General features: G+C 40.4%; 2 protein-coding genes across 4 annotated transcripts; one reads left to right on the top strand and one right to left on the bottom strand.

Annotated features, from left to right (window-relative positions):
- Window positions 1-51,148: 51,148 nt before the first annotated feature.
- Window positions 51,149-117,245, bottom strand: LOC126234395 (uncharacterized). Its single transcript, XM_049943083.1, has 7 exons — window positions 117,119-117,245; window positions 101,988-102,240; window positions 68,123-68,259; window positions 67,746-67,878; window positions 67,530-67,567; window positions 64,772-64,963; window positions 51,149-51,424 (listed from the first exon to the last, which is right to left on the bottom strand). Exons 2-7 carry the CDS (start codon window positions 102,220-102,222, stop codon window positions 51,284-51,286), a joined length of 876 nt encoding a protein of 291 aa, XP_049799040.1. The 5' UTR covers window positions 102,223-102,240; window positions 117,119-117,245; the 3' UTR covers window positions 51,149-51,283.
- A 220-nt stretch (window positions 117,246-117,465) lies between these two features.
- Window positions 117,466-231,057, top strand: LOC126236139 (targeting protein for Xklp2-like). 3 transcript variants are annotated; one of them, XM_049945220.1, is made up of 11 exons: window positions 117,466-117,563; window positions 118,350-118,443; window positions 130,919-131,027; window positions 143,614-143,737; window positions 149,418-149,580; window positions 149,656-149,779; window positions 177,416-177,535; window positions 208,563-208,715; window positions 209,530-209,703; window positions 209,808-210,026; window positions 230,503-231,052. In XM_049945220.1, exons 1-11 carry the CDS (start codon window positions 117,533-117,535, stop codon window positions 230,674-230,676), a joined length of 1,485 nt encoding a protein of 494 aa, XP_049801177.1. In that variant the 5' UTR covers window positions 117,466-117,532; the 3' UTR covers window positions 230,677-231,052. The 3 variants fall into 3 exon arrangements, with proteins under 3 accessions (XP_049801177.1, XP_049801179.1, XP_049801178.1); XM_049945221.1 differs by having other exon boundaries at window positions 117,478-117,557; window positions 230,503-231,053; XM_049945222.1 differs by lacking the exons at window positions 208,563-208,715; window positions 209,530-209,703 and having other exon boundaries at window positions 230,503-231,057.
- Window positions 231,058-288,358: the final 57,301 nt, after the last annotated feature.

Consider the following 288,358-nt stretch of genomic DNA (forward strand, 5'->3'; position numbering starts at 1 on the left):
TTAGTTTAAATAAGCTGACAGACAGTAATGCTAGACAAAGTGACAGACAAGTTTACTTCCATATCTCCTTAAGCTGGTTTCCCTGACCCTATCTAGTGCATATTTATGTTATACAAGGAAATATCAACTGATTTTAACATATCATTAGAAAATCATATCATTAGAATATCACACTCTGCTGCAGAGTGAAAATCTCATTCAGAAAATCATATGATTAAGTGATCATATGAACAATGACTTGAGTCATATCTCAAATGTCCAATGGAATTATGCTCCATAATAATTCATTATTAAGAAAGATAGTCTTCATTAAACAAAACCATGCCCTAAGAATAATATGTGGAATGATTGCATCATGATCATTTGGTAGATAACAGTTTAAGAAAGGTTTGTAACAACAGCATCTCAGATGTCTAAAGATATTTGATGAGCTCTCTGTACATGCTGTAACAAATCCAAGAAGAGTGGTGGGTACATTCATCACTTGCTTAGGCCTTAGGAATTCACTCGATAAGAGGTGCTTCACGGGAGTGGACCATGCATTCTGTGAGTGAGAATTTTACAAAAACAGTGATTCAGTGACTGCAGTGACTGCATGATGTAAATGACACTTCAAGTGTTCCCCTCTTCTGGAAATGGATGAAAACGTTTGAGGAGACCAATTCAACACTTACCAACCTGAAATCCTGGTAACCCAGGTCATCAAGAATGGGCAAATCCATTGAGAGTGTAAATTGGTCTGTTCGTGATGATCCTAACTTCTCTATTTATAAGTGTGCTAGTTCTTTAAATGCGCATAGATCACCACTGCACCAAATTCTGAAAAAAGACCTTAAACTGCACCCTCACAAAATCCAACTGGTGCAAGTATTAAAGCCTCAGGATGCTGGACACTGCCTGCAGTTCGCTAATGATGTGACTGAGTGCCATTAATTTAACATCATCTTGTTTTCTGATGAGGCTCATTTTCACTTGAACAGTCACATCAATAAGCAAAATTGTCACTTCTGGAGTGCAACAAATCCTAAACAGAAACACAAGAAACCCCCTCATTTGCCAAAAGTTACTGTAGATGTTGTGATCTGGCTCATACTTTTTTGAGGACGAGAGTGATCATGCAGTCGAAGTGCATTCGGATCATTATGTGACAACATTAAATGACGTTTTGGTGCCTGAATTGCAAAACTTTCCCAGTTATAACCAAAGAACATGGTTTCAGCAAGACAGAGCCACAACATAAATGTCCAATCCACCTACACTGTGAGTTTGTGAAATTTTCCCTGCTAAACTGATCTCCAGGAAGGGTGACAAAATTTGTCACCACACAGTCCAAATTTGGGCCTCATGGATTTTTTATTATGTCAGATCTAAACTGTATGTCAATAATCCAACTTCTCTGAAGCAAGTGAAAGAAAATTTCTGCAGCGAAGTGGCAGCCATCCTAGTTTCTATATGCCGAGCCAAAATGCAAAATCTGTTCATCATTTAAATGGGTGCCATAGGCATGCTCCCTTGGGGTTAAATGGCATTATTTTCAAGCTGTATATTTCAATAATAAATATTCTGTCAATAGACCTCAACCTCTGTTTTATTTTGACACATCAAATATGAACTTTCTTTTGAGATAACCTTTCTTCACTCATAAAATTTGTTCTAAAATATCAGTTACATTTAAGAAGTAGTAGAGTCTAAATCTACAGATACTTCTACAACTGTAGTGACAACAATAGAAACAAATTATTTTCATGGTTTTAAAGTCATGTTTTGCGTCAGAATAATGCTACAATTAAAATCCTTGATAATTTATGTAATGGTATAAAATTCCTGACAGGCGGTGAAGCTTGAATTGAAAGTCAGCTAAAAAGGTTCCAAGTTTGTTGGAGCTGTCATTTTCCACAAAATCTATGAAAAAGGTAAAGCTGTAATCAAACTAGAGGACAGATTGAATACCACAGTGCTTTACTAGTAATGGTTGCATCACAGGTGGTAAGCATTGCCATTGAACTGACTTTCCCAGGGTGCTTTACAATGTAAAGTGGGCTCTGAAACACAATGTAACTCAGTATTTTCCAAAAGGTATATAAAGGCACTTATCTGTAAATAAACCGTGCTTTTCTTCTGGACAGCTCCTCCTTCTCCAAAGATGATTACTTTTTTAGATGTTTTATTCTTAGTTATCTTATTGATTTTTTTCCTCGAGTTATGTAAACCCAGCTGTAAATGGCCAGCTTCAACAACATATAAATAAAAATTACTTAAATAGCCTGCAAACTGACTTTTTCCATGTTGTTACAGTACATAATAGAAAAGAGGAGCAGCAACAGCACACACTCCTCTTGTGTTTGTCAAAGTTCCTCAGTGAGATAACCAATTCTGGGTTAACACAGCTGTTAGCCATGTGAACAAAGAGCTGAGGGAATTGCTTTCGACTGAAACAAAGTCTCATATGTGTGCTGTGCTTCTTGCTGCAACTGGGAAATGGGGATATATTAATCATGGCCTTTACCTAAATAGGATGGGTATGTAAAGATTAGCTAAGCACCTTGGCAGAAAGTGTAAGAGTAGCCACAAGCACACAAGACCAAATTCCTGTGATTACTAGAATCAAAGGGACAGTTTTTTTTAGGTTAAAGCCAGGTTACAGACAGAAAGTATTGAAAGAAATTAGAGCAGTAAAGACCATAACAAATGTGACAGTTTCCAGAAAAATAAAATTAATTTGCTTCATCATAATGTTAAAGGGTTGAAATACAAAATAGATGAACTTATTGTATGCTTAGAAGGCAAGGAAAATTCTGAAGGGATAGGTGTTCAGTGCCTGTCTGAACACCATGTAACCACAGGGATGGAGAAGTTGAATATCAGGGATTATAGACCTGCATCATTTTCATGTAGAGTTAACATGGAAAAATGAGTAGTTTTAACATATGTAAAAGTTGGACACAAAGTGAAAAATATCGAAAGAAATAGATTTTGCATTGGTCAGATCCTAGAAACATGTGCTTGTGAGTTGTTACTGCAGAATACTTTTCTGCTAATTGTAACAGTCTACAGGTCCCCTCTAGGAAACTTTCAGATATTTATGAGATATTTAGATGCATTATCTGTCAGACAAGAAGAAACAGTTAGTATCTTAAAAGGTATGAGCAGGAAAAATAAACTAGAATTATTATTTGGATGGTTCAGTCTAATTTCAATAGTCAATTTTCCAACTTGTGTGCCGGCCGCGGTGGTCTCACGGTTCTAGGTGCGCAGTCCGGAACCGTGCGACTGCTACGGTCGCAGGTTCGAATCCTGCCTCGGGCATGGATGTGTGTAATGTCCTTAGGTTAGTTAGGTTTAAGTAGTTCTAAGTTCTAGGGGACTGATGACCACAGCAGTTGAGTCCCATAGTGCTCAGAGCCATTTGAACCATTTTTTTTCCAACTTGTGTGCAGCAACTTTGTAGAACACTGACTGATAGCATTTTTAAAGACAGTGCTCAAACAATGCCCAATTAATAGAAATAAACAGTATGGCATCTTGCAACTCAGAAGCATGTTCATACAAAGCAGTGAGGCGTATTAATGAGAACAGGATACAATGTTATAAGAGGAAACTAAAAGGGTGGTAAGGATGACATACCTGTATATGTTAATGTCAAATTCAATTTATTCCATAGTAAATTTGTGTCACTATTTGAAAGTTGCTTTCCTAGAAAGTTATCCAACAGATAAATAAAAAAGTAAGCCATGGATAATTAAGGAAATTGAAATCTCATGGAGGAAGAAGAAGAGGGAAATTTAAGTAGAGGCCAGAGTTAGTCAAGATCCAACATTACTTGTGGACAACAGAAAATATTGTAGTATTTAAAGGAAAGTTGTTAACATCCAGAATTATGCATGTCCTGATAGAAATAAATAACACGATTAAAACTATATGGGACACTGTCAAACTGGGAACAGGACAGCCAGTCAGTGAACAAGATTCCATAACAATTAAACTAAATGACAATGTTGTGACTGATGATTCACGAGTCATAAATACTTTTAACAATCGCTTTCTAAATGTAGCAGCAAATGTAAGACTAAATGGTTCTATTGAAGAAGCAAGAGAATACATTATAAATTTCATTCCACAAAACGTTAAGCAACTAGTAGTAGCACCAGCATCCTTCACTGAAGCTAATGCAATTATATATATAAAAAAAAAATAAAATAAAATAAAATAAAAAAAAAAAAATAAAAAAAAAAAGCTCTCGTGGGTTTGATGGAATTTGAAACTGAATTCTGAAAAGTAATTGCAAATTAATAAGTAATTTGGTGATAGATGCAATGCACTGCTGGCAGAGGTGATTTCTCCAGATAGGTTAAAATATGCAATTATTAACCAACTTCATAAGAAAGGTGACAAGACAGACAGACTTAAACAATTATCATCCAGTTTCCTTACTGACATCTTTTTTCAGAATATTAAAAAAAAAAGAAAAAAAATATGTACTCAAGAGAAGCTGCACACTTAACTGGAAACAATTTACTTAGCATATCACAGTCTGGATTCCAAAAGGTTGTTCGACTGAGAATGAAATTTATACACTCATTCAAGTCTTAAATAATAATATATCACCAGTTGGTATCTTTTGTGATCTCTCCAAGGCCTTTGATCATGTAGATAATGGTACTCAAGTTTTATGGAATTTAGGGATTTTCAGACAACTGGTTGAATCGCGTCTGTAGCGAAAAGCAGAAGGTTGTGCTGAATAATTCAGACAACGTTGTAAAGGTAGAAAATTTTAGTAGTTGGGGTAAAAAAGTCATAAAGGATGTCCCACAGGGTTCAGTTTTGGTTCCACCCCTATTTCTTATGCATTTGAATGACTTTCCACTTAATGTTCAGCAAGCAAGCGAAATTGGTAGTTTCTACAGATGATACTAGTATTATAATAAAACCCATTAGAGAGAAAGCAATAGAAGAGTTAAATGATATTTTCCAGAGCTATTAAATGGTTCTATGAAAATGTAAAAACACTACGTTCAGTTCTGTACAACAAATAGTCATACCAACAACTGTTGTAGCACTTGAACAGGAGGCAGTGTGTGGGGTAGAATGCTCCAAATTTTTTGGGTGTACATATTGATGAAAACTTGAACTGGAAGAAGCACATTACTGGGATTCTCAAAAAATTTTCATCCACTTTTGCTCTTCATACAATTACTAATCTTGGAAATGAATACATCAACCTCCTCTAATATATTTTACATATTTCCACTCAATAATGCCATATGGAATAATTTTCTGAGGAAACTCATCACTTAAAAGGGAAGTACTGACTGAAAAAAGCAAGCAGTGAGAATAATATGTGCTATGCACCCATGGAAGTCATGTAGGTACCTCTTCAAAGAACTAGGCACTGCACTGTCACAATGCATATTTTTGCTAATGAAATTTGTCATATATAATCCATCACAGTTTGAGAAGAACAATGATGTACATACACTGGAGGGAAAAATGATCGCTAATATCCATTCTTAAAGCTGTCAGAGGTTCAGAGATGGGTTCAATATGCAGGGAAAAATTTTTTGATCATTTGTTCAATTACGTATGAGGGTGAGTCAAATGAAAACCTTAAATTTGTAATAACAAATCAAAATCTTGTGCCGTTATCCTGTAAGTTGGTAAGCGTGCTACAAACAGCGTGCAGAATGGCCTGTAGGTGGGAGCATAGTGCAGATGCACACATACTGCCGCAATATCAGTATAAAGATGGCCGCTCCACTTGTGACTTACACCTGTGCAGAACAGCCTTCTGTTATTCGGTTTTTGAGTAGCGAAGGTGTGAAATCTATTGAAATTCATCGACGAATGAAGGTTCAGTACAGGGATGCATGTTTATCAGAGCAGCAAGTCTACGGATGGAGTAGGAAGTTCACGAATGGTGTGACTTCAGTGGAAGATGCTCCTTGTCCAGGTCAGCCACAACAAGTTGACTCAACAGAACATTGCAGCAGTTGAAGCCATAGAGAAGGAAAACCGCCGAGTGACACTGAATGACATTGCAGCATGTTTATAGATTAGTCGTGGGTCAGCACACCACATTGTGCATGATGTGCTCCAGTTCCACAAAGTGTCTGCAAGATGGGTGCCACAGCAGCCGACTCCTGAAATGAGAGAACAATGTGTTGATGCTTGTGAGGAACTTCTTCGGCACTTTGAACAAGAAGGTGATAGCTTCCTTGCAAGAATCATTACTGGGGATGAAACCTGGGTTCACTTCCACCAACCGGAAACTAAGAGAGCAAGCAAGGAATGGCGCAATTCCTCATCACCAAAACCAAAGAAGTTTTGAAGAGAATCATCAGCAGGGAAGGATATGCTGATTCTCTTTTGGGACAAAAAAGGTGTCATTTTGGAGCATTACATGCCTAGAGGGACCACTGTCACCAGCGCATCATACACAGATCTCCTAAAAAATCATCTGTGGCCTGCAATCAAATCAAAGTGACGTGGATTGCCATCAGCAGGTGTCCTTTTGCAACATGACAATGCAAGGCCCCACACTGCCTATACAACAGTTGCAACAACCACAGACTTGCATTTTGAGTGTCTTCCTCATCCACCATACTCACCAGACCTTGCCCCAAGTGATTTCCATATGTTTGGACCACTCAAAGACGCAGTGGGAAGAAAGAAGTTCCGTTCTGATGAAGAGGTACACCATGTGGTGCATGAGTGGTTGCGCGGACTACCAAAAGAATTTTTTTTCTAAAGGAATTTATGCACTTTGTAAGCGCTAGAGGACTTGCATTGAGCATGGGGGAGATTAAGTTGCCAGCCACTTTGGCCGAGTGGTTCTAGGCGCTTCAGTCCGGAATCACGCGACTGCTACGGTCGCAGGTTCGAATCCTGCCTCGGGCATGGATGTGTGTGATGTACATAGGTTAGTTAGGTTTAAGTAGTTCTAAGTTCTAGGGAACTGATGACCTCAGATGGTAAGTCCCATAGTGCTCAGAGCTATTTGAACCATTTGAGATTATGTTGAAAAGTGATACAGCTTTGTACCACTTCTGCACAATAAATAATATTTTAAAAAATATTTAAGGTTTTCATTTGACTCACCCTCGTCAAATGTCTTGACAGGTAGTGAAGCAAGTTTTAAATCTAACTAAAATCAATTCTCTTGGACAACCCCTTTTATTCTATTGATGAATTTCATTTTAAAAAACTGGTTTTTAAGTGCAGTTGCATGATTATGAATAAAATGACAATGCATCCATTAATATTAATACTATTCATGAATACATATCCTGTAAACTGACTTGTTCCACATAATTTCAATAAAAGGATCATTCAAATGGTCTATGGAACACGTAATTAACTATTGCCCAAATGACTCCCGTACTACAAATTGACTTGTTTCATGTTGTTACAGTATATTGTGCAAATGACTCCTGTAACTAGAATAGAAATCATATTGCAATAAGCCTCAAATAAATTGCCTGTTTTGTGGGACTTCTGATGAGACTTTCAAACGATATTGATGATGTCCTAACAGAAACTAGCTTCTTCAGTGAACAATTTCAAGGCAATTAATTAACAGTTAACAGTATTCAAATCACAAAATTGTTGTTATTTCAGTGGTATTTGGGGCTCAAAATAGATGAAAATTGCACAAAAACCTGCTGATGTAACATTAGCCTCAACTTTTCTTTGTTGAATTGCAACAAATTTACTAACCCCTTCACTTATAATCCCTTGTGTGACTCAGATAGCGTATTTGGGCCCAGTGCAATTATCGTGACCCTTGCCGATGGTACATCAGCGGGATGAAATGTAAACTGCACGGGCCTGGCAGTCATGACTTGAGACATGCCCAACTACACACAACACAGGCCAGGCTTGTGACAGATTCTCATTGTCTATTTGAATTGCACTCAGTTACGTGTCATTGTAGTTCACATTAACACGTCAAAGTAAATATTTGGATGACAACAGTGAGTTATTTTGATAATTCTGCTACCAACTGTAGAATAATGACATCATATGTCCTGTATGAAGAAATACAGGTGATTAGTTATTGAGAATGATACCACTGATGGTCAACTACCAAAGCTCTGGATTTGGAAATAAATATGAAAGTCTGAAACTATGGAGCTATGTAATGACTCATGGCATAAAAGAGGTAAACTTACATCAGAAAGGAGTAAATAAAAGAGAACTAGATATATTTAACATAGCACTTGGTAACATTTTCTGGGAGAATATTGTAACTGAGACTCACTCGTATGCAGAACAAATATGAACAAACTCAAACATAATACAAAGAATAGAAAACAAATGATTTCCTGTGTATTGTATAAAATTAAAAGATATTTTGCATTGTCTGTAACAAGAATTCAACTGAATTGGTCAAAGGGGGCTGATATAGAAACACCCATATGTAGAAGAACAATGCAACTAAAATGTATATATGTAAGTTACAAGATGTCTGCACTTTGCAAATAATGATCTGGGTGCCAATATAGACAAACTGAGAAAAATAAGACCCATCACCAAGTATCTGAGTCAAAAACTTGAATGAAGTGTATGCATGAAATATAAGGGATGCATACATTACAAACAATTCCGTCCATAAAAAGGCATGATTTGGTATTAAATTTTGCAAATTATGTGAGCCAGATTCAGGTTATTGCTATGGCTTTAAAATATACAGGATGTTTCAAAAATGACCGGTATATTTGAAACGGCAATAAAAACTAAACGAGCAGCGATAGAAATACACCGTTTGTTGCAATATGCTTGGGACAACAGTACATTTTCAGGCAGACAAACTTTCGAAATTACAGTAGTTACAATTTTCAACAACAGATGGCGCTGCGGTCTGGGAAACTCTATAGTACGATATTTTCCACATATCCACCATGCGTAGCAATAATATGGCGTAGTCTCTGAATGAAATTACCCGAAACCTTTGACAACGTGTCTGGCGGAATGGCTTCACATGCAGATGAGATGTACTGCTTCAGCTGTTCAATTGTTTCTGGATTCTGGCGGTACACCTGGTCTTTCAAGTGTCCCCACAGAAAGAAGTCACAGGGGTTCATGTCTGGCGAATAGGGAGGCCAATCCACGCCGCCTCCTGTATGTTTCGGATAGCCCAAAGCAATCACACGATCATCGAAATATTCATTCAGGAAATTAAAGACGTCGGCCGTGCGATGTGGCTGGGCACCATCTTGCATAAACCACGAGGTGTTTGCAGTGTCGTCTAAGGCAGTTTGTACCGCCACAAATTCACGAAGAATGTCCAGATAGCATGATGCAGTAATCGTTTCGGATCTGAAAAATGGGCCAATGATTCCTTTGGAAGACATGGCGGCCCAGACCAGTACTTTTTGAGGATGCAGGGACGATGGGACTGCAACATGGGGCTTTTCGGTTCCCCATATGTGCCAGTTCTGTTTATTGACGAAGCCGTCCAGGTAAAAATAAGCTTCGTCAGTAAACCAAATGCTGCCCACATGCATATCGCCGTCATCAATGCTGTGCACTATATCGTTAGCGAATGTCTCTCGTGCAGCAATGGTAGCAGTGCTGAGGGGTTGCCGCGTTTGAATTTTGTATGGATAGAGTTGTAAACTCTGGCGCATGAGACGATACGTGGACATTGGCGTCATTTGGACCGCAGCTGCAACACGGCGAACGGAAACCCGAGGCCGCTGTTGGATCACCTGCTGCACTAGCTGCGCGTTGCCCTCTGTGGTTGCCGTACGCGGTCGCCGTACCTTTCCAGCACGTTCATCCGTCACGTTCCCAGTCCGTTGAAATTTTTCAAACAGATCCTTTATTGTATCGCTTTTCGGTCCTTTGGTTACATTAAACCTCTGTTGAAAACTTCGTCTTGTTGCAACAACACTGTGTTCTAGACGGTGGAATTCCAGCACCAGAAAAATCCTCTGTTCTAAGGAATAAACCATGTTGTCTACAGCACACTTGCACGTTGTGAACAGCACACGCTTACAGCAGAAAGACGACGTACAGAATGGTGCACCCACAGACTGCGTTGTCTTCTATATCTTTCACATCACTTGCAGCACCATCTGTTGTTGAAAATTGTAACTACTGTAATTTCAAAAGTTTGTCCGCCTGAAAATGTACTGTTGTCCCAAGCATATTGCAACAAACGGTGTATTTCTATCGCTGCTCGTTTAGTTTTTATTGCCGTTTCAAATATACCGGTCATTTTTGAAACACCCTGTATATAGGCTATGATAAGATAAATTGTGATGATAGTGCTACTGAAGTATTGGCTAAGAGCTACCACAGTCAACAGACTTCAGTGGCACTATCATCACAATTTACCTTATCATAGCCTATATATATATTTTAAAGCCTTAGCAATAACTTGAGAACACACTTTCTATCTATAGAATTGATACTCATCACTAAAATTATTTATGACACTATTGCACAATTATAAAACAAATGTCATTGTACATGTGAACAGAAAGAATATGTCAAAAGCTTTCTGTAAATTAAAATTATAGATGGGAGAATACAGAATGAGGAGCAATTGAATACTCACTGTAAAATGGAAATGTAAGCAAGATATTTGTATAATGATGACAAAACACAAAACAGTAGGAATGATTACACAATAATCCAATCATACTATTAAGCTGAGTTGTAGTATTGAGTACAACTAGAGAATGACTGAAATTGATCACCAAATCGAAATAACTGCATGCTTCTCAGTCATGAAAAAAAAATTGGCTTTATCTGTTAAATATTGGTCTTTTCAATCTGTACATTTTGTGCAACAAAATAAATAACAGGGAATAAACAAAGTTACAGTTATTATAGGATTGAAATAAACAAATTATTTCTGAAGAAGATACCTAAACCAGATTGTAAAGGACAAGAACGAATATCATATGCAGATATATTAGAGAGCTTGAACATGAAAAATTGGGCCCCTTTTCCTAAGCATGTTGATCCAACGGGATCAAATTCAAGGAAATCAAGTTCGTATGAAAAATAAAAAACTTAGTGAAAAAACATGGGAATGCAAGAGAGGCAAAGTTCCATTAAATGTGCCCACATTTCAAGCAATATCACATCTTTGAAGATTATTGATTTGTGTTGTTGCTTTTTGTAAGAGTGCTAATTATGTGAATTGTGAATGTAGTCAGGAACTGGAGATAAATTGTACAGATTTATATTATATGGTACTGATTGAAATAAATCTTTTGTGGTACTTCTAACACAGTTATTATATGATGTTATTATTACTTATCAAATATTTCACAGAATTAAATCAGTTGGATCTTACACATGTACTCACATTCCACAAGTGGTGTGTGATTGGTACAATGTCAGGCCGATCCATAAGTGCTGTGCAATTGGTACAATGTTGGATCGATTTGCTGAACAGTGGAATGGCTTGAAGGCTGGGCAATCATGTTTGCATTTTGGCCCCAGGCCACTGGAACTTAAATCGTAGATTAGGGTGTTATTGCTTCAACATGAGATTGATGACATCACTCACAACATGCCCCGTGATAGTCAGGCCTGTATTGCAGCCAGAGGTGGTCAAACCCCATACTAATCACATTAACCAATTGTCGAAATATGTGTGCAAATCTGTTAAGTTGGAAAAAACGAAGAACATTTTTGTCTACCATTATGCATGTTGCAATTGTTTACGTTCTGTATTTTATATTGTCTCTACTTTACTGTCATCTTTTTGTACTCTTTTGTGGCAAAATAAATGCAACCTTGCAAAATTCCTGTTTGTTGCTTTAATTTTGGACACCAATGTATAAGAAATGTTTCAGAATATATCATGAAGTATTAATTAATTCTATTTCTATAAACTTAAGACAGTTATGACAGTAACATAGTAAGTCAATATAATGAGTAAGTATTGTTTAAAGTGGAGTGATTGGTTTATTCAGTAAATTTTAAAAATTATAACAATTATGCAATCATTTTTAAAAGAATTATTTCAGTTCCTTGCAGCTATTTTATGATTCCTCCTGATTTTTAAAAAATAGTGTGGTATGCAAGGTACAACACACTGCCTATGTGTAGTAGTTAAAGAAAATATTTTTCTGTGTGGTCTCTGTGTTGCAATTTCCATAAACTGTAATCTAAATTCCTTAAAAGCCTGTGCCTGTTCAATATTTTCTATGATCCTTTGAGTTGAGAGAAATATAACTGATGAAATGTTATTATTCTGTTTCATACATTAGCAGGTAGCTGACACCAGAGGAGGTCCTGTCTCCACAATTTGCATTACTTCAGTATAATTTTGAGGGAAATTAATTAATTTTTATTAAACACGAAACACATCTGTAATAATGTGGATCACTAGTCTTCCATTAACTATGTATGTAGTTGAATAGATGTAGTTGTATAGGTAATTTTCCAAGAAATATATTTTAAAGTAATAATAGAAGTTCCAAATGAAAAGATTGGAAGAATGTGATATTTTACTTATGTGTTATAATTTTTTAAGAAAATATAATTAATGTCTTATATTTATAGGTAACAATGTAAAATAATTTATGTTAAAGAAAATAAAAAATAACAATGTTGTGATACTATTGCCTTGAAATGAATGCTAAATAAACAGTTTCTACTGAAAATATAACCCAGGAGACACAACTTTAGCACTACTTTTTACCTACTTACAGACAGTGTCTATCCGATTTATGCAATAACTATGATACTGAAAATCTGAGAAAAGACAAACAGTTAGCGCATTTTTTCATATATCATACCATCAGGCATTACGTACTGATGGAAAGAGAAAACAAATATGATACAGTGTGAAAATAACTACAAAGAAAAGCACCTCTAAACAGGGCTCCAATAAGGATAAGGTATAAGAAAATCCTAGTTACCAAATATCAGTATTCTGTATGATTAAAACTACTGCTCATTGAATTATCTGCAGAGAAAAATTCAGCCTCACTTTGCTCACTGTATATGTCCCTTGCAGAAATATCTTTTGGAGTTGCAATGTAACCACTGTGCTGGGGATAAATGTTGTCAACAGAATATAATTCAAAGTAAATGTCTTTACAAAATATTAATTTTGAAGACTGTAGCTGAAATATAATATGTTCTTGAAATGTGTTGGGTGCAATTCAGTTTGTTCAAAATAATAAACGTTGACCACAACTTATCATCATTTTGTTGCTTCACTGCAGACGATGTTTCCTGTAAGACTCATAAGTGAAAATAGGTCAGAGAACACTATGATTCTTGAAAGACGTGAAAAGTTATTAGGGCTTCTGCTGAAAATCTTACATCATACTGGGCCTCCCACACACTATTTCTCACTAGTCTTCTATAGGCTTGCTAACAATTGATGTATTGTTGCTTATACTAAATTTGCCAATTGTTGATAATTACAAAAAATGTAATCATCTGATGGTTACAATTAAAATACATGGAATGTGATACAAAGATGATTATGTGTCACTTGTTTTCATAGTAAAATAAGTGGAATGATACAATAAACAATACTAATTACATTTTTGTTACTTACACTGAAACTACATTATCCTAAGCATTCCCACCATGTTTTCTGTTGCAAATATGAGTACATTATTCTTTTACTGTGAAGAGAATTGCAATTTCTAATACAGCATCCCAAATACACATTTGGTTTATGTTGTTAATCTGATTTTGTTTTGTGAATTACAGTAATTACAAGGTAATTAGATACATTATGTTAGCCAACAACATAGCAAGCTGACATTATGATAAATAGAGTTGTTACTCATTTCAAACATTACAATTACCATATATGTGATATCTCTTTTGTAACTCGACTGTTCGTAAATCAATAGCCCTAACTGCAATCGAAAAAAATTGACAATACCGGTTCCTACCAATGGATGGAAGTAATATTAGTGACTACTTGGACATGAAGTTGTTGAAAATTATGTTAGAGAGCTCAAAAGGCAAAATTACTTACATGTGTCCTCCTAATGACATAACAATTAATCATGCAATTCAAATTGACTTCAAAATCATATGAAAAATGACCTATTATGTTTCAGAGTATCCACTTAAGTAAATGAAACAGCCTATTTATTTGAAAAATAAAAGTGCATGATACAAGTATTGTATTAAGCAGCTCTTGCTACATATTGCTGAGGCATTTTCAAACACCTTGAAACTCATTCACTCACTTATAAGTCCATTTTGGACCATTTCATGTGTTTCCCTTCTCCCTAATCTATCTTTGTTACATAGACTAGGAATACTGCCACAGGGATAAACATTGACCACTTGTAAGAATAATGTTTATAACGTAGTGTAGCTTCAGCATACACAAGTGGTATCATTAATGGTTTTGATGTATTATCAAGTCATTATCACACGATTTGACTTTATTATGTATGCTTAACTCTCCCTCTGCCCTTACTATCTCTGGACTGAAGTAAGCTCATTCCTTACTGAAGTACCATTTCTGACCTCCCCTTCATCTTTGTCTACCCCTGTCCTTGCTACAGGTGGGTCCGTCTCATATTGGGGTCTGAGTAACCTCCCCTTCCTTTCTAACCTTCCACAATCTATCCCACTTGTCTCTCCAAGGAAGGAAGTAATGGTTCCAAAAGCTAGGACAGTGTCAGCTCTTTTAATTCTACTAAAGATTCTGCCTTCTGAAAGTAAATACTGACCATCAATTCTGTCTCATAATTTATGACAAAGTTAAACTGATATTGGGCATATGAAGGGATTCTTCTAATGAATAAAATGGATTTGATAATAAGAAACGGTGCAGCTATTTTGTAAGCAATTTGATTGGAATATTTTGGGTGTATTTAGAGAATTTATTATACAGTCTGGTTGCTATACACTGTAAACATGGTTTTGATAATTCATTTTATGGTAAGCCGAGAGATGTAAACAATCTGCTCAAGGCTTTGATTTGTTACAGTTATGTTTGGTAGTTCAGCAAGTCTGTATCTACCACCATCAAAAATACATAAATCAGTTACTGTTAAGGTCTTATACTTGATTACTAAAGACTTACAGTGTGTTCTGCCATTGCCATTATTCTGCATGTCTCCTTTACAAGTGCCATTCCTTAACACATATTTCAAATACTCTCTTCTTACATATTCTGAAGCTACACAGGCCATAAGTCCCCACAAGCAGTTACTTCACTGTTGATAACCTAAGTCATGTGCATTCAACAAAAGAGAGATCCATGCAGTTTGTTGTAAAGTATCAGTCATAAAAATTTTACATTTAGTTTTAAAATGGAAAATCCAGGATGGAATGTAACAATATTATGAAAAGGATAGTTGCTACTCACCATATAGCAGAGATGCTCAGTCACAGATTGGCACAATAAAAAGACTGTCAGTAAATGAGCTTTTGGCCAACAAGGCCTTCTTTAGAGATAGAACATACACACACACACTCGGGCAAACACAACTCACACACACACATCTCCGCAGTCTCTGGCTGCTACGGCCACACTGCAAGCAGCAGTACATGATGGGAGACACAACTTGGTGGTGGGGGTAAGGAGGAGGCTCGGGCTGGGAGGGGGAGAGATAGCAGAGTAGGGGTGGGGAACAGTAGAGTGCTGCTTGTGGGGCATGGAGGGATGAGATGGAGAGAGGGTAGGGCAGCTAGATACAGGAAGGAGGTTAGAAGGAAGGCGGGGGAGAGTAAGCGGAAAAGGAGAGAGTTAAAATGACTGGGTGCATTGGTGGAATAGAGGACTGTGTAGTGCTGGAATGGGAACAGGGAAGGGGCTAGAAGGTAAGGACAAAGACTAACAAAAGTGCAGGCCAAGAGGGTTAGAGGAACATAGGATATACTGAAGGGAGATTTCCCACCTGTGCAATTCAGAAAAGCTGGTGTTGGTGGGAAGAATCCAGAAGGCACAGGTTGTGAAGCAGTCACTTAAAGAACATAGTGTTGGGCAGTGTGCTCAGTAATGGGATGATCCAGTTGTTTCTTGGCCGCAGTTTGTTGGCGGACACTCAAGTGGACAGACAGTCTGTTGTTTTCATGACCACATAGAATGCAGCACAGTGGTTGCAGCTTAGCTTGTAGGTCACATGACTGGTTTCACAGGTAGCACTGCTTTTGATGGGACAGGTGATACCTGTGACCGAACGAGGACATTCTTCATTTCAGAGCACAATGAGAGGTAGTCGAAATCCTGATGGACAACATCATTCAATTGCTCCAGCCCTGGGCAGTACTGAATCATGAGGGGAGTGCTCCTCTGTGGCCAGACAGGGGGACTTTGGAGAAATAAGGCATGGGGGATCTGCTTTTGTACAAGGTTGGGAGGGTAATTATGGTCTGTGAAGGTCTAAGTGAGACACTCGGTGTATTTCAAGAGGGACCACTTGTCACTGCAACTGTCCTGTTCATAATATTGTTACATTTAGTTTCTCTACATTCACAGAAACTCGGTGTATTTCAAGAGGGACCGCTTGTCACTGCAACTGTCCTTTTCATAATATTGTTACATTTAGTTTCTCTACATTCACAGTTTTTGATAGACTGGACCACATATTCTTTTCTCTGTATTTTGTTCCAATTAATAGTAAACTATTTGCATTAAATCAAGTTTATGCACTTTCTTGGGAGGACTCCCTCTTGGGCCTCAAATGGTTTTCATAGCTGATCTCTGTAAGTCAAGCTGCTTTCGTTTATAAAGTTATGATTTGACCAGCTTTAAATTTTTCCACAAATTGCATAATGCCCCAGTTTAGAGAGCAATACAGAATGGTCAATACAGTTGCAGGCCTCACTCAGGTGCTAAAAGGTGACTTATGTGAGAACAAATTCTTTGAGTGTTGATAAAATGTTTCTCAACAAGAGCAACCAAACTGTGAGGTACATAATATAGATAATCATCATCTGATGATACACAATGCTTTCACAAGTCTTTAGCTAATACTAGGATTTGTTAAATTGGTTTATAAGTATCAGGCTGAGATTTGTTGCCATTCTTAGAAACTGGAAGCACCTTGGATCTTTTTAAAGATTAGGAAAGACACTTTCTATGACCCATAAATTCATAGAAAATTTACAACACAATATAATGTGTTACCTTCCTTCAAGTAGCTTATTTGACATATGGAAATTATCTCTAGTTTATGAACTTTTAATTCCTTTGACAATTTAACAACTTCCTCTCAGAAGGGTTATCACCCTACAGTTTTGCACAATATGGCTTCAGCTCTAGCCTATCTATAGTTAAAGTGGTTGAAAGCATTACGGATAAAGTTTATAACTGCTATGAGACTAAGACAGTTAGCTCTGCAACACAACTTGATATGCATAAAACCGTTGGCATAGTCTCCCAAAAGGTTCTAATTAAAAAATGACCCCACCATGGAATAGTAGTAGTAGTAGTAGTTGTTAATGTTGCTGTTGTTGTTGTTGATGATGATGATGTTGTTGCAATAGCAGTTCTAGTAGTAGTAGTTTTATTCATCTGCAGATCTTCTTTACAAAGATATTGGACATATTATGGTGTTAAAATTTAAGAACAACAAAAATAAAGTAATTTACATATGCAGAAAAAGATAGATTGCTACTTGCCGTAAATGTGATACGTTAAGCTGCAGGCAGGCACAATTAAAATACATTTACATATCACATCAGTTTTTGGCCACAGCCTTCATTAGAAAAAAAAAAGAGAAACGCACATCACTCATTCACATAAGTAAGCATGCTTGATGCACATATAACTACCAACTTCACAGGTCGGACCAGAATGGAATCAGCAGTCTGGAGGGATAGTGAAAGGAAAGGGACTGCAGTGTTCAGATGGAGGGAGAAAGGAGTGCTGTCTGGTGGAGTGTGCAGGGACTACCTGTCAACAGGTGCAGCATTGGGAGACTGTAGGGCAGGGAGTTGAAGAAAAGACAGTGAAAAAGGATTGGGGAAAGACAGGCAGGTGTGTTGGCAGAGGGAGGCAAACAAGGAAGGTGGAAGATGAGAATAAGGAGGAGTTGATATGACAGAGGGGGTGGAAACTGTTGAGTGGAGGTTTTGGGAACAGTTTTTTACCACAGGTTGAGGCTAGGATAGTTTTGGGACTGGAGAATGCGTGGTAAGGATAACTACCATCTGCACAGTTCAGAAAAGCCAGCAGTGGAGGCAGGATCCAGATGACTTGGGTAGTAAAGCAGCCACTGAAATCAAGCATATTATGTTCAGCTGTATGTTGTTCCACAGGGTGGTCTACTTTGCTCTTGACCAGTGGCGTAGCGTGAGGGGAGACTTTGAGACTTAGTCTCCCCTGTATTCGTGCTTAAAAAAGATGCAATAGTAATTCATAACAAAAATATAAACAACTTTCTACTAAGAGCACTAAATGTGCCAGCTTGAGACTCAACTGCTCTCAGACTCCGCCTCCCTTCCCTTACCTGGCTGTGTTAGTGGCATTCTCGTCTCCCCTCCACTTCCCCTTCCACGAAGGCCGGTGCGCTGCACTTGCTATCAGGTATCGAGACTAGACTCTGCCGCTTCTATGCTGGCTTTTAACACGGAGCCGGCCGGAGTGTCCGAGCGGTTCTAGGCGCTACAGTCTGGAACTGCGCGACCACTACGGTCGCAGATTCGAATCCTGCCTTAGGCATGGATGTGTGTGATGTCCTTAGGTTAGTTTGGTTTAAGTAGTTCTAAGTTCTAGGGGACGGATGACCTCAACAGTCCATAGTGCTCAGAGCCATTATTTTAACACGGAACTGAACAGTCGCGCCATTTGTGTTCATAGTCATTCTTGTGTGATTTTAGTGCATATTTTCGTTGTGTCGCCAGCATGAGTGAGCCAGAAACTGAACACCTTATAGAATTTTTATTAAAAACGCCTTTTTATAGATTATCGTACGAAAAAAGTGCTAATTGAAGGACAAACGACCTACTCCTATACTCAATGTAGTTTTGATGAAGCCAAACAAAAACACACTTTTCAGACAGCCTGGTACGAAAAGTATGCTTGGCTGACTGCGAATGCAGTTAATAACAGATTATATTGTTATATATGTCTTCTGTTTGGTGGTGAAAAGGAATGATGAGGGCATTTGTACAATAAATAACTTTGACAGAAAAGCACAAAAGCATGCAGAACAGAGAATCATTTCACATATTGGGCAAAAGTAGAATTGAGCATGCCATTTCTGAAGCCGCTCGTCTGACAGCAATAAAATACAACAAACAAGTTGCATCCAGCAGGAGAGCATTGGCTCGTCTTATTCAAGCAATTGTAGTTCTTTGTAAACAAGAACTAGCCTTTTGCGGTCATCGAGAAGACGAATCCTCCAGCAACAAAGGTAACTATCTGGATTTGTTGGATTTACTAGCTCAAGGAGAGCAGTTAATCCGAGACCATGTGTCATCATCTTCAACCTTTAAAGGAACTTCTCCAGATATACAGAATGATTTAATAGAAATGATAACTTTGGCAGTTAATGAGAAAATAAAATCTGAAATTCAGAACTGCAATTTCATTTCAATTCAGGCTGATGAAACATTAGACGTGTCATACAACAGTCAAATGATTATAATATTCAGGTACTGTATTGCAGACAAAACTGAGGAAAGATTCACTGGATTTTACAATGTTTCTGGTGATAAAACTGATAAAGGTTTGTCAAACATTATTCATGCAGTATTGAAAGAATGGAATGTGGAAGGAAAAGTGGTTAGTCAAACATATGATGGCGCTTCAGTAATGGCGGGCAGAGAAAGAGGACTACAACAATTTGTGAAGCAGTTCTGACCCTATGCGCTGTTTATTCACTGTTACACATACCAACTGAATTTGGTACTGTTACATGCCTCCAAAATCATACGACAAGTGCGTCTGTTTGTAAATGATCTTACTGCATTCCATTCTTTTTTCAGCAAATCATCAAAACGAACTGTATTGCTAACTGAGAAAGGATTTAAACTGCCACCTGCAAGCAACATTCGCTGGAACTTTCGTTCCAGGGCAGTTTCAAGAACATCTAGTCACTTCTCAGGGCTATATAGTGTTTTTAATTATATATTTGATGATACAGACTCTCAGTGGGACCCAGAATCTTTGAGCTATGCTGTGGGAATGAAACGACGGATGGATGATCATACGTTTGTCTACTTGCTTTGCTTCTACCGATGGTGCTTGGTTTATGTTGATCATCTCTTTAACGTTCTTCAGTCAAAATCTGTCAGTATAACTGCTTGCCACGACGAAATAAGAACTGTTTTGACAAACTTACGACAATTAACAACGGAAACATTCGTTGATGAATGCATTAAATGCTGCTTGCGTTTGAATGGCAACTTATCATTCTGTGACAGTCAAAAGACATCTCTCAGGGCACTAACTTACGAGATACTGGGTTTGCAAATTGTTCAAATGGAAAGAAGGTTTCCCCAAATTCAGTTTGTTGAACGTTTGAATGAAAAGTGTTTCCTGAACTATGAAAAAGAATTACCAAAGTTGAAACTGCTTCAATTATTAGAACAGTATTCTTTTTTCAAACAAGAACAACCTGAAAATGAACTGTGTAACATAAACGCTGACGAGAAAGAACACTTAAGAATCCTGTTAAAGTACATTGTCAACAATGATTTATACTCCGTTTATGAAGAAACTTCGATGTTCCTGCGTTTGGTTTTGACCCTACCCGCAACTACAGCAAGCAGTGAACGAAGCATGAGTGCTCTTAAACGAGTGAAGAATTATTCGTTACTCCGCGAGAAGTTGAAAATGCACATCGAGTGAAGAATTATTTAAGGAATTCAATGTCCAATATCCGGCTGTAGTTTTTGAGCACGTTAGCCATAGAAAGCCACTACCTGGAGAGCTATCCAGTGATCAGATCTTTGTAGACCGAGTTATAGACTTATTCGTGGAAAGAAAAGAGGCGCATTGCACTTGTGTACAAGAAAATATAAATACTTCTTTTCTTGCTGCTGGGGTTCTACAAATTTGTCATCGTTTCTTGAACAAGTTAGTTATTATTATTATTATTAGTGGCGGTGGTAGTGGTGGTAGTAGTAGTAGTTGTTGTTTTATTTGATGCATTTTGTTTCATTTGTTTAAATTATTGTTCATTGTACTATTTTGTCTCCCTATAATAACTGCAGAGTCTCCCCAACCTTTACAACCACGCTACGCCACTGCTCTTGACTACAGTTTGGTGATGGCTGTTCATTATGGTGGACAGTTGGTTCATTTTTTCTTTTCTTTTCTCCATGACGCTATGGCCCTCTGAGGACCTTGGCCTCCACAATCACAGATTTCCCATCATCTCGGTCTTCAGCACGCCTGCACCACCTCCTCACTCCCACTGACTGCTCTCAGGTCGGCTTCTACATCTTCCAGCCATCTCACACGTGGTTGTCCTCTCCTTCTTCTACAACCAGGATGCCCCATCATCATCTTCTTCGGGAGCCTTTCTTCTGTTATACGCTGGATGTGTCCTAACCATCTTAGCCTTTCCATTCTGATTGAGGTTACCGAATCAGGTTCTTTGTACAGAGCCCTCATTTCTTCATTAGCCCTAATTCTCCATATCTCACCTTCTTTTACAGGACCTAAAATCTTCTTCAGCACTTTCCTTTCCCATATATTTAGTTTCTTCTCCAAAGTCTCCATCAGTATCCATGCCTCACTGCCTTACATAAGAACTGGTTTGATCACTGTTTTGTACAGTGTCGGCTTTAGTTTTCTACTTAGGTTCTTACTTTTGACCATGGTATATAGTGTTCTATATGATCTGTTGACAGCCTCAATTCGATTTGTTATATCTGCCTCAACTTTGTTTTCTGATGTTATTACCGAGCCAAAATAAATAAAGCTATCTATTCTTTCAAAGTTGTACCCTTCTAACTGTAGATCATATGTGTTTCTTCTATCTCTCTCAGTTGCCACACACTAAGATTTTTGTCTCACCAATTTCTAAACCAAGGTTCTTGGCAGCGGCTTCAAAATTTTTGACGGCTGATGTGAGTGCCTCCGTACTTCTAGCACTTATTACTACATATCTGCATAGGCTAAGATTTGCAGAAGCCTATTGTAAATATTGCCTCCTGGTTATTGATCTTACTGCATTATCTAATACCAGGTTGAATAGTACTAGGGATAATGGATCTCCCTGTCTTAGTCCTTCTTCTGTTGGGAACGATCTCAACAGACATACCTGAACTTTAATCTGGCTTTTGCTGTTTTACTGGGCCATCTTAGTTAATTTTATTAGCTTCTTAGGAAATTTGAACGTCTGCATTGTTTCCCACAGTGCTGATCTTTTAACTCTGTCATAGGTCTGTTTCAAGTCTATAAAGAGATGATCTAATCTTACATTATATTCATAAGTCTTCTCCAGCATCATATGTATTGTAAAGATATGGTCAGCTGTAGACCTCCCATTTCTAAAACCTGCCTGGTACTCTCCTAGAATCTTTTCTGCTCTTCTACTTACTCTTCTTGTTATATCCATAGAAAGGATTTTGTAGATGATACTAATCTGAGATATTCCTCGGTAGTTCTTCACACTGCATGCATGATCCTTTCTTACGTATAGGGCAGATGGTTGCTAACATCCAGTACTCTGGCATTTTCTCTGTTTCCCAGGCCAATGTAATTATTTTATGTATCCTCTGTACTAATATTTTGAATACACTGGTTCCTGTCAGATCACCAAAGTTAAGCGCTGTCAAGCGTGGTTGGCACTTGGATGGGTGACCATCCGGGCTGCCATGCGCTGTTGCCATTTTTAGGGGTGCACTCAGCCTCGTGATGCCAATTGAGGAGCTACTCGACTGAATAGTAGTGGCTCCAGTCAAAGAAAACCATCATAATGACCAGGAGAGTGGTGTGCTGACCACACGCCCCTCCTATCCGCATCCTCAGCTGAGGATGACTCAGCGGTCGGATGGTCCCAATGGGCCACTTGTGGCCTGAAGACGGAGTGCTAGTGCTGTATCAGAACAAATAAGCCCTCAGTCACAAATATTAAGTCAAAATTGACCACGTTTCGACGCTACTATGAGCGTCGTCTTCAGAATTAAACTAACTGCTCTAAAACATATTAGGTATATAACACATTAATAAAATTAAAGTCTGTACTGACTGGAAAAAGATGCAGTACTTACAAGTCACACTGCTTGTGAAAATAGATAGCCATACTTGTATTTAAAATTTTCTTTTTTAATTCTTTATATTTCGAAGCAGCCTTAGGTACATGGGCAGGTAAAAAACATAAAACTTTGAACATAGTTCCTAAGGTTCAGTCATTAAAGAGTGACTGTTCCCATCTGTTCTCCTCAACTGTTCTGGTGTTTATATCTTTGCTGGCAACTTTTGCTCCGTGGCTTCCATGGCATCGCCCAGCGGCGACATCGAAGCATTAAGCGGGCCTCCACAGCAATAGGAGATGCCCGCTCACAGTTGTGCCTTCTCGAAGTACAGAGCCGAGGCCATTTCCGCTCTCTTTGTTATTGCTCGCGTAACAACTAATATATTGATAAATGGATGAGATAAAATGTGTTGCTACGAAAAGAGCCCTGAAATACTTTTTAGGGATGCTGTGCTGTGACTTTCTTTGGATCATTAATTTTCAACAAAACAAAATACATTATGTTATTATTCTGGATCTGGCTTTCTATAAAAGGAACATTGTTTCGTTACTGTAACTCGCTATGATGTTCAACATATCTTTCTTACTTTACAGTTATTGGAAAGGTTACTGAAAATTATTTCGTTATCAATACTGATGTTACAGTACGGTACGCAATGTTTGTTCAACATCATAATTTTGCAGTGGATTTTTGTTAACATTAAAACACCCATAAGTACCACGACTAACACGAGAACATGAGACTATTATCAGAAAAAAATGTTTTTACTATAATGTTTCCCAGACCAGAACTACGCACAGCAAGATTTCTTTTATGTCATGAAGGTAAATTATCTTTTTGCACTATTAATAATATAACATCATCCACAGCCCTCGTCCACCAGTAAAACACATCATAAAATCTGCTGCTCTGCCCTGCAATCCCGAAAGCTGAAAGAAAGAATTATAGTTCACTATTACCTGTCCGCTTCTTTGGGTTCATTTAATGCAATTTGAATGTGCCACAGCAGCGGCTCGTTCGTTCGTAGTGCAGTTCTGCACCATGAATAATATTTACATAGCTGAAAATGTCTTAAAAGGGTGGGATAAAATACCAGTCAAGCTTATTACAAATCATAAAGCACGTTTCCACTAAGTAACTCTATTCAAAACATTTGGACAGATTAAATTATTACACACCTTTACAAACCAATGCATAATGGCGTCCATCTCTCAATCTAGACAAAAGAATGCCACACAAGCGCACAATATACACTCCTGGAAATGGAAAAAAGAACACATTGACACCGGTGTGTCAGACCCACCATACTTGCACCGGACACTGCGAGAGGGCTGTACAAGCAATGATCACACGCACGGCACAGCGGACACACCAGGACCCGCGGTGTTGGCCGTCGAATGGCGCTAGCTGCGCAGCATTTGTGCACCGCCGCCGTCAGTGTCAGCCAGTTTGCCGTGGCATACGGAGCTCCATCGCAGTCTTTAACACTGGTAGCATGCCGCGACAGCGTGGACGTGAACTGTATGTGCAGTTGACGGACTTTGAGCGAGGGCGTATAGTGGGCATGCGGGAGGCCGGGTGGACGTACCGCCGAATTGCTCAACACGTGGGGCGTGACGTCTCCACAGTACATCGATGTTGTCGCCAGTGGTCGGCGGAAGGTGCACGTGCCCGTCGACCTGGGACCGGACCGCAGCGACGCACGGATGCACGCCAAGACCGTAGGATCCTACACAGTGCCGTAGGGGACCGCACCGCCACTTCCCAGCTAATTAGGGACACTGTTGCTCCTGGGGTATCGGCGAGGACCATTCGCAACCGTCTCCATGAAGCTGGGCTACGGTCCCGCACACCGTTAGGCCGTCTTCCGCTCACGCCCCAACATCGTGCAGCCCGCCTCCAGTGGTGTCGCGACAGGCGTGAATGGAGGGACGAATGGAGACGTGTCGTCTTCAGCGATGAGAGTCGCTTCTGCCTTGGTGCCAACGATGGTCGTATGCATGTTTGGCGCCGTGCAGGTGAGCGCCACAATCAGGACTGCATACGACCGAGGCACACAGGGCCAACACCCGGCATCATGGTGTGGGGAGCGATCTCCTACACTGGCCGTACACCACTGGTGATCGTCGAGGGGACACTGAATAGTGCACGGTACATCCAAACCGTCATCGAACCCATCGTTCTACCATTCCTAGACCGGCAAGGGAACTTGCTGTTCCAACAGGACAATGCACGTCCGCATGTATCCCGTGCCACCCAACGTGCTCTAGAAGGTGTAAGTCAACTACCCTGGCCAGCAAGATCTCCGGATCTGTCCCCCATTGAGCATGTTTGGGACTGGATGAAGCGTCGTCTCACGCGGTCTGCACGTCCAGCACGAACGCTGGTCCAACTGAGGCGCCAGGTGGAAATGGCATGGCAAGCCGTTCCACAGGACTACATCCAGCATCTCTACGATCGTCTCCATGGGAGAATAGCAGCCTGCATTGCTGCGAAAGGTGGATATACACTGTACTAGTGCCGACATTGTGCATGCTCTGTTGCCTGTGTCTATGTGCCTGTGGTTCTGTCAGTGTGATCATGTGATGTATCTGACCCCAGGAATGTGGCAATAAAGTTTCCCCTTCCTGGGACAATGAATTCACGGTGTTCTTATTTCAATTTCCAGGAGTGTAGCATCACAGGCTCTTCCTACTCACATAAATCCAAAAAGACGACGGAGAAATTAATGCTCGGTCAGTACTATTTATACTCGGTTTGATATATTTATATCTTTGTTTGATATTTAATAAGTATCATCTATGGCGGTTCCAGTACTTTCGACACAGATATTATCTTTAAAAAAATCGATCCATAATTCTATACAAGTATAAAACATGACACATAATGGTTTCTCTTTATTACATTAAGTTCACACAATCATTGTCCATACAGAAATAAAATTACAATCATCCAGTTCTTTTTTTTTTCTTTTTACCACATATAATATGAGTTTTACCAGGAGGCGTTACAATGCCCCCTGGCAGCAATGTACTAACGTTAAGAATGTTCGTCATTATGCTGCCACTAACGTCCGTTTCGTCATTGTTTTTCACCTTATTTGGGATATTCACTATTCACTTTGTTTGCTCTTTTATACTATAGTTTTATTTACACTGTTTATGGCTTTCTCACACTTGCGATGTGACCGTATACCTAGTCCCAGGGTCATCACAGTTTTCTGACTCCCCATTGGGGCTATGTGCGGCCAGGAAACCGGGGAAACTGCGCCAGAGCCATGGTCATCTCACCTGGTTTGCAATAAAACGCAGTCTGATTGTTCATCAAATAAGGTTGTGATTTATCAAATGTTCATAGAGGAAGTGTGATACACGAATGTTATTTATGACAAAATGTTAAACTTTTAGTCCCCTTGTTGAAAATGTACCGTCTACGCTCTTCCACATCTGTGGTAACGTTTGAGTTTATGTTCGTGTAATGTAGAAAGTCAATCATTAAATAGTTATACAGTCGTATAATGACTTGTCTCTACAATTATTCACTACAAATGTTCTACTATGGTATGGCATTCATTGCAGTTTGCTTCACTAATGTGAAGAAAACAGATAACATATATCATACAACAAATTAATATTTTGAGTTTATACACAGTAAACTAAAGAAAAAATGTTTGACACGTAATTTCGTGTCCAATAAATCATTTTCATGTTAGTTCATTAACAGCGTAGTTAGTAATGTTCGGTTGAATGACCACAGTGTCGTACGGAGCGGGTGGCGCGAAACAATTGTTGCGTAGCGTCGTCTGGAACGCGGCTTGTCAACGACCGCTGGAGTCGACGTACTGTCCGCCGTAAAGGTACGTTTACACTGGGATACATGTATCGCGACATGTATGAGCGACATGTCAATTTGACATGTCGCGATACATCACCTCATACAAAAATTCACGGAACTTGTATGCGGACCCTCCAGCTCATACATGTCGCGTATACATTTTGTATATCGCTTTTTGGCCATATACGCGACATGTATGAGCGACATTTGAAGAACTCGCGCATGCGCAGTACTATCATTTCCTGTCGTCTTGTCGACTGCCGCTTATTTCGACGATTAGCGCATGCGTAGTACCAGGCTCTTTGGCGGCTGTTTGAGTTTTGAAGGTGCCGACTGTCGTTTCGACGTTAATGTATCTGCATAGAATATCAAAAAGTGCCATATGCAACATTATTCTTCGTGTTTGCGAGGCCATTGTGCAAGTTTTATCCCAAGAAGTGAAGGTAAAAGTTTTATATATATATGTAATACATTATATAATATTTTCATGCATCTGGCACGTATATCAATGTTTTGCTATTATTCCGGCGGCCTCGCGTGATAATGTTGACAACGGATGCCGACAATCGTGTGTGAGACGTTGGCATTAGCAATCGCGCGACAATGCAAATGTTTTGTCATGAAATCTTCGTTTTACGAGGAATCCCCAGTGGCTAAAAAACGAAGTGTTACTGCCAACTGATCCTCTGGTGGAATCGCTTCCCGAAAGTTTGTGTTGGTTTTGGACACAAGAGGAGCCACAAGTGATAACAAACCGCGGAAATCCTCCATACTCATCCAAACATAATTTCTAAAATATGCGCCATCCTCTAGCTTTAATTCGCGAGAAACTCTCTGTGCCACCATCTACGCTTCCTCCGCCTTTTCTTCCTATCATCTTCCAAAAGAGCAAGTGTATCAGCACATAAAAATGTGAAATCTTCCAAATCGTCGTCGGAAGCTATCGCACACTGATACATATCAACCAGTGTAAACGCACGCTCATACATGTATGAGGTTGATACTTGTCAACTCATACAAGTCGCGATACATGTCACAAAGTCGCATATACATGTATCTCACACATGTGCCGATACAAATCGCAGTGTAAACGCACCTTAACAGCGACACGGCGTGTTGGGGTGGCGCCCGCGCAGTCACGAACCATTCTGAAAAGTCGGCGTGTTGCAGTTATTTCCCGCGACGGCTGGCTGGCGGCACGGCACCCATCTCTGCTTCTCCGTATGGCTCCCCATCGAAACGCATGAAACAAATATTCCACAACGGTGTACTGTCTTTAAGGGTACAAGTTATTAGCTGTGGAAGAAAATGCAACTTGGTTAAAAGCGTTTATTGTTCAGTAAGCCGTTGTTTCGCTGGTGTGCACATAGCTTCACCACTGAATCGCACTGTGATACTGCTATTTAGAGTTCCTCACATGCACGTTGTACTACACACTTTCATTTGTTCTCACGGTCGGTGCACTGCCAGAGCTTCCCTCAACACGCAAAAATGTTTCGGATCACACACACTAAGTGTTTCCGTCGAGCGATGCTTGTTTTAATCGGCTCCGAACGGATCATTATCAACCATTCTTCTACACAGTAAATTTATTGTTCGTTGAGCACTGTACTATGACAGTTTGTCTCTCAAAACTTGACTTATACCGACGTATATATTGGTGCAGATCCAACAGTCATTTTCTGTCCCTGCTACACACAATATTCCGTCCTTTCCTAGATTGTTTATGCACACAGTTTATTTTTAATGCATATCAACTGTTCTTTGCATAATCACTCATCTATATTGAGTCCATTGTGTTTACCATGTTCATTACACACTTTAAGTATTGTTACTTTTTTGTAATTATTTAAAGGTGTCCGATTTTTGGTGCATAGATTTCTTTTCATTTTTCGGTGTAGCTTGCCAGGTTATCACCCATCTAAAAACAGATTTTACCATATGCATGACAGCTGGACTTGGGCATATTGCTCAGTAAATACGAGTACTTCATTTAGTATTAGAATTTTTTTTTTTAACGATCTTTCCTACGGGACTACAGTGTAGTTTCCACGCAGACTGACTTGATTCGCGTACCGCGTAATTAACATTCAAGGATGTGTACCAAGTACACAGGCTTGAATTGAAGCATTGTTACGCACAGAGTGTAGGTTACATGAAACGGGTTCATCTTTGATTGAATTCTGTTCCAGTGTCGTTCTCAGATCACTATTGGCAGTAACATTACTCCACATATTTGTTTTGTAGTACAGAGTCATTTTTTGTCCAGTAGATACTTTCTCAGGGTTCCTTAATTCTAACACAATTACACCTATTATATTACTATATGAAATCTCATCATAAATTATACATACTTACTACAAATGAAAAAATGATTCAAGAAATTATTCATTACCTCATCAACAAAAAAATGTTCATTGCTTGATGAGGATGTAGTATTTTACTGACTCTAATTGTCTGTAAACAAAATCTTCAATTTGCATGCTATTGCCCAGTTTATTGATTCTATTTTTATGCTATGCTTAAATGTCTTGCTTTCTCAAAATTTTAAATACACACAAATTCTTTCTAAAACACAATTGAAATCTTCTTACTGCTACTATTTACATCTGACAGGTCATTGAATAAATAATTTAACATCTTTACGTGCATACAATCCTTTTATTTTCCCCGTCTGGGGATGTGCTAACAAATAGCTACATTCGTGCGGCACCTTCTTCAAAGGGTCCTGAATATCAACTGCCACTTACTATTTTGCTTTAGGGTGGCTGAGGATTTGGGGTAGTTAAGAATAAGCACCATGTCCCCTAACATCTTCCGAGTCTCTTTAGCCACTACTTCCCTCCTCGACTAAGGGATGGAGTAAGATGCACGACAGTACGTCTTGTGGGGCGTCACCTCTATGTGATACTGGTACCCCTTGATTATTCCTGGTCAGTCAGTAAATGCCATGGTATATTCCGATAGCAGTTGTGTTAACTGTTGCTTTTGTACATTGCTTAAGGGGCTCCGGAATGCCCTACACTTGCAATGTTAAAATAACGCTTATAAATTACATCTTTCCTCACAAAGTATTTGAGGTAGGAAGTTGAACTTTTTACAGATTATTTATTGGAATATGGGCTACAACTTAACACAGGGATTTTACAAAATTTTAGTTCAGTTATTAAAGATGATTTTTTTTTTAATTTTAATGAAAATTCACAACATTTTTTTGCAATTTTTTATTTATATATTCAAAAATATACAGTTTTGTGGAAAAAGGCTGTGTTAAATTATGCAGAAGGTACTGTGTAACATTTACTGAAAGTTTGAAACAAATATGTTTGGAAGATCCTTAGAAAACATGTAATTAGTATGAGAAAATAAAAGTTTTGGGAATCGAGCGACAAAGATTGGATTTACTTTTTAGTGCATTCCAGGTCCATAGGATGGATTATCTTCATCCTCTGCAAACTCATCCTCCAGCTTCCTCTTGTTCCTCCTCCTGTTTACTCTTGCTTGTATTTCTAGACTCTTTACAGCCCTGTCTGCAGCCTGAAGGCGTTCCTTGTCTAAAGCTCGTACCATGTTAGAACCTATCTTCATTCCCATATTTCTAAATACCTTGCACCTTACAATGTTGCCATCATTGAAAGTCGCAACAGCATCATACACACCAAAGTGAAGTGTTTCTATTCCAACAAATGCAGTCTTGGGGATTCTCGACCATACAACACTATTTACACTTTCATTGGGGTTTTGAGTTTTTCCGTGAATACACTTTTTCAACAGTTCAGGTGCTGCTAAGTCTCTGAAAATAGGTTTTATCACCTCCATTATTGCATGGGGCAGACTATGCTTATGAGTGTACACTTCACCAGTTAGCAATCCTTCGTTATATTTACACCAACTGTCTTCTTCTTTGGGACACAAGCTATGTTGGGGATTTTCATCGGTTGAAGAAGCATGAAAAAAAAAAGAGCCCTAACAGCCTTCTTCATTTCGTCGACACTTTGTGTATTTTGCCTAATAGCCATTCCATAATAGTTATGTATTTTGTCAATTACACTGTCAGTTAACCTTCCCTTCCCATCCAACCCTTTACCATCACTGAGTTTTTGTTTTTTGTACGAAGCTTTTAGTCGCCGAAGTCTTGTTCCCATTCGCTTTTGTACGTGTCCAATACACTCAAATTTCTGCACTACAACATCATCACCATAGGGCTTCAGTCCTTGAACATGTTTGAAACTTTTAGAATCACCGTCACCAAGGTAATTAACATATCGCACTTTATCACACGCCTCAGAACGCTGGAATATACTGGCAACACCAGCCACTTCCATTCCTCCACTACTGCCACTATAGTTAGCTTTGCAATTATTTTCATGTGTACCTTTATATTTTTGTGGACATCTACAATACTTTGATATTACTGCTACATCTAAAACTTTCCCTGTATACATACTGGTGGCAGATACTACACCATGAAGAGATGTGTGTCCCTGTTTATGCCAGGTACCATCGAACACTGCAGTCAAATCTCTGTTACCATTATTTTCCATTACTGCCTCTTCCACAGCGTTCTTCATAGATTCTATACAGACATCTTCTACTTTAGACCCTATTAATTTATTATAGATCGTAAACTTGGTTGGGGGATTTGGAAGATTCATGATGACACAGAAAATTGCACCTGCAGTAGCACCCTTACCAACTGAACGCAAGGAATAAACAAATCTAATGTTGTGTTCGTAGATTTTGCTACCATTTTCTTCAGTTGCAGTTACTGCAACACTGTTCCAAAAGGTGGTCATGTATGAACACTTATCACATTTCAGTTGTATTTCACTAGCAAGTCCTACGTGCTTTATTATGGAGAGTTCCAGACCAACTTCACTACAATGAATACATCTTACACAGTTTGAAAAAATTCCTTTGAGAACCGACATATCAAATATTTCATTCACATCCGATTCGCCCATAAAACATTCATAGTTTTCACTCATTGAACCAAGCTTCTTCTGTGAAGTATTTTCTTTCCCACTTTGACTGCTATGGGCAGGTGTACTTGAGAGGTTAGGTTCACTCACTTGGTTATCGTCTTTATTGTTTACAGTAATAACACATACCTTTGGCTTTCCAACATTTCTCCTTTTCTTAAAAGCCTTCAGAGGATTTCTAATAACTTTACTTTTACTCATTATTATACTTCAACAAAACAGAGACTCAAGAAACAGAATTAATTACGAATATTTTCGAGATAACGACAGAGTAAATAAACATGAAACAATCGACAATCACACCAGCGATATATATTGAACCATCACAGGTTAGCCACAACACATACTTTATCTCACATCACTAAAATGTACCTGATGAACACGGACGTTAATAATAACACCATTTGACAGCAGTTTAACAGCGCTACAGTGGGTCACGCCCATGTAGAACACAAAAAAAAAAAAAATTTAAAAATAGTTGTAGTCTTCGGAATTGAATAAATTATATATCTATTAAAAGGTAATAGTCTGCAGATTCAGAAAACGCAAAAAAGTAAAAATTAAACTTTTCATGATTTTGATCCTTTCCGGAGCCCCTTAAACTTTCAGATTCCTGTACTTTGGTTTGAAATGCATCAACATATGTTTCAAAATTTCTATCTACCATACTATGATAATAAGGATCTGTCACATTTGAGTAATCACCTAAGTGTAGTACCTAGGGGTTCCTACATTTGATATTAATTCGATTGCAACATGGCACAAGTACCTCCTTCGATTTAATCAGACAACTCAATCCTCCTACCTTTATTAACTATGTATAGCGTCCCAAGTGCTATATTACGAAAAGACTTAAAAAACAATATTTATAAAGAAGAGACATTTAAAAATTGAATAATATATTTTTATCATGTAGCCGTAAAACAATAATTTCTCTGTCGAGAAATGCAAAGAAATGCAATGCAAAGAAATATAATAAAGTGATCTAAAGAGACGACAAGATACGCTCTTTTGTTAATTTTTTTAGTCGACTTCACTTCCTCTTTTGTCTTGAGTGTGTATAGACGGACATCTTTTGAGTGCTGGCAAATGTAAGTATATTTGTATGAGTTAAGCTAATTGAATATTACTGTGCACTTTTAATTTGTAAGAGGTGATCCCGATTTCATGTCCGCCTTCCTTGAATTAACCTGCATTCAAGTAATTTACAGTTCAACAATCGCAGCGGCCGATGCAGCCAACGACGCCATTACGTGGCAATATTAACTTATGAAAAATTAGCGGAAGCGAAATACTCGCCCGCTGTTAACATAATATTAATTTTTCTCCACAGCCGCACGAAGTTGCAGAAATACGTAGCTTTAAGATTCTTATTTTCAGTACCGCAGCCGACAGCCAGAGCCAGGACTCCGACTACAATACAATGGTTAACGGAGGTAAGAAAAATACTCTCGCGCGTGTGTGGGCCGCAATTGTAATTAATAACTAAAGATCTTTTGCTTTAAAGTGAACTGACTAGCCGAGGAAATTAATATGAAAAGTTTATTACATTGTTCAGCTTGTATGCTCATGTTTTAAGATGCAGCGAGTCTAACATTCATTAACGTAACAAATAATTGGAGATTAATATTGTTAAAAAGGAGAACTTCAGGAAAGCATTTAATCGTAAAATCCAAATTAAATGGAATATCGTTTTTATTAAGGCCCACCACGTAAGTCGGCAACAATCAAAAAATAATAATAATAGCAATAATGTATTAAATTATGACGGCTGACGGACGCGAGATATGCTTAGTTTTCCCGAGGAGAGGTCGATCACTGCGTCCCTCTCACGGAGAAAATCTACTCCCTTAACCCTTTAACAAGGAGGAACGAGCTCACTATGGCTTCGCTCTCCTTACAAATCTCCACACGCACTTGATGCTTAATTAATTGGCTCCAGATACCTTGTAATTATTAACCGGGAAAGTCGGTATGCTACGTCCCTTCTGTACTCGTTACACTCACTGAGGCACCTGTGTCGATGATTAAATTCACTGCAACATCATTGATTTTCGCTTCTATTATGGCTTGCACGTTTTCGTTGCTATCTTTATTAAATTCATGGGGTTCGGTCAGTAGATCTTACTCCATACTGATACCGTCGTTGTATCGCAACATACGTATTCCAGGCATATTATTATCATTCGTGTTGCTCTCACTCTACCCCTTGGCCAGCGACGGAGAGCATATCTTGGCCGATTCTAGTTTGTTGGATGGCTTGCTTGCGACGTGCTTCGACAGCTATTATCCGTGACCTCTACTATGTATACGTTTTGATTTGTAGGCTGCCGCGACTGCGCAATAAGCGCGTTTTGCAGTGGTGGTCTGTTGTTATCGTAGCGGTCATTACCTTACCGTTCTGGGCTTGGTCGGTGATTCTGATTCCAATTGGGATTGCTGTCGCTGTAATTGCTATGCCACTGACCTCGCGCATTTTTCCAGCGGTTGGTCCGGAATCGTACTGGTCATCAAATTGAGGCTTTTTATTATGGGACGGCTGCCCATAGCCGTTCTGACTTCTACCATTATTACCATTTTGCGAGTGCTCTTGCCGTTTGTTATCGCCCCCACCACTTCCATGGTTGTGGTTTGGCGTACTAACATTGCTGTGATTTTTACACCCTGATCCATTGTTCCGTGAGTGATCACATGCTGCTTTTGCTTCTTCCTGGATGAAGTCTATTGAATCTAGAACAGACAGGAAATGTCTCATGTCGTTCTCTGGTACCTGTATTAGTTTCTCTTTGATATGAACGGGTAAATGTGATTTTAGGAGTCTTATTATGTCTCTTGGTGAGATAAGCTCATCCCAGTAGCGCGTCTTGTTTATATACTTCTCGAAATACCGTCTCAGATTCCCAAGATGGGCTGAGTACGGTTCGGGATTGTATACTTCTTTTCTTAGCCGCCCTTGTATACAAGGCGACCAGTAATTCGACAAAAAACGCCCTTTCGAACTGTTCATACCTCATGCAGCTATCTGCTACTTCCGTAGCCCACAACGCTGCATCAATATGAATGTGTGACATTACGTACTGAATTTTCTGTGCTTCGTTCCACACACTAGGCAAGATATTTTTAAAACTTTTTATGAATACTACTGGATGTACGGACTTCAGTAGAAAACGTTTGAAACTGCCTATTTTTGATCAAACTTCCTTCAACCAATATTTTTAGACTATACTGGTTTGCTCCAGGGACATAGGCTGTGTGCTCACAACCAAAGCTACAGCTCTTCGCATTATTGCCTGGAGATTCACCATTGTTGCGTCGCACGTAAGTTTGTGCATTGCCAAAAACATTGGCTTGTTGCCGACATAGTATCATGTTCTAGACGTTTGCTGCTCTGTGCTAAACCCTTTTCCAAGTCGGATATCCATTTGGCGATATTCACTTGCCACTGCGGAATATCCTCATTGAGTATTTGTTTGATGGTTTGCACGTTGTTCTGTGCTTGATTATTTATTGTGGTACTGAACGATTCGGAATCTCTATCTGCCATGGCTGCTTGTATCTTAGAATCAATATTTTTGTCGATCTCGCTCTCCTTCGCTTCTAGCCATGAGTTGAATTCGGTTTCAATTTTAGTTGCTTGTTCGTTCAACTTCTGCTCTACAAGCTGTGCGGAATCTATTTCCAGCTTTTCTAATCGGTTGGCCGAAACACCCATCTCGTCTACAATGTTAGTATTTGCTACTTGCAGGCTATTCCTGTACAGTCAACCTCTGCACGGCCTTAGGTATCGACTCATAATTCTGTTTCATACAGGCAGTCTCTCTTTTCACAATTTCTAACAATTGCAAAAGCTGCTGGCGACGCTCAGCTTGCTGGCGATACCGCTGTCTGCTGGGCAAGAAACTTTTCCTCTAGCTGGCGATCTCGATCAGCTTGCTGTGCGATTAAGCTCTGAATTTTTTCTTCTTTTTCAACTTCTTGTTGCGCTAATATTTACTGGTAATCCAGCAAAAATACTAACTTCAAATTACGCACAACACTGGCGATATGAGATCACTTCACTGGAGTTAAGCTTCTACGACCAGGACAACTACATTGTAGTCTTACCTTTACTTTATCTGATTTCAGGGTTCGGCTGCTCCCGGATTATGTAGCTGCTACAGTCTGCTGTCAAACCGGCCGACTGGGAGCAGGAGAGGCACCACAGGACATTTCAATTTCCACTCTCCTGAATTCAGTTTGGATGTGCGGTAGAAAAATGATTTATGAAGAGGCGTGGCACTCCACTTCGGCATACTTACGACCAAATAATGTCTTAGATTTCCTCGAGTACATATGTTTTATGTTTCAGACTTTTCAGAAAGATGTGCGCTACAAGATGAACATATTTTGAGAATTCTATTTTTTAAATATTGACCCGGTTCGCTAATGTCGTAGATCAGGGGCTGATGCGCAGAGCAGTCTGAGCTATAGTGCGTAGTCTCCACGTGACCCGTGTTTACATTTAGTGATTTTGCTGTTTCGCCTTTATTGCCTAATAGCTAATAATTTACTGTTTTGTGTGACATAAAATTAAATATAGGATATATAAAAGCAATACTGACAAGAGATAAGCGAGAAATTACACATTTCTTCAAACCTTAGCTCCTAGCATTTTTTCTCTCTAATCTTGCTACAGCTTTACATGGCGTGCTTTCCTTTCTGCGAAAGAATCTATTACCTCATCAAAGTTCGTGAAACGTTTTGCTACATGAAAAATCTGAAAAACTGAAATGTCGTTATCTAATACTGAAAAAGCTGTTAATACAAATAATACCCAAGACTGGTATGGTTTCTCGATCTGATTACGTCTATTTTGTCACTGTCTGCTAGATAAAACAAAATAGGCCTTTCTAATATGGCAGCAATTTTGTAACACACCAAATAAATGAGACTGTTTTGGCACAAATGGTCATTTTTATAACACGACAGAATATAATACAATAAGTACCAATATCAGATGCCTCCCCCCCATGAACCATGGACCTTGCCGTTGGTGGGGAGGCTTGCGTGCCTCAGCGATACAGATAGCCTTACCGTAGGTGCAACCACAACGGAGGGGTATCTGTTGAGAGGCCAGACAAACGTGTGGTTTCTGAAGAGCGGCAGCAGCCTTTTCAGTAGTTGCAGGGGCAACAGTCTGGATGATTGACTGATCTGGCCTTGTAACACTAACCAAAACAGCCTTGCTGTGCTGGTACTGCGAATGGTTGAAAGCAAGGGGAAACTACAGCCGTAATTTTTCCCGAGGGCATGCAGCTTTACTGTATGGTTAATGATGATGCCGTCCTCTTGGGTAAAATATTCCGGTAGTAAAATAGTCCCCCATTCGGATCTCCGGGCGGGGACTACTCAAGAGGACGTCATTATCAGGAGAAAGAAAACTGACGTTCAACGGATCGGAACCTGGAATGTCAGATCCCTTAATCGGGCAGGTAGGTTAGAAAATTTAAAATGGGAAATGGACAGGTTAAAGTTAGATATAGTGGGAATTAGTGAAGTTCGGTGGCAGGAGGAACAAGACTTTTGGTGAGGTGAATACAGGGTTATAAATTCAAAATCAAATAGGGATAATGCAGGAGTAGGTTTAATAATGAATAAAAAAAATAGGAATTCGAGTAAGCTACTACAAACAGCATAGCGAATGCATTATTGTGGCCAAGATAGATACGAAGCCCATGCCTACTACATTAGTACAAGTTTATATGCCAACTAGCTCTGCAGATGATGGAGAAATTGATGAAATGTATGACGAGATAAAAGAAATTATTCAGGTAGTGAAGGGAGACGAAAATTTAATAGTCATGGGTGACTGGAATTCGGTAGTAGGAAAAGGGAGAGAAGGAAACGTAGTAGTGAATATTGATTGGGGATAAGAAACGAAAGAGGAAGCCACCTGGTAGAATTTTGCACAGAGCACAACTTAATCATAGCTAACACTTGGTTCTAGAATCATGAAAGAAGGTTGTATACATGGAAGAACCCTGGAGATACTAAAAGGTTTCAGATAGATTATATAATGGTAAGACAGAGATTTAGGAACCAGGTTTTAAATTGTAAGACATTTCCAGGGGCAGATGTGGACTCTGACCACAATCTATTGGTTATGAACTGTAGATTAAAACTGAAGAAACTGCAAAAAGGTGGGAATTTAAGGAGATGGGACCTGGATAAACTGACTAAACCAGAGGTTGTACAGAGTTTCAGGGAGAGCGTAAGGGAACAAATGGCAGGAATTGGGGAAAGAAATACAGTAGAAGAAGAATGGGTAGCTTTGAGGGATGAAGTAGTGAAGGCAGCAGAGGATGAAGTAGGTAAGAAGACGAGGGCTAGTAGAAATCCTTGGGTAACAGAAGAAATATTGAATTTAATTGATGAAAGGAGAAAATATAAAAATGCAGTAAATGAAGCAGGCAAAAAGGAATACAAACGTCTCAAAAATGAGATCGACAGGAAGTGCAAAATGTAAGGATGTAGAGGCTTATCTCACTAGGGGTAAGATAAATACTGCCTACAGGAAAATTAAAGAGACCATTGGAGAAAAGAGAACCACTTGTATGAATATTAAGAGCTCAGACGGAAAACAGGTCTAAGCAAAGAAGGGAAAGCAGAAAGGTGGAAGGAGTATATAGAGGGCCTATACAAGGGCGATGTACTTGAGGACAATATTATGGAAATGGAAGAGGATGTAGATGAAGATGAAATGTGAGATACAATACTGAGTGAAGAGTTTGACAGAGCGCTGAAACACCTGAGTCGAAACAAGGCCCCGGAAGTAGACAACATTCCATTAGAACTACTGATGGCCTTGGGAGAGCCAGTCCTGACAAAACTCTACCATCTGGTGAGCAAGATGTATGAGACAGGCGAAATACCCTCAGACTTCAAGAAGATTATAACAATTCCAATCCTAAAGAAACAGGTGTTGACAAATGTGAAAATTACCAAATTATCAGTTTAATAAGTCACGGCTGCAAAATACTAACACGAATTCTTTACAGACGAATGGAAAAACTAGTAGAAGCGGACCTCGGGGAAGATCAGTTTGGATTCCGTAGAAATATTGGAACACGTGAGGCAATACTGACCCTACGACTTATCTTAGAAGCTAGATTAAGGAAAGGCAAACCTATGTTTCTAGCATTTGTAGACTTAGAGAAAGCTTTTGACAATGTTGACTGGAATACTCTCTTCCAAATTCTGAAGGTGGCAGGGGTAAAATATAGGGAGCGAAAGGCTATTTACAATTTGTATGGAAGCCAAAGGGCAGTTATAAGAGTTGAGGGGCATGAAAGGGAAGCAGTGGTTGGGAAGGGAGTGAGACAGGGTTGTAGCCTCTCCCCAATGTTATTCAATCTGTATATTGAGGGAGCAGTGAAGGAAACAAAAGAAAAATTCGTAGTAGGTATTAAAATCCACGGAGAAGTAATAAAAACTTCGAGGTTCGCCGATGACATTGTAATTCCGTCAGAGACAGTAAAGGACTTAGAAGAGCAGTTGAACGGAATGGATAGTGTCTTGAAAGGAGGATATAAGATGAACATCAACAAAAGCAAAACAAGGATAATGGAATGTAGTCGAATTAAGTCGGGTGATGCTGAGGGTATTAGATTAGGAAATGAGACACTTAAAGTAGTAAAGGAGTTTTGCTATTTTGGGAGCAAAATAACTGATGATGGTCGAAGTAGGGAGGATATAAAATGTAGACTGGCAATGGGAAGGAAAGCGTTTCTGAAGAAGAGAAATTTGTTAACATCGAATATAGATTTAAGTGTCAGGAAGTCGTTTCTGAAAGTATTTGTATGGAGCGTAGCCATGTATGGAAGTGAAACATGGACGATAAATAGTTTACACAAGAAGAGAATAGAAGCTTTCAAAATGTGGTGCTACAGAAGAATGCTGAAGATTAGATGGGTAGATCACATAACTAATGAGGAGGTGTTGAATAGGATTGGGGAGAAGAGAAGTTTGTGGCACAACTTGACTAGAAGAAGGCATCGGTTGGTAGGACATGTTCTGAGGCATCAAGGGATCACCAATTTAGTACTGGAGGGCAGCGTGGAGGGTAAAAATCGTAGAGGGAGACCAAGAGATGAATACACCAAGCAGATTCAGAAGGATGTAGGTTGCAGTAGGTACTGGGAGATGAAGAAGCTTGCACAGGATAGAGTAGCATGGAGAGCTGCATCAAACCAGTCTCCGGATTGAAGACCACAACAACAACAACAACAACATCAGATGCCTATTAGGCCTACTACAACAAAAAGCTTTAGATTCGGAAATAGTTTCACATTTCATTCATACGCACCAGCTTCTCAAGCATGAGATTGAAAAGTAGTAGTACGAAATGTTTCTATAAATTTGGAATCGTCTTATTCTTCCATAATGTGTGTGATATCACCGTTTCTCCTACTTCCTCGTTCTAACAAACAATCTTGTCATCACCAATTCTGTAGCTATTGCTGCCAATGTCAATATTTGTTCGCCGATTAACTTCACTAACCCTGCTAGAATTACAGGTTTAGTTATCCCACAATTATTTTCCGGTTAGGCGTTGTTACGTGTTCGAACAACACGTTTTCCGCGTTACTTCCAGAATAGAACTTAAGCGGCTGCTAGCCGGGGACTGCACCACTGGTCCTTACTAGTGTAGTGGTCTGGCCAAAAATTTTCTGTCAAAATTTTGTTTTCTTGGATACACCGAGAAGATAATACGTAATCTTTCTCCTGTCAGTCGTTTATTTCCACTCTGGTAGTCTGAATCTATGGATTTTGCAAGTAATTATAGCAACGCTGATCATTCGCAAACCCATCAACCACATAATCTGACAGCGATTGGCATTCATCCGTTCAGCTTTACTCCCTCAGCTCGTATAGCCCCTCCCCTTTTGTCTGCGTAAAGTTTATTTCTAGGCGACGAGGATTCTCCTGAGAGAGACATCACGTGCACTACGCATGCATTCAAAAGCCAAATTATGATTCATTCAGAAATCAACTTAAAATGTGTTCAAAAACCAACAGGGAAGCGTTCCAAAATGATATGAATAATCGATAGGCAAACGTGCACTGGATGCTATGAGCTTTGTGAAACAAGTTGTTTCCCTCAAGAATATGAATTTGGCGCCCCCATTTCCCCGTAGCATCTAGCTGCTTGCACAGCCAACAGCCACGACATTCCTGTTGCAAGAAGCGGGAGAGCGCATGCCCATGAGCCCGCGCATAACTGCTAAAACAAATCGTATGTAAACAGTTGCGACTTCACGCTCATTGGAGGCAATTTGTTTTTACGAAGCACTGCATAGTCTTTCTAAAGCCTTTGACACATTTTCAATTGGCAGACGCTTGCATGAGCACTGTGTGTCGTTTATGTATATGGCGCATTTCCTTTGAAATTTAAGTTATTTTCCTCTCGTTTATGTTTTATTGTTGAAGTATTATTGTGCAGTAGCAGGATTCAGTAAGATCCTTTGTTAGATTATCAGTTCTTACCAGTCAAAAATTTAACTGAAAAATTCCCGGAATTCTAAAAATATCCTCGGTTTTTCCCGGATCGTATACACCCTGAATAAATTGAAGTCTACCACTTGGTTTACAACCGCAAGCCATGACAGCAGTGGAACATGTTATTCCATACAACTGACAAATTACATCATTTGAGAAAGTGTTTTCAAGTTTATGTAGGTATGCCACATGCATAGCCAACTGAAGCCACTTGTTGATAATTAGATCCCCCAGAGCCCCAAATTGCTGGTCTGATATTGCTACATTCCACTGAACCTAACCTAACCTAAGCCTGTTCCAAATAGCCCCAGACATTTTCTATGGGATTACAGTCATTTGGTTTAGTGGGCAAGTCAATATGTGATAGATGACTAACTGTTTATCAAACTAGCAATATATAAGAGCAGTCCTGTGAACATAGCTAAGGCTATCTTAGAAGAGAGAAGGGTCCACAGTATGATCATTCAGATATAGAACAAAGGGCACCAATTTGTCACCAAAAATGTTGAAATAAAGATCCTTGTTTATGTTCCCAGTACCCTGACTGAACAGGTCCAAGTCTTGGTACAAAAAACACACCCAAAACTCACAGGCTGTCTGCATTCTTGATGCCTCACATTTGAAAAATTGTAAAATCTCAAATCAACGGATTACAATGATGTCCACTGTGAGTCGTTTGGCACACAATAGAAATGTAGCCTTACATGCCACTGTGAGCAATAGCCTCTTGCAATGTTTGCTTGGAAACTGGTTGAGGTTTACCTGTATTCACTGACAGCCGCAATTCCTGTCAAGTCTGAAATCTAAATGTCATTGACACAGTGGAACACCTGTCTCCCGTACCTGTCTGTTTAACATTATTTCTTATGCCATATTACATGGTGGCGAGTGGTTTGCCATTCCTTGTAGAGACAGTATACAGATTGTGTTGATAAACCAACAAACCGAGTAACTACACTCCCAGAGGGGTCATTCCACATCAAATCATCCAGAAATTTTAGTAAATGACACTCATCATCACGCAAATCCTTGAAATTTTGGGTACTGGAAGTTTACCTAGATATATTCACATTTCCAAAATGTAAATGTTGCAGGTCAATTACTTTTTCACTTAAGAAGTTCTATAGAGTCAGGAATTCAGGCTTCCATAGACAAGCTCTTTTATAATTTAAAAATGCAATAGTTCCTACAGTGGAAGTCTGAATTATTTTTTTTTAGTTAAAGAGAAAGGTTTATATTTTTATAGCCATGCTTCTCTTAGTGAATATCCATCACCTACATCTCAGAAAAAAATTTTAAATAATTTCTTTTAAACAAAATTCATGCATGGACATTGCAATTTTTTAAAAGTAGTGCCCCTCCTAGATACATTTGAAAAATTTACAATATTATTATAAACATTCCATTATGCCACACAAAAAGAATCAGTCAGTAGCTAAATAGCTGAAGTTGGCTGAACTGGATTTCTCTGAGCAAATCATATCTGAGAACACTTATTGCCACTACATGTATTGCATCATCCAGTTCCTTTGTTTTGAGTCATGTGTTCACTGAGCATGGAGTTCTGAGCTCTTGTACTGAGTTCGAACCAGAGTTAATTATTGGTTAAAAATTCAATTGTTGCAGTTTTTAACTATTCATGCCAAAACAAAAGTAAGTCCCCTAATGCTACAATAATAATGTGAAATATTATTGTGATGAAACAATGGGATAGAATGATTTTTCATTATTTAATTGCTTTGTAGGTTACTCCAATCATCTTTTAAATTATTTATGACCAATATTGGTTTTATGACTGAAGCAGTATGGAAAGTACAAGTAGGCAGTGTTTTCCTGTGACAGTATCTGCAAGATATATGTGATAATGCCCTGGCTTGTGTGACTGAACTGACCAGTGAAGAACAAGAACTTTTATTATGGCAAAGCAACAGTGATTTATGTACTGACAAGGCAAACAGCTTCAAAATCAGGGGATTTAGCGTAATTCCTGGGGAGAAAATGTGGCCAACCTGTATAAAACTTATTAATAAAAAACGAGCAAGTGATGATTCATCACCACACTGTATAAATGACAGTAATGTGAAGGTGCAGACACCTGAAAAATCTGTGCTCAATACTAGCTCAACTAGCTTATGAGTATCTCGTACAAAGCTGCATTCAGATCCTCAGCATAGTCGGTATGCAGCAGCCAAATGAAAATTGGAATAAGCAGCTGGGGCTCTGGAAACTAAAATTTCACATATTTATCAAGTTGAGCTGGCTGCTGATGCAAGCACTATCCTTGACAGTGGTTTCACAGAACTGGAACAAAAGGCAAAACATCATGCCGAACTCATGGACAAAAACAGAAAATTGAATATGCAAATAATCATGAAAAAATTCGGTTACTCTTGTGCTGCCAACTTGGTCTCGACAAAAAGTCTGTTCCAAATTTCAGCAACGAGCAAGAGCTCTTTTGATGGGAAAGGGTTTATTGATGGCCGAGCAGAAAAGAGGAAAGACACTGCCACATACAGTACAAAAAGTAAATAGTTTTTATTTGGATGATGAAAACACAAGAATAGTGCCTGGGAAAAAGAAAGTGAGCACCAGCAAAATTACCTATGAAAAAAAAGTCTTGTTTTAAGTAATCTAACTGAACTGTATTCTCTCTATAAAAAAAAGTATCCTGAAGACAAAGTAGGATTCTCAAAATATGTTTCTCTTCGACCAAAACAGTGTGTACTTGCAGGATCATTAGTGTGTGCATTTACCACCTAAACATTAAATTGCTTCTAAATTCCATCTCTGTTAAAGAAACATAGCAAGATCTAATTAAAATAATGTATAGTGTAAGTAACCGAGCCTGTATGCTTTGTCTGTGTGAAAAATTCCCCACTAGTTCATTGCTCCAAACCCACTTAAAAAAATGAACTACAGGGCTATGGTCCTGATGAGATGGTTCAATGCAGTCAATGGGTATCAACTGATAGAATGACTATGTGTTCAAATCCTTTCTCTATCAGAATTCTGTGACACACTAAGAAAACTGAGAAACTTACTCCGCACATTTGTTTCTCAATCACAATCTGATTATCTGAAAATGAAGGAAACATGTGATAAAGGATCAGGGTTAGTTTCAATGGATTTCAGTGAAAATCTCAATTTTGTTGTTCAAGATGAAGTACAGGGGTACCACTGGAACAATGGCAGCTGCACTCTTCACACTGTCCATACATATTACAAAAAGGACAAACAGTTGCATGCAAAAAGTATTTGTATTGTTTCTGATGATCTAGAACGTGATGTTGCCTTGGTGTATCAGACTCTGAAGATGTACTGAATTTTTTAAAGTGTCAATTTCTAGAAATTCATCTTGCATATGTTGAATATTTCACTGATGCTTATCCTGCACAATATACAAATTGTAACAATTTCAGAAATAGCTGTGTTACCATGACCACCTTCCCCCATGAACCATGGACCTTGCCGTTGGTGGGGAGGCTTGCGTGCCTCAGCGATACAGATGGCCGTACCGTAGGTGCTACCACAACGGAGGGGTATCTGTTGAGAGGCCAGACAAACATGTGGTTCCTGAAGAGGGGCAGCAGCCTTTTCAGTAGTTGCAGGGGCAACAGTCTGGATGATTGACTGATCTGGCCTTGTAACATTAATCAAAACGGCCTTGCTGTGCTGGTACTGCGAACGGCTGAAAGCAAGGGGAAACTACAGCCGTAATTTTTCCCGAGGACATGCAGCTTTACTGTATGATTAAATGATGATGGCGTCCTCTTGGGTAAAATATTCCGGAGGTAAAATAGTCCCCCATTCGGATCTCCGGGCGGGGACTACTCAAGAGGACGTCGTTATCAGGAGAAAGAAAACTGGCATTCTACGGATCGGAGTGTGGAATGTCAGATCCCTTAATCGGGCAGGTAGGTTAGAAAATTTAAAAAGGGAAATGGACAGGTTAAAGTTAGATATAGTGGGAATTAGTGAAGTTCGGTGGCAGGAGGAACAAGACTTTTGGTCAGGTGATTACAGGGTTATAAATACAAAATCAAATAGGGGTAATGCAGGAGTAGGTTTAATAATGAATAAAAAATAGGAGTGCGGGTTAGCTACTACAAACAGCATAGTGAACGCATTATTGTGGCCAAGATAGACACAAAGCCCATGCCTACTACAGTAGTACAAGTTTATATGCCAACTAGCTCTGCAGATGATGAAGAAATTGATGAAATATATGACGAGATAAAAGAAATTATTCAGGTAGTGAAGGGAGACGAAAATTTAATAGTCATGGGTGACTGGAATTCGTCAGTAGGAAAAGGGAGAGAAGGAAACATAGTAGGTGAATATGGATTGGGGGGAAGAAATGAAAGAGGAAGCCGCCTTGTAGAATTTTGCACAGAGCATAACTTAATCATAGCTAACACTTGGTTCAAGAATCATAAAAGAAGGTTGTATACCTGGAAGAATCCTGGAGATACTAATAGGTATCAGATAGATTATATAATGGTAAGACAGAGATTTAGGAACCAGGTTTTAAATTGTAAGACATTTCCAGGGGCAGATGTGGATTCTGACCACAATCTATTGGTTATGAACTGCAGATTGAAACTGAAGAAACTGCAAAAAGGTGGGAATTTAGGGAGATGGGACCTGGATAAACTGAAAGAACCAGAGGTTGTAGAGAGTTTCAGGGAGAGCATAAGGGAACAATTGACAGGAATGGGGGAAAGAAATACAGTAGAAGAAGAATGGGTAGCTCTGAGGGATGAAGTAGTGAAGGCAGCAGAGGATCAAGTAGGTAAAAAGACGAGGGCTAGTAGAAATCCTTGGGTAACAGAAGAAATATTGAATTTAATTGATGAAAGGAGAAAATATAAAAATGCAGTAAATGAGCAAAAGGGAATACAAACGTCTCAAAAATGAGATCGACAGAAAGTGCAAAATGGCTAAGCAGGGATGGCTAGAGGACAAATGTAAGGATGTAGAGGCTTGTCTCACTAGGGGTAAGATAGATACTGCCTACAGGAAAATTAAAGAGACCTTTGGAGAGAAGAGAACCACTTGTATGAATATCAAGAGCTCAGATGGCAACCCAGTTCTAAGCAAAGAAGGGAAGGCAGAAAGGTGGAAGGAGTATATAGAGGGTTTATACAAGGGCGATATACTTGCGGACAATATTATGGAAATGGAAGAGGATGTAGATGAAGATGAAATGGGAGATACGATACTGCGGGAAGAGTTTGACAGAGCACTGAAAGACCTGAGTCGAAACAAGGCCCCGGGAGTAGACAACATTCCATTAGAACTACTGATGGCCTTGGGAGAGCCAGTCATGACAAAACTCTACCATCTGGTGAGCAAGATGTATGAGACAGGCGAAATACCCACAGACTTCAAGAAGAATATAATAATTCCAATACCAAAGAAAGCAGGTGTTGACAGATGTGAAAATTACCGAACTATCAGTTTAATAAGTCACAGCTGCAAAATACTAACGCGAATTCTTTACAGACGAATGGAAAAACTGGTAGAAGCGGACCTCGGGGAAGATCAGTTTGGATTCCGTAGAAATGTTGGAACACGTGAGGCAATACTGACCCTACGACTTATCTTAGAAGAAAGATTAAGAAAAGGCAAACCTACGTTTCTAGCATTTGTAGACTTAGAGAAAGCTTTTGACAACGTTAACTGGAATACTCTCTTTCAAATTCTGAAGGTGGCAGGGGTAAAATACAGGGAGCGAAAGGCTATTTACAATTTGTACAGAAACCAGATGGCAGTTATAAGAGTCGAGGGACAAGAAAGGGAAGCAGTGGTTGGGAAAGGAGTGAGACAGGGTTGTAGCCTCTCCCCGATGTTATTCAATCTGTATATTGAGCAAGCAGTAAAGGAAACAAAAGAAAAATTCGGAGTAGGTATTAAAATTCATGGAGAAGAAGTAAAAACTTTGAGGTTCGCCGATGACATTGTAATTCTGTCAGAGACAGCAAAGGACTTGGAAGAGCAGTTGAACGGAATGGACAGTGTCTTGAAAGGAGGATATAAGATGAACATCAACAAAAGCAAAACGAGGATAATGGAATGTAGTCTAATTAAATCGGGTGACGCTGAGGGGATTAGATTAGGAAGTGAGACACTTAAAGTAGTAAAGGAGTTTTGCTATTTAGGGAGTAAAATAACTGATGATGGTCGAAGTAGAGAGGATATAAAATGTAGACTGGCAATGGCAAGGAAATCGTTTCTGAAGAAGAGAAATTTGTTAACATCGAGTATAGATTTAAGTGTCAGGAAGTCATTTCTGAAAGTATTTGTATGGAGTGTAGCCATGTATGGAAGTGAAACATGGACGATAAATAGTTTGGACAAGAAGAGAATAGAAGCTTTCGAAGTGTGGTGCTACAGAAGAATGCTGAAGATAAGGTGGGTAGATCACGTAACTAATGAGGAGGTATTGAATAGGATTGGGGAGAAGAGAAGTTTGTGGCACAACTTGACTAGAAGAAGGGATCGGTTGATAGGACATGTTCTGAGGCATCAAGGGATCACAAATTTAGCATTGGAGGGCAGCGTGGAGGGTAAAAATCGTAGAGGGAGACCAAGAGATCAATACACTAAGCAGATTCAGAAGGATGTAGGTTGCAGTAGGTACTGGGAGATGATGAAGCTTGCACAGGATAGAGTAGCATGGAGAGCTGCATCAAACCAGTCTCAGGACTGAAGACGACAACAACAACAACAACAACAACCATGACCACGACTCAACATTTAAGTGCAGCTGGTCCTTTTATGCTAACAGCCATGGCAAATCTCCCTGTGATGGTAGAGTTTATAAAGATCAAATACTTACAGTGTCACAGGTATTTGAATTCTGTCACAAGAACCTGCAAGGCATTTCAGTTCTTTGTTTCAAAAGATGAAATAATACGAGTCAGACATAATCTTTCTCAGTGCTTCACAAGCAGAAAAAATAAAAATAATAATAATTAAAAAAAATCCTGGAACACTATCTATGCATCACATTGTACCAATATCACCAACCAAGATTGGAGCAAAGAGGCTGAGCTGTGATACAAATTTTAGTGTCATGCACGATTTCTCAGATGCACTTCCGCCACTAATGCCAGAATGGGCTGTGCAGCCCAACTGCTATGTTGCATGTGCATATGACTCTTCTTGATATTTGGGAGTTGTGAAGGAGGTGTTACAGTAAGGTTCATGCATCCTCATGGACCATCCCCGTCATCCTATTGGCCTGATAATGAAGTTTGTTTCTCTCATATTCTGTGTGAAGCTATCACCACAGCAACAGGCTGTACTTATTCTCTGAGCAAAGAGTCCTCAAAGTTGGTGGAAGAAAAGTGGTTCTCATATAATAAAATATCATCTAAGCATCAAAGTGTTTCATCACATGTGTAGATTGCGCAGCACCAGCATTTTGTGCAATGCTGGCATTATTGGCTCTTGATAGAATGCTTAAATATTATAAACAAAATGCTATGTATTTTTACATTGAGTTAATTTGGTTATGGCAGAGGTATGAAAGTGTTCCCATGTCATGTACAAGTTGCCCTATATTTTATAATGTGTAATTTTGTTTCATATATTGCAACTTTTGTTCAATTGGATGTTATGTGTACTTATGTGATTGTCTCTTGGGTAGTAATTTTATTTCTCTCCAGTACACACGCGCACACTCACTCTCTCTCTCTTTCATTCGACCACTCCAGCGAACTTTATACAAAGAATTTTTCAGTTTCCTGTCAGTCCAAAACAAGTTTTCCAATTTAACAATAAAATTAATTTACAAAAATTTAATTGGACAATTCTAGCGTTTTCAGAAACTACATGCCCGAAAGGATATTCAGGAAAAAACTATCAGCATACCACTTTTTGTTAAAAACTGCAGCCAGTTTTCAAATTTTGCAGTTTCCTTTGAAATAACGCACTGCATCAAACATTCAGCAATTGCTGCCAACAGAATGCATATAAAGCAATACAAATTGGCACACTTTCATGATATTAGATACAAAAGCAGTACACAAAATCTCAGTTCACAACTAGGTAATGGGTGTCGTGACCTGGATGCCTTGACACGGAATGACCCAGGGTGGTCCTGGTCTCTCTCTCTCTCTCTCTCTCTCTCTCTCTCACACACACACAAAATTCATTGCGCAGTCTTGCATTAGCGATGTACATTTACACGACTGCCTGGCGCCAGTACTAAACCACCGAGAGCATTGCAAAGCGTCCAGCGTGCTCTTGAGGAGGATAGCAAATATTTTGTCCAATGGGTTTACACAAAGGTAAATCACTGTTACTCTGCCATATTTCTAATTACTGACCAGGCTCACTACTTACCTCATGTTTTGAAAGTACCGGAAAAGATTATGTAACAAACATAGAAATTTCAAAATGATGTCCTTACTCTCAATTTGGATTTCAACTAGATCTCTCCACAGAGCATGTCATTTTTCAATTCACCAAATGGATAATACAAAACTTAAATGACATTACAGTGCCAGTTGGTGTTTTCCCACGACTTGCCAGAAGGATCTCATTGTGAACTTCATAATATTCTCCTAAAGAATACCAAATAATATGGTGCACGACATCTTGCTGCTAACTTTTCACCGTATCTAGCTAAATACAAACTTAGACAATATAATGTAAGCGCGCGCGCGCACACACACACACACACACACACACACACACACACACACACACACACACACACACACACACACAAAAGAGAGATTTAACTTTTCAAAGCTTTCACAGCCAGTGGCTCCTCCTGGCAGAACAGCTGAAGAAAGAGGGGTGAAGGAAAAGGACTGGAGAGGTTTAGGGAAAGGGGTACATACAGTTCAGAGAAGTCACCCAGAACCCCCTTGTCGGGGGAGACTTACTGGACAGGATGAGGGGCGGGCGAGTGAGTCAGTAGGCAGGTAGGTGGGCACTATTGGGGTCATTCTTGTGGTTGTTACATCATTTTCTTCAAGATTTGGCTTTTTTTCCTTTTCCTTATATATAATTGTAGACAGATGCCTTACCTGATGCAACAACTGTCATAATCCAAAAGAGGAAAGTCATATGCACCATCTGCCTGCGGGTTGTGTAATTGTGTGTTACTATGTTTAAACTGTTTTTGTGTATTATTCTCTCAGGTTGAAATTTGGCACCAGCCCATCATTTGCCTAAACAAGCATAGGAAACACACAGAAACCACTGATGCACCAGAGTCAAGTCAATCTGCTGCATGGTTTCAACCCTGGGTTTGTTTAACTTCGTATTTCCCAAGCTAGCATGCTGCCCATTAAGCTATGCAAGCACTCTTATCAGTCGTCATATATCTGAGAGGCAGAAAGTTCTCTTTACTGATACCAGAAGTATTATAATCAAGTTCAACCCTTGAAGATGTAAATAGAATTTACCTGAAAATTAGTAATTGAGAAAGTTTACTGTAATTCTAAGATCGACTTGGTTCCCATCATAGTGAGAGGTCACTATTATGATCCACAGAACCTGCAACTAATTAAACTAGTAAGGTACAGTTGCCTCTTTTGAACATACAAATTAACACACTTCTAGTCAACAGCAAAATCTTTTTCCCCTCCAGGAATATTTTCTAATTTATTTCCATTTAGGTTTGTTGCATTATTATTTGGGTACGAGAGTTAAAAAGCAATTGTTACTGATTAATGTGCAAAACACGCAGCAAAATGCACTTTATATGCAAGTTAACAAAATAAAATATTAAAATTACAATAATATTAAGCAGTATCCTTTCTTTCACACATTGTCTTATTTCTTAAAACACATTTAATGACAAATCAAGGTTTAGGAGTTTCTGTATGACCAATAAGATCTTTTAGATTTTCCCATATCACTTTTAGGTTTTCTTGAGTTTCAGGATCCATTTGTTGGGGTAACTGAGCAGTTCGTAGACCTCTCTGAGGAAGGATGGACATCACCTATGACAAAATTGATTAAATTCAACACTTCACTGATTTGAAAAATATTCCATAATTATAAACTGACACAGATTGGAAACTGGTTACAATGACAAACACCACAGAGATGAAGCCAAAAGAGGTGAGGCAAAAGGAGGAGGAGGAAGGACAATGGGAGAAAAAATATATATTGGGAGGGGGAGCACAGGGAAGATCGATTGGGGGGTGCAGGGGGGAAGGGGGAGGGAGGCCAGACAAACTGTTGCAGAGGGAGCAGGGGACAGCCAGAGATGAGGTGAAACACAACTGGGGTCACAGACACATGAAACTAGCTTTCCAGCTATATTTGACAAGCATGTGTGGAGGGGCAAGGACAGTCCCTGAAGGAACTGTGTGTTGTCACACAGCTAATTGTCCTTCAGGAAACATCCATTAAATTTTTAACGCTGATTTAATCCAGCCTGTTTCTTTGAAAAGCTTTTAGGTATGTGCTGCAAAAACAGCATGTGTATCACGAGTAAATTTTAACAATGCGAGTGAGTGTCAATAGGTTTACAAGGAAGTTTTATCATTTACCACACCGAATAAGACATGTTCAAAATGAAATGCAAATTGCCAATTTTGATAAATGTATTATTTGATGTGAATTATACAACTTAATAACACAAATAGTGAATCTGAAAACAAACCACTCCATCCTTTCTTAAAGAGAAGATACTGTTTGTAAAATTCAGACACATTTGGAATAAGGTTTACCGTATTTACTCGAATCTAAGCCGCACCTGAAAAATGAGACTCAAAATCAAGGAAAAAAAATTTTCCTGCATCTAAGCCGCACCTGAAATTTGAGACTCTAAATTTAAGCTTTACCAGGTAGCCATTGCTATGCGTCAGGCGCTCCGTCCGTATTTATACGGGTACCCTTCCTTTTTCACGTGCTTCATCTGGTTTGAATTGATTGCTTATTTTTCTTTGATATGATAAGTGCCGTTCTCTTTGTTATAGGTGTTTACGTCACTCTAAGCTGAGACTGCTATTTGTTGTTACTTACACTGTTACTTTCTTTGATAATGATCAACAAGAACCAAATAATAGACTTAGTATGATAGAAGATGTTGTGAACGAGAGTCTAGCGAAAATTTTTCTCCGTTTGAAAATCTTTGCAGACGCCTCTTTAGTACATTACATTCTGCACAGAAATTAGACTCATCGTAGATTCAAAAATCTAGTCAGTTGCCGAGCTTCATTACTAACTGTATCACTATTAGGCATAAGAATAATATGAATATAAACATGACATGATGTGTATATTCTTCCGCGTTTGCTGTTGCCTCACTAGTTTCATAGTTTCTTAGGCAGACATGATTTAAATTAGATAGCAGCACACACGAAAGAGTACATGACAAAATGTTTATATTCATATTATTCTTATGGTGAAGAGAATACTGCATGTGATTCACAATTCATAAAAGTTCCTATTACCAACCATCTCTTCTCACAGGTAGGAAAAAATTCAGAACGTAGAGTTGGCCATATTGACAAACATCCCAAACAGTTTCGCCAGTCAGATTTTCGTGGTACATTGAAATGCTGCTACATTCAAAGATGAACCATACGGAATTTGTATTCACTTCGTTGGATAATGTATGAAAATGCAGTGGTCGAAACTCGGGTCGGAGAAAAAAAATGATAGTCTTCCACCTTTTTTTAAATTTATTTACTGATGCAGAGGTTTTGGCGCCAGAATTTATCTTTGTGCCTGCAAAGCACGCCTGTGTAGCACTACATATATTCGACGGCAGAAGTTAGTTGTGGCGGCACCTACCAACAGCTTTCAGAACTTCTACTTACTTCGCACTCGATTCTAAGCCGCAGGCGGTTTTTTGGATTACAAAAACAGGAAAAAAAGTGCGGCTTAGATTCGAGTAAATACGGTAATAGTGATCTATGATACAGAAGGAGAAGAACAACAAATAAGATCATTAAGCCATTAGAAAACTAACTGATGACACTGCTGAGAAAATAAGACGCGAAGCACGCTAAGCTCTAAGATCCTGTCCACAAAATGGCAACTTATCCTTGTCAGAGAGATGTGCTTTGTAGCCCCATCAATTCCTAGACTGTATGTCTTCCTGTACACAAAGGTAATGCCACTGTTTTGTTGCTGAAAGGTGTCTAGGTACAAAAAATGTCCAACTTACTTCACGGCACAACATATCTTAAGATTGGCAAAGACCCCACTACATGAGTTCGAAGAAAAGCTACTTTACTTCCAGACTACAGTTCACTACCCAAGGAAATCATCAACATACTGAAGTAGTGCAGCAGCTCCGTCTCTCCAAGATTGACAGCCTCACCAAAGCCCACAAAGTTATACACAATTAAAAAATTGTGTTCAGAGGAAGATGGAAGTCATTAACCATACTTGGGAGTAGAAAATAAAAGCACTGACGTTTAGACCAATGATAACATGTGTGTACCTAATTATTGGCCAGCCAAATATTTAGCCTCATTGTTAAGATATTTTGTAGGTAAATGTTAACTTCAGACCCACAATTTGGCAGGTTTATTAATAGGTAGAAACTTTGAAACCTAACTACTCTGATATACTGTTTAGTTTTGACATTTCCTATTCACTGAGTCATCTATTGTTGACTATCATTGATTAGCAGCAACATCACCTACGCATGTGCTAACCTCCACTTACTTTTTTTATTAGATAACCAATATTTTGAGGGGACCGACAATATTATTATGGACAGTCCTCTCATCCACTGTAATTTATTTATGGAGGATTTTGAAGAAAAAGCTCTCAACTCTCCATTTTGAAAATGAATGTTCTGGAGGTAGTCTGATCACACATACTTAGTTTGGCCCCAAACCAAATACAACTGAGTAAGTGCTTTATCATCATAACTTCATTCAAGAAAATACCAAATTTATAATGGAATGGGAAATGGTTTGCTTTCTACAGTTTTCAGATGTATTACTTCTACATAAGTAAGATGGGTTTTTAGGGCATTGCAATTACCCTAAGCTCATCCATATTGACTTGTGGGGGACCTAGCTGCTACCATCCTTCACAAACTATTAGTGCACTTAAAACCTGAGGACACAGGGCTCACGAGTGTGATGCTGACAGCCTTTAGCTGAACTGGTATACTTTGAAGACTATTCAATAAGAACTGACATACATCAAATTAAAAGAGCTCAGTAAATAAAAATGCCAGGCCAACAAAAAGAAGAGCAAATTTCTGCAAAATTTGCAAGAATAATGAGTCAAAGTGGATACACTTCCACAGACTAAGATGGCAGTCCATCTGACATCTGTGAAAGATAATATGCTTTTACAAAAGGGGCCGGCAGTTATGTATGAAATTCCTTGTGATTGGTGTAAAAGCCTAAATCAGAGCCATTGCCAGTCCTTTTGGGTCAACATTCTGGTGAAACCAACACCCCTCGGGATCTGACTGCTTCAGTACCGCCACTTCCACATGTCAATGACCTGAGATGTCAGGAAAGCTTGACACATTGCTGCTTAACAATAGATACGGCACTTCCACAAAGCCAGCAAAAGAGGCTGAATTTAAACCAGTCTGTGGTGTTCAACCAGCTGGGCAACACAGCTGCACCCAAACTATAAGCTGCAGCCTTGGAGTCTCCACCATAACAATGTTGTTACTGACACTGCTACGCCACGATACAAGGGCTGTTGCCCGACTGATCAACACACAGTGCCCAACACTGTCGCCACCTCCACGTGGCAGCTTGCCATCAACGAGTCTGGCAGCCGTTGCTCTCCAGACAACAGCTGAGAGTTAGACCGGCAGCACCACAACCTACCCAACAGCAGATGGTGCCACTGGCTGTCCCACACCACCCTGAACCAAATGTTGTGTTATGAACGCTGCCAACTACTTAGCTCTGGCATGCATATGGCGCCAGGTCAGAACGCAATTGTCCGAGCAGTGCATATTATCCACGCACTGTCTTCCTTGCCTGCTGCAACAACATCTAAATATTATAAGATAACAATGAACCTTGTCACATGGAACAAACTAATAAAGAACTGTTTTCTATTCATCAATGGTTTGTCTGCAACTGTTGGTGTTTCATTAATTTCCCTGCACTTACTCAGCACCAAGGTAACTGTAAAAGGTAAACGGGACAAACAATATGCATCTTACAAGAACATTGCCTCTAACACCAGCAATACATCCGCGTTCTACAGCCCAATAAACTGCAGTGGCTGAACACTGCATTTACACTGGCCACTCCATGGGTTACTGGAAGTTAAGATATTGGCCACAGCCTCATCCTACTGGAAATACAATTAGCATGCAACCTGATCAAGGATTTCCAGCTCGACAAATCAGGGAAACCCTTTATTTCATGTCTGCACTCTCAAAGCAAACAGTGTTTTAAGTCTTCAGTGCCTAACATTCCAAAATAAGCCATCCGTACCAGTCAACTACATACTTGACAATCGCCAATTTGTTGACACTGAAAATGGGCTCTAAGCACTAAGGGACTTAATATCTGAGGTCATCAGTGCTCTAGACTTAGACCTACTTAAATCTAACTAACCTAAGGACACCACACACATCCATGCCCGAGGCATCGAAACCTGCAACTGTAGCAGCAGTGCGGTTCCGGACTGAAGCGCCTAGAACCACTCTGCCACAGCGGCCGGCCGTTGACACTGCACTTGCTTTGTTTTACTCTTAGATGCATAATGCTTTGTGTATGACTGATATTTGTTACTGAAAGTGCTATCTACAAGACACATATTTGCTTTACTGCAGTGTGTTAAGTAATTTAAAACTTTTGGAAGTGAATCACCTTGAGAATGGCAACAAAGTTGTCAACCAAAATACTAGAAGAATTAATAATATCCTGGGTACACACTCATAAGCTGATGGAGTGACACATCCAATATTTTTAGGTGAAATGCTGTGTTTGTAAACAAATAAGGGCAAACAGAATGGAGAATCTGACAATGTTCCCAATGTGACTCCAAAAGAAATAATTAATGGGATGAGTGTTTTGTACTCTTATTGTTATAACCACTTCAACTTTGTTAGTAAAATATTTTTGGGCAACTGTCAGCGAGTGTTTCAGAAATTCAGTGTACCACTTTTTGTATCTTTTCATAGACTGAAGATCTGAATCTTCTGTGAAGTTTGGAAGGCAGGAGATGAAGTACTGGCAGAATTGAAGCTGTGAGGACAGATCATGAATCATGCTAGGGTAGATCAGTCGGTAGAGCACTTGCCCACGAAAGGCAAAAGTCCCAAGTTCGAGTCTCAGTCCGGTACACAGTTTTAATCTGCAAGGAAGTTTTATCTGAATTTTATCATTGACGAGTCCACACCAGGTATTTATGATCCATATATCTGGGAGCCTTGTGACTTAATTCACCATTAGACTTTGAAATGGCTTCATCAGCTCTCAGTACGACACCGTGAAATCTAGATTTTGATTTAGAATCTAGGTGCAGAAGAAACTTCTTGTTTGGATATCACCTTCCCATAGTTCCTGGTGAACATGGACGTGAGAAAGAAACTACTATCATGCAGATTTCTCCAATGGTACTTCTGCTCACGCTAGAATCTAGAGCTATCTTTGATGTAGAAAGATGTGGACTGAGATTTATTGCAGTAAGAATATCTACACTTACATGGTCCTGAACATGTCTTCTGTCTTGTTTGTTATGAATGTGGATTAGTTGCACCTGACCACTACGCCAAATCAATGCCTCAAAACTCAAACATGTAACTAACAGTGAACAATCTTGGTATCTTCACCCATGAACTCACTTTGGTTGCATGTAATTCTAGAAATATTTTCGGAGTATGATTAAATGTATCTTCATTAGAATATGTCGTTACTGAACACGAACTTAAGGTCATTATAGAAATCTTTGACAATTTAGCCAGAGTAATGACATCGACGATGAGGGAAATTCAAGTTACTTTATCTGGTGTCATATGTTCCTAATTGCTTCTGCTGACTGAAATGGCACGTTGCCAGGAAGTGTTTCTGTGCGATACCACCAAAATACTGCGCAAGCGCACGTATTGCATTAAAATGCATTGTACCTGAGAACTGCCAGTGTAGTAGGTTAGAATCACCTTGCATATGTTGACACTTATGAGTATGTGTAATCACAAATAACCACGCAGCAGTCTTCAGATGACGGTAAGAATAGGCACTGATTTTTATGGCAGAACAAGCCATTATTGTGCACTCTTGTGATGGTGATGGGCTCGTACAAAACACATATCAATAATTTAATGTGTTATTCAATCTTGTTCTTATCACTATGTTACAACTTTGAAAAATTCAAGAATTACCTCACAAACAAATTCATCTCAGATCTCTGCGTAGTATCATAAATCAAGTAAAATAATCAATTTTTGAAAATATACCGTATTAACCGAAACTAACCTGCAGCCAAAAAAATTAAACTCTAAATTGAAGAAAAGAGAAAATACCCAAATCTAACCTGTACCCAAAAAATTAGCATGAAAATACAAGTTTGGGAACAGTTGCAGGCTCCACTTCAAAATCAAAACAAAGCTGGTACGTTCTAACGTGAGATACAAATTAGATAGAATGGATGAAGATACAGTTACAGCAGTTGGTTTCGAGTCTTAAGCTTAGGAGTCTTTCGAACATTTAAAATCACAATTTTTCTGCACAGAATTTATAGGTGCAGAAGTTTTAAAAAATCTATACTAGAAGTCAGTTGCTGTGCTTCATTTCTATCACTATTCAGCATAATAATAATAATAATAATACAAATGTAAACATCACGTGATATGTAAATTTTTGTCTCACTAGTTTATTATGTGAGCACGATTTAAATGAGGTAACAGCAAACACAGAAGAAAGTACAACACAATGTTTACATTCGTATTATTCTTATGGTAACAAGAGTATGTGATTCATGATTCATAGAAACCCCCTCTTGTCACTGGTAGGAAAAAGATCAAAAAATGTAGTGTCAGCCATATTTATATAAATCTCAGATCCACTCTGCTTTTCATATTACATTTTTAGTGAAGACTTCAAATGTATGTCTAACAACACTTGTGAAATATGAATGAAAATAACTTAGACATTAAAAGTAGAAATATAAAACAAAATTTTATTAGACCTGTAATACAAACTTTATGAAATGTTTAAAATATCTATTAGATAATTCTGAATTGTCATCACTCTATACCATGTTGCTTAGTTCTTCATACACAATACTATCCTCTGTACAATCTTACGCATTTTGTGTGTCCACCTGGTGCCAGTTGTCCGATTTCTTTAAAGCCAGTCTGTGTTCATACATTTAAGAGTGTCCTGAAATGGTTTATTCAAACAGACACCAAGTGGCTGCAGAAATGATGTTATCCCATCTGGAATTATTGCGAAGTCAATTTTCCTTTCTAATAATTCTCATTTTACTGCAGAAGTAAGGCCTGTGTACGAATCCAACACCAGCAGACTGCGTAAACCATGTACAGCACCAGGACGACGATTCCATACGATCCTAATCCATACCGGCACCATGTCCTCCAAAAACCAGCCACTTGCATTTGCTTGTACAATTACAGTTTCTGGGGACATTTCAGATTTCGGTAAGGTCTCACTTAAGGGGCTCCGGAACGCCCTATACTTGCAATGTTAAAATAACGCTTATAAATTACATATTTCCTCACAAAGTATTTGAGGTAGGAAGTTGAAGTTTTTACAGATTATTTATTGGAATATGGGGATTTTACAAAATTTTAGTTCAGTTATTAAAGATGATTTTTTTTCAATTTTAATGAAAATTCACAACATTTTTTTGCAATTTTTTATTTATATATTCAAAAATATACAGTTTTTTGGAAAAAGGCTGTGTTAAATTATGCAGAAGGTACTGTGTAACATTTACTGAAAGTTTGAAACAAATATGTTTGGAAGATCCTTAGAAAACATGTAATTAGTATGAGAAAATAAAAGTTTTGGGAATCGAGCGACAAAGATTGGATTTACTTTTTAGTGCATTCCAGGTCCATAGGATGGATTATCTTCATCCTCTGCAAACTCCTCCTCCAGCTTCCTCTTGTTCCTCCTCCTGTTTACTCTTGCTTGTATTTCTAGACTCTTTACAGCCCTGTCTGCAGCCTGAAGGCGTTCCTTGTCTAAAGCTCGTACCATGTTAGAACCTATCTTCATTCCCATATTTCTAAATACCTTGCACCTTACAATGTTGCCATCATTGAAAGTCGCAACAGCATCATACACACCAAAGTGAAGTGTTTCTATTCCAACAAATACAGTCTTGGGGATTCTCGACCATATAACACTATTTACACTTTCATTGGGGTTTTGAGTTTTTCCGTGAATACACTTTTTCAACAGTTCAGGTGCTGCTAAGTCTCTGAAAATAGGTTTTATCACCTCCATTATTGCATGAGGCAGACTATGCTTATGAGTGTACACTTCACCAGTTAGCAATCCTTTGTTATATTTACATCAACTGTCTTCTTCTTTGGGACACAAGCTATGTTGGGGATTTTCATCGTCTTTATTGTTTACAGTAATAACACATACCTTCGGCTTTCCAACATTTCTCCTTTTCTTAAAAGCCTTCAGAGGATTTCTAATAACTTTACTTTTACTCATTATTATACTTCACCAAAACAGAGACTCAAGAAACAGAATTAATTACGAATATTTTCGAGATAATGACAGAGTAAATAAACATGAAACAATCGACAATCACACCAGCGATATATATTGAACCATCACAGGTTAGCCACAACACATACTTTATCTCACATCACTAAAATGTACCTGATGAACACGGACGTTAATAATAACACCATTTGACAGCAGTTTAACAGCGCCACAGTGGGTCACGCCCATGTAGAACACATTTCAAAAAAAATTTAAAAATAGTTGTAGTCTTCGGAATTGAATAAATTATATATCTATTAAAAGGTAATAGTCTGCAGATTCAGAAAACGCAAAAAAGTAAAAATTGAACTTTTCATGATTTTGAGCCTTTCCGGAGCCCCTTAAACTATGAATGGGGTTAACTTACGTCCATCTACTGTGCAAGCAAACACAGACGTCTGCTGTTTTTCACTCTCTGATATAAGAATATTTCTATCTTTTCCTCTGGCATCAACTGTGTAATCCACCTGATTATGAAGAGCTGAATTTCCAGAAGTCTTTTTCATCATTTTTGGCAGCCCCTCTGAAGAGAAAAACCCCAGTGCTTCATAAAAAGACCAATCAAGTTGAAGCTAGCCTTAAAAATACTATCAATTTTTAGCTCTCGCATAATTTCATGTGCCTTAATTTTTAAAATTTCAGTGTTCACAGGCACGCATTTCTGATGCTGCTCCTTAAACTTATTTAAAATTACTTCAAGAGCATGATATTGGCCACATTTTGGCCTACTAAAAGGCTTTCATGCAACTGGAACTTTCAAAAAAATTTGTCTCTTTGCAATCGCCATAGTCTGATGTTAATCTCGTCAATCCCATATAGCAGACCTGCAGTATGATTAAAATATTTTTCTGCAAAAGAAAAAACCTCATTCTTTAATTTGGCGCTACAAAGAAAGTGCTTCATTATGGATGACAAATACCAGCACTTTACACAATTCAACAGAATTATATGTGAAATTAGAATGAGCCATGGCTTAGCAACTAGTGCAAGAATTCTGAAGAATTATGCATTGTTGTTATTGATGTAAAGAAATTTATTTTTGTTGCTATGAATATTTGAAAGGCTGCTACATTTGAAGATGAGATACAGAATTTCTATTCTCTTCGCTGGATGATGTTTTAAAATTGCCAGGAAGGGGGGTGGGGGGAGACTCTTCTTCCACCTTTTTTTCTATGTTTGTTGGAGCAGAAGTTTTGATACCAATATCTATCTTAGTGTCTGCAAAGCATGCCTGTGTAGTTTGTGGTGGCAGTTAGTGCAATTTTTGAGAACTTCTGTTTACTTTGCACTCTATTCTTAGCAACAGTTGGTTTTCTGGATCATGAAAACCTGGGGAAGTGCAACTTACATTCCGGAATCTACTCACCAATCGACGACAGGAGAACACACTTACAAAGGTTAAATAAATGTGAAAAATTTTTGGAGCCAGTGGCTCCTGCTTTTGGCACAAGGGTTGAAGGGGAAGGAAGAGGGATGAAGGAAATTGACCAGTAATATTTAGAAAATGGGGTGGATCGGTAAAGTCGCCCAAAACACCAGATCAGGGAAGGCTTACTGGACAGGAACTGAAAACCTAAGAACTTAAAGGTGGAAGATATGGTAATAAGCAAGACTTATTACTGGCAAAGAAAACATTGTGCAAAAGTTAATAAGAGTGGATTATAATATGGTAGAGAAGAGGTAAGGGGAAATAGATAAAAAAATACAAGGTATAAAAAACTAAAAGGCATTGAAGAAAGGAACAGTTATTAAGAAGAAATGCTGAGCGGAGGAAATTAAAGAAACAATTAACACAAATTAAGGCCAGGCAGGTAGAAGGAACTAAGGACTTCTTGTACACCAGTAGCCAACTGCGATATTCTGAGAAACTTGTGCCTCAGTGAAGAATCCAAATGGCCCATTTGGTGAAACAATTAGGCACCGAAGTCACGACTCATGTTTTACAGCATGTTCTATAACAGGGCATTGTGTGTTGCCAGTATACACCCTCGACTACATCCATTCATCCCAACTGATAAACTTAGTGGTATTCACACCAATGTCGAAGGCTGTATAGTGTTTACACAATTGCTGGTACATGACATGCAGTTTCACAGGTGGCTCTCCTTTTAATAGTATGCATAGGCCAAGTCTTACAGCAGGGATACTAACAAGGGTAGGAGCCATAGAGTAGGGAAATTGATGCAGAAACAAGACAGGGTCTGACCAGGATATTGCAGAGATTGAAGGGGGGCAGAGGGTGTCCATGTAAAGCTATTTTAGGTGTGGTGGGCAAAATGTCTGAAGGAATGGACCTCATTTCTGGAAGTCAGAGCTTTCTCAAAATAGATGATTAATACACTGAAGACTACTCTAATACTGAGTGATGAGAAATGTACTCCTAAGTAGTTTCTTTGAGGAATCCGCAATACTACAATTGGATGCAATGGTCCAGAAAATTTGATTTTGAACTAGGCTGATGGTATAATTATGTTCATTGAACGTTGGAGAGAATGGTGGTTTATTGGTGTAAAATCAATTTGCAGGATAGACTGGCATCTGCATTGATATTCAATTGTGTGTTTTTCAGTGCTTCCATATTTTGTCCAATCCTCATATCCTCAGGGAGTAAATCTATTTCCAGCAGAACTAGTCTCATGGGTTACCAGTACTGGTCAGAACAGTGTTCTGGGTAGTTGAGAGTGCTAACTAAATTTGATCATGGATGAGCTGTTGGTGCTCATATGGTGAGTGCTTCTGTAACCAAGGTGACAAAAGTATGCGACATTTGAAGAGGCACCATACTGAAGATTTACACCACATACAGGAAAAGTGGAAGAAACAGCGTGGGCTAAGCTGCAACATGGATGAAAGTGTGTGTTGAGTGATCATGAGGAATCCTAATTGAAGATGATTGCGATGAAAAGTAAGAGGCTGACAGCTGCAAAAGTCACTGTAGTACTAAATGTTGCACTTGCGAAATGTGTCAGCACCACAACAGGGTGCTCCGTGAGCAGGGAATTGAATGGCGAGCTACAATTCCAAATACACTAATCAGTGATGCAAATGTCCAGAACAAAAAATTGAGGTGCCGAAACAATAACACATTGACTATGGAGCAATGGAAGAAGGCTTTTGTCCGATTGAGTCTTTCACTTCATTTCCAACTTCTGGCGGAGTTTACATCCAAAGAGTGGAACACAGCAGGGGTTTGATAATTTGGGACCCACATTGTGGTATTCCAAGGGCTGCATGGGTACTCTTTAAGGTCACATTACTGTGAAGGATTATGTGACCATTTTGTCTAATCCCATGGTACAATGTGTATGCCCAAATTGAGATGCTGTGTTATGAGACAGGACCCTAGTCAGCACAGCAGAGATGAACTGTCATCTCACCTAGCCACCACAGTCACCAAACCTCAACATTATTGAGCCTTCGTGGAGCCTTTTTGGAGAGAGGGTGGTGCCATAATCATTACCTGAACTTGCCGCTATTTTGTAGGAAGAATGGAAAATGGTTCTCCTGAAAACCATGCATGACGTGAATAGGACACTTTGGGAGAACCCCAGGAAGTGCAGCTTATCTATAAAAGACAGAACATTTGTGGAACCCATTTCGAGTACTGTTCAAGTCTTTGGAATCCTCAGCAGGTATGACTGCAGAAAGCGGGGGAAGCATTTCAGAGTGATGTTGCACTGTCAACGTGGGAGTATTACAGAAAGGCTCTATGAACTTTAGTTGGAACACCTGGAGTGATGAAGTTCTTGTCAAGACACACTACTGAGAAAGTTTGGAGAACTGACATTTGCAACAGGCTAGTGAAACCCCGATGCGCTTCCTATCTTAACATGGTTCCTATACATGAAAGGAGACAGTGTTTTCTTTATAATGTGACAGGATAGCAACCTTCTACATTCTCATCAAAATTTTCAGAAATGCCAAAGAACAGTCTGGGCATGCAGCTGAGAGATCCAAGCTTGCTGTTGCACTGATTTTCCAAGAGATGTCATGAATGGTTTGGAACAACTGGTCTCCCAGTTTGGTGTGTGACATAGTGTGCAAGTTTAGTGCCTGTAATTCCCTGTTTTGGGAGGAGGGGGGCAGGGGAGATGGTTATAAGAGGTGTGTTTCCCCTTCTGCCAATGCCTATTCAATGACATGATAGAGAAATTCTCCTTGTGGCTATGCTGCATTTTGAAACTTATTTTAGACACACTTGTTGCTTTAAATGCTTTAACATGTTACAACACATGAAGATTCTCCCCCCCCCACTCTTAAAAAAGTTGTATTATGAAGATACGTCTTCTTGTTTTCCTTCTCCCTCCATTTTTTTGGAGTCCAAATAGTGTTACAGGTGGTACAACAATACAGCGAAGAACTGTATGTTCCCAAGTGCCCACCCCTGCCCTTAAGAGGTAGGAATAGAAAAATGAGGGAGGGAGGGGGGTGGGGCGGATTTACAAAACAACAATGCTTAACACAGCCCAACAGTGAAGTTAAATACTTAATATGACTCATCAATAACTGTACACCTTTCGATAATAGAAACAAGACTGAGTGGATGAAGGGAGGCAGGAGGGAGGGAGATAATGATAAGTAAACAATTTTCATTCTTTGAAATAAAAACATTTTAGAATTGACATTCAAATATTAATATTTACTTACTGTTCCATTGGCCATTGGTATGTTTAGAGTTGGTTTGTCTTCTCTGGCAGCATTCAACATAACTGGACTTCCCTTCATGGATACAACTACTTCACCCAGTTTTGGACGCCGCAGAATTGTTATTGGAGAATCTGGGCCTACTTTTGGCGTTATAGTTCCAATGCGTGGCGTTGGTAAACCAACAGCTGGAGTCTGAAATACAATTAATGTTCTGTAGACAAGAGGAGAAAAGTACATTTTAGGCAGAAGGCTATTATATTCACAATCTATTTAACACAACCAACAAAGGCTTCTTGAAAGGATAACTGGAGAAGGGAGATGAGGGTTCATCCTCCCAGGGTTGACCAGGTCAAAGTTGGAGAATCTGAACCAATTTCCTCCCAAATGCAAGTCCAGTATCTGAACACTGTACCACCTTTGAGAGACAATGTAAACTGCGTAAAAAACAGAATGGGCATAGTGATATTAAAAGTTGTGAAGATGGGGCTCATAGAAATAGATCGAAAGTGGGAGCACAGTTGTCACAAGTATGAAGTAACTTAAGACTTCATACAAACTTGATGCAAGAAGCTTTCTTCGCATGCACAGCCAATGCAGCACGAGTCACTGCCCATGTCACAAAGTTACCATATATTAGGTCTCAATGGCACTGACAGGTCCGATCACTGCTGACAGCAGACGTAGAAAGCCAGATGGGAGTAATGCCAATCAGGGTTAGCAAACAGTGTAGCCCAGCATTGGGCTCCCCCCATCCTACATGACAAGGAGTGCTAACCTTTCCAAACATTAGTGGACCAAACCGCCATACATACTACCCCATTTTAGCTAAGCAGATTGTCACCACTTGCAGACAGCCGCCAGAGGAAGTCTGCAGCAGGCATCGTTCTGAAATGGGTCACTTAGCTGCTGCCAAAAGACACTGTCTTCTCTAAGCTGTGGGACTGGCTGCTGTGCCTAAGTAGAGATGCCACTGGGAGTTGAAGTGGTGCCTTCCAGCTGTAGGGGCCTGCAGGTCCCATACTTGGGGGAGGGGGTGGGGGTGGCAGCTGTGGTTCACATCTTAGCCTGCCTAACTGCCTTGTGAGGGAACATTCTGCTGCTGTCAGCCACTGTCGCTGCTGTATACGCTGGAGTTGACAGCATGACTCCACCCATTTTGGAGAATCCTGCACTAGCCTGTGAGCCAGTGCAAGCACCTTCCTCAGAGGCAGTCATAGGTGCATGCACCTGAGTCAGACCCCTAATTCTGAGCTTCCTTGCTGCCATACTGTAACTGCTGCTGGGTGCAGCCCTGCTATGGCCTGCCTGTGCAATGGCATAGGCACAGCTGGATGCATCAGTGAGAAGCGAGTCCTGAATTCAGTACCCTTGATGCACACAGGACCACTTTCTGTGACAGTACAACATTTTCTGTGTCATTTATATGAGTTCATCTAATATGACGTTCCATTAAGGGACAGTTCAGGTGCACTTCCAATTGATACAGCTGTGTTTATCCATAAATACAATTTTATCAAAGGAAAACTCAATCAAGGAAACAAATTACGAGATAGTATTACTAACAAGTACTTGCCTTCACGAGGCAAAATGTTTAGTATTGCCAGCAGACATTTATATGAAAGTGTTGATGAAATCCTAGCTTCGGAATTATTAGTTCAAAATGGTTCAAATGGCTCTGAGGACTATGGGACTTAACATCTATGGTCATCAGTCCCCTAGAACTTAGAATGACTTAAACCTAACTAACCTAAGGACATCACACAACACCCAGTCATCACGAAGCAGAGAAAATCCCTGACCCCGCCAGGAATCGAACCCGGGAACCCGGGCGCGGGAAGCGAGAACGCTACCGAATTATTAGTTCCTTCCTTGGGGAGTAACATACATAAAAACAATTTGCCAATAAATGTCAAACCCACACAATAGCGTTAATCAAAATTATTATTGTCACACAACATGAAGTGTGGTCTGAGCAAATAGTGAATCTAGTTAGTCTCAATTACTCAGGAAAATCTTGAGGATGAACAACTCCAACGGAAATCTACAGGAGTTTTCATTGGCTATGAAGCTGGTTACGTCCTCGCAAAATTGAGCTGCTGTTCGTTATTGCGCCCACGTGGAAAACTTCTTTATTGAGTAATATTTACTTATCAGTAGGTATCTTATTGTGAACATATTTCCTCAAAACAGGAAACAGCCAAATGTCAACCTCAATGGCTACTGTCCACAGGATAATTAAGATTGAGGTCTAAGAAGAAAAATTGACTATAAATTACAATTTGTTGCACGATGGATGCTTTTGGCAACATAATGAACTTCCGCACAACCACGGTAATTTCTGTCTTTAAAAAATGCTAAAAATACATATCAAACAATGGAAACTCAAGGTAGAAATAACGACAATGTGAGAAGAGATAGATTGTTACTTACCATAAAGACATGTTAAGCTGCAGGCAGGCACAATTAAAATTCAGCCACAGCCTTTATCAGCAAAAGAGAAATACACATCATCCATACACACAAACAATCACAACTCATGCACACATGACTGCCACCTACAGGTGTCTCTGACCATTGTTTCTATAACTACATCTGTATTAATAAATTGTAAATAATACACATTTATATCTCAATTTTTAGTTAATGATGATCAGTAGTTGCATTTCCTGGACTTTTGTGAATTCCACCAATTAAATCCTGTATTTTTCCTATTGTATATGTGGTGATTTAAAAAACTGAGAACGTTAAAGTGGCTTACCTTAAATTTACTTGTAGATGGAAACGCATTTTCAGTATCTGAAACATACAATGTTTTAAAAATTTAAACATGGAATGAAAACAATAATAAATATTTAGAGAGATACTTATTTGAACATTCTGTTATATGGCATAAAATATTTATTACACAACATATGAGTGAAATAGATCATGGAATAGAAGCATATATTTACAATAAACATAACTTTCTGCATACCAGTTGTACACTCTTTTTGTACATCACTGATGACCATTTTGTTCGTTTGTTCAACACTAAGTGCAGTGGAATCACTATTCCCAACTTGCTGAGACACTGACAGTAAGTCATTAGAACAACTTGGTTTTAGCCCCTAGAAAAGAATTAAAAGATTGATCATATGAAAACAAAAAGTTTTTGCAAGAAATGATCAAGTAGGACAACATATTCATTATTGTCACAAATTCTTCACATTAGTTGTTATATTCAAAATGTGTTATTACTTAAGATGGATACCTGCAGTTTAAGGAACATTCATTTGAATTTCCAAAATACATTTTCTGTTAACACTTCCCCTTGGCCCCTGAAAATGCTATTTCAACGTAAATAATATATACCTGTTTCCTGAAAACCTCACCAACAGGAACATTTCTGATCTCCAGTGGAATCTTCATCTTAATTACATCTATCACACTAATGGCTTTTTGCCGCTTTTGGTCAAAAAACTTCCTTTGCTTATTGAGCATGTCTTCACCTGAAAGGAAACAAGGAGCTTGACAGTTTAAAACAAAATCATCAAAATTGTATAACTTTCAATTTACACAGAAAGACCAGGGTGTTAAGATGGCAAATTGTCAAATTCCTTGGGGTAGATGATGATGATGATGATGATGATGATGATGGGGAGCAGGAGGAGGAGGAGGAAATCTTCACTTACACAATGCGAGGAATAAAAAGTAATCTTTTACTTGGGTTGACAAGTATTATCTAGTGTAACTGACATGGATACACCACAGCTATTCTGAGTCTGCTGTGAAGTACGAAAATATCTTCTGGGGGAAGGCAAGTAATTTAAACTTAATTTTAAAACATACATGCACACTACTAGAAATGTGTAACAGAAAAGCCTAGGGATTCGTGCTGACCACTACTACTTAGAAATATGAAGATTTTAACTACTTTCTGATTTAATTGAAGTGTATATCAAAGAAAATTTGATAGTGCAGTACCGGCATGAAAATCAAAGGTTATGGCAGTTTGTCTGAGAATGGGGACTTGCACCAATCTAAATTAAGCAAAAAGTTTATCACGTTAGTAAATGAGTGTTACAGACAGATAGTGTTGTTATTTAACAAAGATGCAGAGAAACTAAAAGACAGTCTCAAATGTAACAAGAGGACACAGTAGAATCTGCTGTATTAAACAAAACTATACATGTCTTTGCGGGGATGTGAAGATACAATAAGAAGTTTAAGTATTGGAAGACAGGAAATTGTACAAGCAGTCAAAGGTTTAAGTACTGTGTAGTTAAGAGTTGAATCAGAAATGTGTTCTTTAATTGGGAAGAGTGGGAGAGAATTTTTGCTACAAAGAGCAGGTAAGCAGTTGTTAGCCTCACACTTAGACAATGAATGAACATCAATTAGTTCCAATATGAAGGATATAGAGGAATTATGAGCACACACTCCGGAGAAGCGCATGTCAAGAATGTTTAATAGCAAAATTCTGAAAGTGCTGCGGAAGTGAAGATTGTTGCACTTTTGGATCAGAAAACAACCTGGCAATGACAGGCAATAGTTGATAGAAGTTTGTGCATCAGTAAAATATTTATGTATGAAGCATGTAACGTCCACCTTAGCAAAAGATGTTGCCAAGAACCCAAGAGAAGTCTAGCCCTATGAAAAGTCACAAAGTGAGACAGAGGCTTCTTTCCAGGCACCAATTGGCCAACCTGGTGTGGCAATAGAAGACAGGAAATGGAAAGCTGAAGTTTTCAATTTTGCATTTAAGAAATCATTCATAGAGGAAGATCATACAAACATACCATGTTTGACCACTGTGCAGACTCCCGTATGGAGGACATAGTAATAAGCATCCCTGGTGTAGAGAAGCAACTGAAAAGAGTTGAAAACAAATAAGTCACCAGTTCTGAATGGAATCTCTATTTGGTGCATTAGCCCCTTACTTAGCTTGCATTTCTCCAGCAAAGCCCTAAGCAACTGCAAAAAAATGCAGATGGCCCTTGTATGTAAGAATAGTAAAAGAAGAAATCCACACAGTTACAGACTAATATACTGTAGAATTCTTGAGCATAGAAGTTCAGGTAAAGTTCCCTGAGACAAAAAAAGCTTCTGTCCACATATCAGCTCATGCGAAACTCAGCTTGTCTTTTCCCACATGATATCCAGCGCATTATGGATCAAGGGCAGCAGACAGGTTCCACATTCATAGACATCTCAAAAGCCTTCGATATGGTGTCCTGCTGCAGGCTGTTGAAAAAATTAAGAGCCTGTGGGATAGCTTCCCAGGTGCGAGTAGCTTGAAGACATATTAGCAGAGGCTAGTACGTTCTCCTTGACAGCAAGTGTTCATCAGAGACAAGAGTATCTTCAGGAGTGCCATGGCGAAGTGTGGTAGGATTGCTGTTTTCTACACATACAAATGATTGAGTGGTGTACAGGAAGGTTTCATCATTAGCAAACTGTAGGAGGATAAAAGATGACTTGTACAGAATTTCTAGTGTGGCAAATGGCAGGGTACTACAAATGTAGAAAAATGTAAGTGAATGCAGGTGAGTAGGAAAAACAATCCTGTAATATTCGAACACAGCATTAGTAATGTGATGCTTCGCACAGTCGTGTTGATTAAATATCTAGGTGTAAAATGATTTAAAATGGAATGAGCAAGTAAGAGTGGTAGTAGGGAAGACATCTCTTTGTGAGACTTTTAGATAATGTGGTCCATCTTTTAAGGAGACTGCATTTAGAACACTTGTGTGATACATTCTTGAGTACTGCTCAAATGTTGGGATTAAAGGAAGACAGCAAAACAATTAGGAGGCAAGCCACTAGATTTTTTACCAGTAGGTTGGATCACCATAAAAGTACTGTGACAATGCTTAACACTCTCAAATAGGAATCCCTCCAAGGAAGACTTGTTCTTGCCGCATTTTAAGCGGACTGCAGAACAATTCTCCTGCTGACGATGCACATTTTGCATAAGGATCGCAAAGATAAGAGAAATTAGGGCTTCTATGGAGGCATACAGACAGTCATATTTCCCTCTACAGTGGCTTGCAGTATGTGGATGTAGATGTAATGTTCACAAAGGGTCATAATTTTGTCTGGCTTCATGCAACTTCCAAAAGTTGTTTTAATGCGGGTGACTGAAGTGCAAACTATGTAACTGAGCCATTTAGTGATGTCATAGTTCCATCAGAACAGCCAAAGAATACTTACTACTGTGCCCTGCAGCTGCATGTTCCGCAACTGCCTTAAATTTACACTTGGTAGAGAAGCAGAACAAAAGAAAAAGGAAATGTACTTGGATGATGCCATGGATTTTACAGCGAGAATACTTTCAATATATGCTAAAGAAAGTAGCTACACATATTATCGAACACAATACTCACATCAGAAACGCTATATCTGCGAAAGACAGACTTTCCTTTAACTCTGCAATGTCTTGCAACAGGAGAAAGCTATCTAGTTTAAACTACAGTACTAATACCACAGTGCAGATTGATGAAAGTGAAGCTATTTATAAAGCACTGAAGGAGGAATATCTGAAGACATAACTATTTGGTACAGTTATAGCCACTGCAAAATATTTTTACATCTACAAAAGTTGGACATTTTTTTCTTTTATATCCTTAGGGGGTACATCTTGGCCATACTTCACAACTAATGGCCTCAGTAATTTCCTTATAGTTCTCACTTCTTGTTCTATTTTTGTATTCGGGATGCTGCAAGTTACACAGTGCTTTATCTGCCTTGTACATTTCCATCAATTTCGTTATAGATGCGACACACCATTTAAATTCTGATGTCACGTTGATAAATATTAGATTAGACAGTTGCAGTGTTGCTACTGTACCAAGTGGTAGCATTTTTTAATGTAGTAGACAGAAGACAAACATTTTCTTTGATCAAATCAAAGGTGCTAGGTGTGATCAAAGAAAATATAACAAGGCCTAACTGTGACAAAATTATTTATTACACTATCGAATTTTATCTCAGAAAGAAACTTTGTCAAAGAAAACTTTATTGTGTACTACCAGCCTAATTACTTTGATTCTACCTGACTGTATTTTTTCTGGATAATGATTCGAAAATAAGCCTGTTGCATATTACAAGCATTCGTTACAAAGCACAAAATGTTTCACGAGCCTGGAAGTACCAACTCAGTATTGAATCAAATTATCCTCAACTTCAGTCATGTCATTTTTCTTAATCTACCACTTCATTTCAGTGGGCCAAATCTAACGAGTACAACATGGCGAAGCTACTTGTGCCCATCTTGGGCCAAGCTGGTAGCAACACAAGAGTAACGAATACCTATCGCATATTATTACTCCTGCTGCAGGTCAAGTCTAACGAGGAAATGTCATGGTACATACAATTCTTGCACGTCTCCAAGTTGGCAGACGAGAGTGAAGGTTATGAATTTCATTATCCTGTGTGTGTTTCTCCGTCCCCCCCTCCTTCCTCCCCTTTCCCCATGCATCCTTTAACACCATACAGCCACCAAGCTATCAGAGTGAGTGTTATAGTTTACGGGTGCATCTCACATTGCAAAGAATTTTTCAAAACTTGAGTTGCAGGTCCTTGCTGCACCTTGCACACAGTAAGTGTTAATACAATGATGATAATAAGGTTTTATTAAATTAGAGTGTTTAATGTGCCTATTTAATTCAACAAATAATATCAGAGGCTGAGACAGTTCTGCGACCGTGTGGGCTGCAGATTCCTCGACTTGCGCCATAGGGTGGTGGGGTTTCCGGTTCCGCTGGATAGGTCAAGAGTCCACTACACACAGCAGGCGGCTACACAACAGTTTTTTTAGGTTAGATGGCCTCGGGAAAGTACAAAAAAGGCAACAGCCTCAAAGGGCGTGGGGCAAAGTCAGGACATGCGGGGACCAAGCAGCAATCAGTATTGTAATTGTAAACTGTCGAAGCTGCTTTGGTAAAGTACCAGAACTTCAAGCGGTGATAGAAAGCACTGAAGCTGAAATCGTTATAGGTACGGAAAGCTGGCTGAAGCCAGAGATAAATACTGCCGAAATTTTTACAAAGGCACAGACGGTGTTTAGAAAGAATAGATTGCATGCAACCGGTGGTGACATGTTTGTCGCTGTTAGTAGTAGTTTATCCTGTAGTGAAATAGAAGTGGATAGTTTCTGTGAATTATTATGGGTGGAGGTTATACTCAACAACTGAGCTAGGTTAATAATTGGTTCCTTTTACTGACCCCCCCCCCCCCCCTCTTACTCAGCAGCATTAGTGGCAGAGCAAATGAGAGAAAATCTGGAATACATTTCACATAAATTTCCTCAGCATGTTATAGTCTTAGGTGGTGATTTCAATTTACCAGATAGACTGGGACACTCAGATGTTTAGGACGGGTGGTAGGGACAGAGCATCGAGTGACATTATACTGAGCTCACTATCCGAAAATTACCTCAAGCAATTAAACAGAGAACTGACTCATGGAGATAACATCTTGGACCTACTGACAACAAACAGACCCGAACTTTTCGACTCTAAGCGCAGAATAGGGAATCAGTGATCATAAGACCGTTGCAGCATCCCTGAATATGGAAGTAAACAGGAATATAAAAAAGGGAGGAAGGTTTATCTTTTTAGCAAGAGTAATATGAGGCAGATTTCAGACTACCTAACAGATCAAAATGAAAATTTCTGTTCCGACACTGACAATGTTGAGTGTTTATGGAAAAGTTCAAGGCAATTGTAAAATGCGTTTTAAACAGGTACGTGCCAAGTAAAACTGTGAGGGACGGGAAAAACCCACCGTGGTTCAACAACAAAGTTAGGAAACTACTGCAAAAGCAAAGAGAGCTGCACTGCAAGTTTAAACGCAGCCAAAACCTCTCAGACAAATGGAAGCTATACGATGTCAAAGTTAGCGTAAGAAGGGCTATGCATGAAGCGTTCAGTGAATTCGAAAGTAAAATTCTATGTACTGGATTGACAGAAAATCCTAGGAAGTTCTGGTCTTACGTTAAATCAGTAAGTGGATCGAAACAGCATATCCAGACACTCTGGGATGATAATGGCATTGGAACAGAGGATGACATGCGTAAAGCTGAAATACTGAACACCTTTTTCCAAAGCTGTTTCACAGAGGAAGCCCGCACTGCAGTTCCTTCTCTAAATCCTCGCACAAACGAAAAAATGGCTGACATCGAAATAAGTGTCCAGGGAATAGAAAAGCAACTGAAATCACTCAACAGAGGAAAGTCAACTGGACCTGATGGGATACCAATTTGATTCTACATAGAGTACGTGACAGAACTTGCCCCCCCTTCTAGCAACCATGTACCGCAAGTCTCTAGAGGAACGGAAGGTTCCAAATGATTGGAAAAGGGCACAGGTAGTTCCAGTTTTCAAGAAGGGTCGTCTAGCAGATGCGCAAAACTATAGGCCCATATCTCCGACATCAATCTGTTGTAGAATTTTAGAACATGTTTTTTGCCTGCGCATCATGTCATTTCTTGAATCCCAGAATCTACTCTGTAGGAATCAACATGGACTCCAGAAACAGCAATCATGAGAGCCCAACTCACTTTATTTGTTCATGAGACCCAGAAAATATTAGTTACAGGCTCCCAGGTAGATGCCATTTTCCTTGACTTCCAGTAGGCGTTCGATACAGTTCCGCACTGTCGCCTGGTAAAGTAAGAGCGTACGGAATATCAGACCAGCTGTGTGGCTGGATTGAAGAGTTTTTAGCAAACAGAACACAGCATGTTGTTCTCAATGGAGAGACGTCTACAGACGATAAAGTAACCTCAGGTGTGCCACGGGGGAGTGTTAAGGGACCGTTGCTTTTCACAATATATACAAATGACCTAGTAGATAGTGTCTGAAGTTCCATGCGGCTCTTCGCGGAGGATGTTGTAGTATACAGAGAAGTTGCAGCATTAGAAAATTGCAGCGAAATGCAGGAAGATCTGCAGCAGATAGGCACTTGGTGCAGAGAGTGGCAACTGACCCTTAAATAGACAAATGTAATGTATTGTGAATACAGAGAAAGAAGGATCCTTTATTGTATGATTATATGATAGTGGAACAAACACTGGTAGCACTTACTTCTGTAAAATATCTGGGAGTATGCGTATGGGATGATTTGCAGTGGAATGATCATATAAAATTAATTGTTGGTAAGGCGGGTCACAGGTTGAGATTCACTGGGAGAGTCCTCAAAAAATGTAGTCCATCAACAAAGGAGGTGGCTTACAAAACACTCGTTTGACCTATACTTTGAGTACTGCTCATCAGTGTGGGATTCGTACCAGGTCGGGTTGACAGAAGAGATAGAGAAGATCCAAAGAAGAGCGGTGCGTTTCGTCACAGGGTTATTTGATAAGTGTGATAGCGTTGCGGAGATGTTTAGCAAACTTAAGCGGCAGACTCTGCAAGAGAGGCGCTCTGCATCGCGGTGTAGCTTGCTGTCCAGGTTTCGAGAGGGTGCGTTTCTGGATGAGGTATCTAATATATTGCTTCCCCCTACTTATACCTCCCGAGGAGATCATGAATGTAAAATTAGAGAGAGTCGAGCGGCCAAGGAGGCTTTCCGGCAGTCGTTCTTCCCGCGAACCATACGCAACTGGAAAAGGGAGGTAATGACAGTGGCACGTAAAGTGCCCTCCGCTACACATAATTGGGTGGCTTGCGGAGTATAAATGTAGATGCAGATAAACAGTGTAATGTCTTGGATCAAATTAATGTATATTTACGCAATGAGTATGGACATTCAATTTGGTTATCTCATGTAGGTGTTTCCACAACAGAAGAAATTTACATACATACAAGTATGGGAACACTCAATTATTTATTGCATTTTGAAGAGAACCTCTGAAAGAGGAGTTTGTATATATTTAAAAAACAACAACAACAACAACAACAACAACATCATTCGATATGCGCACCATGAGATGAGTGACCTGGCAGATGTCAATACGGTAATCTAATTCTTACCATACCTGTCCCAGCATGGCATCGTTGACTGTGGGAGTCACTTCCCGTATTCTCTCCCGGAGCTCTGCTACATCACACAGCGGAGGAGGTACATACACCAGAACTCTTGTCACGTAAAATGCATTTATGCTTTTCTTAACCCTGTCTTTCACATTTAAGTTCTACAGTTTTCACAACTTGTCTGGTACAGTACTCAACAACCAGTCTTTCCTTTCCATCCTGTCCAGTGAGTCCCCCCTGATACGGTGTTCTGGGTGACTTTTCCTTCACTCTGCATCTTTTTCTAAACCCCACCAATCCTTTTCCTTCACTCTCCCTTCTTACACCTTTAACCTTCTTCCAGTAGGGGCCACTAGCTACAAAATCCTGTAAATTTTAATATCTTTTATATGAGTTTTCTCCTGCCGCCACTTGGTGAGCAGATTTTTTATCTATCCAATTACATTTACAAAAACTGATTATTTTCTTTGATATATTAGCCTGTATGGCCATCATTCCTTCTAACGTAATACTCTAGTAGGTCTTTGTTGTACTCTATCTTGTTCAAATGTTCGCTGTTTTGTAACTAATGTGCTAGTCAGCTTGTTAATTTACGTGTATCATCTATATTAACCAACATTTTCCCCCTATATCTGTTCTAGTACCAATTACTGTGCATGTAGACGGATCCATTGTTATATATTAATTTGCCTATTACAATTTGTTTACAGTTCACTACATTGCAAGGCCTTCTCCTGGTCATCTTTCGTTGATTTATTTGCAAATATGACTGCTATTTTCTTTCCCACCATCCACTCACCTTTCTTAAACATAATTCTTTCACATTTGTGTGTCTTTTCACCCAAACTGCTCTAATCTACTTTTACCACCATCTCCTGCATCACTATTTGCCAAACACAGCAGATTACATTTCCCCCAATGACGCCCTCTTTCTGTTTGCTCTGTTTTTTAAAATTTTTGTCTGCTTTCACAACTATCCCAATAGATTTTTTTTCCTTTTCCAATCTTTTTTTTTTATCATATAACCCACTTGTCACCTCTTGTTAACTCTTTTCTGTTCTTACACTTTTTGTAGAAACTGTTCCAATTTTTCTGATCTTTTTCCTTGCTTTTCTTCAATTTTGCTATCTTTTCAACACTCTGCTTCTCTCTTTTGTGACACCCACCATCCCCAACAACCTAAACCCTCCTTTCTTGCCATGCTGAAGCCCATGTTTCCTTCCGAAAACATGGTTTTGCACTATCCAAACTATGGTCCCACATTCTGTTCCTTGAATGCTACTTGTTCCTGGGAGTTACTCTAAAGGCCTAACAAGTCTCTGTGTATGTTATCTTACTATACACCACACTCTTTGACAGCAAATTCTTGCATTTACCAATCTAACCTGTGACCTATATGCCTTACCTGCCAATTTCCACTCCCTCACACTTCTCCTCCTACGAAACCCTTCAGTTATATGCACTCTTGTTTCCTCGGATGGCATCATTCACCAAGCCAACATCAAACTGCAACAACATATCAGAGTTCACCTTAAAATGCTATCCCATCTCCTAAACTACCTCAACAACAGTGGTGCTTCCCATTCTCTCCCTCTGCAGCTGCCTGAACAGTCACACCATCGTCCACCACTTCCCTCCCACAAACTGAGCTTGGCCAATTCCCGTAACATCCTCCAACTTTCACCACTGCCTTCCAGACCAATGATAAATCATCATAAGAACATGTCACAACAGTACAGTGTTCTCAACCTCTGTAGCTCTACGACACGACCCCCTCCTGAATTATCCATATTACCCAAGGGTCTAACTTGCAGCCCTAGACCCACATTTAATCATGCTGCTTTGGTAAAGGACCTACTTTCCTTCACTCAGAATGTCATCTGAAAATATCACCTTGCACACCAATTTCAAAACCACTCCAACAGCAAACCTAACATTCAGCCCTGCATTTAACAGTTCCACCATTACCACCTCAAAATCATCCCTCACAAGCCTTCCAAGAATCTCACATATCCAGTGTTGCTTAACAACCCTTCCTCAGGTCACTGGCATATGGTCCTACCCAGTCCTCTGCAGAACTACAGGCTCTTTGTTCCCTAAAAGCTGATGACTGTCATTCACCCAGCAGACAAGATATCAACCACTGTGGTACCTGACCAAAGGAATTATATGACACCTCTATGTACAGCATCTGCTATCAAGATCTCAGCCCTGTGATTCAAACTCGCCTGTAGTTCCTCCTCAAAACCTCAGGCCTCTCACAAGGACTAATATCTCAATCCATACAAATTCTTACCCAACTCAAACCATGCACCCCACATTTTACCTTCCTCCCAATATCCACAAACCCAGTCATCCTGGACGTCCCACAGTTGCTGGCTTCCAAGCATTCACAAAATGTGGATCTGCCTCATTTCATCAAAACATGCAACCTATAGTACAAAGACCTCCCTCTTATATCAAAGATACTGACCATTTCCTAGATCGCTAAATAAAATATTTTCAACAGCAGCTAAGCAGCTATCACTCCAGATGTCAACCTGGGGGTTGATTTGTCCACTAAAGTGCTTTACTGGGTTTGGCACTATTGGAGGTGGTATGCCTCATCTTTCTCCAACCTTTGAAATGACTTCTCCAGTCAGGCACATAGGGAATGACAGTTTAGTGTCTACTCCTAATCGAGGAGTATCTGCATTTTTAAAAAATCAGTCAAACTCTCTCTCTCTCTCTCTCCCTCTCTCACACACACACACACACACACACACACACACACACAAAATGGTTCAAATGGCTCTGAGCACTATGGGACTCATCATCTGTGGTCATCAGTCCCCTAGAACTTAGAACTACTTAAACCTAACTAACCTAAGGACATCACACACATCCATGCCCGAGGCAGGATTCGATCCTGCGACCATAGCGGTCGCGCGGTTCCAGACTGTAGCGCCTAGAACCTCTTGGCCACCCCGGCCGGCACACACACACACACACACACACACACACACACACACACACACACAGAATTTAATTTGGGATTTTCCCTTAAGACTCTGAGGTGTGAAGTTTTCTGTACCCTCATTGTCTATAAATAACATTGTTACTAATTTTATGTTAAAAGGTACATTTTTAAAATAATGTCCATGTGCATATTTTTGAACATATGAATGGAAGACGTTAATGAAGACATTTGTCAACAATTAATTTATGAAGTTTTTTGTAAAATACCTGCAGAGTGTGTTAATGATATCTCCACACACAAAGCACTGTACATGACCATGTAGTAAATGTTCATGGCTACACAGTGTAGCTGGAAGTTATCTGCAGAACAAAGATAAATGCAAAGTAATATATCAAAATTTAAGACCGAACTAATATACACTGTTCAGTCCCATTAACGAGACCACCTGCCAAAAACCTCAATAACAACATTTTGCAGTGCAGATTGTTGCAACATGTGTGGCAAGTGAGTCAATGAGGTTCACTAAGGTACGGATGGGGATGTGAAGCCATGTGAATTCCAGTGCCGTGGCCAGCTGTTTTTCAGCTGAAGATGCAGGGCATGAAAAGCCCAATTGAGGTGGGCCCACAGATCGTCAATTGGGTTTAAATCTCAGGACTTTGGAGGTTGGTGGAAGGGGAGTATGGTACTTGCACTGATGCTCTTCGAACCATGCACATACACTGAAAACTGTGGGAGACATTGCACTGTCCTGTTGGCAGATGCCATCATGCCAAGGAAAAACTACTGCATGTGGTCGCCAAGGACAAATGCAAAATTGAGTTGATCCATTGTGCCTTCCGAATGATGACATCACCCAGGGAATGCCATTAAAACCTTCTCCAGATCCTTATACTATCTCCTCCGGCCTGGACCCTTCTGGCGATAGCTGCAGGAAGTTTGGTTTCAAACATGTCACACTGTACATGCCAACTGTCATCTGTCTGATAGAGCATAAAATGTGATACAGCTGGAAAGGCCACCTGTTGTTACTGAGTAAACGTCCATCTGCTATATGGGTGTGCTTCCAGCCTTTGTTGTCAATTTACAGCTGTCAGCACGGTTGCATGAACCAGGTGCCTGCTGCAGATGTTCTCTGTACAACTGTTGAGGCGAGACTGTTGGTAGCCCCATGGTTCATATGCGCAGTCAGTTGCGTGTATTCACCCGTACACATCTCTACAGCTGTCTTTCAGTCCTGTCTTCTATGGCTCATGGCACACCAGTGGCCTTGGCAAAGGATTTGGAAAGCACCATTTTGTCATTCACAGTATATTTTAACCACGGTGGCACACAAATAGTTTACAAACTTAGACAGTCCATAAAAGCTCCTACCCTTGTCCCAACGGCTAGGATCATGCCAGTTTGGATGTCAGATAAATCACTCCATTTCCATGTTACTATGAGAGTGAGTCAAATGAAAACCTTAAATATTTTTTAAAAATATGATTTATTGTGCAGAAGTGGTACAACTCTATCACTTTTCAACATAATCTCCCCCACGCTCAATGCAAGTCCTCCAGCACTTACAAAGTGCATAAATTCCTTTAGAAAAAAATTCTTTTGGTAGTCCACGCAACCACTCGTGCACCACGTGGCGTACCTCTTCATCAGAATGGAACTTCTTTCCTCCCATTGCGTCTTTGAGTGGTCCAAACATATGGAAATCACTTGGGGTAGGTCTGGTATGGCGGATGAGGAAGACACTCAAAATGCAGGTGATTGTTGCAACTATTGTACGGGCAGTGTGGGGCCTTGCATATTCATGTTGCAAAAGGACACCTGCTGACAGCAATCCACGTCGCTTTGATTTGATTGCAGGCCACACATGATTTTTTAGGAGATCTGTGTATGATGCACTGGTAACAGTGGTCCCTCTAGGCATGTAATTCTCCAAAATGACATCTTTTCGTCCCGAAAGAGTTAGCATAACCTTCCCTGTTGATGGTTCTCTTTGAAACTTCTTTGGTTTTCGTGATGAGGAATGGTGCCATACCTTGCTTGCTCTTTTCGTTTCCGGTTGGTGGAAGTGAACCCACGTTTCGTCCCCAGTAACGATTCTTGCAAGGAAGCCATCACCTTCTCATTCAAAGCGCCAAAGAAGTTCTTCACAAGCAACAACATGTCGTTCTCTCATTTCAGGAGTCAGCTGCTGAGGCACCCATCTTGCACACACTTTGTGAAACTGGAGCACGTCATGCACAATGTGATGCGCTGACCCATGAATAATCTGTAAACATGCGGCAATGTCATTCAGTGTCACTCGGCGGTTTTCCTTCACTACGGTTTCAAATGCTGGAATGATCTGTGGAGTCACAACTTCTTGTGCCTGACCTGGACAAGAAGCATCTTCCACTGAAGTCACACCATTTGCGAACTTCCTACTCCATTCATAGAGTTGCTGCTGTGACAAACATGTATCACCGTACTGAACCTTCATTCGTTGATGAATTTCAATAGGATTCACACCTTCACTACATAAAAACCGAATAACAGAATGCTGTTCTTCCCTGGTGCAAGTCGCAAGTGGGGCGGCCATCTTTATACTGATACTGCGATGGTATGTGTGCATCTGCAGTATGCTGCCACCTATAGGCCATTCTGCACACTGTAGCACGCTTACCAACTTACAGGACAACAGTGCAAAATTTTGATTTGTTATTAAAAATTTAATAGTTTCATTTGACTTACCCTCGTATAAGGATGCAATGTTTTCTGTGTCCCCCGATATGCTTTAAACACACTTCACTGCTAGTGCTGCCAACTGCAGTCTGAGTGGTTACTGCACTCTGGCAACTGACATACGCAGTGGTCACATTAATGTAACTGGACCGTGTGTTTTAACAATTTTTTTGCCACCCAGAACACACTCACTTTACACTGTGAAAGTCAACTTACCTGCAGAGCAATACCATGGTGGCGAATTTTATATACTGCAATTTTTGGGAACTGTACAAAAATTGTCATCTTTTTGATGGAACTAATGTGTTGGTGGATACACACAACATTTTACTCTTACAAGCCAGATTTTACACAAAATCCACCAAAAATGAAGTTTACTTTCAGAACTGCAACAAAGTATGGTAAGTACCATGTTCAGCAGCTAGCCACAGCAATAGTATGTCCGTGGTCAGACACCAGTAGAACAAGTATATGTATGGTTGAGGTTCCGCAGTAGCAAATACATACTGTTTTTACAAGCCTAATCCATATTACAAAATGATGTAGTGCTATCATATGTGTAATTCCCTTAGCAATTAATTTTATTTTTAATTACATTTGCTCAGCTGAAAACCATTTTCCATATGCCCCCTCTGGAAGAACACCTTAAAAGAAACAGGTTTTCAGCAACTTTTAGAAATAAATTACATTTGCAATGTGTAACATGCAAAGTTTGCCAATAAATAATTATTCTTTAATTCTTGTCCTACTGTAACATTAAAACCCACCATTATGATATTGAGAGATTTGCTACATTCATCAGCTTCTGAAAACTTTTGTACAGCTCAAAAGTAGATGGACTCTAGTCATTTCCAGACAACTCATTGTCACAGATGAGAAAGAACCAAGCAACAGTATGACTTAGTGTATGAAGTGCTGGCTTCTACTGTAAAAGATCACCTTATCTGTCTGTAAATTTTAATTAGAATATTCAATTCTAATATCATGAACCAGTGAGAGGAACTTGTTAAGGATGTGCATGTATACTGTGTGATGATCTGGCCAGAGGCAGTTCACTCCATGCTATTGTATGTGTCAGTCAAGTGTTAAATACAGCTTCCCTAAGTTTAAACCAGTGTTTGTTAATCACCTACCCTCCAAATGGGCTCGCCCTACATGCCAACCGGGGGCTGGGAATTACCCGTTACCCAGTCTCCTGCCGCGCGGCAAACACGTGGGTGGCCGTCAGGCACACACAGGGAGAAGGAGAGAGAAGAAAGAAAGGAGAAAAGAAAGAATGGCCTAAACGTCACAGAGCAGGAACGGGAAAGGAGCAGGAATGGGGAAAGGAGCAGTGCAGGGAGAGAGTGATACAGGGAAGGAGCCGTGCAGGGAGAGAGCGATACAGGGAAGGAGCCGTGCAGGGAGAGAGCGATACAGGGAAGGAGCCGTGCAGGGAGAGAGCGATACAGGAAAAGAGCAGTGTAGGGAAAGAGCGAAAAGGGGAAAGAACAGTATAAGGAAAGAGCAGTACAAGAGAGAAGAATCCTATAAGTAAACCAACGTAAATGAGCTTCAAGAGCCCATGGAGGCACGAGACATCTCCCCAAGAGAGGGAAAAGGACAGGAGAAGAAGAGACAAGCAGCACTGAAAAAGGAGCGGTGCTGCGAGGGCTGGGGGCCCGTGGTCGCCAAGCACGTACTCACCAAACAGTGATGAGCCCCCTGGGGGGCTATTAGGGCTCCAAAATAGCTTATGACAACAGAACGTAAAAAGCTGACTTCTGGGATTACATGTACATCTGGACCCTGCAATTCACATCCACATTTCCCAGTTCCAGTTGCAAACTGGTCCACAGGAAAATTGTTGACCAGTCTGTGTGAGCATTTACCTCCCTAATTTAACCTTCATATTCTTTTCATGACATATGTATGAGGAAGCATTGTAGTGGTAGACTCTTCTAAGAAAGCTCACTGAATTTTAACATTAAACCACTGAACTGTGCACTATGCCTCTTCTAATGTCTGCCCACTGCAGGTGGACAAGCATTTCTTTAATGCTTTTATGCTTATCAAGCAAACCTGTAAAACAGAACACACTTATTTTCCAGATCATCTTTATTTCCTGTCAATTCTGTCCCACACTTATGAGCAAATTCAAGGTATTGGCCAAGGATTTGTACGCTACCTCCATTGTGTGTGGACTACATTGACTTCTTCCAATGAATTTCAGTGTGGTATTTGTCCTTCCTCCAATTAGTTTTATGTGGTTGTACACTTCAAATCGCTCCATGTGCATACTCCTGGATATTTAATGCGCGTCACTAGTTCCAGTGATTCTATTGCAATTTTTTAAATCATACAACAAATGGTTTTCCTCTCTATTTACACATGTTACATTAAATTTATCTCTGTTGAGGTTCAACAGCCAATCCCTGAACCTCGTGTTGATGCTCTGTAGTTCTTCCAGCAATTTGCTACAATTTTCTGTTGTTGTTACTTCTCCCCACCAGTACATAACAACATTGTCCATGAACAGCCTCACGGAATTTCCAGAGTAATCCACTGGTTTATTTATACACCTTGTGGAAAGTAATGGTCTTCTAGACATTCCCTTGGAGTGCACAAAAAGTTACTTTTGTGTGTGAAGATTTCTCTCCATTAAGAATGATGTACTGTGTTCCATTTGCTAGGAACCCTCCAATTCAATTACAAAGCTGGTCTGATTGGGTGCACCTGTTCATTAGGTGACAGTGCCAAACTGTATGTAACACTTTCCTTAAGTCAAGGAACATGGTCTCCTGGCCACCAATACTTGCTGCCTTCTACGTCTTGGCAACAAACAGAGCAAAACAGGTGTCACATGATAGTTGTTTTCAGAACCCTCATCCAGAAATGTCATACATGCAAACATAAGACATGATCAAAAATTTTACAACACACTGATGCAAACGACTTAGGTCTACAGTTGTGTGCACCTATCCAACATGCCCTCTGGGTGCCAATGACTGGGAACATTTCACTGCTGATAGAAGAGAAGCAGGTTCTTTTGCATACTCTAAATTTAATTGCACAGGTATCTCATCGGGTTTAATCACCTTTTCTCTGTTGAGTGATTTCAGGTGACTTTTCTGTCCCGAGATCCACTATTTTGATATACAATGACAAGCTGCAATATTATGACCAACTCAATAGTGTGGCGGGCCATATCTGGAATGCAGTACAGTAGGTAGTTCTGCATTGTATAGATACACAAAGTCTAATTTTTCCAGAGATATGTGGCACCAGTTGCCCAATGCTTCCATGGCACTTTTAGTGCCATTCAAAGAGCAGAGCAGTCAAGTCATTCAATGTAAAGTCAATACAGTGATTCAGATTTTGATAAAATGTTGGCCTACAGTAAGCCTATATATGAACCAAGAAAAATACTCAATTTTATTAAAAAACATTGACCAATTTTGAAAATAAGGGATATGAAGTTCTCAAAGCTCACAAAACACATCCCACTGCCATAATTTGAAACTGCTGTAGCAACACTAATTAAGCTAAAACAATGAGAGATGTGTAATACTGCAGAATTGTTATGACTTTCTTTTAACTGCAACATAGTATGAGTAAGATGAAATTTTTTAAAAATTTGAATAAAAATTTAGAGTTTTCATTTATCAAACAAAGTATCTTCAAAAGTTTTGGAAAAATTATATACAGGACTTCACATTATTGTTAACTAACTCCTTATGTAAGGAAGTTTTCAAAGAAAAAAATTATAGATTTAAGCGGAAATATACATAAATTTAGTCCTGTTTCAACAGTAGATTCTGTTGTATCTGAAAATATCATTACCAATATTTTTGATGTACTTGACACTGTCTGTAAAATGCATGTAATGTCTGCGCCCCTTTGATGGTAACAGTGCCTAAAGAGCTCTTCTAGAAATCTTTCAGTTTCTATGAAGTATGGATGTAATGTTTTTAATTCGACAATTAAAAAGTATTTCTGCACACTTGCTTTGTTGCTACTCTCTTAACAGTGCCACCGACACAATCACAAAGTCTTTTTCCATAAGCAGAGGCAACAAATGTCATACTGTTTCCAGGCCAAAATCTTTTCTTGAAACACAAGTTCACAAAATTATTTTTAATCTTGGACTGGGCTGCACTGCCACCGGAAAAGTAGCAGATCTTCTGTACATCAGTTCAGGACCCCCCCTCCCCCCCGCAAACTATGAACCTTGCCATTGGTGAGGAGGCTTGTGTGCCTCAGTGACACAGACAGCCGTATCACAGGTGCAACAACAATGGAGGGGTATCTGTTGAGAGGCCAGACAAACATGTGGTTCCTCAAGAGGGGCAGCATCCTTTCCAGTAGTTGCAGGTACTGCAAACGGCTGAAAGCAAGGGGAAATTACAGCCACAAATTTTCCCAGGGGCTTTACTGTATGGTTAAATGATGATGGCGTCCTCTTGGGTAAAATATTCCGAAGGTATAGCCCCACCCCATTCGGATCTCCGAGCGGGGACTACTCAGGACGACGACATTATCAGGAGAGAGAAAACTGGCATTCTATGGATTGGAGTGTGGGATGTCAGATCCCTTATTCGGGCAGGTAGGTTAGAAAATTTAAAAGGAAATGGATAGGTTAAAGTTAGATATAGTGGGAATTAGTGAAGTTTGGCAGCAAGAGGAACAAGACTTCTGGTCAGGTGAATACAAGGTTATAAATAGAAAATCAAATAGGGGTAATGCAGGAGTAGATTTAATAATAAATAATAAAAAATTAAAAATGCAGGTAAGCTACTATGAACAACATAGTCGACACATTATTGTAGCAAAGACAGACATGAAGCCCACACCTACCACAGTGGTACAAGTTTATATGCCAACTACCTCTGCAGATAATGAGGTTGAAGAAATGCATGATGAGATAAAATTATTCAGACAGTGAAGGGAGACTAAAATTTAATAGTCAATGGGGACTGGAATTCGATTGTAGGAAAAGGAAGAGAAGGAAAAGTAGTAGGTGAATATGGAATGGGGGTAAGAAATGAAAGAGGAAACCGTCTGGTAGCGATAATTGAGTTTTTCTAGTGCAAAATTCTAACACTTGGTTTAAGAATCATGATAGATTGGTTGGTTGGTTTGGGGGATTAAAGGGACCAGACTGCGACTGTCATCGGTCCCTTTTTCAAAAAAAAATTAAAACAAGAGAATAAAAACGAAGAACAGGGAAGACGTCAGACGACACGGGACAAGAAAGACTCCGACAGAGATCAGACAAAATGAAATAAAATCACACAGAGTGTGACAGTGGTAGGCCGACCACAGGAGCAAAAACAGAAAAAGCCAACCACCGAGAACACATTAAAAACGCAGTTGAAAACCGTAGGCGAAGGCCAGAATCAACACAAAACAATAAAATAAAACATAAACACTCATATTAAATGATAAAAAACCCCTGCCCGAATAAAACGTAAAACTAAGTCAGCCATAGCCGAGTCATCTGTTTAAAGGGCAGGGAGCGTGTCAGGCAGTGCGAACGACTGCCTGAGCACAGCTAAAGTGGACAGTCCAATAAAATGTGGACCGCTGTCAAAACGGAGCCGCAGCGACATAAAGGTGGGTCCTCACGTCGCAATAGGTGGCCGTGCGTCATCCATGTGTGCCCAATGCGCAGCCGGCAGAGGACAACAGACTCCTTGTGAGAGACCCGCAAGGAGGAGCGCCACACACTGGTAGCCCCCTTGATGGCCCGAAGTTTGTTGCGTGAAGGCAGGGCGCGCCATTCAGTGTCCCAAAGGTCCAGAATTTTGCGGCGTAGGAATTCTCGCAAATCTGTCTCCGGGAGGCCAATGTCCAGAGATGGTGTACTAGTCGCCTCTTTCGCCAGCCGGTCAACATTCTCATTGCCGGGGATCCCAACATGGCCTGGGGTCCACACGAAGACCGCAGAGCGGCCACAACGCGCAAGAGTATGCAGGGACTCATGGATAGCCACCACCAGACGGGAACGAGGAAAACACTGGTCGAGAGCTCGTAAACTGCTCAGGGAATCGCTACATATAACGAAGGACTCACCTGAGCAGGAGCGGATATACTCTAGGGCTCGAAAGATGGCGACCAGTTCAGCAGTGTAAACGCTGCAGCCAGCCGGCAAGGAACGTTGGTCGGAATGGTCCCCTAGAGTGAGCGCATAACCGGCTCGACCAGCAACCATTGAGCCGTCAGTGTAAACAATGCCAGAGCCCTGATACGTGGCCAGGATGGAATAAAAGCGGCGGCGGAAGGCCTCTGGAGGGACTGAGTCCTTCGAGCCCTGTGCCAAGTCGAGCCGAAGGCAAGGGCGAGGAACATACAACGGGGGTGTACGCAGAGGTGCCCGGAAAGGAGGTGGAATAGGGAAAATCCCAAGCCCGGAGAGAAGCTCCTTGACGCGTATGGCGATCGGACAACCCGATCGGGGCTGACGTTCTGGCAGATGGACGACTGACTGCGGGAACAGGACACGGTAATTTGGATGCCCGGGCGAGCTAAAAACATGGGCAGCATAAGCAGCCAGTGATTGTTGGCATCGGAACTGCAGTGGAGGGACACCCGCCTCCACTAGGATGCTGTCCACAGGGCTGGTACGGAAGGCACCAGTGGCAAGGCGTATCCCGCTGTGGAGGATTGGGTCCAACACCCGTAACGCAGATGGGGATGCTGAGCCATAAGCCAGGCTCCCATAATCCAGACAGGACTGGATTAACGCCTGGTAGAGCCGTAACAGGGTAGATCGGTCGGCGCCCCAGCTGGTGTGGCTCAAGCATCTAAGAGCATTTAGATGCCTCCAACACGCCTGTTTAAGCTGCCGAATATGAGGCAGCCAAGTCAACCGAGCATCAAAAACGACCCCCAAAAACCTGTGGGTCTCCACCACAGCTAGGAGTTCGTCGGCAAGATAAAGCTGCGGCTCAGGATGGACTGTTCGGCGCCGGCAGAAATGCATAACACGGGTCTTGGCAGCCGAAAACTGAAAGCCATGCGCTACAGCCCAAGACTGCGCCTTGCGGATAGTGCCCTGTAGCTGACGTTCAGCAGCTGCAACGCCAGTAGAGCTGTAGTAAAGGCAGAAGTCGTCTGCATACAGGGAAGTGGAGACAGAATTTCCCACGGCCGCAGCGAGCCCGTTAATGGCTATTAAAAACAGGCAGACACTTAAAACAGATCCCTGGGGCACACCGTTCTCCTGGACTCGGGAGGAACTATGGGAGGCCGCGACTTGCACACGGAAGGTACGATACGACAGAAAATTGCGGATAAAGATCAGCAGAGGGCCCCGAAGACCCCATCCATGAAGCATAGAAAGGATGTGATGGCGCCATGTCGTATCGTACGCCTTCTGCATGTCGAAAAAGACAGCGACCAGGTGCTGACGGCGGGCAAAGGCAGTACGGATGGCCGACTCCAGACTCACCAGATTGTCAGCGGCAGAGCGGCCTTTACGGAACCCACCCTGAGATGGAGCCAGAAGGCCCCGTGACTCCAGTACCCAGGTCAACCGCCGGCTCACCATCCGTTCAAGCAACTTGCAAAGAACGTTGGTGAGGCTAATGGGACGGTAGCTGTCCACCTCCAAAGGGTTCTTCCCAGGTTTCAGAATGGGGATAACAATACTTTCCCGCCATTGCGACGGAAACTCACCCTCGACCCAAATGCGGTAGTAAAGGTCGAGGAGCCGTCGCTGGCAGTCCACTGAAAGGTGTTTCAGCAGCTGACAGTGGATGCCATCTGGCCCAGGAGCGGTATCAGGGCAAGCGGCTAGGGCACTGCGAAATTCCCACTCACTGAATAAAACATTGTAAGATTCTGGATGGTGGGTGCGAAACGAAAGGCTCCGATGTTCCATCCGCTCTTTAATGGAGCGGAAGGCCAGGGGTAATTCGCAGAAGCGGAACTCATAGCAAAATACTCTGCCAAGCAATTTGCAATGACGCCAGAGTCAGTACAAACTGCTCCATTCAGTGAGAGCGCAGGGACGCTGACAGGGGTCCGATAGCCGTAGACGCGACGAATCTTGGCCAGACCTGCGATGGAGTGACATGGAGGCCAATGGTGGACACATACCGCTCCCAGCACTCCTGCTTGCTTTGGCGGATAAGGCGGCGGGCCTGCGCACGCAGCCGTTTGAAGGTGATGAGGTGTTCAACGCAGGGATGTCGCTTGTGACGCTGGAGCGCCCACCGGTGATCTTTAATCGCTGCAGCGATCTCAGGCGACCACCAAGGCACAGTACGCCGCCGAGGGGACCCAGAAGAACGAGGAATGGCAGAGTCGGCGGCAATAACGATGCCCGTGGTGACCGATTGTACCACCGCATCAATGTCATCACTAGAGAGAAGCTCGATAGCGGCAGTGGAGGAAAACAAGTCCCAGTCAGCCTTATTCATAGCCCACCTGCAAGGGCGCAGAGAAGACTGACGCTGTGGCAGTGACAGAAAGATCGGAAAGTGGTCACTACCACACAGGTCGTCATGCACTCGTCATTGGACAGACGGTAAGAGGCTAGGGCTGCAGATGGAAAGGTCAATAGCGGAGTACGTGCCATGCGCCACGCTAAAGTGTGTGGAGCAACCATCATTTAAAAGCGAAAGATCGAGCTGTGCTAATAAATGCTCAATGGTGGCACCTCGACCTGTCGCCACTGACCCACCCCACAGAGGGTTATGGGCGTTGAAGTCGCCCAGTAGCAAGAAAGGTGGCGGCAATTGGGCTATCAGAGCAGCCACAACATGCTGCGCGACAGCACCATCCGGTGGAAGATAAAGACTGCAGACGGTAACAGCCTGTGGCGTCCACACTTGAACAGCGACAGCCTCTAAAGGTGTTTGGAGAGGGACAGACTTGCTGTGCAGAGTGTGAAGGACATAGAGGCAGACGCCATCAGACACACTTTCATAAGCTGCTCGGTTCTTATAATAACCCCGATAGCCACGGAGGGTGGGGGTTCGCATTGCTGGAAACCAAGTTTCCTGAAGAGCAATGCAGAAGAAAGGGTAAAGGCTGATAAGTTGTCGGAGCTCAGCTAGATGGTGGAAGAAACCGCTGCAGTTCCACTGGAGGATGGTATTGTCCATGGCGGAGAAAGGCGTGACGGGACTGGGAAGGCAGATTACGCCGCTGGGTCACCTGCTGCCTCCGATGGAGCACCTGTGCAAGTGCTATCCATTGCGTCTGAGGGACCGGCGAGATCGAGGTCCTCAGCGGACGCAAGGATCTCCACCTCAACCTCAGACGCAGAGCTTTCAGGGAGCGGTGGAGTAGGTGCCACCGCAGGTGTCTTTGTCTTACGGGTCTTCAAAGTCGTTTTCTCTCGCTGTTCCTTTGGTTGCCGTTGTTGAGAGGGCTTATTGGAGTCAGTCTCCGGGACCGAAGAGGATCGCGAAGCCCGTCGACCAGCGACCTGTGGCTTCTTCAGCCACTGGTTGGTGTCTGCTGTGCCGCTGAGAGGAACCTGGGAAGGGAGTGACCCAAGGGATCCCTTCCGAGCGAGAGAAGCCGAAGAAGACTTACGCTTCTCCAGCTTAGAAGTGGGGACTGGTGTCCCCAGTGGTTTAGTGGGTGCTGCTCCCGAGGTAGATGGTGTGGGAGCAACAGCGAGAGAAGGGGCCCCCATCGTCAAGGGGGCAGGTGAGGTCCTCTGACTCTGAGAGCTGACTGTATGTCTTGCAGCTGAAGGAGCTGGAGCAGGAGTGACAGTGGAGGCATAAGATGACATCATGTGCACGGGATGTAGCTGTTCAAATTTCCGCTTAGCCTCAGTGTAGGTCAGTCGGTCCAGGGTCTTATATTCCATGATTTTGCGTTCTTTCTGTAAGATACTGCAGTCCGGCGAGCAAGGGGAATGAGGCTCTCCACAGTTGACACAGACAGGAGGCGGAGCACATGGAGTATCGGGATGAGATGGGCGTCCACAATCTCGACATGTGAGGCTAGAAGTACAGCGAGAGGACATGTGACCGAACTTCCAGCACTTAAAGCACCGCATCGGGGGAAGGATATAGGGTTTGACGTCACATCGGTAGACCATCACCTTGACCTTCTCTGGTAATGTATCACCTTCGAAGGCCAAGATGAAGGCACCGGTAGCAACCTGATTGTCCCTCGGACCCCGATGAACGCGCCGGACGAAATGTACACCTCGGCGCTCTAAATTGGCGCGCAGCTCGTCATCAGACTGCAAAAGTAGGTCCCGATGGAAAATAATACCCTGGACCATATTTAAACTCTTATGTGGGGTGATGGTAACGTTAACATCCCCCAACTTTTCACAAGCAAGTAACCTGCGTGACTGGGCAGAGGATGCCGTTTTTATCAAAACTGACCCAGAGCGCATTTTGGACAAGCCCTCCACCTCTCCAAACTTGTCCTCTAAATGCTCTACAAAGAACTGAGGCTTCACGGATAGAAACGAGTCACCATCAGCTCTGGTACAGATGAGATACCTGGGCGAATGCACGTCACTGTCATTCATTGCCTTTCGTTCCTCCCATGGTGTGGCCAGGGATGGGAACGATTTGGGGTCATAAACGTCAGCTTTAAAATGAGCCTTCGAACGCTTAGAGACCGCTGGTGGCTGGCCGCCAGCGAGAGATGATGTACCACGCTTCACTGCGGGTCATCCGCCCTGATGCCACCTACTCCGACCAAGGGCCCTCCCCACGGGCGCCACCCAGCCGCAGCAATAGCCACCTGGCAGGATGGCCATTGCCAGGAGTCCTGATGCCCCAGGGAGATGGGCATCTACTCCTTGGCATACGTGGGGAGTTAACGGCGCAGGCATCAGTAGAGCGATCCCTGTGTTGTCAGGGGGCTACAACCAACAGGGTACACGGCGGCCCCACCACAACGGACTGGCTACCGTGCTGGATCTTAGGTGCGAAAATGTCCAAGGTCGTCGTCGCAGTTAAAAGCAACACTGCAGAGTGCAGCGTGAAAATCGCACCCAGGGACGTATCCTCGCCCAAGAGATGGAAAACGAGTGGGACACCATTGCAACGACGAAAAAGTCGCTAAAGGTCTCAATGCACGACGGATACAGTGCACCATGTAAGGCGCCCTTCCCCAATTGGCTCGCTCTTCGGAATAATTTAGAAAGATGGAGGTCAAACCCAAGAGGGGACCATCACATAAGGCCGAAACATGTGAGACTCCTTTTAGTCGCCTCTTACGACAGGCAGGAATACCGCGGGCCTATTCTAACCCCCGAACCCGCAGGGGGGAATCATGATAGAAAGTTGTATTTGTGAAAGAGGCCTGGAGAGGTTCCAGATAGAATATATAATGGTAATACAGAGATTTAGAAACCAGGTTTTAAATTTAAGACATTTCTAGGGGCAGATGTGGATTGACCACAATCTATTGGTTATGAAATGAACTGTAGATTAAATATGAAAAAACTGCAAAAAGGTGGGAATTTAAGGAGATGGGACCTGTATAAACTGAAAGAATCAGAGGCTGTAGAGGGTTTCAGAGAGAGCATTAGGGAATGATTGACAAGAACAAGGGAAAGAAATGCAGTAGCAGAAGAATGGGTTGCTTTGAGAGATGAAATGGTGAAGGCAGCAGAGGATCAAGTAGGTAAAAGGATGAGGGATAGTAGAAATTCTTGGGTAGCAGAAGAGATATTGAATTTAATTGATGAAAGGAGAAAATATAAAAATGCAGTAAATGAAGCAGGCAAAAAGGAATACAAACATCTGAAAAATTAGCTCAACAGAAACTGCTAAATAGGTAAGTGGGGATGGCTAGAGGACAAATGTAAGGATATAGAGTAATATATCACTAGATGGTAAGATAGATACTGCCTACAGGAAAATTGAAGAGACCTTTGGAGAAGAGAATCCACCTATATGAATATCAAGAACTCAGATGGAAAACCAGCTCTAAACAAAGAAGGTAAACCAGAAAGGTGGAAGGAATATACAGATGATTTATACAAGGGCAATATTATGGATATGGATGAGGACGTCTATGAAGATGAAATGGGAGCTATAATTGTGTGACAGAGCACTGAAAGACCTAAGTCAAAACAAGGCCCCAGGAGTAGACAACATTCCATTAAAACTACTGATAGCCAGAACTCTACCACCTGGCAAGAAAGATGTACGAGACAGGCGAAACCCTCAGACTTCAAGAAGAATACAATAATTCCAATACCAAAGATACCAAGTGTTGACAGGTGTGAAAATTACCAAACTACCAGTTTAATAAGTCATGGCTGCAAAATACTGACATGAATTCTTTACGACGAACGGAAAAACTCGTAGCAGCTGACAACGAGGAAGATCAATTTGGATTCCATAGAAATGTTGGAACACATGAGGCAATACTGATCCTATGACTTGTCTTAGAAGATTGATTAAGGAAAGGAATTTGTAGATGTAGAGAAGGCTTTTAACAATGCTGACTGGAACACTCTCTTTCAAATTCTAAAGGTGGCAGGGGTCAAATACAGGGAGCGTAAGGCTATTTACAATTTGTACAGAAACCAGAGGGCAGTAATACCAGGCAAGGGGCATGAAAGAGAAGCAGTGGTTGGGAAGTGAGTGAGACAGGGTTGTAACCTATCCCCGATGTTATTCAATCTGTATATTGAGCAAGCAGTAAAGGAAACAAAAGAAGAAAAATTCGGAGTAGGTATTAAAATCCATGGAGAAGAAATAAAAACTTTGAGGTTTGCCAATGACATTGTAATTCTGTCAGAGACAGCAAAGGACTTGGAAGAGCAGTTGAACGGAATGGACAGTGTCTTGAAAGGAGGATATAAGATGAACATCAACAAAAGCAAGACGAGGATAATGGAATGTAGTCAAATTAAGTCGGGTGATGCTGAGGGAATTAGATTAGGAAATGAGACAGTTTTATAGTAGTAAAGGAGTTTTACTATTTGGGGAGCAAAATAACTGATGATGGTCGAAGTAGAGAGGATATAAAATGTAGATTGGCAATGGCGAGGAAAGCGTTTCTGAAGAAGAGAAATTTGTTAACATCGAGTATAGATTTGTGTGTGAGGAAGTCTTTTCTGAAAGTATTTGTATGGAGTGTAGCCCTGTATGGAAGTGAAACATGGACGAGAAATAGTTTGAACAAGAAGAAATTAGAAGCTTTCGAAATGTGGTGCTACAGAAGACTGCTAAAGATTAGATGGGTAGATCACTTAAGGGGACCTGGATGTGAAATGACTGAAATTTTAGAATTTTTTCCTCACCATCTGAAAGACAATTTTATCCTGTTTAAAATATGTATTTTTTATCTACTTTTCAGTTGTTGATTTGATCTTAAATGCTCCTTGAACAAAAGCTGCAAACCAGCTGTGTTCATGCGACAGGCAAGTAATATCACCATAAACATTTCTTGTCTGCCACTCTCATGGAAACAATAAAGCCAATGTACAGGGACCTTGCAGATACAAAAGTACTTAGGAAATGTCTACATGGCCATACACAAAACCCTGATGAGAGTTGCAACAGCTGCATGTGGCAATGAGTACCAAATACAGAGTTTGTTTGATGGACAGTACTCAAAACGTGTGATGGATGCTGTCATCAGCAGGACACGAGTAATGAATAAATTAGGCATCCAGCTAGGAAATAATATGATAGCTGCTCTGCCACAGATCATCAGCGACTAGCTGAAGCTGAAAGGGCTGCGGAAGCCAAAACTAAAGAGTCCAGAGTAAGGAAAAGGCTCCCGAAGAAGTCTACAGAGGGTAAAGAAGCAGCTGGCCAACAAGATTATGCTGCTGGAATGTTCTGAAAGACGCATTCGATGAGTCAGAAACAGCATCAACATTTTTTTATCATTTTCTCAAAACTACATTTTCAGAAATTAGGAACATCTAACTTCACAATGGTTTTATCCATGTTCACCAAATTTTTGTCAATTGAAGAACAGGATAGTATCTTCGTATTATGCCTAATACATCACAGAAATCATCTATGTTTGTCATTTTGTATATAATTTTAGCAGTATGTTTTAGACAAAATTGTAATGTGGTATAATAAGAGTTTTTCTATTGCCTCAGATTTACTCCAAACTGCGAAATGAGAGGCATAATGTGTTCCTATGAATGTTCACAGCAGCCTGCCATAGTTTGAATGCTATTAGACTGATGATGAACCAGAAAATGGTACCAGAATGGGAACGTGCATTACAAGAATATCTATTAGGCAAACTACTGTAATTCTTCAACTATAATATTTCAATAAATTTCCTTTTACAGTTTGTGGTTTTTTTTATCAATAATGGATGAAATTAACTCAACTTCGTCTGCATTGTACATCAAGAATAATGTGCACTGAGAGCGAGGTATAAAAATGCAGCCCGTTTATGTCCAGGTCTCCTTACCTAACGAGGTGGTACTGAATACAATTGGGGAGAAGAGAAATTTGTGGCACAACTTGACTAGAAGAAGACATCGGTTGATAGGACATGTTCTGAGGCCCAAATTTAGTATTGGGGGGGGGGGGGGGGGGGGCGGCGGCAGCAAGGGGGGTAAAAATCTTTAGAGGATACCAAGAGATGAATGCACTAAACAGATTCAGGAGGATGTAGGTTGCAGTAGGTACTTGGAGAGGAAGCTTGCAAAGGATGGAGTAGCATGGACAGCTGCATCAAACCACTCTCTAGACTGAAGACCACCTCCACCTTCAGTTCCAGTTCCACTTCCACCTCCACCTCCCAGAAAGTCAAATGTAAGAACATATTCACCCTCATTCAAGAATTCCTTGACTTCATTTACAAAACAGCTTTGCTGCTTAGCTACAAAATTACAGTGTCAATATGACCAATTTTTCAGAAAATAATTAAATGAACTCCAATGAGGTCTTCCACACTGTTTCTAATTTACAGACTGTCAAAGAGTGGTATTTTCAACCATATCATTTTAAAGCATATTTTGAGGGTGAACTTTATGTTGTTGTTGTAGTCTTCAGTCCAGAGACTGGTTTGATGTAACTCTCCATGCTACTCTACCCCGTTCAAGCCTGTTCATCTCCGAATAACTACTGCAACCTAAATCCTTCTGAATCTGCTTAGTGTATTCATCTCTTAGTCTCCCTCTACGATTCTTATCCTCCACGCTTCCCTCCAATACTTAATTGGTGATTCCTTGATGCCTCATAATGTGTCCTACCAACTGATCCCTTCTTATAGTCAAGTTGGGCTACTAATTCCTCTTCTCCCCAGTACTATTCAGTATCTCATTAGTTACGTGATCTACCCATCTAATCTTCAGCATTCTTCTGCAGTACCACACTCGAAAGCCTCTATTCTCTTCTTGTCTACATTGTTTATCGTCCATGTTCCACTTCCACACATGGCTACAGTCCAGACAAGTGCCTTCAGAAAGAGACTTCCTAACACTATATTCTATATTCAATGTTCACAAATTTCTCTTCTTCAGAAACACTTTTCCTGCCATTGCCAGTCTACGTTTTATAGCCTCTACTTCAGGCTTCATCAGTTACTTTGCTGGCCAAGCAGCAAAACCAAACTACTAATTTAAGTGCCTCGTTTCCTGATCTAATTCGCTCAGCATCACCTGTTTGAATTCTACTATTTTCCATTACTTCTGTTTTACATTTGTTGATGTTCATCTTATTCTCCTTTAAAGACACTTTCCAGTCCGTTCAACTGCTCTCCCAAGTACTTTTCTGTCTGACAGAATTACATTGTCATCAGCAAACTCAAAGTTTTTCTTTCTTCTCCCTGAACTTTAATTCCTATTCCAAATTTTTCTTTGGTTTCCTTTACTGTTTGTTCAATGTACATACTGAATAACGTTGGGAATAGGCCATAACACTGTCTCACTCACTCTTCAACCACTGCCTCCTTTTCATCTCCCACAGCTTTTATAACTGCCATCTAGTTTTTGTACGAGTGGTAAATAGCCTTTCACTCCCAGTATTTCATCCCTGCTGCCTTCAGAATTTCAAAGAGAGTATTCCAGTCAACATCGTTAACAGTTTTCACTACATCTACAAATGCTGTAACATAGGTTTGCCTTTCCTTAACCTATCTTCTAAGATAACTCATAGAGTCAGTCTTGCCTCATGTGTTCCTACATTTCTCCAGAATCCAAAGGGATCATCCCCAAGATCAGCTACCAGTTTTTCTATTCTTATGTAAAGCATTGGTGTTAGTATTTTGCAACCATGACTTATTAAACTGACAGTTCAGTAATTTTCACACCTGTCAGCACCTGCTTTCTTTGAGATTGGACTTACTAAATTCTTCTTTAAGTCTGAGGGTATTTCACTTGCCCCATACATCTTGCTCACCTGATGGTAGCGTTGTCATGGATGAATCAACGCTATCAGTAGATCTAATGGAATGTTGTCTAGCCCGGAGCCTTGGTTCGACTTGGATCTTTCAGTGCTCTGTCAAATTCTTCATGCCATATCTTATCTCCCCACTTCATCTTCACTCATGTCTTCTTCAATTTCAATAATATTGCCCTCAAGTACATCATCCTTGTGTAGACACACTGTATACTCCTTCCACCTTTCTGCTTTCCCTTCTTTGCTTAGGACTGGTTTTCCATCTGAGCTCTTGACATTCATACAGTTGGTCCTCTTTTCCCTAAAGGTCTCTCCAATTTTCCTGTAGGCAGTATCTACCTTACCCGTAGAGATATATGCTTCTATATCCTAGCACCTGTCCTCTAGTCATCCATGCTTAACCATTTTGCACTTCCTGTCAATCACATTTTTCAGATATTTGTATTCCTTTTGCCTGCTTCATTTGCTGCGCTTTTATATTTTCTCCTTTCCTCAGTTAAATTCAGTATCTCCTCTGTTACCCAAGGATTTGTACTAGCCCTCGTCCTTTTACCTACTTGTTCCTCTGCTGCATTCACTATTTTATCTCTCAAAACTACCCTTCTTCTACCATATTTCTTTCCCCTCTAGTTAACTATTCCCTAGCGCTCTCTGAAATGCTCTACAACCTCCGGTTCTTTCAGTTTATCCAGGTCCCCTCTCCTTAAACACCTACCTTTTTGCAGTTTCTTCAGTTTTAATCTACAGTTCATAACCAATAGATTGTGCTCAGGGTCCACATCTGCCCTGGAAATGACAGTTTAAAACCTGCTTTGTATATCTATGTCTTACCATTATGTAACCTATCACATCTTCCAGTGTCTCCAGGCCTCTTCCATGTATACAACCTTCTTTCATGATTCTTAAACCAAGTGTTAGCTATGATTAACTTATGCTCTGTACAAAATTCTAGCAGGCAGCTTCCTCTTTCATTCCTTACCTCCATTCCCTATTCACCAACTAATTTTCCTTCTGTTCCTTTCCCTGCTATCGAATCCCAGTCCCCCAAAACTATTAAATTTTCATCTCCCTTCACTATCTGAATAATTTCTTTTATCTCATCATACTTTTCTTCAATATCTTCCATCATCTATGGAGCTAGTTGGCATATAAACTTTTACTACTGTGGTAGGTATGGGCTTTGTGTCTATCTTTGCTACAATAATGCATTCACTATTCTGTTCGTAGTAGCTGATCAGCTTTCCTATTTTGTTATTCGTTATTAGACCTACTCCTGCATTACCCCTATTAGATTTTCTCTTTATAACCCTGTATTTGTCTGACCAAAAGTCTTGTTCCTCCTGCCATAGAACTTCACTAATTCCCACTTTATCTAACTTTAACCTATCCATTTCTCTTTTTTCAGGGTGTATAAGTGGGGAAAAAAATAAAAAACATTAAAAAAAATTTCCCGGATTTTTTGCCAGATCTCCCGGTTAAAAATACACTTTCTCCCGGTGAAAATACACTTTTTTCATGTTAAGTAACAGTATACTTTTCCTCCTCAGAACTGTAAAATTGATCAATAATTTGAATCGTGATGGTTTTGTACAGCGGCTTAGAATTTCCCGGCACTTTAGAAAACAAAACTCAGGGGGAAAACCATGTTTTGGAAAGTTCTTTCGAAGTGCAGCAACATACATGCTGCATATTTTTGTATTACGAAAGTATAAATTCGAATTTCACAAAAAACCGCATGTTACTTTCTGAAGCATTGAAATCGAGATTGCGATGCGCTTTTGTAAGCCAGTCATAGCTCATGTCAAGTGATCTTGTGAGCTGATGCCAGCGGATACTCATAGCATAGGACACATGATGTAGTCAGCCAATAACATCATCACTGTTATGTAGCGCAAACAGAGAAACAGGAATAGTTAATGGTCTAAATTAATGTACATAGTGTTGCTACAGGAAAAGCAAACTTTTCATATATAATATTTGTCACGAAGATTAATAAGCTACAAGAGAAACTAAGCTTTCACATATAATGTTGATCTTTTTTGCACGTTTTACACTTTAGGACACATCACATAAATATGCCAGTAAAATGTTTAATACCAACATAAATCTCTGATCTTCTGGGATCAAAATTCTTCTAAATGGCTTGTCATCAAAGAGTTGATTTTTAAATGAGAGTCAAACACTCTTTGATTTAAGAAATTCATCGTACATTCTCGTACATAGTTCACCTTCCGCAAAAGGAAATTTACTTTGAAAATAATGCTTTTCAAACCACAATTTTCCCAAGACCTGTTACAAATTGATTTGTACCAGCAGTTGCCAGAGAGTGCCACATGAGAGGTGTCCCCGTGCTTGCGCAGCTAAGATGACGTAGGAAGCCTGTATGTTTGTATGCGTAAAATATTAAGATCTTACATTATGTCATAAAAGAAACAAGACATCAGAGGATACTTCAAGAGAGTCAGAATTTCTTGTACCATACTGAAATGAATAATTCACATTAAAGTGCACATTTGTACGTCCAGATTCCCAACGAAGTAGCCCTCGACCTCATATTAAGCTTTTCAGAGTGGTTTTCGGGATGTAAATTTTCTTGGAGTACCAGTACTGTATTATCTCATGTTTGGTTCTTTATTATGGCATAATGCCACACATGTTAGAAGATGAAAAACGTGCACTTGAAATGCAGTGAACAGTTAGTTGATAAAATAAAATCTGGAACTAACAACATATTGTAGCCTTCCATAATTATATGAATGTATTTTAATTCACTTGATAGTACCCAGGCACAGAAATCACTTTTTTTTAAAATTTATTTGACGTGAAAGCAGTAAACGAAGAGGAAACAGCAAAATCACTAAATGTAAACAGATTTCACATGGAGCCCCCCCCCCCCCCCAATAACTCAGACTGCTCTGCGCATCAGCCCCAGAGCTACGATATTTTGAACCAGGGCAACAGATAAGAATACTCTGGAAATAACTAAACAAACTCTTACATACACAGTACTTAAATTTATTTAGATCACTAGTTCCTTCCAAATTTTATTAAGAATCTGACAAGGAGGCAGTTTATTATTATTATTATTATACTGAGAGCTGGAAAGAGTTTGAAGAAAATGAAAAATAGAGGAAGGAAAAAGTTTTAACTGCAAAAAGTTATGTAGATCAAAAGAAGCAGTAAGTTGTCTGGACTTGGGAGATAAACCCCTGACAAATTTAAATACCTCGGTGGAACATATAAACATGAAAAAAAGCAAGTAAAATCAGAACCCGGGGTGAGGGGGGGGGGGGGGGGGGGGACACCACTAGAAGAGCGTACATGAAAGTGTCGAATCTGTACAATAAATAATTTTTTCTAAAGATGTTGTAAAACCACAAGTCCTGTATTGCTAGAAACATTACATTCATCCAGATGCATCGCAGATCTGGTTACGATAGGAAGAATCTTCAAGAAAATATTAGGTCACAATTGTGGCAACTAGGGTTTGAGACCAAATAAGGAAATATACTTATTCTGCCCTGAAATAACAGATGAGATCAGGGAAAGACGTGTTATACAGATACACTATGGACAGTTTGTGTGTATCTTTGTTAGGCTGTCTTCCTTCATTATCTCATTCTTCCATATCAGGAAAACAAATAAGTAAGGAAGCAAGACAACAATGGACTAAGAAGAAATGCAAATTTAATAGGAAACCTTACTTAGCATGAACAAATTCAAACTAGAATACAAGAAATTTAAAGGTTTTCAGGACGATAAAACAGAGAACAAAAAGTGGTGTAAGATGGTCATATGCGAGAAAAAGAGCTCATTCTGAGAAAAATAAAGTTTTGAAGGACGATGAGGGAAAAGAGAAGAATATTTATCCAGGCATGGTCCTTAGTTGGCCAGTAATAAAATTACAAAATCCAATTTGCATTTTTTGTAGTTTATGTGTCCATTACACGCGTCAAAATAATCCGACACTTTTCCATTATTCAATATACATTTTCCGAATATACTAGTATCCCGAAGTTTAGGTTTTTGTGATAAAAAGAGTGTTAAATGTGGCAAAATGCATTTAAATATGTAACAATTAGGCTACGCTACAGGTCAATCTGTTATATTACTTTTGTCAATTTCTGTTGTTAAGTTCACAAAAGGAAGCTGCTTACTTCTGTTCAAATCCAATAGTATAATATTTCATCAAGAAGTGCATACCTTATTCTAAAATATGTCTTTAAAGCTAAGTGATTTTATAATCTACAATTCAAACAACATAAAATGGCCAACACACTTACCAAGCTTTCTCAGTTGTGTAATTGAGTACATATTAGCAGACTGGTTAACTTTGGACACCTGGAGTGGATAGTTGTCCTCATCTAGATTACCATCTGCTTCAGCTTCAAATTCCATACTTTCTGGAGGTGGATCCTCAGGCTCTTGTTTAATAACAATATTTGGGTCAAGTTCAGTGTTAGCCGACTCATTTGGTTTTGTCTGTCTTCCTTTCTTTGGACGCTTTGTACGTGGCATATTTTAATCTGTGTATTACTGTTGAGGAGAAGGTAAGGAAGGTAGCAACAGTTATTCCAAAAATTATTTGGAGAACAACAGTAATTTATGTTGGCACAAATATCAATATACAACATATGTAACTGTATAGATAAGAAATCTACTCAGCAAATGGCAGCATGAGAACAGATATTAAAAAAAAGGTCTTATTTATGAAATCTTTTGGAGCCAGTGGCTCCTCCTTCAGGCAGAAGGGTTTAAGGGGAAGGATGAGAGGTGGAGGGGAGGTTGAGGAAAGGAGGTAGAGTTCGGAGAAGTCACCAGTACCCTGGGTCAGGTAAGACTTACCAGATGTAATGAGAAGGAAAGAAAGGAGTCTGTCCTCATCCTATCCAGTAAGTCTCCCCTGACCATGGGTTCTGGGTGATATTTCCACACTACCTCACACAACCTGCCATTTTCCCGATGTGTGTGAACCCTTCACCACCTTGGCTTCATGTGGTGGCACATGTTCACCTTGGACTTAATTAGCATCCTAAGAAAACTACTCCAGATTCGATCCATCAATGTAAGTTTCTCAATCTTCGCACAGAATTTAGCAACCTTTGTGTACACTGATGATTCTTGGACAGAGTGTAGTGCCGGATGTGGCTTCGTCACTGGCACTGATGATTTTCACTATCTGCTCTCAGAACAATGATTAGTATTTACAGCAGAGCTCGTTGCTTCTATCAGGCCACACAGTACATCCGGCAACATGTTGTTGTTGTTGTTGTGGTCTTCAATCCTGAGACTGGTTTGATGCAGCTCTCCATGCTACTCTATCCTGTGCAAACTTCTTCATCTCCCAGTACCTACTGCAACCTAAATCCTTCTGAATCTGCTTAGTGTATTCATCTCTTGGTCTCCCTCTACGATTTTTACCCTCCAATGCTAAATTTGTGATCCCTTGATGCCTCAGAACATACCCTACCAACCGGTCCCTTCTTCTAGTCAAGTTGTGCCACAAACTTCTCTTCTCCCCAATCCTATTCAACACCTCCACATTAGTTATGTGATCTACCCATCTAATCTTCAACATTCTTCTGTAACACCACATTTCGAAAGCTTCTATTCTCTTCTTGTCCAAACTATTTATTGTCCATGTTTCACTTCCATACATGGTTACACTCCATACAAATACTCTCAGAAACGACTTCCTGACACTTAAATCTATACGCAATCTTAACAAATTTCTCTTCTTTAGAAACGCTTTTCCTTGCCATTGCCAGTCTACATTTTATATCCTCTCTACTTCGACCATCATCAGTTATTTTGCTCCCCAAATAGCAAAACTCCTTTACTACTTTATGTGTCTCATTTCCTAATATAATTCCCTCAGCATCACCCGACTTAATTAGACTACATTCCATTATCCTCGTTTTGCTTTTGTTGATGTTCATCTTATATCCTCCTTTCAAGACACTGTCCATTCCGTTCAACTGCTCTCCCAAGTCCTTTGCTGTCTCTGACAGAATTACAATGTCATCGGCGAACCTCAAAGTTTTTATTTCTTCTCCAAGGATTTTAATACGTACTCCAAATATTTCTTTTGTTTCCTTTACTGCTTGCTCAATATACAGACTGAATAACATCGGGGATAGGCCACAACCCTGTCTCGCTCCCTTCTCGACTACTGCTACCCTTTCGTGGCCTTCGACTCTTATAACTGCCATCTGGTTTCTGTACAAATTGTAAATAGCCTTTCGCTCCCTGTATTTACCCCTGTCAACTTTAGAATTTGAAAGAAAGTATTCCATTTAAAATTGTCAAAAGCTCTCTCTAACTCTACAAATGCTATAAACATTGATTTGCCTTTCTTTAACCTATCTTCTCTGTGAAGTTGTAGGGTCAGTATTGCTTCGTGTGATCCAACATTTCTACGGAATCCAAACTGATCTTCCCCCGAGGTCCGCTTCTACCAGTTTTTCCATTCGTCTGTAAAGAATTCGCGTTAGTATTTTGCAGCTGTGACTTATTAAACTGATAGTTCGGTAATTTTCACATCTGTCAACACCTGCTTTCTTTGGGATTGGAATTATTATATTCTTCCTGTAGTCTGAGGGTATTTCGCCTGTCTCATACATCTTGCTCACCAGATGGTAGAGTTTTGTCATGACCGGCTCTCCCAAGGCCATCAGTAGTTCTAATGGAATGTTGTCTACTCCTGGGCCTTGTTTCGACTCAGGTCTTTCAGTGCTCTGTCAAACTCTTCACTCAGTATCGTATCTCCCACTTCATCTTCATCTACATCCTCTTCCCTTTCCATTATATTGTCCTCAAGTACATCGCCCTTGTATAGGCCCTCTATATACTCCTTCCACCTTTCTGCTTTCCCTTCTTTGCTTAGAACTGGGTTTGCATCTGAGCTCTTGATTTCATACAAGTGATTCTCTTTTCTCCAAAGGTCTCCTTAATTTCCCTTAGGCAGTATCTATTTTACCCCTAGTGAGATAAGCCCCTACATCCTTACATTTGTCCTCTAGCCATCCCTGCTTAGCAGTTTTCCACTTGCTGTCGATCTCATTTTTGAGACGTTTGTATTCCTTTTTGCCTGCTTCATTTACTGCATTTTTATATTTTCTCCTTTCATCAATTAAATTCAATATTTCTTCTGTTACCCAAGGATTTCTACTAGCCCTTGTCTTTTTACCTACTTGATCCTCTGCTGCCTTCACTACTTCATCCCTCAAAGCTACCCATTCTTCTTCTACTGTATTTCTTTCCCCCATGCCTGTCAATTGTTCCCTTATGCTCTCCCTGAAACACTCTACAACCTCTGGTTTAGTCAGTTTATCCAGGTCCCTCTTTCTTCCTCTTTCATTTCTTACCCCCAATCCGTATTCACCTACTATGTTTCCTTCTCTCCCTTTTCCTACTCTCTAATTCCAGTCACCCAAGACTATTAAATTTTCGTCTCCCTTCACTATCTGAATAATTTCTTTATCTCATCATACATTTCATCAATTTCTTCAGCATCTGCAGAGCTAGTTGGCACATAAACTTGTACTACTGTAGTGGGCGGGGTCTTCGTGTCTATATTGGCCACAATAATGCATTCATTATGCTGTTTGTAGTAGCTTTCGCGCACTCCTATTTTTTTTATTCATTATTAAACCTACTCCTGCATTACCCCTATTTGATTTTGTATTTATAACCCTGTAATCACCTGACCAAAAGTCTTGTTCCTCCTACCACCGAACTTCACTAATTCCCACTATATCTAACTTTAACCTATCCATTTCCCTTTTTAAATTTTCTAATCTACCTGCCCGATTAAGTGATCTGACATTCCACACTCTGATCTGTAGAACACCAGTTTTCTTTCTCCTGATAACGACATCGTCCTGAGTAGTCCCCGCCCGGAGATCCGAATGGGGGACTATTTTACCCCCGGAATATTTTACCCAAGAGGACGCCATCATCATTTTATCATACAGTAAAGCTGCATGCCCTCGGGAAAAATTACGGCTGTAGTTTACCTTTGCTCTCAGCCGTTCACAGTACCAGCACAGCAAGGATGTTTTGGTTAGTGTTACAAGGCTAGATCAGTCAATCATCCAGACTGTTGTCCCTGCAACTACTGAAAAGGCTACTGCCCCTCTTCAGGAACCACACGTTTGTCTGGCCTCTCAACAGATACCCCTCCGTTGTGGTTGCACCTACGGTACGGCCATCTGTATCGCTGTGGCACGCAACATAAGCTTGTCAGTTGTGTCCTCTGATCTGACTCAGTGCCCTTCAGAGCCTCTGCGTGCAGTACACAGTCCATCCCTTAGTGCAATGGGTCCTAGAAAGCTTCCACTTGCTTACTTTTGAGGGAGCCACTGACGATTATGTGGGTTCCTGGTCATTCGGTCTGATGGGAAACAAGGATACTGATGCTGCCACCAAGGCTGCAGTTTATCACAGCTAGCTAGTTCTTTCATTCCTTCCAATGATCTCCGTGTTACCATCAATCAGCAGGTGGTGTCACTTTGGCATCAACGTTGGTCTTCCCTTCATGGTCACAAGCTCTGGGGAGTTAAACCACTCCAGCAGCTTGACCGACATCCTATCGGCCCTCTCACCATGAGATCATTTTAGCGAGGTTGCGTCTTGGGCATTGTCTTTTTAGCCATCCTTTTTGATAAGGGTGAAATTTGGAAATTTATGGGTAGGTCTTATGGGACCAAATTGCTGAGGTCACAGGTCCCTAAGCTTACGCATTACTTAATCTAACTTTAACTTATGCTAAGGACACACACACACACACACACACACACACACACACACACACACACACACACACACACACACACACACACGAGGGAGGACTCAAAACCTCCGATGGGGGCAAGCCACGCGTCGCCTCAGACCACGTGGCTATGTTAAGGGTGATCCCACCAGTGCTCATTATCATAACCTTTGATGGGTTGCCATTTCCAGACCGAATACAGTTTCTTTTTTTTAACCACTTATGTACCAGTAGTATGTTTGCTGTCTGAGTTAGTGGCCGTTTTAGCAAATGATGCACGAGCTGTCACCTGCATTTCATTTTTTATCCGCTGTAGCAATATGGCAAAGGACATTTAATCTTCAGTTGAGATCCTCCACAGCCTCTACAGCATTTTTTGTTGACCTTTCTTCAAGAGGGAGTCCTTGTTCTTAGCTCTCTTTCCTCCCATTGATTGGGCTTCACATGTAGTAATTTTTAATGACTTTTTCATATTGGTGTTCTGGGTTCTGGCTTGGGCACATATGACCCCTAGTTGTTTTTGCGATCTAAAAAAAAAAAATAAACTCATTTTTCTAAGCCTCTCCAGTTCCTTTCCCTTCGCTCCTCTTCCTTCCTCTTCAGCCCGAAGGAATAGCCACTGGCTCCAAAAGCTTGCGCAAGTAAAACCTTTTATTATTATTATTATTTTAAAATAAGTATGTTCTCCTGCTGCAGTTTGGTAAGTAGATTTTTTTTATCCATCCAACTACATTTTATTACCAAAAATTTATTATTTTCATTGCTATAATACACAAAGTACATAACATGTACAAAAACATTCTTGAGATTTTTCCATTATCTAACATACATTTTCTGAATTTACATTGCAGTTTTAATTTATATGACTGATGAAAGTGTGTTTATATTCGGCACGAACAAACATTAGACTGCACTACAAATCAATGTCATCACAACAAAAGTCAGAGAGAGAGAGAGAGAGAGAGAGAGAGAGAGAGAGAGAGAGTGCACAATATCACATTAGTCAAAAAGATATATACAGACAGAAAAGGAATCATGTGAGGAATCTTACAATGCAGCCCTACAGTACAGTTTAATGGTGGCATCCATTTGGATGAAATATTCGGGAGGTAAAATAGGTTCCCATTCAGATCTCCGCGTGGGGACTACACAGGAGGACATTGTCATTAGGAGAAACAAATCTAGCATTCTAAATTTTGGAACATGGAATGGTTGGATGGATTAAAAGAGGGGGACAGGGACCAAACTAAGAGGTCATCAGTCCTTTGTTCTGAATAACACAATGCCACAAGTGTGAGAATAGAACAAACAAGACCGACAACTCAAAATGGAATGAAAGGAAAAGTCAGAAGAACGAGAAAGGACAACAAAGATGTAAATGGACAAAAAGGGAAAAGAAAACCACAGAAACGCAAGAAACGGGATGAAGAGATTAAAACAACAAAGCAGATTACCATGGCTGGCTGACCATGAGAATAAAAAAGGAGAAGCCAGCCACTCTGCAACACATTAAAACCTCCACCCTTGAAGCACTAGGGTGGAGGACACAGAGGCACAAAGGACATGTGCTAAAACTTAGACCAAATGATAAAACCCACCCTCGTGAATAAAACTTAAAACTAAATAAGCCGATGAGGCGTTGTCATATAATATTAGTGGCAATGAGTCCGGTAACGCAAGATTTTGTCGCCGGGCAGTCGAAGTGGGACAGTGCGCCAGAATATGGGGCACTGTCAACCGGGCACCGCACCGACACCCAGGCCAGTCTTCATGGCACAGAAGATAACCGTGGGTCGCCCCAAGCGTGGCCAATGTGAAGCCTGCAGAGGACAACTGATTCCTTGTAAGGGCACCAAATGGAAGACTTCCACACATTCGCAGTCTCCTTAATGACATGCAGTTTGTTGTATGTACTGTTATGCCATTCCGTCTCCCAAAGCCGAAAAACCCTACAGCGTAAGTCAGAATGCAGGTCAGGTTCAGAGATGCCTGTCTCCAGAAGCGGTTTACATGTAGCCTGTTTGGCCAGCCTGTCAGCCAGTTCATTGCCTGGGATGCCGACATATACTGGGGTCCACACAAACACCACTGAATGACTTGACCGGTTCAAGGCATAGATGGACTCCTGGACGGACACTACCAAATGAAGGCGAGGGTAGCAATGGTCGATAAGCTTGTAGGCTGCTCAAGGAGTCAGTACACAGAAGAAACAATTCCCCAGGGCATGAACGGATATACTGAAGTGCACGAGGAGATGGCCACCAGCTCTGCAGTGAATACACTGAAGCCATCAGGCAAGGAATGCTGTTCAAAATGGCCTCTGTGGATGTATGTGAAGCCAACGTGACCATCAGCCATCGAGCCTTTGGTGTAAACCAATTCAGGGCCCCAGAAAAAGTAAAGAATCGAGAGACAGTGACAGCAGAGAGCGGCAGGAGTAACTGAGTCCTTAGAATCACGTGAAAGGTCCAGACAAATCTGTGGCCTATGTGTACACCACAGAGGTGTATACAGATGGATCTGAATGGGAGGTGGTAAAGGGAAGGACTCCAATTCAGACAGAAGGGATCGCACGTGAACCGCAATCATTAGCCTTGACGTGGGCTGCCGATGTGGGAGATGAACTACCGCGGGTGGAAAAATGAGTCAGCAATTCATATGTTCAGGAGAGCTACGCATGTGTCCAACGGAACTGGCCAGCAGTTGTGCAAGTCTGATCTGCAATGGAGGGACTCCGGCCTCCACCAGGACACTGGTCACCGGACTCGTCCTAAAAGCTCCCGTCACTAGGCAAATGCCACAGTAGTGCACTGTGTCAAGTACACGCAACGCTGCGGGCACTGCTGAACCATAAACCACATTCCCGTAGTGAAGGTGGGATTGAACAAGGGCTTTGTAGAGCTGCAGCAGAGTAGAGCAATCTGCACCCCAGTCGGTATTGCTCAGGCAGCAGAGGGCACTGAAGTGCTGCCAGCACTTCCGTTTAAGCTGGCGAAGGTGAGGAAGCCAAGTCAATTGGGTATCGAAAAACAGTCCTAAGAATCGATATGTCTCCACTACAGTGAGTGGATCGTCATTAAGGTAAAGTTCTGGTTCCGGATGAAAGGTACATCGCCAACAGAAGTGCATGACACACGACTTAGCAGCCGAAAACTCGAAGCCATGGGCGAGAGCCCATGACTGCGCCTTGTGGATGGCTCCCTGTAGGTGCCACTCAGCAACACCAGTGTTGGTGGAGCAGTACGAAATGCAGAAGTCGTCTGCACATAGAAGGTGAGACGGACAGCCCTACAGCTGCTGCTAGACTGGTAATGGCCACTAAAAATACTGATACACTCAATACAGAGCCCTGTGGGACTGCATTCTCCTGGATATGGGGGTGGGGGGGACTGTTGGAGGTAACTTGGATAGGTAAAGTACGCAGCAACAGGAAATTCTGGACTAAAATATCAGGAGCGGGCCTCAGTAACCCCATCCGTATAATGTGGCAAGGATATGATGTCACCAGGTGGTGTCATACGCTTTGCGTAGATCAAAAAATACCAAGGTATTGGCATCTGGAAAAGGCTGTTGGGATGACAGACTCTATGGGCACAAGATTATTAGTGGTAGAATGCCCCTGGCGGAAGCTGCCCTGACATGCAGCCAGTAGGCCACATGACTCCAGGACTCAACCCAACCGTCGATACATCATACGTCCCAGCAGCTTACAAACAACATTGGTGAGGCTGATGGGATGATAGTTATCCACATCAAGCAGGTTTTTACCAGGCTTTAGCACTGCAACGATGGTGGTCCCCTGCCATTGCGATGGAAAGACGCCATCGCACCAGATCCGGTAGATGATGACGAGGAGATGGCGCTTGTAGTCAGACGAGAGATGTTTAATCATCGGACTGTAGATCTGATCCAGCCCAGGAGCTGTCGGGGCAATGAGCAAGGGTGCTGAGGAACTCCCACTCCGTAAATGGGGCGTTATAGGGTTCATTGTGGCGTGTAGTGAACAACAGGACTTTCCTTTCAATCCGCCGTGTGTGGGTGTGAAAGGTTGGGGGGTAGTTCACCAACTCAGAGACCCAAGCATAGTGCTCAGCAAAGTGCTTGGCAATCGCGATTGCATCGGTACATAGCACGCCATTGATGGTGGCGCCAGGGACACCTGTTGGGGTCTGGTACCCAAAAAGACGTCTGATCTTTGTCCAGATTTGGGAAGGTGACATGGCACCCAATGGTCGACACGTACCTCTCCCAGCACTCCTGTTTCCATCGTTTTATAAGCTGCCGTATACTGGCACGGAGCTGCTTACAGGCTATCAGATGCTCTAGGGAAGGGTGTCTTATGCCGCTGTAGAGCTCGCCGACACTCTGTAACTGCCTCAGCGACTTCTGGCGACCACCAAGGAACTATCTTTCGCCAGTGGCACCCTAAAGAGCGAGGGATCGCGTTTTCTGCCGCAGAAATGATTGTGGTAGTCAACTGCTCAACCATCACATTGATGCTACCATGTGGGGCAGAGACAACGGTGACATCAGAGCTGAAAGTTTCCCAGTCCGTCTTGTTTAAAATCCATGTTGGCAGGCGTCCGTGGGCCTGACACTGGGACAGTGACAGAAAGATGGGGAAGTGGTCACTACCACACAGGCAGTCATGTGCTCTCCAGTGGATATATGGGAGAAGTCGCTGCAAATTATTAAATCAATGGCAGAGTAACTACCTCAAGCCACACTGAAATGTGATGTGTGGCAGCCCTAGTATTTAAGAGGCAGAGGTCGAACTGAGAGAGTAAAGTTTTGACATCTCTTCCCTGGCCAGGAAGCACGTTGCCAACGCACAAGGGGTTATGGGTGTTAAAATCTCCCAAAAGTAGGAAAGGTTTAGGGAATTGATCAATCAGTGCATAATTCAGGGGTACTGCACCATCTGGAGGAAGATATACATTGTTGACAGTTATTTCCTGCATCATCCTGATTGTGACAGCCACAGCTTCAAGAGGGGTTTGAAGAGGCACAGATTCACTACAGACTGAGTTTAGGACATAAAAGCAAACTCCACCCGACACTATTATAGTCGCTACGGTTCCTGTAATATCCCTTACAGCCGCAGAGGGCAGGGGTCTGCATTGTCGGGAACCAGGTTTCTTGGAGGGCAATGCAGAAAGCAGGTGTAAAGCTTAACAGTTGCCATAGCACATCCAGGCAGTGGAAAAAAAACCGCCGCATTTCCACTGGAGGATGACAACATTGTTAGACTGGGAAGGCATGGGACATTCAATGAGGCAGTTTATGCCCCAAGGTCACCTGCTGCCACCGAATTTTTGCCTGAGCAGTGTATATCCATTGTGCCTGAGGATCCAGTGATATCCAGGTCCTCAGCAGATGCCAGAATCTCCACCCCATCATCATACACAGAGCTCATAGGTAGCAGTGGTGTGGGTGCCACCTCAAGTTTCTTGTTCTTAGTGGTATTCCTTTTCGGTTTCTCATGCTATTCCTTGAGTTTCCCTGGCTGGGAAGACTTCACTGAATCAGTCTCCGGGACTGAGGATGAGAGTGAAGCCCTACAACCAGCTGCTTTTGGGCATTTTAGCCACTGGAGGATGTCATCTTTTCTACTAGCAGATACCTGGGAAGGGAGTGACCCAAGAGACCCCTTCCTAGCGAGAGGAGCCGAAGAAAACTTGTGCTTCTCCGGCACAGAAGTGGGGACTGAAATCTACGATTTTTGTGTGTGTGTGTGTGTGTGTGTGTGTGTGTGTGTGGGGGGGGGGGGGAGTGTTGCTCCCGAAGTAGGTGGTGTTGCAGCAACCATGACGGAAGTGCCCCCCACCATCAAGGGGGCAGGTGTAGTCTCCCAGTTCTAAGAGGCGACAGGAATTTGAGGAACTGATGGGGGGCGAGAACTGTTCTCGTAGCGGCAGTGTATGAGAAGGTCATAGCCACAGAATGTAGGCACTTAAATTTCCTCTTAGCCTCAGTGTAGGTCAGTCAGTCCAGAATGTTTTATTCCACTATTTTCCTCTCTTTTTATAAAATCCTGCAGTTGATGAGCAAGGTGAATGATGCTGTCCGCAGTTGACACAGATGGGCGCATGGAGTATTGGGATGCGATGGATGTCCACAATATCAACAGGTGAGGCTGGAAGTACAGCGGGAAGACATATGCCCAACTTCCAGCACTTAAAGCACCGCATTAAGGGAGGGATATATGTCTTGACGTCACAGCAGTAGACAGTCACCTTGACCTTCTCGGGGAATGCATCACACTCGAAGGTCAAGATGAAGGCACTGGTGGCAACCTGGTTATCCCCCGGACTCCGATGGACGCACCAGACGAAATGAACACCTCGCCGTTTTAAATTGGCATGCAGCTCGTCGTCAGACTGTAAAAGTAGGTCCCTGTGGAATATAATACCCTGGACCATATTTAAGCTCGTATGAGGCTTGATGGTAACAGTAACATCCCCCGACTTGCTACAAGCGAGTAATGCCTGTGACTGGGCAGAGGATGCTGCTTTTATCAAAACTGACCCAGAGCGCATTTTGGAAAAACCCTCCACCTCCCCAAACTTGTACTCCAAATGCTCCACAAAAAACTCAGGCTTCATGGATATGAAAGATTCCCTATCAACTGTCGTACATATGAGGTACCAGGGCAAATAAGCTTCACTGCCATCCTTCGCCTGGAGTTCCTCCCATCATGTGGCCAGGGAGGGGAACGACTTGGGGTCATATTTCTTAGCGTTAAAGTTAGACTTTACTCACTTAGAGACTGCTGGCGGCAGACCACCAGCAAGAGATGACATATTATGCTTCATCGTGTGTCATCTGCCCTGATGCCACCCACTCCGATGAGGAGCCCTCCTCACGGGCGTCACCCAGCGGCAGCCATGGCCACCAGGCAGGATGGCCATTGTCGGGAGTCCCGATGCCCCAGAGTGACAGGCATCTACTCCTTGGCACATGTGGGGAGTTAACGGCGCAGGCAACAGCAGAGCGATTCCTGTGTTGTCAGGGACTACAACCAACAGGGTACATGGAGGCCCCACCAAAACTGACTGGCTACTGTGCTGGATACGAGGTTCAAAAAAGTCCATGGTCATCGTTGGTGCAGTAAGTGACATTGCATAGTGCATTGTGGAAAACACACCCAAGAAGGTGTCCTCATGAAAGAGATGGAGAATGGGCAGGACTGCAACATGACAACGAGAAAGTGGGCTCAAGATCTCAATGCACGATGGACACGGTGCACCATGTAAGGCGCCCTTCCCCAATTGGCTCGCTCTTCAGGAAAATTTTGAAAAATGGAGGTCAAACCCTATAGGGGACCATCACATAAAGGCCGAAACATGTGAGACTCCTTTCAGTCACCTCTTACGGCAGGCAGGAATACCTAGGGCCTATTCTTACCCCCGGACCCATAGCGGGAGCATGGAACGTTAAGATTCCTTGATCAGTTAAGTAAATCATGAGCACTGAAAAAGGAAAATGGATATGTTGACATCAGATATAGTGAAAATTAGTGAACTGAGGTGGGAGGAAGAAAATGACTTCTTGGCAAGTGAGTACAGAGATACAAATACAAAATCAATCAAGAGTGGTGTAAGAGTATGTCTATAGTAAAAAGAAACTGACAATACAGGTAAGTTACTGTGAGTAATGTACTAAACACATTATAACAGCCAATACAGATATGAAGCCAACACCCACCACAGCAGTACAAGTTTATATGCCAACCAGCTCCATGGATGGAGAGACTGAAAGAATGAAAAATGTGATAAAAGAAATTATTCCAACTGTAAAGGAAGGGGAAAATCTAATTGTGATAGGTGACTAATTCAGTTATAGGGAAAGGAGGAGGAAAAACAGTAGGGGAAAACAGACTGGGTGAAATATGTGAAAGACGAAGCTACCTGGTAGAATTTTGTACAAAGCATAATTTTATCATCACTAACACTTTGTTGAAGAATCATGACAGAAGATTGTGTATGTGGAATAGACCTTGTGGTACCAGAAGGTTTTCGATCGATTGTATCACAGTAAGGCAGATACTTCAAAACCATGTTTTAAACTGTAAGACATTCCCACAGGCAAGTGGAGACTGACCATAATTTATTGGCTATTATTTGCAAATTCAAACGGAAAGAATTGCCAAAATGTAGAAGTCATGGATATGGGGCCTGAATAAATATGAAAAACCATGTATATTACCTTGGATAATAAAGGAAGGAGACACTGAATTTAACTGACAAAAGGAAAAATATAAAAATTAGGAATATAAAAAAGCAGGTGAAAGAAAATACAGCTGTCTAAAAAATGAGTACAGAAATTAAGTGGGAATGGCTAGAGGACTAATGCAAGATTTTGGAATAACATAATTACAAAAAATTATGGAAACCTTTGGAGGAAAGAGAAGCAACTGTATGAAATCGAGAGTTCAGATGGCGCGATTAAGAGGAAGTGCAAGGAATGGAACTTTCTGCAGCAGTAAGGATAACGTTTGTAAGATATTCTACCTGGTGAGCACATGGGAAATGGTCGCTCAAGTACGTGTCAGAGAGAACGGACCACTCCGGACAGTGGGCAAGCTGGGCAGTGCAGAAGGAGAGGTCCAAATGGGAATAGGTGTGTATAGAGTCTGCAAGGATTGTGGGTGCTCCCGCGTTAAAGCAGATGAGGTTAAATTGATTGAGAAGGTTAGCCAAGAGGGCACCTCTGTGACATGTTCTGGGAAAGCCCCAAAGGGGAAGGTGCACATCAAATTAACTGAGTAGCAGAAAGGGGTGAGGGAGTTGCCCTAAAAATTCAATCATTGAAGATATTGGACTGAGATCTGGTATACACCCATCAAAGACCATATAGGATATTCACGCTAAATTTCATTAGATTAGGAGAGGGTCGAGTGGGGACACATTTTAATATTGGTCCCTTTGATGTGGAATGACCCAATATAAATATATCAGACAATGATGAGGTATTAGTAAATAAGAAAAAGTAGAAACAATATTTTTCTATTTGGGCAGCAAAATAAGTAACAATGGCCGATGTATGGAGGATTTAAAATTCTGGCTGGCAATAGCAAGAAAAGCAATTCTGTGTGTGTGTGTGTGTGTGTGTGTGTGTGTGTGTGTGTGTGAAGGAGAGAATGAGAATCTGTTTACAGAAAATATAAATTTAAGTGGTTGGATGTCTTTTCTGAAGGTATTTGCATGGAGTGCAGTCTTGTACAGAAGTGAAATGTTGTTAAGCAGTTCAATCAAGGAAACAATAGTAGTTTCTGAAATGATGTGCTAGAGAAAAATGCTGAGGACCATGTGGATAAGCCTATGTAGAGCATTGAGGTACAGGATAAAAATGGACTGGGGACAGAGGAGGGATGTAGGAAGGTGGAGGAAAAGGAAACTTATAACACAACTTGATTAAAAAGGAAGGATTGATGGATAGGACCCCATCTTGAGGCATCAACGAATTGTCATTTTGGTAATGGGAGGGAGGGACAGGAAGAGAGGGAGAGGGAACAGGGTGAGTGTGGTAGTCTTAGAGGGATACCAAGGCTTGGACATTAAGCGGAGATGAAAATGATGATAGAGCAGTATGGAAAGCTGCCACATCTAATCAGTCTTCAGATTGGAAACAAAATGTTCCACCTATCCTTTAAAATAATTTTATTTTTGCAACCAAGTATTGAAACTGACCGTTTGGTAGAAGGGTCAGCCCACATTAGATGTACAATATTAGGAACCATTTCCCCCCTAATCATTTCCTAATTAATTTTAATATTGCACAGATATGCTACTCTATATAGAAAGTAACTATAACATGATGAGAAAAATTTTGGCACAAGATGAAAAAAAAAATCATAGTTTTAAGAAACTTTTAGTGGAAGGCTGGAAATGTAAAGCAAACTCAGTTCTGACCAAATTTAAAAACGGTTTACATTAAACTAACTATAGTATAATGTATTTATTTAAATTACATGCATTACAATTTGTGCTCACACCTAAAATTTCAAGGATTTTAAATTCAGTTTTCGTGTTACGCTACGAAGTCCTACTACAAAACCGTGACGCTGTTTATTAAGCAAAAATATTTTACTGTAGACTATGGTGGGAACAAAGCGTGTCATTCAACTAAAAAAAAGTCGACAAGTCTTGGTGACAACTCAAAAGGGAGAGTTGGGGAACACTCAACTATAAATTATTTGTAGAAATAAATTTTCAATACTAGATAGACGCACACATTGTTTTCCGATACACACTGATGGGCCGCATATTTTCGTTACTGCCAATTGTAAGGCACAATTAAGCAAAATTTGTTTCAGATTGAAGTCTGTCCACTTCGTTTTCTATAAACACATCAGTATTTGTTCTAAGGGACATAATATGTATCGCACATTGCTATCCGTGTATCTCAGAGAAATTAACAATACTGCCGTAACATAAAAAAAACAACGCACACAGTTTCTGAATCGTAACACACTTCATGGAATGGTTTTGACAGTAGAATGCTAACGGAACAATGCATGAAATAATAGGAAATCGAATGCAGAGGCATTTTTCATGTCTCAATTGTATATGATGTGTATTAAAATAATGTACTATTCTGAATATAGCTTCATCGATGCAGTATATTAGTTATACTTACGCCCACTGCAACAATAAACGGCTAGACTGCTAATCAATTAACAATCAATTATTCTTATAAATTGTCACTACTCTATCCCAAATCGGTGTACATTCAAATGTAGAACCGCCAATAAGCCCAAAGACATATGTTCATTTTCTTTGTTTATCAGATATCTTTGCTGAAGTCTGGAGTTGCAATTGTGGTGTCTATAAAAAGCCGAAAAAGATTCTCAAAGGATTTATTTATGATTCTTGCTGACAGAATAAAAATTTATGGGTTGCACGTAATGATACACCCATTTCTTATTAAGTTAAAGTTCGCCAACTTCGCGAGGTGAGTGTATTGGTACCCCTTATCACACCAAAGACGAATACTTTCCGTAGTTGCACGATATTTGAAATTGTTATTCAGTTACCCAACTGAGCAATTATCATGAGTGACAGTGGCACGGATTGTGGTGAAGGTTTATTTGTTTTGGTTTATTTGTTTTTCTATATAACTTAGATTTACATTGACTGTTTGAAATGTATTGGTAAAATTAAAATGGGAGTACAGATTTCTGTTGTAAGATATTATAAGACTATTGCTGCGCATCATGTTTTCAGTGTTAGAAATTGATCTGCAATACCCATTTCAAAAAAAAAAAAAAAAAAAAAAAAAACAGCTGACTGTTCGTAGTTATTCCTATAGAATATTTCTCGAATGGACTGTTTTCAGTGTTAGAAATTGATCTGCAATACCCATTTCAAAAAAAAAAACAGCTGACTCTGTTCGTAGTTATTCCTATAGAATATTTCTCGAATGGAGGTTTTGTTCTGTAGTTTTAAAGTAGATTAATTTTAATGTGACCGTTAGTAAAATTGCCAAGAAGCTGCTACACGTAACGTGATATAATCTAAGAATGCTTGCTTTTATAAATAATTTGACACTTAGCCCATGCAGCCATCTCTCTCCTGTATTCTATGCAATATTAAAGTACCATAACTATTGATCAGTTGTCGATGGTGGTTTAGGAGCTTGACAGTTGTGTTTTTGCGTTCTAAGGAAACCTCCAACAGCATCACCAGCGGGGAAGTGTTAAGTTCCATGCAGTAGTGGTGGAAGTTGCGTTTTCTGCGACATTTTGATTTTATGTCAACTGCATGATGCACCAAAGCCACTGCCAAACCATGGACTGCTTAACAGTCAGTTTCGGTCCCTAAATATGATTCGTGAAATACGCTAATACATAATTGCGATACTATTTCAGGTGAAGAAGTGCTTTTGGATAACTCCAGTTCACCGAAAGCACTCTGTGATGAACTGAGTGCCATCGTCATTGATGATGGACAGTCACATAATGGGTAAGAGCCTGCTTCCTTATACTAAGTGCAAGCATATACTTTTTTTGCATATGAATGTCTCCATATTGTGCGTAATGGACACAGAATTGTAAAAGGTAAGAAAAGGTAGTGTGTAACTAGAGTTTGGTTTCTTAGCGCACTCTTGCAGGTGGAACTGTGACAGCTTTCTGAAACAACTGAAAGCATCACTGAGAGAACAGGACAGGTTTCCCAGAAACACTGTATGAGATAAGAAATAAATCTTAGAATGCCCATCATATATTTTCTAGTTAAATTCTGGTTTCATTACGCCATATGTCACTTGCTAACTAAAGGAAGCAATTGTGCAATTTTTAAGAAAATAGGCTTCATCTTTTACGGATGGAGGTCAAATCCCTGTGGCTCTGGTGTGAACTAAGTTTTTGGTATTATCAGTTAATTTTTATGATCAGTACCAGCAACACTGTTCGATGCTCGCGTAGTGTAAGCTACTTTTAAACTTTTCGGTGATAACAGGAGTGTTGTAACATGATAAATTTTCAGTTTCTCTCCCTTAAATAACACTCTCAAAATGTTAAAACCATTTGTTGATTATATTTTATTTTGTTTATTTATTTATTAATTTATTTATTTTTGAAAGGACCCTAAGTAGTGAAAAATGGTAACTAGTGTACTTTTAAATCTTTGAAGTTACTCAACGTAAGCCACAGATATAATCATTGAATTTCAACCTGGACACCCCTCCTCAGTTTAATACTTTATTACTATTACTTTATTACTAGATCTGTGTCATTTACCAACCCTGATTGGACAGACTGCATCAAGATTAATTACATATATACATTCAAAAAAATATTCACAAAATTAAGGCAGTTATACTTAATAGAAACAATATTTGTTTGTCCATTGACTTTGGTCCCTATTAAAGAATTCACCAATGGAGTACAATGGGCGTTCTTTCAGGTCCTGTGCTACTCTCCTTCTGAATGTTCCTAGCGGCAGGGATTGCACTTCTTGTGGCAGTGAGTTGAACATCTTTAGGGCAACCACTGGAAAGCTGTCTTGCATTCCCATCAGTCGACACCTGGGTATTTCGATGCTCCTCTTGTTACAGGTATTTTGATTGCGTATATCTTGCCTCATGCTGAAGACTCCTTGGTTTTCTTTCACACTGATGAGACATAAAAACACATACTGGCTGAAGACTAATAATTCCTAACTGGTTGAATATAGGCCTGCAGTGCTCCTGTCTTTTACTTGATATGATTATTCTGAGGGCTTTTTTCTGTAGAATTAGCACATCCTTACAACCTGCAGAATGTCCCCATAACAGTAGCCCATAATTGATGTGGCTATGGAATAGGGCATAATATGCTGTTATGAGATATTGGTCACTCAATACACCTTTTAACCTCCTCAGAAGGTATATTACACGGGAGAGCTTGGAGCACACGTACACTGTGTGTTCGTTCATTGTTAGTTACCTGTCTATCATGAAGCCCAACAGTTTGACAGCCTCCATATTATCATGGCATCTGATGTTGTTAAGGGTGCATATCAGATGTTGTTTTTTCTTCATTCATTTTATTTTTGATGAACCATTCTTTAATGTTTTGGAAGAGTTCATCTGTTTCTTGGAGTGATTCTGCAGCAGTTCTTCCTTTGGCAAAAAGGGTGGTGTCATCAGCAAACTGTAACATATTGTTGTTATAACCCAGATCATTGACATAAATAAGGAACAGGAGAGGCCCTATGATGGACCCTTGGGGTACTCCATGTTCCAGCTTTTGTTCTTGTGATGTTGCTCAATGAATTGATACCACTTGTCTCCGGTTTTCCAGATAAGCGGGGGTGCCGATCGGTCTTCCCTTCTACGACTGTACCAGGTGTTAATTCAGTCCCGTCTAGATTATGGAAGCCTGGCTTACGGTTCGGCATCACCTTCCGCATTGTAGTTGCTTGATCCCATCCTTCACAGCGGGGCCCGACTTGCCACTGGAGCTTTCCAGACAAGCCCTGTCAACATCATACTTGTGGAGGCAGGTATCCCCCCATTGCGGTCCCGGCGCCAATGGTTACTGGCCGCTTATGCTACACACGTTTGTAGCTTGCCCGGGCATCCCAATTATCGTCTCCTGTTCCCTCAGTCAGGCGTCCATCTTCCGGAACGGCGGCCCTGGTCAGGGTGTACAATCGCGGTTTGCGTCAGAGCTCTTGTCTTTGGGCTTGAGGTTTTTCCTCTCCTACCTCTTTCCCAGGCCCCTCAGCGTATACCCCTGTGGTGTGTGCCCTGCCCATGCCTTCGGCTCGATTTGGCACAGGGCCCCGAAGGACTCAGTCCCTCCTGAGGCCCTCCGCTGCCACTTTCTTTCAATCCTTGCCGTGTTTGAAGGCTCTGACATAGTCTATACTGACGGTTCGATGGTTGCTGGTCGCGTCTTTTATGCTCTAACTCTAGGAATCATTATGAACATCACTCATTGCCGGCTTGCTGTAGTGTTTTCACTGCCGAGCTGGTCGCCATCTCTGCGCCCTTGAGTATATCCGCTCCTGCTCAGGTGAGTCCTTCGTTATCTGTAGTGACTCCCTGAGAGGTTTACGAGCTATTGACCAGTGTTTCCCTCACTCTCATTTGGTGATGGCTATCAAAGAATCCCTCCATACTCTCTCCCATTGCAGCCGCTCTGTGGTCTTTGTGTGGACCCTGGGTCATATCGGCATCCTGGGAAATGAATGTGTTGACAGACCGCTACGGTCGCAGGTTCGAATCCTGCCTCGGGCATGGATGTGTGTGATGTCCTTAGGTTAGTTAGGTTTAAGTAGTTCTAAGCTCTAGGGGACTGATGACCTCAGATGTTAAGTCCCATAGTGCTCAGAGCCATTTGAACCATTTGAATGTGTTGACATACTGGCCCAACAGGCTGTCGGAGCATGCGCCTTGAAGATTGGCCTTCGGAAAGTGACCTCAGGTCAGTTTTGCGGCAGAAAGTACTTCTCACCTGGGGTGAAGAATGGCGCACCCTTCCTTCAACCAACAAACTTTGGGCCATCGAGGACGCTACCGGTGCATGGTGCTCCTCCTTGCGGGTCTCTCGCTTTTAACTCTGCTCAGGCAGACGTTTGCGCTTCCTGGTAAGTTTCCTGCACTTTTCTCGGGTGACGTTGAGATGGCAGATTTAGTTTTGAGTTTTATTTGTGCAGGGGGTTTTTATTGCTCGATCGAAGTGTTTGTCCTTTTTTTTGTGTTGAGTCTGTCCTTTGGGCTACGATTTTAGACTGGGGTTTTTAGTGCGTTTCTTGGTGGTTGGCTTTTCCTTTTTTGTTTCTATGGTCAGCCAACCAGTCACATTCAATGTGGTTTTAATTCTTTTTTTCTGGCCTCTGTCTGTGTCGTATCTTGTCAGCTCCATTGTTTGTTCTTATTCTTTGTGGGTGTTCAAAGTTCGTGGAAAACAGGACCGATGGTCGTAGTAGTCTGGTCCCTTCAATCCCACAAACAAACCAACCAACCAATCCTTCATCTCCTTGGCCAGCTCCCAACCCCCTATTTACTAGTTTGGGACTTCAGCGCCCACCACCTGCATTGGGGATCTCCGCATCCTTGTCAGAGAGGCTCCCTATTGATTGAACTCTTCCACCAAGTGGATCTTGTTTGCCTCAACACTGGGAACCTGACATTTTTGTCTACCTCCATGTCAACCTACTCTCATCTGAATCTTTCGGTCAGTACTGTTCGGCTAGCTCTTGCTGATACACATTCAAGTGAGCATTTTCCTTGGGTCCTTTGATTACAGCCACAACTGCCATCTACGCGTCCAAGACGCTGGAAGTTTTCTCAAGCTGATTGGACACTTTTCTCTTCTCTAACAACATTTTATGACCGTCAATTCCCTAGCATCGAGGATCAAGTCACTCATGATGCGGAAGTTATTTTTACAGCCGCGGAACATTCAGTACACCGTTCCTCCCCTTTGCCCTGGTGCTCCCCAGTTCCTTGGTGGAAAGAGGCATGCCATAACGCAGTACATGAGCGGAGACATGCTCTTCACGTTTTCCACCATTATCCTCGTATGTGGCCAACTGTATCCACTACAAGCAGTTACATGCGCGATGCTGTCGCATCATATGAGGTAGCAAGAAGGCAATCTGGCATTTCTTCACCAGCTCCTTTGATCCTTTCACCCTGTTAACAGTTGTTCAGAGTTGAATCCGACAGATATCCGGCACACGCAGCTTTTCCCCGATCTCTGGCTAACTGTTGCGCAGGATACCTTAATGGACCCAGTTGCATTCTCTAACTCATTGGATTGGCACTTTGCTGCGGTTTCAAGCTCTTCTAATTACCGTATTTACTCGAATCTAAGCCGCACCTGAAAAATGACTCTTAATAAAGGAAAAAAAATTTCCCGAATCTAAGCCGCACCTGAAATTTGAGACTCGAAATTCAAGGGGAGAGAAAAGTTTTAGGCCGCACCTCCAAATCGAAACAAAGTTGGTCCATTGTAATATGAGACACAATTTAGGTCGAATGAATGACGATACAGCTACAGTAGTTTGGTTCAAGTCGTAAGCTTAGCAGTTAAGCTTTACCAGGTAGCCACTGCTATGCGTCAGGTGCTCCGTCCGTATTTATACGAGTACCCTTCCTTTTTCACGTGCTTCGTCTGCTTTGAATCTATTGCTTATTTTGCTTTGATCTAATAAGTGCCGTTTTCTTTGTTATAGGTGTTTACGTTACTCTAAGCAGAAAATGCATTACTGTACTGTGTCATGCATTGTTTGTCGCATTCTGATAGTGGGTGTTTACGGCCTGTCGCCGCTCACGGCATGGCTTGCTTTTGTGTGCGCTACCGCCGCTTACAATTAAAAAAGAGAGAGAGGAATCGTCTCATTAGTGAAACAATGGCAAGAGACTGCTATTTATTGTTACTTACACTGCTGCTTTCTTTGATAATGATCAACAAGGACCAAATAATAGACTGCGTATGATAGAACATGTTCTGAACGAGAGTTAGGCGAAAATGTTTCTCCGTTTGAACATCTTTGCGGCTGCTTCTTTAGTACATCAAATTCTGCACAGAAATTAGTCATCTTATAATTAAAAATCTAGTCAGTTGCCGTGCTTCATTTCTGACTGTATCACTATTAGGCGTAAGTATAATACTAATATAAACATGACACGATACGTATATTCTTCCACGTTTGCTGTTGCCTCACTCTAGTTTCGTAGTTTATTAGGCAAACAGGATTTAAATGAGATAGCAGCAAACACGAAAGAATATATGGCAAAATGTTGATATTCGTATTATTCTCAAGGTGAAGAGAATACTGCATGTGATTCACATTTCATTGGGTTCCTATTAGCAACCATCTCTTCTCACAGGTAGGATAAAATTCAGAAAGTAGAGTAGGCCATATTGACAAACATCCCAAACAGCCTTGCTAGTCGGATTTTCGTAGTACATTGAAATTCTGCTGCATTTGAAGATGAACAATACGGAATTTGTATTTACTTCGTTGGATAATGTATAAAAATGCAGCAGTCGAGACTCGGGGCGGAGAAAAAAAGCTTGTCTTCCACAATTTTTTTTTTACTGACGCAGAGGTTTTGACACCAGTATTTATTTTGTGCCTACAAAGCGTGCCTGTGTCACTACATATATTCAACGGCAGAAGTTAGTTGTGGCGGCACCTACCAACATTTTTCAGAACTTCCGCTTGCTTTGCACTCGATTCTAAGCCGCAGGCGGCTTTTTGGATTACAAAAACCGGAAAAAAAATTGCGGCCTAGATTCGAGTAAATACGTTACCCACCAGCCTTTCTCCTGAAAAACGCGTAGCAAAAGAGTGACCTCATGCTTTTTCCTCTCAAAATCGTGAAAGCCTTAATGCCATTTTTTTCTATGCGGGAACTCAGACATGCACCCTCCTCCTCCTCCTCTCGCTCTTCTGCTCCGGGACCGAATGGTATCCACGTCCAAATGTTGCTGCATCTATTATACCCTAGACTGTGGTACCTCCTTCGCCCTTATAATCGACTTGGGTCCGACAGTACCTTTCCCAGATGATGGTAGGAAGCTATCGGCATTCCTGTTCCGATACCTGGAAAGGACAAACATTTCCCCTCCAGCTAGTGCACAATCTCTCTCTCTCTCAGGTAGTGTTTGTAAGCAAATGCTAAATTGCAATTTAGGCTGGTGGCTGGAGTCCCATAACCTTTTAACAAGTGCCCAATGTGGTTTCTGAAAGTATCATTGTGCAGTTGACCATCCTGTTGCTCTTTCCACTTATATCATGAACAAGTTTCTCAGGAAATGTCAAACGGTAGCTATATTTTATGATCAGGAGAAGGCATACCATACCTGTTGGGGGACAGGCATCCTCCGCACACTGTTTTCTTAGGGCTTTTGAGGTCGGCTACTCCTTGTCATCCACGAATTTAAGACAGAATGCACATTTAAAGTGCGGGTGAACCCTACTCTATTGCATACTTTCTCCCAAGAGTACGGGGTGCCCCAGTTCTCCGTGCTAAGCGTTGTACTGTTTGCCATTGCCATAAATCCAATTATGGGTTGTCTCCTTTCCAATGTCTTGGACTCCTTCCTTTTTGACAATTTTGCAGTCTACTGCTGCTCTCAACGGACCAGCCTTCTTGAGTGACGTCTTCAGGGATGTCTCGATCGCCTCCACTCATGGAGCATCGAAACTGGCTTCAGATTTTCTCCCAGTAAGACCATCTGTATAAATTTTTGGTGTCATATGGAGTTTATTTGCCTTCCCTACATCTAGGCCCTGTTGACCTTCCGTTCATGGACATCCCCCCATTCTCATCTCCCACCCTGTTTATTTGCCGCTCTCTGTCAATGCATCCACCCATCTTTCCCTGCTCCTCTCCTTTTTTTCACTACCTCCTTGCCCCACAACCTCCTGACACTGTGCCTGTTGGCTTTCTAGTTACTCCACAGGCTCACCCACCTTATCCCCCTCCCCCTCCTCCAAGGGAACTCGCCGCCCTGGAGGTTTTGTGCTTGGCTACCACGGGGCCCCAGCCTTTGCAGCATCTTTTCCCTTCTGTGTTGCATGCCTATCCTTTTGCTGTTCTTTTCTCCTCCCTTGGGGAGTATGACTGGGGGATGCTTTTGGAAATGTTCCGCATTTTCAGTAGCCAATACAAGAACTGTCTCTCCATTGTTTTTCATTCCAGCTACATCTACATCTACATGGATACTCTGCAAATCACATTTAAGTGCCTGGCAGAGGGTTCATCGAACCACCTTCACAATTCTCTGTTATTCCAATCTCGTATAGCGCGCGGAAAGAACGAACACCTATGTCTTTCCGTACGAGCTCTGACATCCCTTATTTTATTGTGGTGATCATTTCTCTCCCTGTAGGTCAGTGTCAACAACATATTTTCGCATTTGGAGGAGAAAGTTGGTGATTGGAAATTCGTGAGAAGATTCCGTCGCAAAGAAAAATGCCATTCTTTTAATGACGTCCAGCCCAAATACTGTATCATTTCAGTGACACACTCTCCCACATTTCGCGATAATACAAAACGTGCTGCCCTTCTTTGAACTTTTTTGATGTACTTCGTCAGTCCTATCTGCTAAGGATCCCACACTACGCACCAGTATTCTAAAGGACGACGGACCAAGTGTAGTGTATGCAGTCTCCTTAGTAGATCTGTTACGTTTTCTAAGTGTCCTGCCACTGAAATGCTGTCTTTGGTTAGCCTTACCCACATTTTCTGTGTGTTCCAATTTGTTCATAATTGTAATACCTAGGTATTTAGCTGAATTTACGGCCTTTAGATTTGACTGATGTGTCATATAATCGAAGTTTAATGGATTCCTTTTAGGACTCATGTGGATGACCTCACACTTTTCGTTATTTAGGGTCAACTGCCAATTTTCGCACCATTCAGATATCTTTTCTAAATCGTTTTGCAGTTTGTTTTGATCTTCTAATGACTTTATTTGTTGATAAACGACATCATCATCTGCAAACAACCTAAGACGGCTTCTCGGATTGTCTCCCAAATCATTTATATAGATCAGGAAAAGTAAACGGCCTATAACACTACCTTGGGGAACACCAGAAATCACTTCTGTTTTACTTGATGACTTTCCGTCAATTATTACGAACTGTGACCTTTCTGACAGGAAATCACAAATCCAGTCACATAACTGAGGAGATATTCCATAAGCACGCAATTTCACTACCAGCTGCTTGTGCGGTACAGTGTCAAAGGCCTTCGAATATCCAGAAATACAGAATCGATCTGAAATCCCTCATCAGTAGTACTCCACAAGCTTCATGTGAATAAAGAGCTATTTGTGTTTCGCAAGAATGATGTTTTCTAAACCCATGTTGACTGTGTGTCAATAGATTTCCCCCCCCCCCCCCCCCCCCACCTCCGAGGTAATTCATAATGTTCGAACACAATGTATGTTCCATAATCCTGCTGCATATCGACGTTAATGATATGGGATTACTCCTACTACCTTTCTTGAATATTGGTGTGACCTGTGCAACTTTCCAGTCTTTGGGTACGGATCTTTCGTTGAGCGAACGGTTGTATTTGATTGTTATGTATGGAGCTAATGCATCAGCATACTCTGAAAGGAACCTAATTGGTATACAGTCTGGACCAGAAGACTTGCTTTTATTAAGTGATTTAAGTTGCTTCACTACTCAGAGGATGTTTACTTCTACGTTACTCATGTTGGCAGCTGTTCTCGATTCGAATTCTGGAATATTTACTTAGTCTTCTTTTGTGAAGGCATTTCGAAAGGCTGTGTTTAGTAACTCTGCTTTGGCAGCACTGTCTTCGATAGTATCTCCATTGCTATCATGCAGAGAAGGTATTGATTGTTTCCTGCCACTAATATACTTCACATACAACCAGAATCTCTTTGGATTTTCTGCCAAGTTTAGAGACAGTTTCATTGTGGAAACTGTTATAAGCATCTCACATTGAAGCCCACGCTAAATTTCGAGCTTCTGTGAAAGAGTGCCAGTCTTGGGATTTTGCGTCTGTTTAAATTTGGCATGTTTGTTTCATTGTTTCTGCAACAATGTTCTAACCTGTTTTGTGTACCAGGGAGGATCAGCTCCGTTGTTTGTTAATTTATTTGGTATAAATATCTCAATTGCTGCTGGAACTACTTTTTTTTTTTTTTTTAATTCAAGCCACATCCGGTCTACATGACTCATACCCTTCTTTCAAGAGGCCTATTTTTTCTGAGATTATTTCTGAAATCAGTGAAGGTATTTAAATCTTTACAAAAACAGACATAATGTCTTATAGGATAGCTGCAATCAGTGATTTTACAGTGTTACTTATAATCTGTCTTGTTTGCAAAATGTTTATTCACTAGATGAACCAAAGCCGGTCATATGAATAAACATTTTGCAATCAAGACGGATTATAAGTAACATTGTATTTAAATCTGTCTTCAGACTCAAAGGAAATGCATATTTTTGTCACCAGATGTGTTTCATTTTATTGAAATAAAATATCATCAGTGGTCTTAATGAAACACACATACATTTTGGCTTGGTTTCTGCATCTAAAAACAGTTAATTACAAAAGATATTCGTGTTAGTACTTACAATTTGTGCTCACAAGGGGGAGAAATACAGAAGTCCTTACTTTTTTTTGTCAACTTACGTCTTTACTTACCCTTAAGATCTCAAAATTTGTCAGGGAAAAATGCTAAAACTTGTCTGGAAATCAGGGAAATACCAGAGAATTTCTGTTGAGGAAACATGTGGCAACCATGGAACCACCCCACCGGTCCCTTGTATGTTTGAAACTAGACTATGAGTCCTTTGTTTATGCATCTGCATATCCGTCCCTCTTACACTATCTCAGCTTCTGTCAGGGCCGCTCAGCGCTCGACAATTTAGTCTTGCTAGAGTCGGCTATTCGTACAGCTTTTACTCGGTGAGAACATCTAGTTGCTGTTTTCTTTGATCTTCGGAAGGCGTACGATACCACCTGGTGCCATCATATCCTTGCTACGCTGTACGAATGGGGCTTACGGGGTCCACTTCAGATTTTTCTACGGAATTTTCTCTCCAATCGCTCCTTTCGGGTTAGGGTTGGCACTTATTTTAGCTCTGCTCAGATTCAGGAGAACGGTGTCCCGCAGGGCTCGGTTCTCAGTGTTCCCCTCTTTTTGGTGGCGATTAACGGTCTTGTGGCTGCGGTGGGCTCATCGGTCTGTTCCTCTGTATATGCCGATGACTTTTGTCTTTATTATAGTTCCCCAAGACCAGTGTCGCTGAGCTGTGGCTGCAGGGCACATTTTTGGGCATCCAACCATGGTTTTCAGTTCTCAGCATCTAAGACCTGAGTGATGTATTTCTGTCGTCGTCGAACGGTCCACCTCCATCCAGAGCTCTACGTTGCCAATGAACTCCTTTGTATTGAGGAGACGCACCGCTTTCTTGGCATGCTGTTTGATGCTCAGCTCACTTGGACACCTCATCTTTGCAAGCTTAAACAACGGTGCTGGCGGCAGCTCAACATTCTTCGCTGCCTCAGCCACCCCGTTTGGGGGGGCTGCACGAACAACCCTCCTACAACTCTATAAGGCCTTAGTCCAGTCCCGTCTCGACTACGGGAGCATGGTGTACGACTCAGCAGCACCTTCAATGTTGCAGATCCTCGACCCGATTCTCCATTGTGGCGTCAGAATGGCGACAGGTGCCTTCTGCACTAGTCCGGTGACTAGCCTTCTTGTAGAAGCTGGAATCCCTCTCCTAAGATTCCGCCGGCAACAGTTGCTTGTATCATACATTGCCCGCGTCCATACCTCGCCCGACCACCCCAACCGCAGGCTCCTTTCTCCATCTTCTGCACTCCCCTCACCACGACGGTGGCCTAGGCCGGGTCTCCCGATCATGGTCCGCGTTCGTTCCCTTCTCTCGTCACTCGAGTCCTTTCCACTTCCTCCATCCTTCCGGCCCTCTTCTTCTATCCCTCCTTGGTCCCTCCCTCGCTTGCGGCTTTACTTGGATTTGACCTGTGACTCAGTCCTCCGTTCCACCTGACTGTGAGGAAGAGTTGCAACCAGTGCATGGATATCTGTAGTTAAGAGTGCTGCCGCCCCACCCCCACCCCCAAAAAAAAGGCAGTGTCTCAGTTTGAGCCCTGGTTCAGCATACAGCTCTAGTGAAGTTCATTTGAAAATTTCCACACTGCATGTGGCTACAGTTGACTGAGACTGCAATCGTGGGTGTGAGTTGTGTTTGTGCGCGGGCGTGTGTGTGTCATCTATATGACGAAGGTCTTATGGCCTGAAAGCTTTATTTGTGACAGTCTTTTCATTGTGCCCATCTGTGATTCAGTGAGTGGCAACTTTCCTTTTCATAATGTTGTTAAATTCCATCCTGGATTTTCCATTGTTTGATCCTTGCATATACCTCATACTTCTTATTGCCTAGCATTATATTGATTTTGTGAATTTGCTTTTCACAAAATGTACTGTCAGTGGTAACATCCTCCTGTCCTTCCATTTAGTAGCCATACCATACCCACAGATACAAAAACAAGTGTTTGTTACTGACATAATTCCAACGTATCTGTATCTAGTCTGTAGTACAGTACAGACAAAAGTTTACAGTTGGTGTACCAGTCATCCAGGTAACATATAATTTTCAAATGTTTCATTTTGAAGTTTGTTAACCCATATTTGGTCCATCAACTGGTTCCAGTGAATTTACAAAGGGACGTGCCTTCTACTATGGATGTCAGTGGTTCGCAGAGTTTGGATTTTGTTGTAGATATAGGTAGTTGAGCTTTAAAAGATTGTGAAACTAATTTCAAAAGCACTTACCTAAATCAGGATACAGCAGATCATTCCAACATTCCCCTCAAAGGTAAAAGAGGTATCAGAATGTCCTAGAACTGTGGCATGGCAAAGATTTCAGTTTGGTAAAATACATGTAAACCTCAAGTTTGTTTAAATGCATTTTGAAATTGTTATTCTGATGGTCAACCATTTCTCATATTTGTTGTGATCAGAATTATTTGTCATGTAGCTTCGCACCATAAAACTTAAGATTTCTCAACTGTTTTCTTAATTGGCGGCACGTAGACTTGCCTATAAATTCCTTAACAGCTAATTTGTAGTTTATTACAATGTACTTGTTGTGCTTGAGATTGTTGTCAGTGCCATAAGAAATGAATATCTCAGTTGCCTTGGTTTGTCAAAGAGAAATTAGAGCAATATCAGAACATAGGAACATTGGGTAAATGTACTCATGTCACATGTTTGGATGAATGTGTATTTTATTCTTTTTAAAAATTGTTTTACTGTACGTTTTTCATAGAAGGGGATTAGGCTCTTTGTATCACTGTCATTTTTATATAACAGGAATGAATTGTATTATAGGCTGTTGCTGTTCCAGTTAAAATAGGTTGCCAATAGGTATAAGTTAATAGTAACTACCAAGATTGCGTTAACTTTCATTCTGGTTTCAGCTCTCAGTCACTAAAACCTGATTCCTCAGGAAGACAAAGGCACAATTCTGTATGTTCACCAAGCAGAAAACGTCCTGATAAACGGAGGCGGTCACGTTCGCTACATATGGTGAGTTAAAAAAGTCTGTACGCTGTCCATTTTTTATGCTATACTTTGCACAATTGTGGGGGAAATAAGCAGCAGTGCCTTGTGTGACAGTGAAATTTTTATTTTGAACTAGACTGAAACGCATGCTTCTTAAGACTTGCTGGTTGTGAAGCTGTTTACTGGGTATTAAGAGTGGGCTGGAAATATATAAACCACCGTCGTTGTAACTCAAATGTATTTGACGCTTCAGGCTTGTCACATGTTGCAGTATGTGAAAGATTGGAGTTTGTTTAAATCTGTATTGGTAATATCATACGTCCAATTAGTGTAAATCAGACGTACCTTGTGGTTAAAGACTCAGAGCCGGGACTGCCGCAAAAGATTTACTAACATAAATTCTCACTAATGGATTACAGAATTCAAATCATCAGGGTGTATTTTGAATGTTTCCCACGTGGATTTAAATAATAAATCATTGCCTTTGGAACTTTTGTCATTGACTTGTATTTTCCAAACAAGTAGAGTTAGTCTTAAGGCTCCAACATGAAATGCCTGTTGGCTCCATATGACATGGGTGAGGGTGTGGCTGCAGCTGCTACGGAGTACACCACTTATTAGCCTCGTGAAGGCTTGGTTCGTTCAGCCTAAGTGTGTCTTATGACCACCAGATGATTTTCACGTTTCACCACTTACAGTGAAAACAGTAGACTGGCTGAACCTCCACTATTGAACCACTGTCTCTATATATCTCTATTATGATTTGATGTGCTGTTACTTGACATTTAATGTTAATTTTTTTTATAGTGCTGAAGATAGTTTTGTTTCTGGCACTGGGAATTTTATCAGCTGTAGGAAATGTATGCAGATTGTAAATTTCTTGATAGAATGCACTATAGTACAGGAATGGCACCAACTAGTGAGAGTTTTACGAAGGCTCGTTTCATTTAAAATCACCCAAAATAAAGAAATCTCGTTGCCATAATGTCACAGATATTTGTGAAAATTTAGTGTAAGAAAGTACGTAAATAGAAAGTGATAAAACAAATGTTTTCAGATTTTTTAGATCAAAACTGTAGTCAGGGGGACCATTTGGAAATGTCTAGCATTTTCTCGATCTGGCGAAAGGTAGGTTGAAAGTTTTTAACTACTATAACTCCCTTATTTATAAATCAATTTTATTCAATTTGGTCTCATTAGAAAGATAAAAGGACCAACTACATCACTAAACTATAAAAATGCTGCAACTGTGCATATAAATATGTGCAAATCTGTAATTAAAGTCATTTTTCAGTGTGTTTTTTTCATGAATTTTTTTGTTAAAATCACAGGTTTCACTGTTTTATATTTTGTCTAAAAGAATTCCTATTGTCATACATAAAAAAAAACAGAAGGGTATTTGTTCTGTTTAATCATTTAGAACAGAAAGAACATAAATAATAATATACACGTTTAATTTTGTGACTCTTACCTAGTGGTCACAAATGATGATCAGTTCTCATAAAACACATTCATAAAATTCTAAAAAGCATTCATTCTTTCAAACAAGTTTTCAATGGACAATATTATGTCTGATTCAAAAGTAAATAAATGACCAGTACTTGTGCTTGCACTAGGAGCAGACAGTCAGTAAAATGTTTTCATAAGGTATCCAGCAAACATCAGTGTGAAGTGGCCATGAATAACTTGAGTAAGGGCCATTTGGACTCATGAACTTGACTTTTGCATTTCTGTGTTCTTCACTTATCTCTAGATTTCTTCCAAGTCACCACTGGTTATCGTAGATAGCTGCGACACAATTTTCTTTTTTGTGTTAGAGGCAGTGTTTTGAATTCCAAGAGGAACTTGAATGTATTTAGTAGATAATGAAACACGCTTTATCAGCAACTTGTTTTCATTAAGTGGTTTGAAAAAATAATTCACGTCCCAAGAATGGTAGAACCGGTCTCATATCGTTTTTGTAACATGTTTGTGAACTTTATTATCTCTTCTGTTGTAACATAAAAGGTTTCTATTCCTGGAACATGAGTTTTGGTAAATGTAAACAGATCTTTTGGACTTAAAATGTGACTGTCATATGGACAATGTAAACTTCCTCTTGTTGCTAAATGTTTAATAGTACTACAAACTCCATCACATGCATTTTTGCCATGACTAGTGGCAAAAAAATTCTATTCTGCAGTTACTCCATGATCTTGCTTGTGATGGCACAAATTTAAAAAGTTCTTGAAGTTTTTATATTGTGCAGAATTGCCATCATTGAAGCACATAACATGCTGGTTGTGTAGTAATTGTTCCAATACATAAGTTTTCGAAAACATAGAATGTGTTTGTATCATGCTGCAAGCAGTCACTTGTACAACACAATGACATTGACATAATGCAATCATCTGTTTTAAAGTACACCACAAAAGGATGAAGGGTGACTTGAATGTTCTGCCAATGAAATCCTTGTGGAGCATCCTGAAGCAAAGAGGTATAGTTCTCTGGAAAATCCAGTATAATGATGCATGTAGTATCCGGGAGGGTTTCTTTGCTTGATTTAAAATAGTGACTCTGAGATTTTGATACGTAATGATGTTGTGTTAAATTTTGAAGTTTTTTGCATGAAATAATCAACAAATTCATCGGTCATCTTCATTAACGTCTCCAGTGTAGGTCGATCAGTTTGCATCCATTGTTTGAATACATTTTCACAATCTTGTAAGGACTCCAGCTCCATTAAAAAATTGTGCAGTTCGTATTCGTCAGGACATTGAGAACAGTAATGCAGCATGCACTCCTAGTTTTCCAGATTGCACACAAGTTTCTGTAGAAGTTCAGTGTACGGTTCTTTCACATCTACTACATGTGTTAAGTTTTACGTTTTGGTAATACGTGCATACACATACGTTATGCATTCCACGACTGTTTACAGTAACGCATTCTTTTGGCCTAAGTTCACAAAATTTAGTAAAACCAATTTTATCTTTAGGATATTTTTCTCTGAAAGCTAAGTACACATCTCTCAGATGATGTAAAATTAGTCTTTTTGTCTTATACACTCTTTTTGCCATTTTCTGAAGGGACAGACAGACAGTCTTTTTTATTAGCGGAAATGCGACTTATATCATTTTCACAGTAAAAATTCTGGACACGTTTTTCCACATCCTTACCTGTTCTGTTTCCCACTTTATAACTCCCTTTTGACAAAATACCATCTTCTTTTAGCAGTACCCTCAATTTCTTTACCATGTATTCAGTAGTGTTAAAAAAACATTTGTGTTTTTTCTTTACTCTGTGCTAAGGTAAGTAGTTGTAGGTTTTCTTTAACAGAACTTCTGATGAATTGCTCTTTAAGTTTTTGCATTAAAATATTACAGTCTGTATATTCAGCACTACCAGTTTCTTCACACACATTTTTCACTGGAACATGTATTACTTCTGATGCTGTTTGCTGGAATTTTAAAGCTAAGCGAAGAGACTTGGATCAAATGTATTCTGGATGCATGTCTTGTGCTCTCTTGGTAACCTTAAATGGTGAAATTTCAAGCAATTCACAACTTTCATTAAGTTTTTGAAGAGCTCTAGATGGATCTGGTGTATATTCTTGATCTTCAACTTCACATTCAACCATCCCTGGAAGGTTATCCCCCAAAGGAGATAAAATTTCCATAAGTCCAAGGGGGTTTATATCTCCTTGCCATGGTTAAAGAAGTAGATTTCTTAGCAGCCTTTTTTTTACTATGCTTCGTAAAAGGCTCACAGCAAATTCTTTGTCTTCAAATATTCCTAAATAGAGCCAAGTATGGCAGTAGGAATTATTTGAAACACAAATTCGGATGGTGAAACTTGTGATTCTGCTGAAAAAAAAATTCCTGAAATTTGGGGAAAAAAGGTGAGAAATTACATTAATTACAAAGTTTCAAACATTTGTTGCTTGGACACAGCACTTCAATAATTTTTATATTATAGCTCTATTCTTCTACTTTCCAATGACACCAAATTCAATAAAATTGGTACATAAATAAAGTTATAGTGGTTACAAACTTAAAAGGCACTTTGTTTCTCAACGCCAGTTGGTAGAAGGGGCCCACATTTCAAAATGGTCTCCTAATTACAATTTTGGTCAAAAAATTCGAGAAAAAATATTTTAACTCTAACTCATTATGTACATTCTTACGCCGAATTTTCAGAAAAATCTGTGACATAAGGGCAACGGCCACTGGGTGACTTCACATGAAATTACCCCGAATGATTAGAAAAAATAAGCACGCAAAACTTTAGTTGCTAAGTGTTTCACTGATGGCATTAGTGGGATAAATCGCATTAATAGTGATATATTGTGCCTGAGTTCTTGGGACTTTCATTTTCTGTGGAATAACTGAAGCATACTGAGAGTCTGAAAATGGTAAATTATGAATCCAATGTGCAGTTTATTAGGAAAAAAATTGGAACATAAGCTTAGCACAATAGTGTAGGAACTTGATGCATCAAAACTTGATATAACATCAAACAGGGGAAACAAAAAAACTGTCAAAGCCAGACAAGGGTATGTATGTAATTTCAGCAAACCTATGTATGGCATCATATTTAGCCACTGCCACATCTCCCGAAACCTTAGCACAGGCATGGGCAAGCTTTGGTGATCCGCAGATCTCATTCACACACTTAAGTTTGCGTGCCGCTTCATCATGTGATGTAGTGGAAGCACTTTTGGTGCATGAAGCCAAAACTAATCTCTGACGTTATTGTTCATGGATTAATGCACAGGGTTTATACACCATGGGACAGCCAGGAAAAAACCGGGGAGTGTTTCATTGTTTTAGTTTCCATTTAAATTTTTGTAATTTTGACTGGTAAGAACTGATATTTTGATAAATAATTTTACTGTGTCCTGCCACACTGCAGAAAAATACTGCAGCCATAAAACATAAACGAGAGGGGGAAAAATAAAATAAAATAAAACTTAAGTTGCAAATGAAATGCACCATTTACAACAGCAAAACACAGTGCACACCCAAACGTCTGTCAACAGCAAAACGGGTCAAAGGCTTTAGGACGAAGACTAAGCAATTCTTAGTAACAACAAACTGCTTCTGATGAGCGTGACATCACAACTGTTCACATTAGGTTCGTTTCAGCAGTTGCCAGCGGGCTCATGGGCATGCACAGTTGAGTCGCGTATGAGCAGTACCTTTTCCCGCTTCTGGCTACTTGAAGTGTGGCTGTTAATTGTATCAGCAGTAGCAACAAGCAGCTAGATGCTACCCAAAAAAAATTTCCTGGCGTGCCCAGGCTGCCATATTCGTGCATGTACAGAGCAGTCTTGAGTTTTTACTTTTAGTGATTTGGCTGTTTCCCCTTCGTTTACAACTGCCATGTCAATTGAAAACCAAATAGAATACTGTGGTCGCGAGCTGTCACGTGAATTAAAATTCATTCAAACAATTACATATGGCTGAAATATGTTACTCGTTTCAGTTTTCTGATTTTATTTTATTTTCACATTTTTTGCTGTCAAGCATTAATCCCCTTGCAGAATAATGAAGTTATTTCTGTCGATTTGCTAAAGAAATTTGCCTTTTGTTAGTATTTTCCACAGAGGCAGTTAAGTGAAAGTGCTTCTCAAGGTAGTGAGCCATTTCCTACACTCTACAAACTGACCATGAGCAGTGGGCCATAACTTCACACTCACACTGGAAACTTGTTTCTCTTTGTTATCCAAATCTAGTGGCAGTGAAATATCATTGTGCATGTGCGGAGAAAAAAAAAAACTTTCACTTGCCTACGTTATGAGCTCAACCTGAGGTGAGCAGAGTGTAGGTGAAAATATCGGAATGTAGACCCTGGGTAGAGTACATTGTGAGCAATTCACTCTCCCTCCTGCAAATTTCTTCCATGGGCTGGGTTGAAACTAATCGTGGGGTGCATACCAGCCCATGGGTTGTTGGTTGCCCAACCGTGCTTTATGACAACAAAAACTACTAAAATTTATGCATTTTGAAATATCTCTAATGTGGTGTATTATTTAAACTGAATATCTTCATAATACAAAAGTGCAAATATGAAAACCAACAATTATTGCAACCAGCATGGAGGCTACACACTCTACTTCTGTTAGCCAATCACAGAACACAATGCGTGACTTCACTGAATGTCACTTTTTACTCACCTGAACCCATAAATGCCATGTATTGAACACACATGAAAAACATTAAATGTCGAAGTTCAGAACTGAAAACAAGCAGCATTAAGAACACTAAAATACACACATTCAAGATCTCTCCAAAATGTGCTGTTTTTAGTAAAATTTGTTGTGATGGTGTTGGGAAATGTTTTTTGTAGCAGCTGAATGTACTACCTATAGATCTTAACTTAGATTTTGGTATTGTTTAGTATTTTGTTATGAAAAGGAATGGGGATATAATCCATGAACTAGTTACAGTGCCTTGACACCTTAGTTCCAGTTGGTGCTTGGTGCTGTCCCAGTGTGGAAATCACAAGCAGTGCTTAGTGTAGATTCTGGTGGAAATGGTACCATCAGAGTGCATTATGCTGTTAAAATGGGATATGTACTGGCCAGTACTTACCTCAGCTTAGTACAGCCGATAGATACACAAAACAGAACAGAAAATTTTTTATCCTAGCTTTCGGAACTTTGTTCCTTCGTCAGGGAGGAGAGAGGGGAAAGAAGGAAAGTGGATTCAGTTACTCACAACCCAGGTTATGAAGCAACCGGGGAAAAGTAAACCGGGAGGATAGCAAAGATGGTATGCCTCCATCTTTGCTACCCTCCCTGTTTACTTTTCCCCGGTTGCTTCATAACCTGGGTTGTGAGTAAGTGAATCCACTTTCCTTCTTTCCCCTCTCTCCTCCCTGACGAAGGAACAAAGTTCCGAAAGCTAGGATAAAAAATTTTGTTTTGTGTACCTATCAGCTGTACTGAGCTGAGTTAAGTACTGGCCAGCCCCTCTATCTCTTTGTTAGTATTTGTGTCACATCTTTGAGATTTTCCATTAATCAATTAAAATGGGATATGTATCATTGTAGAAGTCCTCAAAACAATTGCTTAACTTGTAATGTTATCAGAAATTGAATTTCCATTCTCTTTTCAATATAGCAGCTTCCATACTTTTTACACTGCTTCTCTCTACCCTCCCATCCCCTCTCCTCACCTGTTGCTCAGATGTCACACCAAACCCACTCCTCTCCTTCCCAATCTGTCCCCCTCCCCCTCTTATTCATCTCCTTAACACCCTTCCTACTTACACACACTTCTTCTCCCAACCAGCCCACTCCCTCCCTCATTTCCTCATCCGACACATCTCCCTCCCAGCCTGCAAATGATTCATTTTGTGCTCAGCAATTAAGAGGATGAAGTTCACTTTTGGGTATTTGTTATTCCAGGGTGTATATGACCCGGGACAACCGGGAGATCCGAGAAAAACCTGGGAATTTTTTCATCTGGGAGAAAACCAGGAAAAACCCGGGAATCTTTCATTGTTTTAGTTTTCAGTTAAATTTTTGTAATTTTGACTGGTAAGAACCGATACTCTAACAAAGGATATTACTGTATTCCGGTACTGCAGAATAATACTGCATCATTAAAACATGAACGAGAGGAAAAAACGAAAATAAAACAAATTGCAAAGGAAATGCGCCATATAAAATAACACAGTGCACGTACAAGCGTCTGTCAACAGCAAAATGTGTCAAAGGCCTTAGGAAGACTATGCAATGCTTCATAACAACGAATTGCCTCCGATGAGCATGACGTCACAACTGTTTACATTAGATTCGCTTAAGCAGTTATGAGTGGGCTCATGCACATGTGCAGTTCAGTCGCGTATGAGTAATACCTTCTCCTGCTTCTGGCTACAGAAATGTGGCTGTTGTCTGTGTGAGCAGCAGTAGCAGCAACCACCCACATGGGGTACTCGGAAAAAAATTTACTGGCGCGCTCAAGCTGGCAGATTCACACGTGCGCAGCAGGCTCGAATCTAGTGGGGAGGGGGGGGGGCATCTGAACCGGGCGGCAGTTTCAGGGGGAGGGGATAAATTTATATTCTTGAGGGGGGAGAAAAAAATCCTTGTTTCACAAAGCACCTAGCATCCAGCGCACTTCTGTCTATAGATTATTCATCGGATTTTGAAACACTGGTTTTTAGACATTTTTGAATGCATTCTAAGTTGATTTCTGAATGAATTATAAGTTGATTTTTGAATGTGTGCATGGTGTATGTGATGTCTCTGCCAGGGGAATCCTCGTCGCATCCAGAAATGAACTTTCCTGGAGACAAAATGGGATGGGGCTATAGGAGGTGAATGCGAACTGCTGCTTGTTTATGTGGTTGATTTGGTTTGCAAATGTTGACCATTGTTATAATTACTAGCGAAATCCATAGATTCAGACTACCAGAGTGGAAATAAACGACTAACAGGAATAACAGGTAAGAAAGATTATGTATTATCTTCCCGGTTTATCGAAGAAAGTGAAAGTCTGACAGAAAATGTTTCGCCAGATCGCTACACTAGATAGGGCCAGTTGTAGTCCCCGGCTAGCAGCCGCTAAAGTTCATTCTGGAAGTAGCGCGGGAAACGCATTACACGAACATGTAATAATGACTAACCGGATAATAATCGCTGGTTAACTAAACCGGTGATTGTGGCAGGGTTAGTAAAGTCACCGGAGACTGAGTTTTGACAGGAATAGTTACAGAATTAGTGATGACAAGATTGTTTGTTAGTACGAGGAAGGAGAAGAAACTGGGACATCACACAAATTGTGGAAGAATATGATGATTCCAAGTTTATACAAAAATTTCATTCTACTACTTTTCGGTCTCTTTGATGAGAAATTGGAGCGTATGAATGAAATGTGAAGCTATTTCCTAACACAAAGCTTTTTGATTGTAGTAGGCCAAATAGGTATTTCGTATTGGTACTTCGTGAATTATATTGTCGTACTATAAAGAAGAAATGTGTACTGTCTTGCCCGTCTCTTGTCTTTACTGGTTTTAGGTGTCCTATATTTAACTTTGTCACACAGAAGAGCAAGTTATTATCTAATAGGCAATAAAAAGTCCAGATTTTCTGAAGAGTTCTTGTTCTCCCAGTTACAAATAATCCCATCCAGTATTAATTGCATTTATTTTTGTTTTTTAGAGGGGCATGATGTCAAACCTGCCGACTGGGAGCAGGAGAGCCACTACAGGACATTTTAATTTCCACTGTTGTGAAATAGTTAGATGGCATGCATTGCAAAATATACACATTTGAGTTCCACAGAGTGCAATACAGTGCTGTGCGGTATAAGAATGTTTGAAGAGGTGTGGCACTGCACTTCGGCTCACTAAAGATGAAATAACACGTCTTACATTTCCTCGAAGATGTATGTTTTATGTATCAGACTCTTCACAAAGATGTGCGCTACACAATGAATTTATTTTTGAAAAGTTATTTTTTTTTTTAATTTTTGACGTGCGCAGAGCAGTCTGAGTTATCGTGTGGTGGGGTGGGGGGTAGTCTCCTCGTGACCCGTGTTAACATTTAGTGATTTTTTTGTTTCTCTTCGTTTACTGCTCTCACGTCAAATGAAAACAAGAAGGATTTCTGTAGCTGGGATCTTTCAAGTGAAGTGAAATACAGTCACATAATTATGGAAGGCTTAAATATGTTACTAGTTTCAGATTTTATTTTATTTCCACGTTTCTGACAGTCAAGCATTAATCGCCGTGCAGAACAATAAAGTTATTTTTGTCGGTTTGCTAAAGAAATTTGGCCTTTATTAAGCTTTCCTGCTGAGGCAGTAAATTTATTTGAAACGAAGTGTTTAATTCCACACTATTGGCTAGTTTCAACTGCTCGCTGCATTTCAAGTGCACGTTTTCATCATCTAGCACGTGTGGCATTATGCCATAATAAAGAACCAAACATGAGATAATACAGTACTGGAGCTCCAAAAAAATTTGTCCCGAAAACCATACCGAAAGCTTAATATCAGGTCAAGGCCTATATTATTGGGAATCTGGACATACGAATGTGCACTTTAAGACGAACTATGCGCTTTAGTATGGTTCACGAAATTCCGACGCTCTTGGAGTATCCTCTGATGTCTTGTTTCTTGTATGACATAATGCAAGTAAGATCTTTCAATGTTTTACACGTTCGAACATACTGGCTTCCTACATCACGGTAGCTGCGCAAGTGCGGTGACGTCTCTTACCTGGCGCTCTCTGGCAACTGCTGAATTGAATCTATTCTAACAGGTCGTGGGAAAATATTGCGAATTGTGGTTCGAAAACCGTTATTTTCAAAGTAGATTTTCTTTTACGCAAGATGAACTATGTGCTAGAATGTACGTACAATTTCTTAAATCACAGAGCGTTTGCTCTCATTTAAAAATCAACTCTTTGATGACGACCCATTTAGAAGAATATTGAGCCCAAATGATCAGAAATTTATGTCGATTTTAAAAATTTTGCTGGCGTATTTGTATGATGTATCTTAAAGTGTAATATGTGCTACACAGATCAACATTATATATGAAAGCTTAGCTTCTGTTGTAGCTTATTAATCTTAGAGACAAATATTACATGCGAAAGCTTTTCTTTTCTTGTAGCAACACTATGTATAGTAACTTAAACCATTAACTTTTCCTGTTGGTGGAATTCGAATGTATACTTCCGTAATACGAAAATTTGCAGTGTACATGTTGCTGCGTATCAAAGATCTTTCCAAAACGTGTTTTTTTTCCTCCTGAGTTTTAGTTTTCTAAAATGCCGAGAAATTCTACGCTGCTGTATAAAAACCATATCCATTCAAAGTTTTACAGTTCCGATGCAAAGTATTCCGTCACTTAACATGGAAAAAGTTTCTTTTCACCCGGGAGAAAATGTATTTTTAACTGGGAGGTCCGGGAAAAATCCGGGAATTTTTTTTCCTTGTCCACGTATACACCCTGTATTCAGGTTTCATTGAAGCATTCTGATTGGTCATGTCAGCATCGTCTGAAAACAATTTTTGGTGATTTGACTAATTTTTGGTTGTCTTACTCATATGCTATATGAAAGATAACCATGAAAAATTATCACATCTAGGAAGTTGATAATATTGTTTGAAAATATATGCATTCAGTTCTCATCTATCTATATATGTTGGTTGTTTGTGCCTTATAGTTCTGGTTAATTTAAAAAACAAGTCATTTATTTTCCAAATATTTTCAGTTTTACACTTACTGAAACAATTGGTTAATGCTCTCATTATCAGTCAGGTAGTCAGTTTTCTCTACTACAAGGGCAAACCCAAAGAAGTCTCTTGCTACCTCCAGTCCCAACTGAACATGCACATGTTTTGTTCAGATGCTCAGTCTTGGCTTGGCAGCCATTCAAAGTGGAGCTGCCATTGAACATTGCCGCCGGATGGGAAGCTTCTACGGGTTTTGCATTTATAAACACTAAAGTTGTTAAACTGATTGAAATTCATTCAAATTTGACGGAAATGTATAGACAGTCATGCATGTAAGTCAAAAATGTTCATAAGTTGTGTAAAGAGTTTATGGCCAGTCATACTGAAATTGAAGATGAAGAAACAAGTGGTAGGCCGTCAGTTTCCAAGGAGACAATAGTGAAAGTCGAGGAAAACCTGTGTAAAGCTCAGAGGATAACTCTGGATGCTCTCTGCATTTTGGATCCTGAGATTTCCTGAAGCACCATAAACAGGATTTTAGTGGAAAAGTTGAAATATAGGAAGGCATGTGCTAGATGGGTACTACATATACTGGCAGAAGATTACAAATGGCAATGAGTTGATTGTTCCTGCAACATTTTTGCTGCTGTGCAGACAAAAAGGACAACTTCTTGGACTTGTCACAGGCGACAAAATCTCAACTTTCAACTTTATGCCAGAAACTAAACAAGTTGTGTGAGTGAGTGCGCCCCTCTTCGCCCAAGCCATGAAAGTTGACAAACACAGTCTGCTGGTAAAGTCATGGCATCTGTGATTTGGGTCTGAAAGGGGATACTATTCTTCAGTTTTCTGCCTGCTAGTACAGTAATAAACATTGACAGGGTGGGAAAACACTTAAAAAGCTCGGAAGGTCAATTCAGAACCAGAGAAGAGGAATTTGAGCAACAGCGTAAGTGCTGTCCCTCACAGTACCTTTCCACATGTCTGCCAAACCACCAGTTTTCTGCAAAACTTTGGTTGGAACATCGCCATCACCTGTCATGCAATCCAGACTTGGCACTGAGCATTTACCACCTGTCTCCCAAGTGGTAGAAAGATTTGTCTTGATGGCAGTTCACCTCCAATAACGAGGTGAAGGATGAGGTTAAACAGTTCCTGAAGAACGTAGCAGTGGGAGAGTATGATGTGGATACTGCTGTAGTGTCTACAAAAATGCTTCAACCAAAATGTGGATTATGTTAAAAAGTGAAGCATTCTTCAACCTAGCAAATGATGTAATTATCATAGAACATAAACTGTTGTTTGTGTATCTTACAGGTATATACTTTACTTTTGGGATTGCATTTGCATTAAGTCGATGACGAACACACCTCTCATGTACTGGTGTGTGGATGTCTTTCCTCACTTTTGTTTACTATAATCTAAATGTTTTTGGTTTCAGAACAAATCAAATGAGTCGCTATATGAAAAGAAGCCTCCACAGAAGAAATTTGTTAGTATGGCAGAAGCTATGTACAAATTTGAGAGAAGTACACCAGAGAGATTCCATACAAGGCCTGTTATAGGTAATTAACAGCTATCTGTTTTTGACCAGTTAAAATAATCTTGTGCAATTTGGAATTGGCTTCATCAAATTGGTTTGTATTTAGGCTATTGGCTGAGTACCAGATGTTCCTAAGTTTTTTCGACTGTTACATTACATATAATTGGAATGGTTACAAACTAAATGATCTCGTGTGTGCGCCAAGAATCCTTCAACTCCAATATGCCAACAAAGTGTCACAATCAGAATTTGGAAGTTATAGGTCATTTAGGTAGTACTCTTCAATCTCAAGCACACCTCACTTAGCATTAGCAAATCCTAACATAAATACTAATACTACACACTTTTCAGTAGCTGGTTAGATGTTCAGTTTAGTCACACATAAAACCACCACCTGATGTTTTGATTTAAAATCTACATCCAGAATGATGTAAAAATTGTTTATATTCGAAAGTTGTTTCATTCAGCTTACCACAAAATTCCATAAATGACTTCATTTATTTTCCTGCGGGCATAGTGTGCTGGTTAGAGCTGTTGCTGAAGGAGGTTATTGGCCAGAACCATTTCATCTACACTGAATGAGAGAAACTAGTTTCTAACAGCTGTATCCCCCTCCTCATCGCCCACCGCCAAACTTTCATCTAGCTCTGCTTGGTTCGATACAAAAGCATCGCACAGTTCTCTGCGTTAACTTGACGTGCAGAAGTTATCATCTCAACAAAATTTTGAAATGGCACGCTTACTGCAATATCCATAAGAGCATTCTGAGAAATAGCCATCTTCTAAACAATCTGATGCTGATTGACACCGATGAGAGTTCAATAGTGTCTGAAGTTTCTAACATCTCTCCTTTTTTCAGTGATTTATTAAAATGAAATGATCAAAGCTCATCAGCAGACATTCAGTGGCGTGCGTTGGTGTATACAGCATATGACAAAATACAAAGGCATAGAACAGAATTGGGAATATAGGACGCAACATCAGAAATATCACCAGGAATGTACGTCTTTCAGTGCAAAGATGTTAAGATATTGAATTACACGCCCAGAGAAAATCACGTGATTAGTATAGTGATGTCTATATTACCTGGATTTAGATGTCTGGTCTCGGAGCATGGAACTTACACATGCCTGCAGATTCTTGTCCTCTGCATAGTCTGCCATGTTGTAGTAAAGCAAAAAGATTTCCATCAGTCTATATGTTATAAAGAATTAGTTATTTATTTCTAGCTTTGAATTTTGTACCAACAAGTAATGTAATAGGCTGATCTGGAAGTGGAATCGAAAAGTATTTTCGTTTTGAGTTCTCATGGCATTTTGTGGCAGTCATGGTGTAATTAGGCAAGAAATGTAATAGGAGGATCTTTGGTCGATATGCTTAGACATCTGGAGTTAGACTTCTAGATGATACAGAAATTAATTCAATTCAAAATTTACTTTACAAATGGTATCAAATTATCATCCAAAAAATTGTTTGCAAGCTTTCAGAACCAGTTGCTCCTTCTAGTAGAAGGGTTGAAGGGAAAGGGGCAGTGTTGAAGGAAAAGGACTGGTGAGGTTGAGTAAAATGGGTAGGGTTTAGAAGTCACCCAGAACCACTTGTCAGGGGAGACTTAGAAGATGGCATTGTCCAATCTGGTAGGTCTCCCCTGACCTGGGCTATTGAACAACGTTTCTGAACTGTACTCCTTTTTGTAAACCTCACCACTTATTTTCCTTCAGTCCTCTTCCTTCCCTTTCAGCCACTGGCTCCAAAAGCTTGAAAACTGTAATACCTTTTTATATGTATGTTCTCGTTCTGGTACTTGGTGAGTAGATTTTTTTACGTATTCAATTACTTATATTTTCGAAAATTGGTTATTTTCGTTAAAAAATTACTACTGCTATTTGAAACATCTTTTCAGAATTTGAAAAAATCTGTTTGTCACCACTTATTACTTTTGTTTTCAGTTTGAAATAATTTCTCATTACTTAATTTTATAATTTAATATAAATGAAACAATACTTTACTGTTTGTTTACTCATAAATAATAAGCCAAAACTTTGTGAACTATAAAGGAAAAGTGTCACTGATCAGTTCCTTTAGTTTCCATCACCACGAAAATGTTTCTGGGCAGTTATCCATTTTCAACTATGATAAAATATTCAACTTTCAGGGTTTACTTTGTTCAGTTTTGGTAAGAAGTTATAGTGGTATCTTGCACAAAAAAAATTGCAAGCCATTCTGTGTGCTGAAATCTTCAGTCCCAAAATTTGGTGCTATTTCTCGGACATTTCATTGTAATAAATTTCCATCTATGGATGAGAATGCTTACACATTAATTAAAGAAACAATGCAGTTGTAACTAAACAAACGGCAGATCTTTTTTTCCTGTTCCCCTTTGTCTAGTTATAATCTTGAACACTGCACAGAATACCAAGATTGAGAGGACTCGGGGGATAACAGATTGTAGTCCATATGCCATCAGTTCAGATATCTGTACAAATATTGACTGGAATGGATAACTGCATAGTTAATCTGAAGGTGTGTAGGCCTCTTTACATCACTGAGCATGAATGTTCACCCGTTTGATGCAGTAGGTCCATGAGTGTCAGCATTCAGGAAAGGCCATAACTACACAGAACTTTCACAGTGTAGAATTAAAAACTTCGCCAAATAACACGATGTGATAAGTGTGTGGACCGAAATTTGAACCTGTGATCGTAGCCTATGATGGGCAAGTGCTTTACTGACTGACCTGTCGAAGCAAGGTTTGAGTTTTGCCCTCATAGCTTTACTTATTCTAATACCTCATCTCCTACCTTCCAAATTTCACAGAAGTCTTTCAAGGTCCTTCTGTAAAGTTTGGCAGGACATAATACATGAGCTTTCTTTTGACATTTTACATTTTAAAAACAGATAAGCAGAGCAGCTTCAGTACTGACAGTCTGACACATAATAGTAATCATACTAGATTCTTTGGTGTGTGGCATTTCAGTTGTCTAGACCCCTTTTAAAACAGTCTGTCTGAATGTAGTATTTAACCTAAAAAAGGCTTCACTTTCACATGTATGTGACAGTGCAACTCTCCCCCTCTCTCTCCCCCTCTCTCTCCCCCTCTCTCTCCCCCTCTCTCTCCCCCTCTCTCTCCCCCTCTCTCTCCCCCTCTCTCTCCCCCTCTCTCTCCCCCTCTCTCTCCCCCTCTCTCTCCCCCTCTCTCTCCCCCTCTCTCTCCCCCTCTCTCTCCCCCTCTCTCTCCCCCTCTCTCTCCCCCTCTCTCTCCCCCTCTCTCTCCCCCTCTCTCTCCCCCTCTCTCTCCCCCTCTCTCTCCCCCTCTCTCTCCCCCTCTCTCTCCCCCTCTCTCTCCCCCTCTCTCTCCCCCTCTCTCTCCCCCTCTCTCTCCCCCTCTCTCTCCCCCTCTCTCTCCCCCTCTCTCTCCCTCTCCCCTCTCTCTCTCCCCCTCTCTCTCTCCCCTCTCTCTCTCCCCCTCTCTCTCTCCCCCTCTCTCTCTCCCCCTCTCTCTCTCCCCCTCTCTCCCTCCCCCCTCTCCCTCCCCCCCTCTCTCCCCCCCTCTCTCTCCCCCCCTCTCTCTCCCCCCTCTCTCTCCCCCCTCTCTCTCCCCCCTCTCTCTCCCCCCTCTCTCTCCCCCCTCTCTCTCCCCCCTCTCTCTCCCCCCTCTCCCTCCCCCCCTCTCCCTCCCCCCCTCTCCCTCCCCCTCTCTCCCTCCCCCCTCTCTCTCCCCCTCGCTCTCTCTCCCCCCTCTCTCTGCCCCCCTCTCTCTCTCCCCCTCTCTCTCTCCCCCCTCTCTCTCCCCCCTCTCCCTCCCCCCCTCTCCCTCCCCCTCTCTCCCTCCCCCCTCTCTCTCCCCCCTCTCTCTCCCCCTCGCTCTCTCTCCCCCCTCTCTCTCCCCCTCGCTCTCTCTCCCCCCTCTCTCTCCCCCTCGCTCTCTCTCCCCCCTCTCTCTCCCCCTCGCTCTCTCTCCCCCCTCTCTCTCCCCCTCGCTCTCTCTCCCCCCTCTCTCTGCCCCTCTCTCTCTCTCCCCCCCCTCTCTCCCCCCTCTCTCTCTCCCCCCCTCTCTCTCCCCCCCCCCTCTCTCTCCCCCCCTCTCTCCCCCCCCCTCTCTCCCCCCCTCTCTCTCCCCCCCCTCTCCCTCCCCCCCTCTCCCTCCCCCTCTCTCCCTCCCCCCTCTCTCTCCCCCTCGCTCTCTCTCCCCCCTCTCTCTGCCCCCCTCTCTCTCTCCCCCTCTCTCTCTCCCCCCTCTCTCTCCCCCCTCTCCCTCCCCCCCTCTCCCTCCCCCTCTCTCCCTCCCCCCTCTCTCTCCCCCCTCTCTCTCCCCCTCGCTCTCTCTCCCCCCTCTCTCTCCCCCTCGCTCTCTCTCCCCCCTCTCTCTCCCCCTCGCTCTCTCTCCCCCCTCTCTCTCCCCCTCGCTCTCTCTCCCCCCTCTCTCTCCCCCTCGCTCTCTCTCCCCCCTCTCTCTGCCCCTCTCTCTCTCTCCCCCCCCTCTCTCCCCCCTCTCTCTCTCCCCCCCTCTCTCTCCCCCCCCCTCTCTCTCCCCCCCTCTCTCCCCCCCCCTCTCTCCCCCCCTCTCTCTCCCCCCCTCTCTCTCTCCCCCCCTCTCTCTCCCCCCCCTCTCTCTCTCCCCCTCTCTCTCTCCCCCTCTCTCTCTCCCCCCCTCTCTCTCCCCCCTCTCTCTCTCCCCCCCTCTCTCCCCCCTCTCTCCCCCCTCTCTCCCCCCTCTCTCCCCCCTCTCTCCCCCCTCTCTCCCCCCTCTCTCCCCCCTCTCTCCCCATCTCTCCCCCCTCTCTCCCCCCTCTCTCCCCCCCTCTCTCCCCCCTCTCTCCCCCCCCTCTCTCCCCCTCTCTCCCCCCTCTCTCCCCCGTCTCTCCCCCCTCTCTCCCCCCGCTCCCCCCTCTCTCCCCCCTCTCTCCCCCCTCTCTCCCCCCTCTCTCCCCCGTCTCTCCCCCGTCTCTCCCCCCTCTCTCCCCCCTCTCTCCCCCCGCTCCCCCCTCTCTCCCCCCGCTCCCCCCTCTCTCCCCCCGCTCCCCCCTCTCTCCCCCCTCTCTCCCCCCGCTCCCCCCTCTCTCCCCCCGCTCCCCCCTCTCTCCCCCCGCTCCCCCCTCTCTCCCCCCGCTCCCCCCTCTCTCCCCCCGCTCCCCCCCCTCTCTCCCCGCTCCCCCCCCTCTCTCCCCGCTCCCCCCCTCTCTCCCCGCTCCCCCCCTCCTCTCTCTCTCTCTCTCGCCCTCCCCCCCACACATGTTCAGTTATTTGAGTTAGTATATCTAGGATGTAAGCCATGTATTCTCCCCACCTTTCATAACACCAACTGACACATCACCAATGTGAAGTCCATCCAAAGTCAGCAACAACTTGATCAGTTCCTGGTTAACTTGCCTGATAGTTTGTTCATCCAGGGTTGATCATGCCACTGCAAAACTTCTGCAAACCCCAAATGTGTGTGATGATGATGATGCTGCATCTATCTTCACCAAGACTCTTTGATGTGTTTCCTACATTCTTGGCCAAACTGTTGCCTGCTCCAACTATCACTATAACACATTGCTTTTGGTGTCCTGCTATTTCAGTATTTGATGAAATTATTCTTGGTGTTAAGATTTCCAAAACCGGTAATATTTTAATTCTTTCATTGTAATTTTTTCTGTGCCCTTTGTGTATCTTCCTGTGCAATGATGCGAGTTTGATAAATTCATTATTGTCTTTTACAGATGGTTCACAGAGGTGGCAAGGTAGCCAGATAAATCCATCTTACAAGAAATTACGCTGTACTGTGCCACAGTCACCTAACTTCACTTCCCATTTACGTGTCAGACCAGTAACTTACCCATCAAAAGAGGAACGGGAGGAAGCTGAATTGCAGCAAATGCAAAAGTAATTTACTGAAATAACAATCTTTTAATACTGCATTAAGACAGCGTGTTGTTAACATTAATTCTAATGCTTCAGGTACATCTTCAAGGCAGCACCATTGAAAGCAGACATCTTAAAGGAACCACAATTACTTAAGAAAGTTGAGCCAAAACCAGTGACAAAACCTAGTCCATTTAACTTGACTGAAGTAAAGAAGTTGGTAAGTTCTGTTATTGAAAAATTGAAACTAATTTCTAAAATGGAAATTCAGCATTGCCAGAAAGTTAATGCAGAGCTGTATCTCAATATTGACTTAGGCTTCATCTTGCCAATGGTTTTTTTTTTCCATACCACTGCATAGTAATAATTAAATTCTTTTTCCCTGTCCGTCACCTACCTATCCGCTTCCCTGCTCCCACTCCAGCATGACACTGCCTTCTGTCCCACTGACACCCACTAGTCTTATCCTCCTCCTCACTTCTCTCCATTTCTGCTTCCCTTCAAACCACACTCCCCCACAGTGTCTAGCAGTCCTATCCTGTCCCCAACATGTCACTACATGCTTCCCACCCATCCGTACCCCGCTATCCCTCGCTCTCCCTGTCCCATCCACCTCCTTACACCCCCCCCCCCACCACCACCCCCAACACCCATTGATTGCTTCTCGCATCAGGTGCATTTACTGTATGCAGTCCAGCCTCTGTGCCCAGAGTGAGTGGTCATGTGTTTGTGAGCTGTTCTTGTATGAATGTGTGTCTGTGTGTGTGCTTTCTATCTTAGAAGAAGGCCTTGTGGCTAAAAGATCAAATGGATAGTGCTCTTTTTGGTGTGCTTGTGTATGACTTAACATCTCCTCAATTTCGTGAGTAGCAGTCTGTCCTTACCAACTACAGTGGGAGACGCTAGAGCACCTGCTCTATAGTCCTGGTATCATCCCATGTGATTATCATGCCTTCTGAGCCTTAAAAAAGGCTTTGAGGGAATGAAGTTTCTTGTCGAAAGAGGATGTGTAGCAGGCAGTTACTGACTTTTTCAAGCTGCAGGACACAGTGTTTTACCAACCTTCATCTTGATACACCAATGGAATGATTGCCTTAATGGTCAGTGATTTTGTCTCATTGGTATACCAGTTCTGGGTTATACTTCCTTCAAAGGGAACCTATTTGATTGCTCCTTATAGTATTATTTTTCCCTAAGCTATAATTTTACATAACACTTAATTCTTTTTTTTATGCTATAAAGTTCCATTACCTTGTAGGCAAGGACCTGTCTAGTGGTCCCTGGTTGCAATGATGTGCTGTGTTCTTAGTGGCATAAGACAGAACTATGTGGTGGGTAACTGTGTATGTAGTTGAACAATGGAAAGTCCAGGATGGAATAAAGACAGTATTATGAAAATAATTGGTACTCACTATATAGCAGATATGCTGAGTTGCAGAGAGGGACAACAAAAAGTCTGTCAAAGAAGTAAGCTTTCGGCCAAAAAGGCCTTCATCAGAATTACACGCACACGCATGTCTGGCCTTGGCTGAAAGCTTACTTATTCGATAGTTGTTTTGCTATGCCTGTCAGTGGCTCAGCACCTCTGCTATATGATGAGTAGCAACTATTCTTTTCATAATATTGTGTATATAGTTGTGAAGGCAGCAGACGATTAAGTAGGTAAAAAGACGAGGGCTAGTAGAAATCCTTGGGTAACAGAAGAAATATTGAATTTAATTGATGAAAGGAAAAAATATCAAAATGCAGTAAATGAAGCAAGCAAAAAGGAATACAAATATCTCAAAAATTATCTCAACAGAAAGTGCTAAATAAGTAAGTGGGGATGGCTAGAGGACAAATGTAAGCATATAGAGGTATATATCACTAGGGGGGTAAGATACATACTGCCTACAGGAAAACTAAAGAGACCTTTGGAGAAAAGAAACCACCTATATCAATATCAAGAGCTCAGATGGAAAACCAGCTCTAAACAAAGGAGGGAAAGCAGAAAGGTGGAAGGAATATACAGATGATTTATACAAGGGCAATACTATGGAAATGGATGAAGACGTCTCTGAAGATGAAATGGGAGCTATGATTATCTGAAGAGTGTGACAGAGCACTGTAAGGCCTAAGTCGAAACAAGGCCCCAGGAGTAGACAACATTCCATTAAAACTACTGATAGCCTTGGGAGATCCAGCCATGATAGAACTCTACCATCTGGCAAGAAAGATGTACGAGACAGGCGAAATACCCTCAGACTTCAAGAAGAATATAATAATTCAGATACCAAAGAAACCAAATGTTGACAGGTGTGAAAATTACCATACTACCAGTTTAATAAGTCATGGCTACAGAATACTGTCACGAATTCTTTACAGACGAACGGAAAATCTGGTACCAGCTGACAACGAGGAAAATCAGTTTGGATTCCATAGAAATGTTGGAACACATGAGGCAATACTGATCCTATGACTTAACTTAGAAGAAAGATTAAGGAAAGGCAAACCTACGTTTGTAGCATTTGTAGACTTAGAGAAAGCTTTTGACAATGTTGACTAGAATATTCTCTTTCAAATTCTAAAAGTGGCAGGGGTAAAATACAGGGAGCGAAAGACTATTTACTATTTGTACAGAAACCAGATGGCAGCTATAAGAGTCGAGGGGCATGAAAGGGAAGCAGTGGTTGGGAAGGGAGTGAGACAGGGTTGTAGCCTCTCTCCAATGTTATTCAATCTGTATATTGAGGAAGCAGTGAAGGAAACAAAAGAAAAATTCGGAGTAGGTATTAAAATCCATGGAGAAGTAATAAAAACGTCGAGGTTCGCCGATGCCATTGTAATTCTGTCAGAGACAGCAAAGGACTTGGAAGAGCAGTTGAAAGGAATGGATAGTGTCTTGAAAGGAGGATATAAGATGAACATCAACAAAAGCAAAATGAGGATAAGGGAATGTAGTCAAATTACGTTGGGTGATGCTGAGGGAATTAGATTAGGATATGAGACACTTAAAGTAGTAAAGGAGTTTTGCTATTTAGGGAGTAAAATAACTGATGATGGTCGAAGTAGAGGAGATATAAAATGTAGACTGGCAATGGCAAGGAAATCGTTTCTGAAGAAGAGAAATTTGTTAACATAGAGTATTGATTTAAGTGTTAGGAAGTCGTTTCTGAAAGTATTTGTATGGAGTGTAGCCATGTATGGAAGTGAAGCATGGACGATAAATAGTTTGGAAAGGTAGAGAATAGAAGCTTTTGAAATGTGGTGCTACAGAAGAATGCTGAAGATCAGATGGGTAGATCACATAACTAATGAGGAGGTACTGAATAGAAGAAGAGTTTGTGGCACAACTTGACAAGGAGAAGGGACCGGTTGGTAGGACATGTTCTGATGCATTTAGGATCACAAATTTAGCATTGCAGGGCAGCGTGGGGGGTAAAAATCATAGAGGGAGACCAAGAGATGAATACACTAAACAGATACAGAAGGATTTAAGTTGCAGTAGGTACTGGGAGATGAAGCAGCTTGCACAGGATAGAGTAGCATGGAGAGCTGCATCAAACCAGTCTCAGGACCTAAGACCACAACAGCAGCAGTTGTTTTAATTTTGACATTCTGATGCATGTCTTCTAGTCTGTTATACACATGCCAGTTCGTGAGAAAGAGTATGCTTATTGCATATTTTGAAAAAATGCAGTAATCTCTCTTGAGATCTGAAGATGGTAACATTGATTGCCGAAATATGTTATTGAGAATAAATGTTATTATTAGCGATTTTGTAAAGAAGCTTATCTTCTCAATTCTATTGAATGAATGGAATGCAGTGTCGCATAATTTACGTCTGACACCATGTCTTATGAGAAATGTACCAAAATAGGTCTATTCTGACAAGTGCACTTGCAATTTAGTTTACAAGAATATTGTGAAACTTCTTGACAGATGTAAACTGTGTGCCGGACCAAGACTCAAATATTGGGACCTTTGCTTTTCGTGGACGAATGCTCTATAGACAGAGCTACCCAAGATGACTCACAACCCTTCCTCACAGCTTCTGTTCTGCCAGTGCCTTGTCTCCAACCTTCCAGACTTCATCATTGCTTCCAGGAGTGCTAGTTCTGCAAGGTTCGCAGGAGAGCTTCTGTGAAGATTCCAATGTTGGAGATGAGGTACTGTTGGAGTTGAAGTTGTGGGGATGGGCTGTGAGTCGACTTTGGTAGCTCAGACGATAGAGCATTTGCCCACAAAAGGCAAAGGTCCTGAGTTTGACTCGGTCTGGAACACAGTTTTAACCTGCCAGGAAGTTTCATATCAGTACACACTCTGCTACAGAGTGAAAATTTCATTCTGGAAGAATATTGTGTTCTCTGGACAAAGAAATTAGACTTGAATGGTTTTGAATTCACTGGGCACCGCAGGAAACTTCAACTGATTAGGGCCTTTGTTAAGAACAAGGTACAGTCAGTTGGTGTAACTTTGTACTGCTTTTATCCATTTCTTGAAAATGAAAGAAGTTACACATCACAACAGATATTGTAACATTTATAGTTACCGAGTGATTTGGAAAGTGAAAATGTACTCCAGCTATGCCCTATATATTTCTATTTTAAAACTGGTACAAAGTTACAGTCATTTACTGTGATTTTACACCAGTCTTGAAAAATGTAATGTTTTTCCTATATGTAATGCTTTGGGTAAATTTATATCATGCCAGGAGGAAATCGGCTGTTAATAAGAAGTCAAAACGAACAATATTAATTCTGTATTGCATTTTTACTGTGAAATATCAAGGTACTTTTATAGACTTTGCATTGTTCAACTTAAATCAGTCACAAGAAGATCTCTTCAAAGCCACTGCAATTAAAGGATAATCACAAGCCTGAGAGCTTGTATGTTGTTGTTGTTCTTGGTGGTGGTGGTGGTGGTGGTGGTGGTGGTGGTGGTGGTGGTGGTGGTGGTGGTGGTGGTGGTGGTCTTCAGTCCTGAGACTGGTTTGATGCAGCTCTCCATGCTACTCTATCCTGTGCAAGCTTCTTCATCTCCCAATACGTACTGCAGCCTACATCCTTCTGAATCTGTTTATTGTATTCATCTCTTGGTCTCCCTCTACGATTTTTACCCTCCACACTACCCTCCAATACTAAATTTGTGATCCCTTGATGCCTCAGAACATGTCCTACCAACCGATCCCTTCTTCTTGTCAAGTTGAGCTTGTAAGGATGTGGAAAAATAACTCAAATGCTAATTAGAAACCACAGAAGTAATAAAACTGTTAAATTTAGTAGAAAAGAATGCAATCAGATGGAGCAGCAGACATTTGAAACAAAAGTGCAAAGATATCTTGACTGGTAAAAAGTTAGCCTAAGTTTCTGTAGTGAAGAAGAATAGGACTTGAAAAATAAATCATACTTCACAGCTGTGTTGCTTCACTGTGAGTCATTAGTACAAAAAGCCCTGGGTTTTGATATATAGAGACAGTGCTAATGTAAGTAGAGAAATAAAATTATTTTAAAAGTATAAGCTAAGTTTGATTTTCATCCTCGTTCTCCTGCAAAATTTATTCAGGCTAATTATTGCACAGAGAGAAGTTGGGTTTTTCATTTGTTATTAAAAATGATCAATACATTTCATTGTTAATTTTTTTGAAAGCTGCCTGTGCTGTGTATTAATCCACACTTGCCTATTTTATTGCTCTCGTCTTGCGGAAGCAACATAACTGCAATGCTGTACTGGAATACAAGAAAAAATTGGCATTCTTGAGTGGTGAAACACCACCACACCTTTATAGATTTCAGGTACTAATTAGTAATGAAATGTGATGTAACTAACAAAATTCAACCTTTACAGCAGCGATTTTTTTCTGCCACAGTGGCTCAGACAGCTAAGTTGTTGCTTCATCTGTTGCCATTATGTAATAAAATATCTGAGCAGAAAACAGCAAAAATCTGCCTGTAAGTAGAGAATTTTTTAGTAAATTTTTCACATAATTATGTTCTGATTGCTGTGACTCCTCAAGCTTGACATTTGCCAAATGTGCTTAAAACTTTATGATAAACTTATCCGCCTATATTCAAACAGTACACAATATTCACATAAGTAAGAAAAATAGAATTGTCACAATTATGGCAAGGTACAAATAGACCTTGGTTGTGTAACATAGCCAAATTACAAATAATATAAATTGGTGCAATCGCATAGATAATGTTGATGGGGAAAGCAAACCAAAGACTGCGATCTAGTAGTGGAACACTCAGAAAATGTAACAGGTCTATTAAAATGACTGCTTACATTAAGCTTGTCTTCCCTCTTCTGGAATATACAAATTCCTAAGTTAACGGCATGAGTGTTCTAAACAGGTAACTTATTGTTTTAGCAAATCAGTGTTTGTGGTTCACAGTTAATGCCAAATAATACATAAATTGTGAATTTAATTGTATATCAACACAAATAAATGTGTGTTTTTGAGAATTTTTGGTAACAGCCATTGTCCTTCGATAATCTACGGGTAATTTATAATAAATTTGTGTTTGTGATTTATTTAGTGTGGCAGATATTCTAACAAACATTGTTTACATCTAGTTTTCTGTTAAAGAGGTGTAGCCTTCTGTATATAGCATCTGCATTTATTGTAAATTGATTGTTTTTGATTTTGCTAACAATTGTAATTAACTTCAAAATGTTGTAGGAAACTGACAATTCTTCCCACAGGTCTTTGTGTTACATTAATAGATGTCTCGTTTTGTGTACTTGTTTCAAATCTTGTAGGAGATTAGCAACATTTTATCTCAACATATTAAAAGATCATCTGTGGGCTAAATTTAGTTATTTTATCACTGCCATGTAATACATTGCACCAGCCAAAATGCAACCCCACTGTGAATGCTGTTCTTGAACACAGGATGAGTTGGTTGACTTTCATAAGCAGCTGGGAGTTGCCCTGTCTCTACTGTCAAACAATTGGGAGTTGCTGTGAATCAGTGTGTTGGAAGGCTCCCGAGAGTTGTGTGCCTGTGATACTGATGCCAGGGGTACCTCAAGTAATATCCTCTCATTTGGATCCTGTCTCACGCAGAAAATACAGGATGTCATTACCCACTCACTTTACTGTGAGTGATGTGTCAGTGGTAGATTTAGGCATGCTGTACAGGATGTACAGGAACCAGGAAGGACTCGTGGTGTTGTGCCGACCCCACCTAATCAACAAGTTCGAGGTGCTGTCTTGCACTGAAACTGCATTTTAGCCAGTGGGACTCACTTCCTCTGTTTTGTAGATACCTGTTTTGTCCAGCATCAAGAGGAGGCAAATGCAAAAGGATCATTGGCAGTTCAGACATACGGCAAATGATGGTACACCTGAGGGAAATCTAGCAAGGGACGGGAAAGGGAGGACTGAACCAGTGGCTTTGAAGATTGTAATACCATTGTGAAAAGGGAAGTTGTCACTCACCATATGACCACACTTTGACAACTGTCCTTTTCTAACAATGGATTTTCCAAGATTCTATGACGAGCTAGACTGCTTGGTTGAGAGTATCGGTATAAGATTGAAAGGAATGCCTCCTGCAGGTGAGAGTAATAAAAATCCTAATGGTAAACCACCAAAGCTTCGTAACAACATGCCAAAATTTGAATTTCTTCTGAAAAGCAGTGAAGCTCACATAATACCAAGTACAGATAGCTGGTGGTAACCTGAAGTTGATACTAGTTAGATTTTTGGGAACATGTGTTTTATATCAAAAGGATAGGCAAATAGGAAGCAGAAGTGTTGTATTTGTTGCAGTAGACAAGAAACTCAAATCCTCCAAGATAGAAATTGAAGCTGCATGTGAGATCTATTGCTCACCAGACACATCTTCTGATGTAACCCAAAACTTAAGAAAACCTCAGTTAAGTTACATGTAAGTTCCCGAATCATACTGTAATCATCAGTGGAGAGTTTAATTATCCAACAATTAATTGGGGAAATTGCAGTTTTGTTACTGGTGGGCATAATAAGACTTCCTGTGAAATATTATTAAACGGCCTCTCTGAAAACTACCAAGCACATGTAGTAAGGAACCCTACTCATGATGAAAATACATTGGATCTAATGGCAACAAATAGACCTGAGCCCTCAGAGGATGTCCACGTAGAAACTGGCATCAGTTTCCATGTTGTTGTGGCAAAAATGATTACCAAAGTATAAACAAACAACTAAAACCAGGAGAAAGATATCTATGTTCTATAATTTAGATAAAAAGTCAGTAGTGTCATACCTCAATCAGGAACTTGAAACTTTCAGCATAAGGTCGGAGCGTGTACAGGAACTATGGCACAAGTTCAAAAAATAGTAGACCTTGCACTGGATAGATATGTACCCAGAAGGACAGTTCGTAAGTGGAGATAACATCCTGGTATACAGTCACCACAAAGAAATTTCTAAAGAAACAGAGATTACTGAATAACAGGTTTGAAATAAAGCATACGGCTGTAGATAGAGAGATGGTGCATCAAACTTTTTCAGTTGTCAAAAGAGCAATGCGTGATGCCTTCAATGACTATCATGGCAGGACATTGTCAAATGATATTTCACAAAACCCAAAGAAATTCTGGTTGTGGGTAAAGGCTGTTAGTGGCACTAAAGTTACTGTCCAGTTCGTAGGGAATGAGACAGGAACGGAAATTTAGGATATCAGAGGAAAAGCTGAAATGCTTAACCGTGTTTTCAAATGTTCCTTTACAAAGGTAAACCCAGGTGGTTTGCCCCAATTTAGTCCTTGTACCACTGAAAAGATAAATGGAATGGGTATAAGTGTTTGTGGTGTTGAGAAATAGCTGAAATCATTAAAACTGAACAAAGCTTCAGTGCCCCATGGAATCCATATGAGACTATATTGAATTTGTGGTTTAGTTAGCCCTTCTTCTAACTGTCATCTATCATAGATCCCTTGAACAAAAAACCATGCCGAGTTCTTGGAAAAAGTTCAGGTCGCATCCGTCTACAAGAAGGGTAGTAAAAGTGATCCACAAAACTACCATCCAGGATCCTTGACACAGATCTGTTGTGGAATCTTGGAACATATTCTGAGCCCAAACGTAATAAGGTGTCTTGAACAGGACGACTTTCTCAATGCCAACCAGCATGGATTTCAAAAACGATCATGTGAAGTACAACTAGCACTTTTCTCTCATGACTTATTGAAAGCCTTGTAACAAGACAATCAGTTAGATACAGTATTTCTCAGTTTCTGAAAAGCATCTGAATTAGAACCACACCTATACATACTGTCAAAAATGTGATCAAATGGGCTTGCTGCACAAAAGATCTGTACCCAAATATTGGAAACTTGCACAGAGCACACCAATGTTCTAAAAAGGTAGGAGTATTCTGCTAAATTACAGGCCCATATCATTAACATTGCTATGCAGCAGGACTTTGGAACATGTATTGTGTTTCGAACATTATGAATTACCTCGAAGAAAATGCTCTATTGAGTCACAGTCAACACAGATATAAGAAACATCATTCTTGCAAAACACAACTAGCTCTTGAGACCCACACGAGGTGTTGAGTGAGTGCTAGCGACAAGACAAGCGATTTCAAATGGGTTACATATTTCTAAATTTGCAAAAAGCTTTCTACACTGTACTACACAAATGGCTTTTAGTGAAATTGCGCGATTATGGAATATTGTCTCAGTGGCATGATTCATGATTTCCTGTCAGAGAGGTCAGTTTGTGGTAATTGACGGAAAATCTTAGAGTAAAACAGAAGTGATTTCTGGCATTCCCCAAGGTAGTGTTACAGGTCCTCTGCTGTTCTTTATCTATATAAATGATTTAGGAAACAATCTGAGCAGCCAATGATGCTGTCGTTTATTTTCTAGTAACCTCATCAGAATATCACAGCAAATTTCAAAACAGATTGAGAAAAGATATCTGTATGGTGCAAAAATTGGCAGTTGATCCTAAATAATGAATTATGTGGTCATCCACAGGAGTGCTAAAGGGAATCCACTAAACTAGGGTTACATGAAAAATCAGTCAAATTTAAAGGTTGTAAATTCAACCAAATACCTAGGAATTACAGTTACAAGCAACTTCAGTGGGAAGGAACACACAGAACATGTTGTAGGGAAGGGAACCAAAGACTGTGTTTTATTGGCAGAACACTTACAAGGGAACATCCCCATCGCACCCCCCTCAGATTTAGTTATAAGTTGGCACAGTGGATAGGCCTTGAAAAACTGAACACAGATCAAGCGATAAAACATGAAGTTGTGTGGAACTACGAAAAAATATACAAACTGAGTAGCCCATGCGCAAGATAGGCAATATTAAGGACAGTGTGATGTCAGGAGTGCCGTGGTCTATGTCAGGGTGCATTTTAGACTGAAATTTTAAACACGTTGATATAGAGGGAAAATCTTGCCCATCAGCCAAACCAGAAGTTTTGAGCTGTTGATTTGCCGAGGTACAGTGCAGACAGTGGCAGTGGGAAAAATGATGAAAAGAGGCACTGTAGTGTGAAAGGAGACCGTGCCAGTGGGATATACTGGCTACCAATAGGAGAAAAAGATGAACAGTTGAAGAGAGAGAGAGAGAAAGAGAGAGAGAGAGAGAGAGAGAGAGAGAGAGAGAGAGAGAGATGGAATGCTGAGTATGAAGCCTCATGCATAAAGAGAAACTGGGTAAAAGTATTTAGAATGTTGTGTCTTAAAAAAAGGGGGTGAACTGTTTGTATGCAAAAATTCTTTTTAGGGCGCAAAAACAACTGAAGTCATAAGCACCCATGTCATAACCTTAGAGCACTAGTAAGTAAAAGAAGTTAAAAGAGACTACATGTTAAATACAGTCAACGGAAAAAAAGAGCTAAAAACGAGGACTTCTCCTTGGAGAAATGGCAACAAAATACCCTGGAGAAAAAGCAGAAGCTTCAAACCAGAGATTAAATATCCTTCGTTATATTGCTACAACGGATAAAAAGTAAAATGCTATCGAAAGCTTGGGCATCATTCGCTAAAACAGCCGATAACTCATATTGGTACGTAAGCGGTTAAGAAAGGTATTTGGTCCAAATGGAGAACTGTCACAGGTGTATGACAATGAGCACAAAAGTGGTGGGGATCACCTTTAACAAAAGGCAATGGCTAAAAAAAAAAAGTGCCCAAAATGCAACCTAGTGAAAATGATCTAACGGCAAGAGGACAGAAGGGGTCGGCCAAGCCATTGGGAGAGGCTTAATTCCTCAAAACTTGTTGCCATGAAGAGAAGACCTGTGAAGCCAAAGGGACGTCATCTGTCGACAAACGGTAACACAAAGATCATCTGAAGGAATGGAAGAGATAGCAGGCTGAGGTAGGAGGAATGCAGCCTTGGCATCATCATTTCCTGTCAAACCGACGTGAAATGGAACCCATGTGAACATCACAGTGACTCACTCAACAGCAACCAAGTAAAAGCTTTTTTGGACCTGTTGCATTGAGGGATGGACTGTGTACAGCACAGAGAGGCTCTGAAGGGCACTGAGAGAATTTGAGCATATGACAGTTGAAGAGCCTGTGGCGATGGATGTACTGGGTAGCCTGATACTAGGGGAAGAGCTCTGCTGTATAAATTGAACAGTGTTCTGAAAGCCAATACTGAAAATAGTCTGTGCCCATGACGAATGCACACCCAACACCACAGTCAGTCGTAGAGCCATCAGTGTACACAAAGCTGCTATCACTGCATTTCATGTGAAGGTTAGGAAACTTAGGGCAATAGATCAAATCCAGAGTCATGTCCTTAGGAAGCAAATGATGGCCAAGACAAACACGGGATGCCACAAGAAGCCAAGGTAGTGAAGGGTTGTCATCCATTGGGAAGGTGGCAAATAGCACGAAGTTACGCTGAAAGAGCAGTTGCCAAAAGCAAATTCCAGGAGGTAACACAAGAAGGGAGTGCTCCACAATGGCGGTCAAGGGAGTCATCGAAAAAGAGGGCACAGGATAGGTGGCCAGGCATGGAAGACAAACAGCACACACTGAGGACATGATGCCAGTATGACAGTGGCTGTTCGGCAGCTTCTGCAAAGAGACTCTGAACCAGGCCAGTGTAAAATGCGCCACTGGCCAAATGTACACCACAATGGTGGATTGTGTCATGATGGCGTAAGAAGGAATGCAGAGGAATAAACGAAATACTACTAGTCTAGTTTTGAATGGACAGGCGATCGGTACAAACGCTCCCCAGAAGTACCACTCAGGAAATGGAGAAACTGGGGGGCCAAGTATGGCGTGCAGCCAGGTAAGACACGTAAGAGGACTAAGAAAGTTTCCTGTCATGCATGAGCTCCAGGAATTTTGGAATGCCAGCAAACAGGAGAGCAACAGGCCCAAGGTGTAAACATGGTGGAACAAACCCATTATGCCATGCTGCCAGAAATTCTTACAAACTGTTTTGTCAGCAGAAAAACAAAAGCCACTGTCGATGCTCCAAAAGTAAAGATGATCGAAACATTGCTGAAGATGTCACTCAAGGAAACAAGTCCATGGAGAACTGCAATAGATAGCAAAGTCTTCAATAGAGCTGGAGAAGTCTGGCAGGAGACAGTCCACAATATGGTTAATGGCTATAGCAAACAAGAAGACACTCACGATAGAGCCTTGAGGGACTCCGTTCTCCTGGATGAAGGTGTCCAAGGCCAAACCTACATGTACCTTGAAAACACTCTCTCTTAAATATTCTTGAAGGAAATAGGGCAGGTGGCCTCGAAAGCCCCACATGTATTGAGTAGGGACGATACCAGTCCTCCAGCAGGTGACGTATGCTTTCTCAAAATCAAAAAACACAGCTACAGTCTGGCATTTGTACAGAAAACCATTCATGACATGGGTTGACAAAGTGATGAGATGGTCAACTGCAGAATGGCACACACTGAATCCACATTGTGCAGTGGTTAGCAAATGGCGAGACTCAAGCCACCATACCAGGCGGTCATTAATCCTATGTTCTATCATCTTGTAAATGCAGCTGGTCAGAGAAATGGGACAGTAGCTAGAAGGAAGGTGTTTACCTTACCAGGCTTAGGTACAGATACCACATTGGCTTTACGTCAGCATCTGGAAAATGGGCTGTCTGCCCATATGTAATATTTCATGTGAAAGGAAAAGTGCTTGCCCACAAGAGAAAGGTGCTGCAACATCTGAATGTGAACATCGTCTGGCCTGGGAAGGAAGGTTGGGATGAAATGAGAGCATTGTCTAGCTCATTCATAGTAAAGGCGAGATTGTGGCATTCATGAGTCCAAAAGTGGAAGGATGTCCCCCGAGCTGCTTCAGTCGTTTGAGAGATGAACAAAGGGTGATAGTGGGTAGAGCTTGAAATCGCCACAAAATAGCAACTCAACAAGTTGGGAGAGCAATAGCATCCACAATGACATCATTACTATGGTCAGGCCGGAAATCAAGAAATGGTCATCACAACTGAGAAAAAGATGTTCGTCGTAGGTTGCCAGGGATCAGTAAAGTCTCCAGTCATTCTTAGAAAGCTATAAGTTGGGTTTACATGTAGGTGGGGTAGGAGTCAGCAAACAGGCAGCACACAGAAACAGGCGCTCATGTACATGTCAGAGAGAATGGATCATAAAGACAACTGTCAAGCTGGGCAGTGTAGAATGAGAGGTCCATGTGGGAATAGGTAGGTATGGAGTCCAAAAGGAATGTGGGTGCTCCAGTGTTAAGACAGATTAAGTTGAGTTTATTGAGAGGGTCGTTGAACAAGGCAACTCTCGGACAAGTTCTGCAAGAGTCCCAATTGGAATGGTGGACATTGATGTCAACGAGCAGCAAAAAGAGTGAGAGAGCTGGCCACTAAGCTGGAGTAAGTCAGCCCTGGTGACAGAATGATTGACGAATGTAGATATCCAAAGAGAAAAGGAAAATGTGGACTGCAACAGCTTGTAGCCGAGTCTTCAATGAGAGTCAGGTTATGGACGTCATCCCGGTTGAGTGACATGACATCCCCACGAGATGGAATGGCATCCTTGGGAGGTGGGGGACAGCTAAAGAGGACTGGAAGGAAATGTGAGAGATCAAAGCGGTCTTGAGGGCACAATTTCATTTCTTGGAGGCAGAAAACAACTAGTCGCTGCAATTCCAAGAGTACCCATAATTCCTCCTTTTTGGATCTAATGCCACACGTGCCCCAATGGAGAAGAGTCCTAACTAGTGATGGGAAAGAGGGAACAAATGAAGGGTAGTCACTTTGGTTGCTGATGAGTGCCAGCCTTTGAAGGGTCACTGCTAGGGGTGCAGAGGCTGGAGGATCCTATTCCATGAAATCTACAGAGATGTAGATCTGCAGATTCCAAAGCAGAAAAACAATATTTAGTGTGCACCAGTGAAATGAAGGTCAGCAACACCGTCCAAGATGATCTTCAAGTTAGGGAAGAAAAGGACTGTTTGCCTTTGAGTTCTTAAGAGTCTTTACGGCTCACAGATGAAGATTCTGACATCTGTTGGCCGGAGGACGTTAAAAACCCTTTGCGGGAGCATTTCTTTTGTTCTTTCCGGTCTGCCAGATGTGTAGCAGGTGATTTTATCACCGGGAACAAATATTTTGTAGCTATAGGAGGAGATGGGGATGCTAACATGACACTGGGTGAATGCACAGTGGTGAGGCAATTCTTGTAATGGCTACTGAAAATGCAGAACACATTTACAAAAACTTTCCAGTCATGTTCCCCAAGGGAGGGGACAAAGAACAGCAAGAGGATAGCCATGCAGCATGGAGCGGAAAAGATGCTGCAAAGGCTGGGGGCCTGTGGCAGCCAAGCATGATCCTGCCAAAGGACAGTGAGCCCCCAAGGGGTACGTATGCAGCATGGGAAGAATGATGGTTTGAATGCCTCTGTGCATACATAGGGGGGCTGTAGTTTATTCCTAGAGTCGTTATTAAAACCTGTTACTTGAAATTTTGTTGGTAGACTTTCTCAGGATAGTTTATATCTATCTTCAAGTCTGCAGTTCAGTTTCCTCAGTACCTCTTTGGCACTCTTCAATGAATTAAACAAACCTGTGATCATTCATGCTGCCCTTTTCTGTATACGTTCAATATCCCCTGTTAGTCCTACCTGGTATGGGTCCCACACATTGGAGCAAAATTCTAGAACTGGTCACTCAAGTGATTTGTAAGCAATCTCCATTGTAGACTGTCTGCACTTCCCTATTATTCTACCAATAAACCGACATCTACCACCTGGTTTACCCATGACATACTATGAGATCATTCCATTTCCTGTCCCTACAAAGTGTTGCAAACATATCTGTAAGAGTTTTCAGATTCCACCTGTGACTCATTAATACTATAGTGACAGCAAAAATTTTTCATTTTGTTAAATGCACAATCTTAAATTTATGAACATTAAAGCAAATTGCAAATCTCTGCGTCAGTTTGAAATCTTATCGAGATCTGATTTAATACTTGTGCAGTTCCTTTCAGATAGTACTTCATCATAGATAACTGCATGATCTGCAATACTATTAATACTGCCTGCAAGGTCATTAATATAGAACATTAACAGCAAGGATCTCAACACACATCTCTCGGGCACACCCTGTATTACTTCTACATCTGACAATGCCTTCATGAAAGATACCATGCTCTGTCCTCCCAACCGAAAGTCCTCAATCCAGTCACAAATTTCGCTTCTACATCTACATGGGTACTCTGCAAATCATACTCAAGTGCCTGGCAATGTGTTCATCGAACCACATTCACAATGATTCTTCATTATTCCACTCTCAAAAATCTCATGGAAAAGAAAAAAACACGAACCCCTATATCTTTCAGTGCCAATTCCGATTTCCCTTATATTATGATTATCGTTTTTCCCTATGTAGGTCAGTTCAACTAAATATTTTTGCATTCGGAAGATAATGGTGACTGAAATTTCATGAGAAGATTCTGTTGCAGTGAAAAACTGCCTTTGTTTTAATGATGTCCACCCCATATTCTGTATCATGCTCTTCGTTGATCACAGACCGTGCAGCAGTACTCCAAAAGACGACGGACAAGTGTAATGTTAGTAGATCTGTTACAGTGTCTAACAAGGGAACCTCCCCATCGCACCCCCCTCAGATTTAGTTATAAGTTGGCACAGTGGATAGGCCTTGAAAAACTGAACACAGATCGATCAAGTTCGCTGGTCCGAAAGGATCCAGACCCTGCCGTTCCAAGCCTATGTATGGTCTCCGTTTATCTGTAAATTATTTTTTAGTTCCACTGTCTGCTCTCTCTTGTGCTCCCATTGTTATCTTCTTCATCCACCTGTCTTTCTCTTTCACAGCCACGTTCTCTCCCCACTGGCACTGTTGCCTCTTTCTTTAACCATCACTGTCTCTTTGCTACTCTTTCAGCACAAAAAGTGTGAATATGCTTGCATGCCACAATTTTTGGTAAGGCGGGATGAGGATTGAGGCAGCTACTGCCCTATTTTTCTGTCGATCTTTCAAAGAGGAGCGAATTCTCCTCTCTTGTGCTCCAACAGAAGGCTTTTTCAGGTTTCCTTCTTTTCCCTGTTAAAACAGGGTATGCTGATTATATAGAAAGAATTCTGTAGGTCAGTCAAGTTTTGACAGTTTACTTACATACTTTGACACATTTACATACTTTGACACACATTATGAGGACAAGTAAGTATGCATAATACACTGAAGAGCCATAGAAACTGGTATACCTGCCTAATATCGTGTAGGGCCCCCGCGAGCACGCGGGAGTGCCACAACACGATGTGACATGGACTTGACTAACATCTGAAGTGGTGCTGGACGGAATTGGCACTATGAATCCTGCAGGGCTGTCCATAAATCCATAAGAGTACGAGGAAGTGGAGATCTCTTCTGAACAGCATGTTGCAAGGCATATCAGATAGGCTCAATAATGTTAATATCTGGGGAGTTTGGTGGCCAGTGGAAGTGTTTAAACTCGGAAGTGTGTTCTTGGAGCCACTCTGTAGCAATTCTGGACATGTGGGGTGTCACATTGTCCTGTTGGAATTGCCCAAGTCTGTCAGAATGCACAGTACACATGAATGGATGCAGGTGATCAGAAAGGATGCTTATGTATGTGTCACCTGTCAAAATATATCTAGATGTATCGGGGGTTCCACATCACTCCAACTGCACAAACCCCACACCATTACAGAGCCTCCACAAGCTTGAACAGTCCCCTGCTGACATGCAGGTCCATGGATTAATTAGATTTCTCCATACCTGTACATGTCAATTTGCTCAATACAATTTGAAACAAGACTTGTCTGCCCAGGCAACATGTTTCCAGTCTTCAATAGTCCGATGTCAGTTTTGATGGGCCCAGGCGAGGCGTAAAGCTTTGTGCCGTGCAGTCATCAAGGATACATGAATGGACCTTCGGCTCTGAAAGCCCATATCGTTGAATGGTTCGCACGCTGACGCTTGGTGATGGCACAGCATTGAAATCTGCAACAGTATACGGAAGGGTTGCACTTCTGTCACATTGAACGATTCTCTTCAGTCGTTGTTGGTTCTGTTCTTGCAGGATTTCTTTCCAGCTGCAGTGATGTCAGAGATTTGATGTTTTACTGGATTCCTGATATTCACGGAACACTTGTGAAATGGTTGTACGGGAAAATCCTCACTTCATTGCCAGCTCGGAGGTGCTGTGTGCCATCGCTTGTGCACGGACTATAACACCACGTTCAGACTCAGTTAAATCTTGATAACCTGCCATGGTAGCAGCAGTAACCGACGTAACAAGTGCACCGACCGCAAGGCTGTATTGTGCCTGTTTACATATATATCTGTATTTGAATACGCGTGCCTACACCAGTTTCTGTGGAATTTCAGTGTATAATCAAACATTGGAAACCCCAAGTAGGAATATCAGCAATATAGGAAAAGACAGATTGCTACTTACTGCAAAGAAGACAAGTCAGGTTGCAGATAGGCACCAATAAGACACTTACATAAATCTTTCACCCACAGCCTTCAGCAATAAGACACACACACACACACACACACACACACACACACACACACAAGCAAGCACACGTGAGGTGTGCTTGCTTTGTGCGAGTGCAATCTGTCTTTCCCTACATTGTTGATATGCATAATATAAAGTTATCAAAATATCGTCTCCCAACACATTCACTTTACATTACTTAACATAAAATTGCATAATATTTTTGGGCTTCACGTGATGTTGAAACTTCGAAAGTAGGCCTTTGTGGAATAATTGCTATACCTTTAATATTAAGATGACAAATGTGCAAAGTCATCAGACTCTACGAACTTGTTGGGTCTGAAAAGTACGTTCTGACTTCTTTTGTGTCCTATGGCTTACGGGTCTTTCCAGACAATTCAGTCTCACCTTATCACTGTTGCTTTCTTGACATCACCTACTTAACACACTGAAAAATATGCTTTCAAATCTATTCTGACTGTTACATAATCATATTATTTAAATGATGATTTTACCAGAAGGATCTGCCCTGGCTCCCCACCTTTTCATCCTGAAAATACACATCATACTGGAAACATCTACAAGAAAATTGATTTATGCTGAAGCATTTTGTTGGTTATGAATAGCTCCAGCTTTCCTGTTGCTGAAACCATTGTATCGTCTGATGCAGAAGCGTTTGATCCATACTTGAGGAAATGGTGCCTCTATTTAAATCCTCAAACAATTACATATGCATTCCACCATGCAACAGACAACTAGATTAAAAATGAGGAGTCAGATTCAGAGGCTGCGTGTTGCCATACTGCAGTACACGAAAATACATAGGAATAACACAAGACAGAACTTTCGAGCAACATATCTGAAATGTAGCAGCTAAAATAAACATGAGAAGTGTTCTTTAAAAGCTTGCTTGTACCTCATTGGGACGTAATACTTGTGTGCTAAGATGAACAGCCTTAACCCTATCATACCTTGTTGCTAATCGCTGCTGTTTGAGCAAGGTAAATAGTGCTTACTCGAGGAAGGTAGACATACAGCTGTCAGGCAATACGAATATTTGTGATGTAGCCTCTGGCTTTCTGTTCTCATCAGTATCTCAGTAAAATCCTTAGCTACTAGTTAATAAAGGTATGGCACAAGCAGAACACAAATGCTTAATATCAAGGAAACTGTTTTGGCATGCAACAGTCTTACCTTGTTGGGTCTTTCAGTGTCAACCATTCATGGAAAATTCAATTGGAACTGACAGCAATAGTAAAACACACCTTATTGAGAAACCTTGACAAAAGACAAAAGGATGTGATATCCCCAGATGCCAATGGAGGATCATGAACTGGATTCAAACTGGGCAAGGCAGATGTGATTATCTGCTACGCGAATGGAAATGGGCTAGTTCTTCAAATTCTGATCTAAGTGCCTCTTGCACTCAGTCCTCCACAGTGTTGCTGAATGTTCTCTTACAAAAGTGTGTATCAAAGAACTGTAACGGGCGTTCACTGCAAATCGGATGAAATGATCAAATTGATCAGAGAACTAGACCTGGAGCTGTAAGATTGTACGAGCTTGTACAGTATTGAACAGTATTCTAAAATGGGTCACAAAAGTGATTTGAAAACAATCACCTTTGTAGAATGTTCACATTTTACTGGTACACTGCCAGTGAATGGAAATTTAGTGGTACTGGCCTATTTTTATGTAGACCCTGCTCAGTAGAACAAACTTCCGGTCACCTCAAAGCTGAAAGCCTAAACAGGTGGAGAATGGTGTTAGCTCGAGGAAGTAAAAGAGGCCACGATTTGAATCACACTAATGCACACATTTCTTCTTCATGAAGTTCAGTTATTAGGAACACTAGGGGAGAAAACTCAGTTGTATACAGAAACCAGGTCAACACCTACAGTTACCTATCAACAATCCAGTGGCGAAGTTATTTATTTTATTGTGGCACTAAACAAAGTTTACATTTACATGAAAATGTCACGGTTCACACTTAGCACAATCCTGCAGCGATTTATTCGAGAAAAAATACAATGTGGTAATTGAATTAAGTCAATCCATAATGAGCATTACCATGTCCAACAATCGCTCTTTACGATGAAAGTGACATTTCACACCTCTTGCTAATCACAACACAGTTCTGTTACGTTCATTGATTTTGATTAAGGAAGTCAGTCGAAAGCTTTGGGTATTGACGATGTTGCCAGTATTGACGATGTTGCCAGTATTGACAATGTTGCCAGTATTGATGATGTCGAGTTTCATGGATGTCGGTATGCATATTTTCTTTTTACGTACTAAATGAGCATAATAGTGCCATTAGTCACCACTGACAACACACTTGACACAGTTACCTCATGAGATTTCAAACCGTGAACTGCCAGTTTTGGGTGACGTCAGACTACTTACAGGCAGGTGTAAGAATAAAATGCTATTTCATAAATTATACTTTGAAAGTTTGGTAGGCAGGATTCTTCTTTCAGTTGCAAGAACTATTATGGTTTTGGCTTACAGAAAATGTTGCTGCTTAGAAATTCAGAGAAATACGTGCATACCATTAATATCAATTTATTATTGCACAATGTGGATATTCTTGTTTACACGTGTGAGTGCCGTATTGCAAATTAGATCAAATTACATGAAATTATTGATTAGTGAGTTAAATAACCAGTGCCGTGTCATATTGCTCAGGAAAATTAAAGTACCAAAAGTATTTGGTCAAAGTTCAGAATCCAACAATGGTTACGAAACAATTTGTGATGGAAAATAGGGTTGCTTATCAACTAGAATGCTAATTATCTCTTCAATTAATTCCTTGAGATAGTTAAGTGTTACTGGAAAGTGGAATAGGCAGACTTTCTTTTGGTACCTTTTTACCTTTTTCAAATGTACTCATTAGTGCATAGGCTTTTCCATGTTTTGAACTGTAGTATTAACATCAGTTAATTGTATTTTGTAATTATGAGTGTCCAAATCAATTACACCAGTGTAAACAGAGCTACTAAAATGATAATCTGAACAATAAATTCAAATGAAATCGGGTGTAAATAAGATCTCAAAGAGGTTACGTTTTACATGCAAGTATATAAATGTATGGAAAATAAGGTAACTAGCTAAAAAAATTATTTATAGGAGCAGAAAAAACATAACAGATGGGAAGAATCCACTTGCTACGTCACAGTCTGTCACCTACCTTACCTTTGTCTAATCCTATGAGATCATTCCTTTTCGTAACCCTACAAATTAATATGATTGATTTCCATTTGTGACTGATGTATTTTGAAGTCCTAGGATACTAAAATTCTTCATTTTGCAAAGTGCACAATGTACATTTCTGACATTTGAAGCAAGTTGCAATTTCTGCATCACTTTGAAATGTTATCAATATTTACCTGTATTTTTGCACGGCTTTTTTCAGATAGCACTCAATCATAGATAACTGCACTTTGTGCAAAACGTGTGAGGTTACCATGGTGAGGGACTGGGTTGTCACATCAATAAGATTTTGCTTTATTTATTTATTTATTTAGTCATTCATGCATTCATTCATTCATTCATTCATGCAGTCATCAAATGAGTAGATTTTGCAAGTGTCGGGTGTAGTAGAAATACAATAATCATACTCAAAATGTTACATAAAACAGTTAATGCACATTAAAGTTATGTAGTTATCACATTACAATTCCTGTGCTGGTGATGGAAACAGATTCTTAACTCGAACAGTATAATATTACAAATAACAATTCCCTGTTAAAATTCTTTGATCTAATAAAACTGTTTTCTGTTAAAAATGTTTTAATTTTGTGTTGAAGTAATCCACTTGGATGTCCTTCTTGAATCTGGCAGCCTGTTAATCCAAATCAAACCATTGATAAGTGGTATTAGATATTTCATTCTACACTTTGGTCCTTTGTTGAATGTAGCTCAATTTTGTCCTGGTGTTGTGATCATTGTAGGTGTGATAAGTAGTATCTATTGCATTTGCTTCACTTTTTAAGGGACAAAACTACAACAGATTTAAAAGTGTATAAAAATGTATTAAGTATAAGAGTTTGTGGCCTCTTACTGTAACAGCAAGAGTTTGTTTCTTCTGAACAGCTCCATATTTCAGTCTCTGTTACGAAAAGTCTAAATTGTTATATTTTCATGTTTGGCTAGACTAATGTCAGTAGCTTGCTAAGGTGATTTAGGCTACTGCAAATTTTTCCACTTCTAAAATTAATGTAGTTTACCCACTTAACATATTTATTAGATGTTCACACCCAGAAACTCAGTCACCAGTTTGTTGTAAAGATTCAGAATAAATTATTTACATTGTAGTGGTTAGAACTATCTGTTTAACCCTTTGGTTGCTGCAGATGTGTTTGGCACATGCCAAGCTGAGTGCAGCCTCATTATTCTGTAATGTCTAACTGCACTAATTAACCTGCATTTGGGCATATTCCTGTGCTGGGCCAACTGAAGTAGCTTGTCTCACTCTGTGCTAGTTATTTCTGGAGTGCTTACAGTTATGTCGTTTTTGTCGCTGTAAGATGTCACCACCAAGATTAACATTGTTGTAGGTGTCCAAATTAATTCCTGATTTTGAAGCTATTCAGTAAATTTTTCAGCTGCTAGGCATCTACAGGGATGTAAAGCTAGCTTTTTCTTCAAAAGTTTCTGATAAAATTTTGGCAATCCTTTCAGAAAGCTACTATCACTTCGATTCTTTGTATTCTATTTCTCTTCTGGAAACATAAGACTGAAGTTCTACATCTGCTGATGTAGACATATTAGGTCTGTTGCCTTCAGAATTTGTAGAGGAGCTATCGCATACATCAACATAGAATAATTTATCCTCAGAGCAGCCATGATATCTTGTGATTTTCTTTAACCCTGATGACAACCCTGATGAGCAGTAAGACATAAAGCGAAGTCAGATGCTATAAAGTGAGCTTGCAACAAACTACCCGAGCACAGCTAAGTGGCCAGAGATGCAGAGAGCTACTGAGACACAGGGCACAAAATCCACTGTAAACTTAACAGCAGCTGGGGGAGCAGCGAAGTGTGAAGAGTTAACTTTTGAACAACAGTCAAAAGCTTAGATCTCTAAAACAGTTGTGCTGAAATTCACCTGTAAGCCCTGGTTACTGAAGTATTTAGCTATTTCTGTTACATAATTAGTCACTAGGTTCAGAGTAATCTTTGGTTTAATGAGTCAGAAGTTTTTATTGAGCCTAAAAGTACGCTTGTAGTCTACACATACTGATCGAGAAGACAATATACTTCTGAAAACTTGTAACATTACTGAAATTCTTCACTTCATTTTCATTGAAATGTCAATTACATGAACTGCTAGGTCCATAAACTGCTTTAAGTAGACTCCATCGAAGTTGCTTTTAAAGTAAAGCACATTTGTCACAGCAGTTTTGACAATCAGCTCGAAGATAATAAATTCCAAAATTATCAGAAAATGGGTCAGCAGTCTACAAAGACCTGGAACTGAAGTCGTATGATTTTAACTATTAATTTTATTTCCTTGGCACTAATATTAAGTGTGTTTTCTGTAGTGGATTTTTAAGCACGCTCTATTTCCCCCAGTGTTCTAGCAAAGCCCATAAAGATTTTTCTAGAAACTCAGATTTTACATCTGAAAATTTCATTAATGTATTTTAATAGTAAAAGAATAAATTTTTAATTGAGAAAAATTAGGGGTACAAGACAGTAACTCCAGATTTTTTGGAAGGTTTGCTTTTTAAAATAGGAATGATCATGCAACCTGTGTGTGTGTGTGTGTGTGTGTGTGTGTGTGTGTGTGTGTGTGTGTTTTCTCGAATACAATTACTTAGAAAAAAGACATGCATAAAGAGGCCTTTTGTATAAGATAGCTCAAGCCTAAAACAATCCATTGTTAGTGAGGTTGGATTTTTAATGTCACGTAGTTTCATAATTCACATGCTATGAATATGTCCTTAAAGTAAAAGTTTCAACAAATAATGTTTATACTCTTACCAATGTAAATTATATATGTAAATTATATTCAGAAAATTGAAGTGTCTCAAATCAAGGTTTAATGAATAATTTTTATATTGTCACATTGTAACCACAGTAGACCATATCCAAAAGCAGGGTCTTCAATAGGTAAAACATTAGCACTGAAAGCGTGTTTATTATGGACACCAATGCACAGGTAGAAGAGAGCTGAACTGGACAGACATTGCTCTGTTTGTACAGACATGAAATATTCCAGAATATATGACCATAAGAAATTTTGAAAACCTTCCAGAAATGATAACTACTGAATAAATTTCTGTTTGGGTTTGAACTGATGAGCCTCAGCATACCAACGCCAGTGCCACTATTCTGTAATACGTGCAGCACAGCTTGCGCATTGCCTCCTCCGTAGAAGTTCATTGGAAGTGATTACAGCACCCTGAATCTATACCTTATCAACAGTCCTCTGTATGGTGACACTTGCAGATCCTCGTATTCTGGCCCTTTTGTCACATCCATGTCATTGTGATTAGCATTGAAGATAGCCCTTCCCATCAAAGCTTTGTGACTTTTGAACGAGTCTTTTGTTTCCATGAGTGAGAAGCCCCCATTGTTGTTCTGTGCCTCAGGACTGTAGTAGAACTTCATACAGAGGAATCTAGTATGTGGGTGACATACCTGTACATTTGTTTTCTTGATGAAAGGTCATTATCCTAGACTTTGTGACGTCCGGTAACCAACAAATAAGATATGGGTAAAGGTAGTGCTTTAGAAACTTTTCTATTAATCCCACATTCTGGATAGGCATAAATATTGATACTAGGTCTGCTGAACTGTATCTCACTAGTTGATGCTTCGTGTTATAGCATTCTTGTTCTGGGCACAAGGAACTTTGTACGAGCCGCTATCTTCTTCCATTCTGGTGATGTTTCACTGAGTCATTCTGAGTATCATCTGGTTGAAATGGGAACAGTATATTCATTATTGTTTTGGCGTCATGACCATCGAGCGGAAAGAATGGTGTGAAGTGTCTTTGGTTCTCTGTGTTGGATGTCACAACAGGCAGTATTGTATACCAATCTCTCTGCAGTGGACAGATCTGCTCTTCATGTAAGCTGATATTGAGTGGAGAGATGTGCCTATAAATGTACCTTTAGGGACGAGTTGTGGCTGCTCATGACAGTGATCCAAAGATCTCCTTGCCCACCTATAATAGTTATGATTGTCACTGATACATACGTTTCTGTTGTGAGTGTGATTACTTTTTTGATGTTGACAAAAGCTTCACAGATTGAGCTTCTAGATTGACAACAGGAACCCATCTTCTTGATGGCTGTGGAATGTGACACCATCTTCAACAGCAAAGTGGTTCTCAGAAAAATCTGTATGCTTGTTAGAATGGCTTCACCAATCTGGTGCTCTGACCTTCCACAGTGTGACTGTTTGAGAATAACGTTGACTCTGTTCTGCTAAAATACTTTTGATCAGCTAATGTACATGAGGGAGGAGTTGGTTGTACTGAATTTGTCAAATGGTGCATTGTTTGATTTGACTCTGACACATCCTTCCTGGTGTGTGCAGCTGGTGGCAGAGATTGGTGTTAGAGATTGAAATATTTGTAGACCTTCTCTGTAACCCCTTGCTGTGTATGAGGCTGACATTCATAGCAGCTAACTCTCTCTTGCTTACTTGGTCAGACAGTTCTGTCTGCCATAAAACACTCTTCTTCTTACAACCTGAAATCATGGTCTTCCACAACTACCATAGGGGTCACATTCAGGAGTCAGTCATACTTCTTTCACCCATCCCTTTTCTGTTGCATTTCTTCAATGTACTGGCACTGTTCGATGAATTCTTCAGTTGTTGTGAAATTCTTTACCAGAAGAGTTCGTCTGCAACTTAATTTTTGAATCCTTTGTTTTCTGAATATACAGTCCTTGAGAATGATGAACTGCTTGTATTCCGGTACTTGGCTGTGTAGGCAACAGATTTTATGCTGGCAAATTGGAATCATGATGGTGTAGGTGTTTCGAAGGACAAGGGTCCTCCACCAAATTTTGTGAAGTCATAACCACAAAGCACAATCATCAATGAAGAACATTTAGCACTTAACACATTTGTTATGAACAGAAGTGTACAGATAGAGGATCACTGAACTCATGGGCTGAGTTTGCTGCTACCTATACAAACATGTCAGTTAGGAGTGGCATCGGAGCAAGTGGAGTTATTCCATCTTGCTACATTTCAAACTGTATTGCTGCTGTGGTTATGCTTATCTCCTTTTTACAAATGTTTGATTGTGTAAACAGTTTACCTCATGAATATGGCACAAAGTTGAGACACTGCATTAGTTGCATGTATGTTACTGGAAGTGTGGATATTCTTATCTTCTGTGATTTCCAACTCCTGGTTGGGTCTGGTTAGAACAAAAAGCTCTCCATCTTTTCCTGCCCTTCCAAGATGTTTCCCTCTCCTCTCCTCTCCCTCTCCCTCTCTCTCTCTCTCTCTCTCTCTCTTAGGCTGCTTCCCTCCTCACCACACATTCCTTCACTTTGATTGATCTATATCTGTCTTACCCTATGTTGCTTTTCCTCCTATTGCCATTCCGTGAGCCTGTCTTGGTGTACTGCCAAATCCCATTCTTTTAACAACCCCGTACCATCTTAGCTCACCTTTCCCCTATGGTCTCTTGCATGGGGTTCTGTTTCACTATTTCTCACACTATCTCATTCCTTACTATATTCATTCTAGTGAGTCCTATTCTTTGAAATTTCATTCCACAAACATATCTTGCTAACCTGTATTTTCTCCGTTACCCATGTTTTGTTTGCATGTATGAATATTGTAGCATAATATGCTCGGTATAATATTCACTCTCTTTTTGTCAGTACATTCTTGCTCCAAACCAGGCTTCTCACATACTGCAGAAAATCATGGGCTTGCCTTCCCCTTTCTTGTACCTCGTCATTCCTCCCACTGTCTCCTACTATCACTTCACACTACTTGGCATTAAATTTCTATTCATATTGTCCCTGCATCACCTCCCATACATTTAGTCTTTCTTGTACCACCATTTTCCCCCCACCTGTAAATCATCTGCAAACACCATTGCCTTCATATTTTTATTTTCTATTTGGTCTGCCAGCTCTGTGGATTAATGATACTGATCTAAAATTACACACACATTCCTAACTACCATTTTCATGGTATGGCTTGAACACATACGTTTTTAGTCCACTCTAATATATTTTTTCTCAAGTAATGCACAAATAAAGTGGGTAAGACTTTTTGACATGTTTTTAACCCCAGTGAATGTTTATTCTTTAACTTCTGTATTACACTGCTTACTTAATGTTGATTCACTTACACAAATTCTAAATTAGCACATCGTGACGTGTGCATTTGTAAAATGGATTTGTTGGTCAACAGGAGAAATAAAATACAGTGCATAAAATAAGGGAAAGGCAGCCACTTGCAAATAGCGTTCAGATGTGTGGAGCCCACACACTTAACATGACACTGCATTCACACTAGCTTTTGAACTCTTGCTCGTTTCCTATCAAAAAGTACACACAAGCACCCACACTCAAATGCACACTCTCACAGCCATGGAAGTGTGCATTCAGGTTTCACTAGAAAAAGACCAAGAGCTCACAAGTTAGTACTGTTAAGTGTGTATGCTCCACACTTCGGGCCACTGTGGGTGAGTCGTTGCCTTTCTGTTACTTTATGTATTGCTCCATCGGAGAAGTAAAATACATAATATATTACAATTAGTGTTCAGTGCTTCATACCATTTCTGTGGTTAATAAAGTGGAATGAATTGTGAATATGTGAAATAGAAGTGAAATAACTTACGAACTGCAGTGAAGTAAGAGATATTTAGAAAAGTCATTTTAAATTTGTTGTGCCTTCCTAGTCATTATTTTTATTATTTTTCAATCAGACAGGTGGTGCAAAACTTGCTGACACATCTCAAACGGTGCATACTAAAATGAATACACTTCCAGATGAAAAACAGCCTATAGAATCTGATGAACATAATACTATTCATCCTGCATGGGAGGTAAAATTAGTATTACTTACTTTGCTTGATTTTTTAATAAAATATATAGCATTACATGCATTGTATGGTCATATTCAGTGTCTCGTAATGTATTGGTAAATGTCCTGCCTGTTTGCAGTAAGATGTACTGTATCACAGTTAATCGTAGCCTATTCAACTCAACAGGATTTAGTATATATATATTTATAGAACAAACAAACTATATTTAGTGTATCTGATAACTTGAATTGTAATGTATACAAAACTGTGTGTTAATATTAAATTTGCCAACTATTTGACAGAAGAATAGGCACGAGGAAAATTTATCGGAACTATTAGAATAATACTCTTAGAGCCTATACCAGTTAAGCAAATATTATGTTCCATGACGGATTCACTAACTGCAAAGCAGGTTTTCACCTCTCATGTTGTTTTCGATTAGTGGTGCCTTTCTTCTAGCTGCTTAAAATTTCTGAAATTTTAAACAAATAAATACTGTTCGTGCCTTTTCAATGTAATGAGCAAGACTCAAGAGATCAGTCTTGCAACCTATTACACACAGTTAGTTCCATGCAGTGATGGTTTTATTCGTGGACTTGCAACTAGAATGCACTATTGTATCCATTCCGTGTGGCAGGTGACTCATTGATAGCTCCATGTAGTAAGCATTAATTGTAGCTGGAATGTGTTGGTTTACTGGTAACAGTTAACAGGAGCAGACTGCAATCTGTCCTTTCATTCCACAGGCCAAGCTATGCCAACAACCCAATGTGGAAGTTGGTGCATACTCACAGCTCAAAGTGTATTGTGTGTTCCTGGCTAGGGTCCTGTTCTTGGGTATCATGCAAATATGATACATTATAGGAAAGTGAAGTGTAGGAATTGTACATTCATTTTTGTATAGCTGCATGTGGTTGCCAACAGTGAATAAGTCTAGGTATTCACGAGGATTATTTATTTATTTTTTTTTTTATTTTTTTTTTGTAAAGTGAAAGTAAACATCTACATACGTATCCACAAGCCACCATATGATGCATAGCACAGGGTACCCTTACCAGTACTAGCTCTTTCTACGAGTGGAACAGCAAAGAAATTGTCGAGGGAAAAATTACGGTCTATATGCCTCCGTAAAAGCACTAATTTTTCTAATGTAATAATATTATGAGAAGCAAAGTTGCTACTCACTATGCTCAGTTGCAGATAGGCACAACAAAAGACTGCTACAATATAAGCTTTTGGCTAAACAGTAGCAGCTTTCCTTTTCATAATATTGTTATTCCATCCTGGATTTTCCATTGTCTATTTTCTCTTATCTTATTTTCATGGGTTTTACGCAGAATGTACGCTATCAGCAGTAGAATCATTCTGGTCAGCTTCAAATGTCATTTCTCTAAATTTTCTCAACAGTGTTCCTCAAAAAGAATGTAACCTCCCCTCCAGGAATTACCATTTTAGTTCCCAAAGCAGCTCCGTAATACTTGTGTGTTGATTGAACCTACCAAAAACAAATGTATCAGCCTGCATCTGAATTGCTTTGATGTTTTCCTTTTATCGGACCTGGTTGGGATCCCAGACTTGAGCAGTACTTAAGAATGGGTCGCACTGGCATTCTGTACATGGTCTCCTTTACATATGGCCCACAGTTTCCTAAAACCCTCCCAATAAACGGAAGTCTACAAATTGCCTTTCCTACTTCAGTCCTTACATGCTCCTTGCATTTTAAATTGCCTGTATCGTTGCACACAGATATTTAAACAACATGACTGTGTCGAGCAGCACACTACTAATGCTGTATTTGAACATTACGGTTTTGTTTCTCCTACTCATTTGCATTAACTTACATTTTTATACATTTAGAGCTAGCTGCCATTAATCACACCAATTAGATATTTTTCTGAAGTCATCCTGTATCCTCCCACAGTTTTCTGATGATAACACTTCCATACATTACAGCACCATCAGCAAACAGTGTCTGCAGCCTTTGGTCTAGTGGCTAGCGTTGCTGCCTCTGGACCACGAGGCCCAGGTTCGAGTCCCAGCCGGGTTGGGGATTCTCTTTCCAGCAACTGGGTGTATGTGTTGTTCTCCTCATCTCATACTCGGTCAGGAAGTGCCGATACTGCAAATGGAAATATTTGGAACTTGTACATGCGCTAATGACCACAATGTTAAGTGCCTCACAAACCATAATCATCCTCATCATCAGCAGCAGCAGCAGACAGTCACAGATCACTGTCCACCCTGTCTGCCAGAACATTTATGTATATAGAAAATAATAATAGTGGTATCACACTTCCTGGGACACTCCTGATGATACCTTCTTCTCTGATCCCTCACCTTTGAGGTCAGCACACTATGTTCTATTACTTAAGAAGCTTTTGAGCAACTTACATGTGTGGAAACCTATTCCAGGTTTTTCAGCAATCTGGAAATATGGAATCTGCCCATTGCCCTTCATCCATAGTTTGCAGTATGTCATGGGAGAAAAGGAAAAGCTGGGCTTCACACCAGTGATGTTTTCTAAAACCATGTTGATTTGTAAACTGAAGCATTTCCATCTCAAGGAAATTTATTATATTCAACATGAGAACATTTTCAAGGATTCTGCAGCAAACAGATATTAAGAATATTGATCTATAAGTCTGTGAGTCTGTCCTTTTATTCTTGTAATATACAGTTCACTCGGGCTTTTTTTCCAGTACTCGGGACTTCGCCCTGCGTGAGAGAGATGCAATAAATACAAGCCAAGTAAAAGGTCAGTGCTGTCTAGTACTCTCCATAAAACCGAATTGGGTTTCTATCCGGACCTGGCAACTTATTTGTTTTCAACTCTTTCAGTTTTTTTCTCTACGCCATGGATGCCTATTACTATGTCGTCCATACAGAAATCTGCAGGATGGACGAACAGTATGTTTGTACAGTTCTCCTGCATGGACGATTCCTTAAACGCAAAATATATTAAACATAATGCGCAGTGCGATATTTGTGAATGAACATTGTTTAGAAATGACAGAGTAATCTGAGAAAACATCTGAAGTGTAGATATCTAACAACAAATTTCTGCATTAACCAGTCACATTTGCTAAGCATGAAATGCGTAGGTAAGGTACGGTTTTTGAAATGTGATTTAATTGTTGAAGGAAGAATGAAGATGTCATCTCACTTTTAAATGGTAACAAAAACCAAATTATTTCCTTGGCCTTATAAAACTCTTGTAAGAAAACATTGCTGCAGTAATATACATATAGATAAAAATCGGCCCAATAAGTGGCTGAAGCAGAAAACACGTGTAAAAAATTGTATGTTTACATGCTTTTGGAGCCAGTGACTCCTTATAGCAGAAGGGTTGAATGAAAAGGTAGATGGGCGAAAGGAAAAGGACTGGTGGTGCTTACGAACTGTGGAGTTACGGAAAAGTCATCCAGAAACTGGGATGAGAAGAGACTGACTGGATAGGATGAGACAGAAAGACTGACTGTTGCCTGCACCAGGTGAGAAATGAAAACTGTGAACTTAAAGGTGGAAGATGAGGTAATAAGTGGGACAGAGAGTACTGAAAAAACATCGTACAAAAGTCAATTATAGCAGAAAGCTAAGAGCATTGTACATGGTACACAGGTTAGGAGGGCAGGGGAAAAATACATAGATCGGAAAATAAAGGGGGGGGGGGGGAATCCAGAGGGCACATGTGCTGAAACAGACTGGCACTAAAATCACGACTATCTTGTTTTAGAGCATGGTCTGTAACAGGGTATTGTGGGTCACCAGCATACACCCCCTGTCTATGTTCATTCATCCTAAATAACTGGTGGTAGTGAAGAAGACGGAACAGTGTTTACATAGTAGCTGGTACTCGACACGTCGTTTCGCAGACGGCTTCCCCTTTCATAGTACATGTTTTGCCAGTCGTAGGGCTGGTGTAGAAGGGTGCACAGGCCATTCTTAAAACATAATGGTCACAGGTCATAAGATAGGGAAATGGATGCAGAAGGAGCATAGGGTGTGACCAGGACATTGTGGATATCGGGTGTGACTGAAAGCTACTCTAGGTGTGATGCACAAAATGTCAGATAAAATAGACCTAATTTCAGGACATGCTTTTAGGAAGTAATAGCCTTGTCGAAGCAGCTGTTTAATACACTCAACAGCAGGATAGTACTGAGTGATGAGAGGTGTACTCCTATGTTGTTCTTTGGAGGGATTACCAATGCCAAGAATGGATGTGATGGCCCAGGAAATTTGCTGTTTAACTAGGCTGGTGGGATAGTTATGCACAGTGAAAGTTGATATGACAGTAGTGGTATTGGTATATTGCTATAAAGTGTCTGTGTTTTAACAGGTAAGTTTGCTATAGGTAACAAACCTGCTTGGGAGGGAATGTTTGGCTTGAAAATGATGTCAACATCCAATGTGAGTACTGTTGTTCGTTTGTAGGTTTAATGTAAGCAGAGGTGTGTAGCTAACCCTGAGTGAGGATGAGGTCAACATCAAAGAGAGTGGCACAAGATTCATAATGGGACCTTGTAAAATTTAATAGGGAGAAAGTATTTGGAGATTCATAAAATTTTGACAGTTCAGCCTCACCATGAATCCATATTACATCGATGTCATCAATGTATATAAACCAATCAGGGGCTGAAGGCATATGGGTCCCAGGAAAGTCACTCCAAATGACATGAGGAAAGATTGGAATAGCAGGGAGCCATTGTGGTTCCCACACTGTACCTTGATCTGTTTGTACCACACACTCCCATATTTTACCTTCTTCTTCAAATCCACAAACCCAATTTCCCTGGCCATCTCAAAGTTGCTGGTTCCCAAGCACACACTGAACATGTCTTTTTCTCGGTTGAGCAACACCTCCAAACTTTAGTACAAAGACTACCCTAGCATATTAAAGACACCAATCATTTTAGAGGTCATCTGAAATCTGTGTCTGTCCCATGCTCACCACACACATTCCTTGTCACCTCTCTCTATACCAACATTTTCCACATCATGAGTGTCTGCGGATGAACATAACATTAACCAGCATTGTCCTTCCTGCTCATCTTGATAAATTTTATATTTATCAACAACAACAACAACATGTACATACATACATACATACATACATACAGATCAGGGGTATGGCATGGATACCATAGTGGCTTCTGTGTTTGCCTATAGACTTGTGGTCAGGCTGACCTGTTAAAATTCGTGGAATATCTAAACACATTCTCCCAATTAAATTTCACAGGAGGCCAAATGATGTTAGTGATAACATTATATGGAAACACATCATGAGTTTCCTCTAATGAGAAGTTAGCTATATGTTCTATTGCAGAGTCCTGCTGAAGGATCATGAAACCACGTTCTCTCCTAGTTAATTGCTCAAAAAAGGCTACAAAATGTTTCCCACATCTCTCTCTGTTAATTGATATCTGGAAAAAAGAGGGCCTATTATTCTCTCAGCACTATTAGCACATCATTCTATTTTTTTATCACACAGAAGTGACTCACATATTATGTTAGGATTTTCAGAACTCCAATAATGGTTGCTTTGTGAATTAATGTACCTGCTTAGGTGGAAACATGATTCATCCAAAAATAATGTTAAGTGAGGGCCAGTTGCTCAGTCGTGTACCCTATTAAAAATCCATTCCCAAAACTGCAATTATTTTGCAGGATCACCTGGTTTAAGTTCTTGCACTGCAGTTATTTTATAGGGCAGTAACTTTGTAGCTCTTTGAGCAAAGCCATGAGAAATTTCCATTTCTTGATAAATGCTTTCTACCGATTTTCTCGGAGACTTTTCCAGAGCATACTCAGTGTTATCCATAATTTCTTCTGTAAATTTTGTTTATGGCTGTCTGTTTCCTGTCATGAACAATTATAATTTCGCAAAATTTATTTATCAATTGATGAATCATTCTCTGGTTAGGAACTTGAAAATCAGCGAATCCCTCTTGAAATAATCTCATTATTGCCTGTGCTGATTCTGTACCCACATATAAATTGTAGATGAATACTATTTGGTGAATAGAATTATTGTATTTCACCATTCCAATTGAAACGCTTTCACTCAGTACACTATTGTGTTGCCTAACAAACTCCTTTTACTTGTGCAAACATAGGCCTTGCAGTGGAGGGGAAGTATATTTCCCACCAGTGCCACTGCTGGCTGGCTGCCTGTCGTGCACAAAATCCCTGCCAGGCGGTTATGTTAAGGACTCGTCATCCTGTACCGTCAGAAGGAGAGCCACCTGTGGAGTGACACATGTTATCAAGGTGGTGATTCTTGTGGAAAACTTGTAGTTCTCAGGGAATTTCAGGAATTTCATATAATCTCGGGGAATTCTGCATTTTTACCCTAGCACTGAAATTGAATTTTATGAGTTTTATAAATCACAAATTTTAAAATACAAGGGGCAATCCAGGAAGGAATTAACAATATTATGAAAAGGAAATTTGCCACTCACCATATAGCGGAGATACTGAGTCGGAGACAGGCACAACAAAAAGACTTGTCACAAATAAAGCAAGGCCTTACTGGCTGAAAGATTTATGTGCGACAGTCCTTTTCTTGTGCTTGTCTGCGACTCAGCATCTGTGCTATATAGTGAGTAGCAACTTCCTTTTCGTAATATTATTAAATTTTAAAATACTTAACATCTTAAAATATGTTAATTACATGAATATTATCCCATACAGTTATTGATGTTTCAAAAGTACAGCTAAGCCACTGTTTATGGCTGCTGTATATCTCAGCCAAGAGGCTAGGAAAGTCGTCATTGTGGTATGCCGCCCCCCCCCCCCCCCCACTCACCACGTTTAAATGACCACCCTGTGGTTGTGTTCCAGCAGTTACATAAATGCTGCTCATCGTTCTACGTTGGCATGATTGCTACCAAGTTATCATTTAGGAATGGGCGTAGACAGAGGATGAATGCTGGTAACAGGTTCTGTTGCAGAGCACACCTCATAACATGAGTCATCTCGGTGCCTGTTTCACCACATGTGCTATCTAAATTATTTCCCCTGACACCAGTTTCTCAGACCTTCGCAGCTGGTAACTGGCATTACAATATGACCGTAGTTGTCACCATCCACCTTGCCTCAATTTGCGTTAATTTCTGCAGTTTCAGCAGGTCTTCTTCGTAATTATTTCTTTCTTCACTCTGTTTTAGTTGTCTATATCTTTCATTTTCTGACCTGTATATTTTTTTCCCCTGCCGTCCTAACATGTCTATCATTTATAATGCACGTAGCTTCCCGCTCTCACTGACTTTTGCACATTGTTGTTTCAGTAATCTATGTCTCGCTTGTTATCCCATCTCCCACCTTTAAGTTCTCAGGTTTTAAAGTCATTAATTTCTTTGTTGACAAACTATTTCGTTTGAGTGTATGAGAACAGGTTACAACATTTTAAGAGTGAAGTGAAGGGTTGGCTGGCGATAAGGTATATACAGGGTTATACAGGTTGATCAGAAAGTCTGAAAAGCTTGTAAGAGTATTGCAGGGTAGATTGTGCTGAGAAATAATTAAGAACAAATTTGATATGGTGCACTATTTCCATTTTCATCACCATTGATGTTAGCCAATCAGGTTATTGCACGCACAGATTCAAGCACTTGCACACAGTAAAATGCTGTAATGCACAAACGTCTGTGAGTTGATGAGCTTTCACTTGTTCAAATGCTCATTATTGGTTAAAATGTGCTGTTTTTGGATGTGATAAATGTAACACTTACAGCACGGTGCCCGTACACCAAACGGACGCGGCCGCCCTGACGTTGGCGATGGCGGCCGTATACCATATGGGCGAGCCTTTATTAGGCTCCGTAAGCGTGTTTAGCGTGTTGCCGAAGCAGTTTCATCAACTAATGTGGAGGTATTTCATTCTTCTTCCGCAAGAGGCAAGCACTTACCGGCTATCTCATCCTGGGAGCGGCTGTGAGCACTGCAAAGACGAAGTTAACTGCAGTTCATTCACAGGGTTTACGGTCGTGAAAATATCGCGCAGCGAGTTGATGGAGGCAGAGATCTTAGATATTCTTCATGGAGATGCAGGATCTGAAATTGACGATTCTGACAAAGAGGATTTGTACTCTCCAGACGAAAGTACAAGTGATGATTCAGGTACCGGTATGTATATGTCCCAATTGTTCATAAAGTGAAGAGTTCATTAACACATTTTGTATTGTGAGTAATGTTCATTACTTAACTTGCATTTAGTACCTTTTAGTACCAATCTTAGCTTTATTTTTTTTCTATGCAGACAATGGTACAGACTACCAGTCATCATTTGTGGCACCTGGTTGTCTGTGCCTCACTGAGCCCAGAGCAAGATTGGTCGGAAGTAGACGATCAGCCAACACTGCCAGATTTCCAGGAAGTAGTCTGTGTAGCATCGCATTTTTCATATGCCACTGAGGAGCTTCAATATTTTAGTTATTTCTTTGATGACGACCTTATTCAGCTCATCAAAAGTGAAACACATCGGTACGCTGGTAACGTTATTATGGTAATGAAACGCAAAGGTAGCCTGAAAATAAACTCTGTTTGGCATAAGTGGTCTGCAGTAAAATTGCAAGAAATTTACTGGTCTCTCAGTATTATTTTGCATATGTGCGTCGTCAAATTGCCGAAAATCAGTGATTATTGGTCAACAGACCCGTAAATTGTTGAGTCGCGATCGATTTTGTACTACATTGTCGATGGTACACTTGAATGACAATGCTATGTTCATTAGCACAGGCCAAGAAAAGCACCACCCACTTCACAAAGTGAGGCCTTTGTTCGATTTCTTTGTGAATAAAAGCAAAATTAGTTTTCGTCCAGGCATGAATCACAATAGATGAGGCTATGTGTCCCTTTCGTGGTAGAACAAGCTTCAGAGTATACATGAAAAACAAACCCAATACATATGGAATAAAATTGTATGCTCTCTGCTATTCATCAACTGGTTATATGCTAAACTGTGATGTATATACAGGTTCTGCAGGCAGTGTTGACAATAGTATCCAGGGCCTTGTAAAAAGGTTATGTTCACAGTACTTTTTTTACAAAGGACATTGCATTTATATGGATAGGTACTACACCAGTCCATCTCTTTTGGACATGTTGTGGGAAAATAAAGCTCTTGGAGCGGGAACTGTAATGAAAAACAGGAAAGGTTTGTGACGAATATTCAGAACACTAAAACTAAAAAAAAGATAGTTTTTCAAAGGAAGTGGAAGTCAAAACGAGATGTTTTTTGTCTTTCCACAAAGCATAAGTCTACCATCACTAGTATTCAAGTGAGGGCCAAAGGTGGAATAGCAGAAATTGTAAAGCCAGACGTTGTTATTGATTACGATAAGAATAAAGCTGGGGTTGACAGAGCAGATCAGTTTTCCAGCTATTATCCATTTGCCCGAAAAACTTTGAAGTGGTGGTAAAAGCTATTTTTCCACTTATTTATCGAGTCAACTGTCAACAGTTTTATTTTATATAAAAAGAATACTAGGAAGAATGTATCCCTAGTAGACTTTATTCAGAGTGGGGAAGAAATTGGCTGAGAAGGGCGGAAATATTTTTCAGCAACAAGCCACTTCATCCTCACAAATTGAGAGGACATTTGCAAGGCACTTTCCAGAGAAGGTCCCACTGACTGCAAACAAGGTGAATACTACTAGATATTGCAAAGTATGTTCAGACAGGGGGAAGAAAGAGACGGGTAAGCGCATCAGGAAGGAAAGTAGGTGGTGGTGAAAGGACTGTGGCATTGTCGTTCGTGTCCCACAGTGTTTCCAGGATTTTCACACAAAGGCTAACTATATCTGAAATATCAAAATACTCTAGTTTACAGGTACCTGCAGTTAGACAGTCCAGTGATATTTTGTTTTAAATTTAGATACAGTAATAATGGCATTACTCAAGAAAGAGATCATGTAAAACTTTTTTATCGACGATATTTTTGTGTTTTCTTTTTAAACTCACATTCATGTAAAGCTCTTAATTTTTCCTTTTAAATGATGCAAGAACCATATTCCTATCATTTTTCTGTTCTTTGCTATCTAATTTCAAACATCCATTGAATATGCCAGTTCACAGCCAAGTGCTGGGTGTAAAGAGGGCAGTGTTGGAAGTGTTAAGCTAAGTGAGCAAAAGCTGCATTTGTTCACTTTGAGGAAACCAAAAAAAGAACACGCTTGGTGATACTGTCTCTGGCAGGCTGCTTGAATTTGTGCATGCAATGACCTGATGGCTAACTTCAGTGCTAATTAAATCAGGACAGTGCAGTGGAATTCCCCCCTTCCCCAGCACAACATACCCTGTCACTCTTATAAGGTTTTCACACTGTTTCTGACCATTCTATGTAGAAAGAGATGCTAATTTCAAACTCAATTTACTACATAGAAAATTTGTCAGTATTTAAAAGTTGCTTTTTAAAAAATCATCTAGAAGGTCCACAAAAAAGGGAGCTGTACATAACTAAATGAGTTAAAATCATGTTTAAGAGGAGGAGAGAAATTTATATGAAGGCCAGAGTAAACCAAGATCCAATGTCACTTGCAACTACAAAAAATAATGTAGTATTTTAAGGAAAGTCATTATAATGTCTAGAACTATGCTTGTTCTGATAGAAATAAATAATGCAGGTAACAGATAATAAGATTAAAACTACATGAGATATTGTCAAATTGGAGACAGTACAGCCTGTCTGTCAGGTGACAAAATACCATAACAATTAAATTAAATGGCAATGTCCTAAATGTTTCACAAGGTGCAAGTACTTCCACAATCACTTTCTAAATGTAGCAGAAACATAGCAGTAAATGGTTCAGATGAAGAAGCATGAGGATGTATTAAAAATATCATTCCACAAAACACTGGAATCACACTCCTCCTTCGTATACCAATCTGTACAAACTTCATTACACAAACTATCCCCATCCACACTATTTACATCATCCCTCTCTATTTTCTGTTAGTTCTTCCACACATTTCGCCGATTCACTACACACAGCATGCACAACTTTACTCCTCCCCCCCAAAGTATCGACACTTGCACCTTCAACAAAATTACATATCCATTCACTGTTAAACACTTTATCTTCCTGAGATATTGGGACTTCCAGACTTGCTACATCCCGCTGTGATTGGTCAAAAATCAGCACACGTTGCCATTCCTACACATTTTTCATTCAAATTAACCCCCGATCCCATTTTACATACATTCTCACTTTCACACTCTGACAAACGTTTTAGATTCACACATTCATCAATAAGTTTAGTTTCACCTTCATTTGTGTTTAGAAACGTGTAAATTCCTTCCTCCGAAGTATGAATAACAGTAGCTTTTACATCAGTACATAAATTACCATTACTCTGTTCCTTTAAACAGAAATCATCTACCTCCTCCGATACATTTCTAACTTCAACTGCTGGCGAGACCAATGCTAAGCCTCCCCTTAGTAACATTGACGCTTTCTGCCGAAACACAATTGTCCTCACTTGCAGCTGGCGAGACACAATTTGCTTCCACAAATTTATCTTTTCTTTAACGTCTTTTTGAACCATTGAATCTCTCCAATTATCACCATTCACACATTCATTCATTAAACATGCAGATCTTAAATCTCTCACAAATCTATGCTTCCGCCGTTGGCGCCTGCTTTTATTGAAAGAGCCACCTATATAGCCTTTGTCTTTAACATACTCCCTGATACATATTTGTTGCCTTTCTCCAAACCTTTTAACAATTTTACCATTATCTCCACTCCTTTTCATTGCCTGTTTACATCGCCATCCCCGGACCTGAGAAGTGGCGAACATCAGTTTCCCGATCGGTTGTTACGCGATTGCACTTCACACGTTCTTTACTCCGATCCCGTTCCTCAAACTTATGATTCGTATTAGTTCTCTGACCATTCTGTTCATTCCAGCTACTATCTTCCTGAGAATTCCTTTGATTTCTCTCACTATTATTATTTTGGTGGTGATTATTTGGATTCCAATTTTGGTAACTACCAACTGGTTTGCTCTGAGGTTTGAACTTCAAAGCCCTCTCTAATTTTTCTAGAAATTCGTCCACGGAATCACATGGACTATGTAAAAGATCCCACTGCAAATCTTCGGGTAATCGCCTTTTTAACATGGTGATTTCCGTTAAAACCCCCAACGGGTTTTTCACATGCATACATTCGCGAAGTTTGCACTTGCAAAAATCTCTAATCATCCCATTACCATACCTGTAATGGCCCGTTTAAGAATTCATTTTGAATCCGCGTCTGTTTTGCCTCACTCCAAAATTTGTTCAAAAAGCACTTTTTGAACTCTTCGTACGATTCACACGACCTACATTTAGAATTTGCCCAAGATTGTGGGTCTCCCTCCAAATGCCTTTTAACGTATTTTATTTTCACTTCGTCCGACATGCCATGAACAAAAGTGTCCCTACACGAAGCCAAGAAATTTGCTGGGCGATATATTCCGTCTTCTGTGTAATGTTTCACAGATCCGGTATTTGCCCAAGGGATATTTTTAACCGCAGTGGCCTGTTGGGAGGCTAACAAATTTAAATCACTTTTTATCTGTTTGTTTTTTAAATTAATTTTCTCTAGTGATACTGGACACTCTTTTATCTCTAATTTTGCCCACTTCTTTCTCCCCTCACCTACACAATTGGCAATGTCACTAATTGTTAAATTAACATCGCTTTTATGAGCTTGTTGCTATTTTATACAGTCGCTTACCTTGTTCCAAAGTTCCGTCTGTATCTTATCCATTTTTTCCCCCAAGATCTTTTTCCACTGATTCGATTTTAGATTTTACTACTACAGCTTTGTCTGTAATTTTCCCCATATCCACTCGGACACATTTTATCATCAATTGCTTTTTCAAGGTTACCCATAAGTTTTTCAACTTCCTCTTTCACATTGGAATCTCTTTCAGTTCGCATTGTACCCATATCAGTCTGAATTGTATCCATCACTGTTTGAATTGTACTGATATTATTTGCCATTGTATTCATATTATTTCCCAATCCCTGGATCATTTGCATTAGCTGAGACATAAAATCTCCCCCACATTCATTCCCCTTCCCTGAATTCCTACTAGTTACACTTTCGTGATCTGATTTCGGACTAACCGGCTCACTTAAGTTTTCAGAATTACACATACTAGGTGACTGTTTTATATACACAGAGATTGAACTTCAGAAACAAACACTGTCTCTATTTGCACAGGCACTTATCTGATCTGAGATAGTTCCCTCGGCCATGGTGATGCCGTCGGTTGAAGGGGAAGTTGACATGAAGACTGTCCTGGAGTACTCGAAGAAGCTGCCGGCGTACTGCTGTTGATCTGCGTCCAGCAACTGGATAAAGTCCCCTGATGTAGTTGTAGCTGCTGCCGGTTACCGTTTGTTCCAACTGTCTCCGATACCGCTGTCCATTAAACGTGCTAACCGCTACTGTTCGCTGCACTCAACTTATTTAGACTCTGAGCCCCCACGCAATTTGCCTTCGACGTGATAGATTAGGATCTCTATCGATAGCATGTGTTAGTTGTGTAAATTATTGCGTAATTTCATTATTTACAGAAACCACACTGTATTTTGTGAGAGGTTCACTCTACAGAAATCTCTACTGGTTTTGCCAAGGTTTCTACACTTTGCATAGTATGCTGAATAACAGAGAGCAAAGTAATTACCAGTTTGCAGGTCACAAATCCCGGACAATCCCCCAGTTGCAGCCTTTCAAACAATATAAAATGGATGAAACGATGGTGAGGTTTTGCCCTCAACTATGTACCCTCGGACTCGGAGTAGCAATATCAAAAGTTTTGGCTGGTTTCGTTGTCTAGGGGCTGGGATACGTAGTTGCCGCATTACTGGCCAAATACTGCTGAGTCTACAGTATACCATAAGAATACACACATGAATCGAATGGTTGAAGGTTTCTATCGCTCGGCAGTTGCGAATTATGAAAGTAGCATATAAATTAAAGATTGGAATGAAATAAAATCTGCAGGTACTATCTTAACGACTTTAAATGATGAATACGATAGTAGAAGTCCTTTTGAGAATGCGGTATATTTCTGCAAAACACTTATTGGTGTCGATGGTCCAGCAATTAAATAAAATATAAGCTGAATAACAGGGAAACAATAGATTCCTACTACATGTAATTAGTTATGAACAACAGCATAGCTCGCGAGATAGTCACTTCTAAACGCACACTACGTCTTCACTGTAGAAGCCAAGGAAATCTCACAAGTGCACGAGTAGGTACTCCAAAGTATTTCCCCACGCGCAAACTGCTCCACACTCTCAAAGTCTCTGCCGTGACCGAGTGTTCATAGCGCAATCACGTCCAGCACTCCTTGTGTCCTGTGCCGTACTCCCCTGTCCTCTCTCCCGAACTTGCTTCCATCCAGTCTCCCCATTCATGAGTGCTGTGATTGGCTAGAGTGCTCACGCCATGTCTTAAATCCAACACACCCACACAAACATAATGAAACACATTTGAAATACTGGATTTACATTTAAATAACTTGAAATTATATAAGTATTCCTACGACTGGACCATAAACACACACTAACACACATTATTAGATACATAAACAAATTAAATAAACATACATCAGAGGAATAGAACAAAAGGTAGGCCAGTAGCCTAATGTGTCTGTGCTTTCTACAACACAGCAAATATTTTACCAATTTCTTCATGAATAGTATATATCGGATATAAACAAAGGCATAGATGGATAAATATATTTATAAGCATGCTGCTACCATTTTTTCATGTGAGTACCATTTTTTCTGTGGAGTACTTAAGGCCTGACGCCATCAATAGTAATTGGCCAATTTGACCTCCAATAACTCGTGTACTATTAAAGTTACTTGCCTGTAATTCATACCAATTTAGGTTTACACTAATAGCTTTCTAAAGACACGTGGATCGACAAAATCAGATGAAGCGTTCAAATTTTGGAAATTCATTGCTGGGTGTTACTTGTATAATTTACCGTCAGATACTAAACTTTAAACTAATAAAGATATTGAAAATCTGATTACACCATCAGAATCGTAATGCAAATAATAGTAATGTACATGTTTCTTTTTGAGGTATCATGGTTCATTTGGCCACTATTAATTTCTATACAAACTGTGAAATGTCTGCCATTAAGGTTTCACAAAGTCTGCCATCTTTGGCCCTCCTGGTGCACAGCGTCACCAAGGAATTCCCAGCCACGTGCTCGCTGGACCACTCGCTGGGGCTACCCCTCTCGTCCGGCTAACATTCGGCACCACGTGTTTGCTGCCGGGCCCCAGCTGGCCGAGCGGCCCGTGCGGCCACTGCTTCCTCCGAACTTAGAATATTTTTAGGGGGCCACGACTCGCCCATTACCTTACAAATTCTGCAAAGTTATTTGGATTTCAGAAAGGTTGTTTAGCTAAGAATGCTTCATTCATCATGTAGCACAAGCCTTAAATAATAAAGTATCAACAATGTGCCCCCCATCCCCCGTCCACCCTGAGTTGTAAGGGTGTCAGTGTGCAAGGGTAAAAGGGAGGGGAGGGTTAGGTGATCCTGCACCATGGAAACTAGGTTGGGAGTTAATCCCCCAATGGCTCACACTGAACGGAAAATGTTGGAAATGGAGGTCAAACCCCAAGGGGACCAAAAACGACGAAAAGGAGATGGAAACAGGAAACTAAACAATAGCACATACTAAAACAAAGCCGGGAGGAGAGCCAGGTTGATATGAAGAAGTCCACCAAGAGGGAAAGGAAGGGGCAGGGACAGGGAAGGAGAGGAACAGGGACGTTAATGCAGTCTGGAAAAAGGAAGTACACTGCAATAGCTCAGGGACCCGTGCGCACCACACACACACACACACACACACACACACACACACACACACACACACACACACACACGCACGGGACTGTGGGGGCAATGGCCATGCTCCACCATGGAACTGGCTGGCAGCAAACGGGGCCCATAAAGAGGGAATGGCAATGCTGGCAGTGTGAATTATCTTATTGGACAATCACAAATGACTTCATCAATACAACCTCACTAAGAAGATGTAAATATGACCTGGGAGTTATATACAGGCCAATCAGCACAATGGAAAGCCCAGTGGGGTAATCTGGCCAGCAGGAGATGGGAAGGGAATGAGAAGTGCTAACTATCAGAGAAGTCATTGTGTGGCGACCGGTGTAAGGAAGGAAGAAGGGGAGGGGAAGTGAATGAAAAATCACTGGCAGAGAAAGTCCCATACGTGGCACAAAAATGAGTTGGAGTCCACTATTAAGAAGGCACAGTCATCATCTGCAAGAAAGTAATCAATGAGGAGACCCTGACTAGACAAAAAAAAAAAAAAAAACACTGTACAACTGAAAAATAGCCAAAGGAGCAAATTTCATATCATTTTATTTTCTTGATGAATAGTTTCGGGCCGTGATTCATTTTCAAATCATCCAGATAGTCAAAATAGTACTTCGAAAAATACAAGAAGCGTGTCATAAAATATATGTATTGTGAAGTGCAAACGAACATTACTTTTCTTAAAAGCGTAAATATTTCTCTATTTCAGCAACACAAAATTTTCACTGAATTTAAAAAATTGACAGAAGGTAGTTCTTTTATCATTATCATGTACAGTTGTCCAGTTACAAAACACACCACTTTCATTTTTTACATTTTGATGCGCACTGTGCCATGCATAGGAAAACATTTAATGCAGCATCCTACAGCTGCATCAGGCAGTGGAAGACACGCTACGATAAATTTCTGCACTTAGGCAATGTAGCAAGTGAAGACATCTCAGGGCACATGCCTAAGTTATAATAATCATTATACATACATATTTATTTGATTTTGAACAGACTTTTCTTTTCATCATTTAAAACTGAGTAATTTATTGTATAAAATGTATGGTTGGCCATCAGCTGCTTCTTTTGTTCAAAACCCAAATATCAATTGGTTTCAGTCACAGACCATCTTCACGGATTAGAGTCAAAACAGTTTAAGCCACATCGTCACATCTGTCTTTACTTAAATAATGGCCACGTCTCTTCTGTACCATGATTGAAGCCAGTCAGTGTTTGGGTTTTAAATAAACAAGCAGCTGATGGTCAGATATGCATTTTATACATTACGTGACGGATGTTAATAGCCACCTTCCAAAAATGATTAATATATTATTGTTTGTTAAGTTTTCTAGTTGCAGTTAACACTTAACCAACAAAACTGATGTATTGTTGGGGGTACAAAGTTTACTTTGAAAACTTCCTTAGGGGTACATGTAGTACACTGCCAAATTTTAGAGTTGTTTGCATTACATTTTACTGGAAAAGAAATTAAAAATGATTTGAATCTATCCCTCCTTCAGCCATTTATTCGTTAGCAGGAAATATATTTTGCACACAAAATTAAGTTCTCTGCTACATATGCACAAAACGAACTCCTGCACATAAAGCTGTTTACATTTTACAGCCTTTGAAAAATAACAAGTATAGTATTTCACTAGCATAAAGAAGTAATATTCACATGCATATATTGATACTTCAGTTCAGAGTTAAGCCTGTCTCTTGCAATAACTGTAATCAGTCAGACTCCATGTTGTTCGCATCCTTCAGGATCACTGTGAGCATGTGTCACCTGCACTCCAGCCCACTGCAGCAGAAACAGTGGAGAAGTGGTGCATTTCACCTGCTGGCTATAGTCGTTTGTTGTAGCAGCAGGCACATGGTACCTCATGTGTTCACTTGCCTTACAAGTCAAACAGTGAGCTCTGTTTCGCGCAGCAGGCACCCAAAATGCCTGAGTTGGAGGTGGTTTAATACTAGTATTAACCTTCGGATCATATGAAGAGGCTCTCGCCATTTGTTGGCGTTCACAAGAATGGTCTGCTGAGAGTTCCTTGATGTGATGTTTTAAACAAACTAATGTTTTTAGAAATATATTTTTTTATTCCTCTCGTTGAAATTTGATATGTTGTTTGTCTCTATAAAGTCTGCGGTCCTTGTTATCTTTCGTGTATAATTAATACACCACTTATTTTTTAATTAAATATTTAAAATAATTTTGTATTTTAACTGATGCATACAACAATGATGATTATTTGTCCCAATATAAGTTGAGCACAAATATAAGATGACTCCCCCCCCCCCTCCTCCTCCTCCCCCGGGGCTCACAGAGAGAAATTGATAAATTATTTACTTTTTTACATATTATTACGAATCAAAATGACAAACTTTTATTGACATAAGGTATGTGCCTAAAAAGTTATGATTACACTAGTCCTATACTTATGCCATTTATTGGTTGTCTGTATTCAGATAATAAAAGCTTCATGAATGGGGCCTTTGTGGCACTCTGCTCGTTTTTATACGTAACTTTCTTACTTGTTGCTCTTTCCGGGTCCAAGTTGATTCTTCCTGCAGCACTTCTCATCGACAAGAAAATGGGGTTCCACAGGGTTCCGTGCTGAGTGTCCCTCTCTTTCTCGTAGCTATTGATGGGCTGGTGGTGGCTACTGGCCCAACAGTGTCTCCCCCCCCCCCCCCCCCCCGCCCACCTTGTATGCTGGTGATTTTTCTCTGTGCTTCGCTTCCTCCATCATGGGCACTGCAGAACGCCTTCTACAGGGGGGCAATCTACCAGGTGCAATCTTGGGCTCTCTCCCATGGGTTTCAGTTTTCAATGGCAAAGTCGTGTGTCACGCATTTCTGCCATCGCCGTAAGGTTCATCCCCATCTGGACCTGTCCCTCAATGGCCAATCCCTTGAGATGGTGGACACCCATTGCTTCTTGGGTCTGGTCTTCGATGCCCGGTTGACATGGCTCCCTCATCTTTGCCAGCTGAAGGGGACATGCTGGTTACATCTCAATGTTCTTAGATGTCTGTGCAATACCACCTGGGGGTGCAGACCACTCTGTTCTACTGCGATTGTACAAAGTGCTGGTCCAGTCTCTTTTAGACGACGGGAGTCCTGTCTGTGGTTCTGCGTCACCTTCGAAATTGCAGATACTAGACCCCATCCACCATTGTGGGATACGACTTGCGACTGGTGCCTTTCGGACTAGCCCCGTGATTAGCCTTCTTGCAGAGGTGGAGATTCCACCACGCTGCGAGTTTTGCACTAACAGCAGCTGATATCTTACGTGCTCTGCGTTTGCTGCATCGCAAAGCACCCTAATTATGGTCTCCTTTATCCAGACATGGAGATCCACATCTCGTGGCGGCAGCTACGATGTGGGCTTACCATGGCGGCCCACATTCATTCACTCGCTCTTCTCTGACCTCCAGCACTTCCCTTTACTGTTCCTTTTCTCCACTCGTGCACATACCCCTTTGTGGTGCATCTCTCAGCCACAGCACTGTCTTGGTCTCTCCATCAATTCAAAGAGATTTTTTTCTCTGGAGGCCTTTCACCACCAATTCTACTGTCTCCTCAGTTCATTCCAGGGTTCAGAAGTGATTTATACTGATGGCTTCATGGTTGCTGGTCACATAGGGTATGCTTACATCTATGCGAGACACACGGATCTTTGTTCCTTGTCAGATGGCTGTAGTGTTTTTACTGCAGAATTGGTAGCCATCTTGCGCACACTGGACCATGTCCTCTTCTGCTCAGGACTGTCCTTCACTATCTGTAGTGACTCCTTGAGCAGTTTGCAAGCTATCGCCCAGTGCTTTCCCCCACCCATTGGTCATAGCTATCCAGGACTTCCTTTCTCTCCTTGATCAATGTGGATGCTCAGTGGTTTTCATTTGGACCCCAGGCCATGCTGGGATCCCTGGCAATAAACTTGCCGATCGACTGGCTAAATTGGCTATTCGCAGGCCATCTCTTGCTATTGGCATTCCGGAAATAACCTTCGCTTGGCATTACGTCATCAGGTTTTGGAACTTTGGAATGCAGAATGGCACAGTCTTTCTTTGCCGAACAAGCTCAGGATTCTACAACTATGTGGCAGTCCTCCTTATGGGCCTCTGCCATTCTTTTTCCGGCTCCGCATCGACCATACTTGGCAGGCTCAAGATTATATCCTCCATGGTGAGGATCCGCCTCTGTCGTTGTGGATCAATGTTGACTGTGGTTCACCTTGTACTGGAATGTACCAACTTACCCGCCCTGCGATGGACATTTAGCTTTCCTGACTCGCTCCCCCTAGTATTAGCTGACAATGCCTCAGCAGCAGATCTAGTTTTATGATTTCTTCTTGATGGGGGTTTTTATCGCTTTATTTAAGGGTGGAACTTTCAACCTTATCTGTGGGTGGAGGGAATGGCTGGCTGTCTTGCTCCCCCTTTCGGCCTGATTGGACTGGCTTCGACTGGGCTTGGTGGTTCACCTCTGCCTTCCCACTCCTTTTCTTATTGGGTCTGTTTTATCTTGAGTGTCTCTCTTGTCTACCTGTGCCTCTTCCTTCATGCCCCTGTCATTATTCACTTTCTTTCCCTCCTTTCTTCTTCCACCTTTTTCCTTTCTTCTCTGTCAATAGTTTGTAATTTTATTTCCATAGTAGTTCCCTCTTATAGTGTGAGGTTTTATCGGTTTCAGTTATTCCAAGGTTGGAGGGACTGATGACCGCACAGTTTGGTCCCCTTCTCCAATCCAACCAACCATGACCATTGCCAGTGTCGTCCATGGTTGTCGTCGCGCCTTGCAACACTTAATGCGGCACTTGTCCTCTGCCGATCTTACTGCCTTTAAAAGCCTTCATGCCAAAGCCGTTACTTAACAAAACAGGTGCATTGGGAATAATTTGTCTCCTCCGTAGGTTCTTCTGTCCTTTCTTCACGAGTCTGGACGACACTCCAAAATTATCAGTGGTAGTCTTCTATTCTGGGACTTGCAGTTCCAGGTGAACTTTGTATGGTCCCATCTGTTTTTGCAGAACACATTGTGACCCATTTTGCAACGACGTTGATATCAGCCCCCTATCCAGCTGCCTTCTCCTCATCCAGAAACAGTGGACTGAAGCTTTCCCTTTGTCAGGCGGAACCCTACAATGAAAATTTTATTGAATGGGAACTATGTGTGGCCCTCTCTTCTTCCCATTGATTCCATGCATAACCAATTGCTTCATCACCTCAGTCCTCCACAAGAATGGTATCTCCTCCATGTGCTTTATCATATTTGGCATTTTCCCCTCTCAATGGAGACACAGTATTATGGTTCCTGTCCTATGATAGTTACCAACCCATCAGTCTCACTGTCCCCTGCAAGTTTCTTGAACAGAGTGGAGCTCATGTGAAACTTCTTGGCAGATTAAAACTGTGTGCCCTACTGAGACTCGAACTCGAATTCAGAGTTCGAGTATTGGTACGACACGCAATTTTAATGTGTGAGGAAGTTTCATATCAGCACACACTTCGCTGCAGAGTGAAAATTTCGTTCTGGGTTGAGGGCTTGTTGGCTCAGTTGCATTCGCAAATCTCTGACCCTTTTATTGCCTAATCAGTGTGGCTTTTGGGAGGGACAGTCTCCGATCAATCATGTGCTTTGATTGGAAACCACAGTTCAGCTGGCCTTTTCTTAGTGCCACAGTTTTCTTCGGTCTTCATAAGGCCTACAACACAGCTTGACACCATCACATCTTACTTACACTCCCCGAGCAGGCTCTTTGCCACCTCCGATTTATATTCCCCAATTCCTGCCCCACCGGATGTTCCGAGTGCGGGTTGAAACTGTTTTAACCTTTCTGCAAACCCAGGAGAACAGTGTTCCATAGGGCTTTTTTTCTGATCACTATTAATGGACATAGGGCCTCCACCAGACCGTTGGTTATCGCTACTCTGTTCTATGTTTGGGCTAGCTCCCATTCGGTGGCCTCTGCGGGACAGTAGCTCTAAGCTGCTGTATGGCGCGCTTCCATGTAAATACTCTCACAAGGTTTTCAGCCCCCTCCCCTCTTAAGTCGAGGATGGTGCATTTCTGTTGCCGTACTATGGCCTATCCTAATGTGGGGCTCTACCTTGATGCCCATCACCTGACCATGGTCCTCCTTTTCAGTTTCTTAGGTCTTTGACGACAAGCTTACATTGTTGCCCCATATCCTTTGAAAGGAAACCAAGGAGCAATTAGGAAAGGGAATCAATTCAGGAAGAAGAAATGTAAACTTCGAGATTTTCCAATAATGTCAAAGACGACAAAGAATTTGGGAGAGCAAATAAATTTAATAGGCTGTGTCTTGAAAAGAGGTAATAAGATGGACATGAACAAAAGTAGAGAGAGGTTACAGAATTTAGTCAAATCAAATCAGGTGATGCTAAGAGAATTTTTTATGAAAGGTGCCTAAAAATGGATCAGTTCTGTTGTTACGACAGCAAAGTAGCTGATGGCTGAGATAGATAGCAATAAAATACTGACTGGCAGCAGCTAGAAAAGCAAATCGGCAAAACTTAATCTAATGAAAGAAAGAAATAATAAAAATTTGTTATGAACTCTCTCTCTCTCTCTCTCTCTCTCTCTCTCTCTCTCTCTCTCTCTCTCAAGATATTTGTGTGGAATGTTGTCCTTTTACAAAACTGAAATATAGACAATAACCAGTTCAGATGAGAGCAGAATGGAAGTTTTTGTAATCTGGTGCTGCAGAAAAGTGCTGATGATCAGATGGATACGATCTCGAAATGGCACAAAGGTTGACAACTTGCTTTAAATGTTCAGAAATGTAAAATTATGCACTTTACTAAAAGAAAAAAATAGTATTCTATGACCATAATATCAATGAGTCACAGTTGGAATCGGCCAACTCTTACAAATACCTGGGTGTAATACTTCGTAGGGATATGAAATGGAATGATCATGCAAGCTCAGTTGTGGGTAAAGCAGGTGGTAGACTTCGGTTTATTGGTAGAATACTGGGAAGTGTCATCAGTGTGCAAAGCTGATTGCTTGCAAATCACTCATGCAACCCATCCTAGAATGTTCAGGTATGTGGGACTAGTACCAAATAGTACTACAGGGGATGTTGAACGTATACAGAGATGGTCAGCATGAATGGTCGCAGGTTTGTTTGACCCATAGGAAAGTGTTAGAGATGCTGAAGAAACTGAACTGGAAGACTCTTGAATATTGAAGTAAACTAATCCGAGAAAGTTTACTAATAAAGTTTAAAATAGCATCTTTAAATGATAATTCTACAAATATACAACTACCCACTACGTATTCCTCACATAGGGTTCATGAGGACAAGACTAGAATAATTATAGCATGCATAGAGGCATTCAGTCAGTCACACTTCCCATGCTCCAACTGTGAATGGAATGGGAAGAAACCCTAATATTTAGTACAATGGAATGTACCTTCTACCACGCAAATCACAGTGGTTTTGCAGAGTATAGTTGTAGATGTAGATGGGTAGATAGTGTAACTGATGAGGTACTAAAACAAATCGAAGGGGCAGAGACTGACCACACAACTTGACTAAAAGAAGGTATTGGTTGATAAGGTACATCTTGAGGCATTAAACGTAGTGGCTGCTGGATCAAAATGGTGTCGGGTTCTTTTGGACATGGCTGGAAGAATGTGTAATATCCTCTTTGCCACGGTAGAGTCCTTTAAGAGAGGCTGTGTGTTGTGGTACAAGCTCTTCTGTAATATTCCTCTCGCAGACAATATTGGTATTCCAGCTACTGCAAGCTTTAGTATCACTATCGGTAAAGTAAAGGCTCCGCTATGTACTGTCATAGCTTAAGTCTGGGCTGCTATGAGTGACAGACATCAAACTAGAATGATTCAGTGAGAGTGACTGAGCTAATGTCTGAAACTGAGCCCTCCGGTCAGTGGCGGGGATTTAAATCCTTGCAGTCGAGAGGACATTGGTTGCGTGTTGCTTGTGAGTCTCTTTTGGGCCTCTCTCTTGAAGACCCACTTGATCCAGTGCCTACTATCTGTCTTCTTGCTACATCTTTGCCAGCCAGTGTGCTGGTGACAGCTTACGCCAGCACAGTTCAAGTAACATTGAAAGATGCCTGGTGTAGAAGCGCTCCTGAAGGTCAAACGCAAATACTTGAAGGGCCCTAAGTGTGTATTTACCACAAACACTTTCTGTGATTCTTGTAATGGAATTGGCAAGTAGGTGTCACGGAAATCTTTGTTAGAAAAGTAATGTCCTGCACCAAGCCTGTTCGCAAGTTCCTCAGGGTGAGGTAATGGATAAGTGTCAACTACTGTCTGTGGGTTGGCTGTAGACTTGAAGTCAACACGAATGCAAATGCGACCAGAAGGTTTAGGCAACAAAATGAGAGGACTTGCCCATTGATTAGCTTGAATGGGAGCAATTACACCATTATCTTGCAATTCTTTCAATTCACTTGCTACTTTGTCTCTTAAAACAATTGGAATGGGGCAGACCTGGAGAAATTTAGGCTGTGCATTGTCTTTCCGTGTAACATGCACTAAAAAGTTATTAGCTTTTCCCATTCCTTCTGAAAGTAGTTCAGGAAATTCTTTAAGCATGCTAGCTACATTGTCTTTTGGTGCAAAATCAGATACGGAAAGTACATTGTCTTGGATGCCAAGTCCAAACAAAACAAAGGCATCTAAAATGTTCTCACAGTCCCTTGATTTGGACACAGCAAAATTTACTGTCCCGGTGTTAGATTTGTAAGCAGCAGGCAAACAACACTGTCCAAGCACTGGAATTTCCTTTCCATTGTAAGCAGTGAGGCGCTTGCTAGATTTAGAAAGGCTTAGTTAGCCTAACTGTTTGTACGTGACACAATTAAGCGAAGTTACTGAGGCACCTGTATCTAACTGAAAATTCACACGATGGTCAGCAATTTGTAATGAGACAAATACACTCCTGGAAATTGAAATAAGAACACCGTGAATTCATTGTCCCAGGAAGGGGAAACTTTATTGACACATTCCTGGGGTCAGATACATCACATGATCACACTGACAGAACCACAGGCACATAGACACAGGCAACAGAGCATGCACAATGTCGGCACTAGTACAGTGTATATCCACCTTTCGCAGCAATGCAGGCTGCTATTCTCCCATGGAGACGATCGTAGAGATGCTGGATGTAGTCCTGTGGAATGGCTTGCCATGCCATTTCCACCTGGCGCCTCAGTTGGACCAGCGTTCGTGCTGGATGTGCAGACCGCGTGAGACAACGCTTCATCCAGTCCCAAACATGCTCAATGGGGGACAGATCCGGAGATCTTGCTGGCCAGGGTAGTTGACTTACACCTTCTAGAGCACGTTGGGTGGCACGGGATACATGCGGACGTGCATTGTCCTGTTGGAACAGCAAGTTCCCTTGCCGGTCTAGGAATGGTAGAACGATGGGTTCTATGACGGTTTGGATGTACCGTGCACTATTCAGTGTCCCCTCGACGATCACCAGTGGTATACGGCCAGTGTAGGAGATCGCTCCCCACACCATGATGCCGGGTGTTGGCCCTGTGTGCCTCGGTCGTATGCAGTCCTGATTGTGGCGCTCACCTGCACGGCGCCAAACATGCATATGACCATCATTGGCACCAAGGCAGAAGCGACTCTCATCACTGAAGACGACACGTCTCCATTCGTCCCTCCATTCACGCCTGTCGCGACGCCACTGGAGGCGGGCTGCACGATGTTGGGGCGTGAGCGGAAGACGGCCTAACGGTGTGCGGGACCGTAGCCCAGCTTCATGGAGACTGTTGCGAATGGTCCTCGCCAATACCCCAGGAGCAACAGTGTCCCTAATTTGCTGGGAAGTGGCGGTGCGGTCCCGTACGGCACTGCGTAGGATCCTACGGTCTTGGCGTGCATCCGTGCGTCGCTGCGGTCCGGTCCCAGGTCGACGGGCACGTGCACCTTCCGCCGACCACTGGCGACAACATCGATGTACTGTGGAGACCTCACGCCCCACGTGTTGAGCAATTCGGCGGTACGTCCACCCGGCCTCCCGCATGCCCACTATACGCCCTCGCTCAAAGTCCGTCAACTGCACATACGGTTCACGTCCACGCTGTCGCGGCATGCTACCAGTGTTAAAGACTGCGATGGAGCTCCGTATGCCACGGCAAACTGGCTGACACTGACAGCGGCGGTGCACAAATGCTGCACAGCTAGCGCCATTCGTCGGCCAACACCGCGGTTCCTGGTGTGTCCGCTGTGCCGTGCGTGTGATCATTGCTTGTACAGCCCTCTCGCAGTGTCCGGAGCAAGTATGGTGGGTCTGACACACCGGTGTCAATGTGTTCTTTTTTCCATTTCCAGGAGTGTAGTTTGTTAGAACGTCATTGCACAGCACTAGAGCGAGGAGGCAGCACAACCTTAATCCTACTTTTGTCAGGACCTGTTGTAGGTTTTGAATACACATCATTCACTGCATGAACACAAGCCTGTTTTTTTTCTGAGAGCGGGCAAAATTGAAATTTTGGTGCTGTTGCAAACAAAGTGCTTAGACACTGCCGTCCCCCACCCCCACATGTGCAACATGTGTTATGTAACCGGCAGTCCTGTCTTTTATGGCGAGCAAAACATCTAGGGCATGACTTCAAGAAATTCATAGGCCTGTTTACATTTCTACGTAGCTATCCGTGCGGCTGCGTATGCACTCGTTGTTGTGGGCAGGTGCAAGCAAGGGGCAACCTGACCTGACAAATTGGGGCGTGGTCAGACTTATCAGCTGCTATGGCACCTGAATCATATTGCTCTAGTATTTTCAATACTTGAGGAATTGATGGATCATATTACTTCAGGATCTGTTCCCATATTCTGTTATCTGAGACATTGAATTTTATTCTATCCCGAATCATTAAATTGCTGGAAAATTTACCCCAACTACTCTTAAATTTACACTTCCTAGTCATGCCCATTAATTCTGTATACCACTGGCAGTATGTCTGTTCGACTTTGTCTGCCGGCAAAAGAACTGATATGTAGCTGCAGCTACTTGGACTTGCTGGTCATAGTACTTGGTTAATGCAGCGATTACTCGGTCATACTGAGTGAGGTGGCGCAGTGGTTAGCACACTAGATTTGCATTTCGGAGGAAGATTATTCAATCCCGCATCCTGATTCATGTTTTCCATGATTTCCCTAAATCACTTCAGGCAAATGCCGAGATGGTTCCTTTGCAAGGGCATGGCAGACTTCCTTCCCCATACTTCCCTAATCAGATGAGATCGATGACCTCGCTGTTTGGTCTTCTCCCCCAAATCAACCCCAACCCCAACTTAGTCATAGTCGAGTTCGTCGGGAGATACAGTTGGGAATAATTTTTGTATTAACCCATAAAGTGGTTACTGCATCGATGATTTCAGTTGTAAATAGAAATATTAGAAAAGGTAGGAAGATTTTTCTGTTTAGCAAAAGTGGCAAAAAGAGGATTTCAGAGTACTTGACGGCTCAATACAAAAGTTTTGTCTCAAGTACAGTTAGTGTTGAGGATCAGTGGACAAAGTTAAAAACTATCATACAATATGCATTAGATGGGTATGTGCCAAGCAAGATCGTAAGAGATGGAAAAGAGCCACCGTGGTACAACAACCGAGTTAGAAAACTGCTGCGGAAGCAAAGGGAACTTCACAGCAAACATAAACATAGCCAAAGCCTTGCAGACAAACAAAAATTACGCGAAGTGAAATGTAGTGTGATGAGGGCTATGCGAGAGGCGTTCAATGAATTCGAAAGTAAAGTTCTATGTACTGACTTGGCAGAAAATCCTAAGAAATTTTGGTCTTATGTCAAAGCAGTAGGTGGATCAAAACAAAATGTCCAGACACTCTGTGACCAAAATGGTGCTGAAACAGAGGATGACAGACTAAAGGCCAAAATACTAAATGTCTTTTTCCAAAGCTGTTTTACAGAGGAAGACTGCACTGTAGTTCCTTCTCTAGATTGTCGCACAGATGACAAAATGGTAGATATCGAAATAGACGACAGAGGGATAGAGAAACAACTAAAATCGCTCAAAAGAGGAAAGGCCTCTGGACCTGATGGGATACCAGTTCAATTTTACACAGAGTACGTGAAGGAACTTGCCGCCCTTCTTGCAGCAGTGTACCATAGGTCTCTAGAAGAGTGTAGCGTTCCAAAGGATTGGTAAAGGGCACAGGTCATCCCCGTTTTCAAGAAGGGACGTCAAATAGATGTGCAAAGCTATAGACCTATATCTCTAACGTCAATCAGTTGTAGAATTTTGGAAGACGTATTATGTTTGAGTATAATGACTTTTCTGGAGACTAGAAATCTACTCTGTAGGAATCTGCATGGGTTTCGAAAAAGATCGTGTGAAACCTAGCTCGCGCTATTCATCCCCGAGACTGAGAGGGCCATAGACACGGGTTCCCAGGTAGATGTCATGTTTCTTGACATCCACAAGGCGTTTGATACAGTTCCCCACAGTCCTTTAATGAACAAAGTAAGAGCATATGGACTATCAGACCAATTGTGTGATTGGATTGAAGAGTTCCTAGATAACAGAACGCAGCATGTCATTCTCAATGAAGAGAAGTCTTCCGAAGTAAGAGTTATTTCAGGTGTGCCGCAGGGGTGTGTCGTGGGACCATTGCTATTCACAGTATACATAAATGACCTTGTGGATAACATCGGAAGTTCACTGAGGCTGTTTGCGGATGATGCTGTAGTATATAGAGAGGTTGTAACAATGGAAAATTGTACTGAAATGCAGGAGTATCTGCAACAAATTGACGCATGGTGCAGGGAATGGCAATTGAATCTCAATGTAGACAAGTGTAATGTGCTGCAAATACATAGAAAGAAAGATCCTTTATCATTTAGCTACAATATAGCAGGTCAGCAACTGGAAGCAGTTAATTCAATAAATTCTTGGAGTAGGCATTAGGAGTGATTTAAAATGGAATGATCATATAAAGTTGATCGCCGGTAAAGCAGATGCCAGACTGAGATTCATTGGAAGAATCCTAAGGAAATGCAATCCGAAAACAAAGGAAGTAGGTTACAGTACACTTGTTCGCCTACTGCTTGAATACTGCTCAGGGTGTGGGATCCATACCAGATAGGGTTGATGGAAGAGATAGAGAAGAACCCAAGGAGAGCAACGTGTTTCATTACAGGATCATTTAGTAATCGCAAAAGCGTTGCGGAGATGATAGATAAACTCCAGTGGAAGACTCTGCAGGAGAGACCCTCAATAGCTCGGTATGGGCTTTTGTTGAAGTTTCGAGAACATACCTTCACCAAGGAGTCAAGCAGTATATTGCTCCCTCCTAAGTATATCTCGCGAAGAGACCATGAGGATAAAATCAGAGATTAGAGCCCACACAGAGGCATACCGACAATCTTTCTTTCCACGAACAATACGAGACTGGAACAGAAGGGAGAACCGATAGAGGTACTCAAAGTACCCTCTGCCACACACCGTCAGGTTGCTTGCGGAGTATGGATGTAGATGTGAAACACTGAGAACCGCGCAATCGAAAGGAAATGTTCTAACTTTACAGTACCTTGAACACAATGAACTTGACAGTGTGCTTGGAACTGAGTCAGGTATTCGTGCCATTCCTATTCTGTGTCGTTAAACTGCTGGAATGTTGGTATGCTGGTCGGGGTACTTGGGCTGGTTGGTTGGTCGGTTGTGCGGCCGACGCAGTTTGTGCAGCCAGTAGTTGTTGTACTGTTGTCAGTAAGGTAGCAATTTGTTGGTTCTGAAACTGAAAAACTTGTCAGATCCATCACATTGGCTGTCTGCGGCTGAGGCAGGGGTTAGATGGGGTGGGGAAGTCATGGTTTACACAGATATGTTATAGTAAAAAGCAAGCAAAGCCTTTGAAAAGAGAAAATTGATTAGTTCGGCAAAACTCCTCCTAGAATATATGCGAGAACACAACAAAAAATTAGCGATTACAAACACTTTAACGCTATAACGCCTACAAGTTAAAACACAAGAGAAGCATGCAAAATCTTCAGCCAAATGGATTATCTTCGATTGGCACTGAACTATTCTCGCCCCCACTATAACATCCTTGTCACACTGTAGTGCCTTAGTCGCCACTGTAGTATCCTCATAGCCACTGTAGAGCTCTTAGGAATGTCAGTGTGTTACACTACAAGATCTTCCATAATAGTTTTCTCGCAGACAATATTGGTATTCTAACTACTACAAACCTTAGTATCACTATTGGTAAAATAAAAATCCCGCTGTGTACTGTTTTAGCTTAAGCCCACTCTGCTATGAGTGACAGATGCCAAACTAGAATGAATCAGTGAGAGTGACTGAGTGAGTGACTGTTAGTAACTGAGTGAGTCCAGTCAGCAGCAGTGGCCTAAATACTTGCTGTCGAGAGGGCATTGGTAGAATGTTGCTTGGTGAGTCTCTCTGGCCTCTCATGATAGGTGCGCTTGCTCTGGCTTCTACTATGTCAGGAAGCTTCAGGGTGGGGGAAGGTAAAATCTGGAGAGGGAGACCAAATTTGTGTAGGTTGCAGTAGTTTTTCTCAAGTGGAAGAGGCTAGCATAAGATAGAATAGTGTGGAGACCCAATACTTCAGTTACACCCTACAGAGTGTGTATATGACTGAAGGAATGTAACTGGCCACATATTTCCCCCCGCACAATGAGATGTTAGTGCTGAGCAGCATCTAGCTTGCTAATCTATTACCATTAACAATATATTTCTTATTGGTTATGCACGAGCCAAATATTAGCTTACAGTCAAAGGCTAATAATACTAACCAGAACCAAAAGTGTTCAACCATATACCTGTAATATCAACATTATAGAATAATGCAAATATAAAGTGGCAATTGTGTAATGAAGTTCAAAATAGAAGTTAAGACCATGTAAAATTTTAGTATTGTCAAGTTATGAAGTGTAAAGGTGCATGCACACCTCCCCTGTCAGTACTGTGTATTTTATGCTTTATTGTTAACAAAAATCTTTAAATATTGCCTGTATTTTAACAGTTTTCAAACATCCTTTTAACATGATATATTCTTGTATTCACGGCATGTGTAAAACTGGCGATGTCTTTGAATCTGGCACACTTTGAAGAAAAAAAGGGGGGGCAGCATATGGTGTTTTATGATGTCATTTTTACACTCATAAAGCTTGTCTTTTTCTTACTAGAAAAAAGTGGCAGAAGTAATAATTAACAATGATAATGAGCAGAAAGGGGTAAAGAAAGCAACACCTACAAAGCGTGTAACAGTAATTGCACCATTCACATTTGAGGAGAGGGACAAGATACGACAGCAACAGAAAGAAGAAAAAATAAGGCAGGTATGTAAAAAGTATTCTTAAGTTTATCTTCAGAGAGGCAGGAGTAATGATGCAAGGATTTAGCTTGATAGGAACTGTACAGTGTCACATAAGAAATGTTCATTGTTCAGGAACAATACCAGAGCTAATATTGGATAAAAGCCTGATACATTACTGTTGGATAAAACGTAATAATTTGGATAGTGTGTTTAAGGAAAAACATAAACTTACAGGTAAATATGTGACTAAGATAGTCTGAATGTTAAATGATGATATGTTAGTAATAAAATGCCTAACTTGTTGGTGTAGCATTGACATGTTACTTAATACTCAATTTTAACAGCATGCTATGGCATTCTTGTTGCACATGTACATAGAGATCAAAAATTCCAGAAATCTTTTATCATGATTTTCATCTGTGTTGTCAAAAACATGTTTTCTTCCTTATTTCATTTCTTTACCTTTTGTCCAGCTGTGATAAAACAGTGGGTTTAGATATATTCTTGATTTGTTCAGTTCACTATGCATTTTTGTGACAATGTGACTGCTCACATGTTGCCACACCTCTCCTGTTGCTGGAGAAAGAACTTTTCTGTTCAGGAAGCTAAACATTCTGTACTGTCTTGTCAGTGTTTAGAATGGACTCTTGTCCCCATATTAAGTAATTATTGTAATTTGAAGACCAACAGTTGCTTTCAGTTCCTGAGTTAGACATCTTCCAGTACGCTGCCAATAAAAATGCTGAGATGACTTTTGCTCCAACATTTACCATCGTGGCACTTGCTTCTTGTAGTTTTCTCTCTTTACAGCTAGTAAATCAGAATTACTGTTTCAGTTTTTAGAAGAGGAGAAAAGAGCTCGGGAATTCCATGCAAAGCCAATACCCAAATCAGTAAAATGCCCAGTCTCACAATTGGAATTAAAATCCCACTCCCATACACAGCCTGAACCTTTCCATTTGTATACAGAGGAAAGAAGACGACTGCATGAAGAAGCGCAGAAGGCTAAAGTAAGTTTCTCCATCATCGCCACATTCTTTGTTAAAAAGCTTTGCTTAAAGTACTACAAATACTGGTGTTCGGTGTGCACACAGATTCTAATTCTTCGTTGTAGCTTGAAGAAGAACGTCGAGCAGCAGCAGAAGCAGCACGGTTTAAAGCCAGGCCTCCTGTTGTCCTCTTGAAAAAACCATTTGAACCAGTGAAGCCACACCGTGTATTGAAGGAAATAACGGATGTATGCTTAAATACTGAAATTCGTTCAAAAGAACGTGAGAGATTTGAAATGAAAATGAAAGAAAAGGAAGTACTTGTGGAGGAACACAGGAGACAAGTAAGTTTACTATGTAGAAACACTTTGCACTTCTAAATTTGAAGTTTGTTCTGCTTGCATTTAAATTGAATTTGTGAATACATTTTTGTTCTACAGAGCAGAGAGTATGAAATGCATGTGATAGTGAGGTTTTCGTCTAGTATTACAGCACAGAAATGAAATTATTGTTCCATCACTGTTAGACTGTGACTGGAGCTTTGGTGTGGTTGTCCTGATCCTGTTTTGTGTGGCATACTAAGTAATTTTGGGAACTATTACAAAACAAGAGCTGACACTGTAAAAATATCTATTACGGTCTCAAACTGTAGACTTGGTGGAAATAGGTGTAGTCTTACTTCAGGTAGTAACAGCAACAAAAAGATAATTGTATTTCTCCCAGGCTTCTTGGGAATCATTGCATTCTGGCCTCAGACTGAAGGAGTGTAGTATCAGCGTGAAGTACACAACAGACAAACCCTCTCTCCCTCTTTATACTGTTAAAATTTCTTCTCTGTGCTGATTTCTTTGCAGTAATTTTCAAAGTTATTTTCAGCTCTGTCCTTCGGTGCTCCCAATTGGATCTTCTGTATCAGTGAGTATAAAATTGCTATTGGTGTAATTTTACATGTATTTAAAGCAAATGCTTAATTGAATAGAAGTCTTTCTCTACTATTCTGTACCGGCTTTCACGAGTTGATTATCATCAAGAATTTTACAGTTCTGGTACAGAAAACTATTTTGAGCAACAAACCTTATTTTTCCACCTAACAGTACTGAATCACACATTAACATTGTTGTCCTATCACTGTTGTGTCTGTACAAGATTGCATAACACACCAGACATCTACAAAATGAATAAAATATTAACACATTTATTTATGATATGTTCAAGCTGAAACTTGAGCAATGCTTAACATTGGTAATGTTATGAGTAGGACTGTTAATATCAGGAATCTGATATACCGATATTTAAAAAAATACCATTATCAGTCCTCAAGATATCAAAAAAGTATCAAAATGTTGATAGGATAAATATCGACATACCGGCCTAGCTGTATATTTAAGTATTGATTTATTAGTAGATATTCTAGACGGCAATGAGCTAGCAGCCTGCTGGTCCCCCATAGAGCAAGAGTTGAATGGAAAACAATGCACGTTCACCCGTGGAAATAGCCACTTTGCAAAGATTTCACTAAGAAGAAACCGTGGTTATAGCGGGTGGGCCAGGTAATAGTATTTACAGAGATCCTGGATACAGTATTAGTGTGACCTTGCAAAGATTGCATCAGCATCGAAGCATACTAGTGTTGAATTTGTATCTGTTCTTGGGCGCCATTACCAACCTCATTTGAACTCTTCTGTCAAGAGTTAATTTGGAGTTGGAATGGCTGCTTATGTCAGGTGCAGGGTCACACATTGGTGTGGTTCCTGTTGATTCTCTCAATAGGTGGGATTATACTAGGCATGGCCTTCATCTCAACAGGAAAGGGAAGGGTAAACTGGTTGGGAAAATAGCAGGAAAGTTAAAGGGGGGAGGCATTGTCTGTAACGATTTGAGAATTTCTGTGTAAATTGTAGAACCACTCAGCCTTCTACTGTCTCAAACACACGATATTCTGGCTATGAGTGTGGAATGGTAGAATCCTGCCTACTGTGCATCACATGCTTGTATGTGCAAGTTTAAAATCAGTCGCGGGAAGGAAGTAGACGCGGCAGTCACCGATAAGTACCTGTCGGGCAATCCATAGATGTTTTAGTGGGTGTGTAAGGAAGAACCATGGAGTTTATATGCAGCTCTGTGCTTATTGTGTTATTGACTATTTTTATTAAAACAAGAACAGTTGAAAAAAGTACTCTTGTAGACTCTTGATGAAACCTTGTTAGAGGCAAGACTCATATTATGATTCATGTTAAGGAAGGTCGTGGTATCCAAGCCAACTTGCTTTTAACTGTAAACCAATTTGTTTCTAACGTCGTACTGTAAGAGTGACTTGCAGGAAGCCACACATTCATGTGGAAAGTGAGACTTTTATTGTGTATGAAGGTCAAATACATCGATAGTTGGCAGAAAGTAAAGTTTGTATGTCTAATTATTTCATAAGTAGAGTGAGTCTAAAAATTCCTGTACCTAGCCTTATTTGATGGAGAAGAAGTCAAAAGGGTTTCCAGCAGCTGGCTATTCAGCAAAGAAGAGTGGCTGCAAATTCCAAGATCATAACTTGTTTTGGAGAGATGGCGTAACATCACAGCGGTGGTGCTTATGTATTCCAAAGCTAATGGAAGACAAACTTGTATGGTACGTTTACACAGGATATGGACACTTCGGAATCAGAAAATATATATCCCATATGAATAAGTTTATTCCTAAGTCATTACATGATCTCACAGCGGCAGATTTTTTTTGGTCCAGTTCCACAAGGAAAGGGAGGCGTATTGTATATTTTGGTTATCATAGAATGTTGGTCAAAATATGTCAAACTATATCCCATTAAAAAAGCAAATACACAGATGGTTATACATTGTTTTCAACAATACTTTCTAGAAGTAGGTAAACCAAAATTGTTTCTTACGGATAACGGACCACAATTTGTGAATAACGAATTTAGAGAATTCCTAGCATGGGAAGGTATTCGACAAGTGTTAATATCCAATTATAACCCGTAATCAAATCTGTTTGAGCGAGTAATGAAGGAAATTGGAAAATTATGTCGTACTTACTGCCATGACAAATATACTTCATGGGCAACGAAAATTAAGGACTTTGAACTTGCCCTAAATGAATTACCCCATTTATTGACTGTGTTGGTACCTTTAGAAGTTATAGGCAAACCTTTTGTAGGAGAACCTCTAATTAAGAGTTTTAATTGGCCTGAACAATGTAGTGTCAATTACGAAGTAAATCAGGAAATAGTTTCTAAAAATTTAATTTAAGAGGCGCTACAAAGAGTTAGTAAGCGTAACGAAAAGGCTGTGGAACCTCAGTACCAAGTCGATGACCTGGTTCTTATAAAATATAATCTTCCCAGCATTTAAAAAAAATCATCTTCCCAGCTCGACTCTGAAGAAAGAGACTCTCAAGTTTTTCCAAAAATATGAGGGACCATACTGGTTACAAATGGTGGTGCATCCTAAGACATAATTTTTAGTAGATCCCACAACTGGATTAGAGAAGGGTGAATGCAATGTAAAGGATGTAAAAATTGTATTTCCCCTAGGGACGTCAACATTCTAAGTTAATGCGCGGAGTAACGGCAGTCAGATCCCAAGTTGTTTTCGGTGTTTTTTCCAAATAGTTTCCTACATCGAATTCCTTTAAAATATAGAATTATTCTGTAATCTTATTGCTTAGAAAACCAGTTATGACTGAAATAGAAAACAACGTAAGATAATCACAGGAAAAAGTGATGTCTAGACGAAATGAACTAAATAGAGTATTATATAAGGTATGACTAGCTGAACAACTGTTATACGATAATGTATAGATTTCCTATTTTGTATAGAGTGTTTTAGACCTTTTATGAGATGTGATATAGATGAGAGGGTTTGTAAAAATTTTTGAAAGTAGTGGATATTGTAGCTAAAAGCATGATTTGCAAGAACAGATAAATCATGTCTAGCAAAAAACACACATCACACCTTTCAAACAACCTTCGCAAACAAGTGTGCCTGATTTTTCATCATTTGCCATTTCCATAAGGTTGCTAGGATTTCCTTCGGGGACCTCAAAGGGTGAAGGTGGGACAAGTCCATTCTGTAGGAGACGATTTAACAACAAACCACCTCCAATGTTTCACTCCAGTACCTGAGAGGTAGGGATCCTAGGGAAAGGGGGTGGGAAGGGTTTCCTGTCTTTAGTGCTATCTTCTTTTCTCATTTGAGGACCTGTCTATTTTTTCCCCTCATCCATATTCACAAACTTCTTCGCTGAAGTCCTTCTGTATTTGTCATTATTAAAAACCTAAAACTTATCTTTAGATAAGAAGGCCAAAGAATCAGACTACACCAACAGACATCCACCTATACACAAATATACACTTCTACACAAACATTAAATCACATAAGAGGAAGCCTGTCACGATATGAGAACCGTCGGGTGTCGTTGGGAAAATGTGTGTAATTATGGAAATATGTGCACATATATAGGAAGCTATGACTGTTCTACATCGAATATACATAAGAAGAGTGCACATAGGTAAGAGAGAAGTGTAAGCAAAGAAAGAAAACAAAATAGGAGTAGAATTAGTTATGTTTATCATTAAGAAACGTCAGTGTAATGAATACTCTGATGAATTGAAGGATAGTGGGATGTAAACAGTATATGTAGACATAGTATCTATTGAAAATATAGAAGTTGATAAGTAGAGGAGGACTCTAGGGAGGAAATGATATATTAAAGAATGACTGCGAAGTTTAAGATAAACCAGAAGATAGTTAATAATGGTATACATAGAAATTTATACTAGGGTGATAACCGTGAGGCCTGTTCAAAAAGGTTAAGGGGGGCGTACCCGGCATTCACTAAGTATAAAGGGCAGGCGTACGTACAGGGAAATAGGATGATCTGTGGCCTAAAAAGTAGGGATGTTTTGAATGGGACATACCTACCAGAATGGAAAGAGGCAGTGCTCTCATAAGGTCAACCCAAAAGCAAGGAGTTGGTGCTGATCTTAGGAGAAGGGAACAGTATCATGACAAGTCACAAATTTTATAGGGATAATTCTGGAAAGTGTGAGTTCTATGAATGACTAGCAGTATGATGTTTCGTGGAACTGAATGAGAGTCAAAATAACACTTTCATTTCGTCCAGAGTTCCTCCAAGCTACAAGCAATGAAAATAGTACACACTAGGAAAAAGGTAGTACAAATGATAAGAATAGTAAATAGTTTACTCATGTGTCATAAACACCTGAAGTTTACAATTGAATAAAAAGGAAATAAAGAGAAGAGACTCCTCACAATTCCTAAATATTAGTAAAGCTGACAAAGTAAATGCTCATGTCTTAATAGCAAAGTAAAATAAGAAGAGTGTAAAGAAACAGTAAGCGAAAGATTGTTCAAGAGAGGACAGAGAATTGTTATGAAAAGGAAAGATATGTATATAAACATGTGTAAGAAATGTATACTTTAAAGATATGAAATGTTGTCATGAGTGATATTATAGCAAAATGATTATGTATAAAATATTGCGTATTCGATCTGAGGTGGAGGGATATGTAGTGATTCGAGAATTTCTGTGTAAATTCTAGAATCACTCAGCCTTCTACCGTCTCGAACACACGAAAGTCTGGATAAGGGTGTGGGATGGGAATCCATAGATGTTTTAGTGGGTATGTAAGGAAGAACCATAGAGTTTATATGCAGCTCTGTGCTTATTGTGTTATTGACTATTTTTATTAAAACAAGAACAGTTAAAAAAAGTACTCTTGTAGACTCTTGACACAACTTTGTTAGAGGTAAGACTGATTTTATGATAAATGTTCAGAAAGGTCACCGGGGAGGGGGGGGGGTGGCTGAGGTGGGAAAGGGGAGGGATAACAGGGTAGGGTTGGAGGATGGTAAAATGCTGCTTCAGAGAGCATGCAGGGATGTGGTGGAACCGGGTAGTGCAATTTGTCAACCTGGTAATGTGGGGTCTGGCTTATACAGCACTTCAGGTTCCATTAACTACGCCTTATACACCTAGGTTGAACTTTATCCAGTGGAACATTTCTTTGTACCCAGAGGCAAATATCCGCTTTCATCCATCGTATTGTTATAGCTCCAACAAGAGTGCAACACCACATGGTAATGTTTATCCACAGTGTGGCAACAGAGGCACTTTTATCAATCGAAGCACTGGCGTCATGGTAGGGAAAGCCTGCGCGCCATTGGTGTTACCTGGACAATGGCATCACATCCCCTCGCAACTAGTTTTAAATGCACTATGAAAAACTGTATCTGTAGTTGTGCAGCATACATAGTGGTCAGACATTATTATGATAGCATTGACAGAAGAAAGAAATTCCTTCAAATAGGAATACTTGATGATCAGCTCTTGAGCTTAAGAATATGGTTTTGTGGAATGAGGGGTTGGGGGTGTTAATATCCTGGCTGTGTGGGTATACTGAGGCCACAGATGGAAGTCTTGGAGGGGACTGGGGAGATTGTTACAACAGTATTATGCATGCTCGGAGGGTGTAGTAGCAGTTCACTCCCCGCCAAAGGATTGGTTCTGAGTTCACATGTTATAAGGTAACTGTGCCTACTCATCATCACTGACTTGGTACTGATTCATGGTATATGCAGGGCTTGTCCAGAAACGTAAGTTACGGAAATGGGAGCTCCAGTTGGCCAAGGATTTGGTGTGGGGGGTGGAATAAAAATAGCATTCTTGTTACTGTAGGTGACACATCAGCCATTCATGTTAATATACGTCCCAGGCAGCCATTGGCACTGCAGAAAGTGTACAGAACGGTAAACGGACGTGCAGTAGTCCCCCTATATGAAAACTTTTTGATACTGCAGATAAACCAAAATAATGCTACATATGCTGTAATTATTTATCTTTCAATAAAATGCATAAAAAGGAATATTTTGGATTGTAAATAAACTTCCATGAAGGGATTGCAAAGTGTCCACTATAACTTCGAGCATAAAATTACAATATTTATTGTTATTTATTGTGCTGAGGTGATATCCATAGTAAAAAAGAGTAATTATAGTTAGATTAAAATTACTTTATAGTTGAAATTTCATGTGTTATAGCTGGTTTGCTCCAATCGGAGTACTGTGTCCTGCCTGAACCATTTGCCATTGCCAGATTATTACACCAATTAGTCAGTTCACTTTTAGTTCCCGGTCTGGCTTTCTTTCTTGGTGTGTCTAGATTCCAGATCCTGGATCTGGCCCTTTCATTTCGTATTTCATAACACATGACATTGTTGTCTTCACTCCAGAGACTGGTTTGATTGATATCTCCGTGCTACTTCATCCTGTGCAAGCCTCTTCATCTCTGAGTAACTACTGCAACCTACATCCTTCTGAATCTGCGTAGTGTATTCATCTCTTGGTATCTTTCTCCGATTTTTACCCTCCACTATTAAATTGGTGACACCTTGATGCATCAGAACGTGTCCTACCAACCGATCACTTCTTCTATTCAAATTGTGCCACAAATTTCTCTTCTCCCCAATTCTATTCAGTACCTCATTGGTTACATGATCTACCCATCTTACCTTCAGCATTCTTCTGTAGCACCACATTACGAAAGTGTCTATTCTCTTCTTGTCTACACTGTTCATCGTCCATGTTCCACTTCCATACACAGCTACATTCCAGACAAATGCCTTCAGAAAAAGACTTCCTAATACTATATTTAATGTTCACAAATTTCTCTTCTTCAGAATTACTTTCCTTGCCATAGCCAGTCTACATTTTACATCCTCTCTACTTCAACCATCATCAGGTATTTCACTCCCCAAACAGCAAACCTCATCTACTACTTTAAGTGTCACATTTCCTAAACTAATTCCCTCAGCATGACCTGATTTAATTCAACTACATTCCATTATCTTCATTTTGCTCCTGTAGATGTTCATCTTATATCCTTCCTTAAAGAGACTGTCCATTCCGTTCAGCTGCTCTTCCAGGTCCTTGCTGTCTCTGACAGAATTACATTGTCATTGGCAAACCTCATAATTTTTATTTCTTCTCCATGGATATTTATTCCTATTCCAAATTTGTTCTTTTGTTTCCTTTATTGCTTGCTCAATACCCAGACTGAATAACGTTAGGGATAGGCTACAAACCTGTCTCACTCCCTTCTCAACCACTGCTTCCCATTCATGCCCCTCGACTCTTATAACTGTCATCAGATGTCTGTATAAGTTGTAAATAGCCTTTTGCTCCCTGTATTTGACCCCTGCAACCTTCAGAATTCGAAAGAGAGTATTCCAGTCAACATTGTCAAAAGCATTCTCTAAGTCTACAATTGCTAGAAATGTCGGTTTGAAGTCATAGGGTCAGTATTGCCTCGCTTGTTCCAACATTCCTACCTAATCCAAATGGATCTTCCTCGAGATCACTTCTACCAGTTTTTCTATTCGTGTTAGTATTTAGCAGCCATGACTTATTAACCTGATAGCTCAGTAATTTTCAAACCTGTCAACAGGTGCTTTCTGTGGGATTGGAATTATTATACTCTTCTTGAAGTCTGAGTATATTTCGCCTGTCTCATACATCTTGCTCACCAGATGGAAGAGTTCTGTATGGGCTGCCTCTCCAAGGCTATCACTAGTTCTAATGGAATGCTGTCTACTCCCGGGGCCTTGATTCAACTTACATCTTTCAGTACTCTGTCAAATTCTTCATGCATTATCATATCTCCCATTTCATCTTCATCTACATCCTCTTCCATTTCCATAATATTGCCGTAAAGTAAATCACCCTTGGACAGACCCTCTGTGTACCTTCCACCTTTCTGCTTTCCCTTTTTTGTGTAGGACTGGTTTTCCATCTGAGCTCTTGACATTGATACAAGTGGTTCTCTTTTCTCCAAAGGTCTCTTTAATTTTCCTGTAGGCAGTATCTATCTTACCCTAGTGATACATGCCTCTACGTTCTTACATTTGTCCCCTAGCCATCCCTGCTTAGCCATTTTGTACTTTCTGTCGATCTCGTTTTTGAGACATTTGTATTCCTTTTTGCCTGCTTCATTTACTGCATTTTTATATTTCCTCCTTTCATCAATTAAATTCAGTCTCTCTTCTTTTACCCATGGATATCTACTAGCCCTTGTCTTTTTTTATCTACTTGATCATCTGCTGCCTTCACTATTCCATCCCTCAAACCTACCCATTCTTCTTCTACTGCATTTCTTCCCCCCGTTCTTGTCAATCATTCCCTAATGCTCTCTCTGAAACTTTCTACAACCTTCCTACTATAGAATTCCAGTCCCCCTTGACGTTAAATTTTTGTCTCCCTTAACCATCTGAATAATTTCTTTTATCACATCATACATTTCTTTAATCTCCTCATCTGTGGAGCTAGTTGGCATATAAACTTGTACTACTGTGTTAGGGGTTGCCTTCATGTCTGTCTTGGCAACAATAATGTGTTCACTATGCTGATCGGAGAAGCTTACCTGTGCCCCTATTATTTAATTCATTATTAAACCTACTCCTGCATTTACCCCTATTTGATTTTGTCTTTATAACCATATATTCATCTGACTAGAGGTCTTGTTCCTCCTACCACCGAACTTCACTAACTCCCACTACATCTAGCTTCAACCTATCCATTTCCTTTTTTAAATTTTGTAACATACCTGCCCGATTGAGCGATCTGATATTCCACAGTCCGATCTGTAGAACGCCAGTTTTCTTTCTCGTGATAACGACGTCCTCCTGAGTAGTCCCTGCCCAGAGATCCGAATGGGGGACTATTTTATCTTCAGAATATTTTACTCAAGAGGACGCTATCATCATTTAACCATACAGTAAAGATGCATGCCCTTGGGAAAAATTACAGCTGTAGTTTTTCCTTTGCTTTCAGTTGTTCGCAGTACCAGCACAGCAAGGTCGTTCTAGTTAATGTTACAAGGCCAGATTAGGCAATCATCTATACTGTTGCCCCTGCAACAACTGAAAAGGCTGCTGCCCATTTTCAGGAACCGCATGTTTGTTTGACCTCTCAACAGCTACCCCTCCATTCTGGTTACACGTATGGTACGGCTATTCTGTATCACTGAGGCACGCAAGCCTCTCCACCAGTGACAAAGTCCGTGGTTCACGGGATAACCACACCACACACACATGCACAAGGGTGGTGACGAAGTAAACGTGTTTCATACGTGGTGTTGTAACACGCTACTGGATCCTTTCACACAAGATGCAAATCAACGTCATGTATACAGTTACTATAATTACAGCAAGCAGCATACATTAGATAAGGTTCGCATGACATTGCGTGAAGACAAATTTTTTTAAGACTGCAATTAATTGCAGTGACTGGAAGATCATTATATTGTACTTCGGACTCTGATGACCCACAGTTTATTGGTGTGGTGCAGTGGTTAGTGTATGAACTTGCCGTGTAGGTCATAATAAGTTCGAATTTTGTCAAATGCACTGGAATTAAAAACGTTTCTAAATCTAATCAAAACTCTTACATTTTTATTTTTTTTTCAGTTAATTGATTTAAATGTATTTTTTTAAATTTCAGATACTTAATTGCATCATTTTCAAAATTTTATTGTCTTTATTTGCTTTACTTTTCTTCATATCATTGTTTTGCCTTTGGAATCTTTTTGTGTCACCTGTAATCTACAATCAACCACCAACCAGGACTGATCATTGGTTGGTAATGCACCAGCTCATGGAACCAGGTTGAAGATAGTTCCAGCTAACCAGTGTCAAGAAGAAATTACAGTGTGCTCTTAGTGCTGAAACTGAAATTTTTGTGTCGTGACTTTGCTTATATAGGTTAGCATTAATCGCCTTTAACAAAATGATTACAATTTTAGGTCTGCTGCAGATTGTTGATAGCTGTTTTCTCAGATAAGTTGCACATCATGAGGTTGTGGTTAGGTTAGTGAAAGAGTTTAAATTTAGGGCTACAAAACGCATCATCTGCCACAGTTCAGTAAGTAATTATTGTTGGCAGAGCAACTCTCTTTTCCATCCCTCTTAACTTGTGGCGGGTGCTTTCACATTACACATGAGCAGTATTTGTAAAGTGACCCATCCTGATTGTATGTTGCCTTTAACCGAGTGGTAACCAGCAGCGTTGAGTCAATAGTAGTGCCAAGTGACAGATGTCAGCTATCAAGTAGTTTTAATGGGGGTATAGTAATTGTCTCGGCGTATTGGACGCATGGTAAACATCACATTTTTACAATTACACAGTTGTTTTACAGTTTCTACAGAAAAGTAAATTGGTTTACATTCAGCACAGGTTTTGGCAGCAAACCACGCATAATGCATCACACCGAAATATGAAGTCCTGTACACTTCAGTTACAGTTATTTGTGGAGTCCTCATGGATGCTGCGATTACAATAATTTTTTCTTGGAAATTTATTTGCAATTCCATATTTTCCTTTACCTTTGTTCTTCATGCCTTTTACAAAAATACTGGTAATTAAAATGTATAGAGAACTATTTTGGGTTACTTGCAGGATAAAGAATGTGAAAACCTAAAATAAAAGAACATTCCACACAGTGAATTGACCCCACTACTGTAAGATTGTCATTCCGTGTACTCCCCCTGCGGGTCTGCGGGTTAGAATATGTCAGTTATTCCTGCCTGTCATAAGAGGTGACTAAAAGGAGTGTCTCACGTTTTGGCCTTTATGTGATGGTCCCCTGTAGGGTTTGATCTCTATTTTTCAAAATTTTCCCAAAGAGCAAGCCAATTGGGGAAGGGCGCCTTACGTAGTGCATTGTGTCCATCATGTGCTGAGACCTATCTCATCCTTCGTTGACATGAATCTGCACTTCGGCTCACGCTCCAACTGTTTGGTGAGGTCACCCTCCTGCGTGTGTAGTCTTCCATCAACTGTGCAGTATTATTTTCTATGCTGATGATGACAGTGGAATTGTTTGCTTGGTTGCACCTGATATCCAGCACAGTAGCCAGTCCGTTGTGGTGGGGCTGCCATGTACCCTGTTGGTTGTAGCCCCATGACCACACAGGGATTGCTCTGCTGATGCCTGCGCCGTTAATTCCCCATGTATGCCGAGGAGTAGATGCCTCTCACTCTGGGGCATCGGGACTCCCAGCAATGGCCATCCTGCCAGGTGGCCTTTGCTGCGGCTGGGTGGTGCCCACTGGGAGGGTCCCTGGTCAGGGTGGGTGGCATCAGGGCGGATGACACACGATGAAGCACAGTACATCATATCTTGCTGGTGGTCAAACACCAGCAGTCTCTTAAGCATTCATGGGCTCAATTCAACACAGAAGTAAGCCCCCAAATCGTTCCCCTCCCTGGCCATACCATGGGAGGAATGTCAGGCTAATGATGGCAGTGGCTCTTATCTGCCCCGGTACCCTGTATGTTTGAGAACTGGTGGGGAATCTTTCATGACAACGATGCCTGCTTTTGTTGAGCGTTTAGAGGACAATTTCGGGGAGGTGGAGGGCTTGTCCAAAATGAGATCTGGGTCAGTCTTGATCAAAACAGCATCCTCTGCCTAGTCACGGGCTTTACTTGCTTGTGACAAGCTGGGAGATGTAACCATCATCCCATAAGAGCTTAAATATTCCACAGGGACCTTCTTTTGCAGTCTGACGATGAACTGTGCACCAATTTAGAGCGGCGGGGTGTTCATTTCATTCGGCGTGTCCACCGAGGTCTGAGGGATAATTAGGTTCCCACTGGTGCCTTCATCTTGGCCTTATCGGGTGATACATTACCCAAGAAGGTCAAGGTGATGGTCTACCACTGTGATGTAAAGCCCTATATCCCTCCCCCAATGTGGTGCTTTCAGTTCTGGAAGTTCACCATATGTCTTCCCACTGTACTTCCAGCATCACATATAGAGGTTGCGGGCACCCATCACATCCCAGTACTTCATGTGCCCCACATTCCATCTATGTCAACTGCAGAAAGCACCATTCGCCTTGCTCACCAGACTGTGGGATTCTCCAGAAAGAAGGGAAAATCATGGAGTAAAAGACCCTGGACCAACAGACCTACACTGTGGCTAAGAGGAAATTTGAACGCCTACATCATGGACGTGTGACATCGTCTTACGCCACCGCTACAACAGTTCTAGCCCAATCAGATCTGCCAACCCCACTCACCTCTCAGAGCCAGATGACTACACCTGCCCACTTGATTGTGGGGGACACTTCCCTCCGTGTTGCTCCTGCACCACCTGCTTCAGGAGCAACCCTCCCCCCCTCTGCCCCCAACTATCGGTGACATCAGTCCCCACTTATGCGCCAGAGAAGCATCAGTCTTCTTCGGCTCATCTCTCTAGGAAGGGGTCCCTTGGGTCACTCCCTTCCCAGGTTTCTGCTAGTGGGAAAGATGACAGCCACCAGTGACTGAAGAGCCCAAAAGTTGATGGTCGTAGGGCTTCACACTCATCCTTAGTCGTGGAGACTGAATCAGTGAAGTCCTCCCAGCCATGGAAACAGATCCTGAGGCATAAACTGCTTCATTGAATGTTCCATTCCTTCCCAGTCTCACAATGATGTCATCCTGCAGTGGAATTGCGGTGATTTTTTTCCACCACCTGGCTGAGCTATGGCAACAATTAAGCTTTACACCAGCATTCTGCATTGCCCTGCAGGAAGCCTGGTTCCCGGCAATGCGGACCGCTGCCCTCCGCAGCCATAAGGGAAACTACACAAACCATAGCGACTATAATCAAGTGTCAGATGGATTTTGTGTTATGTCCTAATCTCAGCCTTTAGTGAAACTGTGCCCCTTCAAACCCCTCCTGAAGCTGTGGCTGTCAGAATGTCAACGACGCAGGAAATAAGTCTGCTATGCATATTTTCCTCCAGATGGTGCAGTACCCCTGAATGTATTAGCTGCACTGATTGATCAACTCCTTAACCTTTCCTACTTTTGGGAGATTTTAACACCCATAAACCCCTTGTGGGGTGGCACCGTGCTTACTGGCCGAGGCAGAGATGTGGAAACTTTACTGTCTCAGTTGGACCTCTGCCTCTTAAATAATGGGGCCGCCACACATTTCAGTGTTGCTCATGGTAGTTACTCGGCCATTGATTTATCAGTTTGCATCCCAGGACTTATGCCAACTATCCACTGGAGAGCACATGACGACCAGTGTGGTAGTGACCACTTCCCCATCTTTCTGTCATGCCCCAGTGTCTGGCACCTATGCTTTCCCAGATGGGCTTTAAACTAAACAAGGTGTACTGGGAAACTTTCCCCTCTGCTGTCACAGTTGAATCTCCCCCGTACGTGAACATCGATGTGATGGTTGAGCAGGTGAATACAACAATCTTTTCTGCGGCAGAAAACATGTTCCATCACTCTTTAGGGTGTCCCCAGCGAAAGTCAGTCCCTTGGTGGTCACTGGAAGTCGCTGAAGCAATTAAGGAGTGTCAGCGAGCTCTACAGTGGCATAATTGGCACCCTTACCTGGAGCACCTCCTAGCCTTTAAACAGCTCCATGCCCTCGTTCACCACCTTATCAGATGATGGAAGCAGGAGTGTTGGGAGAGATACGTCTCTACCATTGGGTGCCATTCGTCACCTTCCCAAGTCTGCGCAAGGATCAAACGTGTTTTCAGGTACCAGGCTCACAACAGGTGTTAACATAAATAGCGTGATATCTACTGATGCAATCGCGGTTGCCAAGCACTGTGCTGAGCATTTTGCTCTAGCCTCTGTGTCGTAGAACTACCCCCCAGCATTTCGCACTCCCAAACGGTGGCTGAAAGAGAAAGTCCTCTCATTCACTACACACCACAGTGAATCCTATAATGCTCCATTTACAGAGTGGGAGCTCCTAAGTGCCCTTGCACATTGCCCAGACACCGCTCCCGGGCCACAGTGGATCCACAATCAAATGATCAAACATCTATCATCTGACTAGAAGCGACATCTCATTGTCATCTTCAACCAGATCCATTGCAGTGGCGGTAGAGCACCATCATTCCGGTGCTCAGACTTGGTAAAAACCCGCTTGATGTGGATAACTATCAGCCCATCAGCCTCACCAACCCTTCCTTGTAAACTGCTGGAATGTATGGTGTGTCAGCAGTTGGGCTGGGTCACATGGCATACTAGCTCCATGTCAGGGCTGCTTCCACTAGGGTCGCTCTACCACTGATAATCTTGTGTCCCTAGAGTCTGCCATCCGAACAGCCTTTTCCAGATGCTAACACCTTGTTGCCGCCTTTTTTCATTCACAAAAAGCGTATGACACCACCTGGTGATATCATATCCTTGCCACATTATATGAGTGAGGTCTCAGAGGCCCGCTCCCGATTTTTATCGAAAATTTCCTGTCTCATCGTACTTTCCATGTCCAAGTTGGTGCCTCCCATAGTTCCTCCCATATCCAGAATGGGGCCCCGCAGAGCTCTGCATTGAGTGTCTCACTATTTTTAGTGCCCATTAATGGTCTAGCAGCAGCTGTAGGGCCGTCCGTCTCACCTTACCTGTATGCAGACGGCTTCTGCATTTCATACTGCTCCACCAGTACTGGTTTTGCTGAGCAGCACCTGCAGGGAGCCATCCATAAGGCGCAGTCATGCGCTCTAGCCCACGGTTTCCAGTTTTCGGCTGCAAAGGTGTGTGTTATGCTCTTCTGTCGGTGTCGTACCATTCATCCGGAACCAGACCTTTAACGTAATGATGATCAACTCACTGTAGTGGAGACATATCAATTCTTAGGACTGGTTTTTGACGCCCGATTGACTTGGCTTCCTCACCTTAGTCAGCTTAAACGCAAGTGCTGGCAGCACCTTGATGCCCTCAGCTGGCTGAGAAACACCAACTGGGGTGCAGATCGCTCCACGCTGCTGCTGCTGCTCTACAGAGCCCATGTTCAATCCCGCCTTGACTATGGGAGTCTGGTTTATGGTACTTGTGTTTATGGTACTTTGTGTATGTCCATGGAGGACATATTGAACAACATTCCTTGCCCCATGGCTGCAGTGTTTTCACTGCTGAGCTGGTGGCCATATCTCATGCTCTTGAGCACATCCGTTCGTGCCCTGGGGAGTCGCTTCTTCTGTGTACTGACTCCTTGAGCAGCCAACAAGCTATCGACCAGTGTTACCCTCGTCATCCTTTAGTAGAAATCATCCAGGAGTTCGTCTATGCCCTGGAATGGTCCATTTGTTCAGGGGTGTTTGTTTGTCTGGACCCCCAGGTCACGTCGGAATCCCAGTCAACGAACTTGCCAACAGGCTGGCCAAACCGGCTACGTGGAAACTGCTTCTCTGCAACTGACCTGCATTCAGTACTACACTGCAAGGTTTTGTGGCTTTGGGAGATAGAATGGCATAACCTCAGTACACACAACAAATTGCGTGCCATTAAGGAGACTATGAATGTGTAGCAGATCGCCACACAGGCCTCTCGCAAGGACTCTGTGGTTCTCTGTCAGCTCCACATTGGCCACGATTGGGTGACACCTGGCTGACAGTGGCCCATATCTTGGTGAGCTGTCATTCTTTGGCTGCCCTGCACCGGACTCTTCAGTTACTGAACTCGTTGCCATCGCCTCATTGGCTAATTTAGTTTTCCATTTTATATGTGACTTTGGGTTTTATTGTTCTGTATAAGTTTTCGCGCATGTCCATTGTCCCCTTGTGTTTTCCACTTCTTGTAGGGTAGATGTTTTAATATGTTGCAGACTGGCTGGCTTTTCATTTCTATTCTCATGGTCAGTCAGCCACGGTTGTCTGCTCTCTTGTTTTTGTCCCTTCTACCTGTTTCTTGCTTCTCTCTGTGGTTTTCTTTCCTGTTTTGCCTATAGTAGTGTCGGTTGTCCTTCTGTTGTTCTTCTGGTTTTTTCATTCTCCTGTTATTGTGCTGACCGTCTCATTTCTCCTTTCCCTGCGTAATTATTTTACCGGGAACAAGGGACCGATGACCTCTCGCAGTTTGGTCCACCCCCTTCCCTGTCCTTTAAACCAACCATTCTGTACTCTTACTCGGGTGTCAACCGTTGTCTGGAAACTGCGCTGACATAAGTGGGGCTAGCCTCGCCTGACGTGTGTCAAAAATGCTCTATTTTAGAAAGTGCTGTATTTCTTTATTCTACTCACTTGTCCAAAAAGCCCTGAATATTTTCTGCCTTTTTACACACACTAAAAAAAGTTTATCACCCTGGTTCCCAGAGCTCTTGAAGATAGACGTTGATTGTTGTATATATTGTATCACATACAGTCCCTTTCACTGTTCAGAGATGTCACTAAACTTGCACAAAGATGTAAACAACCATGCATGAGCAGCACCTAATAGACGGAGGTGGTCCATCAGCCGATCAGTTCCCGTCATTCCACGAGGAAGGAGGTACACGGCTCGTGTTGTCTGTAGTTAAACCATGCCTAGACAGTCAATATTGCAGTTCAATAGCATCCACATTGTTACTTCATGCCACAAAGGTCTGTCAACAAGTGAAGTATCCAGGCATCTCGGAATGAACCAAAGCGATGATGTTCGGATATGGAGGAGATACAGGAACTGTTGATCACATGGCTTGCTCAGGCGGCCCAATGGCTACTACTGCAGTTGATGACTGTTACCTACGGATTATGGCTCGGAGGAACCCTGACAGCAATGCCACCATGTTGAATAATGCTTTTGGTGCAGCCACAGGACATAGTGTTAAGACGCAAACTTTGCGCAATAAGCTGCATGATGCGCAACTTCATTCCCGACGTTCATGGCAAGGTCCATCTTTGCTACTACAACACCATGCAGTGCAGTACAGATGGGCCCAACAACATGCCGAATGGACTACTCAGGATTGGCATCACATTCTCTTCACCAATGAGTGTCGCATTTGCCTTCAACCAGACAATTGTTGGAGATGTGTTTGCAGGCAATCCGGTCAGGCCAAACACCTTAGACACATTGTCCAGCGAGTGCAGCTAGGTGGAGGTTCCCTGCTGTTTTGGGGTGGCATTATGTGGGGCCAACGTACGCTCCTGGTGGTCATGGAGGGTGCCATAACGGCTGTACGATACATGAATGAATGTCATCCTCCGACCGATAGTGCAACCATATTGGCAGCAAATTGATAAGGCATTTGTCTTCATGAACGACAATTCACAGCCCCATTTTGTACATCTTGTGAATGACTTCCTCCAGGATAATGACATTGCTCAACTAGTGGCCAGCATGTTCTCCAGACATGAACTCTATCGAACATGCCTGGTATAGATTGAAAAGGACTGAGGGATCTACACCAAATTGCCATTGAGGAGTAGGACAATCTGGACCAACAGTGCCTTGATGAACTTGTGGATAGTATCCCATGACGACGAATAGAAGCATGCATCAGTGCAAGAGGATGTGCTACTGGGTATTAGAGGTATCTACAATCTGTACCACCACCTCTGAAGGTCTCTATATGGTGGTACAACATGCAATGTGTGATTTTCATGAGCAGAAAAAGGGTAGAAATGATGTTTATGTTGATCTCTATTCCTATTTCCTGTACAGGTTCTGGATCTCTCGGAACTGAGGTGATGCAAAACTTTTTTTGATGTGTATATAATATTAACTCTTTAATCAGTGCTGAATGCTTCGCACAATGCACAAATTACAGTATGATTGTCCATATTAGAAAGAAAAAGAAAAGAATAAGTAGCAGTCCACAGTGGCATACATTCATAATTCTTTTACAGTGAAAAATGAAGAGGAACAAAAAATTTTATGTAATACTTATTTTCTTACAACTTAAATAATGAATGACAGGCTTTTTTAAACTTGTTTGTCTAACTTTATAATTATTTTCTTTGCTGAGTATACCTAAAAATAACAGAATAATAAAAATTATTTTAGGTTTGTTTAACGCAAAGCTAACATATTGCTAATCACCTCGCTACACTTACAAAGTATTAATGCCTGAGTACTGTCTAAAAAATTGATTGTGGAGGTTTGACATAAGATTGGGAAAATCCACACATTTACAAAATTCCCGATGTCATTGTCAGATGGTGATTGTTGTTTTTGTTTATAGGGGGCTGGTATTTGTGAGAACTTCATCTCTCAAGAAATGGCTTTAGTTGAGCTGAACACTTCAAATTTGCTGTGGTGGAAACCATATAGTCCATAAATCAAATCCCCATTTGTGTAGGAGCCTCGCCTGAACCAAATGTGGAAGAAACAGAAGAAAGAGGAGAGGAAAAAAACTACACGCCAATAACATGATTTCATTCAGTACAGAATCTGTGTGGATTACGGAGACTGATTTCGAAAGTGTGTCCAATTTACTTATGTCTACAAGAGACTCCACTCTGACACTGATGCGCAAATACAGCTTGTTATAGCTTCCACAGAAAGTGAGGAGGAGGTTACTGCAGTGCCATTATATAAGTCATTGACTTAGATCCCTTGCATATACCCTGATACAACAATTTGTCCCATGTATGGGAAAAGTCATGTCCTTTTCCCTTGCCACTGCACAGCACAGATAGCTGAGGCTCTCCACAGCTGTGATTTCCACATCCCATTAACCCATTCCTCCTCTGTGGGGATTTGTTATGGGTTATAGGTGTTAATTATTGCAAACAGCAACCTCAGTCTGCCCACGGACCTGCCAAAAGCAGGTGACATTTTTAACTCCAGATATGACAAACAGAAAGGCACAAGTATGTTGGAAGCCGATAACACAATGACCATTATAAATGACAACAGTGATATCACAGAAACAAAATGTAAAGAAATACTTTGATCCAGAACAGCTGTAGCCAACAAGGAGGAGGACGCCAATACCATGATAACTTGAGCTCACAGGCATCTGCAAAGAGAAAGCTATGAAAAGACAAACTTCATGTGCAAATGCAATTAAACAAGGAAACAACACTTTGTATCAGTTTTATATATCTGTGTATCTTTCAACGAAAGGCATGCCAAAAGTCTACCTTGTGTTGAAAAGTATTTCAGATTGTATCCGAAACAGAATGGGAATATTATTGAAATGAATCTGCATTCTCACATCTCCGTCTACTGTGGAATGTTATTGTACTGATATACATTTGGACAAACTGCGCCACATTCATGATAAAATCTCTCAGGTGTACATAGTTCCTTGAATTTACATATGACATTTGTTTCTTGTAATTATAATAAATATTGAGAAAAAATGATTTTCATCACATTCCTTAAACACTACTGATTTTTCTTTAGAGAATATGGGGTCTCAAAAGTCCTCTATCACTGTGTAAATCTCTTTGGAAAGTTGGAAATATTCGCTGAATAGTTTATCAGGAAGTTCTGTAGACAACACACATACATCACATTTTGTTCTCTTGCTTGTACTTACTGCTCTTACATGCAATATATACATTAAAAAAATAATTTAAAAAATTGAGTTCAGGATCACTCTGGATCTTAATCTAATTATATCGAAAAGTTTGCAGTGGGCATGCAGAATATGCTATGCTGCAAGAACCCTACACATTGATCTGCAGAGGCTCTGCTGTGTATCTGCTCTGTCTCTGCTGGTGCAGTGTGTGGCAGGACTAAAGATAGTGCAGTTGTCTGAGCTTGCAGTTGTCTGAGCTTGCAGTTGTCTGAGCTTGCAGTTGTCTGAGCTTGCAGTTGTCTGAGCTTGCAGTTGTCTGAGCTTGCAGTTGTCTGAGCTTGCAGTTGTCTGAGCTTGCAGTTGTCTGAGCTTGCAGTTGTCTGAGCTGTTACATCTATGTGCCATCTATCAGTTAACTGTTTGGTTTCTTTTAACTAGATGTAGAGCTGATTATATTAAATCATGTTTTTCCAAATGAAAGAAATGTCAGAGTTTCTGCTTTGTGGTAATAATTTTCATTGTTGGTTACTGATGGTTTTGTCTTTTCAGTTAAAAGAGGAGCAGGAAAGAGAGGAAGAGGAAGAAAGAGCAAGGCTACGCAGGGAGGCCATACATAAGGCCCAACCCATTCCCAAATATGCCCCCATTGTAGTTTCAAAATCTACAAAAGAACTGACTATACCAGAATCGCCATTTTCGAGAACTAAGTCAAATAAACAATGACTAAGGTTTTTCGACTGACACTGCTGCTTTACATTTGTATTTATTATTTTTTGACATGGTTTAGAACTAATTATTAATAATTTTAAAGATACATTTACTGAAGTTTGTTTTATAGTGAAATGTCACTGGTTATCTGTATGATTAGAATCTCTCTTTCACATTTGTTAGGGAAAGTAAAGATATCAAATCATGGAAGACTTTATAATCATTGTTATAGCTTCATGACAAAAAATCTCATGTGGTATGTACTTTATAGTCATTCTAGATGACCACATGTGCATTCAACATGAGTTTTTTAAGAGCTAAGACAAGGAAACAGGCTAAGATTTTGACTTCACAGCATAATGTTATATTTGTATTACTTTTATTTTTGACATGTTTCAATACATTTCTTAAATATTTGTAAAACCACATATAATAAAGTTTATTTTATATTGAAGTGTCAGTGGTTATCCTATTTGGGTGTTCATAATGTATATATTTCTAATTTCTTAGGGAAACCTGTGTAAAAGTATCCACCACAAATGATTACTGCATTGTTATGGTTGTAGCTTCATGACTAAAAAGCTCATGTTGTATGTTGAGGCTAATCATCTGGAAGTTACCATTTTTAGCCAAACATTACTTAGCGTGTTGTATGAGCTTCAGTAAGTTGAATTTCTTAAAATAAACACACACACACACACACACACACACACACACACACACACGGAGGGACGGACACACTGGTTTCATTTGATATTTAATAATTTTTAATGACACTGTTATTTCAAGTATTCCACAGTTTCACTAGTGAGAGTTTGTGTTTTGAGGTGTGGAAGGCTTCACTGCCTGTTCAGTTGAATAGATTCTTAGATACTGGATATGTATCTGTATTCTCACAAGTACAGATCTCTCTGTGGTACAGATGGGTTTTTAGGTAACACCAACATACAATTTAGAGGGTTCAACAGTGTAAAATTACATCTTGCCAAGTGATGACACTAATGATTGATTACCTGATTTTAACCAAAAAATTGTCACAGCTGAAGCGATGTTACGTTTATACTGGCATCCACTTTGCAAGAAGTGAAGAGTTTGTTTCATGCAGTTTCAATTGTAAAATTGTTCCCAGGACAGTCTTTGAAACTGTATTTCAGTGTTATGATCCCATTAACTGCCTGGGGCAAGAGGCAGTTTCCTTTAGACCACTGAAATGTTGTTAAAGCCGAAAACCCTTTCGATGTTTACATTGCAGCTTGGCCTGAAAAACTAGAATTGGCAAATTTTCAAAAGTTCTGACAGCTTCAGCACATGTAGTTGATGTAATTTCTCCCCCCGTCTCCATCCCACTAACACTCTTGGATTGCACATATTTTATTCACAGAAAGACATTGTCAAAATCTTCGTGTTTTTATTATTATTATTTCTTTACTTTCTCGGACGTTAAGTCTGGTTAAGAATGGAAAGTGACGCGGACCTTGATCAAGCGTCACTTCCTATTAACTGTACGGTATGTGTTATATTGCATTTAGGAACTTTCGGGTAATTGAACATGTATCAATAATTATGGATTTCTGTAGTTGTATATATATGTTTGGATGTAGCTGTATTGCATTGATGTACTGGTGGGCCGGCCACGGTAGTCTCGCGGTTCTAGGCGCGCAGTCCGGAACCGTGCGACTGCTCCGGTCGCAGGTTCGAATCCTGCCTCGGGCATGGATGTGTGTGATGTCCTTAGGTTAGTTAGGTTTAAGTAGTTCTAAGTTCTAGGGGACTTATGACCACAGCAGTTGAGTCCCATAGTGCTCAGAGCCATTTGAACCATTTTTGTACTGGTGGATATTGTGTGGTATGACTCCTGTAGTTGATAGTATAATTGGTATTATGTCACCTTTATCCTGATGCCACATGTCCTTGACTTCCTCAGCCAGTTGGATGTATTTTTCAATTTTTTCTCCTGTTTTCTTTTGTATATTTGTTGTATTGGGTATGGATATTTCGATTAGTTGTGTTAATTTCTTCTTTTTATTGGTGAGTATGATGTCAGGTTTGTTATGTGGTGGTGTTTTATCTGTTATAATGGTTCTGTTCCAGTATAATTTGTATTCATCACTCTCCAGTACATTTTGTGGTGCATACTTGTATGTAGGACCTTGTTGTTTTAAAAGTTTATGTTGTAAGGCAAGCTGTTGATCTATTATTTTTGCGACATTGTCATGTCTTCTGGGGTATTCTGTATTTGCTAGTATTGTACATCCGCTTGTAATGTGATCTACTGTTTCTATTTGTTGTTTACAAAGTCTGCATTTATCTGTTGTGGTATTGGGATCTTTAATAATATGCTTGCTGTAATACCTGGTGTTTATTGTTTGATCCTGTATTGCAATCATGAATCCTTCTGTCTCACTGTATATATTGCCTTTTCTTAGCCATGTGTTGGATGCGTCTTGATCGATGTGTGGCTGTGTTAGATGATACGGGTGCTTGCCATGAAGTGTTTTCTTTTTCCAATTTACTTTCTTCGTATCTGTTGATGTTATGTGATCTAAAGGGTTGTAGAAGTGGTTATGAAATTGCAGTGGTGTAGCCGATGTATTTATATGAGTGATTGCCTTGTGTATTTTGCTAGTTTCTGCTCGTTCTAGAAAGAATTTTCTTTAATTGTCTACCTGTCCATAATGTAGGTTTTTTATGTCTATAAATCCCCTTCCTCCTTCCTTTCTGCTTAATGTGAATCTTTCTGTTGCTGAATGTATGTGATGTATTCTATATTTGTGGCATTGTGATCGTGTAAGTGTATTGAGTGCTTCTAGGTCTGTGTTACTTCATTTCACTACTCCAAATGAGTAGGTCAATATTGGTATGGCATAAGTATTTATAGCTTTTGTCTTGTTTCTTGCTGTCAATTCTGTTTTCAGTATTTTTGTTAGTCTTTGTCTATATTTTTCTTTTAGTTCTTCTTTAATATTTGTGTTATCTATTCCTATTTTTTGTCTGTATCCTAGATATTTATAGGCATCCGTTTTTTCCATCGCTTCTATGCAGTCGATGTGGTTATCCAATATGTAATCTTCCTGTTTAGTGTGTTTTCCCTTGACTATGCTATTTTTCTTACATTTGTCTGTTCCAAAAGCCATACTTATATCATTGCTGAATACTTCTGTTATCTTTAGTAATTGGTTGAGTTGTTGATTTGTTGCTGCCAGTAGTTTTATTATTATTATTATTATTATTATTATTATTGTGCTCATTTTTGTGAAAAATGTTAAATTCCTTTTGAAATCTGGGTTCTGTACGATAGTTCGATGACTGTTTCAATGATGGGATGTGAAACAAGAGCAGACTAAAGTGTGTGCTATTTCTGCAATATAATTATTTTCATGTACACTGCTGAGATATTGAAGTGGAACACAAAACATTGTGGGGTGAAGGAACCAAAGCTGCAGTTCAGAGAAATTGTTTCCAAAGAATGACCTACCATCACTGTTACAGATTTAGATGGTTGGTAGAGAAAATAAGGCTTTATTGAAGGGAACATTTTTGTAACCGGGACGTGACATAAGTTCAGCTGTCTAGTTTTCAGAGACCTCAAAAGCTGCTGGTGTGTAATAAAAAAAAAAGTCCACATAAATACTTCAGATGACTTGACAGTTTTTTTCCTTCCCGCTCATGCCACAGGATGATCCCCCCTGACTGTCCAATGATCTGGGTCTTTGTGAATAATGTATCACTTGGAATCATTTTTCAATCTTAAAGGAGTCCTTGCTATAACATGACACGTGTTTCAAACGGAGTTCGTTGTAAATTACACTGGTCCACTGTGGTTTCTTTTTCCCTGCAGAAACCAAAGTAAACAGCTCAGAGTTAAAAATAAGTTGGGGTTTAATAAAGGGTGTTGTCGCAAAATACCTGTCGAGTAAGCAGTCAGTCTTCATCTTACTCGGAATTAATTATATGTGATTTTCCATATTGGGTCCATTGCTTTTTTTCTTGTGTACATTAATGACCTCTCATCTGTTACATTGCCAGATGCTAAGTTTGTTTTGTTTGCAGATGATACAAACATTGCAATAAGTAGCAAGTCAATCACAGATTTAGAAATAGCTGCTAATCAAATTTTCACTGACGTTAATAAATTGTTTAAAGCTAATTCACAGTCATTAAACTTTGAGACGACCCACTATTTGCAGTTCAGAACCTGGAAGAGATTTCCTTCCAGCATGTGTGTAACATATGAAGACATGCAGATTGAAGAGGTTGACAGTGTTAAATTTCTGGGATCACAACTTGATAATAAATTCAGTTGGAAAGGGCATAGCACAAAATTGCTTAAGTGCCTAATCAAGTCTGTATTTACAGTGAGAAGAATTCAGATGGAGGAGATATAAATATAAAAAACCTTGCATATTTTGCTTACTTTCATTCTATTGTGTCATATGGGATCATATTCTGGGGCAACTTATCGAACCAAGCAAAAGTTTTTAGGATGCAAAAGCGTGTGATAAGAATCATTTGTGGTGTAAATTGAAGATCATCATGCAGAAACCTGTTCAAGGAACTTTGTATTCTAACCTCTGCTTCTCGGTATATTTATTTCTTAATTAAATTTGTAGCAAGTAATACATCTCTATTTCCAACCAATAGCTCAATACATATTATCAATACTAGGAATAAGAACAATCTACATAAAGACTTAAAATCACTTACCTTTGTCCAAAAAGGGGGCCAATATTCAGGAACACACATTTTCAATAAATTGCCAGCAACCATTAAAAACTTGGTTTCAGATAAAACATGGTTTAAGCACAGTTTGAAAGACTTCTTGATAGGCAACTCCTTCTACTCTATAGATAAATATCTTAACAGAGACTTTTAAGTCAGCTTAAGTAAAAATGTCTGTTAGATTTCAGTTTTTACAGCACTTGATCATAACAGTCAAGATTAGGTATTTTGTGTATGATAAATTTAGTAATAGTGTGTAACAATGTTTCATTCTGACAGTGTGTTAATTCTGTAAATATTAGCTGTTTCAGTTTACCACATTGTATTCACCTATTTCGATACTCTCCAGACAAATGATCAGGGTAGGAAGTATTATATTCAAATGTTTTATGTGGGGCACAAATTTAACAAAAGGTATCACGTTATTTTTTTGAAAGCTTACATGCACATTAGTAACATAATTCTTCAATTTCTACACTTCACCTAACTTAAGATTCACTGCAGCCTCCGCAACACTAGTCCAGTAATGAGTGAACTAGTGCAGCACAAGACCACGCAGCTGTGACAAATGACAATGAAAATAACATCGGATTTTACATTCAACAGTGTTCATGTGACTGGATGGCCGCACCCGAATCTGGTGTAAAGCGCTGTTGCCAAATTGTACTGGAAATGTCCACTTCACTCGAGGAAGAGGTACCTATGTCACAATCCCTTTGCATGTAGCTATCATAATGTTCCGTATGTGGGATAGTGAAACAGAAACACCGTACTTACTAGTAACACTCAGCTAGGTGACAGTTTTAATCTTGATATTCATTTTCAGTGCATTAAATCTATTAAGTGCAGCTACTTCTTTTTCTGTAAAAAATAAAAAAATCATAGGTAAAAGTTTTACAGACTTTCTGCCACATCAGATGTAAATGTAATCTCAGGCTTTCAACAACTTCCTTTCTCATTGTCAAGAGGTTTTTAGGTCATGTGGTTCATCATTTAGTTGTGAACTATAATGTGGAAACATCACAGAACTTCTATATCCAACCGCATATTTTCGAAGTCTGTGATGGATTGACATCTGTAGTGGTGCTGATGGTGAAGAACTCAACATTTTCTGTGTAATCTTTCAGCATCAAGTGCCCATTTCCATGCATGGTTATGATATAGCTCCTGTCCTGGTTAAAGTAGTTGTCCATTTTGATCTTAATGGCTTGTTTGGTGATGGACTACCACTAGTAGATACATGGAATGTCATCGAATACAATTACAATTTTGTTTAGGATACTATGTTTGGCATCAGCAGATTTCTCAAAATCACGATACGTCATATGTGATGTATTCTAGAATAGTATCTCACTTGGGCAACAATAATATCCTCAGCAAATCACAGTTTGGATTTCAGAAGAGTCACTATACTGAGAAGACCATTTACATGTTCAGACACACAATTTTACAAGCATTAAATAATAAAATAGCACCAGCTGGTATATTCTCCACCCTATCTAAGGCATCTGGCTCTGTGAATCACAGTATTCTTCTAAATAAATCAAAGTTTTATGGTACTGATGGTACAGCCAACCAATGGATGTCATATCTAACCAAAAGAATATAGAATGTTGTACTTAGTAATTCAGTTAATGTAGTCCTGGGACATTATTCTGACTGGGAAGAAATTGTGTAGGGTTTCTCGAGGCTCAGTTTTGTGTCTACTATTGTTCCTTATATGTAAATGATCTTCTGTTTGATATACAACAAGCAGAATTTGTTCGTTTTGCAGATGACAGTAGTATTGGAATCAAGCCTAGCATATATACTGACAAAAAATAGTAAACAATGTTCTTAAAACTATCACTGACTGGCTTACATCAAATGGTCTCACTCTCAATTTTAAAAAGGCACAGCATATTCTGTTCTGCACATCTAGGGGTACTATACTGATAAGTGTGACACATGGTGAGGAAATAGTAAACAGGGCGGAAACTTCAAAATTCTCAGGTGTCCATATTGATAAGAATATAAACTGTTAAAAGCACATTTTGGAACTACTAAAACAACTTAGTTGAATTACGTTTGCATTTAGAATCACTGCAAATCTGGGAGAGAGAGAGACAGAAAGTTGGCATATTTTCATTCAGTAAAGTCCTATCAAATAATGTTCTTGGGTAACTTATCTGTAAGAAAGTCTTCATTGCTCAAAAAGGTCCTGTAAGACCATTATGTGATGCTTACCCACAATCATCTTGTAGACATCTGTTTAAGGAGCTGGGCATTCTGACTACTACTTAAGAGAATATTTTTTCCCTCATGGAGTTCATTGTAAATAATCCACTGTAGGTCAGAAGGAACAACAAATGTACACAATTGCAATACCAGAAGGAAAAATGACAGTCATTATTCTACATTAAAGTTGTCTTAACACAGAAAGAGGCGCACAATGCTGCAACTAAAATTTTTATCACTTATTGCTACAAAATGTCTGACAGACAACAAAGTAAAATTTGAAAACAAACTGGAAAAGCTTCTCCTTGACAAGTTCTACACCCTATAAGAATTTCTATTATTGTAATGTGTAAAATGTGCTGATTCACATCTTTATTTTTAATAATAATAATAATAATAATAATAATAATAATGCTTATAAACATTAAGCATGTAAACACATTTACAGATTTGCGACATGAATGTAAAATGACTCATTCCACATCATTGTGATTTATCGTGCAAAGTGATCCATGGAACATGAAACTAACTGGCTTAGTGCTCTGTGCAGCATTCTGAAAACATTAATATTGCCAGACCAACATAGCTGCTGCCACATTCTCAAAGAATTTTATCTACCCCAATTTGTTTATCTTGCCCTTGTCTCATCCCAAATGTACATGGTTGCTAGGTTTTGTGGGTCAGCGACACCTTCGGCTTTGAAATCATTGTATTCAGCTACATCATCATGGGAGAATACTTGTCACTGGCATCTTCCAGACTAACCTCATAGACAGTCCATTTGTTGAAGCAGGGCTCTTATCTTTTCAGGCAGTACCAACTCATGTTCACTTATGCAATCTCCATACGACATTTTCCTAATCATCCATCTTTCCTTTGAAGTCTTATTTCATTCAGATACTCATTCTCATGTGTGTCTTTTTGTTGGAATGAGCCTTTAGCTCCTTTGTTGGGACCTCCGCATACCCCACCCGTTAGATGATCCCTCAGATGTGCTCACAATGTTGGCCCCCCAACACTTCTTGTTGGTAAGTACCCAGACCACAAATGACATTTTGGTGTCCATTCCTCTCAGTTCTGGTAGAGTATCAGGATGCTGCTAATATTTACGCTGGTGGCTCTGGAACCATGAATAGGACAGGATATGGATTTACATCTCTGGACAGTCAGAAAATCATTTGTTGCCGCCAACAAGTAGCATTTTCACAGGGAAGCTGATGGCCATTAACAAAGCCCTATGTTTCATTAAACAGATCTCTCTTAGATCTCTAGTGACATGATGAGCAGTCACCAGGATTTTGATTGGTTGTTACATTCCAGGCTATTGCCTGATGTTACACATCTACATATGCATACATAAGGTGCAAGCCACCACACACTGTGGCGGAGGGTACGCTGCACCATACTAGTCATTTCCTTTCCTGTTTCACTTGCAGGTAGAGCGATGGAGGAACGACTGCTTATATGCCTCTGAATGTGCCCTAATTTCTCGCATCTTATCTTCGTGGTCCCTATGCAAAATGTAAATTGGTGGCAGTAGGATCATTCTGGAGGCAGCTTCAAATGACAGTTCTCTAAACTTTCTCAGTAGTTTTCTTCGAAATGAATGTCTTCTTCTCTCCAGGGATACCCACTTGAGTTCCAGAAGAATATCCATAACACTTGCATGCTGATCAAACCACCAATGTACAAATGTAGCAGCTCACCTCTGAACTGCTTCGATATCTTCTTTCAATCTAACCTGGTGTGGATCATGCGCACTCAAGCAGCACTCGAGAATAGGTCGCACTAACATCCTGTATGCGATCTCCTTTATAGATGAACTACACTGTCCTAAAATTCTCCCAATAAACCAAAGTCGACCTTTCACCCTCCCTACCAAAATCCTCAGATGCTTGTTCCACTTCATATTGTTTTGTATTGTTATGGCCAGATGTTTAAACGATGTAACTGTGTCCTGCAGGCCACTACTAATGCCGTATCCAAATATTACGGGTCTATTTTTCCTACTCGTGCACATTAACTTACATTCTTCTAATTTAGGGCCAGCTGCCATCCATCGCACCAACTGGAAATTTTTTCAAGGTCATCTTGTATCAACCTACAGTCACTGACCTTTGATACCTTCCTGTGTACCACATCATCAGCGAACTACGGCAGATTGCTGCCCCCACCCCCCCTGTCTGCCAGACCATACGTGTACATGGGGAAGTTGGAAAATAAGTTTCCCCTTTCGACTGTGGTCAAGAGTTGTGTGTGAAAGGAAAAAAAAGAGAATGAGACATTAAAGATACGACAGATCTTTATTTTTCTACATAACTTCCAAGTACATTGAGACATTTATCATACCGCTTTATAAGCTTCAAAACGCTTTCTAGGAAAAAATCAGGGTGTTGCATATGGAAGAAGCACTGAACAGAAGTCACTTGGTGCGAGATCAGACTGTAAGGTGGATGGTGTAGGCGCTCCCAACCAAGAGTTGCATTATGGTTTTGCATTGCTGTCATCGTGTGTGGTCTCGCATTGTCATCCAACAGCAGAATGCCAGATCTGAGAAGGCCAGGCCACTTTTTCCGAATCACCTCTTTCAATTTCAACAGAGTGGCACAGTACCATGCAGCATTGACGGTTGCATCCTCCAGAAAGTCCAGCAGAAAAACTCATTTGGCGTCCTAGAAAACAGTGAGTAGCACTTTACATGCAGATGGAGTGCTTTTGAACTTCTTTCGGACAGGTGATGACGGATGTTTGCACTCCATGGATGCGGCCTTTGATTTGGGGGGGTGTAATGGTGGACCCGAATTTCATCCCCCATCACAATCAGAAACAGAAGGTCATTGCCAGATTCATAGTTACGCACGAGCTGTTCCAGGCTGAATGCCATGCGTTATTCCCTGTGTGTCGGGGTCAGTTGACGGGGCACCCATTGTGCTGACACCTTCTTGTATTGAAGAATGTCGTGGATGATCTTGTGAGCTCACTTGTGTCCGATTCCAAGTTCTGCCGCTACTCCATCGATGAGGATATGCTGGTTCACTTTAATCATGTCATCCACCTTCTTGACATTTGCATCTGTAGTGACAGCGTGTGTCCGTCCTGGTCTCGATATGTCCTGCACTTGCTGACATCCACCACTAATTTGCTGGCACCATTTCCACACCATTTGCCTCAACATCACACCTGACCCATACACCTCAACAAGGCGGTTATGAATTTCTGTGCCTGATACTCCATGTGCCCATTCATAGCGGATAACAGATCTCATTTCCGCCTTTGACCACGACTCCAAAACACACCTTCTCTCCATAGCTCTGGGAAAAGACCGAGCGGCTGGCCTCCGTTTTGCGCAGGCACTGCGACAGCGCCATCTACTTGATCGCGGTTGACCTCTACCCAATGATGTATCAGTGTCTTGCACATGCACGTTCACCTGTCGTGTCGTTTTTCACCCATATCACACAACTCTGCCCACAGTCAACTGGGGATACTTATTTTCCAACTCCCCCTCGTATAGAGAAAATAGCAATGGTCCTATAACACTTCCCTGGGGGGACATCCCTGATATTACCCCGTCATGAATGAACACTCACCGTCGAGGACAATATACTGGGTTCTATTACTTAAGAAGTCTTCCAGCCAGTAACATATCTGGGAACCTATTCCGTATAATCGTACCTTCATTAACAGTTTGGAGTGTGGTACTGTGGCAAATGCTTTTTGGAAATGTAGAAGTATGGAACCTGCCAGTTGCCCTTAATCCATAGTTTGCAGTACTGTATATCATGTGAGAAAAGGGCAAGCTGGGTTTCACATGAGCAGTAATTATGAAAGAACAGTTGAACAGGTTTTTGTGCTTCCTCCATGAGAGTGTGTATTGGTTTTGAGACAGTTGTGAGAGGGACTACTACTACCCCTTGCTCTTCCCTGCCACACACGAAATTGTGCCCACCTGACTATTGCTCTTATTATTTCTCTAATCTTATTTTAGTGTGGTTGGTCCTACTGGTGTTCATCACACTTGTAGCCTTTTCATTTGTGGTATTATGGATCTTATCTATTTGGGTAGAAAGAATTATCTGGTTGTTGCCTTAACCCTGCTTTGGGTTTGTGGAGTTTCATACGTGGGAGAGGTGCCTTTACCTGCAGGTAAACCCCTGGGCCTCTTGCCTGTTCTCTGGCCTAGAGATAGTCCCAACTGTAATCGAATTGGCATAAGATCACGGAGAGCTCACAGTGTTGTTGCCAGCTTTCAACTGTGAAACGCTAATGGCTGCACACAAAAACAATAGCCATCTACAGAGCTGTGACAGCCCTGAGGCACTGGCATAGAGATGTTAACAAAATCGCATTACATTATTGGTTGAGGTAGGCTTACAAAGGTGTTTCACCCAGCCTGCTGCAATTGTCAAGGATCAACTTAGAATGATTCAACTACAGGGATGCCCCTTTTCAAGAAACCTTGGACCAGGAAAAGTTCCAATCATTTGGAATGAGGAAATTGCTAATAGTTTACTACAAATATCATAAGAAATATGTACCTGTGATTACTAAACATATTAAAATTTTAACACAAAAAAGATCTCCTTTTCATTCTTATTTTAATGTATGGATTTGCCATTTAAACAGGAAATGCCCAGCAGTAATATGATAACTGTTTTGTGTTTTTGAATGCATATTTTGTGTTATCCTTCACTGCTTTCAGCACTCCTTCACTGACCCTCTCCTTCTCTCTCAGAAAATTCAAGTGTTCACCAAAACTTTCAGAAAAGTTCATTTTAATTTGGAGTTCTCTTTTTACTAGGGCCACAGACATCGGATTTCTTTCTTCTGAGCACTGGCTTTTCATCAAACTGAAAATTCTTTCAGCAAATAAGTCACTTGTAGGGATTGAAAATATGTGTGATGTAAGAGTAAGCAGTTGGGAATGGCACAAGTCAGTTGTGGTCTACTGCTTAAAGAAATCTACAAAAATCTGGCATTCCACTTTACTTTTATCGGGCCCAGCATATGCATTCTGGTAATCACAGAATTCATTGTATAACTGATTTTCATCCAGGTTGAGATTCAGTTTATTGGTAATCTTTGAAACATAATGCCATAGCAGACAAAACTCTTCTTGTCCCCTATGCAAAAAACTTGTAAGCAAAGAACACACTGTTTTCAGAAAGGTCATCATTTTGGGACAAATGATCACTGCAACATGACAAAGATTTGCCTCACTTTCAAAACTCAACCTTTGTGATTTTGGTATCACTTTCAGCATTTCATAGACTTCCTTTCCTAAGAGTTAATCTTGTTTCCAGCTTTCTGTTAAGGTCCCTTCAACTCAACAGAAGTAACTGAGCTGTTTTCCAACAGCAATTTGTCATGGGCAAAAAGTGATGCAGAAAACATAGATAGTATTCAGGAAGGGAATGTTCGGCATCATGCTCCCCATTTGATGTCACAAACTGCGAAATCAGCCTTGAACAATCTTTGTCGCCCTCACCCTCAACTGCTTTTCATGTACAACAACCAACAAGAGATTTTTTTATTACTATAAAGCTGCTCACATTGAATAAAAGTATGGCATTGGATGTACAGCTTTTAAAAATGGTTTGTAGAGAATACCATTCTTTTGCTGTAGTTGAAGAGACAGAATTGAATATGTGCTTTGCTCAAATTATAATTAACCTAGTCGAAAAATGTTGCCAAACTCTTTAACACCCAGTTTGCATAATGTGTTATTTGATAAAATTAAAAATGATTTGATCACTGCAAGGGCAGTCTGCCTTTCGTCTGATGTGTGGATGAGTTCGAATAACATTAGTTTCTAGGCACTCGCTGCACATTTCATAGACAAGTCTGAACTAAAGTCATACCTTTTAGAGTGCTTACGACGAAGACAGACACAGTGTGGAAAACATCCCAAACTGGTTAAAGTCTATTAACTCAAATACAAAATCAATTTTAAAATCACTTCCATAATAACAGAAAATGTATCAAATATGAAATTATCTGCCATGCTTCCGAAACTTTCACATATCCCACACTTTGCACATTCTTTAAACCTCACTGCGCAACACGCAGTACAGAAGTCCATACAGTGACCAGACCAAGCGACTTGCTGTGCTTCTTAAGGAGAGACCTTTTGCTTTAAGCAAACTTCTTTAAGGGTTATCAAAGTGGTTTACGGTTATCTCAAGTAATGAACTGATTAGTCAGGTAACGTTGCTGGACCCCTGATTCAAAGGCAAGGATTTTCATATGACAAAACATTTCAGGACTGCTACACGAAGGCTGTTGCAGAAATAGAAGCATTGGTTCTTCAACGACAAAAAACGGAGCTCATTTCTCAACCAGTTGCCACCGTGACACATGAGAAGTTCTCAATCTGGGAGGAGTCAAATGAAACTATTAGTCAGCTTCAAGAAAGTCATGACCCAGAAAGTGTGACAGTTGTCAAACTGGACAAATATTTATATATTTGCAATAAAACTATCAAAATATAACAACAATCAGTATTCATTCTCAAAATTTGTTTTTACTGCAGACGAAATTTAAAATTTTTTTACAAGAAAATTACTAGGGACATGACAATAATTATTCCTCTTTACATGTGTTTTCAAAATAGGATCAAATGAGAGAAAAATACAGGTTTAGTGACCTGAATTTAAAAGGCAAAGTACCTTCCTTTTACTGTACTTATTTTCTGAGTGAATGGTTAGTACTGAGTCACGAAAAAGAGCTAGGTCATTTGACTGAGTGACCAATTCTAATCCGGTCTCTGCAAAGAGTAGTTTTGCCCATCTCTGATACCGTATAGCAGAGCAGCTTCAACCATGGGTAGAAGAATTTATTTAACAAGTGCTACAGGATGGGATCACAGAACTGAGTGATGGATCCTGGAACACAAATATTGTCATCTTGCTGTAGAAATTGGTGGATGGGACACAGAAATACAGATTTGCTGTGACTACAGGTATCTAAATGCACGAACTGTATTGGATTCTTATCCAATTCCAAACATCATGGAAACTTTGGATAAGCTGGGTCAGTATCAGTTCTTGACAATATGGACCTCAGGAGCGGTGGAGCAGTATGTTAAGGACTGTGTGCTGTGTGCAAAGCTGGCTGACATCACGCATCAGAATGTCCTGTTGCAAAGGTTAGCAGATGCGTCCAGTCCATTTTCTGTGTTATGGTTGGATGTTCTCAGGCCATTTAATAATGTTCTCGTGATCATGAATCATTTGATCGATTTTTGGCAAAGATACAGAGCTCAGACCAGTGGGCTAGTACTGTAGCACAGGTGTTAGTAAACAACTGGATATTAAAGTTTGAGGTACCTGAGACCATAATTATGGACCAGGGTGCAAACATTGTCTCAGATTTAATGAAAAACAGTTATGCCGCATGTTGCAGATACAAAAGTTACAGGCAAGTCCGTTTCATCTGCAGATCAAGGGGAGAACCCAAACGCCTGCACAGGCCAACTGCAGATGTGTTGCGTTATTATGCAAGTTTCAGGCATGACGATTAGTACACCTGTGTATATTACGTACAGTGTGCCTATAATTCTTAGGTTCATACTGCAATGGGCCTATCACTATGACGTGGTGTACGGCAGGAAAATGTCATCTCCATGTAACATTTTAATTCCTAAATTACAACCGGATGGTGAGCCGGGGAGGAAGTTTGCCAGAAGAATTAGGGAAGTATGGAGGAATGTATCAAAGACTGACACAAAGCACCAGGAACAATTGAACAGACACATGGGCAAATTGCCGCAGTACTGTGTGGGGCAGTTGGTAGTTCCTATATGTCAAAGGGAAAAAATGAAAAAATTTTTAACAAAATACCAGGGACCATACCAGGTTGTGCTATGTATGCTGCTCGGTATCCTGGACGACATCATCCAAGTGTCTGGACCGTTCGCCGGATAGTTACGTTATTTAAGGAAACAGAAAGTGGTCAGCCACATGTGAAACGTCAACCACGACCTGCAACAAATGATGATGCCCAAGTAGGTGTTTTAGCTGCTGTCGCGGCTAATCCGCACATCAGTAGTAGACAAATTGCGCGAGAATCGGGAATCTCAAAAACGTCGGTGTTGAGAATCCTACATCAACATCGATTGCACCCGTACCATATTTCTATGCACCAGGAATTACATGGCGACGACTTTGAACGTCGTGTGCAGTTCTGCCACTGGGCACAAGAGAAATTACGGGACGATGACAGATCTTTTGCACGCGTTCTATTTAGCGACGAAGAGTCATTCACCAACAACGGTAACGTAAACCGGCATAACATGCTCTATTGGGCAACGGAAAATCCTCGATGGCAGCGACAAGTGGAACATCAGCGACCTTGGCGGGTTAATGTATGGTGCGGCATTATGGGTGGAAGGATAATTGGCCCCCATTTTATCGATGGGAATCTAAATTGTGCAATGTATGCTGATTTCCTACGTAATGTTCTACCGATGTTACTACAAAGTGTTTCACTGCATGACAGAATGGCGATGTACTTCCAACATGATGGATGTCCAGCACATAGCTCGCGTGCGGTTGAAGCGGTATTGAATAGCATATTTCATGACAGGTGGATTGGTTGTCGAAGCACCATACCATGGCCCGCATGTTCACTGGTTCTAACGTCCCCGTATTTCTTTCTGTGGGAAAAGTTGAAGGATATTTGCTATCGTGATCCACCGACAACGCCTGTCAACGTGCGTCAGTGCATTATCAATGCATGAGCGAACATTACGGAAGGCGAACTACTCGCTCTTGAGATGAATGTCATTACACGTATTGCCAAATGCATTGAGGTTGATGGACATCATTTTGAGCATTTATTGCATTAATGTGGTATTTACAGGTAATAACGCTGCAACAGCGTTCTCAGAAATGATAAGTTCACAAAGGTACATGTATCACATTGGAACAACTGAAAATATTAAAACGTACCTACGTTCTGTATTTTAATTTTAAAAAACCTACCTGTTACCAACTGTTCGTCTAAAATTGTAAGCCATCTATCACAAAGCGAAAAAAGTAGTCCAGCTAAAACATTCATATTTCTTTACATACTACACAAATATGTAATAAAAAATGGGAGTTCCTATTTTAAAAAAACGCAGTTGATATTCGTTTGACCTATGGCAGCGCCATCTAGCGGGCCAACCATAGTGCCATCTGGTTTCCACCTTCAAGCTAGACGAGTTTCGTTCTTTGTAGTTTTTACGTTTGACACTTATTTCGTGAGATATTTGGCCCGGTCACAATCAATGGACCACCCTGTATATTCTGACCACTACCTTACCAGAGTCAAAATTAAATTCACACCAAAAAGGAAATGATGAAGGAAAAGACCACTAATTCCCAAATTTGATACGAAAAAAAAAGAATCGAAAATTACAGAAGCATGGGAAAACAAACCTACAAACAACTGGAAGGATTTCCAAACAAAAATTATACAGGAGGCAAGAGAACTGATTGCATTAGTGAAAAACTCCAAGATATCCAAAATAGATCCAAAATATCCGAGATGGCCGCCTTGTGAAATCACATTATCTTTGTCCGCTAAAAGAATTTATTTAAGAGGAAATAGTGTCAAATTTAAATTTTCTTTGTTTTGTATTCTTGCTGTAGTGTCTGTTCTTGTCACACAACTGAATATTAGCGTCCCAGCAGAGCTTGTTCTTGAAAAAACTTGTTATTTAGCTGAAGTCCCGATAATCGCGACATAACTCGAAATTTTGCGTAGCATACACACAAAACATTCTATTCAAGTTTTCTTGACAGTCCAAAATTCGTTTAAAAAAGACAGCTGCTAGTTACGTCAGTTTCTATTGTTGCGATAAAACTGCAAATAAACGTTTCTAAATCATATCTAACTAACACATTTCGTATTGTTTACTGGTTAGATAGACGTGACATAGGCCTAAATTTTCCGAATTATAAACGCTTTAAAACCTGACCAAACACACCTGATAACGTAAAATCTCTCAAAGCAAGGTAATTACAAATTCAATCTTCTGTCATTGTATCTCCAAATAAGTACAAAAACAACAACCACAGCACATAAGACCTTTGTGTCGTTTTTTGTTTACACAGAACCAATCTCGTATCCTTGACATATTTAAAACATTCTTTCCTTGGGGGAAGCAAGGAAGGAACTCATAAGGATCAGAGGAGATAGGGGGGAGGAGGGTGGTTGGGAACTGGCAGCTGGTAGGAGGATAGGAAGAAAGAGAATGCGATATGACAGTTTTATCATCAACACCAAAAACAGGTATCTACCACTGCCAGAGTTAAGTGGAGAATATACAACGAGGAGCAGGAAATGTGCAGCACACTTCAACTGAGCCCAAGAAGCCTAGGAATGTACAAAGTGTTAGGAAGAAGAAATTGCTGCTGCTAGGTAGTAGCTGTGGGCATGGTGTAGGCCCTCAGTTACAGGAAAGTTTAGGGGCAGCGTACCAGGCCACCAGTATCTCAAAGACAAATGCAGGGCTAAGTCATGTGATAGAGGACCTAGGGTCTTTATGTAAGGACTTTACAAAAGAGGACCATGTAGTGATTGTGGGTGGGGTGGGAAACAGTTTGGGCAGGGATGGGGCATATGACATAGGTGGTGACCTGGACAAAATAACTTACACTTTGTTGAGCTGTTCTGGCATCATGATCGACCATACCTTGATGTAGCTGTGAGGTGAATTAATGTGGGGTTAGGGATGGCTCTGAGGACAGCCAGCTTTGCTCATATTTCTCTGGTGCCTGTTGAGACTATCAACAGATGGGGTTTTACTAAGCATGGCCTACACATAAACAGGACTCGGAAGGGGATATTGGTAGAGCTGATTCATGAAAGTACAGGGGGTGGATCTCGGACCACACATGGTCAAATACATATTGTCATAGGTAGGAAAAGTAGGTCTTTTTTAGGATAAATCCAGAAGACAGGTTTCCCCGCCTAAACACTATCTCCAGCAGTTTAAAAAATACTGAAACAATCACTCACAATATAGATTTTAACACTTCAAATATCACACATACCAGATGTCACAAAGAAAAACAACCCATTGGAAAGAGTAACACGTGGCATTTCACAGTCTTAAAAATACTTCATCAAAACATGCAATCAATAAAAAATAAAATACAACTATTAGAAGTTGAGCTCCACTGTCTGAACTGCACAGTAGTTTGTATTACCGAGCACTGGTGCAGAGACACAGCAATCCAACAGGTAGTATTATCATTGTATGAAAGGGCAATCTTTTACTGCAGAACTACTTCAAGGGGTGGAGGATCATGCATTTTTATCAGAAAAGGAAAACAGTTCAAATCAAGACATGACCTCAGTACAGTAAGTGAAGACAAACACTTTGAAATATCAGCTATTGAATTAACAGGGCTTGATATCACCAAGAAATTAATCATTTTGTGTGTGTATAGATCTCCTAGTGGTAGTGAGGACACTTCTTTCAATAAATTAACAGAAGTTCAAGATAAAGTCTCAAGTACAAAGTTCAACATAATTCGGTGTGGGGACATTAACATCAACACTAATATGATAAATGAATCCACCAGCACCCTCATAAACATCCTTCAAAGTTTTGGCATGTCCCTATTGGTCAATAGTGCAACAAGGGTTACTACAATGACTGCATCAGTAATTGACCATGTGGCCACAAATATGGACAGGGAAAAATGTGATGTAGCTGTAACATATTTCGGACTATCAGACCATCTCTATCAAATGAAAACAGTAAAATCAGGCATTCAATCATTCCCTAAACTACAAGCCTACAAACAATGTCTATCAGAAATCAAAATAAAGGATTTTTCAAAAGAAATAGAAAAACAAAGCTGGGATCAGGTGTATAAGGAAACCAGTGTGAATATGAAGTTCTTCACATTGTTTAAACTGGACTTTGCAAAGGCATTTCCAAAAGTAAGCATGTCTGTATCAACATCTCACATAAACAGATGGATAACATCAGGTATTTAGGAAGTCTTCCCAAACACTTAAACACCTCAGTTCCATGAAAAAGATCTGCAATTATCCAGAATTCTTAAATTTCTATCAATAGACAAAAAAGATGCTGATTGCTGCAAAAAGAGTCACTTAATGGTGCAATAATATAAAATGCAGAGAATAAAATCTAAGCAGTCTGGGATGTTATACAAAAGGAAACGGGTAGAGACAAACAAATGCAGAATAACATACTGCTATAGGAGGGAGATAAGGTAATAAATGATCCACATCACTTAGCAAACTATGTAACCGAGCATTTTTCAAGTATTGCAAAGACATTACAGCAAAAATTCCCCAAAACAAATATAACACCTGTAAATAATGTTGCACTAAATACAATGATATTAGTTCCAAGCACAGAGAATGAAGTCAATAAAACTGTTCAAAAACTAAAAAATAAAAAGTCAAAAGACTTAGATGAAGTATCAGTGTGTGTACTGAAACAATGCATAGCGATTATATGAGTGTGAGTCAAATGAAAACCTTAAATTTGTAATAACAAATCAAAAATTTTGCGCCATTATACTGTAAGTTGGTAAGCATGCTACAAAAAGTGTGCAGAATGGCCTGTAGGTGGCGGCATAGAGCAGATGCACACATACCAACACAGTATCCGTATAAAGATGGCCGCCCACTTGCGACTTGCACCAGGGAAGAACAGCATTCTGTTATTTGGTTTTCGCGTACTGAAGGTGTGAAACCTACTGAAATTCATCGATGAATGAAGGTTCAGTACAGAGATACATGTTTGTCACAGTAGCAAGTCTATGAATGGAGTAGGAAGTTTGCATATGCTGTGACTTAAGTGGAAGATGCTCCTCGTCCAGGTCAGGCACAATGAGTTGTGACTCCTCAGAACATTGCAGCAGTTGAAGCCATAGTGAAGGGAAACCCGAGTGACACAATGACATTGCAGCGTATTTACAGACTAGTCATGGGTCAGCACTCCACATTGTGCATGATGTGCTCCAGTTTCACAAAGTGTCTGCAAAATGGGTGCCTCGGCAGCTGACTCCTGAAATGAGAGAACAATGTGTTTATGCTTGTGAAGAACTTCTTCGGCACTATGAATGAGAAGGTGATGGCTTCCTTGCAAGAATCATTACTGGGGACGAAACCTGGGTTCACTTCCACCAACCAGAAACGAAGAGAGCGAGCAAGGAATGGCATCATTCCTCATCACCAAAACCAAAGAAGTTTTGAACAGGGAAGGTTATGCTGGCTCTCTTTTGTGACAAAAAAGGTGTCATTTTGGAGCATTACATGCCTAGAGGGACCACTGTCACCAGTGCATCATACACAGATCTCTTAAATAATTGCCTGCGGCCTGAAATTAAATCAAAGCGACGTGGATTGCTGTCAGCAGGTGTCCTTTTGCAACATGACAATGCAAGGCCCCACACTGCCCATACAACAGCTGCAACCATCAGAGACCTGCATTTTGAGTGTCTTCCTCATCCACCATACTCACCAGACCTTGCCGTAAGTGATTTCCATATGTTTGGACCACTCAAAGAAGCAATGGAGAAAAGAAGTTCCGCTCTGATGAAGATATACGCCACGTGGTGCATGAGTGGTTGCATGGACTACCAAAAGAATTTTTTTCTAAAGGAATTTATGCATTTTGTAAGTGCTGGAGGACTTGCATTGAGCGTGTGGGAGATTATGTTAAAAAGTGATACAGCTTTGTACCACTTCTGCACAATAAATAATATTTTAAAAAATATTTAAGGTTTTCATTTGACTCACCCTTGTAGAAGGCCCCTTAACAAATATAATAAATGAGTCCTTCACATCAGGGACATTTCCAGAGCAGTTAAAACAGGCAAGAGTTGTACCTCTGCTTAAGAAAGGTAATGCAGAAGACGTAGAAAATCACCGGCCCATTTCCCTGCTGTCAGCATTCTCAAAAATAATAGAAACAATTATGAAAGACAGATTAATGAATTACCTGAATAAATACAATCTTTTAAGCGAATCACAGTTTGCTTTCTGAAGTGGCAAAAATACAGAGTCAGCCATAGTACAATTCACAAAAGTTGTACTTTATGCTCTTGATACAGATGAGTGTGTCACAGGTATATTTTTGGGTCTTTCTAAGGCTTTTGATACTGTTGACCACAAGATTCTATTAAATCAATTAGAATCATTAAGAATAAGAGAGGTAGCTAATGACTGTTTCAATCATACTTAGCAGGTCAGGATACAATGAGTAGAGATAGCACATACGTCAAATACATCTAAACATTTAGTAAAACACTTATTAGAACCGAAATACATTAATACAGGGGTTCCACAAGGTAGCATATTAGGAACAATACTATTCCTGATGTACATCAATGACTTTCCCAGTAGTGTTACTCATGGTGAAAAAATTCTCTTCACTGATGACAGCTATATTATAGTCACTGAGAAAACAAGAGAACTCCTTGCCAAAAAAACAAATGAAACTCTCAAGGAAGTTCATGATTGGTCAGTAAGCAATAAAGTGACATTGGACATAAAGAAAACTAATCCCATGAATTTCAGTTTGAAGAGGAGAAATGACAATGTTAAATTAATTGTAGATGGCACCTCTATAGACTGTGTAACAAATGCAAAATTTCTAGGAATGAATATTAATTCTCAGTTGAAGTGGTGTGAACATACAAAGGTAGTTGTAAACAGAATGTCATCAGCATGTTATGCCCTTAGAATCCTATCATCAGTGTGTAACATGCAGTGTCTTTTAGTTACATATTATTCATATGTACACTCAATTCTTAGCTATGGCATTCTTTTTTGGGGAACAAATGCACAAAATGTGAACACAATTTTCAAACTCCAGAAAAGAGCCCTAAGAATAATAACCAAAACTACTTGTCGAGCTCATTGTAAAGATCTGTTCAAAACACTGGGGATTTTAACTGCTCCATGCTGAATTAGCCAAATATTTCTCACAACTGCTATATTGCTATTGAAGAATTGTGGTACATTTTCCTTACAAGGAAATCAGTCAAATCATCCAAGAAATTTGGCAGACAGAAAAAATTCCAGAGGATTGGAAATGTGCACTAATTCATTCATTGCACATAAAGGGAGATAGATCGGATGTGAACAACTACAGAGGCTACTTTTGCCAGTCACTTAGAAATTTTATCCTTGTGTCTTCGAAAGAGAGCACAAGAACAGCTAGAACATACAATTTCAGATTACCAAGCAGGCTTTCAAGGTAATAGATTGTGCCCAGAACAGATCTTTAACATTAAAACTATTGTAAAAATTAAAGCAATCAAGTCGAATCCAGTAGTCTGCACATTTGTTGATTTTAAAAAAGTATACGATTCTATAGATAGACAATCCGTATTCAATATTCCAGAAGAACGTGGACTAGACACCAAAACTTGAAAACTGATTGAACAAACACAGTCAAAAACCAAATCAAAAATTAAATTCGTAGATGAAATTTTGGAACCATTCTTAGTTAAAACTGTAGTAAGACAATGAGATGTGATCTTACCACTATTATTCATCATAGTTTTAGACAAAGTAATGAAAGAATGTGAAATTGAACTAAGAAAACAAAACTTTTGGAAGACAATTGAACTAGGAAGACGTCATGGAAAACTGAACATTCCATTCTTATCGTTTTCAGAAGACTTGGCAATTCTAACTGACACTGAAGAAACACTAATGAAATGAATTGAGGCCCTCAAAAAATGTGCAGAGAAAGTTGGCTTGCAAATCTCCTTTGAGAAGACTCAATTCATGTGTTCCAAGTTAGATATTCCAAAACTTAAAACAAATTATGGTGAAATCAAAAGAGTCAAACCCTTTAAGTACCTTGGTGAAATTATTGAACCTACGGGACTGGAAAAAATAGCACAAAAAATCAGATTGCAGAAAATCAAGAAAGCTTCCAGACTAGCTTCAAATTTGTATAACAAAAAATGCCTTTCAAAAGGCACTAAAAGCAGACACTACAACACAGTAATCAAACTGACAGTCACATATGCAAGTGAAAGACACTCACTGAATTGAAAACTAGATTTACAAGAAATTAAGAAAATAGAGAGGAAGATTATTTAGAAAAATTCTGGGACCATGATACACACAAGATGGATACAGACTGCAAACTATCGAGCAAAAGTATCAAACATCAAAATTGATATCAGAAAGAGACGAATGAAGTTCTATGGACACCTAGACAGATTACCTGGAAACAGCCTAGCTAAATGTCTGTTGGACTGTATGACCTCTCTTAAAGCATCAATACCTCGGGTAACTGAAGTTTGAAGTATTTGACAAAAGCAAAAATTGATATAACAAACACACCAGACAGGGGTACATTCAGAAGCAAAATTGATAAGTGGAAGTTTATTCCAGAGATGGAACCAAAACCATACCGACCAAACAGGTCTGAAGAAAGAAAGTAGGCATTCGGGGAGAAAATGAAGAAATATTGAGAAAATAAAAATAACCCTAAGGAAGATTGAAAATTACCTGCTTAATGTTCTCCAGTGGGAACTTTCACTAATAATATAATTTTTTTATACATACATACAAAAAAAAATCTAACAATTACTCCTTGCCCAAATGATCATTTCATCCTCTATTAATTCTTATGTTGAATAGTAGCATTTCTTCCACAGAATCTGCTGTAGCCTCTTTTTTAAAAGTTCTGGCTTAATATTAAATATGTTTTTGCCCATTAACTTATTGCATATTGTAATCCCCATATACTATGGAGCCTGTGTGTATAATTTCAGCTGCTGCGTGGGTAGCATAAAATTATTTTTATTTCTTGTGTTACTGTATGGTTAAAATGATTCACCTAAAACAATTATTGTCTGCTGTGTAGGAAGATTATAATTTCACAAATGTATATGGAGGAAACAATTAGGATTTACAGTCTCCAAAATAATGGGCGACAAGACTCTGTTTGCTGTGCAGTACACAGGTATAGGGTAATTTGCTTTTGCACTTTCAGTATTCAAGATACACTACTTGAACTTCCTGAGAAAATTGTCCCATATCTAATGACAGATTCAAAATAACTATGATAAGCAACTTTTTGTGTATTCGATTCAGCAGAATTTACTAGTATTTGCATTGCAAATGCAAAACTGATTAGTTTATTTAATAGGAAATCAATATTTATATTCCAGGTTAAGTTCTTGTCCACATTTAGTCCCAGTAATTTGACTCTGTTAGCTTTTTTCATAGGTTGATTGTTATGTTGTATTTTAAGTTCCACACATTTGAATGTTTGGTTTTGAAATGTGCCATATGGTTTTTTGCAATGTTCAGTTTCAACCCATTTATCTGGAACCCAGTTTTCTAAGGTATCCAGTGTGCTTAAGATGGAGGTGAGAATTTTTTTTTCTGCATCATCATCTTCAGTTAAAACAGAAGTATCATCTTCAAACAGAGCTGATGGGGAATTTATATTTATGGGTAAGTCATTTAAGTAGATTAGGAACAAGACTGGCACCAGAATAGAGCCTTGAGGCGTACCTTGTGATACTGTACTCCATTTAGAATAATAATTCACTGCATCTGAGGTGATTGTTACCCTTTATTTTCTGTTGTGTAAGTATGATGTTAGCCAATTTAGAGCATTGTCCTTAACCCTGTATTTGTCTAATTTGTAGTGGTGACTCCAAAACAGCACATGCAAGCAGTAGTGTGGTATGCGGAGATGAAAATCAGGGAATTTATAATGTATCATTTTTGTCTCAATAGGCGAAATAGCTCATTTCCTGAGATATCATGGATCATCATGATTGGGTGCAGCTGAGTACATGTGCCACTTCCCTACTCCCTCATTCTTACTGATTCTCCCCTTCCTACCATTCCCCTCACCTTGCAGTCAGTGCTGCCACCATTTCTTCCCACTAGCCTAGCAACTTCCGAGGGCAGGGGAGTTATGAGGAGTGGTTTGTTTGGATCTGACTGTCTCACCACAATTACATTGCACAGTGCAGCTTTTCATAGACATTTTATTTATTCTAGTACATTTTGGCACTTCGAAAATAATTTATATATTACGAAGTATGGATGATAAGAACAAGAAAATTGTGGCAGTTGCTGGCGGTTTGCACGCTATCTGCTCATATATTTCTCAAAAGAAAAATCACACAATCCATGTAAAATAATTGATGTAACACAGTGACTAATAACTGACAATAACAAACATAGTATAACAAACACTTTATTGGTGCTGGTTTACAGAACTCCTTGCCTTATACACTTCTTTCAAGAGGCCTACTTTTTTCTGAGGTTATTCCTGAAATTAGTGAAGGTATTTTAAATCTGTCTTGTCTCCAAGGAAATGCATGTTTTTGTCACCAAATGTGTTTCGTTTTATTGAAATAAAATAACAGTCCTGGTCTTAATGAAATGCATGTACCATTTGGCTTGCTTTCTCCATTTGAAAACAGTTCATTACCTAAGATGTTGATGTTAGTACTTAACATTTTTGCTCTCATGGGGGAGAAATATGGAAGTCCTTACATTTTTTTGTCAAGTTATGCCTTTACTTACCCTTGAGATCTCAAAACTTGTCAGAGAAAAATGCTAAAACTTGTCTGGAATTCATGGAAATATAAGGGAATTTCACTTGGGAAAACTTGTGGCAACCCTGTTAATGCATTCTGAGCAACATTGCATCATGTAGTAAACCAGTGTCTTCATTTTTATGCTTACAAAATGCAAATTCTGCAACATCTGATGCTGAATGACAAACCATGCTGACAATAACTTGCTACGGATATACAGCAGTGTATTGACATGAATGTCATCTTCTTGGAAAGATGTTTGTTCTCATATGAGAGAACCTGTTACATATTAGAAATGGTTAATCAGCATAATATTTGGAATTTGGGGCTCACAACATCTGCATGCTATAATTGAACATGTTCATACTAGCCTAAACCAGGTATGGGCAATGCATGACAGAATTGTTGGACCATTTTTGTCTGCAGGAAACACATTGAATGGGTCTGTGTATCTGGACATGTTGGAACAGTTTATGTGCCCTCAGATATAAAACTTACCATGCAGCATTATCTTTCACCAAGATGGGGCTCTGCTGCAGAGGTCAATGGATGCTCACAAGTTCTTGAATGCAAAATTTCCCAATCAGTGAATTGATTACTGACGACCCATTGCCTGCCACCGCATTCCTCCAGCAGTACCTCACTGGATTCTTCGTGTGTGGATTTGTGAAGGAACACTTGGATGCAACCAGAGTGGACTATATTCCTAGGTTAAGAGATTGAATCACTGATGTGATTGCAAAAGTGAGAAAGATCATGTTACAAGGCCAAGGTATGCATGCATCAGGATGGGAAATTTGTTACTCAAAATAATTATAGTGTGCGTATCTGTGAGATAAATTCCATTAATCATATTGTATAGACATTGATGTAAAATATAGCAGTGTGTGTTTTCATTACAAAGTCATCATTAGACTGCAATAACTCATTAACAATGTCCTATCCTCAAGTGTGTGAAGCTTGACGATATAGTGTCCCATCTCTCATTAGTTTTGCTAAAGTGTTTACATCTCAACTCATCCGATAGTCTCTGAAATACCATACTGTGTTAATTACCAATAGTTCATTCAGCATAATTACTGAAAAACATAAACAACATCAAATGATTTATATGTACAGCTAGGATTTACAGTTCTTAACATATTATACCTAGAAAAGTCCAACTTTATCAGATTAATTAAACAATTATCACAGGCAATAAAATCATCAAAATGGACAAGTGTGTATCTGAATTGTGTCAGTTTCAAATATCATAATTTATTCACGAATACAGGTTCTTAGTAACTCCCTTTCCTAGTCATAACGATATATTACAGATATACTTTGTCACAGCAGTGGGAATGGACGTGGTAGTTGCAAGCCAAGGCTGAGGTGTGACAGTCGTTTCAGGGGAAAAGGTAGGTCACACATATTTCCTAAATAAGGATATGTATCACAAAGTTTAGTCAGTGTTGTATTTTAGAATTAAGATAAGAACAGCTCATTACGTAGGATATGGTATGCTCTTATGTGCAGATGTTGCAGTTTTGTGGGTGCAGCATATCAACTGGGAAGAATGATGAACAGGACAGCACCACTTGCTCAACGAGATGTGCTATGGCCTTGGAATGCTAGCCATGAAGTTAAACAAATTTAGTGTGCTATCAGTAGAAATGATGGAAGAGCTGCAAATAGAAGATGAGATCTTGTATTGTGAGATAAAAAATACCCATGTAAGGAGAAGAGGAAATGTATGTACAGTTAATTGAAGGAAGGCTTTCATCATTTAGTAGGTTGCAGAGGATGACAGCCATTTTCTCATAGTTTTAGAGTGTAGCTAAACTGTCAGGAGAAGAAGTAAAAAATAGAGGTGACTGATTTCTATTTAGTTCCATCACAGAATATAGGCAAGAAGACTATGAATATGGACTTACTCAACACCAGAAGCAAGATAGGAACAGCTCATCCTGGTGATCAAGACAGGACCAGGATGAGGCTGTGCCAAAAAGAAAGTGAAATTATATTAAGAAGATTTTTATAAAAATACGCAAGAGAGACACATTGTTGTCCTTGAACACCCAAAATAACAGGACGAATAAGGTGCAGCATAAGCACAATTAAATTACTCTGCAGTTTCTGAAGTCAGGCAATATTGATAGTCAATCACTTAATAATTTTCTTTGACTGCCATTTCAAATTATGACTTTTGATAACTTAACAATCTAAGAGTTGGAACAGAGAAACAGGAGTAGTACATACACTTCACCACAGGGTGACCGGCTGTTGGTGTTGTGCATGATCAGTAGGGGGTAGTTTATGGACAGAGTTATTTTATTTTGTGATTGGTCATATCACTTATTGACTTAGTCCTAACACATAACCATGATAGTTTGCGTCAAAACTATTTTGTTTCAGTTATGCATGCCTGTTGCAAGTGATATGGTGGATGCTGCATCAGAATGGTTTAGGAACTGTCCGTAGCTCATGGTCTCGCGGTAGCGTTCTCGCTTCCTGAGCACAGGGTCCTGGGTTCGATTCTTGGCGGGGTCAGGGATTTTTCCTGCCTTGAGATGACTGGGTGTTGTGTTGTATTCATCATCATCATCATTCATCCCCATTATGGTCGGAGGAAGGCAATGGCAAACCACCTCCACTACGTCCTTGCCTAGTAAGGCGGGCGGGTCTCTCGCGTCGCTTCCCTACGCACTCTAAAGAAGTATGGGACTCATCATCATCATCATCATCATAGAGATATCAAATAAGCAGTTTAATGAGTTGAAAGATAAATTACAAGCTGTTAAAGATAGTATTCAACGACAAGTGAAGGAAATACAATTATTCCTAACTTACAAACAATCCAGTCTGGCCGATCAGAAGTGTCATACCAAGATACAGAACAATGTGATTTGATACAAAACAAGGTAAATGAGCAGTTCAGGGAAGTACACTAACATTTTGGACAACATACATAATACTTGTTCCATAGACCATGAATACGACATTTTGTAATGATGTGAAGTGTGTCACTTTAACACAAGTTTTCTTTACACAGTTATTTTTTACTACTTCACTTCTAAAAACTCATCGGTTGAGTAGAAGGAGTTGTCATCCAGAAATTCTTTTATTTATTTTTAAATGTTGGTTGGCTGCCTGTCAGACTTTTAATGTTGTTTGGCAAATTCCCAAAGATTTTTGTGGCAGCATAATTTACCTCCTTCTGTGCCAAAATCAGATTTAATCCAAAATAGTGAAGTCATCCTTTCTTCTAGTGTTGTAGCTATGCACTTCACTGTTATTTTTGAATTGGGATTGGTTATTAATAACAAATTTCATAAGTGAATGTACATATTGCAAAGGTACTGTGAATATTCCAAGTTCCTGAAATACATGTCTGCAAGGTGATCTTGGGTGGACTCCAGCTGTTATTCTGATTACATGCTTTTGTGCAATGAATACTTTTTTTCTTGATGATGAATTGCCCCAAAATACGATGCCATATGAAAGCAGTGAATGAAAATAGCCATAGTAGGCTAATTTGCTGATGTGTTTATCACCAAAATTTGCATTAACCCTAATAGCACAAGTAGCCGAACCTGACCATTTCAGCAGATCATCAATGTGTTTCTTCCAACTCAATTTCTCATCAATGCACACACCCAGAAATTTTGAATATTCTGCCTTAGCAACAGGCTTCGTTCACAGTCTATATTTATCAATGTGTACAGAATTGTATACACTATGTTTTCTCAACATTTGGTAAGAGTGAATTTGCAGAGAACCACTTATTAATTTTCTGAAAGATGGTTACAATTTTCTCAGCTGATTCTTGTTTTTTGGGTGTGATTGCTATACTCGTATCATCAGAAAGAGGAACTGGCTTTGCATCTTCATGAATACAGAGTGGAAGGTCATTAATATATAATAAAAACAGTGAGGGACCCAAGACTGATCCCTGTGCCACTCCATTCTTGATACCTCCCCAGTTAGAGGACTCTACTGATTTTTACTGACTATCTGTACTGTTTATTTATTTATTTACATGCCAAGTTCTGTAGGACCTTCTCCATTCTTCCAGTTAAATACGAATTAAACCTTTTGTGCACTGTCCTACTCATACCACAATATTTAAGCTTACCTAGAAGAATTTCATGATTCATACTATCAAAAGCCTTTGAGAAATCAGAAAATATCACAGTGGGTGATGTTCAGTTATTCAATGCATTTAATATTTGATTAGTGAAAGCATATATAGCATTTTCTGTTGAAAAGCCTTACTGGAAACCAAATTGAAATTTTGTTAGTACTTAATTTTTATAAATATGTGATGCTACTCTTGAATGCATTACTTTTTCAAGAATTCTGGGATAAAGCTGTCAGAAGTGAGATTGGGCAGTAGTTGTTAGCATCAGACCTATCCCCTTTCATATGCAATGGTTTAACAATAGCGCATGTCAGTCTATCTGGAAAAATGCCCTTTTTCAGTGAGCTACTATATATGGGGATAAGAACCCTACTTTTTTGTTGGGAACAAGCTTTTAGTACTTCGTTAGAAGTCTATCTGGATAAATGCCCTTTTTCAGTACGCTAATACATATGTGGTTAAGAACCCTACTTATTTGTTGGGAATAAGCTTTTAGTACTTCGTTGGAAATGCCATCAGTTCCATGTGAGCTTTTACTTTTGAGTGAATTTGTTATTTTCCTAATTTCAGTAGGAGAGGTGGGTTGAATTTCAGTTTTATCAAATTGTGTAGGTGTTGCCTCTTCCATATACTGCCTTGCATTTTCTAATGAATAGCTGGATCCTATTTTCTCTACAACACTTAGAAAATAATTATTAGAAATGTTTTCCGCTTCTGACTTCTTGTTAACAAACTTTTCATTGAGTCTGATAGAAATACAGTCTTCCTGTGCTCTTTGGTTGCCCTGTTTCCCTTTTAAAAATATTCTAAATTGTTTTAATTTTTTATCAGATGTGCTAATCTCATATACAATGCTCATACTTCTGTACTTTTTAATCACTGTTCTTATTACAGAGCAGTAGTTTTTATAATCTTTCACTGTTTCTGGGTCTTTACTCCTCCTAGAAATAAGAGTCATTTCCCTTTTCTGTTTACAAGATATTTTTATCCCTTTAGTAAGCTATGGCTTTGTTGCTTGTTTATTACAATTATGTCTCAATGTTTTTGTAGGGAAACTGTTTTCAAATATACTCACAAAGGTATCATGAAATAGGTTAAATTTTAAATTAACATCAGGTTCCCTGTACAACTCATCCCAGTCTAACTGTTGCAAGCTTTCCTTAAAATTTTCATTTGTTAAATCGTTAATTGAAGGCACTGTTTTGGAGGACTGTTTTGGATTACTGTATGGAGCTATGTCATACATTAACTAGCTTTGTATTATGATAAGACAGAACATTCCTAACATGAAAAGTTTGTACTTGATTAAATTTATCTTGGTCTATAAAAACATCTATCAGTGTGCTGCTTTCCTGTAAGACTTGGGTAAGAAAATCAATTACTGACATTAGATTGAAAGCACCAAGTAATACTTAAAGGCCATGCTTTCTATCAGACTCTTCCAGAAAATCTACATTGAGGTCCCCACAAGCAACAATTTGCTTCCCTCTGTCTGACAGATAGCACAACAAAGAATCCAAGTTTTTCAAAAATGGCTGAAAATTTTCCAATTTGGACCTATACCTAGGGTGACCAGATGTCCAGATTAATCCGGACATGTCCTCCTTTTTAGCTCTTTGTCTGGGGTCTGGGCGGATTTTTACAGTGTCCGACTTTTTCGCAAAGTTGAGCATAATGCAGTTAAATTTACAATTTGGTTAAATTTACAATTCGTCCCATTCTACTGCTCTTTTCTTAAAGTATCAATAATTGTTAAGGAATGTATGTGTGCTATGTCTATAAATAATAAACTCTTTTATTAAAATTGAACGTATGGTTGATGCTCCCTGCCGCCGTTGGATAAGCAACTGCTAGCAGCAAGTCGTATACTCCTAGCTTACTTATTTGTTACATAGTTTAATTCTTAATTTCTTTGAGTGTTTTTCGGTACGTGCATTCCAGAATATCCTTTCTTTCAGGAGTGCTAGTTCTGCAAGGTTCGCAGGAGAGCTTCTGTAAAGTTTGGAAGGTAGGAGGCAAGGTACTGGCGGAAGTAAAGTTGTGAGGACGGGGCATGAGTTGTGCTTGGGTAGCTCAGTTGGTAGAGCACTTGCCCGCAAAAGGCAAAGGTCCCGAGTTCAAGACTCGGTCCGGCACACAGTTGTAATCTGCCAGGAAGTTTCGGTACTTGCATTGTTTAATTCATAAATTTCGGGCGTATTATAGTATTTGAGAGTTTTAGCATTGCGCTTTAGTACCTGAGTAGTGTAAATTCGCGTAGTTGTCTGTCTTCTGTTTTTGTTTTGGATGGCCAGTGTTGGTTGGTCACTGCCAGTGTGCTCCCTGCTGCCGTTGGATAAGCAGCTGCCAGCAGCAAGTCGTATACTCCTAGCTTACTTATCTGTTACATAGTTTAATTCTTAATTTCTTTGCATGTTTTTCGGTACTTGCATTGTTTAATTCATAAATTTTGGGCGTATTATAGTATTTGAGAGTTGTAGCATCGCGCTTTAGTGTTTACTTCATAGATTCTTACTTAAATTGCATGTGAGTTTCGTATAGGAGGTGTAATTTTGAGTTTTAGTTACTGTAATCGTAAATTCAGGCAGATTGTAGCGCAGTCGTTAGGCATTTGTACAGGTTAGTTCATACATTCTTTGCGTGTTTCCCTTGTGTTATCTAGGCATGGACTCGTGTTTCAGTAACTGTTGTTCAACATCGTTTAGAATGGACAGGGACTGTGATTGCTGTGTTCGGATGAGGGCTGAGTTGACATCCCTTCGCTCACAGCTGCAAGCCGTGCTGACCTCGGTCACACAGCTTGAGGCTGTTGCCAATGGGCACCACTGTGGGGAGCCTGACTTGGGTATCACAGGGATGTCAACCTCATCCCGTCTGTCCCCAGATCGGTCTGCCGCTGTGGTTGCCCCGATTGCTGCCTGCAGGGGGCTGAGCCCTCGGCTGTGGTTGATTGGGAGATCATTCCAAGGCATGGCAGGCAGCAAAAGACGTCCCCGGAGTCTGATCAGAAAGCCTCCCCAGTGTGTCTGACAAACAGGTTTCAGGTACTGTCTCTGGCTGAGCCAGATGCAGCTGCCTGCCCTGTTTCAGAGGATGATTCTCAGCCTTCAAGGTCCGGGCAATCACAGAGGGTGGACTTATTGGCAGTTGGGAGCTCCAATGTTAGGCGCGTAATGGGGCCCCTTAGGGATATGGCGGTTAAGGGGGGGAAGAAATCCAGTGTGCACTCTGTGTGCATTCCGGGTGGAGTCATTCCTGATGTGGAAAGGGTCCTTCTGGATGCCATGAAGAGCACAGAGTGCAGCCAGCTGCAGGTGGTGGCACATGTCGGCACTAATGATGTGTCGCTTTGGATCTGAGGAAATTCTCTCTGAATTCCAGCGGCTATCTGATTTGGTGAAGGCTGCCGGTCTTGCTTATGAGATGAAGGCAGAGATCACCATCTGCAGCATCGTTGACAGAACCGACTGCGGGCCTTTGGTGCAGAGCCGGGTAGAGGGTCTGAATCAGAGGCTCAGACGGTTTTGCGACCGTGTTGGCTGCAGATTCCTTGACTTGTGCCATAGGGTGGTGGGGTTTCGGGTTCCGCTGAATAGGTCAGGAGTTCACTACACTCAGCTGGTGGCTACACGGGTAGCGGAGGCTGTGTGGCGTGGACTGGGCGGTTTTTTAGGTTAGAAGGCCTCGGGAAAGTACGGGGTGGGCTGCAATCTCAAAGGGTGCATGGGAAATACAGGACGTGCTTGGATCATGGAACAGTCGGAATTGTAGTTGTAAATTGTTGTAGTCGTGCTGGGAAAGTCCCTGAGCTTCAAGCGCTAATAGAAAGCACAGAAGCTGAAATCGTTATAGGTACAGAAAGCTGGCTAAAGCCTGAAATAAGTTCTGCAGAAATTTTTACGAAGTCTCAGACGGTGTTCAGGAAAGATAGATTAGGCAGGATTAGTGGTGGAGTGTTTGTGTCCGTCAGTAGTGGTTTATCATGTAGTGAAGTTGAAGTAGATACTCCATGCGAATTGGTATGGGTGGAGGTTTTACTTAACAGCCAAACTAAGTTAATAGTTGGCTCCTTCTACCGACCCCTAGACTCCGATGATAGAGTTGCTGAACAGTTCAGAGAAAATTTGAGTCTCATAACAAATAAATACCCCACTCATACGGTTATAGTTGGTGGGGACTTCAACCTTCCCTCGATATGTTGGCAAAAATACTTGTTCAAACCGGTGGTAGGCAGAAAACATCTTCTGAGATTGTCCTAAATGCTTTCTCCGAAAATTATTTCAAGCAGTTAGTCCACGAACCCACGCGAATTGTAAATGGTTGCGAAAACACACTTGACCTCTTAGCCACAAACAATCCAGAGCTAATAGAGAGCATCATGACTGATACAGGGAGAAGTGAGCACAAGGTCGTTGTAGCTAGGCTCAATACTGTTTCTTCCAAATCCACCAGAAACAAACGCAAAATAATTTTATTTAAAAAAGCGGATAAAGTGTCACTAGAAACCTTCCTAAGTGACAATCTGCATTCCTTCCGAACTGACTATGCAAATGTAGACGAGATGTGGCTCAAATTCAAAGATATAGTAGCAACAGCAATTGAGAGATTCATACCTCATAAATTGGTAAGAACCATGGACCTTGCCGTTGGTGGGGAGGCTTGCGTGCCTCAGCGATACAGATAGCCGTACCGTAGGTACAACCACAACGGAGGGGTATCTGTTGAGAGGCCAGACAAACGTGTGGTTCCTGAAGAGGGGCAGCAGCCTTTTCAGTAGGCCTTGTAACAATAACCAAAACGGCCTTGCTGTGCTGGTACTGCGAACGGCTGAAAGCAAGGGGAAACTACGGCCATAATTTTTCCCGAGGGCATGCAGCTTTACTGTATGATTAAATGATGATGGCGTCCTCTTGGGTAAAATATTCTGGAGGTAAAATGTCCCCCATTCAGATCTCCGGGCGGGGACTACTCAAGAGGATGTCGTTATCAGGAGAAAGAAAACTGGCGTTCTACGGATCGGAGTGTGGAATGTCAGATCCCTTAATCGGGCAGGTAGGTTAGAAAATTTAAAAAGGGAAATGGATAGGTTAAAGTTAGATATAGTGGGAATTAGTGAAGTTCGGTGGCAGGAGGAACAAGACTTCTGGTCAGGTGACTACAGGGTTATCAACACAAAGTCAAATAGGGGTAATGCAGGAGTAGGTTTAATAATGAATAGGAAAATAGGAATGCGGGTAAGCTACTACAAACAGCATAGTGAACGCATTATTGTGGCCAAGATAGATACGAAGCCCACACCTACTACAGTAGTACAAGTTTATATGCCAACTAGCTCTGCAGATGATGAAGAAATTGAAGAAATGTATGATGAAATAAAAGAAATTATTCAGATAGTGAAGGGAGACGAAAATTTAATAGTCATGGGTGACTGGAATTTGAGTGTAGGAAAAGGGAGAGAAGGAAACGTAGTAGGTGAATATGGATTGGGGCTAAGAAATGAAAGAGGAAGCCGCCTGGTAGAATTTTGCACAGAGCACAACTTAATCATAGCTAACACTTGGTTTAAGAATCATGATAGAACGTTGTATACATGGAAGAACCCTGGAGATACTAAAAGGTATCAGATAGATTATATAATGGTAAGACAGAGATTTAGGAACCAGGTTTTAAATTGTAAGACATTTCCAGGGGCAGATGTGGACTCTGACCACAATCTATTGGCTATGACCTGTAGATTAAAACTGAAGAAACTGCAAAAAGGTGGGAATTTAAGGAGATGGGACCTGGATAAACTGAAAGAACCAGAGGTTGTACAGAGTTTCAGGGAGAGCATAAGGGAACAATTGACAGGAATGGGGGAAAGAAATACAGTAGAAGAGGAATGGGTAGCTTTGAGGGATGAAGTAGTGAAGGCAGCAGAGGATCAAATAGGTAAAAAGACGAGGGCTAGTAGAAATCATTGGGTAACAGAAGAAATATTGAATTTAATTGATGAAAGGAGAAAATATAAAAATGCAGTAAATGAAGCAGGCAAAAAGGAATACAAACGTCTCAAAAATGAGATCGACAGGAAGTGCAAAATGGCTAAGCAGGGATGGCTAGAGGACAAATGTAAGGATGTAGAGGCTTGTCTCACTAGGGGTAAGATAGATACTGCCTACAGGAAAATTAAAGAGACCTTTGGAGATAAGAGAACCACTTCTATGAATATCAAGAGCTCAGATGGAAACCCAGTTCTAAGCAAAGATGGGAAAGCAGAAAGGTGGAAGGAGTATATAGAGGGTCTATACAAGGGTGATGTACTTGAGGACAATACTATGGAAATGGAAGAGGATGTAGATGAAGATGAAATGGGAGATACGATACTGCGTGAAGAGTTTGACAGAGCACTGAAAGACCTGAGTCGAAACAAGGCCCCGGGAGTAGACAACATTCCATTGGAACTACTGACAGCCTTGGGAGAGCCAGTCCTGACAAAACTCTACCATCTGGTGAGCAAGATGTATGAAACAGGTGAAATACCCTCAGACTTTAAGAAGAATATAATAATTCCAATCCCAAAGAAAGCAGGTGTTGACAGATGTGAAAATTACCGGACAATCAGTTTAATAAGCCACAGCTGCAAAATACTAACACGAATTCTTTACAGACGAATGGAAAAACTAGTAGAAGCCGGCCTCGGGGAAGATCAGTTTGCATTCCGTAGAAATACTGGAACACGTGAGGCAATACTGACCTTATGACTTACCTTAGAAGAAAGATTAAGGAAAGGCAAACCTACGTTTCTAGCATTTGTAGACTTAGAGAAAGCTTTTGACAATGTTGACTGGAATACTCTCTTTCAAATTCTAAAGGTGGCAGGGGTAAAATACAGGGAGCGAAAGGCTATTTACAATTTGTACAGAAACCAGATGGCAGTTATAAGAGTCGAGGGACATGAAAGGGAAGCAGCGGTTGGGAAGGGAGTTAGACAGGGTTGTAGCCTCTCCCCGATGTTATTCAATCTGTATATTGAGCAAGCAGTAAAGGAAACAAAAGAAAAATTCGGAGTAGGTATTAAAATCCATGGAGAAGAAATAAAAACTTTGAGGTTCGCCGATGACACTGTAATTCTGTCAGAGACAGCAAAGGACTTGGAAGAGCAGTTGAACGGAATGGATAGTGTCTTGAAAGGAGGATATAAGATGAACATCAACAAAAGCAAAACAAGGATAATGGAATGTAGTCGAATTAAGTCGGGTGATGTTGAGGGTATTAGATTAGGAAATGAGACACTTAAAGTAGTAAAGGAGTTTTGCTATTTGGGGAGCAAAGTAACTGATGATGGTCGAAGTAGAGAGGATATAAAATGTAGATTGGCAATGGCAAGGAAAGCGTTTCTGAAGAAGAGAAATTTGTTAACATCGAGTATAGATTTAAGTGTCAGGAAGTCATTTCTGAAAGTATTTGTATGGAGTGTAGCCATGTATGGAAGTGAAACATGGACGGTAAATAGTTTGGACAAGAAGAGAATAGAAGCTTTCGAAATGTGGTGCTACAGAAGAATGCTGAAGATTAGATGGGTAGATCACATAACTAATGAGGAGGTACTGAATAGGATTGGGGAGAAGAGGAGTTTGTGGCACAACTTGACCAGAAGAAGGGATCGGTTGGTAGGACATGTTCTGAGGCATCAAGGGATCACCAATTTAGTATTGGAGGGCATCGTGGAGGATAAAAATCGTAGGGGGAGACCAAGAGATGAATACACTAAGCAGATTCAGAAGGATGTAGGTTGCAGTAGGTACTGGGAGATGAAGAATCTTGCACAGGATAGAGTAGCATGGAGAGCTGCATCAAACCAGTCTCAGGACTGAAGACCACAACAACAACAACAATGGAACTGATCCCCCATGGTACACAAAACAGGTCTGAATGCTGTTGCAGAGGCAACGGAAAAAGCATGCGAAGTTCAGAAGAACGTGAAATCCCGAAGATTGGCTAAAATTTACAGATGCGCGAAATTTGGCACGGACTGCAATGCGAGATGCCTTTAATAGGTTCCACAATGAAACATTGTCTCGAAATTTGGTAGAAAATCCAAAGAAATTCTGGTCGTATGTAAAGTACACAAGTGGCAAGACGCAGTCAATACCTTCACTGCGCAGTGCCGATGGTACTGTTACCGATGACTGTGCCGCTAAAGCAGAGTTATTGAACCCAGTTTTCCGAGATTCCTTCACCAGGGAAGACGAATGGAATATTCCAGAATTTGAAACATGAACAGCTGCTAGCATGAGTTTCTTAGAAGTAGATACCTTAGGGGTTGTGAAGCAACTCAAATCTCTTGATATGGGCAAGTCTTCAGGTCCAGATTGTATACCGATTAGGTTCCTTTCAGATTACGCCGATACAATAGCTCCCTACTTAGCAATCACATACAACCGCTCGCTCACCGATAGATCTGTACCTACAAATTGGAAAATTGCACATGTCGCACCAGTGTTTAAGAAGGGTAGTAGGAGTAATCCATCAAACTACAGATCTATATCATTGACGTCGGCTTGCAGTAGGGTTTTGGAGCATATACTGTATTCAAACATTATGAATCACCTCAAAGGGAACGATCTATTGATACGTAATCAGCATGGTTTCAGAAAACATCGTTCTTGTGCAACGCAGCTAGCTCTTTATTCGCACGAAGTAATGGCCGCTATCGCCAGGGGATCTAAAGTTGATTCCGTATTTCTAGATTTCCGGAAAGCTTTTGACACCGTTCCTCACAAGTGACTTCTAATCAAGCTGCGGGCCTATGGAGTATCGTCTCAGTTGTGCGACTGGATTCGTGATTACCTGTCAGGAAGGTCGCAGTTTGTAGTAATAGACGGCAAATCATCAAGTAAAACTGAAGTGATATCAAGTGTTCCCCAGGGAAGCGTCCTGGGACCTCTGCTGTTCCTGATCTTAGTAAATGACCTGGGTGACAATCTGAGCAGTTCTCTTACGTTGTTCACAGGAGATGGTGTAATTTACTGTCTAGTAAGGTCATCCGAAGACCAGTATCAGTTGCAAAGCGATTTAGAAAAGATTTCTGTATGGTGTGGCAGGTGGCAGTTGACGCTAAATAATGAAAAGTGTGAGGTGATCCACATGAGTTCCAAAAGAAATCTGTTGGAATTCGATTACTCGATAAATAGTACAATTCTCGAGGCTGTCAATTCAACTAAGTACCTGGGTGTTAAAATTACGAACAACTTCAGTTGGAAAGACCACATAGATAATATTGTGGGGAAGGCGAGCCAAAGGCTGCGTTTCATTGGCAGGACACTTAGAAGATGCAACAAGTCCACTAAAGAGACAGCTTACACTACACTCGTTCGTCCTCTGTTAGAATATTGCTGCGCGGTGTGGGATCCTTACCCGGTGGGATTGACGGAGGACATCGAAAGGGTGCAAAAAAGGGCAGCTCATTTTGTATTATCACATAATAGGGGAGAGAGTGTGGCAGATATGATATGCGAGTTGGGATGGAAGTCATTAAAGCAAAGACGTTTTTCGTCGTGGCGAGATCTATTTACGAAATTTCAGTCACCAACTTTCTCTTCTGAATGCGAAAATATTTTGTTGAGCCCAACCTACATATGTAGGAATGATCATCAAAATAAAATAAGAGAAATCAGAGCTCAAACAGAAAGGTTTAGGTGTTCGTTTTTCCTGCGCGCTGTTCAGGAGTGGAATGGTAGAGAGATAGTATGATTGTGGTTCGATGAACGCTCTGCAAGCACTTAAATGTGAATTGCAGGGTAGTCATGTAGATGTAGATGTAGATGTAGATGAATACTGCAGATGAGGATACCATCCGTCAGCTTTGGACAAGTCACATGAAAGTAGCCAATCAGGAGTGGCGTTTAGGCAGCCATCTTTGTTAAATCTTAAAACTACGTGTAAATATAAAAACAATTGATGCCACACTGCCACCACAATCAATGTTTTTAATTTAAAATAAAAAAAAAAATATTTCTCTGGGAATCACCACCTGACCACCGGTAACAATTAACTACTAGTTTTACCGGTAATTCTCGGCAGTCACGTGACTTGTCCAAAGCTGACGGGTGGTATCCTCATTTGCAGTTGGCCCGTTTGATGTGTCCTCTTTTTTCTTCCTTTGTCCTCCTTTTTAAACAGTTGCATCTGGTCACCCTACCTATACCCAGTTACAATTATAAAAGTACCATTATTTAGTTTAAGCTCACAGACACATGTCTCTGTATGTTGATCTACACAAAATTTTTTAGTTTCCAAATTTTTCACACTATGACAGATTTTAACATACATGGCAACTCCTCCTCTCTCCATAGTGTGTCTACTTACATGTGCTGAAAGCTTGTATCCACCTACATATACCTTTTCCATACCTGTGACTATATGATGTTCAGACAGGCATAGTACATCTATTCCACCCTCAGTTTCTAAATCTTCTAAACATACAAGAAGCTCATCTACTTTGTTTTTTAACCCATGATATTCTGATGCAATATACTAACATTATTTTTCACTGGGCCTTTATGAGAATCTTGTGACAACTAACATTATTTTTCACTGTACTGTTATGAGTCTCTTGTGATATTTTAATATCTCTAGTACCTGCATTTCTGAGCTTCTCATTAAGCTTAATTTCAATCAATGATGGATGATTGGACATTGATTTTAGCCTAAAAAAGTACTTCGATTACTTTCAGCCCCCTTAAAGATTTTGCTATCATCCCAGCCAATTTGCCCTTCCCTTTCCTATTGAGATGCAGGCCATGTCTTGTAGCCACCTGAAGCAGTTGATCTAGCTCCATATTGACCCTCCTGACAGATCTATTCAGTTATGGCCGATCATACCACATGAAAGTAGGAACCAAGTCAACATTTGCAAGGTTTGTTACAGATGCTATTTTTACTCAATATTGTAGCCCTGATTCCTATCAATACTCAACTTAAACAGTTGTCTGGGCAGAAGTTTCAGACAGTGTCCAGACAAATCTCAGACACACAAGGCAAATACAATGTGTTAAAAGGAAATGAGGAGATGATAGTAAGTGATAGTCCAGGTCTACTTTAGCTAGTTTGGAGGAATGTGAAAATGATTTGGTTAAACAAAAAAAATGTGAGAAAAAGTGTAATCTTTGATCAGTACCCTAGATCCTTGAGTGGCAAAGATAGCATGAAAGGGGAGTTACAGAAGTTGTGGGAGGGACTTGTAAAAACAAAAGCAAATTTAAATCAAAAGAAGTTTAACAAAAGTAATGGGCTATCAGTAGAAATGATGGAAGAGCTTCAAATAGGTAATGGAATAAGTTTATCAAAACAGTGTCCACAATTGACCTGATGGGCATGTCTACCCCACTTATATGTGGTGTGAATGCTCCTGAATGTTATCTAAGTGCTGGAATGATTCTAGAAAAATAAATTTTGCACTCAGGTATTTGGAAGAGTACGCTGCTGAGTGGGGAACTGCTCACTCAGAGGAATTCTCTTCTTGGGACAGTTATCTTGCATAGCATGCAAGAAAAATCAACACTTGAGCTATTTGATCAGAAATACTATAATAATAGCTGGTGTTCCAACAAGAAATATGTCAAGTGGCACCTCACAAAGGCTAAATATTTAGACAATAAAATTTAGGAAGGGTATTTAATTAAAGTATTGGTGAGAATATTACCTTATCTTGTATCTAAAGAAGTGTAGTATTGGAGATGGACAAATATTAGCAAGTTACTGACATTTATTGAAGGTTTAGATAACCTAAACAAATAAACGATAGATTATTCCCAAGAGAACAATCAAGCAAGGCATAATTATGAAGAGAATTCCTACCCTTCAAGATTTAAAAGGAAGAATGAAAGCAAATTCTGTAAAGTAAAATACAAAATAAAGATAGAAATAACTGAAGCAATGAATGGTCTCTTACATTTCATTTCAGCAATGTAAACTGTACAGTGACTTATGTATTAGTAAACCATCCTAATTTGAATCAGGTTGAAAAATAACAATTGTTTCAGGACTGGGCCAGTTTTCAGGACAATGCAATACATAAGGAGGAACAAATGAAACCTATAGTTGTGGGAATCCTTTTCGAAACTGATTTAGATATTCACCTGGACACAGGTGGTGAGATTATACATAATTTCTCAGAAATTTAGGTGCATCATTCAAAATAAGTGGAAATGCCCGATACTACCTGTAACTGGCATTTATGTATAGGGATAACAGGAAGTAAAAGGAAGCCTATAAAAGGAGATTAGAATACCAATAATAATTGATGACTTTGTTTTTTATCAACCTTACTAGTCAACCCAAATTTAAATCTAAATCTGTTACTACAGCTAAAATGGTTATTACAACATGAAGTGTCCCTAGATATGAATACTACAAGGCATCGTGGAAAACCATAACTATTACTTAAAGGTACCATTCAAGAATAATCCTTTTATATTCAACCAAGATTTGGAGGGTGTACCAAGATACATTTAGAAACTATGCCCAAAGAAGTAACAATAGATAATACTTTGGACACAGCGACTGAAATTCATGAGGAAAGTATATGGTAGAAGTCTCATAAATGAAGTACATTTATGGAAAAACAAATAGGAATGACATGATATTTTATTCAAATATAAGGAAATTTTCTCTGACAAATTTATAGTGATTGTAGATTATGGTCACGGTAATTTTTCTTGTAGGGCATGCAGCTTTACTGTATGGTTAAATGATGATGGCATCCTCTAGGGTAAAATATTCTGGAAGTAAAATAGTCCACCATTCGGATCTCCAGGCAGGGACTAATCAGGAGGACATCGTTATCAGGAGTAAAATGGATAGGTTAAAGTTAGATATAGTCGGAATTAGTGAAGTTTGGTGACACAATGAACAAGACTTCTGGTCACGTGAATGCAGGGTTATGAATCCAAAATCAAATAGGGGTAATGCAGGAGTAGGTTTAATAATGAATTAAATAATAGGGGTGCAGGTAAGCTACTACGAACAGCATTATTGTAGCCAAGATGGACATGAAGCCCACCCCTACCACAGTAGTACAAGTTTATATGCCAACTAGCTCAGCAGATGATGAAGAGATTGAAGAAATGTATGATGAGATAGAAGAAATTATTCAGATAGTGAAGGGAGACCAAGGGGGACTGGAATTCGTAGTAGGAAAAGCGTGAGAAGGAAAAGTAGTAGGTGAATATGGAATGGGGTAAGGAATGAAAGAGAAAGCCACCTGGTAGAATTTTGTACAGAGCATAACATAATCACAGCTAACACTTGGTTTAAGAATGATGAAAGAAGGTTGTATATGTGGAAGAGGCCTGGAGACACTGGAAGATTACAGATAGATTATATAATGGTAAGACAGAGATTTAGGAACCAGGTTTTAAATTGTAGTGACATTTCCAGGGGCAGATGTTGACTCTGGCCACAACCTATTGGTTATGAACTGTAGATTAAAACTGAAGAAACTGCAAAAAAATGGGAATTTAAGGAGATGGGACCTGGATAAATTGAAAGAACCAACATTGTTGAGAGTTTCAGAGAGAGCTTTAGGGAACGATTGACAAGAACAGGTGAAAGAAATACAGTAGCAGAAGAATGGGCATCTTTGAGAGATAAAATTCACAAAGCAGCAGAGGATCAGGTAGGTAAAAAGATGAGGGAGTGCTACTAGAAATCCTTAGGTAACAGAGATATTGAATTTAATTGATGAAAGGAGAAAATATAAAAATGCAGTAAATGAAGCAGGCAAAAAGGAATACAAACATCTCAAAAATAAGATCAACAGGAAGTGCAAAATGGCTAAGCAGGGATGGCTAGAGGACAAATGTAAGGATTCAGAAGCATATGTCACTAGGTGTAAGATAGATACTGCCTACAGGAAAATTAAAGAGACCTTTGGAGAAAAGAGAACCACTTGTATGAATATCAAGATCTCAGATGGAAAACCAGTTCTAAGCAAAGAAGGGAAAGTGGAAAGGTGGAAGGAGTATATAGAGGGTGTGTACAAGGGCGATGTACTTGAGGGCAATATTACGGAAATGGAAGAGGATGTAGGTGAAATTGAAATGGGAGATACGATAACCCATGAAGAATTTGACAGAGCACCAAAAGATCTATGTTGAAACAAGGCCCTGGGAGTAGACAACATTCGATTAGAACAACTGATAGCCTTGGGAGAGCCAGCCCTGACAAAACTCTACCATCTGGTGAACAAGATATATGAGACAGTTGAAGTACCCTCAGACTTCTAGAAGAATATAATAATTCCAGTCCCAAAGAAAGCAGGTGTTGATAGGTGTGGAAATTACTGAACTATTAGTTTAATAAGTCACAGCTGCAAAATACTAACACAAATTCTTTAATGCAAAACTGCTAGAATCCGACCTCGGGGAAGATCAGTTTGGATTCCATAAAAATGTTCGAGCACATGGAGCAATACTGACCCTACGAATTATCTTACAAGTTATATTAAGGAAGGCAAACCTATGTTTCAAGCATCTGTAGACTTAGAGAAAGCTTTTGACAAAGTTGACTGGAATATTCTCTTTCAAATTCTGAAGGTGGCAGGGTTCTAATACAGGGAGAGAAGGCTATTTACAATTTGTACAGAAAGCAGATGGCAGTTATAAGGGTCGAAGGGCATGAAAGGGAAGCAGTGGTTGGGAAGGGAATGAGACCGAGTTGTAGCCTATCCCCAATGTTATTTAATCTGTAGATTGAGCAAGCAGTAAAGGAAACAAAAGAAAATTTTGTAGTAAGAATTAAAATCCACTGAGAAGAAATAAAAAATTTGAGGTTTGCTGATGACATTGTAATTCTATCAGAGACAGCAAAGGACTTGGAAGAGCAGCTGAACGGAATGGACAGTAACTTGAAAGGAGGATATAAGATGAACATCAACAAAAGCAAAATGAGGATAATGGAATGTAGTGTAATTAAATCATGTGGTGCTGAGGAAAATATATTAGGAAATGAGACACTTAAAGTAGTAAATAGTTTTGCTATTTTGGAAGCAAAATAACTGATGATGGCCAAAGTACAGAGGATATAAAATGTAGACTGGAAATGGCAAGGAAAGCATTTCTGAAGAAGAGAAATTTGTTAACATTGAGTATATATTTAAGTCTCAGGAAGTTTTTACTGAAAGTATTTGTATGGAGTGTAGCCATGTATGGAATTGAAACATAGACGATAAAGAATTTAGACAAGAAGAGAATAGAAGCTTTCAAAATGTGGTGCTACAGAAGAATACTGGAGATTAGATGGGTAGACCATGTAACTAATGAGGAGATACTGAACAGAATTTGGGAGAAGAGAAATTTGCGGCACAACTTGACTAGAAGGAATTGGTTAGTAGAACATGCTTTGAGGCATCAAGGGATCACCAATTTAGTATTTGAGGGCAGTGGAGGGTAAAAATCGTAGAGGGATACCAAGAGATGAATACACTAATCAGATTCAGAGGAATGTAGATTATAGTAGTTACTTGGATATAAAGAAGCTTGCACAGGACAGAGTAGCATGGAGGGCTGCATCAAACCAGTCTCTGGACTGAAAACCACAACAACAATGCACTTATGATGTGGGGGCTGACGCATGACTCCCAACCACACCAGGTACACAGGATCAGAAATGTTTTGACACAACAAAATGAATAAAGTTCATAATCACATAGCAATAAATGCAATGATATGTAAAGAATAGAATAATTAGAGGAATCATCTAGCCTCAATCAACAGTTGCACACTCTCCTTGAGTACATACACACAGTCATATGACTAGGGTACCCAAAATAGAGTTAAGAATGACTTTGCACACAACTCATGTTCCAATGAGAACAATAATGCAGTAATGAGGATAGATACAGGTAATCAGAGTGATAAATAGCTTTGAATGATGACATAATCAAGTAGCATGAGGACCAAAATCAGTGTGTAACATCAGAAATGTATACATCTTGTTATACAGTCTATACACAATTTGTGGTCACAAACATAAATGTCTTCCACAACGTTTGCTAATTGTTCATACAAACAACCTAGAAATTTCATTTACAATTGATTAAAAAAATACATAGTGAATATTGAGATAAGAACATTCATTGAAATGTATTAATACTAACCTAATAGTGCCTAATTTTATCAGATTATGATAATTATTTATATAATGGCTCACAGCACATACTCCTGAACTTTTTAAGTTTTCACATTTCTGTGTTGAACATAACAAATCATCAGTCATAGCACATCAACCTTCCACAGGATTGCACCCAAGACAAACCAGATTTAAAGTTACATAATGTAGTAGTAGTAGTAGTAGTAGTAGTAGTAGTAGTAGTAATAGCAGTTGCTTTATTCATTCGTAGATCTCTTTTTACAAGGATGTAGGGCATGTCAAAGTATTTACAAGTTTAAACCAATTTAAAACAAGCTAATTCGTATACACATATATTTACAGACTTCTAGTTAGAGACAATCATTAAATTTACTACTGGTATACAATACTTTTTTTACAAATAACATATTAAATAATGTAACACAACACTGGTTACTCATATCCTATGATCACTCTCTGCACACACTGTACACACACTTTCATAACACCTGAAAAACTGAGTCAGCATCCCTCAATAATGAGTGAGATGTTGAGCTCAGAAAGAGGAAGAGGTGTTAGTATTAAGCTATGAATGGCTTGGGGGTAAGTATTACTAGAAAGGAAAAAAGAAGGAAAAAAACATAAAGTGAAGATGGTGTGTGGAATGTCGTATGTTTTATGTTTTATAATCATTACTATTATTATTTATTTGTAAAATATTTTTTATCAAACCCCTACTCTGTTTTATCTAAGTAATCCTTCAATGTATAAAATGTAATGCATAAAAGGTACTTTTTAGCTGCCTTTTTAAATAAGTGTATTTTTGCAATTTCTTTAATCTCTTTTGGTAATTTATTGTACAGTTTTAAACCTTGATAGTAAATGCTGTTTTGAGCTTTATGTTTATTTTTCTTGGTAAATGTAAGTTGAGTCTATCTCGTGTTGCATGATCATGGACAGAGCTGTTTGTGCAGTAATTACCAATGTTATTTTTGATGTGTACAACTGACTGGTAAATGTATTCACAAGGAGCATTAAAATCTCCAGTGTTTTGAACAGATCTTTACAATGAGCTCGACTAGTATTTTTGGTTATTATTCTTATGGCTCTTTTTGATGTGACTTGCTGATCTTTCAAAGTGCCGCCGCGCAGTTTCGTGCGTCCTCTACATGCAGCGCTGTCTGCCAGCCATGCAGCAGCAGCGCCACCTAAGTGGCCAGCCAGCCAGTGGCTGCTAGACTCGGACTCAGTGATGATTTGACTGTTAAAGTGTACACACGTCTTACTCTGTTTACTTGATCTGTGACTTTCATGTATTGTGTCGTCCTTGAAATATATTTATTCAACTTGAAGTTATAACAATTGGCAATGAGGTAGTGAATTGTTCTTTTTCATCGTTGACCCATGTGTTTCCATGGCTACTTTAGAGCAACTCTTGCAAGGTCTCATAGAACAGCAAACACTTCTCACAAATGCGATTCGTGATATCATCATGGCATCAAATGTCTCTTGTCATTGTCTCTACTTCCTTTTCCTCCTTACGACAAGATGGCGGAAGACTGGTCCGATTACGAAAAACGTCTTTGACAGCACTTCTTGGCATTCCATGTCGCAGATGACCAGACATGTAAGTCTCTTTTCCTTTCATGGGTTTCACGTCAACTGTATCGGTTGTTGTCGCAATTGGCTCCTTTGAAAGATCCTGCATCTTTGTCCTTTGCTGAAATGTGCTCACTTCTGTTCATCTATTTTCAAAAGCGTACGCATGTGGTAGCCTCTCGTGTTGCCTTTTATCATTGTCACAAACAACCGAATCAATCTTATCGTGCTTGGGCTGCAGAACTTCATGGCCTCAGTAGAAAGTGTCACTTTGTTACTGAAGTTCACAAAGAATCCTACGCCAATTCCATGGTATGGTATGCTATTATCTGGTCAGCGCCCGACAAAGAAGTTAGGCAACGTGCTCTTCAGTTGGCAAATCCGACTCTAGATGAAGTCCTATCCATCGCTCAGTCTTTTGAAATTTCTCACGCCGCTGGAGTGCAAATAGAGGCATGGGGTGACATCGGGGAAATAAAACCTCTGTGCGATGTTGACGAAGCGTGTGGCGTGTCCCTTCTGGCCGACGTGGCCGCAGTACACTCCCAAGCGCAGCCTCGGCCTCACCGTAAACAAACCTCTAAGAAACTGCAGCAAAACCCACAGCAACTTCCTTCATATCCACGGTGTTTTATGAAACATTCACGAGAGGATTGTCCACAACATTGGGCCGTGTGTCACAAATGCAAGAAAAAGGGACATGTGTCATCCGTTTGCAAATCCGACTGCATAAATGATGTTCATGAACATGGTGCTGATTCTGATTCTGTATTGTCTGTCAATTGTACTTCTTCCCTTTCAGGGAAGTTATTCCTCACTGTCCAACTACTTGGTCGAGATATTTGCATGCAGGTGGATACTGATTCTGCTGCCACTGTCATCAATTCTCAGATGTATCTTCAGTTGGGTTCTCCAATCCTGTCACTTGTCACTAGGCAATTACGGACTTACAATAAACAGAAGATTTCTCTCTTGGGACAATTTGATGCTGAGGTATCTTACAAATCTGTCATTCACACTGTTCCCATATTTGTGGTCGACCATAGTAACGCGGAGAATCTTTTTGGTTTCGATGCCTTTCGCGTTTTTGGGTTCTCCATAGATGACTCTGTCAATATCATCTCTGATGCTATTCCTTATGCTGAATTGGATTCATTGTCAATGACAGTTTCATCCCTTTTTTCTCTCAAACCCACTGCTCAGCCTAAGCTTTTTGGGCTCGGCCCATTCCTGTGGCCCTTCGTGATCAGGTCAAACGGGAGCTAGATCGTCTCACTGCTTCAGGGGTCTTGCTTCCTGTCACTTCCAGTGAGTGGTCCTCTCTTGTCATTGTTGTTGCTAAGCCAAATGGTGATACTCGTCTCTGTGGTGATTTCAAAGCCACTGTAAATGCTCAATGCCTTATTGACACTTACCCATCATCATTGTATTTAGTGCAACATTATTTACAGGTGTTATATTTGTTTTGGGGAATTTTTGCTGTAACTTCTCTGCAATACCTGAAAAATGCTCGTTTACATAGTATGCTAAGTGTTGTTGCTCATTTATTACCTTATCCCCCTCCCTTACCAGTATGTCATTATGCATTTGTTTGCCTCTCCCCGTTTCCGTTTTTATAACATCCCAGACTGCTTTGCTTTTATTTTCTGCATTATATATTATTTTGCCATTAAATGAGTTTTTTGCAACAATCAGCACCTTCCTATAGATCTTTTTGTGTCTGTGATAGAAATTTAAGAATTCTGTATCATTGTGAATTGTTTTCATGGTACTGAGGTGTTTAAGTGTTAGGAAGGACTTCTTAATACCTGCTGTTATCCATCTGTTTTTGTGAGATGTTGATACAGACATGCATACTTTTGGAAATGCCTTTGCAAAGTTCAATTTAAACAATGTGGTGAATTTAGAGAATTTCTTATTCACATTGGTTTCCTTATACACTTCATCCCAGCTTTGTTTTTCTAGTTCCTTTGACATATCTTTTATTTTGATTTCTGATAGAGTCCTTTTTAGGCTTGTTCATATTTGTGGCCACATGGTCAATTACTGATGCAGTCATTGTAGTAACCCTTGTTGCACTATTGACCAATAGGGACATGCCAAAACTTTGAAGGATGTTTATGAAGGTGCTGGTGGATTCATTTATCATATTAGTGTTGATGTTAATGTCCCCACACCGAATTATGTTGAACTTTGTACTTGAGACTTTATCTTGAACTTCTGTTAATTTATTGAAAGAAGTGTCCTCACTACCACTAGGAGATCTATACACACACAAAATGATTAATTTCTTGGTGATATCAAGCCCTGTTAATTCAATAGCTGATATTTCAAAGTGTTTGTCTTCACTTACTGTACTGAGGTCATGCCTTGATTTGAACTGTTTTCCTTTTCTGATAAAAATGCATGATCCTCCACCCCTTGAAGTAGTTCTGCAGTAAAAGATTGCCCTTTCATACAATGATAATACTACCTGTTGGATTGCTGTGTCTCTGCACCAGTGCTCGGTAATACAAACTACTGTGCAGTTCAGACAGTGGAGCTCAACTTCTAATAGTTGTATTTTATTTTTTATTGATTGCATGTTTTGATGAAGTATTTTTAAGACTGTGAAATGCCACGTGTTACTCTTTCCAATGGGTTGTTTTTCTTTGTGACATCTGGTATGTGTGATATTTGAAGTGTTAAAATCTATATTGTGAGTGATTGTTTCAGTATTTTTTAAACTGCTGGAGATAGTGTTTAGGCGGGGAAACCTGTCTTCTGGATTTATCCTAAAAAAGACCTACTTTTCCTACCTATGACAATATGTATTTGACCATGTGTGGTCCGAGATCCACCCCCTGTACTTTCATGAATCAGCTCTACCAATATCCCCTTCCGAGTCCTGTTTATGTGTAGGCCATGCTTAGTAAAACCCCATCTGTTGATAGTCTCAACAGGCACCAGAGAAATATGAGCAAAGCTGGCTGTCCTCAGAGCCATCCCTAACCCCACATTAATTCACCTCACAGCTACATCAAGGTATGGTCGATCATGATGCCAGAACAGCTCAACAAAGTGTAAGTTATTTTGTCCAGGTCACCACCTATGTCATATGCCCCATCCCTGCCCAAACTGTTTCCCACCCCACCCACAATCACTACATGGTCCTCTTTTGTAAAGTCCTTACATAAAGACCCTAGGTCCTCTATCACATGACTTAGCCCTGCATTTGTCTTTGAGATACTGGTGGCCTGGTACGCTGCCCCTAAACTTTCCTGTAACTGAGGGCCTACACCATGCCCACAGCTACTACCTAGCAGCAGCAATTTCTTCTTCCTAACACTTTGTACATTCCTAGGCTTCTTGGGCTCAGTTGAAGTGTGCTGCACATTTCCTGCTCCTCGTTGTATATTCTCCACTTAACTCTGGCAGTGGTAGATACCTGTTTTTGGTGTTGATGATAAAACTGTCATATCGCATTCTCTTTCTTCCTATCCTCCTACCAGCTGCCAGTTCCCAACCACCCTCCTCCCCCCTATCTCCCCTGATCCTTATGAGTTCCTTCCTTGCTTCCTCCAACTGTGCCTGAAGGGCAGAGATTTTCCTTTCCTGTTCCCCAATCAAAATGTTCCTACTGCATACTCTGTAGTTCCAGGAGAGAGCCTCTTCTGTTCTCCCTACATTCTGCCCACTGCATTCCCCTGCAGTGAAAATATTTCCTACAAGATTGGCAACAAATCCTTCTACTCACTACCCTACAACAGCTCCCACATGTCTCACTCATGGTCAGTTTCAAAAGAATAATTAAGTTTAAAGAATATTTTAAATTTTCAAGTACACAAGATTGTCTCTGTGTAAACAAAAAATGACACAAGGGTCTCATGTGCGATGGTTGTTGTTTTTGTACTGATATAGAGATACAATGACAGAAGAATGAATTTGTAATTACTTTGCTCTATCTAACTAGTAAACAATATGAAATGTGTCAGTAAAATACGATTTAGAAATGTTTAATTACACTTTGATTGTGATAGTAAACACTCATGAAACTAGTAGCTGTCTTTTTTAAACGAATTTTGCACTATCAAGAAAACTTGAATAATGTTTTGTGTTTATGTCACACGAAATTTCTGGTTGTGTCGCGATTATCAGGACTTCAACTAAATAACAAGTTTTTTCAGGAACAGGCTCTGCTACGATGCTAATATTGTGTGACAAGAATGGACACTACAGCAGGTATACAAAACAAAGAAAATTTAAATATGACACTATTTCCTCTTAAATAAGTTATTTTAGTTGACGAAGAAAATACCTGTGATCTCACTTGATGGCCATCTTGTATTGGAAAGTTAATCCCCCTTCTTGAAAAACATACATTTATGTGGAATAACATTACTCATAGCAGTGACTTCTTTTGTAAACAAATAGTTCCTTGAAATTTATATAAATACTAGAATTTTGCTTGTAGGATAATTTCTTGGCTAACAATATACAAACTTCAGTCACATGACTGATGTGAATGACAGATGCTTGAGTACATTACCCAGCACCTTGGATCTACACACATTTTTCAGTTTCCTGACTAGATTTCTCATCACACACTCCAACAGATAGCTAACTTCCTGTCTAGCTTTCGCATCAAATCCTGAAACATTGTTTTATGTGCTAAGTATGCTATTCAATACCTCCCACACATAACCCTGTATTTTGCCTATCTATACTGAAAAACTAAGTATTCAGGGTTTACGTCAGAATGGGTTAAAAGTGTTCACAAATATGGTAGATTAATAAACAGAGCTAAATACAAAAAAAAAAAATTAACTAGTAATGTAATATACGCATATATACAAACGATATCTCAAAGTAATGTTGACTCACCAAATAGCAGATTAAAAGAAATTATGTTCACAAACAAGACAAGTTGGAATGCACTGATGCAGCATCTGACAGATGCACACAAAATGAAGTATGGATCATAGTTAATGATGTACTGACATAAGAATTCTGTGTATAACATACAATTGTGTTTGGTTTGCGCATATGAAATTTCAAGACACTATTCTTTATATTTACAGTACACATGAATAAAATGAGTCTTTCCTCAATTTACCACAACACCCATGACTTTACCCAAAAGAGTTCCTGGGAATTAAATTAAATCACTGTCTGCAGAGTACACAAGAATAATGATAATAATATTTAACACTAATAGCATTCTAAAATAAGAAATCTTTCACTAGATATTTAATGGCATTTTCACTAGATATTTAATGGCATTGTCACATTTCAAAATCGTAAAAGGATCTACCCATTTAGTCACATGGCATATATGTATCAAATTCTAAAACACTAATCTATTACATAACAGAATTATGTAGTTGTATGAACGTGCAAATATAGTGTGGCATAGGCTTAAACTCAGTCAGTAGACAAGACAGAACTTCAGAAATCACAGACAAGAAAGAAAAAAAAGTTTAATACTTGTGGATCATATCTCTAAACTTTCAGTTCAGGGTATATTGCATAGTCCAAACAACTTCTTAGATTCCAGAATGAGATTTTCACTCTGCAGCGGAGTGTGCGCTGATATGAAACTTCCTGGCAGATTAAAACTGTGTGCCCGACCGAGACTCGAACTCGAGTTCGAGTCTCGGTCGGGCACACAGTTTTAATCTGCCAGGAAGTTTCATATCAGCGCACACTCCGCTGCAGAGTGAAAATCTCATTCTGGAAACATCCCCCAGGCTGTGGCTAAGCCATGTCCCCGCAATATCCTTTCTTTCAGGAGTGCTAGTTCTGCATGGTTCGCAGGAGAGCTTCTGTAAAGTTTGGAAGGTGGGAGACGAGATACTGGCAGAAGTAAAGCTGTGAGGACCGGGCGTGAGTTGTGCTTCGGTAGCTCAGATGGTAGAGCACTTGCCCGCGAAAGGCAAAGTTCCCGAGTTCGAGTCTCGGTCGGGCACACAGTTTTAATCTGCCAGGAAGTTTCAACTTCTTAGATTTATCATACACAAGTCTGTATGCATTAGGAATGCAGATTTTCAAGAATTTCAAATGGTCCTATATAAATATCAAAGAATTTCTTTATCGCAGATGTCAACATGCTTTAGATTTCTCTTTTGCTTTCACCAACACAAGATCTCCTACCTGAAACTTAGAAGATCTGCCTTTACCATCATGCCTCCGCATTGTCCTATCCATCTGCTTTTTCATAATCTCCCTGACACACTCTTCTTTCTCTTGCGGTGACAGAATTTTACATGGTGGAAACCCAACATTTTCAGAAATAAAGTTAGCTGTCTGCAATTAAACACGATTTCAAATGGTGAAAAACCTGTTGAAGAATATTGTAAGCTGTTCATAATATCCTCAAAATCAATGATATAATCTATCCAACTGGTAGGATTCTTATTACAATACTGGCCATTAAAATTGCTACACCAAGTAGAAATGCAGATGATAAATGGGTATTCATTGGACAAATATATTATACTAGAACTGACATGTGATTACATTTTCACGCAATTTGGGTGCATAGATCCTGAGAAATCAGTACCCAAAACCACTTCTGGTCATAATAATGGCCCTGATATGCTGGGGCATTGAGTCAAACAGAGCTTGGATGGCGTGTACAGGTACAGCTGCCCATGCAGCTTCAACACAATACCACAGTTCATCAAGAATAGTGACTGGTGTATTGTGATAAGCCAGTTGCACGGCCACCATTGAGCAGACATTTTCAATTGGCGAGAGATCTGGAGAATGTGCTGGCCAGGGCAGCAGTCGAACATTTTCTGTATCCAGAACGGCCTGTACAGGATGTGCAACATGCGGTCATGCATTATCCTGCTGAAATGTAGGGTTTTGCAGGGATCGAATGAAGGGTAGAGCCACGGTTCATAATACATCTGAAATGTAATGTCCACTGTTCAAAGTGCCATCAATGCGAACAAGAGGTGACCGAGACGTGTAACCAATGGCACCCCATACCATCACACCGGGTGATACGCCAGTATGGCGATGATGAATACACGCTTCCAATGTGCGTTCACCGCGATGTCGCCAAACACGGATGTGACCTTCATGATGCTGTAAACAGAACCTGAGTCATCCAAAAAAAAGACGTTTTGCCATTTGTGCACCCAAGTTCGTCGTTGAGTACACCATCGTAGGTGTAGTAGTGTGTTTACATTTTGCGGCGTGCACTGCAGCTGTAGCGGATATAAGCTAAGTACTGACAAACTTATTTGTGCTCTGTAATACAGTTATTAAATTTAATAGATTTCAGCGGTGTTGCGTGCCGTTTGTGGCGAAATAACGACTTAATAAACTTTTGTAATCGTTCGCTCGTTGTGTTTTATAGTTTTCAGTGTGTTGAAGTCATTAGTAAATTTCGTGCTTTAGTTTTCAACTGACGTTTATTATTCTTTCTAGTGAAATATTTCAGTAAAATTTTCATTTAGTGTTTTAACTTCGGTTAGTGTTACAGTGGTCATTTTAATTTTTTGGTTTTAGCTAATAATTTTGTGAAGTTTTGCTGGTATTGGTATCGGCTGTGTTGTAGTAGTATTAATACAAGTAGCTGTTTTCTTCATAGGCAAAGAATTTTGAGACCATTATTGTTAGTTCTTAAATAGTTCTACTGGTGTAACTAACTTTGGCAACGTAGACGTATAGTTTTTTTGAGTAACTAAAATTTTTACCATGAGTGAAAACTGTGGGCTCTGTCGTCGGTTTGTGAGTGGTGGGTTACGGTGTGGGATTTGTTCAAAGTATTTTCATTGGGGGGAATGCAGTGGGGAAGCCAGTGGTCATTTTAGGGAGATCCTCTCCTGGGAATGTAGAATCTGTAGTAGAAACAAGTTAATAGAGGAGCAGGAGCGCAAGATCTGTGCCCTTCAGGTGCAGTTACAATGCACAAAAGAGGAACTAGATATGTTGAGGAGGGTGAAGGGTGGTGGAGAATGGGAACTGGTAGTTGGCAAGAAGGTAGCTAGGAAGAGGAGGTATTCAGACAGTTTTACTTTGCATACATGCAATAGATACGACCAACTGTCAAGAGTTGAGTGGAGAGGAGCCTCGTGTAGCCGTAGATGTAGGTAACTTGCAGCAGTCCTCAGCAGTTAGGAGGCCTAGGTTAGTTGCAAAGTCTAGCAGAAAGAACGTTCTGCTGCTAGGTAGTTCCCACGGTAGAGGTGTGGGCCAGCAGTTGCAGGAAGTGTTGGGGAGTGAGTACCAGGTCACCAGCATTGTGAAGCCTAGTGCAGGATTGGCTCAGGTGACTGAAAGCATAGGGGAGTTATGTAAGAATTTTACAAAAGAGGATCAGGTAGTGATAGTGGGTGGAGCAGGGAACAGTCTCGATAGGGACAGGGAATATGATGTCAGTGGTGACTTGTTAAGATAGCTACTCAAACTGGTGGCACTAATGTGCATTTCGTGCAACTGTTTCAGCGTCATGATCGGCCTCACCTTAATGCGACTGTTAGGCACGTTAATGTGGGGCTGGGAAGGACACTGATGGCAGAGGGCATGGATCACATCTCAGTGGTGCCAGTTGGGTCTATCAGTAGGTGGTGTTTCACTAGGCATGGCCTGCACCTCAATAGGTATGGGAAGGGGAGGCTGGCTAAGCTTATAGGTGACAGTGTAGTGGGTGGTGGTGGTGGTATCACTCATGGAAAAATTCCTGTATTAGTTGGTGTTAGAGCTGCACCTTTTTTAGACTGAAGTCAGCTGATAGGTATACCAGCTTAAAGGAAGTGCCTCTAACTAAGGGCTCACCTTCAGAGGATGTAATGTTTCCAGGTAGAGAAGGAATTAGCATATTTCATCAAAATATAAGAGGTATTAGAGATAAAGTTAGTGAACTGCTGATAGATGTTAACTCTGAAATTATTGGTATATCAGAGCACCACTTAAATAATTTGATAATTCAGAGGCTTCCTTTACCAGGCTACAGATCAGCAGGCTGTTTCTCAAGGAGTTCCTTGCGGGGTGGGGGAGTGGCTCTGTACGTAAAAAACAGTATTTCATTTGAGTACATAGACGTATCACAACACTGCACTGAACAGATATTTGAAAGTTGTGGAGCATTAGTTGAATTTAGTGAAACTAAACTTCTAATTGCTGTTGTTTATAGGTCCCCTAACTCACACTTCAGAGCATTTTTGCTTAAGCTAGAGAGGGTTCTTGATTCACTTTGTAGGAAGTACCAGAAAGTAGTCATATGTGGTGACTTCAATATTAATTTTGTACATGATTGTGCAAGGAAAAGGATGTTGGTAGATCTCCTAAATTCATATGATCTGATGCAAACTGTGTTTTTTTCATCTAGGGTGCAGGGGAATAGTAGCACAGTCATAGACAATATTTTTATTCATTCTTCATTACTAGATGGGCATTCTGTTAGTAAAAGGGTCAATGGCCTTTCAGACCATGATGCACAAATTTTAACTTTAAAAGGTTTTTGTACTCAAACCAACGTCGTATTTAATTACAAACTACGTAGGAAAGTTAATCCAACAGCAATAGAGAGTTTTTCAAAACTTTTCAAGGAACAAGAGTGGCAATTTGTTTATAGTGCCGATAATATAGATGATAAATACAAGACTTCCCATAAGACATTCCTCATGCTCTTTGAGAGTTGCTTTCCATTAGAACATTCTAAATGGGGTACTATCAGTAATGGACAGCCCGGTTGGCTGACTAGTGGGATAAGGATATCGTGTAGAACAAAGTGGGAATTATATCAAAATGTTAGAAGTAGTCACAATCAAGCTACAGTGGCCCATTACAAACTGTACTGTAAGGTGCTTAAAAATGTTATTAGCAAGGCAAAAAGTATGTGGTATGCAAATAGAATAGCTAATTCACAGGATAAAATTAAAGCCATATGGTCAGTTGTGAAGGGAAGTGTCTGGTCAGCAGCACAAGGTTGATGATATAAAGTCAATTCGCAGTAATAATATCTCTGTTACTGATAAATCGGATATATGTACAGTATTTAACAACCATTTTCTGAGCATTGCTGGTGAATTAAATAAAAATTTAGTTTCTACAGGAAATCATATAAATTTCTTAGCAAATGCCTTTCCGAGATTGACGTCTGAAATACTCCTCTGTGATACAGACAAGAGGGAGATTGAGTCAATAATTAAATCACTGAAGACTAAGGACTCTCATGGTTATGATGGAGTGTCTAGTAGAATATTAAAGTACTGTGCTGCACATGTTAGCCCTGTATTTAGCCATATTTGTAATTTTTCCTTTAGGAATGGCCAGTTTCCTAAGCGATTAAAGTACTTAGTAGTAAAGACGCTTTATAAAAAGGGAGAAAGGGATAATGTAGATAATTTTAGACCTATTTTTATGCCATCAG

The sequence above is a fragment of the Schistocerca nitens genome, chromosome 2 (assembly GCF_023898315.1).
Source record: "Schistocerca nitens isolate TAMUIC-IGC-003100 chromosome 2, iqSchNite1.1, whole genome shotgun sequence".
NCBI lineage: Eukaryota > Metazoa > Arthropoda > Insecta > Orthoptera > Acrididae > Schistocerca > Schistocerca nitens.

Coding starts and splice junctions, on each gene's coding strand:
- LOC126234395 (XM_049943083.1), bottom strand. CDS start 102,222: ATGCCACGTACAAAGCGTCCAAAGAAAGGAAGACAGACAAAACCAAAT. Junction 68,260..101,987: donor TACACAACTGAGAAAGCTTG/GTAAGTGTGTTG, acceptor GTTTCCTTTCAG/GTGAAGACATGCTCAATAAG. Junction 67,568..67,745: donor ACAAAAAGAGTGTACAACTG/GTATGCAGAAAG, acceptor TGTATGTTTCAG/ATACTGAAAATGCGTTTCCA.
- LOC126236139 (XM_049945220.1), top strand. CDS start 117,533: ATGAGTGACAGTGGCACGGATTGTGGTGAAG. Junction 149,581..149,655: donor GAATTGCAGCAAATGCAAAA/GTAATTTACTGA, acceptor CTAATGCTTCAG/GTACATCTTCAAGGCAGCAC. Junction 149,780..177,415: donor TGACTGAAGTAAAGAAGTTG/GTAAGTTCTGTT, acceptor TTTTTCAATCAG/ACAGGTGGTGCAAAACTTGC.